This window comes from Schistocerca nitens, chromosome 9, assembly GCF_023898315.1.
Source record: "Schistocerca nitens isolate TAMUIC-IGC-003100 chromosome 9, iqSchNite1.1, whole genome shotgun sequence".
NCBI lineage: Eukaryota > Metazoa > Arthropoda > Insecta > Orthoptera > Acrididae > Schistocerca > Schistocerca nitens.
In genome coordinates this window covers 472,066,088-472,354,445 of record NC_064622.1, presented here as the reverse complement: position 1 = coordinate 472,354,445, position 288,358 = coordinate 472,066,088, and the positions used below count along the sequence as shown (strand labels likewise).

The following is a 288,358-nucleotide window of genomic DNA, read 5'->3' as shown; positions in this document are numbered from 1 at the left end:
TTTTATTTCCATCATTGCTTCCTCGATGTACAGATTGAAGAGTAGGGTCGAAAGGCTACAGCCTTGTCTTACACCCTTCTTAATACGAGCACTTCGTTCTTGATCGTCCACTCTTATTATTCCCTCTTGGTTGTTGTACATATTGTATATGACCCGTCTCTCCCTATAGCTTACCCCTACTTTTTTCAGAATCTCGAACAGCTTGCACCATTTTATATTGTCGAACGCTTTTTCCAGGTCGACAAATCCTATGAAAGTGTCTTGTTTTTTCTTTAGCCTTGCTTCCATTATTAGCCGTAACGTCAGAATTGCCTCTCTCGTCCCTTTACTTTTCCTAAGGCCAAACTGATCGTCACCTAGCGCATTCCTAATTTTCTTTTCCATTCTTCTGTATATTATTCTTGTAAGCAGCTTCGATGCATGAGCTGTTAAGCTGATTGTGCGATAATTCTCGCACTTGTCAGCTCTTGCCGTCTTCGGAATTGTGTGGATGATGCTTTTCCGAAAGTCAGATGGTATGTCGCCAGGCTCATATATTCTACACACCAACGTGAATAGTCGTTTTGTTGCCACTTCCCCCAATGATTTTAGAAATTCTGATGGAATGTTATCTATCCCTTCTGCCTTATTTGACAGTAAGTCCTCCAAAGCTCTTTTAAATTCCGATACTAATACTGGATCCCCTATCTCTTCTAAATCGACTCCTGTTTCTTCTTCTATCACATCAGACAAATCTTCACCCTCATAGAGGCTTTCAATGTATTCTTTCCACCTCTCTTCGGAACATTATCAAGAACAGTTGTTTATGGTATAGGTACGTAAAGCACCAAACGATTTCTTTCTCCTGACCTCGTGTGGCAATCCCATGGCCAGAAGAGCGACGTCGAACTCTTCCTCGGAATACACGTTTGACGAACTGCTTCCGACATTGTGCACTATGACAAACACACAACAAAAAATAGTAATAACGGATAAAGTATTGACCCCGCAACAATGAAAAATGAAAAAAAAAAATCTTGGCGCACATCGATCAATTGCACAAGACATGCCTGAAGCGTAATGCAAGAATTGTGGTGGTGGGGGTCTGTCGACTGCAGGTGGCCGCTGGGGCTTCACGGTTGGTCTCGTGGATTGGGTGATACGTGTCGTGCATTCCTCGTCACTCTCACGCCACTATTTCTTTCGTAGGTGTCAATCCCAAAGCAATTTTGAACAATCTGTAGTATGCTCAAAACTGATACCACCAAATAAACGTAAAAATGGTCCCGCTCATTTCACGAAAAAGAACCAATGGACTTGCACACTTGTATTGTGGTTCAAATTACATTTCACATCGAACTTTGTTTTCTTGAACAATACTGGTCTCTTGTAATCACGAAATATACTGATAAATGAAAACAATACGAACGCCTGCTTTGCAGAGTGGTGGCCCACCTCTGGAATACAATATACGAGCGATTCACGGAGTACTGGTTCGACAACTCTTTGGTAGGTTTCCGAAGATAAGTGGCACTGGATATCCACTCACGGGTCACGCAATTCTCTTAAATTACTGGTGATGGTTTGCGGGCCCGCAGCAGGCACCCAATAGCGTTCCATATGTGTTCCAGTTGGTTCGGATCCACCAAAGTTTGTGAACAAGATACCAGCATGTTTCTTTAACGACAGTAGTGCGATTGTGGTTTGTGATATAGACATTTAATGTTTTTGCAAGATGTCATCGCCATTGGGAAAATATCACGCATGAAGGCACGCAGTTAGTCCACAATTTTCGCGTAGTACACAGATGCCATGATGCCTTCGATTACCAATGCAGGTCCCACGGAAGCCCACCGTGGCGTGGACATCCAACGCCTTTTCGCTTATGTGGTATTTCACCGTTCTTCAGCAACTTTTCATAGACGCTTACGACAGTAGCACGCGTTAGCCGATGAGCTTTGCCGTTCCTGAAATGTTTGCTCCCAGCTGTCTGGTCATACGTCTACAGTCGCATATAGCAGTGGATGTTGGCATTTGCAGCCCATATCGTCGCGTAAATGATTCCCCATTTGTCTCTGTACATCTTCCTTGCCGCAACGCCACAAGGCGGCATTCAGTCTCGCGGTGGGCTGTGATCACAATCTTTCGGTCACTTTCTTGTAGAGTCGTTGGAAGAGATTGCGAGCCGTGCTGTCTCTGTACACATCCGTAATTACGAAAGCGTTGCCAGTGCAGGATTTTGTGCACGTACTGATCTCTCGATTATGGCACGTAAATGTTCGATGGGAGATTTGTTGGACGATCTGGGAGGCCAAATTATTTGCTCTAATTGGTCAAAATGTTCTTCGAACCAATCGCAAACAGTTGTGACTTGTGACATTTGGCATTGTCATCCATAACAATTTCATCGCTGTTCGGGAACATGAAGTCCTCGAATGGCTGCAAATGTTCTCCAAGTAGCCGAACATTCCCATTTCCAGTCAATGGACGGTTCAGTTGGCCCCGTCCATTCCATGTAAGCACAGCCCACACCGTTAGGGAGCCACTACCAACTTATGTAGTACGTTGAACACCATCATCAGCTCTTAGAAATCGAAATGGGGACTAATCTGACCAGACCACGGTTTTGCAGTCGCCTAGGGTTCAACCGATACGGTCACGAGCGCAGGAGAGGCGCTGCAGGCTGTAAGCTAAGTCATTCGCGTCGGTCGTCTGCCGTCATAGCCCATTAACGCCAGTTTCGCCGCATTGTCCCGAAGGATACATTCGTCGTAGGTCCCACATTGATTTATGCTGTTAATTAGGCCGTGTTGCTTGTCTGCTAGCACTGAGAACTCTACGCAAATGCCGCTGCTCTCGGGTGTTTAAGTAAAGGCCGCCGGCCACTGCATTGTCTGTCGTGAGAGGCAATGCCTGAAATTTCGTATTCTCGACACACTCTCGACGCTGTGGATCTCGGAATATTGAACTCCCTAACGGTTTCCGAAATGGAATGTCCCACGCGTCTAGCTCCAACTACCATTCCGCGTTCAAACTCTGTAATTCCCACCGTGCTGCCGTAATCACGTCGGAAAACTTTTCATATGTATCACCTGAGTAGAAATGACAGTTACGCCAGTGCACTGCCCATTTTTATCTCGAGTACGTGATACTACCGCCATCTGTGTATGTGCGTATCGACAACCAGCGCAGCGTATTTGCGCGCTCTTCTTTCCGACATTGACATCTCGCATGTCGACACGCTACGGTGTACGCTGCGATTTGACAGATCACGTGTATTGAACCGCTCAGATCCGCCGAGTTAAGAAAGGCTGTCAGAGCAGAGAAGTCCGGTCTGCTGTTTACGCGACGCCTGATACCGGGCTGTGCGACGACGGAAGGCGACGGCGTTTGCAATGCAGATCGTGGCGCTAGGCGGCCGGCGAAACGCGATGACCCACTTGCGGTTGCTGGCGGGGCCGGCACGTGCAACCCGTCTGCTGTGCGCGCTGTCCAGAACCCTGGGCCTTACCTCCTCCCAGCTGGAAGGTTTAGCACCCGTCTACGACTAAATCATTTGAAACGGAACGCGAACTCGAATTGGATAGGAAATGGGTTGTTCATTTCAAAGGACACATTCCTGCATTTCTATGAGCAGTTTAGGGAAATTACGGGAAACATAAATCGAGATGCCCGGACAGAACGGCCACCCTCCTGTGTTTTGCCGCTGCCCCACCTGGATCGGTAGCCATCGTCTTCTTATTTTCAGTACACAGAATGTTGTTGTTGTGGTCTTCAGTCCTGAGACTGGTTTGATGCAGCTCTCCATGCTACTCTATCCTGTGCAAGTTTCTTCATCTCCCAGTACTTACTGAAACCTACATCCTTCTGAATCTGCTTAGTGTATTTATCTCTTGGTCTCCCTCTAAGATTTTTACCCTCCACGCTGCCCTCCAATACTACATTGGTGATCCCTTGATGCCTCAGAACATGTCCTACCAACCGGTCCCTTCTTCTTGTCAAGTTGTGCCACAGGCTCCTCTTCTCCCCAATTCTATTCAATACCTCCTCATTAGTTATGTGATCTACCCGTCTAATCTTCAGCATTCTTCTATAGCTCCACATTCCGAAAGCTTCTATTCTCTTCTTGTCTAAAGTATTTATCGTCCACGTCTCACTTCCATACATGGCTACACTCCATACAAATACTTTCAGAAACGACTTCCTGACGCTTAAATCTATACTCGATGTTAACAAATTTCTCTTATTCAGAAACGCTTTCCTTGCCATTGCCAGTCTACATTTTATATCCTCTCTACTTCGACCATCATCAGTTATTTTGCTCCCGAAATAGCAAAACTCCTTTATTACTTTAAGTGTCTCATTTCCTAATCTAATCCCCTCAGCATCACGCGACTTAATTCGACTACATTCCATTATCCTCGTTTTGCTTTTGTTGATGTTCATCTTATGTCCTCCTTTCAAGACACAGTTCATTCCGTTCAACTGCTCTTCCAAGTCCTTTGCTGTCTCTGACAGAATTACAATGTCATCGGCGAACCTCAAAGTTTTTATTTCTTTTCGTGGATTTTAATACCTAATCCGAATTTTTCTTTTGTTTCCTTTACTGCTTGCTCAATATACAGATTGAATAACATCGGGGAGAGGCTATAACACTGCCTCACTCCCTTCCAATCGCTGCTTCCCTTTCATGTCCCTCGACTCTTATAACTGCCATCTGGTCTCTGTACAAATTGTAAATAGCCTTTCGCTCCCTGTATTTTACCCTTGCCACCTTCAGAATTTGAAAGAGAGTATTCCAGTTAACATTGTCAAAAGCTTTCTCTAAGTCTACAAATGCTAGAAACGTAGGTTTGCCTTTCCTTAATCTATTTTCTAAAGTCGTAGGGTCAGTATAGCCTCACGTGTTCCAACATTTCTACGGAATCCAAACTGATCTTCCCCGAGGTCGGCTTCTACCAGTTTTTCCATTCGTCTGTAAAGAATTCGCGTTAGTATTTTGCAGCTGTGACTTATTAAACTGATAGTTCGGTAATTTTCACATCTATCAACACCTGCTGTCTTTGGGATTGGAATTATTATATTCTTCTGGAAGTCTGAAGGTATTTCGCCTGTTTCATACATCTTGCTCACTAGATGGTAGAGTTTTGTCAGGACTGGCTCTTCTAAGGCCGTCAGTAGTTCCAATGGAATGTTGTCTACTCCAGGGGCCTTGTTTCGACTCAGGTCTTTCAGTGCTCTGTCAAACTCTTCACGCAGTATCATATCTCCCATTTCATCTTCATCTACATCCTCTTCCATTTCCATAATACTTTCCTCAAGTACATTGCCCTTGTATAGACCCTCTATATACTCCTTCCACCTTTCTGCTTTCCCTTCTTTGCTTAGAACTGGGTTTCCATCTGAGCTCTTGATATTCATACAAGTGGCCCTCTTTTCTCCAAAGGTCTCTTTAATTTTCCTGTAGGCAGTATCTATCTTACCCCTAGTGATACATGCTTCTACATCCTTACATTTGTCCTCTAGCCAACCCTGATTAGCCATTTTGCACTTCCTGTCGATCTCATTTTTGAGACGTTTGTATTCCTTTTTTCCTGCTTCATTTACTGCGTTTTTATATTTTCTCCTTTCATCAATTAAATTCAATGATTCTTCTGTTACCCAAGGATTTCTATTAGCCCTCGTCTTTTTACCTACTTGATCCTCTGCTGCCTTCACTACTTCACCCCTCAGACCTACTCATTCTTCTTCTAATGTATTTCTTTCCCACATTCCTGTGAAGTGTTCCCTTATGCTCTCCCTGAATCTCTGTACAACCTCTGGTTTAGTCAGTTTATCCAGGTCCCATCCCCTTAAATTCCCACCTTTCTGTAGTTTCTTCAGTTTTAATCTATAGTTCATAACCAATAGATTGTGGTCAGAGTCCACATCTGCCCCTGGAAATGTCTTACAATTAGTCCGCAGCTCGTGGTCGTGCAGTAGCGTTCTCGCTTCCCGCGCCCGGGTTCCCGGGTTCGATTCCCGGCGGTGTCAGGGATTTTCTCTGCCTCGTGATAACTGGGTGGTGTGTGCTGTCCTTAGGTTTGAGTAGTTCTAAGTTCTAGGGGACTGATGACCGTAGATGTTAAGTCCCATAGTGCTCAGGGCCATTTGAACAATTGTTTTTGTCTTACAATTTAAAACCTGGTTCCTAAATCTCTGTCTTACCATTATATAATATATCTGATACCTTCTAGTATCTCCAGCATTCTTCCAGGTATACAACCTTCTTTTCTGATTCTTGAACGAAGTGTTAGTTATGATTAAGTTACGCTCTGTGCAAAATTCTATCAGACGGCTTCCTCTTTCATTTCTCACTCCCAATCCATATTTACCCTCTGTTTCCTTCTCTCCCTTTTGCCACTCTCGAATTCCAGTCACCCATGACTATTAAATTTTCGTCTCCCTTCACTACCTGAATAATTTCTTTTGTCACATCATACATTTCATCAATTTCTGTATCATCTGCAGAGCTAGTTGACATATAAACTTGTACTACTGTAGTAGGCATGGGCTTCGTGTCTATCTTGGCCACAATAAGGCGTTCACTATGCTGTTTGTAGTAGCTTACCCGCACTCCAATTTTTTTATTCATTGTTAAACCTACTCCTGCATTACCCCTATTTGAATTTGTATTTATAACCCTGTATTCACCTGACCAGAAGTCTTGTTCCTCCTACCACCGAACTTCCCTAATTCTCACTGTATCTAACTTTAACCTATCCATTTCTCTTTTTAAATTTTCCAACCTACCTGCCCGATTAAGGGATCTGACATTCCACGCTCTGATCCGTAGAACGCCAGTTTTCTTTCTCCTGATAAAAAAACAATGCTGATAACAAAACAACAGGAAAACGAGAGGATTTCGTTGCGATTACCAACAATCAGTACGACACAACGGAAGGCTCTAAACTGCTGAATGCAACTTTTGACGGAATTATAGTAGTGTGCAACAAACCCTGCGTCATTGTGAACGATGTGGACTTAAAAGACAAATCGACAGTCATTTTCGGTATTTCCATTTCGCACTGCCACTGTTCCTAAAAATAATTAACAGTTGCATTACAGATAAAACAGTCTAGATCCTTTCAGTCTCCTCTTCAGACACGAAGATGTGTTGGTGATTTTGTAGAGATACTGCCTCGTTGTAGTTTAAACGTTGGTTTCTGCCCTGGGCTCTCAGACAGAATCAGGGAGGTTTCTTGTCCCCCCCCCCCCCCCCTCGACGACGTATTCTCATGGCGGTGCAACGCACTTCTGTGTACTCTCAGTAAGCTGAAATTAACATCACGCAAGCCTTCGTACGAGGGGCGTTCAGTAAGCAATGAAGCACATCCTTTTATGAAAGCAGGTTGGTTAGATTCAAAATTCCAATACACAATATTATTCCTCACTCTTTTGGCTACAAAACCCTATTTTTGAACATAATCTCCGCCAACTTATTGGGAGGGCCTGTATGCCCGCATGGTACCACTCTCCTGGTCGACAACATCTTGCTCCTCATCGTCATCTCATCCACGTACCGCTTCCCGCAGAACGCATCCTTTGTTAGGTCAAACAGATGTATGTCGTTAGGTACGAGATCCTGGTTGTAGGTTGGAGGAGGAAGAACAGTCTAATGAGATTTTGTGAGTTCTTCAGCGGTGCGCAGGCTTGTTTCAGGTCTTCTGTTGTCATTTTTGAGGCCAGGTCATTCCCTCCCTAAAACCACTTGACAGTTCTGGTGCAGCCAAATGATTATCCCACCCCACCCGAATTCAAGATGGACACTTGTGTGAAGGATCAGTGTTTAATTTTTTTTTAAAAAGAATGTAGCACAATTGGGCTACATCACTGCTGCCACCTGCACCTCGACTACCATTAACAATTCAGAGTGCGATTGGGTGGCATCGGTCCTCACCACAGGCGCCACCATGGGTTGGGGCTTGACAGTTATCCCATCTAGCTAGTTCATTTCAGAATGCTGCTGTTCGCCACTACTCATCAGTTGATCACCAGTGGATTGAAACCGGCATTGCAGCTGACATACGCTTCATAGTTATAGTAGATGTGGATGATACTCAACGAGGAATGAAAGTGCAGTTCGCCGAGATGGACTGGAATCAACTGTGCAGGGATGTGAAATACAACGAGGATCAGATGATAACAGAGTGTGACTCACGAGAAATCGATATCTTCAGCTTCAACACAGCATCTATTGTCATCGTTTATGGTGATGCTACACTGAAGTTAAAACCCTCTACTGTGGTTGTATATAAAATATCTAAGTGTACTGAAACTGTGCATCTCCGGAGAACAATATGGATTGTAGCGAAAAGACTCAGTCCTTAGTGAGAACACGCTAAAGTACTCCTCAGTGATGTCAAGCGTTTGCTGGAACATGAAGTACATTAGGAGGAGCAATTTGAGAAGTGTTTAATTGCACGTATGTGTGTTATACCTAAATTTTTTAGGATTACTCCAATGAATAGGGATTAAATACAAGCTATATTTACTGACGACATACCTGAGTCTGTCGCTGCTTCTGTAGGCTTGTAGGCATGAATGCCATACATGATCAATTTAAAAATGGTTAAAAAAGAGGTGTTTGAAAAATATTGCAGGGTGATGAATAGGGTTGATGCAGAAAATTTTTTTTGTTATTTCAGTTCACAAGATACATAAAAGTATATTAACTTTGTACAAAACATTGTATTAAAATATATAATAATAAAATAATATTTTTACAAGTTGAAATAAATTCCATCATATACATTTCGCATGTGATTTAACAGTTCAGGTGTTGCGATGTCAGACAGTTCAGTCGTTGTTACTGTGGCAAAGAGAAAGAGAGAGAGAGACTTTGTATGAGATGAAACTTAGCAGTTCAGTTGCAGTATCGAAGAGACATAGCAGTTAATACAGGTAACATCTACATCTACATCTATACTCCGCGAGCCACCTTACGGTGTGTGGCGGAGGGTACTTATTGTACCACTATCTGATCCCCCCTTCCCTGTTCCATTCACGAATTGTGCGTGGGAAGAACGACTGCTTGTAAGTCTCCGTATTTGCTCTAATTTCTCGGATCTTTTCGTTGTGATCATTACGCGAGATATATGTGGGCGGTAGTAATATGTTGCCCATCTCTTCCCGGAATGTGCTCTCTCGTAATTTCGATAATAAACCTCTCCGTATTGCGTAACGCCTTTCTTGAAGTGTCTGCCACTGGAGCTTGTTCAGCATCTCCGTAACGCTCTCGCGCTGACTAAATGTCCCCATGACGAATCGCGCTGCTTTTCGCTGGATCATGTCTATCTCTTCTATTAATCCAACCTGGTAAGGGTCCCATACTGATGAGCAATACTCAAGAATCGGACGAACAAGCGTTTTGTAAGCTACTTCTTTCGTCGATGAGTCACATTTTCTTAGAATTCTTCCTATGAATCTCAACCTGGCGCCTGCTTTTCCCACTATTTGTTTTATGTGATCATTCCACTTCAGATCGCTCCGGATAGTAACTCCTAAGTATTTTACGGTCGTTACCGCTTCCAATGATTTACCACCTATGGCATAATCGTACTGGAATGGATTTCTGCCCCTATGTATGCGCATTATATTACATTTATCTACATTTAGGGAAAGCTGCCAGCTGTCGCACCATTCATTAATCCTCTGCAGGTCTTCCTGGAGTACGTACTAGTCTTCTGATGTTGCTACTTTCTTGTAGACAACCGTGTCATCTGCAAATAGCCTCACGGAGCTACCGATGTTGTCAACTAAGTCATTTATGTATATTGTAAACAATAAAGGTCCTATCACGCTTCCTTGCGGTACTCCCGAAATTACCTCTACATCTGCAGATTTTGAACCGTTAAGAATGACATGTTGTGTTCTTTCTTCTAGGAAATCCTGAATCCAATCACAAACCTGGTCCGATATTCCGTAAGCACGTATTTTTTTCACTAAACGTAAGTGCGGAACCGTATCAAATGCCTTCCTGAAGTCCAGGAATACGGCATCAATCTGCTCGCCAGTGTCTACGGCACTGTGAATTTCTTGGGCAAATAGGGCGAGCTGGGTTTCACATGATCTCTGTTTGCGGAATCCATGTTGGTTATGATGAAGGAGATTTGTATTATCTAAGAACGTCATAATACGAGAACACAAAACATGTTCCATTATTCTACAACAGATTGACGTAAGTGAAATAGGCCTATAATTATTCGCATCTGATTTATGACCCTTCTTGAAAATGGGAACGACCTGTGCTTTCTTCCAGTCGCTAGGTACTTTACGTTCTTCCAGAGATCTACGATAAATTGCTGATAGAAAGGAGCATTCCGTGCTTTCAACTACCCACTTTCAACTACTATTAATCGAAAACACACATGTAAATCAGCGTAAAGAGCAGGCATTTTTTAGGATCTCTGATGTGATAATGAATAAAGAAACAAATTTTGTTGCAAAAATTGTTTATTCATTTATGGATATGTATTTACGCACAGAAAACAACTCTTTCTTTATGTTGGTCTGGTGTACTTTTAACGACAACCAGATAGATTCGTAACTTATAATTTAAATGTCCGTCCGTATCATCGAATTCTTTGTCCAGCCAGAAATTTGACAAAAATTAAAGGAGATATGTTCTCCAGTTTTAGTACACGTTATGTTTTTTTTCCCTGTAAACTATGTCTCATATGGCCTTAATAAGTAGGTCTGTACCATTTTGCATTTATTTTCTGTGTGGTTTTGTTAACTAATTTCCAGATTCTCTTGGTTGTACATTGCTATTGGTTGTACATTCCGCCTCAAGCGGAAATTGCATACAGAACTTCAAATATATAACTTCAGGAAACGAATGACCGTTAAATTTAGTCGCTCCGTCTGTTTAAAACTCTGCAAATGGCTTTTACGGGCCAGATGCAGAACTTGACACCACATTTTGATACAATATAACAACCCTTTTTAAGCAAAATATTGCCTTTGTTATACCTTTAAAGACTATTGCCTTGTCGACGCAACCATTCTCTTCTGTCATTGACTGTTCGTTTCGGTTCCTTGTAATTGCCACATACTATCCTGTTCTCGATGTTTTCCTAATACTCCATCTACATCGTTCTTTTTTCCAGCACTATCCCTTCAGCAGTGTTAACGATGAGAGTGTTGTCTGATGGCCGTTAAAAAAAAATTTTCATTTCCTTCATAAATCTTGTCTCTTCGTTGACTTTCCTTAACGCTTTCAGGTGGGTTTCTCTTTCTTAAATCTCGTTAAGTCGGATTCTTTTCCAGTTTATCCCAAGTCCAAATTTCACTTCAGTGGAGCAGTGTTCTCCACACAGATGATTTTCAAAGCATTTTCATATCTGTTTACCAGTGCTGTCCTTCACTTCCATTTAACAACTATTGTCCTCTGTCGTTGTACTATCGAGATAACAAAATTTTTTCATGTGATCAGTTGTGACGCCAGCGGTGTTTGCATGGATTTTAATATCTCCTATATTTTTCCGTACTGCCATGACTTTCGTTTTTGTTTATTTTTAATTTCCATAGCGTGTCGGATAGGGCTTGCAGCGTTCTATTAATTTCTTTTTCAAAGTTTGCAATTGTTATGATGTCATCAGCAAATCTGATACAATGTTTCTTTTCACCAGTGATTTTTATTCCCTTCGTCTTCTCCTTCATGGTCTGAATGTCTTCCACAATGAACAATTAAATAAATACGGAGACAGGGCTGGGGACATCCTTGGTTAACTCATGGTCCCTACCACTATCTTACTGATTATTATGTTGGTGCTCGGATTCTGATGCAGTTGATTAATCATTCTTCTGTCCCTCAAGTCGAGTCCTGTTCACTTCATACTCCTAATGTGTAGCTCTCAGTTCACATTGTCCAAAGTTTTTACAAATGAATTTATGGTAAGTTCTCCTATTCACATCCATCCTTCTGTACAATAGCAAGTGCAGTACCTTAACTGTCTCAGTTGTTTCTCTGCCTTCCCTAAATACAATTTGATCTTCTTAAGAATACTTATCTACTTTTCGATTTATCCTATTCTTAACTATATTAATGAGTATTTTGGAGGCATATGATATGTCGGAGCAAAAATACGATTTCTCCTACACGATAATGACAATGACAGGTAGAGGAGTACTGGACAAATTCACCAAGGGATCAGTGGGAATGATTTCCTAAAAATATAAAATCTTGTGGCTGTACCATGTAAAGTGGAATAGGTTCACGTCAAAATGAATATTATGACGGTCCAACTGTCAGGAATATTTGCAGCAGCGTATTGTGGACGACTGTTACCTTATGGAACTGGACATAGTACAAGATTTTGCTGGAATTTTAACAAAATGGAGATGTGTGATTACCTAACACCAGACCACGACTTCTATATTCAAGAAGACGACCCAGGAAACAGCAATGCATTTGTGAACAACCATAGGACTACTGGAATAGACCTGCTGATGGGGATGAACTCAAACTGTAGAATAAAGATAGTTCGGACTCATCTGGTAATAGGGAGGACACAGCTTGCAGACGCTCATGTAACTGTTTAACTATCAAATTGTTCAAATACAAACATCGAACCGATAGTGGTCCTGGCGCAGAAGTTGGGGGCCCGAACACATCGCCTGAGTAGGGCGGATGGATAGGGAGGGGAAGGGTCTCTCTTCGTAAGCGCACAGCCATTTGACGACCGACCAGCTGCAGAGAGCACTTCCCAAGCACATGATCAGTAGTCTGGCTCCTGCCTCGGCCTCTAGCACTCTCTCTCGTGTACATGATGCTGCCATTTGTCGGCGTAATTGTTTAAAAGCTGAATTGTTGAACTGATGTCATTATGTTTAAATAAATAAAAATGTTCTTGCTCCTTGTTTGACATCACCCAAGGTCCATCCTACTAGTCTTTCAGTCCACAAACATAGCAGCAGCAGGGGCGTAACTGTATAAATGCCTATAAAGCACAGTTGTTTAAACACTATAATTTTTAAATAAAAGCATCGAACACGTACATAACACTTCTACTCACACCCTATGGCCGTTTTGTTTTTGAATAACTTATCTCACACCAGCGATGGTTCGGAAACCTGACGTGGCGGAAAAGGCGGTATTGTTTACTAGTTAAATATGTTGAAATTTGAGGGAAAATTAAAAGTGATACTAGAACCTTCAGAGGACATTTTAACTTGGAACAAGTAGGTTAAATACACCGGTATGAATTGTGAAGTTTGGGTGAAGAGCTGGGGAAGTCCTATGTCTGTCTTCAGAGCCACCGTTTCTGATGGTGGAATATCACTGCTTTCATTGAACTTTTGGTATGTAATTCCAACAATACATGTAAAATATTTCATAGCTGATATTTTAGCAAAAATAGTGTTTTCGAAAATACAAACCCATGTTCGAAGTGAACCCCTTCGGGATGTGTTAACAGTGATTCAGTAAGATTAGTCTTCCCACAGCCTGAAGATCCAACAATTAAAGTACGGATGTCGTTGGAAAGTAGCAATCCATTGTACTTCTTATTCCCTCTAAGATTTCCAGCATCACTGCTGGACCAGTCTGTTACTACAAGCTGGTTAAGACTGCGGTGCTTTGCCCACTCAGCCATGGCGATGTCTGTGCATTTATCTGATGTGCTGGGGTTTTTATAGATACATAATAATGCGCATGTGACTTACTTGCTTTTTGTAAATTTTTATGAACTCTTACATATTGCTCAATATATAAACGTACTTAAATATGAATGTAACTCAATTCCAATATATGGCACGGTTCCCTCCATTGATAAGCAGCAGGTGTCGTACAGTTGAGCAAGCGTTTCCTCCATTGGGGGTAGGGTGTTTGCCGTGCTAACTCTACTAAATTGATCCATAATCTCTCATTGGATCTGTAGGCAGTTGGTTTCCAGGACAGTCTGTGGTCTAGCGCCTTCTGGATCGTTTAACTAGTATACATGAAGTTTATGATGGTTAAGCTCATGCAAGTACATACTCTCCTCGTATTATAGATTTTTGTTGTTTGAAGTATCTTGCTGTAACTATATGTTTGCCCAACTCTACTGATGGCGACTTTGCACTTCCACCGAACATTAATGTAGTCTACATTGATTTATCACACAGGCGGTTCCACTCGTATGTAGAAAGAATTACTTTGAAGTCACAGTGTCGGGGGTTTTCGATTTCCACTATTGGAAAGTTCTCACAGTCCAAAGACGTCGCGATATTAACGCCATTACGTGTGCTGATATTTAGATTGTACGTAATGTTGAACAACAGTGGGCTTTTTTATATTTTTTATTCACCACGTCATGTACTGATTTTTTATCATACCTGTAAGGGAAAAAAGACCTATAAATCTATTTGTTTTTCCGACTACGCTCATCTCCATCAGCCCTAATACATGACTGCATTGTTGTTGCAATGAGAGTAGGTAAACAGTACGACATAACTTCTTGAGATTTATCATTCACATGATTGAGCGATCGAATTGCTACACACACACACGTGGCATGGACTTGACTAATGCCTGAAATAGAGCTGGAGGGAATTAACACCATGAATTCTGCAGGACTGTCTATAAATCCGAAAGAGTACGAGAGGGTGGAGATCTAAAAAATGGTTCAAATGGCTCTGAGCACTATGGGACTAAACATCTATGGTCATCAGTCCCCTAGAAGTTAGAACTACTTAAACCTAACTAACCTAAGGACATCACACAACACCCAGTCATCACGAGGCAACTGCAAACAACTGCGCCAGACACCTGTTGTCTTATATAGGCGTTGCCGAACGCAGAGCCGTATTCTGCCTGTTTACATATCTGTATTTGAATACGCATGCCTATACCAGTTTCTTTGGCGCTTCTGTGTATTCCCCGGTAGTGTCGCAACATTTGAAGCACGTTTTTTCCTTTTTTGTATAAATATAGGTACAGATGGTCAGTTTATCGTCACGGCGACAATGAGTAACGTTGTCGTGTTTCTTGACACTAACAAGGCAGGGTAGGGTATTCGATCTCCCAGCTAACTGAAGACAGTGAATGGATTATTTGTGTTGTGAGTGCTGATACCTCTGCTAGTGGATTGAAATCGCTTCTGCTGCCGCCGGAATACATGTGTTCAAATGGTTCAAATGGCGCTGAGCACTATGGGACTCAACTGCTGAGGTCATTAGTCCCCTAGAACTTACAACTAGTTAAACCTAACTAACCTAAGGACATCACAAACATCCATGCCCGAGGCAGGATTCGAACCTGCGACCGTAGCGGTCTTGCGGCTCCAGACTGCAGCGCCTTTAACCGCACGGCCACTTCGGCCGGCAATACATGTGTAAGGTGCTCATTGATTTTTATGAAAAACATTCAAAAACACAGCAATGTCTGATTGATGTTGATCATAACCAATTTGCAACACAATTTATACCTTGAGTGTGTGACATCCCTACGTGATGTGTTTAAAAAGACTGTTTTTTTTCTGAATATGAAGCCTTCTGTAAGCACTACGATGCGAATGGGCCGTGGCAAAGCGATGGAGCGCCACCCATTAGAATAAATTGTGTAGGATGTAACAAAGACGAACAGTAAAAACCTTCGTGTCACGCGCCTCTTTTTGCTCATAAAAATGTGTGTGGTCAGCATAGGTCAAATTCGTCCTAGCGCCACTGCTGCACTTGCATATGAATCTATTATTATAGCGCTTTAGCAGTAATGACCACACAAAATATTCACTCCTAAATTTAATGCATATATAGTCGCGACAGCAATACAGAGAGTTGGAGGCAAGACAGTTGCCTATCACTAGACGATAGCGAGCACCCTCATGACGGCTCGTATCACAGGAGATGCTTGGGGGGGGGGGGGGGGGAGGGGACTAGGACTTAACTGCCTGTCGGTTATTACTAAGGGACACGTGGGGTGCTCCCAGCAGCTCCCCCAGAGTGATATCCTCCACCGGACACACTTGACTTTAAACAGTATTGCGGTAGTTGTCACACCGTGGTCCGCAGTGAGCATTAAATTAAGGCTAATTGAACAAATTATGCAATAAACTGCAGAGAACCGTCAGAGTTGAAGTATTATATTCCTTTGTTACTTGATGACTACTTTCGAGCCTAGGCCAATAAGCTATGCAGTAACATACATCATGACATCCACATGAATGTTCGTTGTACTTACATATCTTCAGAATAAAGCAGTTCAGGGCTAAACTTCATTCATCCCTGTTCTGCTTTATGCTAAACTGACCTCCATTCAGTCCTGTACTGCTTTATACTAAATACACTGATCAACAAGAACGTTATGACTGCCTACCTAATAGTCGGTGTGTCCACCTTTGGCACGGTTAACAGCAGCGACGCGTTGCGGCTGTGAAGCAATGAGGCTTCGGTAGGACGCCGGAACGAGTTGGTATCACATCTGCACGCCCAAGCCCCGTAAATTCTGGGAGGGTGGAGATGAGCTCTGATGCCACGTCCAGTCACATCCCAGATGTGTTTGATTGGGTTCAGATCTGGCGAACTGGGGGCAAACGTATCAGAACCGGCATGCTGGCCACTCCTCACATTCCTGGCCGTGTGACGTGACACATCATCTTGTTGAAAAATGCTACTGTTGTCAGGAAACACGAAACACGATCAACATGAAGGGTTGAGCAGTAGGGAAACCTGGATTCTAGTGCATTTTGTTAGTGCGGGTTGCATGTGTTCAGTGGCAAGCACACATTCTGGGACAAACCTGTTTTTCTATTTTGATTGACTGATCCATAACCTTTTGTTTTGCTATGTGGATTATAATACCCTGGGGATGTACCATTCCTCTGAGAAACCTCTCCTCCTCCACCCTGTGGGAAGTCCCCTCGCAGATACAAGTACACTTCCTGAGTTATTTGAATAGCCCCCTCGCACTCTGTCAGTTTAATGACTAATTAATTAAATCTATCGGAAAATCAACTCCTCCCCCTCTGGAATATCCCTCACCCCTTTCCTCCCCTGCTTGAAAATTGGGGGGAAAAAGACTCAGTTGATATCCTGTTTGATGGGAAATCGGTGGCAGTGTATGGAATATTGTTTAAACAATTTCTGGTAGATACGGCAATGTTTTGAATATTGTTTATTTGAACAATTTATGGGATACAAGGCGGTGTGTATAATATAGTTTACTTATTTATTTAATGAATTTGGCGGGAAATAGATAGCAATGTGTGGAATATTCGTTAATCAATGTCTGGAAGACAATGCAGTGTGTGGAATATTCTATATTTAAACAATTTATGAGATAAAAAGCAGTGTTTAGAATATAGTTTATTTATTTATTTAAAGAATTTGTTGGGAAATTGACTGCAGTGTATGGAATACTGTCATTTAAACATTTTGAGAGGATAAGGCAGTATTAAATATTTAAACAATTACAGCACCTTTTTATTCTGATTACGCAAGGAATACCATCAAGATAACTCAATGCACGCACATAATTACACTGTTAAAATATCTTTCAATCGCAAAGGGGGACCGTTTGCCGGGCCAGCCGCTTTCCGTATTCTCGCACGTGCAGGCCACACTACATTCGCTCAGGCCCTGCAACTGGCAGACCGGATATCGTGGTGATCCCCGAACAAAAGGTGGTGGCAACGTTAGATATTTGACACTTGAGAAATTCCTATCGAAACATATGCTGTCTCTCTCTCTCTCTCTCTCTCTCTCTCTCTCTCTCTCTCTCTCTCTCTCAGTTGACCACGTTTTGTTGCATGCCACTGCCGGCCGCTGTGGACGAGTAGTTCGAGGCGCTTCAGTCTGGAACCGCGCGACCGCTACGGTCACAGGTTCGAATCCTGCCTCGGGCATGGATGTGTGTGATATCCTTAGGTTAGTTAGGTTTAAGTAGTTCTAAGTTCTAGGGGACTGATGACCTCAGAAGTTAAGTCCCTTAGTGCTCTGAGCCATTTGAACCATTTTTGCATGCCACTGCTGGGTTTGCACACACTGTAGGTTGCAGTCCGATCGAGCCACAAAGAAAGCGGTGTTTACCTGGTAAACCTGCAGCTGTGGATCTCTTGGAAATATTCCCTCTCTCTATCAGATTGACTGACTAGTTAATTAAATTGATACCCTTTGTCTGGGACTGTTTTTCCTTGCTTCCTAGTGGTGGATACTAGGACTGGAATATTTGATGGGATTCTTTCGTGCTATTCTTTTTGCCTCGCCATTTATCGGTGGATACTGCCACAGTTAGGTAATTTTGTCGGAAGTCCATTACATTGGAGGTAGCTGAAAATTTCACATTTCAGCTGAGTTGTATGCTGTGTCCTTAATTTGTGGGAAGGGCTGGACAGATGCATGCTTGCAATATCACTATCTCAAACAATAAAATGATCAATCGGGAATTTGATGTAATGATTGGGTTTTAAAGCAATGTATAACCCCAAAGTTGGTTCTCTCAGCTACACCAGGACGAAGAATGAGTAGGAGTAGAAAGAGTCAGAGTAGAGTGAGTCGGAGTAGAATGAGTCGGAATAGGAGGAGGAGGAGGGGGGGGGAAGGGTTTACCGCATGATAGAATAGTAACAACAAATGTCATTACAAGACAGAGCACACTGCAATGTATTGAGAAGCACTAAACCACATTCCTAGTAGTTGTCACGGTTAGATGCCTGAGATCGCTGAAAACACTCATACATACAGCCCACTCACCTCCCAGATGTCCACGCACAGCACATCTGTCTCTTCATACACTGTCCACGCCAATACTCAGAGGCGAAGAAAACTTCCGCAGTCCTAGAAGCACGTTTATGCCATAGTGCACTACTCTGGTCATGGAAGGCACCCAGGGATGATTGGAATGGTAGGAATTTGGATGTCATCAATATGTCCAGCGCCAACACTTGGCAGAGATTGATATTGAATTGCTATCCATCACTCGGGCTTCGCCCTGCAGCTGCGAGCAAGAACTATCTGGCCCGCTGGAACTTTTCTTTGTACCTGCTGCTTGCGAGAGCGTTAAGCCGGGAATGTCCATTCATTCCAGCCACAGGCTACCCCAACCACGCGCACCGCACGCCAACCTCTGTTGTCCTATGAAACCAGCCACATATTTATACTCGGAAGAACCTCCTCATGACAGCTGTGTGTCTGGTAATATCAATATCTATCTCTTATGACTGGACGTAATTTTCCATGTAAAATCATTCGTCCCCCTTATGGGCTATCAGTGCGTTGAAATCGCAACCCCCACGTCAAATCCATATCTCCCTTACAATCGGATATAGCCATTTTCTTTGCACATGTTAGAGCACAGTAACTCTACTCCACAACACAAACTTTATAAGCCTGCCAATCACAGCGAATCTATCACACATCCCCTACTAAGTATAATATTTTGCCAATAACTGAACGCAGGTGGCAGCAAACAATTGCAGCGAAAATCTGTGATGGATGAACGCGTCTCAATTCTTTTTCTTTTGAGTGGCAGCAGTGTGTCTTAGGAAGAGAGATGTAATCGTCTTATAATCAACCAGCCGTTAAGAACACGATCATAATGAACAAGTTACTGTCACACAGCATGAAAAGCGGTCTCGGTTCTACAGGCACACACAAATATCGCTAACAATACCCATGTTACAACTATACATGCTTTGTAGATCGAAATGTGGTACTACTCCTTAATAAAGTGGTCTTCCACACGAATACTGCAACACTGAATTAGATGGTGATCGCGGGATGCATATTAACAGACCAAAAGTGCGGGTGCACGTCGCCAATGGTGTAAGCTTATAATAAAATCACCCCCATCACCGAATTTAGAAAGTCATTCTGCTAACGAACCTATTGAGCCGATATCTGCGACTCACTCTTGCTGCTGCTGGATATTTCCGACGACAACAAACAGTATTTGTAGCGCATTATTGCCCGATACCGTGTAGACATGTAACAGAGGCTCTGTGATATATCTGCAGGGTAATAGGAGAGGGAGGGTGATGATTGATTGAGAATGATCACATACAGTAGATGGTGTGCTATGTGAGGAGTCACTTAAAAATGCAATGCTAGATGGAAGTTGTAAGAAATATACAAAATCCAACGACCAGTACACTGGCTATTCAGATCTATAGTGTTACGCTTCTGGTAAAAATGTTGTCTATAATTTGGAACCATGTCTATTCATGCAACCACATACTTGCGTTGGATCCTTTTGGAGACGTCTTTTATGATTACAGCCACTGGTGAATCATTTTCGTGGCACCCTCATATCTCGAAATTAGTTACCATTTTCGAACCTATATGCTAAGGACCCCATACAGCCCAACTCCAGCATGGTTTTAGATAGTCCTTCTGCATCATGTAACTCTTCCTGAATCTCTGCCACGCGTCCCTGCAGCTTTGTCCATGTTATCGCTCCAATTTAAGTCAGAACTGAGTGGAAGTTGGAGTGCACTATATCTGAGACTTTGTCTCCTGTGGAGAAAAAGGTGAGGTTAGTTAATGCGACAGGACCGTGTTTTGACCACTCTGTGGAAATGAGAACATTTTGTAATACTCTGCCAACCATGCACAATGTGTAAGGCCAGCGCCAAATGAAGCTTTCCCCTGCAACATGAGGTAGTAGAAAAGACAGTACAAGCAGTTAGTCAAGCTTCTTAATCAAGAAAATTAGGAAGACTCCAGTTCATATGGAAACTAGAAGGAGGATTTTGCTACTGCATTGCGATGCGTCTCCAAACCACATACAGGTATTACAGTCTGAAGGTGATTTGCATCCTTCAGGTTGAATTTATGTCTGTCACCCAAACATTCTCTCTATCCTCGTTATTTTGTACCATTCAACAGAGAAAATCTATCATCTATAAAAATTCCACTAACATCATTCGGCAGAGAGAACTTGATGTTATTTTGTCCCTCTCTTCCAATATATGGAAAACAAATAACGTATATGTGGTGACAACGAGCATATGTGGTGATCGTATTAAATACATTGGTATTGATCCATTGGATCAAGTGGCCAGTGATTGAAGTTTCTTGCACAGGGAAGTGTAAATTTTCGCCACCTGTATTGTAGGAGGACCATATCCCACAGACTTTTTTTTTGGGGGGGGGGGGGGTGTCATCCGTCTTTTGACTGGTTTGATGCGGCCTTCATCTCAGAATAGCTCTTGCAACCTATGTCTTCTATTATTTGCTGGATGTATTCCAATCTCTGTCTTCCTCTACAGTTTTTGCATTAACCTCCTCATTCCTTACCTTATCAGTGCACCTAATTTTCAACATTCGTCTGTAGCACCACATCTCAAATGCTTCGATTCTCCTCTTTTCCGGTTTTCCCACAGTCCATGTTTCACTACCATACAATGCTGTACTCCAGACATATATTCTCATAAATTTCTTCCTCAAATTAAGGCCGATATTTGATACGAGTAGACTTCTCTTGGCCAGGAATGCCCTTTTTGCTATTTGCCCACAGACTATCAAATGCAAGAGAAGGTCCCTGTGTTCTTCTTTCATAAGCAGTCTGTTTTTTTGCCGTAATATATCCAAGCAGTGTATGACTAGAGCTTTGTACACAGCCATATATTTTGTTTTTTGCACCATGACTTTGAGGTCTGTGTCAGGTGCTAAACCGAAATTAATGCGTTTCAATCTGTGGTGTCACCGCCAGACACCACACTTGCTAGGTGGTAACCTTTAAATCGGCCGCGGTCCGTTAGTATACGTCGCACTCGCGTATCGCCACTATCGGTGATTGCAGACTGAGCGCCGCCACACGGCAGGTCTAGTCTAGATTCCCTAGCACTCGCCCCAGTTGTACAGCCGACTTTGCTAGCGATGGTTCACTGTCTACATACGCTCTCATTTGCCGAGACGACAGTTTAGCATAGCCTTCAGCTACGTCATTTGCTACGACCTAGCAAGGCGCCATATTCAGTTACTATTCTGAACAGATAATATTGTGAAACATGTACCGTCAAGAGCGACGTTCATCTTTAATGGATTAAAGTTAAGTATCAAACTAATTTCGTCCGTTTTCTGAATTCTAAATCCTTGTCATGTTCCAGACCTCACATCAGTATAGTCCTTCCCTCCTCACGCCAGCCTGCGTGAGCTAAAACGCGTGCATTTCGGCCTCCTCTAGTAACACGGTGTTGGCTCTTCAGCCAACACAACACAATCCATTGGCTCTCACAGAACGCTGGGCATCGCATGGTGTAAACTATGCTGCACCCACAACACACAGGGTGACTGAAATAGGAGACAGAGGTAGTGTTTGACGAAAATGTGGAAGACATTGCAACAGGCCGGCCGCGGTGGCCGAGCGGTTCTAGGCGCTTCAGTCCTGAACCGCGCAACTGCTCCGGTCGCAGGTTCGAATCCTGCCTCGGGCATGGATGTGTGTGATGTCCTTATGTTAGTTAGGTTTGAGTAGTTCTAAGTTGTAGGGGACTGATGGCGTCAGATGTTAAGTCCCATAGTGCTCAGAGCCATTTGAACCATTTGAACATTGCAACATAACAAAAACTGGAAGAGTTTGTGGCATTGTGGAGCGTTTCCAAACAGCTGCATGAAGGTGATGACATCTACATTTCATCTCTTGTGAGGTCTCTCCCACTTGTCGCTAATAGGGTGCCTAAGGAATGTAGCGTTCTCTAAATGCTATACAACAATTCAAACACCATTAGTAGTTTTATTTCTAGAAAGTAAATTGACAATACTTAACTCTGATTACAGCAAATGTCGCCAGCGAGAGGCGACATGAGAACTGTAAAGTTCTTGTTATACACAAAGTCCAAGTAAGCACTTGATACTGATCACGACAATGTGATAGCGTATCACAAATGCCGGTTGCAAACTGGGGCGATCTGAGTGGCTGAGGCCAGCAGGGGCGACTCATATTTACTTCTTCCAGGTGTCGCTCTTGCTGCGGTACGGTCCAATTACGCACACCATTGGCCAATGTTTCCTCACCGCCTTCAGTGGTCTTGCGTTCCGCATCTTGTTTCTGGCACTTGTGGTTACGCCAGAACACCTTTCACATTGACAGTGTAGCAGATGTCTAGATGATCCATTTCGAAGAGACAAAGAGCATCCATGTACACAACCATTGCTTCGGTGCTGGCCATCCCAGGAAGGTGCTACCCCCATTAAGACTCTCTCCATCTCAGGTGGTGTCAGTCAATTATTATGTGGTAATCAACAGCATAACCATGGACAGATGGAATGGAAAAGTCCCAGTGATGTACTGTAATAAGCACCACAGTTGATAGTGCGATCGATTTTAACAGTTTTTTCGTAATTTCGACGCCGACAGATGACATGGCTGCATGCTTCTCAGTTTCTGTGTAATCACTGAACCCCTAAACCAGTACTTTGCATTTACCGTATACTGTACTGTGAATGTAGATAGATGACTGTGCAGTACGTCCATTCATGATTAATTCTCGAACATATACACCAAAGTATACCAGACAACGTCCTATACTGATGTAGTTAGGTTATCTACATATCTAGCACTTTGATCATAGCGCATAAATTACAATTGCTATTGTCCATCTTTCCCTGCGTGGATGGGAGTCATAGAATACTGTCGTATTCGTGGGATAAAGTGGGAGATTGAAATATCTCCCCTCATTGTCTTTGACCAACCCTCCCTACAACACTGTCGCTGATTTAATCTGTAGCTGATCTGAAGTAGGAGGGTACTAAACCCACCACGTTCCAAGTGTCATGAAGGAGCAGAGCGAGCTGAGTCTGTAACTGCTGTACAGCGAAGACTGTTCCGCACCAGTCTTACTCACGGCACACATCGAAGTGCACAAGATTTCTTCAGATGCACACTTGTTGAGGAGGTTAGCACCCCTTACCAGTGTGTAGTAGATACGAGAGTCCTGTGATGATACAACACGCGGTTAAGAAGAAACATGTGGTTTATGCATGATGGTGCTCTAGATGGATGAAGTTTGAAACATTTCACGTAAATCAACTGTGCTATCAATTCTGAAGTATTGTTCTGGTGCTTGGTGTCAACATCAAAAAGCTATCAGAAAGAGAGAAATGATCGTGGGACATAAATACATCCCAAGGGCTAGACGTTTCTGCACCTAAACACGCTAAAGGTGGGGCTGTGCGATTTCTGACCTATTAGTCTTATGGAGTGCAACGCTGTTAACATTCCAATTACAGAGCAAGAAATACATTTCCAGCACATGACAACCATTCTCCCTGCAAGTTTCTCTACAACAAACCACGGTGACAATTTGTAAAATGATAAAACTACCACCTTGCATACCAAAGAAAACATCGATTCTTTGTAACACAAACATTATATAGGTTTCCGGAAGTGTATGACGCCTGCTGTTTACAAAGTTCAAGCCTGATTAAGGTTAAGAAATTATGACATATTCGCAAGAGTCCTATAAGATGATCTTTATCAGCCGAAAAAGCATATAAAGAAACAGTGACTTCTTACGAGGTGATAAACACCACGATCAGTAGCCAGGGGAGATGTATCAGTTTTATCGCAGTTTACCACCGTCGCTGGTAACCTTCCTCTTGCACACAAGAGTCATGCTTCGATATTGGGTTGTATTACTCATGTGTGGGATAATATTGCCGTTTTGCCTTGACGCCACATCTCTACAATGCCTCCTCCTACCACTATTGAGATGTGTAAATGTAGCATCAGTCTACTCTCCTCCTACAGAACAAGCAATTCTTTGATTTATTTCAGTACTCATTTCATGGTACTTTGCACTGATTTTATGTATTCTCAGTCAGTTTCTGGAATTTTACTAAGTTTTCGGGATTTTACAAAAAATGGCTCTGAGCACTATGGGACTTAACATCTATGGTCATCAGTCCCCTAGAACTTAGAACTACTTAAACCTAACTAACCTAAGGACATCACACAACACCCAGCCATCACGAGGCAGAGAAAATCCCTGACCCCGCCGGGAATCGAACCCGGGAACCCGGGCGTGGGAAGCGAGAACGCTACCGCACGACCACGAGATGTGGGCTCGGGATTTTACATACTGCATCGTATTTCCCTAAATTTTTACGTATTTCACATCAATTTTTCGTGATCTTAATTCTTCATATTTTTTCCATATGCATATAGTCATATCGCTGACATACCCTACCCTTATGCAGTGTTGCCAACTTTCACCCCAAATTTAGGGGGAAGATAGACGGAAAGGGTTTTTTGTAGGGGCTTCATTTTTACAGGGGATTTTTTTGGGGGGTGGGGGACTCTGAGAGAAAGACAGCGGTTGAGATCATGGAGACTAGAGCAATGGAGTGTGCACAGCGTGCTTCAGCAGTGGACACGAAATCCGTACCTCTTGTGGCGGCGCTGCGGTCAGCAATATATATATATATATATATATATATATATATATATATATATATATATATATAGAGAGAGAGAGAGAGAGAGAGAGAGAGACGGGGCTGTGATGGGAATGATTTGCTCTAGTCTCCAAGGCAACGGGAAAGACATTGCAAAACAGCTTTCATGTGCATCAACTAGGTGTGCACACTTGCTCAGCTTTGCGCTACCACCATATTTCATGAATATACTGCATGATCAAATTAATAATGTGGATTTTTCACACTATGCTGTGATGAAGCATTAAATAAATCCATACAGACGAAAGTTAATTCACAGTTCGGCTGTTAATTGGAAAATATTTGGTATGATTTAAGGAAATTTAAGTCACGAGGTCAATAAGCAGTTTCTTAAATTAGGTAGCTGTGGCCTGCATGTGATGAACAATGCTTTTAAGAAAGGAAGAGTGGAATTTAGATTGTTTTTGCAGCACTTTACTGGCTGTTCAAGGAATCTCCCTCACGTAGAGAGGATTTCTTAAAAAATGCTATGTAAATTTGTAGTCTTAGAGGCTATTCCGGCAGCAGAGAGGACACAAGAGATAAGGCAGGACGTGAAAAAAAGCAGTTTAACAAACTAGGTTCAGAATCTTATGAGGCAATAGAAAAAGCTACCTAAGATAATATAACTGTGAAACTTAATTCTTTCTTATCTTTTGCCAGAATGTTAACCTCATTCTTAGAAAAGTATCAAGCGAGTAATCCAATATTGCCTTTTTTGCTGAGGATCTAAGAAGTTTTGTTCCTGACCTTTTTAGCAATTTTAATACAATAAAAAGAAAGAATGTACAGATGAACTGACCTCTGCAAACAAACTACTAAAGTTTGATTTGGAAGATAAATCTAGAAATTCATGAAATTAGTTTAGGCTTTTGAAGAAACTTAATAGCAAAAAATTTACTTTTTGAGAAAAGTCTCGGTGAAAGATTCTTTAATTTCAGATCAGATGCTCATAATTGTTTGATTTCATTAGTTAAAAACTTGCTAGAAAAACCTTCAATTAACTCACTAATGGTCCGAAGCTTATCTTCTTTAGATTCAAGGCAATGGCATTAAATATCTTTGATTGTTATGCTAAAATGAAATTCGTGTTAAGAAACAATATGACGTTACTAGAGAAGATGAGTGTGAAGTGCTACTGATAGAGTATAATAGGTTTCTAAGTGAGCAAGTATCATCTAACTAAAAGTTTTCAACCCTTCAGAGAAAAGACTTGATTTTTTTAAAGTTCTTGACTCCAAATTTTTCAGAGCCGTATAGTGTCATCAAAAAGTACTGATTTTATCTCATGGTCAAGCAGATGAAGAAAGAGGTTTCTCATCAAACAAGTTAATAGAAGTGAAGGATACGAAAAGTGAAACATTTACTGCCCAAAGAGTAATAAATTATCACCTAAAACATACTGGGAAATTAGCTAATATTGAAGTGAGCAAGGAACTTCGTTTATCTGCTGCTAATGCCAGGCAAAAATATGTTTCTTGAAGAACAGAAAAATTGAGGCTAAATGAAATGCAAGATTCTGAACGAAAAGCATCGGTACAGGAAATAGAAGCACCGAAAACCAAAAAGAGAAAATGCTGAAAATATGGGAGGTATGAAATATATTTTCCAATCAAACAGTTTCAGAAGATCAGCCAAGGAAAAAGAAGAAGAACTGACTGGAATAAACACTAAAATTGAATACATGCTGAAAGATAGGACTCGTTTAGCCCGTGCCACGTGGAGTTGCGGCAGTACGGTGGGTAAAAGGAAGTCGGACACGATATCAGGAGGTATCCCACCTCAATGTATAGCTATTCGACGTCTTCGACAAGCGCCCCATATACCAGTGTCAGTCTTCGATGTCAGCGAGTGAACCAAGTGAATGTGTTGTGCTCGTTGCAGAGGCAAAACTAAGCGTTGTTTATGCAACCCGTGATGATTCACCTCCGCGAGAGTACCCTGCTGCAGTGTTTTAGAGGACGCCCAGATCGTGCAGGTGTGTTGTGGGAGGGGCAACTTAATTACGGTGTAGTGGGGCGCGGGGAAGTTGCGAGCAGCTAACTCTGCACTCTGCAGCATCCCCTCCGCGCTTTTTAAAGCCGAGTTAAAACATCCGAGTGTCAGCTAAGCCGGTTTTAACTTTCCACCCTGACGGGCAGGAGTGGGGAGCTAGAGCGCGTGTCCTTGTCAGGGAAAGCCGCTCGCTACCGCGTGCTGCGGAACTTGCCAGAAAATGAATCACGCGCGACCTCGGGCAGGCCGCGCGGGCCCCGGGAGGGGCGGGCCGGCCTTGGCGCGGGGGCGGGGCGTGGGCGGCGGGGGGCGTGGCGCGCCCGCACCCGCGCACGTGCTCGCGCGCCCATCGACCGCCGACCGCGCTCTTTCTGCGCGCCCTCGCGCCGCGCTCTGCGCAATGCCCGAGCGATCTGTCGAGAGGACAACCAGCGCCTCTCGTAGTGATGCCGTTGTTTGGCCCCACGCAGGGCGCCAGTCGTATGTGGAACATAGACTGTCGACAGCGAGAGACGCACAGCAGCGGTACCGCAAACAAGTGTACTCGGCCCCATCCTCTGTTTTCCTTTGCAGTATTTACCCTCTACAACTCCATCTACTATTTCGTGATGTCTTAACATACATCCTACCGTCTTTCCCTTCTTCTTGTCAGTGTTTCCCATATGTTCCTTTCCTCGCCAATTGCCATGAGAACCTCTTCATTTCTTACATTATCACTCCAACACATTTTCAACATCTGTAACACCACATCTGAGATGCTTCGATGCTCTTGTTTTCTGGTTTTCCCAGTCCATGTTCACTAGCGTACAGTGGTGTGCTCCAAATGTGCATTGTCAGAAATTTCTTCCTCAGGTTTAAGGCCTATGTTTGATACTAGTAGCCAGGAATGCCCTTATAACCAGTGTTAGTCTGCTTTTGATGTCCTCCTTCCTCCGAACATTATGGGTTATTTTGCTGCCTAGGTACCGGAATTCGTTAACTGCATCTACTTCGTGTTCACCAATCCTGATGTTAAGTTTCTCGCTGTGCTCATTTCTGCTGCTTCTCATTGGTTTCGTCTTTTTTCGATTTACTCGCAATCCACATTCTATTCCCATTAGACTGTTCATTCCATTCAGCACATCCCCTACAATTCTTCTTCACATCCACTGAAGATAGCTATGTCATCAGTGAATCTTAACATTGATGTCTTATCACCCTGAATTTTAATTCCACACGTGAGCCTTCTCTTATTTCCGTAATCGCTTCTTCGATGTATAGCTTGAACAATAGCGGCGGAAAACTACATTCCTGAATGAGATTTTCACTCTGCAGCGGAGTGTGCGCTGATATGAAACTTCCTGGCAGATTAAAACTGTGTGCCGGGCCGAGACTCGAACTCGGGACCTTTGCCTTTCGCGGGCAAGTGCTCTACCAACTGAGCAACCCAAGCACGACTCACGGCCCGCGAAAGGCAACGGTCCCGAGTTTGAGTCTCGGCCCGGCACACAGATTTAATCTGCCAGGAAATTTCAACTACATTCCTGTCTCTAAACCCTTTTAATCCGAGCATTTCGTTCTTCGTCTCCCACTGTTATTGCTGTCTTGGTTCTTATAGATATTCTATATTTCCGACTTTCCTTATAGCTTTTCTCTGCCTCGTGATGACTGGGTGTTGTGTGCTGTCCTTTGGTTAGTTAGGTTTAAGTAGTTCTGAGTTCTAGGGGACTGATGACCATAAATGTTAAGTCCCATAGTGCTCAGAGCCATTTTGAACCTTATAGCGTACCGCTATTTTTCTCAGAATGTCTTGACGTTGTCGAACGCTTTTTCCAGGTCGACAAATCCTATGAACGTGTCTTGCTTCCATTGTCAGCCGCAACGTCAGAACTGCCACTTTGACGCCTTTACTTTTCCGAAAGCCAAACTGATCGTCATCTAACACATCCTCAATTTTCTTTTCAGTTGGTCAGTAATATCATTCTTGTCAGCAACTTGGATGCATGAGCTGTTAAGCTGATGTATGAGCTGTTAAGCTGATTGTGTGATTAATTGTCGCACTCCTCATCTGTTTCAGTCTTCAGAATTGTGTGGATGATGTTTTTTCCAGGAGTCAGGTGGTATATCGCCACCCTCGCACATTCTACACACCAACATGAATAGCCGTTTTCTTGCCGCTTCCCCCAATGATTTCAGAAATTGTGATAGAGTGTTATCTATCCGTTCTGCCTTATTTGATCTTAATTCTTCCAAAGCCCTTTTAAATTGTGATTCTAATACTGGATCCCCCATCTCTTCTATATAGATTCCTGTTTCGTCTCCTATCGCGTTACCCGCCAAGTCTTCCCCCTCCTAATAATCGCCTCCGTTGAGCAACCGGTAAAAGAATCGAAAGAGAAATTTGAAGAAGCAATCGAAGTTCAGGGACCGATGACAGTGAACTCTGTCAAAGACAGCAGAGGACTTCGAAGAGCAGTTGAACGGAATGGACAGCGTCTTGAAACGACAATATAAGATGGGCATCAACAAAAGCAAAACAAGGTTCAAATGGCTCTGAGCGCTATGGGACTTAAACTTCTGAGGTCATCAGTCCCCTAGAACTTAGAACTGCTTAAACCTAACTAACCTAAGTACATCACACACATCCATGCCCGAGGCAGGATTCGAACCGGCGACCGTAGCGGTCGCGGGGTTCCAGACTGTAGCGCCTAGAACCGCTCGGCCACCCTGGCCGGCGCAAAACAAGGATAATGGAATACAGTGGAATTAAATCAGTTGATACTGAGGGAATAAGATCAGGCAACGAGACACTTAAAACAGTACAGGAATATTGCGATTTGGGCAACAATATAAATGATGATGGCAGAAGTAGGGGGGACATAAAATGTCGACTCGCAGTGGCAAGAAAAAAGATTCTGAAGGAGCGAAATTTGTCATCATGAAATATAGATATAAGTCACAAACGAATTACAGACATTGCCTGCGAGTGGGCACTGATTGAAACCAATGGGGACGTTGAAAATTTGTGTCGCACTGGTATTCGAACCTCGTCTCCTGCTTGCTGGCAAATGGTCTTACCACTGAGCCACCTGTGCATAGCGTTCATTGCAACTGCACGAACTACGCTAGCACTCATGCCATCAGACCCAAATTCTCAACTTATCCACACACTACAAATGTAGAGCCCGTTGCCCATTATCCTCATTACTCGCGTGGCATTTCGCCGATTTGCGTAACAGAAAACACACACGCACATATATAGATTTATTGAATTGTATTAAACCAGCGACCTAGAAACGACGCAGAGGCTTCGTCCCGCCATAGCCCTCAGTGGGTCACAACCCCACAACAGGCCAGAGCAGTCCACCCACCCCACCGCTGCCCCATAACGAAACCAGGGTTATTGAGCGCCCCCCGCCAGGAACATCTCATACCAGACGAGTGTAACCCCAATTTTTGAGTGGTAGAGTAATTATGGTGTACGCGTACGTGGAGACAGTGTTTGCGCAGCAATGGCCGACATAGTGTAACTGAGGGGGAATAAGGGGAACCGGCCCGCTTTCGCCGAGGTAGATGGAAAACCGCCTTAAAAAACATTCACAGGCTGGCCGACACATCAGACCTCGACACTAATCCGCCGGGCGGATGCGTGCCGGGGACCGGCACGCCTTACCGCTCGGGAAACAGTGCGTTAGACCGCGCGGCCAGCCGGGCGGGCATGTAGATTTAAGTGTTAGGAAATCTTTTCTGAAAGTATTTGTATGTGGTGTAGCCATGTTTCGAAGTGAAACATGGGCGATAAACAGTTGAGACTACCAAGAGAATAGAAGCTGTTGAAATGTGGTGCTACAGAAGAACGCTGAAGATTAGACTGGTAGATCACGTAACTAATGAGGAGATACTGAAAATGGAATTGGGGAGAAAAGAAATTTGTGGCGAGACCTGACCACAAGAAAGGATCGGTTGATAGGACACATTGTGAAACATCAAGGGATCACCAGTGTAGTACTAAAGGGAAGTGTGGGAGGTAAACATTGTGGAGGTAGACCAAGAGATGAATGCAGTAAGCAGTCTCAGAAGGATGTAGGTTGCTGAAGTTACTCGGTGATAAAAAGGCTTGCACAGGATAGAGCAGCATGGAGAGCTGCATCAAACCAGTCTTCGCACAGAAGACCACAACAGCAGCAATCGCCTCAATAGGTAAATAGCAGCGTTCACGTTCAGGTGTTGGTCGTGGGTTTGATTACTGGTGACAGCACCAATTTTCAATGACAAAGCCGTCGCTGAAATAGCGTAAGATAAAATATTTACACCGATCTGTGAGTTACACGAGATATATTATACATCTACAAATATCGTAATATATACACAGTGTGGAGCGCATTTATAGGGAAAACTGAGACTGTGAAAGTACACGCTAACAAAAGCGTAACCGTCCCGGAAACGTGGATCTGCAAGCGAGCGTTTTGCAAGGTAACTCTATCTGAAATGTAAATTTTTCCATTGAGCCCCTATCTAATTCGGTTCAAGTTTCGCCCATGGCCTACTTCATTTTGCGCAAGGTTGGGGAATACACGTTACGTACTTGCATGATAGGGCACAGGTACGTTGTGGTGCTGATGTTAGACGACAGTATAGTTCAAGGTCGAGCACAGCATGTACTGTGAACTCCAAGGTCAGCAGACCTCAACCCACGGGATTTTTCTGGCTGAGATCGTCTCAGAAGGGAAGCGTGCAGCACTCTCGTTGATACGGTTCAAGCACTCAAGCAACTGATTGTACAGTCAGGTCAAGAGTTACGAGTGGTACTGTAGTATTTGAAAGAACTAGCGGCTCACTGCCGAGACGAGTGCATCTACGCCTCCAAATGTGAGCACAACACGTAGAATACGTGGTTTAACATATGCGAGTCTACAGCAAACTGTGACGGAAAACGTGCTCACGTGGTATTTCTTTTGAAGATAACATTTCGCTTAAGTTTGAGCCCAGTTAGATGTGCACTTTTCAAATACGTATGCACCATTTAGATCAATATTTAATACTCAAGTCAGTGCTCACCCGTAACGCAGTTATCTCGCCAAAGGCTCTTCCGCGGAACTATGTTGGCGTCTATTTCGCATACTTTCACCCTTATCAGTTTTCGCTCCTGTTTCTGTTACACTCTACAAAAATTTTGCACTTATGCCCTTCTGAGGCCTCTTCATCTTGACGCCCCAAGCGGCCGCTCCTGTCGCCTGTTGCACTACACAGATGGATATAACAGGCATACCGTGACCTAGATCAAATCAGTGAGACTTCGTCATTGACGATAGAGTGCTGTCTCCATCTCTACCGTCCTGTTATGGAATACGCCAGTGAGGTTTGGGGCAGTGCTGCTCATTCGCACACTGAACAGATTCGGAGCATACAAAATGAAATCCTACTGAGGGTGTTTCGCGTACCGACATTTTCATAAACCTGCTGACGGACAACCACTCATCCATGTAACATTGCGTTCTGATGACACATAACAAAGGCTAAAACAAAGCACACCATCATACATCGCAGCAGAAAAGCGGCAGGACAAAGCCCTTGTATTAGTACTGCGTGACAGTAACTTCAGGGAATAATATCTTTACCCCAAACCAGAAGGAAGAGAGGTGCGTAACAGTGTTGGTTTTTATTAGATTGAGGCCCTAGTGGTGGAATTAGTTAAAGACCATTACATTCAGTAATGCTTGCCTGTGTAGTCGAGCGATCAGTTGGTCTGACTGGCATGCGGAGAAGCTAGGCTCAGTTCCCGGCAGTTCATGGTCGGAGGACTGGAACGACGTGAACTCAGTCTCGTGATGCCATCGGGAAGCTACTTGAATGAAGCGTCGTCGCTGCAAGGTCTGGGTCGCAAAGGCAGGGTGTGCAGTCCCCGGGGCTCGTATCTGACTGGCACCATCGGCAGAGACGAAGTGGCATCCAGTCGGCATCATCGGGTTTCTAACTGGAAAAACTGAAAGGCATTATAAGTGTTTTTTTTACAGAAAATGTTCTATTCCGGATTACGGCAAATTATTGTATCGGTGCATAAGTTCTTAGCATTTTTCCATAAATTTAATAAACACAACAGATAGTCATCAGTAATATATTCTCCTTCATTGCTGTCGCTGGGGTAACTTTTCGAGTCTGTGGCTTTAGAAATGATGAGGTTTTTAGACGAAGACCTCTTCGAGCCACTTCCGCAGCGCATTTTCATCCGGAAAGGAAGTTCCTTGTGAGTTGTTTGACAGAGAGCGAAAAGATGAAAACCTAATGGCACCAGATTGGATGAATAAGGTGGATGAGGAATGTCTTTTCATTGAACTCCAATGTAGTGTTTGTCGTCAACCTAGCAGATGCGGGCGGGTGTTATCGTGGAGGAGCATCATTTCCTGAGCAGCATCACTTCACGCAGTCTTCCTAGTAGCTGTTCTTGGATTGCGTCTGCAAAACGTCTCAGCTGTTGACAATAAATGTCATAAGTGATCACCGCGGGGAAGCAATTCGTATTACACCCTCACCGGCCCCTGTATTGGCTGAGCATTCGCGTTTGCTGGTCACGGGCTTGGTGACCCCGGCTTTCTGAGCTGGGGACTGGTAAGCGCAGTCAGTCCTCTGTTACCGTAAGCTCCGGGCGGCGCAGTTGTGTGTTAGAACGGGGGCCTTGGCTTCAACACCGCCTGGATCGCGAAGACGGCACACACACACACACACACACACACACACACACACACACACAAACCACTCAAAGTGTGCTACGCGCTGATGAGGTGAATAACTGTTAAGATAAAACAGACTGGCGGGTAACCTCTGGGGCACCTGTCGCCCTCATTGCTCAGGCATGCAGGGCTCTGCGTGACGGGACGCGTGTACCGTCAGATAGTACCTACACCCACTCATCACAGAGATCTCGGTTGACCAGTCCTTTCAGGAAGTCTCAGAATCCTAGTAACAGGGCACTAGTGTGCCGTAACATTTTCATTGTAATCAAGAGAACAGGGGGAATATTTGAGAAAGTCTCCTCCCCCTTTCTATATTCACAAGGCGTTGGAGGGTACTGCTGGGTCCCTAAAAAGTGTCAAGTGACTTCTAGTTGAAACTGCTAATTCAAACCAAGTATCTAAGCGTCTGGGATGTAAGGCCTACCAAATCGAGGCCGAGTTGCGTAACACCTTCCGCTTCTGTAAAGGCGTGGTTACTTGCTCCGATGTAATGGAGATGGACCGTGCATAGTTCTATGAAGAATGGAAAAAAATATGGGTGCCACAGGAGTGCAGAACTGTATGAAGAGAGTCAGTGGCACATTGTAAAAGTCTGCAACATTTATGCTAACGTTTAGCACTTCAGAATTACCTGCAGGCTATATATGTCTTAAGGTTCGAACATTTGTTCCTAACCAAATGCGATGCTTCAGATGTTAAAGATTTTGCCATACCACTGTCGGATGTAATGGTAGGGCTACTTGTGGAAACCGTGGAAGGTCAGTTCCAGTCAATTCTTGTATACTTCGTCCGAAATGTGTAAACTGTTCCGGGGATCACCTAGTGCGGACCGGAAAGTATGAAATTCACAACGACGAAAGGAAAATTGAGGAGCTGAAAGTCACGAGACGCATACCCAACAGTGAAACTAAAAAAGCTTTCAAATCTGTGCAAAATCCGGTTTTTGCTACTTCTTTTTCATCGGTCCTTAAGAAGCAAATCGCCAAGTGCGATACCTCCACACAAACTCAGACCACAGGTACAAGTACGAGCACAAGAACCTGTTGGTGTACCTATGGGGGAAAAGCTACACTGGAACTAGAAATCGTTCGGAAGTCGGCGCGATGAGCTAGCAACCTAAGCTACATATCACTGCCAACCATCAGAAGTCTAATAAGCCGTCCCCTCAACCCCAGCGACCAACTCCTCCCGTAAGTAAGGAAAAACACCCCTCGAAAAATAGTTCAAAGTCGTAGAAAGAGACAGTTAAATCTTCCGATCGGCGAGCTCTCTCTCTGTCTGATGGGGACTTTACTCTTGAGGATAAGGATTTCCACTTGTAGGAACCGGAGAGCCGGGCACTGGCTAACATTCCTCCTGACCTTCCGGGTAAATCATCGCCTCCGAGGGAGAAAGACAAAACCGACCATCGTCGAAGTTTTAACCAACCACTGCTTACAATGGGAAACAATATTTTACATTCACAGGAAACTGTGCGCTTTTTGGGTTTATTATTTGATTCGAAATTAACTTGGCTCCCACACCTGAAAGACATACGAACAAAGGGCTTTCAGTCATTGAATATTTCGAAATGCCTTAGCAGAAAAGCGTAGGGAGATGACAGGTCCCGCCCCCTGCCGTATTATAGGGCATTTGTTTGATCACGTTTAGATTATGGCAGCGTGGTTTATTAATCAGCCCGTATTTCCTACCTCAAGATGTTAGACAGTGTCCACCACGAGGGCATTCGTATAGCAACTGGGCCATTCGGGCCAGCTCAATTCAGAGTCTGTGTGCAGAGGCTGGTGAAGCACCATTCTGAATGAATGGCATTGAAATCACACCGTCACCTCAGTCATTGGCATTTGATGCAGTGGTCCAGTCCAACTTTGAATGGCTCTTCAGGAATTGGGCCCATGCAACATCCGAATACACAGGCGGGGACGGAACACGTTGCCGCTTTGGTGTCTCCAGAGGCCCAAAGTGATTTTAAGGTTGCTGCGGTATAAGAAAACTTGTACTCCAGATTACGTTTTTACAACTTTGTTTTCATCCATTTTAAGTATGTACCACAGTTTTATCGTTGTTTATACAGTTGGATCCCAGTAAGAGCATGTCCTCAGCTGTTCCGCTGTTTTTCGTGATTGGGTTTTCAAAGTGTGTCTTCCGGAACTATTTACAGATTATGATGGGGAGTTATATGGCATTGTGTTGGCACGGGAGAGGATTCACAGACACCACTGTACAAGGTTTCTTGTCTATTCCGACTCGCTTACTGCACTACAAGCACTTCATCAAATGTATCCAGTAGACGAGTTGATTCAGCTCATCCATGGCTCCTTACAGTGGCTCCAACACTGTTGCAAGGAGGTGATTTGTTGTTGGATACTGGACACATCGGGATACAGGGAAATGACATGGTCGACAAAGCAGCCAAGGATATATGTCGGGATGGTGTTGTCCGTCAGTGTCACATCCCGCTGCATGCCCTCATCTCATTTTCTGACAGACGCATCATGTATTACTGGGAGGCTGACAAAACAAAAAAGCTAATCGATCAAATCGATCCCCAGGCATGGACTTCATGTCAACCTCACTGCTGGAAGGAGGTGCTGCGCATTGGACAAAGCTCTTTAACACATGCTTCCTCCTCCGGTAGGATGATCCACCACTCTGTGACGTTTGTGGGGTGCCACATTCACTTGAGTTATACTGATACCAGGGCAGCCCTCTGTCTCGATGGAGATTTGCTCACCATCCTCGCCGATACTGATTCCAGTGTTACAAGATTGGTGATATTTTGTGATCTGTCAGGCCTCACCTCTAAATTGATGGGGAAGGGGGCAGACTTTAATGGATTATAAACAGTTCCGCATGTGGGGATAGCCTTCGTCCCCACACATGAGATTGGCATTTCGACTTTTCGTCAGGGCGCTGATGACCATGATCTTGAGTGTCCTTACTAAAATCATCATCATCATCGTAGTACAACACACGTTGCACGCATGTCTTTGTACGGGGAGTTGCTGCTTTGTTCGGGCTCAACCATTCCTTTCTTTTCCTTATGTTAGCATAAAGACTCCATTTCTCGTCATCAGTGACGATGCAGTATAGAAACGGTCGGTGTTGTTCACGAGCCAAGCAGAGATGAACATATGGCCACGCACTGATTTTTGTGATTGGGCTTAGAGCATGCGGTACCCATACAGTCGATTTCTGAACCTTCCCCATTGCATGATAATGTCGCACGACGATGGAATGATCACAGTTCGTCACATTTACCAGTTCTCGAGTACACTGACATGGATCGTTGTGGATTAATGCGTTTAAGAGATCTTCACGAATCCCTGAAGGTCCTCCTGTAGGTCAATAATGTCAAAGCGATCCTCCTTAGAACGAGAAAATCATTTGCTTGTCGTGCTCTGCTCAGTGGCATTATGCTCACGGCGCAAATGTTTCTGTCTGCCTTCGCTCTTGTCACCACTCTATTGACGTCAAACAGAATATGTGGAAATTTTCTGATGTCTCCACATGGTACTCAGTTTTCTAGCGTCCACAGCTCCACTTACCATCTCCAAATGACAAAATGACAATGTGTAAACTCAAGTAGGAACAGTGAAGTACAAATAAAAATGACAGTAGATAAATAAACCCATAACAGTCAGAATACCAACATGCAAAACAAAAACGCTACAAACTTATGAACCAAACTAATAATTGCAGTTACCCTTTATGAATCATAACTGCAAAATAAATGATACCTTTCCATTAATTACGCAAATAATAAAACAAAAATTTGGCAGTTACGTTAATGAAAAGTGTCGGGGTCGCTTTCCAGGTTGAGTCATTGTTAATCCGAGACCAACATTCTGGCGGGCTGCGACGAGAGTGCGTAGGAGGATGTCTTTACGAGGCGACCGGGCAACAGCCCATGCAAGCAGTGTGTATCTACGGCTGCTAGAGGAAGTGTTCACGTATCTGGCGTAGACTTTCGATACTATTCCCAATTATCTCTATAAAATTTCGAGGTGCTTCCAGTGCAGTGCCAATTCTAGCTAAAGCTGACGAAAAAGTTACAGTGAGTTTTGCATCTCTGTCTCAGCTTTCTGGAATGTCAACACTGAAACTAAAAGAAGACCTTTTTAAGTACTAGACCCAGAAGTTAACTTAACGCAAAACATTGCTGCGCTCCCTCGGGCAGGACAGTTCATTCAGCGTGAAATATTTCGATACATTCACCAATTACTTCCGTGAACCTACAGACAATTTCCAACTGTAAAAGAACTGTTTGTCAAACCTTAAAAATAAAGTTGCGCAAAGGATTATTACCACTAGAAACAGCTGCTGATGTAACTGGAATGTTGTAAAACTGCTTATAACAGTAAAAATAATGTGTATACATAAATAATCATCCTTGTTCATTGTATCCAATCTTCCTCCGCGCGTTATCTTTTGCAAGCACGTTTCTGTAACCTATATGCTTATAGTCCGAGAGAACACGGTAACGTAGTCGCTCATTGTCAAGAATCAAGATCTTTCACTTGCAGTATGAGCCACACTCGGCAGCCGCAACGAGACCGTCAGGCAGCTCTGTAGGCGTTTTGAGGCACCGACAGTTGAGAGAGAGAATCGAGGACGTCACGACCGTCGAGTGCCGAGCCGTTCCAGCGCAATCTAGTCCGTTGCTGTCACTGCCAGCCGCTACAGCACTTCTCAGTTCATCCTTTTATTAGGTGATGTAATTTCTCAGAATCTCTTGATAGAAACTATTTCGATGTGGCTTCAGTTCAACACACAAGCGGTGGTGAAGTTAACTCCGCGATCATGCTCACAGTATCATGCTATGCCGACAAGCCCCACACATGATCCTCTGCCAGTACCTTTCTTATATTTCGCCTCTATTCGTGTAAGAACACGCATCCAATCATCATCTTTTCTGCGTATCGTTTCCAACAGTTAAAAGTATGCCGCGCGATTTGAGGCGCCGTGTCACGGATTGCGCGGCCTCTCCCGCCGGAGGTTTGAGTCCTCCCTTGGGCGTGGGTGTGTGTGTTGTTCTTAGCATACGTTAGTTTCAGTTTAGTTTCAGTTAGTTTAAGTAGTATGTAAGTCTAGGGACCGATGACGTCAGCAGTTTGGTCCCTTAGGAATTCATACACATTTGAACATTTTGTTAACATACGAATCTACTGTACTTTGTAAGGACTATTCATTTTTACATAAATTAAATAATCCATCGCACTTGTCCGGTGAAACGTGCTTTTTAATACGAAATAGCACTCCAGTCCAGTGGCCGAATTCAACTGAATAGGGAAGCATACAGCCAACGGGCCGCCTGCTTCACTCATCTTTCGCACGATTGGGGTGTATACTCAGATGTAACAACTGCTGCTCCAGTACGACGTGCTTCTGAAAGGTTTTCGAGAAATCGAGGTAACAGATTCTACGGATACCATACGAGGAAGCTGTAGCAGTGGCGGCAGACTACAAGTCTACACGTAAGGCCTTCGAGTCACAATTCTTTTTTTCACTGATCTGACACCAAACACTTGTACCACCACAGCGCATCATGACTTCGAAAATGAACAGTAATAATAATGATAATCGTAGTGGTACACTCGTGATGAAATTAGCGTTTATTTATGGATACACTCATGCTCGTATCGCAGTGAAGTCACACCGGCTTTGTATGATGTACGCTGCGTTGTAAGATAAGCTAATGTATTAATGTTCATTCATCGCGATTCTTCATTGTACCGCATGGTTGCAATTAAAGTGCAGCTACTCGCAGAGGTCTTCTATGGGCTGCAATTATCGTATAGCAGCGAAACTTGGTAGCTATTCTAATGCGTTAATGGGGAACTGCTTTGCGCTGCAAAAAAAACTGTTCAAATTTCCGCCAGCAGGTGCAAATCTGTCGCTGTGGATGCAAGAAAGACGTATAAAAATGTTTCCGTATATAATGGATTAGGAACCGTAGACGTCGACAAGATGCCGCATCTGTAAAACGATGTTAGCAACAGTTGCTCACAGCTCTTCCAGTGAAATATGAGCAACGTGTTTGTGTATAGTGGCAAACGAATTCTTTTAGATACCCCCGGAATAAAAAGTCAAATGGATTCAGATCAGGTGATCTTACAGGCCTTGCATCAGGAAAACCTATAGAGATAGCACGTTTGAGGAAGGTTGTGTTAAGCAGATCTTTCACCGGGCGAGCGACAGGCGGTGTTGCCCCATCTTGCATGAAAGCAGTGGTTTCCACACAGTTTTAAAGCAGAAATCACATTCTGTGCAAGAAGATCTGGATAACGTGCAAATGTCACGATACACCCTGACAATGAAGAATGGACCGAGAATAAGGGTGCTTGTAAATCGACGCTACACAGGCACATGCGGCAAGAGCAGTGGCTCTTCGTAGACAACACACGGTTTTAACAGTATCTCAAATTCGGCAGTGCTTTGTATTCACTGCCCCCCTGTAGTGTAAAATGTACCTCGTCATTCCATAGAATATTGCCTAGCCGCATGTCATCGACTTTGATCCGTGCCAAAAGCCGAAGAGGAAATTAAGAGCGTTGCTGCCGATCACGAGAGTTCAGTTGGTGCACCGTCTCGATCTTATACGGGTGTCAGTGTAAAAGAGACCACAAAACTTTCTGTACCGTTGATCATAGGATGGATAATTCTCGTGGCACTGCACGAGCGCTGGCACTACCTGGGGCGTATGCTGCATAATCAGTTACAGCGACAGTAACCTCGTCAACAACTTCCACTGGGATAGGATGCTTCCTTCTTCCAGGTGGCACACCAAACTGGTCAGTTTTCGAATTTCATTATCGTCTCCTTTAAGCCATTTAACAACATGGGCCTGTCCTCAGACCTTCCTGCACTGTAATGCTGCCGTCCACATAAAACAGGTTCACTGACAGCGCACGGTCTGTGTTTTCAGTAACCGTACTGTTCACTCACCATGTCGTTTCTCCAATGGCAGCGTGAATGTCATGCCCTCATACAGTGGACAGCGCCAGATTTGCACCTGGTGGCCACAATTGGAACTAATTTACTTTCCATTATAAATTGGTTTCGCATTAACACCTTAGCATATCTACCAGGTTTCGCTGCCATACGATAATTACAACCCACAATGAACCTCCATGAGTACCAGTACTTTAATTGTAACCAGCCTGTATTTAACCACGAACGAACCGCTATGATCACCATTATTGTTATTATTATTATTTTTATTGTTGTGGTTCGTTTCTGAAGAAACACGATTCGTTGTAGGGATACAATTGTTACGAAGTTTAGGGGGAAAAATGACGTGACTCTAACACCCGTCTGCCGCCTTTGCCGGTTGCGCAAGCGCTGCTGTAGAGGCCTTGCTCTCTCGCATGATATCCAACAGGCTGGCAAAACTTTGAACCTCGATTTTTACAAAATCCCGTGGAAAATGCGTCATATGTATTAATGATGAGCTTTTCTTTGTATGCTTCTAGCTGTAATACTTAACTTTCCTTGAAAGGGTTTGTTGCTGTTTTATGCTTTCACACTCGTTTCTAATACTCATTTCGTTCATTATTATCTGTCGACTTTTAGTGCATCTCCAGCGCCACTACAAGCGTGCGAGGTGGTGATATAGCTAGTTATGTAACGGGAGTACGCGGTCAACTAAGCACCATTGTTACGAAGGATGTCACATGACACAATATTCTAAGTTCCTTTGTTTGCTATGTTAACTTGTTTCTCTATGAATTTAAGTATGCGTGTTCATAATACACTCACGGAAAAAAATCTCTGCACCAAAAAGTAATTGACGTAGCATAATGAAATTTCGGGAATACATTTGTCTAGGTAACATATTTAAATGATTAACGTTGAAAGATTGCAGGTTAATGTAAATGCGAGATAAATCATTGTAAGTGAGAAATGCTTGTATATTAATAACCGGTGTAACCGCCAGAATATTGAATGCAAGCAAGCATTGTGTTGTACTGGTGCCGGATGTCGGTTTGTGGGATGGAGTTCCATGCCGGTTGCAATGTCAGTCGATACAGGGACGGTTAATGCTGGTTGTGGATGACGCTGCAGTTATCGTCGGACGATGTCCCATATGTGCTCGATTGGAGACACGTCTGTTGATCGATCCGTAGGGCATGTTGGGTTAGAACAGCGGAATGTGGGTGAGCATTATCCCGTTGGGAAACGCCCTCCAGAACGCTGTTCGTGAATGGCAGTACAACGGGACGTACAAATTTGCAGCTAGGGGGCGTGGGATAACCACGAGAGTACTCCGCCTGCCGTACGAAATCTCGTCCTGAACCGTAGCTCCAGATATTGGTGCAGTGTGTCTAGCATGCAGACAGGTTTGTTGTAGGTCCTCAACTGGCCTCATCCTAACCAACACACGGCCATCACTGTCACCAAGGCGGAAGCAGCTTTCATCAGAAAAGACAACAGATCGCCACCCTGCCCTCCACTGAGTTCTCACTTGACACCAGCCAAGTCGCAGATGGCGGTGGTTTGGGGTCAGTGGAATGCACGCAACAGGGCGTATGGCTCGGAGCTGTCCTTGAAGTAACTGATTTGTAACATTTCTTTGTGTCACTGTGCCGCCAACTGCTGTTCAAATTGCTGCTGCAGATGCAGAACTATGCGTCACAGCCATACACCGAACACGATGGTCTTCCCCCTCGATAGTGTCACGTGGCCATCTGGAGCCTGATCTTGTTACGACCGTACATTCTCGTGAACGCCGCTGCCAGCAGTCACGTACAGTGGCTCCGTTCCTAACAAGTCATTCTGCAATGTCGCAGAAGGAATATCGAGCTTCAGGTAGTCCTATTACACGACCTTGTTAACACTCTGTGGGGTGTTGTTAATGGCGTCTTTTGTCACCTTGAAGGCATTCTTGACTAACATCGACTCACCACGCCCAATCTCAAAGACGACGACCGTTGCCCATTTAAAGCAAATCTGATTTGCTTCCTTATAGTGCCGTTGTTACTGACATTCTTAAGCGACAGGCGCGAAATTTCGGTGGACATCATCTTTCAGATATACAAACACGCCTACCAAATTTCGTTTATGCCCCACAGCTTCTTCTTGTTGCTGCTATTTTATTTCCCTTCAGTGTACTTCTTTTTTAAGTTTACTTTCATGCCAGTTGTGACGTTTTTGGCACAAACTCTGGCGATGGCTGATACCCGAAACTGGTAAATAAAAAAAATAATAAAAAAAATTTTACCAAATAAATTGTTGTTATTAGCGACCATGTTCTTCGTATGACCTCATTTGAAGACGTGCTCAATATTGATGTAATGGTCGTAAATCTCTCGCGCGGCTTTATCACTAATTAAAATAACAGAAGAGCGTTTGTTACATCGTGTAGAAGATGAGCACAACCGGTGACACATGGAGCGTGTGCTGCACTCGTGTAGTGATTTGGGCTGTTAGTGAAACGGATGCTACGAGACGGCACCAGACGCACGCCCGACTTCGCTCGCTCTATTACGCTGGTTGTCAGACCACGGCTCGTGAGCCACAAGCCGCCCAATGACTGTGACTCCTCCACAAAATGTGGGCGGGCACGTACAGTGCGTCTCAAACTTAGTGGACCATGCTTACGAGTTGATTTTCGGCTTAAATGAGTCTGTTTTAAAGAAATGGCGTTAGACGGGGTTATTTGTGAAATTTTTTCCTCTCGCGTCTCGGACTACGTATACTCGCTGCAATCCGCACCGATTTTGTTGCCCGTGACTGTGACTTCAAAATTGGGGGTGGATAATGCACGGAAGCCAGAGTCGTAGTGAAGTTCATGCAAAATGAAGAAGTGGAAGAAACATGTGTTCCGTTGAAGAGTGTGGAACTGTTTCTCGTGAAGTGTGCAAAATGCGTGCCATAGGGCGAAAGAAGAGGATGTTTACTTTTCTTCCCGTATTCGAATCTACATATATACAGGGCTATTACAAATGATTGAAGCGATTTCATAAATTCACTGTAGCTCCATTCATTGACATATGGTCACGACACACTACAGATACGTAGAAAAACTCATAAAGTTTTGTTCGGCTGAAGCCGCACTTCAGGTTTCTGCCGCCAGAGCGCTCGAGAGCGCAGTGAGACAAAATGGCGACAGGAGCCGAGAAAGCGTATGTCGTGCTTGAAATGCACTCACATCAGTCAGTCATAACAGTGCAACGACACTTCAGGACGAAGTTCAACAAAGATCCACCAACTGCTAACTCCATTCGGCGATGGTATGCGCAGTTTAAAGCTTCTGGATGCCTCTGTAAGGGGAAATCAACGGGTCGGCCTGCAGTGAACGAAGAAACTGTTGAACGCGTGCGGGCAAGTTTCACGCGTAGCCCACGGAAGTCGACGAATAAAGCAAGCAGGGAGCTAAACGTACCACAGCCGACGGTTTGGAAAATCCTACGGAAAAGGCTAAAGCAGAAGCCTTACCGTTTACAATTGCTACAAGCCCTGACACCCGATGACAAAGTCAAACGCTTTGAATTTTCGGCGCGTTTGCAACAGCTCATGGAAGAGGATGCGTTCAGTGCGAAACTTGTTTTCAGTGATGAAGCAACATTTTTTCTTAATGGTGAAATGAACAGACACAATGTGTGAATCTGGGCGGTAGAGAATCCTCACGCATTCGTGCAGCAAATTCGCAATTCACCAAAAGTTAACGTGTTTTGTGCAATCTCACGGTTTAAAGTTTACGGCCCCTTTTTCTTCTGCGAAAAAAACGTTACAGGACACGTGTATCTGACATGCTGGAAAATTGGCTCATGTCACAACTGCAGACCGACAGCGCCGACTTCATCTTTCAACAGGATGGTGCTCCACCGCACTTCCATCATGATGTTCGGCATTTCTTAAACAGGAAATTGGAAATCCGATGGATCGGTCGTGGTGGAGATTATGATCAGCAATTCATGTCATGGCCTCCACGCTCTCCCGACTTAACCCCATGCGATTTCTTTCTGTGGGGTTATGTGAAAGATTCAGTGTTTAAACCTCCTCTACCAAGAAACGTGCCAGAACTGCGAGCTCGCATCAACGATGCTTTCGAACTCATTGATGGGGACATGCTGCGCCGAGTGTGGAAGGAACTTGATTATCGGCTTGATGTCTGCCGAATCACTAAAGGGGCACATATCGAACATTTGTGAATGCCTAAAAAGACTTTTTGAGTTTTTTTATGTGTGTGCAAAGCATTGTGAAAAATCTCAAATAATAAAGTTATTGTAGAGCTGTGAAATCGCTTCAATCATTTGTAATAACCCTGTATATGTGAGCTATCATTTTCAAGCATGAACCTTATCAACAGTAGTGAGAACCTGGAATCGTGCCTTACATTAAAAACAACATAAAAAAGTGACTTTCTGAAACTTTCCAAGAATATGTCATTGTTGACATTAATGTTTTGTCAGTCTTTGTCATGATTTGATTTTATGGATACCTTTTAGTTTTATCAACAAACGGTTTCGTTACGATGTATGATAGTTTTATTCAATTATCTGCTTTAGGTTTGTTAACCCATTAAGTACCAGTGTCCTATTTTGAGGACAGAGCGCATATTTATTTATAAATACACAATAAATTATTAATTTGCAACTATTACTGTTCTACGTCATTTGTTGATGCTTTTTATAACGAATGTATGCTTACAGGAAATTAAAAGCAATAAATCCTACCATTAATTGATTATTGAATACTAAGGCACACTTTTCGTTATTACAGGTATTTACTTTATCGACAATTTAGTAATATTTGAAACATGTGGCAAAGATCTTTTTGCAATTATTTATAGTCAACAATGTGTCTTTTAAACTACTTGCATTGTTAGCTCAATTGGAGCTATATTCATTGTTTTCCATCGTTATAAAATTTGGTGTACTCCAAATAGGACACTGGGACTTGGTGTTATCATTTCAGTTATTTGTATTGCTGCACGTTCGAATATGAAACTCTGCTACTGCTGATGTATTTTCTTTTTAGAACGTGTTAATTTTACCAGATTTTGTTTCTGAGGTAAGTAACGACCCCGAGGCAAGCCTATTAGATTTGGCTATAAGTTGTGGTCTCTTTGTGAAGGAAATGGCTACTGTTTCAAATTTGATTTATACTGTGGAAAGGATCCAGAAGATACTGCAAGGGATGACCTACTATTGGGACCAAGAGTAGTCCTAAACATGTTGGACTGCATCGAAAAACCCGAGAATCATTTTGTGTACTTTGACAATTTCTTCATCAGTAGAGATCTTCTGACTCAACTGAGAAATTTGGGTTTTCGAGCAACTGGGACTGTCAGAGAGAATCGAGTTGGTGACTGTCCACTACTGAGCAGCAGCGAACTGAAAAAGACAGTTCGAGGAAACTATGACTACCAGTTCGACAGGAATGGTGAAGTCTTATTTGTTCGATGGCACGACAACAGATGTGTTACAATTGGTACAAATTTTGACAAAGTTGAACCTTTGGGAGCAGCTACGCGGTACAGTAGACAAGCAAGTAAGAAGACACAAGTGCAGCAACCTGCCGCTTTGAAGTCGTATAACGCGCACATGGGAGGTGTTGACCACCATGACAGGTTAGTTGGAAAACATATATGTGTTAAATGCCGTGTAACACTGTGTGTGAAGTGTTTTGTACCATTTCACAAGAAATAAATAGTTAAGACTTGAACACAGTTTAGTGTAGTATATGATACTGTTAGATCCCAGTGTCCTATTTTGAGGACGGCCATTATATCAGCATGTATAAGTCCGGCCCCGGTAGCTGAGTGGTCAGCGTGACGGAATGTCAATTCTAAGGTCCCGGGTTCGATTCCCGGCTGGGTCGGGGATTTTCTCCGCTCAGGGACTGGGTGTTGTGTTGTCCTAATCATCATCATTTCATCCCCATCGACGCGCACGTCGCCGAAGTGGCGTCCAATCGAAAGACCTGCACCAGGCGAACGGTCTACCCGACGGGAGGCCCTAGCCACACGACATTTCATTTCATCAGCATGTATAAATATTCTTTGGCTATTTTTGTACTTATTGTGGTTCATGCACTATGTACATTATAATTGTTGTTGTTGTTGTGGTCTTCAGTCCTGAGACTGGTTTGATGCAGCTCTCCATGCTACTCTATCCTGTGCAAGCTTCTTCATCTCCCAGTACCTACTGCAACCTACATCCTTCTGAATCTGCTTAGTGTATTCATCTCTTGGTCTCCCTCTACGATTTTTACCCTCCACGCTGCCCTCCAATGCTAAATTTGTGATCCATTGATGCCTCAAAACATGTCCTACCAACCGATCCCTTCTTCTAGTCAAGTTGTGCCACAAACTTCTCTTCTCCCCAATCCTATTCAATACCTCCTCATTAGTTACGTGATCTACCAACCTTATCTTCAGCATTCTTCTGTAGCACCACATTTCGGAAGCTTCTATTCTCTTCTTGTCCAAACTATTTATCGTCCATGTTTCACTTCCATACATGGCTACACTCCATACAAATACTTTCAGAAACGACTTCCTGACACTTAAATCAATTCTCGATGTTAACAAATTTCTCTTATTCAGAAACGATTTCCTTGCCATTGCCAGTCTACATTTTATATCCTCTCTACTTCGACCATCATCAGTTATTTTACTCCCTAAATAGCAAAACTCCTTTATTACTTTAAGTGTCTCATTTCCTAATCTAATCCCCTCAGCATCACCCGATTTAATTTGACTACATTCCATTATCCTCGTTTTGCTTTTGTTGATCTTATATCCTCCTTTCAAGACACTGTCCATTCCGTTCAACTGCTCTTCCAAGTCCTTTGCTGTCTCTGACAGAATTACAATGTCATCGGCGAACCTCAAAGTTTTTCCTTCTACTCCATGAATTTTAATACCTACTCCGAATTTTTCTTTTGTTTCCTTTACTGCTTGCTCAATATACAGATTGAATAACATCGGGGAGCCGCGGTGGTCTCGCGGTTCTAGGCGCGCAGTCAGGAACCGTGCGACTGCTACGGTCGCAGGTTCGAATCCTGCCTCGGCCATGGATGTGTGTGATGTCCTTAGGTTAGTTAGGTTTAAGTAGTTCTAAGTTCTAGGGGACTGATGACCACAGCAGTTGAGTCCCATAGTGCTCAGAGCCATTTGAGAGGCTACAACCCTGTCTCACTCCTTTCCCAACCACTGATTCCCTTTCATGCCCCTCGACTCTTATAACTGCCATCTGGTTTCTGTACAAATTGGCATTATAATTAAGGAATTAAAAATTGAATTAAAAAAATTGGGACTTAATGGGTTAAGTTAATTTTAGGGAGTACCGTAGAATGAAAGAACACGTAGTGTCGTGTATTGAGAAATATAAGTTGAGATGGTCTGGACATATAGAAACGTAAAACTAAAGGAGATAGACGAAACAAGTATGGAAGATGAGAGTGTGTGGGAGAGACATGGAAGGTGTCGACTTCAGCGAACGTACCTCAGTCAAATTAAGAATGTTTTTAGCAAAGATTATCTTTGCCTAATGAAGTTAATAATGTACCTACCTACGTAGTTCAGATTTAAAACATTTGGTACTACAAAAAATTCAGCCGTCTTAATGTTGATACTGGGCTCCGTTGGCTAATGAGTTTGCTGCCCACTGGTCTAACTGAAGGCGGTCCGCAAGAAACGCGCGTTGTTGGCAGTCGGACTGGCCGTTAATAGTAGGGCCGTCTGTGGCGGGCCACGTGCCGGCGGCGCGTGCACGCGCTCCCCTGTCACGTGGCCCGCTGGCGCGCCGTGACGTCACCGCCGTGACGAACAGCAACAAAAGCGTCCGCCGCAGATCCCGCGAATGGCGCGTCAGTTAGCAGCAAGAGTGCTGACGCCACATCGTGTGTCGATGCTCGGCCAAAAGCCACGGCACCAATACACTCCCCCTGCGAAGGTCCTGTCCGTACCAGTTCGGAAATCTTTCTCGCAGGACAAGTAACATTATTTTTAAGCGCCGATTACCCCGTGCAACAATATTATTCATATTGCAGTGTGTCATGTTGTTATGATCTTCACCTCGAAGTCTGTTGATGCAGCTCTCAACGCTATTCTTTCCTGTGCAAGGCTCTGCAGCTCTTCATTAATTACTGAGACCTACAGCAATTTGAGACTGCATACTGTTGCCAAGCCGTCGTACCTCTACAGTACTTACCCCTACAATTACCTGCATTACCTGTATCTACAAGGTGGTCCTTTTGTGATGTCAAAAAAGGAAACGCTGCACTGAGGAGACGAAAATCATGAAATACCTCGTAATATCGTTTCGGACTTCCGTTTGCCCGGCGTAGTTCAGTAACTCCCGTGGCACGTACTCAGCAAGTCGTTTTAAGTCCCCTGCAGAAATACTGAAGCATGTCGCCGCCATAGCCGTACGTAACTGCGAAAGTGTCGGTGGTGCAAGATTTTGTGCACGAACTGACCTCTCGTTTATCTTCCATAAGTGTTCGATGGGATTCATCTCGGGCGATCTGGGTGGCCAAATCATACGCTCGAATTGTCCAGAATGTTCTTCAGTCGCGAACAGTTGTGGCTCGGTGACATGGCGCGTTGTCATCCATAAAAATTCCAGCGTTGTTTGGGAATATGGCGTCCACGAATGGCTGCAAATGGTCTCCAAGTAGCCGAACAAAATCAGGATGTAGTCGATTTCATGTAAACACAGCCCACACCATTGTGGAGCCACAACCAGCTTACAAAATGCCTTGTTGACAGCTTGAGCCCATGGCTTCGTAGCATCTGCGCTACGCTCGAACCGTATCAGCTCTTACCAGCTTAAATTGGGATTCATCTAGCCAGGACACTGTTTTCCCGTCATCTAGGGTCCAACCGATATTTCATGAAAGTGAGAGACTCAAAAATTTTCTATCTCTGTTAGACTGAGGAACAAATAAAGCAAAATCGGATATTTCGCAAACCGGGTATTTTGGGCGGTTTTAAGTCAGGCTAAACAAGCATGAAAAAAAAAAAAGATGTAACTGAAAAGCGCCTTCCTGACCACGCGATTTTCCTCTCACGCCACACGCTCACCAGGGACTGACTCGCAAATATCTGCCCATTTATCTACCGCTCGCAGACACACGGGTAGAGTTCGAGCGCGCAGCAATTTATATTTATACGGCCACGGGCCAAATAGGGGCCGCGTTTGCAAACTGGGAGAGCGATTTAAATTGTAGGCCGCCAGACGCATTGGCCGCAGCCCGGGTCTGCCGCTAGGCGCTGTGCAAATAAACCAGCGGACCCACAAACACCGAATAAAATGTGAGCCCCGCAGACGGCAGCTACCGTTCCACTCGCTACAGAATCGTAGCTATCGCTCGTCATCCAATCACCGTGCCGCGGGAGTCGAGTGACAACGCTTAAGCGCCACTCACACGGTCAATAATATTGCACAATTTTTTCGGAGGCGCAATAATATCGAATGTATATGGGTGAGATTGAGAGGTTGCGCATTAATATTGAGAACCAAAAACGTTTGAAATATTTTGCGCTGCCTGGAAGTATTGTGCCGCCTGTAGGCAATATTGACGATATCCTTGCAATTCTCTCGCGTGCTAGAGTGTGGACGTCAGTGTGTTCACTGTGCATTTTGTTGTTGCGTTGAAAATGAAAATGAGTGCAAAACAAGACGAAAGAGCGTGTCGATGTATAAATAATTGCGGTCATTGTCGGCTGTTACAGCAGATGAAAACTAAAACAAAAATGTTAAGAATGAATCGTATGATTTTTTGCTCAGAAAAAAGATGAAATCCGACGAGGGACGAGGTTTAAAAAAATTAGTTAATGCAGAATTATGGAAAAGTACCCGAATATAATCGTATACTGCACGTACTATTACGTGACACGACACGTTTGCATTACTATGTCTCAAATATCCTGGTGTCCAAAATTAAAGAAACAAAAGGAAATTTTGCACGATTGCGTTTATTTTGTCACGAAATAGTATAAACAGGTGATAGTAAAGTAGAAACAATGTAAAGAATATAGAACGCAAACAACTGCCACATGCATAGCGGTAGACAAAAATGTTCTTCGTTTTTTCGAACTTAACGATTTGCACACACATCCCGACAACTGGTTAATTTGCTTAGTGTGCGGTGTGATCAGAGGTGACAGCAATACAGGCCCGACAACGACTGGACATACTGTGAATGATGTCATTAGTCTCATTTTGAGGCTATAACACCCATTCTTCCTGCACAGCTACTCGCAGTCTTGGAGAGTAGTTGGTTGATGCTGACGTGATGCAACCCGTCTCCTTAGTGCATGCCGTACATGCTCTGTGGCATTCAAATCGGCAGAGCGAGCAGGCCACGCCATGCGTACAATATCTTCTGTTTCCAAGAAAACACCAACCAACCAATCTGTATGAGGTCGAACGTTATCATCCATCAATACGAAGTCGGGGTTCACAGCACCTCGCAACAACCGGAAATTAGGTCCCAAGATCTCTTCACGACAGCTGACAGCAGTTAAACCTTTCCGACTCACCCGTACAATTTCGTAAAGAGGTGTTCGAGTGGTCAAGATAATCCCTGCCCACATGATTAAGGATCCTCCTCGATATCGGTCTCTTTCCACAATGTTTGGGTCTCGAAATCGTGCTCCACATTCGCTCGAGATGCGAATTCATCGAGAATAACTTTCCAGATTAAATCGAGACTCACCTGTGAAAACAACATTGGCCCGCCCAGGCGGTATGTTGATGACTCCACTGTAGATGTTCCCTTCAGCGAAGACGCATCAGAGTTAAACAGACAGCAGGTCTCCGACAATCGAGACTACTCTGCGGAAATCTTCTGTACACCGTTTGCCTCGATACAACACGTCCGTGCTGCGAACTCACAGTTGCCGTGCAGTACTAAGGCGGTACTGTTGTGCCTTTACAGCCAAATAACGATTCTCTCTTCTGAAGTCACACGTGGTCGGCCCGGCCCTGGTCTTCGGGATACAGTTTCGGTCTCTATACAATGCCGCCACATCTGAGAAACAATAGAACGATTCACACTAAGACATCGGGCCACATCAGTTTGCGACTGCCCTACTACCTTCCTTTCTCTGGCCCTCCACCGCAGAGAGTCTGCTAGGCATCTTCTCTGTGGCATACTGCACCGTCTGTGACTGTGTACACAGCGACTGTGGATGTGAGACTACGCGACAAACAGTAACTCGTTGCATGGATGGCCTGACGTCATCGTCGGCTTATTTATCCGTTGACCGGAATGCCATGTTCGGTGCAGAACACGATCATACGGAAATCTACTGACAGTTTGTACGACTATATCGCAAATTAGAGACAGGACGGGGAAATAACGGTTTGTTGCTTTAATTTTGGACGTCAGTGTAGCTTAATGTGATATCGCCCTTCTAAATTTAAAGTCATCGGAAGAATTGCCAGTGTTAAGGTATTGCAGCTGACTTGGTGGAATTACGTCTCTCACTGTTCATTCTACTATTTTGTTTTTTTGCTCTTGCGGCTATCGGCATCCGCGGAATTTGTCCCTAGAGGGGGATAGAGGGGCAACCTGGAGTCTTCGCATTGCCATTTTCGATGTAAATGAGTGATGAGTTTTGTGACACATCACACCACAGAAACTAAATTTTATAGATCACACAAAAGGCATTATGGCCTCGCGGGATGAGCCGAGAGGTCTAGGCGCTACAGTCACGGACCGTGCGGCTGGTCCCGGCGGAGGTTCGAGTCCTCCCTCGAGCGTGGGTGTGTGTGTCTGTCCTTAGAATAATTTAGGTTAAGTAGTGTGTAAGCCTAGGGACTGATGACCTTAGCAGATAAGTCCCATAAGATTTCACACACATTTTAACACAAAAGACATTATATGCCAGTGAGCTGATGGTCACTCACTAAATATTTGTTACACGTACTTTACTTCGATTCTTAAAAAATCATACGACCATGCAGCACTTGCTAAAGGCATAGTATTGGCTCACTGCGGTCAGCCACGAAGTGCTACATTTTGATAAGCGAGAGGTTATGGGAAATCATTTCTAGAAGCGTATGAGAATTCTGTAACGAATAGAAACATCGTACTTCAGATTCCAATGGGGGTGGAGGGGGGCTGTGCCTATATATGTGACAACAATTTACAATAACGTATGTCTTTATGATCCAAACTGTTACTGGTCAATCTAGGGAGAATTTATTTATTTATTTGGAGAAGATAGTGATATGATTGGTTATGGTTTGTAAGCAGATAGTTCTCTCAAAACTACACCGATTTTGCTCATAAAACTACTGTTTTTATTATTATCGACACGATTGCATTTAAAAATAGGCATTACTGCAAGTCCTGTGTTATTTCATACTTCATAATTTCTGATTATAAGGTAAACAGCACTTGAATTATAGCTCGTTGTGGAACCTAGAAATGCTAGTGTTTTTCCCGAAATTTGTGTAGATTTGTGAAACAGGCTGTGATTGCTTACAAAACTAGGACACCAGGATCTACTGCTATTGCAAATGATTGCTGGACAACAGAAACCTTACATACAGGACGCTAAAAGCGAGTTATAGAGCAAAAATGTCAAATGTAAGCATGCAGACAGTATTACGGACGTGTCACGTGGCAGAGTCGTATCCAGACGTATCAGGGGTCATATATCACTCCAACTGCACACGCCTCACACCATTACAGAGGTTCCACCAGCTTGAACAGTCCCCTGCTGACTTGCAGGGTCCATGGATTCATGAGGTTATCTCCATACGCGTACACGTCCACCTGCTCGATACAATTTGAAACGAGACTCGTCCGACCAGGCAACATGCTTCCACTCAACAGTCCAATGTTGGTGTTGATGGACCCAGGCGAGGCGTAAAGCTTTGTGTCGTGGAGTCTTCAAGGGTACAGGAGTGGGACTTCGGCTCCGAAAGCCTATATCGATGATGCGTCGTTGAACAGTTCGCACGCTGACTCCTGTTGATGGCCCAGCATTGAAATCTCCAGCAATTTTCGGAAGGGTTGCACTTCTATCACGTTGAACGATTCTCTTCAGTCGTCGTTGGTCCCGTTCTTGTAGGATCTTTTACCGGCCGCAGCAATGTCGGAGATTTGATGTTTTACCGGATTCCTGATATTCAGGGTACACTCGTGAAATGGTCGTACGGGAAAATCACCACTTCATCGCTACCTCGGAGATGCTATGCCCCATCGCTCGTGCGCCGACTATAATACGACGTTCAAACTCACTTAAATCTTGATAACCTACAATTGTAGCAAGAGTAACCGCTCTAACAACTGCGACAGACACTTTTTGTCTTATATAGGTGTTGCCGACCGCAGCGCCGTATTCTGCCCGTTTACATATCGCTGTATTTGAATATGCATGCTTATACCAGTTTATTTGGCGGTTCAGTGTATGTACCATTGCTGTTGTTGCTAAGAATGTAGGATATGCAACTTTAAGAGGTGGTAGTATGGACCAAAAAATAAAAATACCTAGTTAACATTGACTCTAAACTGCATACCTAAGGAGCTATGGGCACTTGTTCATCTTCGTTAGTGTGAAACACGCCTTCTCGGCTGAACAAATGCTCATAGCTCTTAAGCTATGCATTTTAGAGCTCATGTTTACTTTCTCGTTTTGGGCCATAGTGCCACCTCTGAAAGTTGCCTGGCCTTCAATCTTAGCAACAACTGGTATATGTATTCCACTGTCAGAGGTATCAGAACGGTTTTTGCTTATAGTTTTCGACCTGTTCGTTTATCCTTCTCCATCATCCTTGAAGGTATTTAGCATCATCCCGGAATCACTCTGTGTGTACATACATTTACAGGCGCCGGCGCCTATACATTTGACTTTCTGTAGCGTCAATGGATGACGTTTCCGGAAATGAGTTCCTATCCAAAATATTATGTACTCACTCCCTTCCACAAGTCCTTGAAGTCTGTAACGGGAATTTCTCAAGATCCTGTATGTGGACAGAGGCAACATAAACGTTCACATGGAAGAGGAAACCCCGATAATATCCCGTTACAAACTTCTGGTGGTTGTCACACCGTAAATATGACAGATTGCGAAGTGAGAAGTGCTGATGGAATAACTGGTAGAGTAAATGAATGAAAGATTTTAATTTGTTGGGAAAGTTCTTGGAGAATGGACAGCATCCGTAACGAAGCCGTATACAAGTCGCTCGTAAAACCCATTTTAGGAGCCAGCGTGTCGAAGGACAGTGACAGTGTCATTGAAGACGGAGTACAAGTTGGGACTGGGGAAGGACGAGGAAAGCTTGTGCTGTTCACAGGCGCCAGCTGAGGCGGCTTTGAACGCACCTTATCGCTGTTCCACATCGCTCGGAAACAGTGTGTGCAGTCGTTATCAAGTGGAAATGACGACAAACACCGAACGAGTTCTGAGGATCGCTGCTTGGGGTGTAACAGGTAAAAAGCCCTTTTTGGGGACTGCTTATAGCTTGTCAAACACGAGGGTGAATCTGTGATGTTTTCAGCGACAGTGATCCCATTTTTGTTCTGGAGGACCCTTACAGTAAATAAATAAAAAACTTGTCGATGAGGCCCAGAAGTCCACGCGATGTCGACCAGTCGCGAAGTCGCCCTCAGCCACGTGGCGTCATGTGGTATGTAGGAGCATGGGGTCAGTTCACCGCTCTCTTAGCCTTCGTAGGCTTTCCAGCCTGGGAGCTGCTATCGCTATCCCAAGTAGCTCTTCAGGTGGCATCGCGAGGCTGCGTGCACCATGATCCAATCCTATCACCGAGCAAAAATCCCTGGCGATACCGAGAATGGAAACCTGGGTCCTCCGCATGAGAGACAGACGCTCTGACTACTGGGCTACGGACGCGGACATTTTTAAAACAAACAGGCTAAAACTAAATTAACATTTATCGTTTAACGGTAGGAAGCAAGCAGCCCGATGCTTCCGCCCCACTGGGTGTCCATCACACGTAACTGAAGGCCGACAACACCCTCACTTACTGCCTCTCGCAAGGAAACGTCCCCAGCTGTTGGATCGACTTTTTGAAGCTATCTATACAGTGATGTATGTTAACGTTTCATATGTTACACCTTGCAGCATTCACACCTAGCAGGCCCTCGTCTGCGAGTAACCGACGTAAAAAATTTCGGAATTACGCGTGATTCTCCAGAACTTAAAAAAAAAAGTATTACATGGACTGGCTGTGTAGCGTAATGGATAAAGTACACCCTTCAGATGCAGGAGATTGCAGTTTGGAATCTCGTCAGGTGCTATAAAACTATTTATTTTTCTTTATTGAATAACTTCGATCATTATTTCTATTAAAGTATTTTGTTTAAATATTATCTTTCATTTTTTTCCTTCCTGTAATTCTTTTTGCGCTCGTTAACTTTGTGAATGGTGGTGCATTTTCGATCATGTTATTGCATTCATTATTTATATTCCCTATTTTGCTTGAATTTCGTTGTGTTATAATCGCTGCTTTCGTTTAAATCTTTATCTGCCGTATTTTGTCAATACTGCAGTAAAAAATTAAATTAAATGTTTGTACGACAATTACTGTCCAACAAAACGTGCATCTTATAAAAAATTACATTTTTGGCACCACTGCAAACAGAAATAGATTATTTCGTCTTTGTTTTTTTAACCGATGGATCTGCGTTTTCAAATGTTTAACTTCTTCTTTCGAATAACCATTTGGAGGATACGATGAATCAACTTTGGCTATTCTTCATTGTATTCAAATTTCCTTCATCCTTTTAGAGTGTTGTTCCCGTTCTTCTTGAGTACACTTTCGTCTAATTGTTTTCTTTCTCTCCTGAAATTCTGCCTTTTGAACTGCCTTTCTGAAATGTGTTCTGTTTTCTATTGAGTCTGTTGTAATTCCAGCGTTTTCCATGTCCTCTTCAGTCTATGAACCATGCGGGCTTGGATTTGTAGCTATTGAGTAATGTGAATATCGGCTTGGTAAGTCTGTTGTTATCCATTCTGAATATATCTCCAAAAAACTGTATACTCCTCATTACAACAGTTAGTTTTTCAGGTTTCAAGTATAGCTCTCTGTTTGGTCTTTTAACCTGTATTCAGCATTATCGTTTCGTCTAGCTCTCAGTATTTTCCTTAAAATTCTTCTTTCGACCTTCTCTAGTTTCTCAAGATGTACGTTCCTTGTTAGTTTAACTGTTTCTGCTGCACACAGGGCTTCAGGTCTGGCCACTGTTCGGTAGTATCTTACTTTCGTGTTCCAGGACATGGATTTTTTGTTATAAACGTTTTTGGTAATATGAAACTCTCTTTCCATTTTGTGCACCCTAGTTTCTATAGCTGTCCTTTCTTTTGCATTGTATGTAATCCACTCTCCTAGGTATTTAAAGGAATCTGTTTTGTATTTTGTATTGTTGTTAGCTGCAATATTTTGAGGAGCATCACAGCTGTTTGTCATGAACGTTGTTTTTTCAAAGGATATTTGTAGTCCTGCTTTGGCTGTTCTCTTATTTGTTCATGGGGCATTGTCAATGCCATGTCATCTGCGAAGGCTAAACAATCGACAGTGATCTTGTTTGTATTCCTTCCTAGTTGAATCCCTTTAGTATTGATGGCCTTCCTCCATTTTTGAACTAACTTCTCTAACACAGTTGGAAAGCAGAAGTGGCAAACCATCTCCCTGTCGGACACCTGACTTTTTCAAACGATTTTGAAAGCTCTCCCCTAAATTTTACTTCGATGTTGTATTTGTCAAAGTTGCTTTAATTATTTCAGTTATTTTAGTAGTGAATCCCAATTCTTTTGAGATATCAAGCAGTGTATTTCTGTCAATTGAATCATAGGCTTTTTTAAAATCCACAAAAGTAATTAGATATTTTAAGTTCCTGATTTTCCTAATTTTTATTATGTTCTATACGTTTAAATATTATAATAGATAAATAAAAATAATTGTATTAGTTAAATTCACATGCGCATTTATTCCAACTGGAAAAATAATGATGTGAAGTAGAAATGAGAACAATTAAAAAAGTTTATACGGTGATTTCAGTGACGTAACAAAGGAATAGAAATTTAAAAAATTACATTTAAACCTATGAATTGAATATGAATAATGACCAAAGTCATTACGATGAACATTTAAAAATAAAAACTTTCATAGTATTTAATACTATTTTAACCCACAACCTCTTGCGTACAAGGTTTGTACTACATCCATTACGCTAGTCAATCACTCCATGTAATATTTTCATTTAAAGCTGTGGAGCATTAAGTGAAATTCCGAATTTCTCTTTGTCGATTACTTGCAAATGAATGCCTATCAGGGTCAATGGCTGCAGGGTGTGATACCTGGGAGCTTAACCGACAATACTGTATAGGCTGTTTCAGAAAGTCATCTCACCGCTGCGGACTTTTCCTTGTCAGTGGCGCACATCAGTGCAGTAATGCTCCACCTGAAAGCACCCTGCCTGGGACCTTGTTTGGAAAAAATTTTCAACGCCATGATTTGATGCGTGCCCCCCCCCCCCCCCCAAAAAAAAAAAGAGGGTGGAGTTGGTGACGTACTGTTTCTGATGATCAGACTGTCAGAGGCATTGCGTTTTTGCACAAACCACTCCGTATTCCATACAGTGAGGGCCATGTCACTAACGCTGCTCCGGATGTTCAAAAGGGCCGTTAGACACAATTTATCAATAGAGAAACCATGCTAAAAGAAAAGAACGAGATTTTAGTTTAACGCGTCGTCGACAGTGAAATTATTACATTGAAAATGGATTAACATACAGTCTCGACCACAAAAACGTTTATTTCGGTGGTAACCGGTTTCGGTCAGTATTTGACCATCTTCAGGCCCTCATACCATGACCGGAGACGGTGGCAGTGAATGAAGCGGGTGTTGTTAACTCCACGACGGTCGTAGAGTTACAACACAGAAGCGGTATATGATTTGCTAGTATAGAGAGTTAGGAACGGAAAACTTAAATCACTGTAGCCGCTCAGAATCTGAGGATCCGTTGAGTCACAAAGGAAATGCACAACGACATATCGTCAGGGTTCTGAGTAGCATAATGTAATGCTTCTGGGAGTGATACGAGAACGTACGATAAACTTCGACAACCTGCTGAAACTGTCCGTACGTCAACAGCAGAGTACCACGCCTCAAAGATTCGTTTTGATAGCAGAAGTGACAACAGACAGAGGTGAGAGACGAATGAGTGCGAAAGGGAGGGAGGAGAGGAGGTTACCTGTGATTTTATCCTGCTGTTGAGACTTATTTCAACTGCAGGCACCCAAGCCGAGTCTCAGTCACTTAGGTACAGTTACTGACAGACAGTGTCCCATAGGAAACATGTAACATCAGTATGCGAATTTCAAAATTTTACTACCCGAGGCTTAGCAGTCGGAATAAATGTGCACAGGGAAGAGTATCTGCTCTAAATGTCAGTGGGTTCGTCTTGTCGTCTGTAAAAGCTGTTGCTGTCACCAAAGTTAGTGTCCATTCTCTAGCGAATGAGACAGGAACTGAAACTGAAATTGAGGGTAGCAAAGCAAAAGCTGAAATGCTTAACTTCGTTTTCAAATGTTCCTTTACACAGGAAACACAGGAGAATTGGCCCAATTTAATCCTCGTACCGCTGAAAAGATAAGTGAAATAATTATTAGTGTCAGTGGTGTTGAGGAACAGCTGAAATCGTTAAATCTCAGCAAAGCTCCACGGCCCAATGGAATCCATGTGAAATTCTATACTGTTTTTGCAGCAGAGTTTGCCCTTCTTCTAACTATAATCAATCGTAGATACCTCGAACAAAAAACCGTGTCCAGTTTTTGGGAAAAAAAGCACAGGTCACACATGTCTGCAAGAAGGGTAGTAGAAGTGATCCACAAAAAGCACCGTCCAATATCCCCGACATCGATTTGTTGTGGAATCTTAGAATATAATCTGAACTTAAACATAATGAGGTATCTTGAACAGAATGACCTCCTCAATGCCACTAGCCTGGTTTTCGAAAATCTTGATTATGCGAAACCCAACTCGCAGTTTTCTCACATGAGATACTGAAAGCTTTGGATCAAGGCAAGCAGGTAGGTGCCGTGTTTCTTGATTTTGGAAAAGCATTTGACTCAATACCGCATCTATGCTCATTGTCAAAAGTACGATCATATAGGGTATCAGCTGAAATCTGTGGATTGAGGACTGATTGATGGAGAGTCATCGTCAGATGTAGAAATAAGGTATGCCCTAGGGAAGTGTGTTGGGACTCCTGCTGTTCATGTTGTATATTAATGACCTTCCCGACGATATTAATAGTAACATCAGGCTTTTTGCGGATGATGCAGTTATCTGTAATGGAGTGCTATCCGAAAGAAGCTGGTTAAATATTCAGTCAGATCTTGATTAGATTTCAAAATGTTGCAAATATTGGCAACTTGCTTTAAATGTCCAGAAATGTAGAAGTCTGCACTTCACAGAACGAAACTACGTAGTATCCTATGACTATAATATTAATGACTCACTGTTGGAATCAGCCAACTCATACAAATACTGGGGAGTAAAACTTTGTAGCGATATGAAATGGAATGATCACATAGGTACATTCATTGGTGGAATACTGGGGAAATGCAATCACTCTACAAAGGAAAGAATGTGATAGGACTAACAGGGGATATTTTATGTATACAGAGAAGGGCAGCACGAATAGTAGCGGGTTTCATTGATCCTTGGGATTTTCTCGCAAAGATACTGAAGGAACTAAACCGGAAGACTCTCGAAGACTGACGTAAGCTATCCGGAGAAAGTCTATTGACAAAGTTTCAAGAACCGGCTTTAAATAAATAAACTGCTACCCCTTCGTATCGCTCACATAGGGATCTTGAGGATAAGATTAGAATAATTACAGCACGCGCAGAGGCAATCATTCTTCCATACGTGAATGGGTCGGGAAGAAACGCCAGTTAACTGGTACAGTGGGACATCACTTCACGATGGTTTGGAGGTGTGGTGAAGTATAGGGATGTGAAGCGTAATCATTGTTGATGAGGAAGGAAATGATGAGTCAGTCAATGGAAATGATAATAATCGAGGTCTACTGAGCGGGCGTTGCAGACAGGGACGGCGAGATAGGCGGAACGACGGAAAATGCCCCTCGGACCGGCGGAACGGGAACGCGGCGTGCTGTTGCCAGGCTAGCGCGGTGGCCTGGTTCCGGCGGTCGCCGCCCGCGGCGCGCCTATCGACCGCGAGCACCGCACCTCGCAGAAGGCCGCTCGTTGACTCCGGCGCCGTTCGTCGCCCAGTGCTGTGATGTCTTCGTGGTGACCACCCTTTTCCCCACACCTTCTTTATGACGCGTGTCTGCTAGCGCCAGTCATTAAAGGAAAGTTGAAAAACTGGTAGGAGGCCGATCTCGGGGAATATAACTTTGAATTCAGCAGAAATTTATGAACACGCGAGTCCCTACCGACTCTGTGACTGTTCCTAGAAGATGGACAGAAGAAAGCCAAACCTCCAGTATATAGCATTTGCAGATTGAGAGTGAGCTTTTGACAGCGTTGGCTGGAATATATTCAATGAAATTTTTACAGTAGCAGGGATAAAATACTTTGGGAAAAGATTATACAGGGTGTTCGGAAATTCCCGTTACAAACTTCTAGGAAATGTAGAGGGGGAATGGGTACACAATTACCGCCCTTATTATTTATATACATAAATGATTTCGGGAAAAGTTGGGCAGCAATCTGCGGTTGTTTACTGACGATGCTGTGGTGTATGGCGAGGTGTTGAAGTTGAGTGACTGTAAGCGGGTACGAGATGACTTAGACAAAATTTCTTGCGGTATGATGAATGGCAGATAGCTCTAAACGTAGAAAAATGTAAGTTGTTGTGGATGAGCAGGGAGAAAAAAAAAGAGTGTAACGTTCGGATATCTGGATGTAACGGCGCAGAGCGATATGAAATGGAATCTGTCTGTCAGTATTGTAGCAGGGAAGGCGAAAGGTCGACGTCGGTTTATTGGGAGAGTTCAAGGAAATTGTTCATTTGTAAAGGAGACGGCGTATAGGGCGCTAGTGCGGTCTGCCGTTTACTGCCCGAGTGTTTGGTATCCGTACCAGATCGAATTAAAGGAAGACATCGAAGCAGTTCACAGGCGAGCTGCTAGATTTGTTAATAGTAGGTTCGAACAACACGCTAGTCTTACGGAGATGCTTTGGGAACTCAAATGAGAATCCCTGGAGGGAAGGCGACATTCTTTTGGAGAAAATTTAGACAACCAGCATCTGAAGCTGAGTGCAGAACGATTCTACTGTCTCCACCATACATTGTGCGTAATGACCACGAAGATACGAGAAATTAGGCTTCACATGGAGGCGTAAGTACTGGAATAAAGGGGATCTGGGCACACTTTTGATATCAAATTGATATGCAAATTACTTAATGGATCAATTAATTACCTCCCACTCCCGAATGACATCTTGAGTTTTCCCAGACAGCACGCGGATCTCCGACGCCTCCCCTCGCTTTACTGTCCCCCTCTCCAACCTGCTGCCCTATTGGTGGGAATTACGAATTTAGCGGGGATTTGTATTTTTTTGCGGGAAATTCAAAATCTTGTAGGAATTTTAAAAAAGACGAGAATTTGTTTGTCCCAAGGCTTTACTAACGTCCCACACCGCCACCTCCTCCAAAACCTGGAGGGAAATTAAAAATGACGGTGTCCATTCTGGGATTCAAAACTTGGTCCTTCTGAGCGTAATACCCAAGTGCACTCCCCTACACAGGGAAACCAGCTGCAGCAGGAGGAAGCGCTTAGGTTAGTGTACTTTCTTCATTTTGGGTGGGAAAAAAATGGTTCAAATGGCTCTGAGCACTATGGGACTTAACATCTGTGGTCATCAGTCCCCCAGAACTTAGAACTACCTAAAACTAACTAACCTAAGGACATCACACACATCCATGCCCGAGGCGGGATTCGAACCCGGGTGGGAAACTGAAGTAGAGATCAGTCCTAAGTATCTAATTAACCATAAATTATTGGCCCAGTACACACTTATATGCATAGCGCTGCACAAGGAGCGTTTACAAACACTGTGCTGCTCTCAAAAATTGACGATGTCATACAACTGGTGTTATGCAGCTGGCACAAAAATTTCAGAAAACCACTCGACACTAGTAGCGGAGGTATTGAAAATAAACTCTAGATAGGACGATCCCTTCACCCACAAACTGGCGGGAAAAAGGCAGGTGGGCAACGTGCTATCTTTATTTTTAGCAGGAAATGTGTTCAACTGACGAGATGTTGGTGTAGGCTGGAGAGGAGTTTAATAAACACCTGTAAGCATACAGGTGAGTGCTGTGTCTATCGCTGTTTGACATCGGAGTTCGCTACGTATGCCTCCCACTACATTGCTCGACAAACACCCTGGTGCTCGAAATTCAAATAAATGGTGCTGTCTTTATATCTCAGTAACTTCATGCTATTCCACTGCCACGAAGAGATCAACTTGCTACAGATGCTGTGTAACAAACAGGGTAAGAAGGGGGAGCAAGCCATCACTGAAGTGTAGGGGGGCCAATACATACTACCACAACTGATGGAAAACGCTTCACTATTCTAACTACAGATCAAAATAGTTGTGAAAAAACCGGCACTCGTCAATAACGAGCCATAATGCAACACATACACTGGGGATTTAGAAAAATCACTGTAATAATACAATTACCGCAAAAAGTGATCCCAAAAGATCGCACCAGGAGAGATGAGTGGCAGCTGCACCTGTCTTGTCCCCAATGTGCAGCCATGAAAGCAAGTTAGAACCAGTCTTACTTCCCGCTGTACTACTCCTCATCCCTCCCTCTCCTCACCGTACGTCTGGATACAGGACTGTTGCTGATTGTCAACAAAGAGATTCATCTAGGGCAGTGATATACCATCTCCGGTAATGAATATCAGTCACAGATAGACAAAAGAGTTAAGAACAGGATTGTTCCTGCACACCATTAAACGTATTTCTCGGAAAGACTGTCCCCCCGCTCCTCCTTGGAACAACAACGAAATTCCAGAGACGCTGTTTTCTAACGCCCGCTGGTTGGGGAACAGGCAACTGCCACCACGTCTCCCGGACACAGCCCCTGCCGTTTCTGTGAGCCGGGTCTTCAGTCTAGTGCAACGGAGTATGTGGCTGAGCGACAAAAGCCCCACATACATAACAGGCCACCACGCCAATGGGCCACAGAACAAAGTGAGATAACGGCTATCCCAGATGTGTGTTGTTTGTGGAAAAGCGCAGGTGTGACTGTCTGCCGGCCGGTGTGGCCGAGCGGTTCTAGGCGCTTCAGTCGGGTACTGCGCGACCGCTACGGTCGCAGGTTCGAATCCTGCCTCGGGCATGGATGTGTGTGATGTCCTTAGGTTAGTTAGGTTTAACTAGTTCTAAGTTCTAGGGGACTGATGACCTCAGATGTTAAGTCCCATAGTGCTCAGAGCCATTTCAACCATTTTTGTTAAACAAACATTGATTCATCTCCTTAATACTTATGGAATAACATTGCTTGTGAGAACGAACCCTGATTCGGTAATACCTATATTCCACTTCATTGACAATATTCTCTTGAATTATAGTTTGTTGTTGCCAATCGTAAAATGATTGTGTTTTTCCGACAAGAGAGTAGATAGCGTGAAAGGTCGTATTCTGTAATTCTATTTCACATGCCTGTATTGTATGTAATACCCACGTACATGACAGTTTGTTTACAAAAAATGATTTGAACGACATGGATGCTCTCAAACATTGTAATTTTGTCCATAAAACTGGAAGGAATCGCTTAAGATAGACGTTTCGTTAGACTGTGTTTTTTTTTCCTTTGAGGTATAAATTCCCGCTTCTTCTGTACTTTGATAAAAGTTTCAAAATAGCGATGAGATTCTGCAATAATAGGTAGCTTTTGCAGCAAAATAATGGAAGTTTTTTCGATTTTACTCAGGGTGGAACTGTATAGGAGATGTGAGATAAGTTAATACATGTGTTTCTATGTATCGCTATGTAGCTCCGACCTCTGCAGTCTGGTCATCTGTAATCCGCGGCAGTGCTGTAGTTCTTTTTTCCGCTTCATTGGATGTCAAAAAATGACGGGCGGCGGGGTGATGTGAATTGTATCTTGTAGTAAAAGAATGACTGTATAGATGCCATTTTATATTGATGATCGTATGAAAAGAATGTAATTCCGTTGTGCATTATAGTTTATAATTTGAACAAGTTGAAGCTCTCAAAGTATACCGATTTAGCTCATAAAACTAAAAGAAAACAGACTGTGCCTATTTTTCTGGAAACAGGACTTTTGTTGCGGCTGTGATTGTGTTTCTGTTAAAGATGCCCGCTTATAAGACGTGGACTGATGTTAAATGTAATTGTTATAACGACAAGTGTTTGTGGGGCGGGTGCCTGGTGGCATGGGGGACGTGTCTCGGAGGAAGGCACAGCTGCACTTTCACACAAACAACACACAGTCGGGACAGCCGTTATTTATCTGACTGTTTTGTAGTCCGCTGGCGTCACGGCATATTGTCTATCTATAGCTTTCGCCAGATTCGATAGCGTTGACCGCCGAGCCACGTGCTCTGTTGAGGACAGACTGGACTGAAAGCTCTGCGTCCGCAGCTCGTGGTCGTGCGGTAGTATTCTCGCTTCCCGCACCCGTTTTCCCGGGTTCGATTCCCGGCGGGGTCAGGGATTTTCTCTGCCTCGTGATGACTGGGTGTTGTGTGCTGTCCTTAGGTTAGGTTTAAGTAGTTCTAAGTTCTAGGGGACTGATGACCATAGATGTTAAGTCCCATAGTGCTCAGAGCCATTTGAACTATTTTTTGAAGGTTCTGCTGCCAGATACAGCAGGGGCTGTGTCCGGGAGAGGTGGTGGCAGCTGCCCGTTTCCCAACCAGCGGGCGTTAGAAAACAGCGTCTCTGGAATTTCGTTGTTGTTCCAAGGAGGAGCGGGGGGACAGTCTTTCCGAGAAATACGTTTAATGGTGTGCAGGAACAATCCTGTTCTTAACTCTTTTGTCTATCTGTGACTGATATTCATTACCGGAGATGGTATATCACTGCCCTAGATGAATCTCTTTGTTGACAATCAGCAACAGTCCTGTATCCAGACGTACGGTGAGGAGAGGGAGGGATGAGGAGTAGTACAGCGGGAAGTAAGACTGGTTCTAACTTGCTTTCATGGCTGCACATTGAGGACAAGACAGGTGCAGCTGCCACTCATCTCTCCTGGTGCGATCTTTTGGGATCACTCTTTGCGGTAATTGTAGTATTACAGTGATTTTTCTAAATCCCCAGTGTATGTGTTGCATTATGGCTCGTTATTGACGAGTGCCGGTTTTTTCACAACTATTTTGATCTGTAGTTAGAATAGTGAAGCGTTTTCCATCAGTTGTGGTAGTATGTATTGGCCTCCCTACACTTCAGTGATGGCTTGCTCCCCCTTCTTACCCTGTTTAAGTTACACAGCATCTGTAGCAAGTTGATCTCTTCGTGGCAGTGGAATAGCATGAAGTTACTGAGATATAAAGACAGCACCATTTATTTGAATTTCGCCCACCACGGTGTTTGTCGAGCAATGTAGTGGGAGGCATACGTAGCAAACTCCGATGTCAAACAGACACAGCGCTCAGCTGTATGCTTACAGGTAATACAATTATTAAACTCCTCCCAGCGTACACCAACATCTCGTCAGTTGAACACATTTCCCGCCAAAAATAAAGATAGCACGTTCCACAACTGCCTTTTTCCCGCCAGCTTGTGAGTGAAGGGATCATCCTATTAGGTATTGTAACTCCATCCTGTGTCTGGAGTGCGGGACTTCGGCTGGTCGATTTCCAATAATACAATACCAACAGCCGTTATGTTGGTTTTATTTATTAGGCAACCAGTTTCGACATTACATTATGTCATCTTCAGGGCTGCGTATATCGAGTAACCCTCGTGTTACAAACCAATGCAGCACTGACCACGACACCAGTTGACAGTCCTGCATTGGTTTGTAACACGAGGGTTACTCGATATACGCAGCCCTGAAGATGACATACTGTAATGTCGAAACTGGTTGCGTAATAAATAAAACCAAAATAATGCCTGTTGGTTTGTATTATTAGGCATCCAATTTACGGTTTATTGTAAGTCTGCTGCTGCTGGTGGCGAGTAGTTTTTTGAATTTTTGTTGTCATCTGGGTAACACCAGTTGTATAACATCGCCAGTTTTTTAGAGCTGTAGTGAGTTTTTAAACACTCCTTGTGTTATAGGAGTGTAAAATCACTATAATTTATGGTTAATTACTTAGGACTGATCTTTATTTCAGCTTCCCACCCGAAATGAATAAAGTGCACTAATCTAGCCTTCTTGTCCTGCAGCTGGACAGTTTCCCCGTTTAAGGGGTTGTCCTCGGCTTCTTGCCCAGAAGGACCAAGTTTCGAGTCCTGGAATGGGCATCGCCATTTAGAATTTCCCGCCTGTTTCTGGGGGAGGGGATGAAGTGGGACGTCAGCAAAGTCTTGGGACAAACAAATTGTTGCCATTTTTGAAATTCCTGTAGATTTTTAATTTCCCGCGAAATTTGGAAATCCCTGCCAAATAGCGCAGCAGGAGGATGAGGGGGCGGGGAAAAACCTATGATGTCATGGGGGGGTAATTGATCAATTAATTAATTTGCGTATCAATTTGATATCAAAACAGCACCCAGAGCCCCATCGTCCCACTACTGGCGTATACACAGCAGTTTTTCCCTTGCTCTATTTGCAGAGTAACAGGAAAGGAAATTACTAGTAGTGGTATGTGGTACCATCCGGCACACGCGCTTCAGTGGATTGCGGAGTATCTATGTAAATGTAGGCTTCGAATATTTTGAATAGGAAACTGTGGTGTCACCGCCAGACACCACACTTGCTAGGTGGTAGCCTTTAAATCGGCCGCGGTCCGTTAGTATACGTCGGACCCGCGTGTCGCCACTATCAGTGATTGCAGACAGAGCGCCGCCACACGGCAGGTCTAGTCTAGAGAGACTCCCTAGCACTCGCCCCAGTTGTACAGCCGACTTTGCTAGCGATGGTTCACTGTCTACATACGCTCTCCTTTGCAGAGACGATAGTTTAGCATAGCCTTCAGCTACGTCATTTGCTATGACCTAGCAAGGCGCCATATTCAGTTACTATTGATATTGATATTGTGAATCATGTACCTTCAAGAGCGACGTTCCTCATTAATGGATTAAAGTTAAGTATCAAACTAATTAAGTCCGCTTTCTGAATTCTAATTCCTTGTCATGTTCCAGACCTCACGTCAGTATAGTCCTTCCCTCCTCACGCCAGCCTGCGTGAGCTAAAACGCGTGCATTTCGGCCTCCCCTAGTAACACGGTGTTAGCTCTTCTGCCAACACAACAGTTTTCGTGTAGAGACAGGGGAAAATCTACTGGCACGAGTTCTGGCCGCTGTATTAGAAATTGAAGGTACACCATGGGGAGATGGACAGTGTGTATTCAAAATGGTTCAAATGGCTCTGAGCACTATGGGACTCAACTGCTGAGGTCATTAGTCCCCTAGAACTTAGAACTAGTTAAACCTAACTAACCTAAGGACATCACAAACATCCATGCCCGAGGCAGGATTCGAACCTGCGACCGCAGCGGTCTCGCGGTTCCAGACTGCAGCGCCTTTAACCGCACGGCCACTTCGGCCGGCACAGTGTGTATTAGTACATGCTTCGAAGGTACAGTGCTTGTAACAACTGGTGGTGCCCACACCGAGCTGGTGTTGTAATGTATCACTACTGTTCTTTACGTAAAGTATGATGGGTTCTTTTTTGTATTGGAATAATGTAAACACGTAATGTTTAAGTACTAATATAAACAAATGTGCTTGGTGATAAATGGATGCCTCGTTATGTTTCGAATTGTTACCTTATATTTGTACTCTGTCATGCCTAATTGAATTCCTCAAGCAGAAGTAAATGAGTTAATTATCTGAATTGTAATCGTCGTAGAACGAAAATGGTTCATGTCCGGATACGGGCTCCTATTCAAAATATTATTTAATCACTCCCCTCTACAAGCCCTAGAGGTTTGTAACGGGAATTTCCGAACGTCCTGTATAAAACTTGCACAGAAAGCAGACTGCAGTTGTAAGAGGCGAACGACATGAGGGGAGCAGCGGCTGAGAAGGGAGTCAGACAGGGTTGTCGCCTATGCCTGATGTCATTCCATCTGTAAAATTCAGGGAGAAGAAATGAAAAGTATTGGTTTCGTGATGACATTATAATTCTGTCAGAGACGTTAGAGGACTTCGAATAACAGTTGAACGGGATGGAAAGCGTTTTGAAAGGATATTATAAAATGAACGCATGAAGAAATATAACAAATGGAATGTGGTCAAATTCAATCTGGATACACAGAGGGAAGTAGGAAATGAGAAACTAAAAGACGTAGGTTGGTTTCCTATTCGGTCAGTAAAAACAGCAGACTAAGGCGTGAATGGGAAATACAGTGCCATCTGACTACAGAAAGGAAGGCATTTCTGCAAAAGTGAAGTTTGTTAATGTGAAATACAAATTTCAGTCCATCCGCTGTGGAGTACGTTGTATGGATTGCGACTGCATTACTTTATATTTTTTTACGACACAATCGCATGAGCATTTCACAATATCGTAACCGGTTTCAACGAGCCAACCGTTATCACCAGACTAAAGCACATGCGACAAGCGGTTTCCATCGCGTTGTCAGCAATACTCACTTTACATCATCTGCATGCACAGTTGGTCAATTTTTTTCTCTTTTCATAAAAGACTACGACTTTACTTCAAACGGAAAAAAATACATAATTCTACGTCAGTCGCGAGATGTTTACTTTATTCACCAAGCGTTTGTAGTGGTTAACCATCATTACCATCATCATGAGGAGAAGGCATGTTTTACGTAGCTGTCCATAGTCCCAATCATTTGCTATTTCTTGCAGCAGCAACTGTCAAATGTCAAGTACAAGAAAATCACATATGCTTTTCACTGCCCATCAGTCACACATTTTTGTGGTTGTGTTGCAAGGACGTTTGTAGTTTCAAGTGGCTTGCAGGCATGTCGTTTGAATTCGCTGACGCATATTCCCCGCGCGTCAAATTCTTACCGAGGCCTAAACTGCATGCATTACACTATCATTCTGTCGAACAGATTGTCCTAAGCGAACCATGATGCTATTAAGAGACACTGCCTGGATATTTGTCTTCCAGTTCTTGTCAACGTCGAAACTGCTTATGCAACTGAGGCGGAAGGCAGAAATTTTAAATCCGCCATTCAATGTTTTGCAGTTTCCGGAATTTCCATAGCCATTCAGCGAACACGTTCATTATAGTTAATATTTCTCCATATATGAGGGCACTGAAACGAAGGAAGTTTGGTTCTTAATCTGTAATTGACAACAATAGCTGTGGCTCAGTGCGAAGAAAGATAAGTCATAACCTCCGGATACAGAACCTGGAAACGAGTGTATTAATTTATATGAAGATGTCGCCTAGAATCGCTGTGAACGGGTTAATGTTCCACAGAAAATGGTGACTCCTCTTAGTGGCCCTGCAAGCTGGTCAAAAATGCAGATCTAATCAATAAGGGGACTCTCCTGAAGCGACAACATCTACTTAGTAAATGTCGGTATTACAAATGCCTACGTGCCTGAGGAAGTATTTCACGTTCACAAATATAAGGCGCGTTGGAATGAAAAGGTACGAAACGTCGTAACAATGAAATCGGTTGAAATTTGCAATTACCGCTTTGGGATAACGTAGTGAGACATCGTCATCTCCCTCCAAAAAATTTAAAAAATTCAATGCTGTGCCCTTAGTAAGCAAGTTGATGCTCATCGTCTTTTTCGACGTCCGACAGTCATCGAATTTCTCGAACACAAATAAAACATTAGCAGTGACGTGTACTGTGAAGCTCTCCATAGCCTACGCAAATTCATCAAGGCCAAATGGCCTGGGCCGATCTGCTCTGCTCCACGATAAGGCACATCCCCAAGAAAGTGTAATGGCCAAGTTCAGTTGGGAACAGCTTAAACACCCGCCCTACAGCCCAGGCATGGCGCCCTGCGACTTCCATGTGTTTGGCTCGCTCAAAAATCATCTCAAAAGGAAGCGCTTCAATTCGATCGACGAACTGAAGGACACAACGGAGGACTGCCTCCTGCCACCAAGGAACCCTTCAGCTCGTGAAACACTGGGGTTACCGAGCTCAGGTAGGTCTCGTGATTATTTGTGAATAAGGACTTCAGTGATACCCACATTGGTGTTTCGCACCTCTTCTTATGAACATTCCTCATATGTAATGTATGTCACCTGTTGGTGTATGTATTACGGTATGCAACACATTGTCAGAAATTACCTGACATTGTTTGCTGTTGATTCTATCGATTACAGGTCTTACTCATTATCCTGGGAGAAGTAAACGTATCATTTAGGTAACCTGTTGGTGAAACGTTTCTGTTCTCGTAGGGGACAGCTGAATAAGTGGCGGGTGGTTGGGAAGCTGCACACACAAACTTCTCCAAATTACTCTCTAGGCCCACGCGCGGGAGCACATTGTTCAAACGCGTCGATAATAATATGACGAACGTTGATTTATGCACAACACTACTGAGAAAGAAAAGACTGCGTTACAAGGTCTTGCCACTGCATTATGTTTAAACAGCTGAGTACGCCGTTAGGCCCTGCAGTCAAACATAACCGACAGCTCTTGTCAAAATGAAGAAATGCAGCGCTGCAGAGCTAACAAGTAAGGCCTCCCCTTGGCTCCAGCTATCGCTGTGACAATGCACGGAATGCCGCTCACCTCGGTAACACCTTTTGCACTGTTGTATAGCGTAACTTCATTGTCTCGAGCAGCACTCCGTAACCCACAACGAGCGTTCGTTTTGTAGTCAATGTCATCCTGGAATGGTATGTAAGTACTGGCACCCACGGGTAGCTCAGTTCTGGTATGGTGTGTTCTTAGGAGTATTCGAGACCTATGCATATTCCTCCAGCACCACGTCTGAGAAGCACGTCCCGTGTGAGGATGGCTTTACAGTGGGCGCGTTCGAGACCACGGACGCTGTCGGGCTCAGTGCACGGAGTTCCGCGCAGTCATGTGGCGTACAGTCTCACGCGTGCTGGACAAGGCAGACGCTGGCCCGTACAACTTGGACGATCTTTAGTGTCGTCGGATACGTTTCGGCACCAGGATACCTATTCTCGAAACACCCTCTACAACTCCTCCAAGTTCGCCTTTACAGTTTCCTTTTTCCGTCCTGCATAAACTTAATACACTGATATACTACTTGCACCGTTGTTTTTGATTTTTTATCTAATGTTCCTCGGTCCTGCTGTTCACCGGGGAATATTTATTGTAAAAAGAGTTTGTTCTCATTTTCTCCTGCTTTCTTCTTCAGCTAAAATAAGCAAATAAAACACGGAGATGACGAAAGTCATGGGGTACCTCCAAAGGTCGTGTCGGACGTCATTTTCCCCTCGTAGTACAGCAACCCTATGTGGCATGGACCCAACAACTCGTTGGAAATCCTCTGCAGAAATATTGAGCCATGCTGCCTCTTTAGCTGTGCGTCATTGCGAAAGTGTTGCCGCTGCAGGATTTTGTGCACGAGCTGCTCTCTCGATTATGTCTCATTAATGTTCAGTAGTATTCACGTCGGGCGATTGGGTGGCCAAATCATTCACAAGAATTGTCCAGAATGTTCTTCAAACAATTGTGACCCAGTGACGTACCGCATTGTCATTCCTAGAAATTTCACCGTTGTTTAGGAACATGAAGTCGATGAACGGCTGCAAATGGTCTCCAGGTAGCCGAATATAACCATACCCAGTCAATGACTGGTTTAGCTTGACAAAAGGAGCCAGTTCATCCCATGTAAACACAGACCACCAGCCTGCACAGCGCTTTGTTGACAACTTGAGTCCACGGCTTCGTGGGTGTGCGCCACACTCGAACCCTGCCATCAGCTCTTACCAGCGGACATCGGGATTCATCTGACCAAGTCACGGTTTTCCAGTCGTCTAGAGCCCAGACGATATGGTCACGAGGTCAGGAGAGGTGCTGCAGGCGATGTCGTGCTATGGGCAATGGCACGCCACGGTCGTCTGCTGGCATAGCCCATTAACGACAAATTTCGTCGCATTGCCCTTACAAATACGTTCGTCGTACGCCCCACATTGATTTCTGCGGTTATTCCACGCAGTGTTGCGTGTCTGTTAGCACTGACAACTTTACGCAAACGCTGCTGCACTCCGTCGTTAAGTGAAGGCCTTCGGCCACTGCGTTGTCGTGTTAAGAGTTAATTACTGAAATTTCGTATTCTCGGCACACTCTTGACACTGTGAACCTCGGAATATTGAACTGCCTAACGATTTCCGAAATGAAATGTCCCATACCCCTGGCTCCAATTACTATTCCGCGTTCAAAGACTGTTAATTCTCGTCATGCGACCAGAATCAGCTGAGTACAAATGACAGCCCCGCCAATGCACTGCCATTTTATATCTTGTTTACGCGACACTACTGCCAGCTTACATGTGCATATCGCTACCTCACAACTTCAGTGACCTGACGGCGTACACACACTTTATTCAACATGTAAACGTCACTACAGGTATAGGTTATGGCATGTACTATATGCGTGTCATCCTTGGCGATGATGTGGCGCAGACGAAAAGCGAAATTCTTTTAGACCCGCCGAAGTGTCGGAACATTGACGCTGTCGATGACTTTCTGAATGGCTCTTTTCAGCTCACAAATGTCTTTGGGATTATTGCCGTATACCTTGTCTTTAATGTAGCCCTACAAAAACGAGTCGTATGTGTTCAGATCCGGAGAATAAGGCGGCCAATCGAGGCTCTTGCCAGTGGCCTCTGGATACCCCAGAGCCAGAATATGGCCCACAAAGTGCTCCTCCGGGACATCACTCTCCCGCTTCGATGAGGTCGCGCTCCGTCTTGCATGAACCACATCTTGTCGAAATAAGGGTCAGTTTGGATAATGCAGATGAAATCATCTTCCAAAACCTTCACGTACCGTTCGGTAGTCACCATGCCATCAAGGAACATCGCACCGATTATTCAGTGACTGGACATTGCACACCATACAGTCACCCGTTGAGGGTGAAGAGACTTACTCTATCGCAAAATGTGGATTCTCCGTCCACCAAATGCGCCAGTTTTGCTTATTGACGAAACCATCCAGATGAAAGTGGACTTCGTTGCTAAACCAGACCATACTCATACTAGTAATTCCGATCATGCCCGGCGAGCAACCGTGCAGTTTCAACGTCCTAACGCAAACCTTTCAGAATTTATGAAGATTTTATTTCATATAGTTCGATTATTGTCACCCTGTATATAAGTATGTATACGAAAGAAAAGATTGACAAAGCTGCAGCGTGTGTGTGTACTGTAGGGTAAGTGTTTCAGCAGTACAGAGAGGTAGAGAAGATCGTGACGCCGATTTTCTTTCAGGCATTGTTTTGAAAACGAATGAGGGCGGATAAAGAGGCTGCAGTTGGAGGGCAATGCCGATTCTAGCTCAAAACTTGCTGATGGCCATTGTCGTCACGTTGTTACAGTTATGTATGTCTGTATTTAACTTAGTATGGAACTAGGCTGGTAGCATTTCTGCTATTGAGTCTTTGGAGAGACAAGTAATGCATATGGGTTGTTTATCAAAGAGTGGTTTTGTACAGTGTGATATAAACGAAGCGTTCAGTGCAGTATTTAAATATTTCAGTCTGAAACTGGTAAATGTAACAGGTTATGGACGCAGTTTCGTTTATGTGTCTAAAGTGAGTCAGCAACTCCAGCGATGACCAAAAGCTTATGAAAGTACGACAGCGTGCGCTTAGACAGTAAACTGTTTTTGTAAAATCTTCATCTGAGCTGTGTTAGGCAAGTAAGCGTAAAAACGAATGATTTTATGCCTACCTGGAAATACAGTAGTCAGAATTCGAGTTTAAAGTGTCGTCTAACGATTTTTGAGTAGAGTACAGCTAGTCGAGGTCTGAAGCCAGAAACACCGGCAGCTGAGTTTTAGGTTACAAGACTTGTGTTCAGTGAGTAACTTTTGGGCCACACGCTGTATCCTGAGACAAAGTTCTGCGGAAATGGCTGTGTCAAAGAATATTAAACCACTAACTGGAGAAATGGATTGGCTAATTCGGAAAAGGAAAATAGGAGACTTGCTGGATTACCGTAAAGCTGCATTGGATGTCAGTGATAAGGGATTAGTGAAGCCCAAATCGCTGGAAGACGGCGCAACAAATATATAAGCGAAAAAGCACAAAGAACAATTTTATTTATACCGAAATGCAAACAGTTACAAAATTTGTATGAGTAGTGGATTTAGTGATGAAATGTATCAAAAGGTAATGAACAAGAAAACAGGTAGTAATTCATGAGATGCAATTAAAGCAACAGTTTGAAGCCTCATCCAATGATCAGTTGTACAAAATCTATATGGACTTTTTGTCGTTTAGCTGGATGGCACGCGAAGATATTTCTGTCCACATACCAAAACTGGAAAGTTTGTGGAACGAGCTGAGCAGTGTACTTAAAGCTAAAAACGAAAATGTTTTACCAGATCTTACGCTAGTTTGCAAAACGTTGCAACCTTTACCAAGTGAATTCGAAACATTTCGATCTAGTTGGATGTTGCTAAGACAGGATGGAAAGAGAAAAATTCGATGAAGGCACAGTGGAGTTACGTATGTCTGAAAGGAATTTCAAGAAGTATCTGAATAGTGACAAAACGCCAAAGGAAGCATTAATGGGAAATGTAAGTAACCAGATGCCAGAGGTAATTTGGTTAAAAATGAGTGAAAAAAGTGACATTTGCAATTATTATAGACGAAAGGGCCGCTGGTAAACTATTGTAGGAAGTGGATTTTCGATGCCAAACCAAATAAAAATAGACATTGAAGCCAGGAAAATTGTGCAGCTGCTAGTGCTGCACTGTCGTCTATCTGTGAAGAGGTCTATTCAGTGGAAGTACAGTAGATGCAGCAACATGGTGGGTCGATATAGGAGTTGGAAGACATGTAACCAACAGTTTAGAGTATTTTACAGACTTTCTAAAATTTGACAGCCTATGTGGTGTAAAGGCAGCTTGAAAATAAACGCTAACGGCAATGAGAAAAGGCAATATTCGGTTATCAGTTCAGACTAATGGGCAGTATATGATGCTGTTAGATGTGCGGTATGTTCCACAGCTATCTAGAAATTTGTTTTCAATGTTGGCTGCTCAGGACCAGGATCTTAAATTCGCTATTAAGTCATCAGTAATGGAGTGTTGGCTTCAACTTGACGACAGAATAGTGCTGTATGGAATCCAGGAGTCCTTTCGAAACTTGTATAAGGCAGACATTCAAACAGTTGTGCCCAAAGAAACTGCTGTGGTAAATGTCTTGAAAAGGCTTCATTATTGCAGCTATACCATGGGCCATTTGGTCAGAGAGAGAGAGAGAGAAGACAAGCAGGTGAATTGTGTCATCTGACCTATTAATTAATATTTTCAGAAGAAGAGATATATGGTTGTGTTCAAAGAGAGCTACACGTAATTTATCGTAAGGCAAAAAATCTGAAGTTAAGAATGCTTTGAAATATGTTCTTCAAAATTCAAAGATGCTGGTCATACCGTCAAAGACGGTGGAGAATTCGACAGTTAGGACATTCAGGATATACTGCACCCAGAAGGTGTTTTTAGAAGCATAATGGTAGAGGCGAGCGTGAGATGCTAACTGTAGTTGAAATGGCAAGAACCATCAAGTACTCAAATAAAGAAGCTAATTTCGTAGCAGCCATATGGGCAGAATTGCTAGGGGTGTCACAGTAATTCTAAATCGGACTGCAAAAGTATTCAAACTGTAAAATCATCTGTGAGGTAGCCCTTTGAGTTGTAGTTAGGTAAGAAGCCGAGATTGAAACATTTAGATAAAACAGGCTCTATCCGATACTCTCACATCCCAGTTCAAAGAAGACAGAAACCGGATAAGAAAGCTGACAAGGATTATCTCGTGGGATGTGACAGAGGTGAGCGTGACAGAATTTTGGTAACATAAAAAAACAATGTTCTCAGCAGAGATAGAAACTGTCATGAAAGGTCTGCAAGCTGTGAAGAACAAGTCAAATTAACGTCGCAGGATGTTGACCACAGTGATGAGGCAAAATATACAGCCCAAGGAGAAAATGAGGCAAACCCCAACAAATGTGAATCTGAACAATCACAGACTGAAGAGGACACTGCTGGTACCTGAGAAGAGCAACTCGGTATGCAGCCTCATCGACAGCTGCGAAATCGCTCAACATTAATTAAACCTTCATGGCTAAATGATTTTGTAATGCTTACGGAGGAGATGATTAATGAAACAAATTAAAAATCAGAATCATACGAAGTAACTCTAAATAGTTCACAAAGACTTTTCCTGGCAGCGAGCTATGAAAAATGAAATGAAGTCACTACGAGAGAATCAGACGTGGAAATTGACTCATCTACCAAAAGGAGCAAGAGCTGTGCCAGAGAAGTGGGTTTTTCGTTTAAAGACTAATCCCAGTGGAAGTATTGACAACTGTAAAGCATGACTTGTTGTCAAGGAGTTTAATCGATGGTAATACACTCCTGGAAATTGAAATAAGAACACCGTGAATTCATTGTCCCAGGAAGGGGAAACTTTATTGACACATTCCTGGGGTCAGATACATCACATGATCACACTGACAGAACCACAGGCACATAGACACAGGCAACAGAGCATGCACAATGTCGGCACTAGTACAGTGTATATCCACCTTTCGCAGCAATGCAGACTGCTATTCTCCCATGGAGACGATCGTAGAGATGCTGGATGTAGTCCTGTGGAACGGCTTGCCATGCCATTTCCACCTGGCGCCTCAGTTGGACCAGCGTTCGTGCTGGACGTGCAGACCGCGTGAGACGACGCTTCATCCAGTCCCAAACATGCTCAATGGGGGACAGATCCGGAGATCTTACTGGCCAAGGTAGTTGACTTACACCTTCTAGAGCACGTTGGGTGGCACGGGATACATGCGGACGTGCATTGTCCTGTTGGAACAGCAAGTTCCCTTGCCGGTCTAGGAATGGTCGTACGATGGGTTCGATGACGGTTTGGATGTACCGTGCACTATTCAGTGTCCCCTCGACGATCACCAGTGGTGTACGGCCAGTGTAGGAGATCGCTCCCCACACCATGATGCCGGGTGTTGGCCCTGTGTGCCTCGGTCGTATGCAGTCCTGATTGTGGCGCTCACCTGCACGGCGCCAAACACGCGTACGACCATCATTGGCACCAAGGCAGAAGCGACTCTCATCGCTGAAGACGACACGTCTCCATTCGTCCCTCCATTCACGCCTGTCGCGACACCACTGGAGGCGGGCTGCACGATGTTGGGGCGTGAGCGGAAGACGGCCTAACGGTGTGCGGGACCGTAGCCCAGCTTCATGGAGACGGTTGCGAATGGTCCTCGCCGATACCCCAGGAGCAACAGTGTCCCTAATTTGCTGGGAAGTGGCGGTGCGGTCCCCTACGGCACTGCGTAGGATCCTACGGTCTTGGCGTGCATCCGTGCGTCGCTGCGGTCCGGTCCCAGGTCGACGGGCACGTGCACCTTCCGCCGACCACTGGCGACAACATCGATGTACTGTGGAGACCTCACGCCCCACGTGTTGAGCAATTCGGCGGTACGTCCACCCGGCCTCCCGCATGCCCACTATACGCCCTCGCTCAAAGTCCGTCAACTGCACATACGGTTCACGTCCACGCTGTCGCGGCATGCTACCAGTGTTAAAGACTGCGATGGAGCTCCGTATGCCACGGCAAACTGGCTGACACTGACGGCGGCGGTGCACAAATGCTGCGCAGCTAGCGCCATTCGACGGCCAACACCGCGGTTCCTGGTGTGTCCGCTGTGCCGTGCGTGTGATCATTGCTTGTACAGCCCTATCGCAGTGTCCGGAGCAAGTATGGTGGGTATGACACACCGGTGTCAATGTGTTCTTTTTTCCATTTCCAGGAGTGTAGACTACAGCGCCACCTTCAGTCCAGTAGCTAAGATGAACACAGTTCGTTTAATGTAAAGTGTTGCTGCAGCTGAGAATATGTCTCTCACACAGTTTGATGTGTCTACAGCAGTCTTGTTCAGAGAACTAGATGTAACAGCGCCAGAACGGTAAAATGATGGCACACACAGCGTTTGTAAGTTAAGGCGAAGTTTGTATGAACACGAGGAGCATTATGGAGCATTTCTTTCATTAGTAGATTTCAAGGCTAGTGAAGCAGATCCGTACTTACATATCAGTGAAGAAGGTGACGAGAAACTATTAGTCGCTCGTTATGTAGATGGTGGATTAGGAATGGCGAGTGATTATAAGGATGGCAGAAAGTTCCTTGATGAGTTGGAGACTGAATTCAAGAATACTGCGAAATTGGCATCGAGTTTCCTCGGACTTCCGGTAAAACGCTTTGATGATGATGCAGTCAAGATAAGTCAACAAGTCTATACAAGGAAGGTCATGGATTATTTCAATTTTGAAGAGTGCAAACCTGTCTCAACACCAATTGTACGGCAACCAGATACATCACATGGAGAAAGAAAGAAAAAAAGAAAGCAGAGAAGAGCAACTGTCCTTATCGACAAGTATTTGGGCACAGATGTACCAGATGATTGGAACGAGACATGATCTTGCTTACACTGTGAGCTTCCCGTTTCGAACTCTTGACTCGGAATCAAGAGAAGATGTTCACTGAAGCGCGAAAGCAATTGGTATAGGCGTGCGTATTCAAATACAACGATATGTAAACAGGCATAATACGGCGCTGCTGTAGGAAACACTATATAAGACAAGTGTCTGGCGCAGTTGTTTGGTCGGTTACTGCTGCTGCAACGGCAGGTTATGAAGATTTAAGTGAGTTTGGACGTGGTGTTATAGTCGGCGCACGAGCGATGGGACACAGGATCTCCGAGGTAGCGATGAAGTGGGGATTTTCCCGTACGACCATTTCACGAGTGTGCCGTGAATATCAGGAATCCGATAAAACATCAAATCTCCGACATTGCTGCGGCCGGTAAAAGATCCTACAAGAACGGGACCAACGACGATTGAAGAGAATCGTTCAACGTGATAGAAGTGCAACCCTTTAGAAAATTGCTGGAGATTTCAATGCTGGGCCATCAACAAGAGTCAGCGTGCGAACTATTCAACGATACATTGTCGATATAGGCTTTCGGAGCCGAAGGCCCACGCGTGTACCCTTGATGACTGCACGACACAAAGCTTTACGCCTCGCTTGAGTCCATCAACACCGACATTGGACTGTTGAGTGGACTCGTTTCGAATTGTATCGAGCAGGTGGACGTGTACTTGTCCATAAGGTGGCTCTGTTGTATCGTATTTATATTGCCCATGACGGAACGTGCTACGGATCATTGACAGACACATTCATTACTCACTGCTATTCAGAGACGTACAGTAAAATACGATGGAGGAGTACCGGTAGAGCTTCGCAGAACTTAACTATGCACCTTGCGTATGGGGAAGTATGTTGCAATGTTCTCGCTGCTGAAAGGCTGTACAGGGAACGATTTCATAACAGGTGTCATCTGTCACGGCGAGTGGTGATTTCTCTCGATCGACGAATGCGGGAGTCTGGTTCATCGAAAAGAAGAAACTAGGGACCTGGCCACATTAGGACCACTCGCACACCCGATTTTGAAGAAGAGCTGCTAGAACGTGTTGCAGGGGGCCCCAATTCAAGTAGTCGTCGTATTGCACGTGAAACGACGCTGTCTGTATTTAATAGAGTATCAGACGAGGGTGGCAGGCATTCTGATGCAGAGTTTTTGGAGAAAAACTTAATGTAATGTATAGTTTATCAAAGTGTGTTTTCCCACGATGTGAAATAAATGAAATATTCATTGTAGTACTTAAATGTTTCAACCTAAAACGAGTATATGTAACATATGTGTGTGCGTCACCGTCATTGTACTGCCTGCCAATAGTTGTAGCATGTTCATGTTCGGCAGCACTCGCGCGACAATGAAATATTCACAACATACATCATATATCCTAAACCATCCCAGCTCACGAAATGATCTTTCTTATGATCGTCTATATTTTTTATTTAATTTTTTTCAATACAGTACCGTAATTTTAAAAAAGTCATTGACAGCTAGTGAAAAGAAAATTTACTAGTATCAAAATAAATGTAAAATTTCTTCGCGTATGTTACACCGAACTGACACATGAGGTTTTCCATAAGATATTGACCTCTCTGCTCGCCTATTACTTGTTAACAAGACGATTTGTTTCAAGATTATGCAATAGCTATTGCCATTTGAATTTGTGCAATTTATACTGTGTTTTAGCAAAAAAGCAAAATTTAACGTGGCAATTAATTAATGTATGCACCACTCAAAGCTCTCTGAAGAAAAAAAGTTTAAAAACTCAGTTGAAAATAAATCTCCAATTGTGTTGTAATTTCAGGAGAATCTTGTAACTCAGTGTATCTTTAATAATGAACAGCTAGGACTGAAATGTACCAAAGGATTTTCATCCTACACCTCAGTTATATTTGACATGTGAAAAAGTACAGCAAATAGCATACCATATTTTCGTTTCTATACCTGTGCAAAGTAAGGGAGTGAATCTTCTTATTAGAAATGTCTTTTAATTCATCAGTGATAACGACTTTGACGAATAGCTGGCAAGGTTCTGGAAGTCGTCAGTGCGTTCACAGCGTAAGAGTTAGGGAAGAGCTTTATTGGGTCAGTTCTACTCTGCAGCAAAAATGCAGCATTACTCTATTAGAAATAACAGATTTGGTGCCCGTGTTTAACAAACCTGCATAAAATGATAGATATTACTTTATGAACCGCTTGTGACTGCTCATTAAAGTTAAAATATAAGTACATATATAATCTATCTTTAACAAATCAAAAGACAGTTAAGACGAAGATCACATCACTCTGAATTGAGATAGGAAGAAAAAGATGGTACACTATTTGCTGCCAATTATTTTCCGTTCCAGTCGTTCACTTTTAAAAATATGATGTGTTACGGGATCCTGCCAAAATTGCAACGGAATTAACGAATTATTTTTGTCTCAATTGTTAACGTGTTCTCATTTGAAGAATCGTCATTAATTATCTGTAACGGCCTCGTTTCTTAGGTTAGTTAGGTTTAAGTAGTTCTAAGTTCAAGGGGACTGATGACCTCTGATGTTAAGTCCCATAGTGCTCAGAGCCATTTGAACCATTTTTTGGGTAAAGTCACCTTCAGTAGCTACTGCATCATAATAAAAAATGGCTCTGAGCACTATGGGACTTAAGACCTGAGGTCATCAGTCCCGTAGACTTAGAACTACTTAAACCTAACTAACCTAAGGACATCACACACATCCATGCCCGAGGCAGGATTCGAACCTGCGACCGTAGTGGTCGCGCGGTTCCAGACTGAAGCGCCTAGAACCGCTCGGCCACAACTACCGGCCCGCAACATAATACTGAAACAGTCATATGAATAAGCAATTGGCGTCTAGAGAGGTCAATAGCTGACAGAAAACATTGTTTCGGTTTGCAGTAACGTAAGAGAAGAAATTTCAAGTTTATTTTCATACTAACTCTTTAAAAACTACATTACTGGATTGAAAAAATAAAATAATAGTTTCTGCTACATCGCCGTAGATAAGGAAGTGGCGTATGTTAACCTTTACCAAATACTCCCCTGTTTGGGTGCTATCACTTACCAGAATCTCGTATTAATATCGCAAATGAATTGGTATATATGAGGGATGTTACGAATTCTGTCGCGCCTGCGGTCGGAAGTGAACGTGCTACATAAATTCCATTTTCTCAAGATTGAAGACAGAGAGAGATCTCTCAGAACTGAAGACAAATTCAGTATTTTAGCTAAATTTCATTCGCAGCAACATATGGTGTAATGTGCGACAGATGAAAAATCATAGCTACCCTTTTTTCTTTTTTTCAAATTTTTTCGCATACGCGCAGCGTCTTGCTTTAAATGGGAATATCATAGTAAGTATGTTAGCGATATGCTGGGCACTTCGCCATGAAGCTGACATATAATGCTGTGGGTAACCTCTTAGTTTCTGGAAAATCGTTTGGGGAAGGTGGCAGGGCCTGCGCCTCGATTAGCACAGCGCATCCCTAACCGGCGCGCCGAAAGCAGGCAAAGAATGCCTCGTACATTCCTGCTCGCCGGTAGTCCGTACCGCCACCCGGCGGCCATTGTGTGCAGCCTCATTAGATAACAAGGGGATATTTTCCGCGCTGGGTCAAGCCGCCCCGCTCTGCGCCGTCGTGTGCAGGTAACCCCCTTTCTTTCTGTGTGCACTCAATGCCGAACTTCCCTCTCCGTAGTGCCGAGTGACCGTCAGGAGGTCGATCGTCTTGCGACCGTACATTCTCGTGACCACGTACAGTGGCTGCAGTGCTGCCAAGTCTTTCTCCAGTATCGCAGAAGGAACATACAGCGTCTCGTAGCTCAATCACACAGCTTCTTTCAAACTCATTGAGGCGTGTTGATAATGACATCTTTGTCGCCTTAAAGGCATTCTTGACCAACAATAACTCACCACGTCAAAGTGCAAGGTAACTAACGGTCACGACCTTTCCAGCGTATATTTAAAGCAAACGCTACTAGCGCCACTCTTAGGCGACTGCCGCGGAATTGGAATGTACATCGTCTTTCAGATGTAGAAACGTGCCTACCAACTTTCGTTTACGTCGCACCACTCCTTCTTTGTGTCGCGATTTTTTTTCTGCTAGTATATTTACAAAGGGTGTTAGGCAGCTTTTCTAGATGTTGTGTTCATTCTTCGTGGACATTTTATGTTGTAAAGTATTATAATCTAGTGTGACAGTATAGCATAGGCAAAACAGTTTGTATTCGTGTTGCGACTTACTCCTTTTTATTTTGTGAATGAGCAAACGATATTGAGATAGCATAGGCTGAGTGATACCTCTGATTTAAAATTACGGAGAGCCCTTTGATTCTGTGCAGTATCTCTTCCTTCAGTCTAACGTCTTTGTGCGAAGTTTTTATTACTGATGATGACATGGTGGATCAGTACAGCACTGTCAAGTGTTTCGTCACAGAATTACTGGGCGCTATATGTGCTTCTGATTTATGGTTATATGGAGATGTTGGCTTCTGCCGTGATTGCTGGTAGCGGTCGTGTGTCGTCACACATCTGACTGTGATTTCAGTGTGTAAGTTCGCAATAGGTTATAAATAGTGAGCACTGTATTATAAAGTTGTTATTGTAATGACTCCGTGTGCCTTATTTTGGTTTCACGTATGTAGACGCCTGACGATGGTCCGTTAATGACTGAAACTGGTTGCAAAATAAATTGATTAATACACCTGTGTGCAGCCACGATTTTCAACAGTTCATGTTTTATCGTCAGTCTGAATTGCTCTAACGAACTCTGCTGGTTCCATTCAGTCTCGAGCTTGTCGGAATGGCAGCGTGTAACGGGATGAAGCGCCGCTGCGCGCGTGTTTTCTTCACCGCTGTGTTCCTGGCGTGGCGCGAGGCTATTCCAGTGCTGCCCTGTGGGGGGAGTGGGGGGAGGTGTTTAGCAGCCGCGTACGCAGCGCGACTACCGTGTCGTCACGGCCGCGTGTCTGCCGGCGCGGCCTCGTCAGCGGAGTGTGTGTGTGTGTGTGGGGTGGGGGGATCGGTCACGGGTGGGGTGGCGTGGAGGGGAGTGGAGCTGAGGAGGGGAGGTGGGGTTCTGCGGACGTGGCAGCGCCACAGCCGGGTTGCGAAACGCGCTCTGCCTGAGTGGGCGGGCGGCGTGGCGCCAGCCAGCCGGCCGGGCGTTTCGGACCACCTCTGCCCCGCTTGTCGCCTTAATTCTCCGCGTACAGGCCGAGCCACAGACTGGGAAGCAAGAGGCTGTCGAACAAGTAACGGAATCACACGAATGTACACGGATCTGCTAGAACATTATGACTACCTACCTAATAACCAGTATGCCCATTTTGGCAGGGATAACAGCGGCGAAGCGTCGTGGCATGGAAGCAACGAGGCCTTGGTGGATCGCTGGATGAAGTTGGCACTGCATCTGCATACACAAATCACGTAACTCCCGTAAATTACGGGGGGGATGAGCGCTGACGCCACGTTCAGTCACATCCCAGATGTATTCTATCGGTCCAGATATCCTGGAAGAAGGCGGATTCGCGTCTTCCCGTCGGCACGGTGAAGGAGGGATTCATCAGACCGCGCAGCGTCCTGCCACTGCGCCAAAGCCCAGTGCAGATGATCACGTGCCCGTTTCAGTCGTAGTTGCCGACGTCGTGTGTTAACATTGACACGTGCATTGGTCGTCTGCGGAGGCCCGTCCTTAGGAATGTTCGGTGCACTTTGTGTTCATACACACTTGCACTCTGCTCAGCATTGACGCGTGATGTTAGTTGGCCACCTGTCCTGTTTTACTAGTCTGCCCGTCATATGACGTCCGACATCTGTAGTGAGTGGTGGCCGCCCAACCCTACGACGTCTGGACGTGGTTTCACCCAGACACTTACAACAGGCCTCCTGGAACACCCGTCGTTCAGTCTCCGAAGTTCCCGTGCCGAGCCTCTGGGCCATCTCTGTCGGCCCTCGGTCAGACTCAGATCGCGCGCCCCTTCCCCATTGAACACACGGACAGCTCTTTCACTGGTACTTCAGGTACCGTGCGTGACTAGCAGTCATTCCTCGCCAGGTTACGCTGCTATTGCCTGGGCGGGTCTATGTCGATGGTAGGTCGGTGGTCATAATGTTCTGGCTGACCGGTGTAAATGCTGTAGTCGTGCATTTACAGTATGGCAGTGGAAGCTGTAAGAAAACGAAGAAATTCAGGAAGGAGAACGGTCCCAGGATATGAAATGATGAACAAACCTCACACACATACGACTGAATCGTAATACAGAAGACGTAGAGCAGAGACTTCTCTGGTCTACGACAAAGTGTGCAGTAGCGACGAATGCCATCCTGACAAAGTGTGTCATAAAAAAATACATTTTACTCTTCTGACGGTAGATTCAGACTGAAGGCAAGTTTACGAATCATTTGATACATCACAAAGGTCGACCCGATTAATATTCGGAAAGTCAGTGAGCCGGCCGAAGTGGCCGTGCGGTTAAAGGCGCTGCAGTCTGGAACCGCAAGACCGCTACGGTCGCAGGTTCGAATCCTGCCTCGGGCATGGATGTTTGTGATGTCCTTAGGTTAGTTAGGTTTAACTAGTTCTAGGGGACTAATGACCTCAGCAGTTGAGTCCCATAGTGCTCAGAGCCAAAGTCAGTGAAATTAATCGTCAGTTAAGTGGAGTAATTTAAAAAGAAACACTCTTGTCGGGTGCTGGCGGAGTAATTTACCGAGGCTTGATTTAAATATTCTGATAATTTGCAGTGCGGCTAACAGCCACAAAGGCTGTCAGAACTGTTATTTTGAATTCGTGGCGCAGGATCACCATTCTGTCCCTCCTCTTTCGACGATTTGTAACCACTCGAGGGAACCCACCTTCGGAACCGTGAAACCAGATCTTGCATGCCGGAACAAAATTGGTTAGGTTTGCTACGGGCCGGCAGACGCTTACTGAGTTGCGATACTCTCGGTAACAAAACTGGCGGGAGGCGCCCGTCGTCCTCAGTTGCTTGCAGTGGTTATTTGGAGAAGACCCGTAGACTTCAGGAGTACAGAAGTTGCCGCGATTTATATGTCTTTGTGCTTGTCTATTGTTCTCAGTCATAGTCAAGGACCTTACAGCTACGGTTCCAACTGTTCCGCATTAACGGTGACGCAACCGTGATTATTTCGGCCGTGAACCATCACAAATGCACCTGCGTGCATATCGATCGGTAAGCGCGACAAAGCTGACCGAGCTCGCTCCATAGCACCAACGGAAACCGCAACATCTACAAAGAGACTGGAGCGATGTATGTAGAAAAGCGCAACTTGACCACAACACTAGTAAGGAAAGTTTATCGAGAATCGTGATACAGATTTGTATCCACTATAGAAAGTGACGTGCATGGTCGACGAGAGATGGCCTATAAACTCATGAAACAGCTTAACGAACAAGGAAGAGATACTGCGGTAATAAAGATCGTAAATAAAGAGACATGGATGCATTTCGAAGAACTACGGAATGAAAATAAAATGACAAATAGGAAGAACAGAAACTTCAGACAATGAAGGAGACCAAGGAGATGACATCGTACTACATAAGGTAAAGGAGGCCCAGAAACAGATGCAAAAACGGGGAGGCTGCAGGGCCTGATGGGAGTCAACGTAGAACGTAGAACTACTTAAACACCGAGGATTACAGTTACAGCAGATGCAGTCTTGAATGAAAATGAGGCTGTTACCGAGCCGTGGAAGACAGCGGAGGTGACACTGCTCTACAATAGAGGTGGAAGAGATCACTGCGAGAACCATAGAGAAATAAGCCTAGTACATGCTTCTTACACGATCTACGCAAGAAATTTTAGGAATACAATGAGAAAGATAATTGACGACCTTGGTGTGACAGTGTTACGCGCTATAAAACTGACAAACTGCAAGAACACAACGTGGAGACTCACATCGCATTTTTGGATTATGAGAACTTCGACAGAGTGAACAGAAATAGCCTGTGGAGCATCACGGGAAACAGATGCAGGTAATAAAACATACAGAAATTATAATAAGTATAAAGAAACAGAAAACAGGATTAATAAATGTAACACAGGATTGCGAAAAGGGTGTATAAGTTCGACAGTTGAAACGGAAAGATAAGCAAAGTTCAAATTAATGCCAGGGAACACACACATAAATACTCAGATTATTGCCGATTACAAAGTAATGTTAAGAGGACAGAAAATGTTCTCCAGTTCGCAATACATAGTCTAAACCAAATATGTAAGAAGTATCATCTAAAAATTTTAGTAAAAAAAGTTAACTAATTATCTTCAGGGGGATATTTCAGTTCTGTCCAAAATAGTACTAGATGAACAGTCAATAGGACTCGTATGCGACATTATCCATGATTATGTAAACGATGTCATTAATGAATAAGATGCAAGTAATGTGTGATAAAATACACAAAACACTGGCTGAAACGACATGGAAGGAAACTAAGTTAAAGTTTTAAAAGAGATACTGGTTACATACTGAGCACTGCTTGACACACAGAGGCAGTACGCGAACGTTTCAGTCGGTGGAAACAAAGCCAGTGATGACTCTGGTCTCCTTCTTTTCTTTCATGGCGAAGACAGTGGTGGATACTGCTGAAAACATTCTTACAGGGAATTTACGCGACGAGTGCCCCGATACCATTTAATACACTAAATCTGCTGCGAAGGACTTGGCGATGCAGATTCTGTGATTGTTCTGACAGAATGCTGTAGAGTGCATATTTACCAATAGGAGGAGGAACTATCATAAAGGAAATTTACGTGCGTTGTAAGAATGAGAAGATCATTAAACGGATGTACACAACAGCAGGTCCATGCTGCTGATGTCAAACTGTTGTAGAATTTTGGAACTCTTCTTATGCTCGCATATTACGACCACTCAAGAGACTGAAAATCTCTTCTTTAGGGCTCGACATGGATTCTGCAGACAATAAGCGTGTGAAATGCAGCTCGCTCTGTTCTTTCGCGGGACCCAGAAGGCAGTAAATGCCAGCGACCAAGTTGATATCGTGATCCAATTACTTCCAGATTACGTTCAGTACATTTATGCACTGACAGACCGTGTAGGCATCAGCCCGGTAATTATACAACTTTTTGTAGACGTTCATCAACTAACGGGTATTAAATGATTGAACTTTCATTGCATTCGGAATTGATGTCTGTCAACAACATCAGTATGAGGCGTGTCCCCCATGGACACGAATACACTCTGTTATTGACTGTGGCATGGAAATAAATAGTGTCTGAACGTCATTTTAAGAAATTCCTTGCCATGTCTGATAGCAGACTAAACGACTTCCCATAGCGTGCCCACACATTCTTTATCTGCGACAAATCAGGGGGCCGAGCGGGCCACTCATGGATCTGTAGCATTGTCCTGTTGGAATATGCCATTTGGCATCCTGGTTGGAATATGCCATTTGGCATCATGGTCATGAAGATTTATGGCAATAAGGTTTACCATTGGTGCCCCATAGTGGCGAGCAGGCAGCCTCCCTTTAATAGTTACAAAATCAGCCTTGTTGTCGTATCCAATAGCTCCTGTGATTTCAGGAGTCTGAGAGCTGTGGGTCTCGAGAAACGCAGATCTCTTCTGATAAGACAAAACTAATTGCATTTATAGGAGTCAAACATGTAAGGTTAAAAATTGTCAAGTATAACAAGATAGTAAACAAGTAAGAAGTGTGAAGTGTCTTGGATATCAAATAAGTTATCTTGAAGATCAAGATGGAGAAAGAAATATGTGTGACATTGTAAACAGAACTTTAAGTTTCTACCGTCACCATATTGTTCGAAGTTTAAGGAACTGTGGCAGTGTCTGTCTCTCCCTCTATGACAGTGACAACTGGACATCTACCAAACAATATAGAGATAAGATTCAAGCATCTGGCATGAGATTTTTAATAGCTGTGGAAAGATGTACAAAGATGAAATAAAAAACGTAGATATGAGAATAGAATATAAAATTGTATATATAAAAACGATGTAACAGAAAAGTAAAGTACTCATCGATTGTTGTCTTCCTCGACTTACGAATCGATTTGGCCAACCAATTGGACACTGAAACACAGACTAACTCGGCAGTTTTCACATTAATAAACGAATGTAATAATGAATGTAGAGTTAAATGGAAGTCTCGTGTAGAAAGCCTGGAAAAACGACTACATGGAAACAGAAGTCTGAGAAGAGATGCCAACAATAAAGCCAGGTTTCTTACATGTGCATCCCCCACCACCACTCGGGTAAGTCAGCTTGCATGTGGAAACACCCTACTTTGCACTGTCATGCCAACTTACGCATAAGTTGCGAAAGTTGAAAGGCGTTCTATTTTCTTGCACGATGTCGCTTACCCCACCTTCGCCTACGAGCTTCAGCAACTGGTTCAAATGGCTCTGAGCACTATGGGACTCAATTGCTGAGGTCATTAGTCCCCTAGAACTTAGAACTAGTTAAACCTAACTAACCTAAGGACATCACAAACATCCATGCCCGAGGCAGGATTCGAACCTGCGACCGTAGCGGTCTTGCGGTTCCAGACTGCAGCGCCTTTAACCGCACGGCCACTTCGGCCGGCTGCTTCAGCAACTGCTGGTACGTGGATTTGATCTCATTCTGTTCTTGTTCGTTCGACAGCACAAATCTGGAATTGTTTATTTAGGTACGTGGAAAGTTAGTGTGATGCTAAAGTAAAGGACTTCGTCTTCAGCTAAGCAGATAAATACTTTCTAAAGTGCAAGGTGTTCTTAAACAGTGGAGTAGGAATATTAGTCTAGCATTCAGCACCTCTTGATAATCACTTATTTTTAATAGAATAACACGCCATCATTTGAACTGACAAAATGAATTAAAAAGTGTAGAAACTGAAAGAGTGGAATTGCTGAGGTCCATACTAATGCAGGAAAGCCAACACTGTAAAGGTACTTTTTTATTTCAGTACAATTATAACAATTTTTTTACGATAGTCTTTGAGTTTAAATCCAGAACTACTCTTGACCCGCATTAAAGTCCTTTGTAAATATAACTGTGTTTGTATTGGCGCTATGTTGAGTAATGACTGGTCTGCACAGTAGTACAATGTTTGGTTTCAAAATTAAATACCATCCCGGAAATAAATAAATAAATAAATAAAAAACACGTAAATTTACAGCACCTGTGACCTATCAGAACCTTGCCTAACTCTGAAAAGAAAAACAAAATTGATCTGTTGAGACAAAAGCATTACTTTCCGCTGTACCTTCAGTGTATTGTAGACAACATAAAAATTTAGGAGTAGTACTCTTCGAAATACAATTCAAATATTGCAGTGACTCCAGTTGCCAGTTATTACAGTGTTACATGTAAATTAATGCGAGCCGGCACGGAATCTCGCATGCTTGTATTAGACTTTTGTACAGAGTCAGAAATATCGCTCAAAAAGATTCTAAAACTGTTTTTATGGAACGTCGTCCTCGTCAGGTGACTCCCTTATTAGCATATCTAATGTTCTCAAATGATTCCTACGAGATGCCCATTTCCCCATTAAACATATGTGGATCCGTGTTTTCTTCGTCAGTGTCACTGAGATCTTCGGCTAAAAGTTGCGCACTCCCGTATGAAAATGTTACTTGTCGTCATCTTGAAAGTCATGTAAGCAGCATTTCCAATTCGGTAGTGTGGAAACGCTAAAGTGCATTTAAGGCCGCGCTCACATACTGAGAGCAACAACAGTGTTCGTCCAATGTGTGGATCGATGAAATAGTATTGGAACGAACGTTGGCTCCAGTGTTGGTACGACTTCGTTATTTGTCGGTATTTCGACCAAACTTCAAAGGTAGCGATACGTAGACCACACATTGGCACCACCGATGTTTGTTTTCTAACTTCGTTGTCTTGAGTTATTTGCTCGCTTTTCAAACTTAATGTCGCTGTTGGTTACCGAATGTAATTTTAAAAGGGGGCGTTACCTTTACATAGTCATTCAAGTTCTCGCATATTGCTTTGCAAACCTCGGACACTATCAGTGATAACACTTGAGTGGATATTTTAAAAGAGGAAATATAGGCTTTTGAAACATTCTCCTGTAGCAAGGAATCAAAGCGTCAGTGCTAAACGGACTTGATCAGATATAGCATCCATCCAAAACGTACCTTTCTTATGTTGGGTTCAATCGTTTGAAGAAGTAGTCCAAAATCAGTTGTTGACAAACGATAAAAGTTATCAAATTGTCCTGAGGTTTCATGCACCAAATGGCGTAATAATTGACGCCCGTCATACCTGCAACAACAATTATAAATAAAATAAAGTTAGTGAAATGAAATGTATATCATTCTTAAAACTGTGTTTTCATCTTCTTTTTTTGGTTTGCCATGATAAAATATGATTATTCACGCTCAAAACAGCAAATGCACCGGCCGCTATTTGTGCGTCAGAAATATTTACGTTGGCGGTAAATGAAATCGGTTGAATGTTGGCTCCAATGTTTGGGTCCTGTCGCATAGATATTCGCCAATGTTGGCGCCAGCGTTGGCACCAATGTGTAAACCTAGGGTGAGGGTAGTGGTAAGGGGGTGCACGTGTAAGAAATTAATGCCTGTGGAAACCCGGCTTAAAACTTATCCACGTAGACGAAATAGTTGTCACTTTTAGAGTGGTGGTGGTGGTGGTGGTGGTGGTGGTGGTGATGGTGGTGATGATGGTGATGATGATGATGATGATGCCGACGACGATGTTTCGTAACGGCCTACATCGCGTAGTGATTCTGGATGCTGATCGTATGTCTGCCGATTTGTGCCGATTCTGGAGTCGGGAACCGAGAGTCAAAGTGGAAGTGTACGAATAGTGTGCAGGGCTCGGAGTTTATAGTTGACTATTGGGCACTAGACGTCCGGGACCAGTGTATGTGTGTCTAACGGACTGAGTTTAGCGGGGCGGGGAGGGAGGGGGTGGCTCACGGTCCGTGACACGTCACGGTCGCGTGGCCGGGCGGCCAGCTGGCAACGCCGCGCAACCACTGTGCAGTGCAAGTGCGGCAGGCGAGACTGGGTGGGGCGGCGGCGGCGGCGGCGGCGGGGCGACAGGTGGGGGCTGGCCTGCGAGCGCCCGGGCCTCCGCGGAGGCGCTCAGTCGCTCGTCGGCCAGCGGCGCGCGTTGTCACTCGCCGACCGCCTCGCCCTGACCTCGCTGTCTCCCGCCGGACGGCCGCGTTCTCGAGGCACCCGCGCCGCTTGCGATGGGAGTTCTGATGCTGGCTGTGGACGCTGCTGCTGTGCACGACTGCGGCCGCCGCCGCGCCTCGTCGGCCGCTGCCGCGTCGCCCCCTCTCGAGGTCAAGAAGGAGCCGGACGACGAGCCCTACTGGATGGCGCCCCCGCCCAAGAAGAAGTGGATCCGTCACTACCTGCGCACTGGTGCGTACCGCTAGCGCCACCGACGTCTCGGATCTTCTCGTGTTCGTTTCGTAAACACGTTGCTCGTCGTGTAAACCAGTTACAGAAATAGTGACGAGTTTTAACTATTAAAGAAATATTAGTTTCCACGCCTACTCATTCTTAAGTAAAGGTGTCACAAGCCGGTGGTCTGTTTGAACGCCGCAGTGCTGTACTGGGAACGGCCCTATGCTGTTGCCTCGCGTTCCTCCGATCTCAAAACTGACTACTCAGCCAGTTACAGGGGGATTCGAACCACGACCCAACTCTGCATTTTTCACTGTAACCGTCGTTGACAGAGGTGAAATAAGTAAAAAGTGGCAGATAATATTCCTACAAAACTTTAAAGGGTGTCATTATTGGGAGGCGAATTATCGCACGAGTGTGTCAGGTTGGGATAACGAGGGACGAAGCGTAACCACCGAGAACAGCGGCAGATGTGGCAACAAGTTTTCTCAGGCATTCGAATACTGAACTGTCTGAACTGCCCGACAGCAGAAGGAGATACCGTGCGCGTCTACTCCAGGGAGTGGCTTATAGCCACGGTGTCTGCAGGATAGATGCAAGTCATGAACTTCGGCGCCCTCTTTGGTCGCTGAACGGCGGAAATAGGGGAAAGCACTCGGACGTATTGCCGACCTGTTACCTTCGGCTGTCCTTTTCATTGTAATGGTTCTCTGAGCGGTACGGGTTATTTTTAGTTCAAGGTTGACTTAGTCGTCGTCCACATAGCAGTGATAGTTAAGAACCAGTGCCGAAGAAGTAAGGCAATCGAATATATTACTACAGATATTTATGCTGATTCTCTTTGTAGCGGCTCCACAATAGGAGAAACAGCCTTCTGCAGACCGAGTCCCGTCACTCTGTCGGCGAAGCCTTTCGGTGCAAGTGCGTAGCTCCGTGAGGAACTGAAATTGATGGCAGCCTGTAATATGACATCAGGTGCAGAGAGTTGATTTGTAGCGACGAAGGTCCGTGTGCTAATGTGGACTGCTTGTTGCACTACCTGTAAATGCCTTCTAGTTTCCTTTGAGACAAAAGTCTTCCGTGTGAAAAGTTCTAGTTTTCTTTTTTTTTTTTTTTTTTTTTTTAATTTGCGAGCATTAGGTCAATCCTTATAAAATTTCTAAATATGTCACTTTCTTACTTGCTACTTTTGGAAAAGACAGCAAAGGTATTAGTGTTAAATACTCAGTTGTGATTTTTGTTCCCCTTTGCACAATGACTATAAAAGTAACGAAATCATTGCAGCCTATATCGCACCCATATCACGTGGCTGATGACTTTATTAGTGAGGTTTTTCCAGTTTACCGAGTAATGTTTGAATTTTATGTATCAGGTTTTGATGTTCAGTTTGCATTTTTGACATTACGTTGAGTGTTATTGAACGTCATACGTGTGTCCGCGCAGATCATAGAAAACCTTCCCTTGTTCCGTGATAATTGTGACAGTCGAAACTGGAGGCGATAATAAGTATTTATTAGCTTTAGGGTTGTTTTCTTTAGACTTGCTCCACTTTTCTCCATCTTAATGCCCTATCACTAATGACCTTGGTGTTGTAACGCTACCTAGTACTCGCGAGCTACAAAATGTCAGTGTAAAAAATTCGCATTTTCAATGCCATTTGGTGCTGCCAGTTATTGCGTTGGTTCGTGCCTGTTCAAGTTTATACAGCTAAAATCTTATTTGGCTAAAATTAACATCACTGTTGAAAACCATAACCAGTCCCGCGTACTGGTCCTGACAGCCTATTCAGTACCGACCGGTCGCTTTATTTCCTCTGCCAATGGTGTCATTCGTATGCAGACCGCTTTCAGGCGGACTGCTAATAACCATACTTCACTTTAGTTCTGTCGTTCTGTCTGGAGTTTACAACTGTTCACATCGGCAGAAAGCGGCCAAGCAGCAAGTCGTGGTCCCCTCAAAACCCACGATTCTTTCGTCGCCGCAATATCAACATAGAAAGTAGTTTCTCCTCCAAAGTGCTGTAAATTTTCACGCAGTCGGGAACTACAATTATTCACAATATTCTTAAATGCGAAATTAAGTATCTTAATTCAATAAGGTTAATCAGTTTTAGTCATAGGAGCAAGTTCCCCACAATATGTGGTGCAAGGAAACAACCATGCGGAAAATGCCCGAGGACTGAGAGACAACTGACATCTCTGTTAATTAGCTCCAGGATTTATGAGTGCCGTCTACTCGAAGTAGGAAAAAAAAAGGCTCTAAATGCTATGGGACTTAACATCTGAGGTCATCAGTCCCCTAGACTTAGACCTATTTAAACCTAACTAACCTAAGGGCATCACACACATCCATGCCCGAGGCAGGATTCGAACCTGCGACCGTAGCAGCAGCGCGGTTCCGGACTCATGCGCCTAGAGCCGCTCGGCCTCAGGCGGCCGGCACTCGAAGTAGAAGAATTATTGTGACGTTAAAAAGCGGACGAGATGCTAAACTCTGTAACTGACTCCTTGCCTACACACACATTGCAACCTCGATAGGGCGGTGACAGGTGTGCATCTAACAAAGGGCTTTGGATGCCAAAGTTCCTGACTCCTGGAATGAAATCCTGGCATTCAGGTAGCAGCACGGATGATAGATGCCGTCGTCGATTTTCACCAACGTTCGTACCGCGATCTCTTTCATTCTTGCCCACCTCGGGAAACTGATTAGGCCACGTGTGAATGTAGCGAGTATCGTAGCGTGGGAGGTTGTTTAGTTGGCCACAGGCGTGCGGTGCAACTGGCAGCCCGAGCCCGCGCTGCCGGGGTACCGAGACTGTCTGCACTGAGTTCGCTGGCGGTACTTTGTATCACTTCCAGTCGCTCAGAATCCTCGTCCGACAGCGCTGGCGAAACGGACGTCCGTCCTTGACTAGTGCGTCCCAGGTTGTAGTGGGAGGAGGCGAGCCTTTGCAGGGTATCAGGGCACTGAGCGATCCGGACAACGGGTTAACTAACGTAGCGCCGGCCGGAGTGGCCGTGCGGTTCTAGGCGCTGCAGTCTGGAACCGCGAGACTGCTACGGTCGCAGGTTCGAATCCTGCCTCGGGCATGGCTGTGTGTGATGGCCTTAGTTAGGTTTAAGTAGTTCTACGTTCTAGGGGACTGATAACCTCAGAAGTTGAGTCCCATAGTGCTCAGAGCCATTTGAACCATTTTTGAACTAACGTAGCGTGCCACGAAAGCATGTCTTGGGGTAGCGAGGATATGAAAGAGCAGAAAAACAAGTTACGATTAGTTAAACGAATTGCCTATGTCAGGCGAGCTCCTGCTCAGCTCCTCTGGTGTTAAGAAATGCCTCTGCTCTGTGTCGTGTCATTATCACTGCCACTGGGAGCACCTTACAGTTTTCGTGCTCTGATGGCCCAGTTATACAGCCGTACACTTTAACTACTGTTTACTGACTGACAACGGGGGATCCGTTGGGCTCATTGGGAACTTTGCTTTAACATATAGATGAGAAACTTCTGTACTCACCAAGTCATTGGCTGTTGCAAGTTATTAATAGCTCCTCGTTTTTTTTCACTTGGTTTGAAATCTTTTGATATTGCCTTTAGAACTGATTTCAACATAATGTCCAAAACTTTCTGCAAATGCTTAACGCTCCACCACCGATGATACTTTCCTTTACAGAACTGCATCGTCAGCGAACAATCTTATAGCGCTGCTGATCGTATTTTCTGTGTTGTTGTTGAGGTCTTCAGTCGGAAAGCTGGTTCGATACAGCCCTCCATGCTACTCTGTCCCGTGCAACCCATCTCCGAATATCTAGTGCAACATACATCCTTCTAAATCTCTTGGTCTCCCTCTACGATTTTTTACCCCCCCCCCCCCTCCCTCCCCCATACACACACACACACACTTCCGTCCAGTCCTAAATTGATGATCCCTTGACGTCTCAGAATCTGTCCCATCAACCGATCCCTTTTTATAGTCAGGTTATGCTTCAGATTAATTTTCTCCCCAGTTCTATTTAGTACGCCCTCACTACTTATGTGATTAGCCATCTTATTTGCAGTATTCTTCTGTGGCACCACATTTCAAAAGCTTCTGTTCTCTTCTTTTCTCAACTGTTTATCGCACATGTTTGACTTCCGTACATGGATACGCTCCATAAAAATACTTTCAAAAAAAGACTTTCTCACACTTTAATCTATATTCGGTGTTAACATATTTCTCTTCCGTAGAAACGCTTTTCTTGCCATTGCTAGTCTACATTTTGTGTGCTGTCTACTTCGGCGATCATTAGTTATTTTGACACGTAAGTGGCAAAAGTCATATACTGACCTTAAGTGTCTCGCTTCTTGTATACTATTTAAGGTGTCTGATTCTCCCAGCATCACCTACTTTAATTCGACTACATTCCATTATCTTTGCTTTGCTTTTGTTGATGATCATCTTATATCTTCAAGACACTATCCATTCCGTTCAACTGCTCTTCCAAGTCCTTTGCTATCTCTGACAGAATTAAAACGTCAACAGCAACAGTTACATATATTGAAAACGTTACAGGTCTTGCTTCGCTTTAGTTACTGGAGTAATTGAGCGTGAAGAATTGGCTGCCTGCGCTCGCTTCAGTAAGTAAGGATAATCAATGCGATGTTTCGTCATTCTTCCTAACTGCGTGGAGAAGTTTAGTAGAGAGAGCGTATCTCTGTGCGCAATGTGACAACGTGCTCTGTAGCGGCGATAATGTGTGTTTCTAGTCCAATGGGACAGTAAATTTTGCAGAAATTTGGGACACTGTTAAAGATTCCCGGGGATCCCCTTTCGGTACCATTATACTCGTAGTGCTGTCTTTAAGAAGTTCAGCCAGAATAATTATTACAGTTACAGATGAACTTTCTCATACTTAATGTTTCGTTTCAGTCTATAGCGTCCGGACGCGATTTAGACAATACGTGCTAAATTACTTGGATAATGAATGCAAAAGCCCCAAGCGCTTGGCCTGTCTCAGCTTAAATGTCTCAGGACCACAGAGTAGCTTCTGTACACAGTAACAACATTGACCTGCCGTTTCCTACACGCGGAAGATCTTGTAACGTTAAAGTCCATTACTGAATTTGTTTCTGAGCGTCGGGACTACCATGGAAATTAGCTCTCAGCACGTTGTTAACGGATGAAATTGACATGCGTAAGGGTAATTTCGTGGTTACTCCAAGGGTATGTTACAGTGTGATTACTATTACAATACGTGTAAATCATGTAGCGGCAGTGTTGGAATGGCTCTGAGCACTATGGGACTTAACAGCTGTGGTCATCAGTCCCCTAGGACTTAGAACTACTTAACCTAACTAACCTAAGGACATCACACACATCCATGCCCGAGGCAGGATTCGAACCTGCGACCGTAGCAGTCGTGCGGTTCCGGACTGCGCGCCTAGAACCGCGAGACCACCGCGGCCGGCGCAGTGTTGGAATTTGTGCGAGGTTGCTTGTGGGCGATGCTGCTGTTTACAGGGTTTAATGAAAAGGTGTGGCCAGAACTTCACAAAACATTCCTCACACGTAGAAAAAAATTGGATTATATTGGTCATCGGTCTGGAAACGCTTTATTTACATTTTAGAGTTCGGTCAGTTATTACAACTGTGCGGCATGTTAATCGTGGGAAACACACAGGAAAATCACGTATCAGCACTCTATGAAACACATTCCTAATTCAGATGCTCAAAATTCTCTCCCTTAGCAAGCATACATGCATCAACCTGCGATTGCATTGACTCCATGATCCGCAAATGTATTGCTGGGGGACAGCGTATTGTTTCACAGTCGTACCCAACGAGGGCACGTCTTGCACCGGGGTCTCTTACACAAGAGCTTTCAAATGCCCCCTCGCATGTTCTAACAGAACAGGTGGAGTATTCTGTAAGAAAGCGTGGTACGTTTCTCCGTTGAGCCTGCATGGGAGAACACGAGGCACTGACAGCCACCGCCATCGCCGGCCAAAACACTGACAGAAAATCTCAGTTGAGGAACGCGCGACTGTACAAATAGTGCGGATTCTCGACAGCCCTTTATAAGGAATATCATTGTATCCAAAATTGAACCCCGTAGGGCTCCCTTCTTGGTTTCTCCGTGGTCACTAACATTTTTTCGCCTTCTAACTTTGTTATTGCGATGTTGAAGAAAAGTAGGAAATGAGCAATAATAGGGAAATGAAGCGTTTACGGGCCCATGCCCATATGATACATTTTATCCTCTGCGTATGATGATTGTTTCCTGAAAGTTTTGCCATTGCTTGCTGTTTGAGTAGGAAGGCTGCAAACTTACAAGATGGTATCGAAATTCAGGAAGACCTTCAGAGGATTTACCATTGGTGCTGTGACTTCTAGTTGACCGTGAACGTAAACGTATTGGGTGTAAATAGGCGAAGCGTTCCACGTGCAAAATGGGTCAAATGGCTCTGAGCACTATGGGACTCAACATCTATGGTCATAAGTCCCCTAGAACTTAGAACTACTTAAACCTAACTAACCTAAGGACATCACACAACACCCAGTCATCATGAGGCAGAGAAAATCCCTCACGCCGCCGGGAATCGAACCCGGGAACCCGGGCGTGGGAAGCGAGAACGCTACCGCACGACCACGAGCTGCAGACTGTTCCACGTCCAAACCCGATGGCAACAGTAGCAGCCATAAAATACCTAGGAATAGCCGCGCGGAACGACCTAAATTGGGATGACATCGTAAAGTTAATTGTAGGAATTGCAGATGGGTCTCAGATTCTTTGGAAGAATATTAAGGAAATGTAACCCATTCACGAAAGAATTGGGCTAGAAAACCCTCGTTCGACCGATATTTTAGTACTGCTCGCCAGTCTAGGTACCTTATCACGTAGTATTAGCAGAAAAGACAGAAAATCTAACGAAGCGGCCGCGCGTAGGCAGGGGATCGTTTACTCGGTGTGAGAGCGCTACGGTAGAGCCCTGTAAACTCCAGTGTCAGACGCTGAAAGAGAGGTGTTGTGCTCCTGGGCGAGTTTCACTATTAACATTGTGTGCAGCAAGAAGAGTCGGGCGACATATTACTTCCTCCCGCGCACGCCTCGTGAAACGACCACGACGAGAAAATAGGTTTGTCGTCAGTCGTTCTTTCCGTGCATCATTCGTGAATGACAAAGTGGGAGGTGGCGATAGTACCAGAAGGCCCATCTCACACGACGTTCTGCCAGTGAGGAGGCTAGCAAACTGCGATAATTGGATTGGTCGCCGGCGCCGCCCGCGGATCAACTAGCGCTGATGGGATGGGTGGGATGCAGAAGCTTGCGTAACGCCGGCCGGCGCTCTGCCACCTACACCGCTGAGCCGAAACGTTGTGACCACCTGTTTTACAGAGCGCTGGTCAACTTTCGGAGCACAATACAGTAGGATTTCTGCACGGCAGGGTTTCGATAAGTCGTTCGTAAGTGCCCGTAGATATGTGGCACCAAAATCTACACACAACCACATGCAATTCTTGTAACTTACGAGCCGGTGGTTCGTGAGCGCGGAGTTGGCACCCTATAGCGCCCCACATGTGATTTTGAGATCAGGCAAATTTGGTGGCATAGATATCAACTAAAGTTGACTATTACGCTCCCTAACCCGCTGTAGCGCGGCACTAGCTTGAAACTGGGTTCAATCTCGATGTTTCAGTGCTCTTTGCTATTGTAATTGTCGATATTGTTGGGTCAGCGTGGCAAACACGTAGGGATCGTCTGCTGATGACTCGAACTGATGCGTCTCTGCTCAGCTTGTATACTTTCGTTAACGTTTCGCGTACTCACAACGCTAGTCTCACAGTGGAAAGTGGTCACGATGTTCTAACACTTCAGTTGGTATGGCGATGTGACAGTCAGCTCGCTCCGTTTCTCATCGAGATCCAGAGACAACGTCGTCCAGGTTGACACTGTGTTCCCTTACTTCCGGAAAGCATTCGATACTGTTCAGCGCTGTCTTTTAATGAACGAAATAGGAGCGTACCGAGTATCGGACAAAGGTCTCTTCGCAGATTAGAACTCCAACAACTCGTTCTTAAGAGGACGAAATCGGCAGATGTAATGATAATTCTGGAATTACGTCAAGGGTGCGTTACTGGGTGACAGAAATGATCTAATGGATAAAATCAGAAGCTGTGTGAGACTGTTTGAAGATGTGTTGTTAAACTGAAACGCCAGAAAACTACAGCGAAATGCAAGACAACGGTTGGTGCAGCGACTGCCAGTTGACGCTGAAAGTGGATAAGATATTTTTTTTATAAACAAGCGAAAAGCCCGGTTACTGTTTGAGTAGACCGTTGGCGATACATCATTGGAAACGGTAACAACCGGTAAACAGCTAGGAAGAACTGCCCAGACTGACCAAAATGTGATATTGCCCCATATAAATGTACTAGTAGGAAAACAGATGTCGGGCTGGAAGAATCGTATGGAAGTGCAAAAAACCACGAAAGAAGTGGCCTAGAAGACACTCCTTCGAGCGATATAATTTCCTCCCACATACGGATGAATCATACGTAGATCGTTATTCTTGTCACGCACCATTCGCCATTCGCGAATGGAATGTGAGGAGTGGAAAATGACCTTCCTCCATATACTGTAACATTACAGACTATAGATGTAAATGACTGTGCCACAGCCTGAAAAATACATTATCCGTACTTCCAGTTATATCGTGCAGGGTAACCTCTGTATCTGGATGTGATGATCGCCTTGTAACACCCAGCACTTTTATCTCAGTGAATCTCAGCTACAGAACATTACGTATAGAAACTGACCAACAAGATTAGACAGAGGCCTCACCCCTACTGAATGTTGCCCAACATTAGATGGTGGCTCTGAGCACTTTGGTACTTCCAACTTCTGAGGTCATCAGTCCCCTAGAACTTAGAACTACTTATACTTAACTAACCTAAGGACATCACACACATCCATCCCGAGGCAGGATTCGAACCTGCGACCGTAGCGGTCTCGCGGTTCCAGACTGTAGCGCCTAGAACCGCTCGGCCACTTCGGCCGGCCCCAACATTAGAGATGAAGTAACTGTAAACAATGCTTAAAACACTTTTACTAAGTAAACGTACGAGGGTCAGGGCAACTGCGGTATATCTTGCGAGAATGCGGCAACATGACAATCCCACGATGTGCATTGAACCGTTACGGCATCGTGTATCTGAATGCCATCATAAAATAGGATTCCAGTACAGGAGAAACGCATTGGAAATATGTGTCAATTTATTGTGCACGACAACAGATACAACAAAAATGAATCAAAATCAAGTGCTGTGCTTCAAGGTAGTCCTCCAGTGCATATACACACAGCGTTGCCAACGATGGGGGAGGCGTTGAAAACCATTGGCATTGCCATCAGTGTGTGCCACCTGTCGCCGAAATGCCGTGAGGACATTCGCCCTGTTTGCAAAGCGCCTCCCAATGCAGTCGTTTCCTCAGTTGTGGAATGAGGTCGAGATAGCATGGACTGAGGTGTGGTTAGTAGGACGGGTGGGAGAGGATCCATTTTGTAGCGCGGCCAATGTCACACTGAATGTTTCAGGTGCTGGTACCGAGCGATCCTCGCATGCCGTCGTAATCTGTTGGCTGATTTCGATGGTGTTTACCGCGGCCTTTCTAATGTATTTACTGCGATTACGGTCATGTCACACGTTCGCAAGATACACCATAATTGCTATGACTCACGGAATGACACTGCTGTATTCGGTTGGAATTTTTTGCAACGAACTAATTTACACCACATTAAAATCAGTAGCACATTTGAACATGGACTGAGAAAGTACATCTGCTGCGTGGGACAATGTCTGAAACTGTGTATCAAAATAGGCAGACTGGTGTTACTAGAAAAGTCGGTAGATGGATCAAATAGAAGACACTTGTCTCTCACAGTCGGATATCGTGGCTAAAATTATAATAAACTGTTTTGTCAATCCACAAGGGCGTGTTAATGAGTTGTTCATTATTCTTTCAATATGTTGTCTGATCTGAAGTTGGTCTGTACTATTACTGCCTTTGTTCTGACGAATGTGAGTATAACTTCCGATAGAAATAATGATTATTTTAAGCACTGAGCGAACTTCCTTTACGTCAATTCCTATCTTTTCATATCCTGAAGTAAATGCAACCACGGTAATTGTAGCAGCTGAAGCTTCTATCATTTTGCAAACTTGATACTGAATTATTTCCTATCGTAATAGGCATTACTTGTATCTTTAATAGAATCTGCATAGATCTTGTTTACTAGTCCGATAGATTACGCGGGATAGATAATTTATTCAGTGAAGATATTTTAAAAGAAACTACAGAAGCCGAAGCTACTCAGTGAGCAGATTTTAGTGTGCTTTTATTGAGAGAGGAATTAATTAACCCAAATATGAATAAAAAGCGGATTATTATGTGCTGTTTTTGTCCATAATAAAAGGACGCGCAGATATTGCTTAACGTCGGAGTCGGTGGTGGTTTGAATAAATAATTAGTACAACTTAAACGGATCTAAATGTATTGATTAGAAAGGTCTTGTGAAGAATGGTGTCAAAAGCCATAGGAAATCAAGTAATATGAAATCTGCTTGTGATCCCCTACCGATAGCAGTCATTACTTCGTGCGAATAAAAAGGCAGTTGTGTTTCACCTCGCAGGGGCTAATAATCCCCAGGTTGTGGTATCGATGCACAGAGTCAGGTGTCCGCCGACTGCGGCGTACAGGGTGTCGTGTGTAAGAGCAGCACGTAGGTGGTCGCCGCGCGCCATTTGTTTGCCGCCGCCGCCGCCTCGGCTCGCTGGCGTCCGGGCGCTGGTGGGGGATTTCGCGACCTCGCTGCTGACGCGGACGCCAGCGGAGCCGCTATTTTTGGGTCACGGCTGTGGCGCAGTGCGCATGCGCGCACGCCCGGCGTGACCGCTAGTCACGTGCTGCCTGCCCTGAATGTCAGGGCCCGGGCCCGGCCGCTCCCCGCCCACGCAGCCTTCCTGCACTACTACTGACACGATGGTGGATAAGCCGCAGAATGCGTAAAATTATCCCGCGTAACTTAGCCGGTAGTTGGTAATCTCGCAAGATGGCAAGCTGTCACGAGCTGTATAACAGAGCCTGCAGAACGCGCTTTTGCCTGCCTCGGTGAAACTGAACGCGGGCAGGGCTCGGCGAGCGAGTCAGCTGCTGCCCAGGAGACTGTAGTATCTACGATGACGACCTCCTGCTTTTATTTGCGTTTTCTTCGACGAGGAAAAGGAAGTGGTTAAATAACATCCATACTAGACGAGAAGACTCGTGAATCTCTCTCTTCGTCCGAGCAGGCGAAGGAGATGCCGACGATACCGACCAACTGCAGTGTCATCCTCAGCCGATGGGCGTCACTGGATGCGAATGCAGAGGGGCGTGTGGTCAGCACCGGAGCCGATTGGCCTTACGAGGACTGAGTGCACTCCATTTGCCAACAGCGCTGGGCAGACCGGGGCGGTCACCCATCCAAGTGTTAGCCTAGCTCGACAGCTCTTAACTTTGGTTCTCTGACGGGTGTTACCACTGCGGCAAGGCCGTTTGCACAGACGCACTGTCTACGGAGGTGTAATTATCAAGTTGAACTGTTGGCTCTGAGTTTCTGCAGGCGTGTTGTGTATCAGTAGAACTGTGATTTTACAGCAGTATTTATCCCCTAGTGTCTATTAGCATTAACGTAAATTATCCTAAGGACAAACACACACAGCCATGCCTGAGGGAGGACTCGAACCTCCGCCGGGACCATTTACATACGGAATAAACAAATACATGTTTAATTCAGACTTGTGCCTATTTCCTTCCACGTTGCTTCCTTTTTTCGATACATGTTTTTACTCGGTATGGACGTACCGTACAAAAATACGTTTGCATGCACTGAGTCAATTAATCTTAGTTTCTTCCGACGTTGTTACTCTTGTCTGGCGCAGTGCCCTTAGAAAATGACAAACTGACAGCTGCCTACAGCAGGCAAGAGCTGTCTAGCGCGTTGGAAGAAGTGTACGCGAATGTTCCCAGGGATAAATGCCAATACATTAAAAATACGGCGTACTTTGGTCTCGTCTGTCCCGCTAGGAACGGAACACTTGTTTATCCATTCCCAGCTGTGGTTGGCATACTGGTTCAAAACCCCGTCCGGCCCTCCTAATTTATGTCTTCCGTGATTTCCCTAAATAGCTTCAGGCGAATGCCGGAATGGTTCTTTTGAAAGAACACGGCCTATATCGTTCCCTAATCCGAGCTTGTGCTCCGTCTCAAATGACCTTATTGTCGACGAGACATTCAACACTAATGTCTCCTTCCTCCTCCATTCCCAGCCGTTCGAGGCAGCACCCAATCCCAGGTCAGCATGCTATGCTCCGATACCCTAGGTTAAATTTTACACGTTCTCCGTTGTTTTGGAGATTCGACATATGATGATTGAAGTTGTCGACGTCACTGTCATCAGAGACGGAGGGCAGCGAAAGAGACAGAGCTCGAGGAAGCTAAGGACGTTGCGCAGTTTAAAAAGCCAGGAAACCCTTATCTGTGTCGCTTAGGAATGCCAGTGCAGTGCGCTGTGGTCAACGACATATCTTATTGCATGGTTAGGGAAAGGTAATCGTGAACTTGATCCACGAAGGACTCCGGTTTGGTATTTGCAATGACTTGGTGATATAGCGGCGGCTGCGTTACGGGGGACGGGGGGAGGGGGCGGCTTTGATTATAGAGCGCTCAAATTTTGATTGGTCAGCTCATTGTGATCCCATAGAGGAAATGGGCACATCGACTGGCACCTCCATTTCAAGACACATGCACAATCTTCGTAAATAAAAAAAAAGAAGAAAAAACTTCCAACTGCCACGCTTAAACATCTCGTGTGGTCAAAGGATAGACCTTATTGCTCTGTCAGTCACCGGTGGATTTATTTGTATACAGCAAGTTCTCGTTTGTTTGGGTGAATAGTTTAGCGGATTTCTGAAAAAATCTGCGACCCATACCAGACTGGGTTAATAGACGAAGAGCGGCGCATTCCGTCACGGGACCGTTTAGTCGGCGCGAAAGATGCTCAACAAACTGCAGTTGCAGATGCTAAAACGGTGGCGTTTCCACCACAGAGAGATTTACGATTGAAATTTCGAGAGGGTAGGGTAACATGAGTAGGGTAAGATACACTTAGGTGACAAAAGTCGTGGGATAGCTATACGGACATATAAATAAGGCGTACACGAGGTATAAGAGAGCAGTAAACTAGCGGCGCCGTCAGGTGAGTCATGTGAAAAGGTTAAGATCACCAAATGGTGCTTGGAGCTAGACACTGCATTTCGGAAATAGTTAGGGAATTCAATATTCCGAGATCCACAGTGTCAAGAGTGCGACGAGAATAGCAAATTTCAGGCATTACCTATCATCACGGACGTTACAGTGACCTGTGGCTTTCACGTAACTACCGAGAGCAGCGGCGTTTGCGTAGAGTTGTCAGTGCTACAGGCAAGCAACACTGTGTGATATAACCGCAGAAATCAATGTGGAACGTACGACGAGCGTATGCGTTAGTCAGTGCGGCAAAATTTGGCGTAAATGGGCTATGGCAGCAGACGACCGACGCGAGTGCCTTTGCTAACAGCACATCGCCTGCAGCGCCTCTCCTGGGCTCGTGATCACATCGGTACGACACTAGATTAGAAATCGTGACCTGGTCAGACAAGTCCCGATTTCAGTTGGTAAGAGCTGAAGGGTTCGAGTGTGCCGCAGACCCCACGAGGACATGGATCCGAGCCGTCAACAAGACACTGGTGCAAGCTGGCGATGGCTCTATAACGGTGTGGCCTGCGTCAGCATGGGAATAGACTCGGTCCTCTGGACCAGTTCAACGGGTCATTGAACGGAAATTGTTATACTCGGCTACGTGACCATTTGCACAAAATATTGTGGGTGAAAATGCCCCATGTCACCGGGCCAGAGTTGTTTGCAATTCGTTTGAAGAATATTCTGGACAATTGGAGCGTACGATTTGGCCATCCAGACCGCCCAATGCGAATCTCATCTAATGTTTATGGGACATAATCGAGAAGTCAGTTGGTGCAGAATGTTGCACCGTCAACAGTTTCGCAGCTGTGGGCGGCTATAGAGGCTGCGTGGCTCAGTATTTCTGCTGCGGACTTCCAGCGACTTGTTGAGTCCATACCACGTCGATTTGTTGCACCACGTCGGGCAAAAAGAGATCCGAGACCATATTAGGAGATATCCTGTGATTTTTGTCATCTCGGTGGATTACTTTTTCACACATACGTCTGACGAAATGATAATATCGAGAAAATCAGGGAAATTATATCTGATACGAAGCGTTCGTAACGTACTTCTTTACACTCGCCATCCGCGAATGGAAGAGGGCAGTGTCACGGATATTACACTACACCGTAGGGGTCACGCGCAGACGGTCCGTGAACTGTGACGTCGACGCCGCACTGCACTGAAACTTAAAGGCACACATGTTTAACTCATGCGCAAGGATGAATGTAATCGAGATTTTCCAGGCTTTAGTGTATTATTATCCGTATTATTATTGTTATTACTATTATGCTTCATATTAGTCTGTTTCTTCCTGTGACCGGTAAAATGCTAGTGCAAAGCCTCCGAACTATGTCTTTTTCCCATGTGTTTGAGTTTTCAAAGCGCTGAGACTTAAGTCAATAAAACCTCGCGGGGCGCTAAATTGTCCGAGCTTTCTTTTTAATAGTGAGTTCACCAGGAAGAGGGCAACGGCCTTGCCGTAGTGGACACCGGTTCCCGTCACCTAAGTTAAGCGCTGTTGGGCGTAGTCGACACTTGGATGGGTGACCCTCCGAGCCGCCATGCGCTGTTGCCATTTTTCGGGGTGCGCTCAGCCTCGTGTGCTGCTGACCACACGCCTATCCTCATCCTCGGTTGAGGATGGTACGGCGGTCGGGTGGTCCCGATGGGCCACTTGTGGCCTGAAGACGGAGTGTTCACTAGGAAGAAAATATTTGAATACATCTCAGACAAAAGATAAGACTTATAAGATAGGCAGCATAAAGTTGCAGCATTTGCAGTGTACTGTCCTTTCATAACTACTTGTTACTGACAGAAAAAAAAAATCCGGGATAATTTTTGAAGAGAGTTAATCCTGTAAATCTGCATTTTTTTGGCATTTTTGTTTCGGTTTCCATAATTTATAATTATTGTTTTAAACACACGTCGCCGCATTACCGGCAGTGTTTATTATCACGGTTAATGTTTTTTCTAGTGGTAATTTATTCATTAGTTAGTAATATATTTACCTGTAAAATATCTTCTACTTCTTTGCGATAGCTTCGCTTTTGTGCCCCAATATTTTTCATTCGCTCGTTACTGCGCCCTAAATCGGCACCGGAGGATGGCAGATTTAGAGTTGGAACAGGATCAGTCTTGAACTTGCACTTCGGAGTTATAATCGACAGTTCACTTTTCCAATCCCTTCTGTAATCCGAATCAGCGAAATGTATCGCATAGGCACGTTTTCAATTGAAAACGAATCTGCACTTTTATAGGCATTTATCCATTTTCGGTTCGTCCCATTGTCTTTAGGAAATACGTGAAACTAGTTTCCTAACTTACTTTATTGTGTGCAGTTGGTGATCCTGCAGCAAACCATTCTGTTGCAGAATGAGATTTTCACCCTGCAGCGGAGTGTGCGCTGGTATGAAACTTCCTGACAGATTAAAACTCGAGACTCGAACTCGGGACCTTTGTCTTTCGCGGGCTTGTGCTCTACCAACTGAGCCACCCAAGCACGACTCACGCCCCGTCCTCACAGCTTTACTTCTGCCAGTACCACGTCTCCTACCTTCCAAACTTTACAGAAGCTCTCCTGCGCAACTTGCAGAACTATTACTCCTGAAAGAAAGAATGTTGAGCACTTGCCCGCGAAAGCCAAAGATCCCGAGTTCGAGTCTCGGTCCGGCACACAGTTTTAATCTGCCAGGAAGTTTCATTCTGTTTCACTTAAAAACTTACTCTAAAAATCCCTCAACTTACTGATAATTACTGGGTAACTTTGAACTCACGCTGCCGTAAAGAATCCTTTTTCGCCCGTAAAAACAATTCCAACATAATAAGTTATGGCAAATGCGAGCTACTGTTCGCCGGTTGGGTTCACTCTGACGTCAGCGGCGCGGCTTGTTACAGCGCATACACCTTGGAATCCTTACCGCGTATTGTATTTTCCGTGGCCGAAGTGGTACCGTGCCGCCCGTCACGCACAGTACGCGGAGTACCGACGTACCGCTGTAGTCGGACAGCCAGCGTGCCAACTCGACGAGCAGGGTGAGGGCAGAACGCGCAGGAAGAAGACGGCACGTGAAAGTGCAGGTTAGAAAGGCAGCCAGGGTTCCGCCCCGCCTTGCGTCACAGTCGCGAGGTCCCGCGCCCCTCCCCTCCCGCGCTCCCAGCCCCCACCACCGGCGCGTATCGAGCGGCAGAGGCTGCGGCCGCAGCTGGCGGCGGCGGCGGCGGCGGCGGCTGCTGCTTGCGCTAGGTCAGAGGCGCCGCCGGGGGGCGCGGGCGCAGGCGCTGGCGCCGTGCGCTCCTCTATCTGGCCGCGGCGCGCGCCGCCGCAGATCCCACGATAAGCCCACATCGCGCGACCACTGTCGCAGCGATAACGTTCGTATACTTCTCCCTCCTCTGTTTCAGTCGGAATAACTGACGCACGCATACCCACTCCATGCCTCTACTGTAGGCAGTGCTGGGCCAACTCCTGTTTACACCAAACCGAGTTAATCGTCATTATCCGCGAACAGCCTCATGGAATTTCTGACTTCATCCATTAGGTCGTGTATGTATATTACGAACTGTCATGGTCCTGTATCTTTCCCTCGGAGTACACCCAAAGCAACTTCTACGTCTTCCGTCTGTTGTGATATTTCATACAAACGCATTTTGTTCATTAGACGACAATACGGGACAATATCGAACGACTTCCGGAAGGTAAAGAACATGGCATCAACAGTCAACACGTCGTGAATTCCTGTCATGATATCACACACTCCTGTAATGTATGTTGACTCTCATGATATCACAAGGCGGTGACGTAATCGGCTGGCAACGAGCCCCATCCATCGACTGCCAACTCCCGCTTCGTCACTGCTGCTTACGTCAATTAAGTTTATTGTCGGACCATTGTTGACCGTCGCTGTTCTAATCGCAACTAAAGTGTGGGGATGGCGTGCCGTGTACACCCCTACTTTGTATTACGGACGTACAAGCCACATCTACGCTTGCGGCGAGGAACTATGCTGGACTTTTTTTTCCATTAAATATGACCCCTGGAAAACCGGCAGTTGTCAGACAGGAAAGGTGAGGGAAATCTCAACGGATCTAGAACGACGCGGGGAACTCCTGGGAGACTATGGAGAGAGCTGAAATGTTTGTTGACGGGAAGAAATGTACGGAATCATTTTGTTACAAATCACTCTCGAGCTCCTGCTTCGGGAATTGTCGATTGTATAGTCGCGTAAGGGCAAGGTGAAGAAGTGCACTGCATTTTTTGTAACGTTTATTGCCACCTCCGGCGCCCTCGAAGACCTTGACGGTCTTCCTTATTGTCCGTGAGTTCTCAGGCTTCGCTCCGTTTCCAACTGCGCGACTGTGAGTTTGACCGAGTATGACGTGCGCCTGATAGTTGAACAGGTGGCTCGAAGAAAGTCTTAACGAGTTACCTGTCGTGTTGTCGAATGCACAGGATGCTGGTACCAACAACATACTGTCTGCGATGAAAATTTCTCGTTCTCGCTGTGTTTATGTTCTTGTCTTTGAGTTTAACCGAACATGTAATACGCAGAACAGCAAAATAACGCCGTAGAGCGGGACTGCCGTGTCTCAGATGTAATGGCGTGGCCAACCAGTTGGGAGCTATTTCGATTTGAAAACGAATTCAGCTCTTCCAAGTTTAGCTGTTACAGTTAATGCCAGTACAATCGTGGCGATTGTTTATCAGTATGTAGAAAAGCGACATTCGAGAGCACCGTTATACCCACAGCTTGCTAGATTCACAAAAAAGTATTAGAGAGTAATGCCTACATCAGTAATGCCGTTCAGTAAGGAATATTTTGTAACAGGTATGTTCCTTGACAATACCCCACACATTGGTATGAGATCTAGTCATTACTTTTACAGCCCAGCAGGCGAAGCCTTTTCCAAGTTGGCCGTTGCTGTGGACTAGCACTGGCGCCCGCTGAAGGTGCCCCGCTATCGATAAAGCGACCGTAGGCTGCGCTACGCCACTCGAGGAGGCGTTATGTAAAGCGCACATCGCGCGTGGAGGTTATCGTGCCAAATGATGCCCTCAATTAATGTGCAGCGTCGGCAGCCGGCGCAAATGTTCCACTACCGAAAACTCTCGCAACGTTTCGACTGTTTTTGCTTGTCAACACGAAAGGACTTGTTTTGAATATAATTTGAAACATAGTAGGTTGCTGTTCATCGATCAGCTTGAGTAGAAAAATAAGTACAAAACTAAGGAGTAAAGGGCAAGCAAAATATAGGCCTTAAAATAAACTTTATGCGGCCCATATATGGCAATATTACAGTGCGTCATTATGCAAGACAGATGTTGTTGTTATTGTTGTTGTTGTTGTTGTGGTCTTCAGTCCTGAGACTGGTTTGATGCAGCTCTCCATGCTACCCTATCCTGTGCAAGTTTCTTCATCTTCCAGTACTTACTGCAACCTACATCCTTCTGAATCTGCTTAGTGTATTCATCTCTTTGTCTACCTCTAAGATTTTTACCCTCCACGCTGTCCTCCAATGCTAAATGTGTGATCCATTGATGCCTCAGAACATGTCCTACCAACCGGTCCCTTCTTCTTGTCAAGTTGTGCCACAAACTCCTCTTCTCCCCAATTCTGTTCAATACCTCCTCATTAGTTACGTGATCTACCCATCTAATCTTCAGCATTCTTCTGTAGCACCACATTTCGAAAGATTCTATTCTCTTCTTGTCTAAACTATTTATCGTCAATCTTTCACTTCCATTCACGGCTACACTCCATACAAATACTTTCAGAAACGACTTACTGACACTTAAATCTTTACTCGATAATAAAAAATTTCTCTTGTTCACAAACGCTTTCCTTGCCATTGCCAGTCTACAAAAGTACCCATTCTGAATGCAAGGCGAAGTGTAGCACTCCTCCTAAGTTCACATCGATCATCATCGTATCAGTATCTCCTTCCAGCGTTCCTGGCAGGAACTTTGTGAACGGTATGTTCCCATTGATTTCTATCCTGGTGTAGATTTTCTCTACTGCGTCGCACATTACTTCCCTCCTCTTGACATCGTCGTTAACCTGGTCTGTCCATCTCTTACTAGTCCGCCAAAACGGTCATTTTCCTGGTACCTCGTGGAGTTCGAGTCAGGTGCATTCGCTTCACGTGACCTAACCAGTTCAATCTTGGTGCACTCATTCTTTCCTCCACTGTCAAGGTCGTCTGCAGGTCTCCCCTTACATATTCGGTCCAGATTATTGCTTTTTGTAGAGCTGACCTTGTTGTTGTTGTGGTCTTCAGTCCTGAGACTGGTTTGATGCAGCTCTCCACGCTACTCTATCCTGTGCAAGCTTCTTCATCTCCCAGTACCTACTGCAACCTACATCCTTCTGAATCTGCTTAGTGTATTCATCTCTTGGTCTCCCCCTACGATTTTTACCCTCCACGCTGCCCTCCAATACTAAATTGGTGATCCCTTGATGCCTCAGAACATGTCCTACCAACCGATCCCTTCTTCTGGTCAAGTTGTGCCACAAACTCCTCTTCTCCCCAATCCTATTCAGTACCTCCCCATTAGTTATGTAATCTACCCATCTAATCTTCAGCATTCTTCTGTAGCACCACATTTCGAAAGCTTCTATTCTCTTCTTGTCCAAACTATTTACCGTCCATGTTTCACTTCCATACATGGCTACACTCCATACAAATACTTTCAGAAATGACTTCCTGACACTTAAATCTATACTCGATGTTAACAAATTACTCTTCTTCAGAAACGCTTTCCTTGCCATTGCCAGTCTACATTTTATATCCTCTCTACTTCGACCATCATCAGTTATTTTGCTCCCCAAATAGCAAAACTCCTTTACTACTTTAAGTGTCTCATTTCCTAATCTAATACCCTCAACATCACCCGACTTAATTCGACTACATTCCATTATCCTCGTTTTGCTTTTGTTGATGTTCATCTTATATCCTCCCTTCAAGACACCATCCATTCCGTTCAACTGCTCTTCCAAGTCCTTTGCTGTCTCTGACAGAATTACAATGTCATCGGCGAACCTCAAAGTTTTTACTTCTTCTCCATGAATTTTAATACCTACTCCGAATTTTTCTTTTGTTTCCTTTACTGCTTGCTCAATATACAGATTGAATAACATCGGGGAGAGGCTATAACACTGCCTCACTCCCTTCCCAATCGCTGCTTCCCTTTCATGTCCCTCGACTCTTATAACTGCCATCTGGTTTCTGTACAAATTGTAAATAGCCTTTCGCTCCCTGTATTTTACCCCTGCCACCTTTAGAATTTGAAAGAGAGTATTCCAGTCAACATTGTCAAAAGCTTTCTCTAAGTCCACAAATGCTAGAAACGTAGGTTTGCCTTTCCTTAATCTTTCTTCTAAGATAAGTCGTAAGGTCAGTATTGCCTCACGTGTTCCAGTATTTCTACGGAATCCAAACTGATCTTCCCCGAGGTCGGCTTCTACTAGTTTTTCCATTCGTCTGTAAAGAATTCGTGTTAGTATTTTGCAGCTGTGGCTTATTAAACTGATTGTTCGGTAATTCTCACATCTGTCAACACCTGCTTTCTTTGGGATTGGAATTATTATATTCTTCTTGAAGTCTGAGGGTATTTCGCCTGTTTCATACATCTTGCTCACCAGATGGTAGAGTTTTGTCAGGACTGGCTCTCCCAAGGCCGCCAGTAGTTCCAATGGAATGTTGTCTACTCCGGGGGCCTTGTTTCGACTCAGGTCTTTCAGTGCTCTGTCAAACTCTTCACGCAGTATCGTATCTCCCATTTCATCTTCATCTACATCCTCTTCCATTTCCATAATATTGTCCTCAAGTACATCGCCCTTGTATAGACCCTCTATATACTCCTTCCACCTTTCTGCTTTCCCTTCTTTGCTTAGAACTGGGTTTCCATCTGAACTCTTGATGTTCATACAAGTGGTTCTCTTCTCTCCAAAGGTCTCTTTAATTTTCCTGTAGGCAGTATCTATCTTACCCCTAGTGAGATAAGCCTCTACATCCTTACATTTGTCCTCTAGCCATCCCTGCTTAGCCATTTTGCACTTCCTGTCGATCTCATTTTTGAGACATTTGTATTCCTTTTTGCCTGCTTCATTTACTGCATTTTTATATTTTCTCCTTTCATCAATTAAATTCAATATTTCTTCTGTTACTCAAGGATTTCTAGTAGCCCTCGTCTTTTTACCTACTTGATCCTCTGCTGCCTTCACTACTTCATCCCTCAAAGCTACCCATTCTTCTTCTACTGTATTTCTTTCCCCCATTCCTGTCAATTGTTCCCTTATGCTCTTCCTGAAACTCTGTACAACCTGCCACATCTGCCCCTGGAAATGTCTTACAATTTAAAACCTGGTTCCTAAATCTCTGTCTTACCATTATATAATCTATCTGATACCTTTTAGTATCTCCAGGGTTCTTCCATGTATACAACCTTCTATCATGATTCTTAAACCAAGTGTTAGCTATGATTAAGTTGTGTTCTGTGCAAAATTCTACCAGGCGGCTTCCTCTTTCATTTCTTAGCCCCAACCCATATTCACCTACTATGTTTCCTTCTCTCCCTTTTCCTACACTCGAATTGCAGTCACCCATGACTATTAAATTTTCGTCTCCCTTCACTATCTGAATAATTTCTTTTATTTCCTCATACATTTCATCAACTTCTTCACCATCTGCAGAGCTAGTTGGCATATAAACTTGTACTACTGTAGTAGATGTGGGCTTCGTATCTATCTTGGCCACAATAATGCGTTCACTATGCTGTTTGTAGTAGCTTACCCGCGTTCCTATTTTTTTATTCATTATTAAACCTACTCCTGCATTACCTCTATTTGACTTTGTGTTTATAACCCTGTAGTCACCTGACCAAAAGTCTTGTTCCTCCTGCCACCGAACTTCACTAATTCCCACTATATCTAACTTTAACCTATCCATTTCCATTTTTAAATTTTCTAACCTACCTGCCTGATTAAGGGATCTGACATTCCACGCTCCGATCCGTAGAACGCCAGTTTTCTTTCTCCTGATAACGACGTCCTCTTGAGTAGTCCCCGCCCGGAGATCCGAATGGGGGACTATTTTACCTCCGGAATATTTTACCCAAGAGGACGCCATCATCATTTAATCATACAGTAAAGCTGCATGTCCTCGGGAAAAATTACGGCTGTAGTTTCCCCTTGCTTTCAGCCGTTCGCAGTACCAGCACAGCAAGGCCGTTTTGGTTAGTGTTACAAGGCCAGATCAGTCAATCATCCAGACTGATGCCCCTGCAACTACTGAAAAGGCTGCTGTCCCTCTTCAGGAACCACACGTTTGTCTGGCCTCTCAACAGATACCCCTCCGTTGTGGTTGTACCTACGGTACGGCTGTGTGTATCGCTGAGGCCCGCAAGCCTCCCCACCAACGGCACGGTCCATGGTTCATGGGGGGGGGGGGGGGAGAGCTGACCTAAGGGACTTAATTTGACATACACAGATCTGACACTCTCTTATTTATGACAGAGGTCGCCAGAGTATACGCCGTGATTGGCAGGAGGTATGGTTTATGCATGGTCTGTTAACCACGTAAAGGGACTCCTTTGTCCCAGGTTAGGTTTCGTAGTTCGTCGCAGAACCTGGAGAATTGTGTTACTCTGCTTAAAACTTCTAGTTTGACACTACCATGACGTGACAACTGAAACTTTTCACGCATCCCGCCTGCACTCCCTCCAGCACGATGTTACAAGGTGTGGGTGTCCTGCTCATCTTCGTTGCCATTGTCTTGCTCTTAGCTGCTGCTTAAATTCTCCCCAAATGGCGATTTCAACAGCAAAAGCATTGAGAACGTAATTTTCTACTTTCTTCATTTGTTTCATCATTATGCTCGTAAGTGCATTGAAGGGTAACGGGTAAACGAACTGGCTTGCTGAACACTTCTCTTTGTGTTAAAGCACTTTGATCATCCACCTCCTACTTGTACACTGCTTTCACAACCTTCATAGAGTATTTGAACATTTGTAATTAATGACTCAGGGACGTTATGTTTTCTCAAGCATTCCCGTATTTTATCCCTTAGTACACCGTCGTGTGCTTTTTGGAAGTCCAGGAACACTCTTTTTAGATCCTATTCTTTTTTTCCTTTCCACGAGGACCAAATCTAGTATAAATTCAGTTCCCTAATTTCGTTTCCAGAGTTGACATTATTGGTATATGTTGCCGAAAACTAGTACTTTTGTTAGAGAGTGCACACGGCATGAATTTTTTTACTGCGGCATTCGTGTTTCTTTTATACTACATAGATACTGCATATATTTTAATCCTCGTTAAACTAATAGTGAAAGGTTATTATTTTGATCAACACAGTCGCTACTTTCGATACTGACGCAATTGAGTACTCGCAGGTTAAGCAGATGTTTTAGAAGGGGAAACAGCCTGATGGGAATATCTCGGCGGTTAGAAATTTTCTCAGAATTTTATTACCAAATTACGCTTTATATGACGAGCATTGAACTGTAGATATTGTGTTGCCGCAATCGTCATTGTGATTTTGAGCACTGTAATTATATATCTGTATCTGTGATGTAGAAACTCGAGAGTTCAATTGAAACAGGAGGCGGAAGTGAAGTATAATCGTTGGAGTGGCCACGCAGCTTGTTACAGTCGTCAGTAAAGTAAATATTCGACAGCCGCACTCGTGGCGCCGTAAGCGGTCCTGGGTACATAAAAATGGTTCGAATGGCTCTGAGCACTATGGGACTTAAAATCTGAGGTCATCAGTCCCCTAGAACTTAAACTACTTAAACCTAACTAACCTAAGGACATCACATACGTCCATGCCCGAGGCAGGATTCGAACCTGCAACCGCAGCGGTCGCGCGGTTCCAGACTGAAGCGCCTAGAACCGCTCGGCCACAGTGGCCGCCTCTGCGTGTATAGATCATCGGGGCCGGCCGAAGTGGCCGTGCGGTTAAAGGCGCTGCAGTCTGGAACCGCAAGACCGCTACGGTCGCAGGTTCGAATCCTGCCTCGGGCATGGATGTTTGTGATGTCCTTAGGTTAGTTAGGTTTAACTAGTTCTAAGTTCTAGGGGACTAATGACCTCAGCAGTTGAGTCCCATAGTGCTCAGAGCCATTTGAACCATAGATCATCGGCGCTGCAGATAACTCGCTCAACGGCGCCGAAGGTAAAATAGTGTTTGCTCCTCTCGCAAAACTGGAGTGGAATATTCCGTTGAGGCTGGCCAGCTGCGCCGCGCACGCGGTACACGTGGCGATCAGCGGACCGGAAAGCTGGCGGCGGCAGCAGCACGGCTGGCCACCAAGCTCCAGCCTCAAAACGACCTGACACTCGCCCCCTGTCGCACTCCGCATCTTGTCAAAAATTGTCCTGCCCGCAACTAGCAGTACTCCCCACAACGTTTCAGTAAGCCGTATTGTAGGAGTGTAATTAAAAAAAATCGTATAGCATTGTTGCCGTGAGCCCCTTGCCGGAACGCGTGGCCGCCTAGTGCAAGTTCTTTTTTGTGGCGCCTCTTCGTTTGTGGTGAATTAAAGAAAAAGTGTTGAAATATAAAACAAAGTACAGTATACAATGAAGAGCATCAGTTGCAACTACTTTTATCCGGAAGATATTTCGAAAGTAACGTTTAAACTTTGTACGTGACACACTTCAAGACGTGTAATCTATCCATTCAGTTTCCCATGGCATGCTTTTGTTCCGGATTAATATTTGCCTAGCTAAAGTAAACAATGAGATTTATTTAAAATACATATCTATTTATAAATCGATACTCCATTTTTATGATAAATATTACGGTAAATCTAATTTTAAAAAATTGCAAACTCCCCGAACCAACTTGACCGTGAAAACATGTACAGTGAACATGGATTCCGACAGTTTGTAAGAAGAAACGTAGCTATCAGCGTGCGTAATAAGAGCGTTACGAGGACTTCTGGACCACCGGGTAGATCTACCCTAAAGGCAGGCAAATGGGGTAGACACATCGCATCCCGGGTAAGTGGTGGCGTCAGGAAAGGCATCCGGCCATCAGCTTCCATTAACGTTGTCTCAATCCGCGTAACAGAAGAAAAGCAAAAAGGCAAAAAAAGAAGAAAAAGAAGAACTAGTCAGTTGTTTTAAAACTTAGTAATCGCAACACGTATGGGGAGGGCTACAAACGTTACACTCGCTCTCAGTACGTCACTATAGCCTGCCTGTGTGGTATACTATTGCTTCAGCAATGAGCTTGAGAGCCGGCCTGGGTGGCCGAGCGGTTCTAGGCGCTACAGTCTGGAACCGCGCGACTGCTACGGTCGCAGGTTCCACACAAGTTAAGTCCCATAGTGCTCAGAGCCATTTGAGCCAATGAGCTTGAGAGTTCGCGGTTTCTGTACGATGAGTTGAGTAGTCACGTTTCACTTCGAACACGGTAAGCGTTACCTCGTAGCGGAAACTACATTCTGGGTGACAGTTACCGGCCTGTGTGTTTGGTCGGGACGGAGAGGAGCGAGGTGGAGGGGGGACCGACACGAGCGTAGGCGGCTGCGTGTGTTCCCCGCTGTGTCGGCGTTACGCAAGCCAGCGCGCGCGCACGTGTTGCGCAGTTACTGTTTAAATGGCGCGAGTCGAGCGGCAGCGCCTGCCCTCGAGTTGCCACAGCGCTGCACGCCGGCTTACAGCGCGAATAAAACAGCTTAGTGATCGTGCTCGCGCAAACTAGGCAACCCGGCGAGCGCGTCGATCTGCTGGCGCTCAGACGTCAGTCACGGCTTTATTTTAGTACAATTATAAGTGCTCAGAGCCAGTAGCAACGGCGCGGCTATGGAGACTTGTGTTTTTGTTGGCGGACTCCCTTATCGCCGCTTCGTGATAACCTCGAGACACTCCGGGCGCGCGTCCGCTCTCGAAGGTCACTCGCCACTGCAGCGGGTTTGTATTCTGGCATTCACAGCGCCAAGAGTGTGTTGAGGAGGCAGCCACGTCAAGTTAACGCGTCGTCGTTATCTCAAGCATTATAAATGGAATACTGGAATAGTTCGGAAAAAGCTGGAGGGTGTTAAAGCATCCGATCTGGAATTCCTGTGACGACCCCTTTACCTGAATAATTCCAAGTGGGTTTGTACCACCCCCTCCCCCGTCCGAAATACTAGGCTGTTGTCTCAAATACTGCACAACTTCCTGTGTTTAGGACAAATTAGAAATATAATGCCAAGCTGAAATGTCTACAATATTAATTTTGCTCATCGTCGCAGACAAAATGACAGAATAACAAAGATTGCATGCCGCGCGGAGTGACCGCTTGGTTTGAGGCGTCATGTCACGGACTGCGCGGCCCCACCCGCCGGAGATTCGAGTCCTCCATCGGGCATGGGTGTGTGTGTTGTTCTTAGCATAAGCTAGTCTAAGTTAGTTTAAGTAGTGTGTAAGTCTAGGGACTGATGACCTAAGCAGTTTGGTCCCTTAGGAATTCACGTACATTTGAACAAAAGTTGCCTGGGTACACCACACGTCCATTACATCTCGAGTGTGCCATTTTTTTCAGGCCTGTACACCGCTGTTACACGCATTACATACAAGTTTTGTTTGGATCAAGAACTTAAACCACATACACACATCTGTCTAGCGGATGTTTCCTGCCAATCAAAAATGAGTCCGCTAACAATTACCTCGGAAAAACTGAAAATAATTTCGTATATGCTGTTCACATGTGTATTTTAAGAGCTCCGGGTCCCTGGTCCATTCCAGTGTCTCCTAGTTCCTTTCCGTTACAGCGTCTGCAATCACCGACTGGGCATTACGACGGTAGAGCCACTGTTGTTGAATATATTTTGGTCAGTTCTTACGTGTCTCAAAAGCGTGTGGGCATTTTCCACGATAACGGAGGGCAGATAAGCGGTGTGTGGATGTAGATGTCACTCGCACTTCAAAGCTGTGTCTGCAGTTTTAGTTGTCCGGACGACGAATTACGAACCGCGATAACGCACAAATAGCTGATGTTAATGGTGTTGCCAGTCCACAGATGAGAACAGCTGATAATGTGTAATGCTTATCATGAAGCAGGAGGCGTCTGCGGCGTGTGTGATGGCGCGTGCCTTGTCACACACACACACACACACACACACACACACACACACACACACACAGCGGGAGAGGGGGGCGGGGACCTAAATCGACGCTCTGCGATAATATCAACGTGGACGGATAATCGATCTTTGTCGCCTTCTCTGTTGCTATATCACTGTTAATGTGCGTGGCAGCGTTTATATTTCATGTACACATACGAGCGGTTCTCACTATTTCATCCACGGGTGGAATATGGCAGTAATGAATGCCTTTGGGCAAGCTACATAATTTCCGTCAGTTTAATCTATAAGGGTATTGCATGAATGTTCTAGATTCGACTTTGAGAACAAGTTCCTAAATTTATTTCAGATTTTTGGAGATCTAATAATTCAGTTTTTTTCATTGTACCTGTCATACTTTCCAACAAGAACGAGTGGCTGGTGACAAGTCAGTCTGACTTTCGTTGCTTATACTCGATATCTATGTGACCATCCCTATAATAGAACCCACGCACTCGAGCGGCGGGTGACCGACTCGACGCTGCGCGAGATGTCCGATTTCAAAGAAACATATAAAAAAAGAATCAAAGTCGATATGTAAAGAATCGAAGTGAAAATTGTAAGTGATGTTCCGTCGCAACGCTTTAGATGCTTTTGAGAAGTAACCTCGACGTGGACAACATTGACAGGGAACAGTCTGTCTCTTTTGAGCCACTGCCGATCATGAGCAGCTGTTCTCCAGCACTGTGACCTCCCGTGGAGAATTTGTTACATTTGCCAACTAGGTATAACAAGCACACGGCCCGAATAAATACTCGAGCCTCTTTCCATCATATCAGTTTTACGCGACAGCCATCGGGGCAATCAGTGGAATGGACAGCGAATCGTTCAAATCACAGTCATCACTTGAGGCTAGTGTCTGCAGAAGACTGTACATACTCGACAATATGCAGTCAAGCAGTCTTCCCACATTTGCATAGAACGCTTGTTGACGGGTGGCCTCACGTAAGCAGTGTATCTTATCGGCCGACTTACGTGTCTGACCATTAAGCTTGTGATGTTGTCGGCAGACTCGCCTGAGCATGTGGTCACCGTTGTGTGGTAAGCTATTCCGCTGAGCAAAGATCTTGTTGTTCAATTTTCCATTTTAACACCGTCGTAGTCGTGCTCAGTCGAATGAACTTGAGCGTGTGTTTGGCAATTAAGAGTTTATGTGAGATAATGAACATATCTAAGGCGTATTTTTTACTTGTGTTATCTCTGTTTTCCTCTGAAAGGGATGTTACTAGTTTTTACACACATTAATTAATGGTAGAAAGGCAAAGATATAAAATGAATCTTACCAAAGTGAGAAATTTCAATGAATCCTCGCGGTTTGCTTCGTACATGCTAATACTGAGTGCCTTGGGGTTGTATATGTGCCAGTGTGAAACAGGAAGTAGTATGTGAAACGAGGTACTGCTGCCGTATCGTATATAGTTACAAATAAATGAGTGACTTGTGGCTACAGTAGAGTACGTTTCACCGTCGTTTCAACAGCGACTGTCTGTATAAATTGTGGTCCGCCGCCGTAGTTAGATTGTCCCGATCTGTGGGTAGGGCTTACAGACGTCTTCAACCTTGACGATGGAAGTGTAGACGCGCTCACCTGGACGGGTTGTGCCGCCTCAGTCTTCATTCGCGTCCCGTAGCGATCGTTCATCGTACACAGCAAGTTGTTGTAATAAGTACCCAGTGTGCATAGTAAACACATAGAGTAAACTGCTTCACTATAATAAGGCATCTCCTACGTAAAAATGGGATAAAAACAGATCGTAACTATTATAGAGGAATCTGCCTCTTCGCAGTGACCTATAAGGTACTGCCGAAGGTTCTTCTTCCAAAGGTGAAAGAATACGTGAACCACAGTTACGGGAGTATGAAGGTGGTTTTCGGAGGAGCATATCATAAACGTAAAGCATATCTCAGAAATTAGGAAAATTAGAAGCATTGAAATATTTGTACATTGTAAAAAGGCGTACGATTCTATAAATAGAAATACATTACTGAACATTTTCAGTGAGTTTGAACTAGATAACAAACCAACAGAAATAATTAAAGCAACATTACCAAACACACCAGCAAAGGTAAAATTTATTGCAAACTATCTGAAAAGTTTGAAATAAAATTCGGAGCGTACAAGGCGATGTCGCTCCCAATTTTTAAGTATACATTAGAGACAGTGGCGAGAGACTGCAGGAAGGGTATACAAATAGGAATACAGCGAAGGATCACTGTAGATTGTCTAGCGTCTGCAGATGACATCTCAATACAGACTAATTTGAAAGTGCACAAGAACAAATCACAGAGGTCAATTGTGCAAATATCATTTGAAAAATCACGTTTAAAATAAATAACACAATATCTACAGTAGACTGTTTTAAATATCTGGTAGAGTTAATATCAAACAGTATAAAGGGAGAGATAGCAGTAGAGACTAGAATACATTTCTTTCAAAAACGAGAAACATCTATACTAAAAACAAATCTGTATCCAGTAACTCAAAACTTAAACATTACGAAACAATGATCAGACCAAAAATATTTCATGTTGTGAAAACTCTTAAACTGACTACGAAAAGTGATATGACTGTAAAGCAACTGTAATTCAGAATATGTATTAAGATCTAATATAGAATTATATGTGGAATTGAACAGTTAACAGATGTAATGAGAAAAAGCAGATTAAAATCATATGGACACATATACAGGATAGATGATGACAGAATAACTAAACAAATCTTCGACTTCATAAACAATTACAATTCCGAAATCACATGGTTGAGAGAAGTTTGAAGAGTCGTCTATGTGGGGCGAATAAAAAACAGAACTTTTTAAAGAAGCAACAAAAAACTCAGGCAGGCCTCAAGGACAGGGAAAACATGAAGAACCGGAACAAAGTGAACACTGATAAGGGAAAACATTCTTGAAGAATAAAAGAAGTGTAAGCCAAAAGGAAAACGCAGTTGAAAACACATATACAGTGTTGATTTCTCGTACCCTCTAAAGGGATTACTCGAAATAAAAAAAAAGACAGTTTGAGATACTGCAGCGTTCTTCTCTAGCAGTGCGGCTACACGGATCCCATTTTCAAAATGAAACATGTACCCATTTTACGAGACGAAACCAGGCATCGTCAGTTCGTATACTCATGTCCCGACGACCAGTTAAGACGATGTTACAGCTGCAAGCTCTCGACTCTACGGGCTGAGGTATCCACACGGGATCCTGAAAAGCTCAGCAACTACTATCCTGTATGTCAGAGCTATCCAGCCATTGAACATGCAGGTTCTCATATAGAACATACCAAATTCCAAAATCCTATCAAGTTTTAGTGGTCTTAGAAATGCAACCCTTCTCTCTCTCTCTCTCTCTCTCTCTCTCTCTCTCTCTCTGTGTGTGTGTGTGTGTGTGTGTGTGAGAGAGAGAGAGAGAGAGAGAGAGAGTGAGAGAGAGAGAGAGAGAGAGAGAGTGAGAGTATCGAGCCATGCTGCATCTATAGCCGTCCGTAATTGCTAAAGGAGCGCTGTTGTTCTCTATATATGAGCACATAATGACTTGCCGCGCACGGCAGGCAGCATAATTCTGTTGTTTGCTGATGATGCTGTGGTGTACGGTAAAGTGTCAAAGCTGAGTGACTGTACGAAAATACAAGACGGCATGGACAAAATTTCTAGTTGTTGTGATGAGTGGCAGCCAGCTCTAAATATGGAAAAGTGTAAGTTAATGCGGATGAGTAGGAAGAAAAACGTATAATGTTCGGTTACAGTATTACTAGTGTCCTGCTTGACTCAGTCAGATCGTTTAAACATTTGGGCGTAACGTTGTAAAGCGATATGAAATGCAACGAGCGTGTGAGAAATGTGGTGGGGAAGGCGAATAGTCGAGTTTGGTTTATTGGGAGAATTACAGGAAGAAATGATTCTCCTGCAAAACGAGACTGCACATAGGGCGCTGGTGCGACAAATTGTTGAGCACTGCTCGAGTGTTTGGGATCGGTACCAGATCGGATTAAAGGAAGACATCGAAGCATTTTAGAGGCGGACTGCTAGATTTGTTGCCGGTAGATTCGAACAACAAGTAAGTGTTACGGAGATGCTTGGGGAACTCAACTGGGAATCCCTGGAGGAAAGGCGACGTCCTTTTCGAGAGAATTTAGAGAACCGCCATTTGAGTATTATTGCTGAACTATTATTCTGCCGCAAACTTACATTGCGCGTAAGGACCACGAATATAAGATTCGAGAAATTAGGGGTAATACGGAGGCATATATACAGTCTTTTTTCCCTCATTTTGTTTGCGAGTGGAACAGGAAAGGAAATGACTAGTAGTGGTACGGAGTACCTCGTCCACGCGCCGGACGGTTGCTGCGGAGTATTTATGTAGATGTAATGTAGATGAAAGTGTTGCCGGTGCAGGATTTTGTACACGGATTGACGTCTCCGTTGTGTCCTATAAACGTTCGATGGGGTTCATGTCGGGCGGTCTGGGTGGCCAAATCTTTCGCTCGAATCGTCCAGAATGCTCTCCAAACAAATCGCGTGTAATCGTAGCCGGTGACATGCCGCATTGTCATCCATAAAAATTCCATCGTTGTTCGGGAGTATCAAGTCGACGAATGGCTGCAAATGGATCACGAAGTAGCCGAGCATAACCACGACCCAGTCCATTCAGTGTAAACACAGCCCACACATTTGCGGTTATTTCACGCAGTGTTGCTCGTCTGTTAGCACTGACAACTCGACGCTACCACCGCCGCTCTCGGTCGTTAAGTGAAGGCTGTCGGCCACTGCGCTGTCTGTGGTGAGAGGTAATTCCTGAAATTTGGTATTCTCGGTACAGTCTCGACACTGTGGGTCTCGGAATATTGAATTCCCTAACGATTTACGAAATATAATGTCCCAGGTGTCTAGCTCCAACTACCATTCCGCGTCCAAAGTCTGTTAATTCCAGTCGTGCGGCCAAAACGTTTTCACACGAATCACCTGGGTGCAAATGACAGCTCCGTCGATGCACCGCCCTCGTATACCTCAAATACGCGATGCTTCCGCCCTCTGTAAATGTACATATTGCTATCACCTCAGCGTAGAGCAGGTGTTTTGGGGAAGGGCGGCAGCGTGTGCTGGCAGTGTGCCCTCGCAGCTGCCGGCTATTGTGAGTCCGCGGTGGTCGTGACGTGGCCCAGCGCGTTTGGCGCAAGCAGCGCGGCCCGGGTGTCCGCCCAAGGCCCCAGCTTTCCCTGCTGCCTGTTGGGTTTATTCCTTCGACGACTGCAGGAAAAGGGAGACGGAGTGTGATGCTGGAGAGCCAATACCAGTGACATCCCGACCGTCCGGATTTAACGTGGTAATGATTACACTAACATTCGTTTGCTTTCGACACAGCTTTCTTCAGTCATTCTCATTCTTTGTTCGTTCCTTCCAGCCGTACCTATTTTGGAGGAGATACGAAAATTATCAACTTACAGTGGAACCTGAATTAAACGCATTTGCTTGCAGAAAGAATCTTGAGCTAAAAGTTAGAAATTGGGCTGCACGATATTCGACGTATTTATCCTTCAGAATCACCATTGCTAGTATGAAGGAAAGAAGGGTACAGTTCTCGGTGAAGTGTTGCAGATACACTGAGGTGGCAGAAGTGATGGGATAGCGATACGCACATTTACAGTACCGCGAACACAAGGTATAATTGACGGAGCTGCCGTTTGTACTCCAATGATTCGTGTGAAATTATTATCTGGATCCAGATCTTTAGATCATCTCAGACGAAGCACGGTTTTACGTAGCAGGCACGTGAACTCTCAAAACACACGCCATTGGGCAACAGACAATGGCAGGGAACGCTCTGAGGCGCCTGCGCGTGATTTGAAAGTAGCGGTGCGGTGTGCAGTTTCAGGCCAACTGATTATAGGCTCCATGTTCTTGAACAAAACCCTGAACTGTCAAGTGTATGTAATGGAATTTTTCGAACCATTCATAGCGCAGCTAACTCAGGAAGAACGAGAGTATGCGTTTTTGCAGCAATATGGCGATACTGCGCTTATATCACGGTTTTCAATGACATACGTCAATGAAGGCTTGGGAGAGGAACGTACAGTTTTCGCAGGTTTATGGCCTCTCAGATAGCTCGATCTGTCTACCTGTGATTTTTATTTGTGAAGTAATTTAAAGACTAAAGGCTACGGTAACAGTCCACGGGCAATCCAAGAGCTGAAAAAAGCGTTCGCAGTGTGATAGCGGAAATCACACCAAATGAATGGCAAAAAGTTCCCGGAAACCTATTGACACGTGCTGAGTTTTGTATCGAAGTTTATGATAAACATTTAAGGCACTATCTATGAACTATTGGCCTACTGAATGCTCGGTATGTTGTTTTTCGTAATAGTGATTTACTAGATGTGCTGTTTGAGATTTTCCCGACGTAATTACTGCTTCATTAATAAAACGTGTCTTCCGCCCTACAGCGCGATTGCAGACTTTGTTGGGTTCCGTTAAAGACAATCAGAGTCCAAGCAAACCAGGAATAGACCTATATAAAATCGGCCTATCTATGAATTATTGGCCTACTGAATGCTCAATATGTTGTTTTTCGTAATAGTGATTTACTAGATGTGCTGTTTGAGATTTCCCCGACGTAATTACTGCTTCATTAATAAAACGTGTCTTCCACCCTCCAGCGCGATTGCAAACTTCGTTGGGTTGCGTTAAAGACAATCTAAGTCTAAGCAGATCAGGAATAGAGCTATATAAAATCCTGTGCCATTGTGGGAAATCATACATTGGCAAGACGCGTCGCACTGTTAATGATAGATGCGCTGAACAGTCGTCACACCAGACTGGTCGGTCAGAAAAGTCTCCTGTGGCTAAACACTGTCTTGACAAGGGACACAGCATGAATCACGGAAAGACAAATAGGCCCCACGTACTGGGACTCCATTACTAAAGAAACAGTCGCAATCTGTATAAGTAAAGATTTGATTGACAGAGACAAGGGATTTCAACTCAGCAAGGCTTGGGAACCAGCACTGGCGGTACTAAGGCATCATCGGCCGAGTCAACACAGACGGAGAATCACTCAAACTGGGCGCCAGCATTCTGCCAGGGCGCACTGGGCTGCCATTTGCGGCCGCGCATGCAAAGACCATGGCCCGTTTCTACGGCTGGATGCCGCTGTGCTCTCTACGATGACGTTACGGCCCCACCCCTTGGCGCCTGCGCTTTCGTAGCGAGTCAGCGTATATATTGACGAACCACTACAGCAACACGTCAGTAAACCCCTGAAGTCATGAGCAGCTGTATCGTTGAAATATTGTGCAACTCACATCATCATCGGACGCGACGCTCGTGAACCAATGAAGCAGCGATTTACTACTCTGTATTCTGTATATACAATAAACGAATAAATAGTATTTATGTTGTTTATAAGACACAGGGCTTTTGTATTTTGGCCAACACAATTCATGTGAACCAGATATTTGATCGGCATGCCAGAAGATTAAGATCTAAAATGTAAACACGACTACGGAAACCGGTTTCCGAAAAACAATTTTCGTCTTCGGCACATAATGTAAACTTGGTTAATGCAATGTGTCGGTGGCAGTTGTCCAGTATCGTCTGTTGTTGCGAGTGTGAGAAACAGCTACATATCCAACGCATACTGTCCTACGTCAAAACCAGTGTAAAAGGAGTTCTGTCGCGTTGCAACATGCAGTATTGTAGCTGTCAGTGCCTGCTGGGAGAGTGGAGGTGACAGGGGGGTCCCGACGTGCCGCGACGGTAAACACGTGGGCGGCAAGCAGCAGCAGCAGCGAGTATTTCCGTCGCGTTGGGCAACAGCGCCAAGGCCCAGGCGGCCAGCACGTGCTGCTCCGCGCCAAGACAGGTCGCGGCGCCACATACGTGCAGTGCACCGATTGCAGTAGGCTGTCAACATACGGGCAGACGGGGAAACACATTATTTCATTACACTGTTCTCGAGCCATTAAATACACTGATCAGCCAGAACATTATGACAACCGAACTACGATCGATATAAACCTGTCCAAGCGATAGTAGCGTCACCTGGTGAGGAATGACTGCTAGTCAGGCACACGTACGGTGCATGTAATATCAGCGAGCGTGTAGTCCGTGTGTAGAATGGGGAGAGGCACGCGATCTGAGTCTAACCGAGGGCTCGGCCCAGAGGCTCGGCATAAGTATTTTCGGAGACTGCACGACTTGTCGGGTGTTCGAGGAGTGCTTCGGTAAGTGTTTTCAGCACGTGGCGAATCCGAGGTGCAGCCACTTCCATAAGTCGTGGGGTTCCGCAGACTGGTAAAACAGGGCGGCGAACTGTGTCCTAATTTACATCAGACTGGGCAGAGTTCGGAGTGTCTCAACACACAGTGTATTGCGGGACGGAGGCAAGCTGGCGGTGGCTCTATTACGGTCTGGAGAAGATTCACGTGGGCATCCATGGGTCCAGTGGAGCCAAGGTGTATCGTACACTGCAGACCAAGTACTCCCCTTCGTGACGATTGTGACAGCAGTGGTTTTTTCAACAAAATAGTGCGCCAAGGGGACAGGAGTGTGACGGAGTGGTTAGAAGAACACAGTGGCGAGTTGCTGCCCCCCCCCCCCCCCCCAACTTGCCAGATCTGAACTCGATCGAACACATCTGGGATATGACTGAACCTGCCGTCAGAGCTCATCGACCTCTTTTCCGGAATTTACGGGAATTAGGTGACCTGTGTGTGCAGATGTGGTCCCAACTCCCTCCAGCGACCTACCAAGGTCTCAGTGCGTCCTCGCTGTTATTCGTACCAAAGGCTACTATGTAGGTGGTCATAATGTTCTGGCTGATCATTGCATCAGGAATTAAGCCTGCGAAGCGATTTAATATGGAATGGCCACATAATACTACTCGTCGGTAAGCAAATGATGACAGGTTCGTTGGTAGAATCCACAGGAAGCGTAGTCCACTCAGGAAGGATGTAGCTTACAAAAGGCCGGCCGTGAGGCCGAGCGGTTCTAGGCACTACAGTGTGGAACTGCGCGACCGCTACGGTCGCAGGTTCCAATCCTGCCTCGGGCATGTATGTGTGTGATGCCCTTAGGTTAGTTAGGTTTAAGTAGTTCTAAGTTCTAGGGGACTGATGACCGCAGAAGTTAAGTCCCATAGCGCTCAGAGCCATTTGAACCATTTAGCTTACAAAACTTTCCTTCTATGACCGGTAGTTGAGCAGTACTCAGCCTGGAACCTTACCAGTTAGGACTGACAAAGAAAATCGGGGAGGAAGAGTGTGTGCAAACACAAAAAACGGGTTCGTTCAGTAGGCGCTGAAGCCTCATATAGATACTCTACAGCTTCAGTGGGCAGAGAGGACAGTAGAGGCGTTGCGCATCACGGTTGGTTTACTGGTAAAATCCCGAGGGCCCTCGCCACAGGAAGAGCCAACCAACATATTGCTGCTCCTCACTAAAAGACCATGAAGGTAAAATTAGACAGATTCGGACTGACTCGGAGGCTGGACGACGATAGATCTTCACACACACCATTCGTGTTTGGAAAAGGAAGATTGGGGGGGGGGGGGGGGGAAGGGTCGTGGGGTGGAAGGGGGGGGGGCGGGTGTAAGAGAGTGACCGTGGTACACCAGATACTCTACCCCAGACACCGTTAGGTGCCTTGAGGAATATACAGGCTGTAAAAAAAATAATAATAATAATAAAAATAAATAAAGCACAGACAAGCCTTAGGGACAGGTTCCTTACATCAGAACAAGAAAAGAAGTCTAGTGAAAAACGGCTCTAAAATGCTTGTCTTAGAGAGCTATGAGCACTTGTTAATTTTCGATACTATGAAATACTTTCGAAATGTGGTGCTACAGAAAAATGCTGAAGATTAGATGGGTTGATCACATAATTAATGAGGAGGTATTGAATAGAATTGGGGAGAAGAGGAGTTTGTGGCACAACTTGACAAGAACAAGGACGCAACTGGTAGGACATGTTCTGAGACATCAAGGGATCACAAATTAACCATTGGAGGGCAGCGTGGAGGGTAAAAACCGTAGAGGGAGACCAAGAGATGAATACACTAAGCAGATTCAGAAGGATGTAGGTTGCAGTAAGTACTGGAAGATAAAGCTTGCACAGGAAAGAGTAGCATGGAGAGCTGCATCAAATCAGTCTCAGGACTGAAGACCACAACAACAACAATGAAATACATTTCTACTTCAAGCTCTTAGCTTTCCATATATTAGCAGGAGGCAGTATACGCCAAAAGAAGAAAAAAAGTCCGGTAAAAATGGGTTCTATGCATACCTTAAGAGCTATGGGCACTTCTTCAGGAGAAGAGATTTATTTCACGCTAGCGAAGATTAACAAGTGTTCATAGCTCTTAAAGTATGCTCTTTAGACGCCATGTTTACTGCACATCTGTTTCTTGGTTTGGTCCATACTACCTCCTCCCAAAAATTTGGAAAGCAAAGTCCTTGCAGTCGAAGAGATGTTTTTCATAGCAGCAAAGAGAACAACTCCTTATTGCTCTTTAGAGCCCGTATTTGCTAGACTTTTTTCCCCTGTCCCTAAAGCTTGTCCGTGTTTTGTGTTTGCATCCTGTAGATGGCGAGATGTTTGTGGACATCATTCACACACACACACACACACACACACACACACACACAAAGTTTACAGGAAACAACTTTTAGAAGACGGAAATAACAGTGAATAGCGGTTTAATAAACTTCACTGTTGTTTATCTGCTAATACTGTATCGATTCGATTATGCTAGCCCGAGTATTGGTTGTGTCGCCGTCTGTTCGATTTCTTCAATACGGCGAAGTTAAGGTGTCAGTACCTTCGTATATAAATCTTACCACGCGAATTTATACTTGCGAAGCATGTTTATTACGCCGATTTACATCACGCTCATTCTGCAAAAGTCCGAATTGATCGCTGATGGAAGAATGTTGTACCCCAACGCTTTTGGAGACATGATATTGCAATAACTGTCACGAATAAGTAAATATACATTGCTACTCATGTGAACAGAATTAACTGATGTTTTGTCACTAGCCACTGATTGTGTACGAAAGGCTTTGCCACTAAAAGAGAGAAGGTGGTTGTAAAATTGCACAGCTGTACAGCATGTAGTGCTGTTACCAAAGAGCTCGATTTTGCGGCAAATATTTCAGAATTTATGTTCCCCTTCTCATTTAATAAAAGTAAAATGTGCTTCTCTTCAATAAAATGAAGAAAATACAGAACTGCCTGATAAGTTCAATTGACGTCCTGTTAAGTTTTATTGAGGTACAGCCGATGTTTCTTTGGTTTCTGTTATATACTCATTGTCCGTTAACCCTAGAACAATAAATTGGAGAAATAATTGGATTGTTACTAAACAATCGTAAATTTTACTACTCCATATTTTATTCAAAGTAAGTCATAATTTATAGTTTATGCACAAGTTACGGTTATAACATCTCCCACATACAAAATAAGTACAAAATGTCCAGTTTTGCACCCTATATTGACAGTACCAGATTGGCGGGACCCACGAATTGGTGTCAACTGCAATCGTAAATTTTACGAGGGTTTAGTAATGTGCCGGTAAAACCTGTTGAGTCCTATTAATGGAATCAATCGGTTATCTGCCGAGGTACTTGGTATTGTTATATGTTGGTTATAAGTTGACATGACATTGTGGAACGCAATCGGTAATATATGAAGAGGAAGTTACCTGTTTACAAGCTATCGTGGTACGATAAAGCAAGCTGTTTTTCGTACGTGTTTTTTGTGAATTCATGCTGGTTCTATGAGGAAAGCAGCTTCACAACCTGATTAATCTGAAGTGCCCAATGAATCCCGCATGTAATAATCGTAGAACGAACTGCCGGCCAATTTCGTATCCCCAACGCCCACCTCACCATACAAAACCCATCCAACCTGCTAATTTACTGAAGTACCTGAGAATAACTTCCGATACAAAAGCTACCTGGAAACACTCTTATAATTGGCAAGATATTAATAGACTAAAAATACTAACAGGCGGTCATAGGGATTACATCGCTTCATTGCTCATCGAAACAAAAAAATTCTTATGTCGGCTGTCCCTTCATTTATTTGGATTTCGACTTCTCCTGAAAAGAGGTTGAACACCTTGCACATCATGTCGCCTTCTGCACCATCTTACTCATTCCCACTGTCATGCAAGGAAGATATAATAGCAAAGATTGCAAGTGGCGAAAGGATTTTATGGGAAAAAAGACACCTGATAACATCCAAGATTGTGAACCTTGAAACAACAAAAAATCGTGAAGACCACTTGTTGGGGTGCGATAATAAGGAAGGCATAAATGAAACGAGAAACCATTGAGATGCTGCGTTACAGCGGCCTATAGAAGAACCAGATATGTTGATCGGGTAAGATACGAGTGAAAGAGGGAGGAAACAACTGGCAAAGAAGATAGAATTGTTGGTCACTTATTACACGAGTCGTTGCTGAAAACTTTAGTTTTAGGGAGAGGCCTAGATACGAGTATACAGGAAGTTCTATATTATCCGAATACTGCGGACCCGAGACTAGACGTATAACAAAGAAACATTGGTATTTAAAAAATATACACGATTTTACAGGAAACTTCAATTTACTGCGTTTACGAAACATTCTCCATGTCACATTTGAAAGTCCACTGCGTTACTTAAGCATTGCTCGTCAGAAACTGACAACATATTTACAAAATTACACTCACAACGCTCTGTTTTTCGTACCGCTTGCTTTCAGTTCACGTCCGGGACTTACTGGTCAACAAATTTGAAAAGCGACAGAAATGGGGAACTGGATCGTAGAAACATTAGGATTGATGACCGAGAGAATAACAGATTTCCTTCCCTTCCTTAAATTCCCTAAAATACAGTGCTATTGACCGATAGGCAACGAAACGGGATAGGCCATCGAGCTGTCTGTCGCCGCACACTTGCTCTGTGAGATGTGGGGCGGCGCGTGTCCTGACCAGCGCAACGTGCGCCGCGCTGCCTGCGGTCGCTGGCGCTCACTGCTGACGCCGCTTCCTGTCAGCCGACACCCTGCAGCCGTCAGTCGACACGACTCTTCACGTACTTCACTGCCAGCAGCGCAACACGACAAAGAACTGCGCACAGTAGGCCCCACGAAGGGTCGGGAGCAAAACATCTCGAATTATCAGAGGAACCGTAACATCACAATACAGTACGGTGCAACTTTAATTTTCAACTGGAGATAGTGTCTGAAATAATTTTGCGTATTAAAACAGTAACAGAACAAAAAGAAAACTTCGACGCCCTAAAAAAACTTACTTGAAAGTGTAATGCACAGTAGTACGTCTGTATTGTACGGTACGAAATTGTTAGTGTGAATGAAAGTTTAACGCCTGTAGATGCCTTATTACAGTACTGACTCATATTGTGCACCAAAAGTTCTTGTAGCGAGCATTTGGTAGTTTAAGACAAACTCGTGAATGTTATACGCTTGATCAGGGAGCCGGCCGCGGTGGTCTCGCGGTTAAGGCGCTCAGTCCGGAACCGCGCGACTGCTACGGTCGCAGGTTCGAATCCTGCCTCGGGCATGGATGTGTGTGATGTCGTTAGGTTAGTTAGGTTTAAGTAGTTCTAAGTTCTAGGGGACTGATGACCACAGATGTTAAGTCCCATAGTGCTCAGAGCCATTTGAGCCACTTGATCAGGGAACAGCTTAAGCTCTGTAACTAAGTTTTCAAATTCAGAAAGAAATTCATTGGCAGCTGTTTCGCCACCAGACAGCTTCTCACCGGAATTAATTACATTTCGAATGTCATGCTGTTTTTTCCCGCCCGTATGGCTAGCTTTCACACGCTGTAAGTTTTTTATTTTCATTGACTCCATCGAATTCTTCATACAAAATCAGTGCCTTTTCTTTTATAGTTGGTCCAGATGGTGTAGTGCTTTCTCTCCTCTCCTGCACAAATCACACCCATAAAGCACTGTGTAGAATTTATCTTTAAGAATTCTTCTTGTACATTGTATATTTTCAGTTCTTTCTTACTTTCCACAATTTTCCTAATTTGCTGTAGTCTGTAACAGTTGTTACACCAGCCCCTACCTCGCAATGTTTAGAAAATACCGGCTTTTGTCTAACCTCACAAGTACACTCACTTTCTCCGCTAAGGACAGCGTCACATATTTATGTTAAGTTGATGCCATAATTTAGTTTTATACACTTTAATATACAAGAGGAACAATGTCACTATTTATAAAACATGAGTGTGCACAATAACACTTACTGATCGACTTAGAAACAAATTACGTCGCCCTAAGCCGGCCGGTGTGGCCGTACGGTTCTAGGCGCTTTAGTCTGGAACCGAGTGACCGCTACGGTCGCAGGTTCTAATCATGCCTCGGGCATGGATGTGTGTGATGTCCTTAGTTTAGTTAGGTTTAAGTAGTTCTAAGGGACTGATGACCACAGATGTTAAGTCCCATAGTGCTTAGAGCCATTTCAACTGTTTGAACGTCGCACTAAAACTGATCGAACTGTTGTGCCTGTCATCGGTCAACTGCCTGCGTATCCATATCGCAGACGGTGAGCTACTGACAAGTCCAAACAAGCACATGAAATCGGATGGTCGAACTAAAGGGCAAATCCGACCATGCGAGGTCGATTAGAAGGGTTCTACTGTACATACAAAATTTAGAGTGTTTAGAGCAGAAGAAAAGAAACACTTCTCCGCTAGGGGTCCGCAGAGAGTTTGATGCAAGTGGAGATTGGGAACAGTGTTCAAACTGCCGCGTGACGAGTATTGTTTTAGACAAGTTGCTGAAAATGTCGTTCGGTTGCATTAATGCAGAACTGGCGTCAGCGTGCTAATGATTGCCTAACACGCCCAAAACAACCAGGTGCTTCGTGAATAATGGCTGCATCTCGAGCCGAGTGGGCAACTAATTTTCTGGAGCCTCTGTCTGTCTCGTACACGGAACGCTTCATCTTCTCCTCACAAGGAGAAGTCAGTAGGACGTCAGCAGCGGAGTCGGAACACCGTCTCTGAATATCGCCAGCGTCAAAACCTTCGTGGGCCCCTAGCGGAGAAATGCCGCAACTGCGACATTTTTGTCACATAAAAGACGTGTTTCTTTTTATTACCTCTAAACACTGTATACGTAGGTTTTGTACAGGCCATACGGCGTGATATATCATTGCTGTCCTTTGTGAAAGTGAGGAACAGCATTTGTTCAGTGGAATGAACGGTGTACTGAGCACAGATAGAATTTAAAAATAGATCAAAGAAATACGACAATATCAAGGATATATTTGCAGCGCAAACTTAGGATCAAAATTAAACACCACATAGTTGGTGACGTGAGGGAATCCTTCTGAATTGGAAGGAAATTAAAGAATGGCGGATGAAATCGAGATGTCTTTAGACGCAGATTGGCACAGTTAGAGACAGCATTCCTCGGGACAAGAAGTCACACTTATCAGACCTTAATTAGCGGATCGTGGACCTTGTGAAAATCGGAATAAAGAAGAAGCGTTCGCGATGTTGCTCTGCAGGACGATGCTGAAAATAAGATTGATGAGATAGGGAATGGAGAATAGGCGGAAAATACTTACAAGAAGGAATAGGATAATAGGACATGTAATTTTCTCTCAAGTTATTAGAATTCCTTACCTCTACGTCTCGTTTAAATCTGACGCCGAATTTTTCGTTAGTTTCTTTTCTGCTGGTCTGATATCTGTTCCTATTCCATGCTCATGAGTGACTAGAGGCATTATTTTGTGCTATCTCAAACTACCAACTATCAGATAAGGGCTGTTGCACGACAGTGGCAAGTGCCATGTTATGTTTATGTAGACATAATTGAAATTTCGGTAGTGAAAATTAAGGGATCGCCATTGTTTACATAGACATACAACGGTCGAATCACCGTGGAACGTGCCGGCCCTCGATGGCCGAGCGGTTCTAGGCGCTTCAGTTCGGAATCACGCGACTCCTACGGCCGCAGGTTCGAATCCTGCCTCGGGCATGGATGTGTGTGATGTCCTTATGTTAGTTAGGTTTAAGTAGTTCTAAGCTCTAGGGGACTGATGACCTCAGTCACATAGTGCTCAGATCCCACCGTGGAAGGTGGCTGTTGTCTAACAACAACAAACTGTGATAGGAGACTGTTTTACCACACTCACATTCACCTTCAATAAGTGATTCAGGGAAACAAGACTTTCGATGAGTGACAGTTCGCCAAAGGACACATATTTTGCAGCAAAGTTCCTCTTTTTTACCGTACTGCGGAAGGAATATTTTTCAGTTGAAATCGTGTGATTCTTTCTGCGTGAATAACTTGACACATACCACCCAGTTTCAAATATACAACTACACGACTTGCTCATACTTACAGCATATAAGAGCGCTGCTTGCACAGAAAATTACGCAGGAAAGGCTTTTTGGGAAAGACTTTCTTTTCGCAAAACACTATTGAGAAAGTTTAGATAAACTGCATTTGCGACAGACTGCAGAAGTATCCAGATGCCACCAAAGTTCTCATGCAAGGACGGCGAAGACAAAATGAGATAGCCGGCCGCGGTGGTCTCGCGGTTCTAGGCGCGCAGTCCGGAACCGTGCGACTGCTACGGTCGCAGGTTCGAATCCTGCCTCGGGCATGGATGTGTGTGATGTCCTTAGGTTAGTTAGGTTTAAGTAGTTCTAAGTTCTAGGGGACTGATAACCACAGCAGTTGAGTCCTATAGTGCTCAGAGCCATTTGAACAAAATGAGACAAACCAGGCTCTTACGGAAGCATAGAGACAATCCTTTTTCCGTCGCTCCATTTGCGAATAGATCGGAAAAGGGAATACTAATAGTGGTATAAGTTATCCTCCACCACGCACCGTATGGTGGCGTGATGAGCACTTTCGCAAATGTGGATTTACGTCCCCCAGAAGGTGCACTCCTTGAATCAGTGTAGAATATTTGCAGTTATTGTCTTACTCATTCTGAATGGTGACGTATACAGAAGTTATGCGATAACGATATACACGTACAGATGGGCGGTAGTATCGCGTACACAACGGATAAAAGGGCAGTGCATTTTCGGAGCTGTCATTTGTAGTCAGGTGAGTCACGTGAAAAGCTTTCCGACGAGGTTATGGCCACACGACGGAAATTAACCGACTTCGAACGCGAAATGGTAGTTGGAGCTAGACGCACGTAACATTCCATTTGGGAAATCGTTGGAGAATCCACAGTGCCAAGAGCGTGCCGAGAATACCAAATTTCAGGAAAACGCAGTAACCAACAGCCTTAACGGCCGAGAGTAGCAGCATTTACGTAGACTTGTCAGTGCTAACAGACAAAGCATCATTGCGAGAAATAACCGTAGAAATCAATGGGGAACGTAGGACGAAGACGTATCCATTTGGACAGTGCAGTGAAATTTGGCGTTAATGGGATATGACAACCGTCGCGCGTGCCTTTGCTAACAATACATCAGCTGCAGTGCCCCTCCTGGGCTCGTGAACATGTCGGTTGGAACCTAGACAACTGGAAAACCGTGGCCTGGTCAGATTAGTTGGTGAGAGCTGATGGTAGGGTTCCAGTGTGGCTCAGAGCTCACGGTCATGGATCAAGGCACTGTGCGAGCAGATGGTGACTCCTAATGGTGTGGGCTGTGTTTACGTGGAGTGGCCTGGGTCCTTGTGATGTTCGGATACTTGGAGTCCATTTGCAACCATTCACGGACTTCACGTTCCCAAACAACGATGGAATTTTTGTGGAAGACAAAGTTCCATGCCAGCAGGCCACAATTGTTTGCGTTTGGTTTGAAAAATATTCTGAACAGTTCCAGTGAATGATTTGGCCACCCAGATCAGCCATCATGAATCCCATCGAACATTTTTGAGACGTAATCGTGAGGTCAGTTCGTGAACGAAATCCATCGCCGGTAGCCGGCCAGAGTGGCCGAGCGGTTCAAGGCGCTTCAGTCTGGAACCGCGCGACCACTACGGTCGCAGGTTCGAATCCTGCCTCGGGCATGGATGTGTGTGATGTCCTTAGGTTAGTTAGGTTTAAGTAGTTCTAAGTTCTAGGGGACTGATGACCTCAGCTGTTGTCCCATAGTGCTCAGATCCATTTGAACCTTCGCCGGTAACACTTTCACTGTAGAGGCCTCGAGTCCGTGCCATGTCGAGGTGCTGCACTACGCCGGGCTTTTAAAAGGAGGTCCAGCGCGATATTAGCACGTAATCCGTGACTTTTGTCACCACAGCGTAGAAACCTTGCCTGTTCATGTAACTGAAGAAGCGGTGGGACGGAGGACACGTGGCAAATTTTAGTGTATGTAGCATTCTTTCCACCACGACACGTACACGGATAAGGAGAAATTAGTGTGTGAGGAATGTTAAAAATAAAGAGAGACATCTATCACAAGCACGTAATTTTTTTTGGAAATCCAGCTCGAATTATATATCTTGTGGATGGAGCAGAGGGGAGTGAGTTTTTGACGGAAAGCGTTCTGTTGCAGAGGAGGAGCCGAGCAGCACAGCCGCCGCGGACGTGCCGGCCGCGTCCACGAGCCCTGCGCCGCACACGCCGCACACGCCGCCCCCACCGCCGCCCCCGCCACCGCCGCCAGCTGTGGCGGCCGTGCGCACGATCGTGCCGCTGCCCCCGCCGCCACCGCTGCCCACGGCGGCCGCGCCTCTCGTGCACCAACTGCCGCCCACGCACGTGCACCACTTGCAGCTGGCGCCGCCACACCACGCCGCCGCCCCCGTGCCTGCTGCCGCCGCCACCTCGGTATCGGTGGTGGTGCCCGCGCCCGCCCCCGCGCCCGTCCCCGCCCCCGCGGCGCCGGCGCCGGCCACCCTCACACCGCCCCCGGCGCACACCTCCGCCGCCGCCACCGTGCCCGGAGTCGTCGTCAATGGCGGCTTCTCACCGATGGAGGCGGCGGCCAACGCCGAAGATGCCAAGGACTTCCACAAGCGGACGTGAGTACTCGCGGCTTGCCCTATACATTTCCTTACCGCGTCCTTCCGAAATCGTTTCACTGATTACGTGAAACGCAGTTATCTGTACGTCCTTTACTATCATTGCCGGTTCCAGTTAACAGCCGTTATCACAACACAAAATGTTGCACACTATTTATCGATGGTGTCTCGTCATATTAATGTGCTAGTGTTTCAAGTACAGCCCCATCAGAACTGCGGAACATCGAAAGAACTAACCGGTATCAGTATTCATTTTAGGACTGCACTTTCACACCAGCACGCCACTTCTCGAGTTGGGATACCTGTTTGTTCTTTTGATGTTTGCGTTCGATTGTGGTGTGGTAATAACATTGGCATATCATATGAATTGGTATGATAGGTAAATACTTTACCAACTGTAATGCTGTGATAACGGTTATTAACTGAAACCTGTAGTGGTAGTAAAGGACGGACAACTGCACCGTACACATTGACGGAAAAAACGCCCCAACACCAAAAAATAATTAACATAGAGTAATGAAACGTCGGCTATGCATTTTCCTAGGTAACATATTTATCTGATTAACATCGCAAGACCACAGGTTAATGTAACCGCGAGATAAGCCATTGCAAATGTGAAATGCTGGTACATTATAACCAGGTGCTGTAACACCAGCCGTCTCATATAGCTGGTCCGCAAGGCGGTCGAATGTTGCTCTCCTGGCGCCCGTAAAGCACATTAAACTATGTGAACCTAGTGTTCGTGTTAGTCGAAACCTTGTAAGCTGCCCGGTAGTTCGGCGATAAATTCAGAGGGTGCCAAGCCACATTTATATGCTTTCGAGATAAAGCCATATTAATGTTTGAGCAAATCCTCAAATCACGTGAATTATTAAATTTTGGTTGAACACATGTAATATATTTCTGTGGTATATTTTATATTGTTTTATGAGACATAATACAAATATTTTAAGCTACATTATATACAAATTAATATTTTAAAATAAGATGGTATGTTGCTTGGCCCAATGTTGAACAAAAAACGTAACCTACATTAGACAAATATTTTTATTAACTTTATAAGTGCGTACAAACAAATGTCAATTTGCTTCATTCTTATCAGTCAATGTCGCATTTCAAAAATAGATTAACAATGACCTAAAATACTTCTACACCTTTTCTCCATTATCCTCATCACTAACAGCAGCAGGCAGCAAGTGCGATAAAAGTCGTGGTAGATTGGTAGAACATAATCCATTAGCTACATTACATCATTCAGTTTGATTTTCTTAATTTCAACAGGTCCATTGTATTTCGGTCTTAGAGCCATGGTACTTGTGTCCCCTTTATTCCTTGTAGATACTTCCATGTTCATTTCAGTTTCATAATCCATAGGTTGGTTTTTCAAATCTGAAGCATACAGCCTCTGATAATTTAAGCTGAACACTAATAACACTTTATTTTCTATTAGTATTGAGCAGATCGTCATCATCATCATCATCATCATCATTATTAAGCAGCCCATTTTCAGTCCTATTATGTCAGAGAAATCAACGCTTTCCATACTTATGATACTGGACTTGTGTTTACGACCACAAGAAGCAATTAGTTCTCTCCAGTGTGATGGAGAGTATACGTTCGGTTGTTCCCTCTGGTATTTTTCAATTTTAGCAAAGTCTCTATCAGAGGGCAAGTAAGTGTGTCCAGGAATAAGGAAATAATGGTCAATTTCTTCAAACCACTTTGTGTGGATCAGATAACTCCAAACTGCCATTATATTCCAGTTCTTATTCTGATCCCCACAGTTGTCAGAAAAAAAATAAGTTTTCTTTTTCTTTTTTTGCAGAGATGGATGTTGTTTTCAAATATTTGAGGATACAGTTACCAATCTCATCACTACCTCGGCCTGCAATACTTCATCCCATATGTCCAATATTCTGGCCACAATCATGTATTCCAACTTTATATGTCCACAGTTTTCTGGAGTAGAAGGGGTCCCGGGTTCAATTCCCGGCCGGGATAGGGATTTTCTCAACCAGAAGACTGGGTGTTTGTGTTGTCCTCATCATAATCATCATTCATGAAAGTGGCGAGATTGGACTGAGTAATGATTGGGAATTTGTACGGTCGCTGATAACCACGCAGTTGAGCGCCCACAAACCGAACATCATCATTATCATCATCATCTGGAGTAGAAGGCAACAGAGGAAGTGAGCTTGGGAGTGGGCAACGTTTGCTGGAAATATATGGATAAGACATGTATATTAGGCTCATGCTTGGGCAACCCTGAAAATTCATTTAGTTTGGGCTTCAAAGATTCAGCATAGCGCAAGTGCAATTCCTTTTTTATGAATGTAGCAGACCTCTTCTTCTGTCCCGTTTTCTATCTTTATCTGGAGGGAGTCATTTGTTTTAGATGTATCTATTGCTGGGAATTTAAAGCCTATATTATATTCTTCACCGAATATTTTTCTATACTTACTTTGAGATACTGCGTCCTTGCAATATTGACGGTAATTTTCATACAGCTGTGTGATATGCATATCGCGGCCTAGACTCTTTCAGGATTTTGTGACCTACTGTAATGAGAGCAGTACTTGAGAATGGGCGTAATGTGAGAATGTACACCATTCACCGCATCACTAGTATAAGTATTAGGCCTATTGACATGTTTACCTCGTTTATCAGAAGGATGTGCCCCATATTAAATTTTTACTCTCGATATTATATTGTTGATACGGCCTCTGTGATTTTGTAGGCCATGAATGCTCATAAATGATTTTATACAAACTCTCACTGACTTTCCATTAGTCTCCACTCTAAAAATGAAAGTATTGTTTTTGTAACAATTTTCTGGAGAATTTTTCTTGTATCTCCGTTTTACAGAACATGCTTCTATACTACGAAGAAGTTGGGCATTTTGCTTATCAAAATCTCCCAAGTCCCAAAACCCAGGTGAACACATTTTTTATTCCTCCTTTATCAAAAAATGTGTGTGAAATCTTATGGGACTTAACTGCTAAGGGCATTAGTCCCTAAGCTTATACACTACATAACCTAAACTATCCTAAGGACCAACACACACACCTATACCCGAGGGAGGACTCGAACCTCCGCCGGGACCAGCCCCACAGTCCATGACTGCAGCGCTTCAGACCGCTCGGCTGATCCAGCGGCCCTCCTTTACCCAACGGACACTTACACATTTCTCCTATTGTTGCTACAGGTACAGGATTACCTTCAGTAGATGTATATTCACGATCTTCGTTTCTTCTTCTTTTTTTATTCCTATGGACCTACTTCGTGAATTGCACCCTCTTTGTTGATCTTTGTTTTGGAAGACTACCGAATGGCATTCTCTCATGTGATGCTGTTTTTCTTCCTGAAATAGTGTTACTGTCATCCTAACAAAAGGGAATATATGTGTATAGATTAAAGGCATATTGTTGTAAAAACTTCATAATAGCAGTCTGTTACTTCAGATGTTTATACTATTCAGAATACCTGTTAAATTTTTCAGGAGTATAGATTTCAAATCTTAAGTGAAGAAAATGCCAAGCGACAATTTTACTTTTGGCGTATTTTGATGTATATAACATAAAATTAAAGGACCTGATTGGTGTGAAGTAATGTATAATGTAATCATTTCATAAAGAGTACCAGAAACATGTGTCGTGAACAGACATCCACACTTTGTCCAACCAGCAAATACAAAAATGGTTCAAATGGCTCTGAGCACTATGGGACTTAACATCTTAGGTCATCAGTCCCCTAGAACTTAGAACTACTTAAACCTAACTAACCTAAGGACATCACACACATCCATGCCCGAGGCAGGATTCGAACCTGCGACCGTAGCAGTCCCGCGGTTCCGAACTGCAGCGCCTAGAACCGCTAGACCACCGCGGCCGGCCAGCAAATACACGTGATGAGCTATGAGAACAATATAATGCCAAGCAACACATACCTGAATTTCACATTCTGATGTTAATTCGTCCTCAGAACGAGGTAAGTATTCAGAGTGAGAACTAGCGTCTGTGTTCAAATGGCTCCGAGCACTATGGGACTCAACATCTTAGGTCATAAGTCCCCTAGAACTTAGAACTACTTAAACCTAACTAACCTAAGGACATCACATACATCCATGCCCGAGGCAGGATTCGAACCTGCGACCGTAGCAGTCCCGCGGTTCCAGACTGCAGCGTAGCGTCTGTGTCTTCATCATTGTTTTCCGTACAAAAGTCCAGTTTCTTTCTAGAAGCGATCTTTATCAGATTTGTCGTGTTGCTCGACATTGACTTGCCGATATGGAAGATAAAAAAGCATTCGGGCTAGAAAAGAATCTCGTGAGATTCTTGCAGAACCACTTGACGCCTTGGTCGTCAGTATAACTCATTATACAAAGTGACACAGTTAGTTTCATTTGTCGAAAAACATGGCTCGGCACTTTGATGCCGGAACCCCCTCAGTTGTTCGTCGTCTGAAGAAGATTTTTACCTGTTGTTTGCTGTCGTACTGATTCGGTATCGGACTATCTGTAAACAGCACTACCGACGTGCATCTCAGTTACAACTTCCTTACACCTTTGACCTTCCGGTGCCAGTGTTACTCTTCGATATAACTGACTCAGTAACCCTACTGTGATGAAAAGAGGTATTAAAATTAAACTTTTTATCTGGATAAGGTCCTACGCCGATTTAAAGTCCACTCAGAGCACATGAACACGCACACTATTCACATTTTCATCTGTATTAGCCATTACCCATTTTGATTTCACCCATTCACCGCAAAGAAAAATACACTGTGCCATACTGCACAGTACTGATCACAGAGTGAGTACTTTGTGCCAATGTTTGCACTTTACGTGCCAGCCCATACTGACTGCCTATGTGGCTATTCGTAGGCGGCAAAGACACCCTAGCCTGTGGGAGTGGTTGCATCGGGGGTGGGCAAGGGAATGTTCCATGCATCGCAGTGGTATCGAAGTCTGTACCCATACAACCTGTGCTTGAAAGTTCAGCTATAGCGGACTAAGCTTTGTACGGATGGACAGAATGGCCACCCTTTGACTTCATGAGCTGCTTGTTTCTGGAATAACGTACTGCACGCTCTCGCTCCCCTGCCGACTGGTAAACCGTGGCTGTTTGAGTGCCGTATGTGCCCGCTGGCCTTGACTGTTCCTCCCGGCCTGCGAAGCACCACAGCGCAGGCGCTTGCGTCACGAGTTGTAGCGCTTCCACCTTCCACCGAGCCCTTCCAGAAGCCGCTGGAAGCTGTGACGTAACTCTCGCCGACCCTGCCACCTCGTCTGTTTCTCGTGTCTTACCGGCTACTTCTGCGCAGGAGCATCGCTTCCCTGCGTACGTCGTGTGTGTTTTTTATGGCTATATGCGCACTGGTACAGATAGCGTCTGTTGTTTCTTTCCGTCTCCCTAATGGGGCACAGTCGGAAAATGTAGTTGCTACTAGGCGTAACGGCGCAATTTTTTGAAACATTCGTATTTCATTCAGGAAGAGCGAGGCTGAAACCATCTTCAGGCCGTGCTGATTAAGGTCTTCTTCTCCAAAACACATAATCTGAAAATAGCAAGAAATGAAAATATTTAAAACTCAAAAATTAAAATTTGAAAGGAGTAGCACTTATAATACTCAGGTGTGAATTTTTTGGTAATAAGATGAACTTATTTTAAATAAACTCATTGAGCACTAGTCAGAAAAATATTTGCAGCTGGATAATACTTCCTTAACTGTGCCAGACGTGTAATACGATTTTGCACGTTCCGTTTTCAGTACGTTTCAGTCGGCACTTTAAAATTTGAGTGATAAACGATAGAGTTTTAAGTACAAGCTGGTGCTGTTAAACCATTCCTTGATGCCTCAGGAAGTGTCCCATCAACCGATCTCTTCTTTTAGTGAGGTTGTGCCACAAACTTATTTTTACACCTGTTTATTTAGCACATCCTCATTAGTTATTCGCCGGCCGCGGTGGTCTAGCGGCTCTAGGCGCTCTGTCCGGAACCGCGCGACTGCTACGGTCGCAGGTTCGAATCCTGCCTCGGGCATGGATGTGTGTGATGTCCTTAGGTTAGTTAGGTTTAAGTAGTTCTAAGTTCTAGGGGACTGATGACCACAGATGTTAAGTCCCATAGTGCTCAGAGCCGTTAGTTATTCGATCCATTCATCAAATCTTCAGAATTCATCCGCAGCACTGCATTTGGAGAGTTTCTGTTAGCTTCTTGTGTGTGCTGTTTGTCGACTTAGTTTCACGTCCTACATGAATACTACACTCATGACAAATACTTTCAGAAGAGACTTCCAGCCACTTAAATTTGTATTCGATGCTTCCGTATTTTATGTGGTTCATGTTTTTGTTTTCGCGATTTTTTATTTTATTTATTTATTTCAAATATACGAATAACTTCCTGAAAATTATGGTTGTAGTGACACATTACCTCAGCAAGTACAGTAGGTCAGAGTCTCACGATATCTGGAAATGAGTAAATGATCAAATATACAAAAATGGTTCAAATGGCTCTGAGCACTATGGGACTTAACTTCTGAGGTCATCAGTCCCCTAGAACTTAGAACTACTTAAACCTAACTAACCTAAGAACATCACACACATCCATGCCCGAGGCAGGATTCGAACCTGCGACCGTAGCGGTCGCGCGATTCCAGACTGTAGCGCCTAGAACCGCTCGGCCACTCCGGCCAACGATCAAATATACAGATATTGCTGGAGTTCATTTGAGACATAGCTGCAGAAGCCACAGATAAAATTTATTTTGAAACTTTTGGGATCCGACTAAAGAGGAAATGAAACCCCTCGAGTCCAACGCGACACGTTTTCGAGAAATAAGTGTGCACCCGAGGAGTCTGTGCACTGTCGGGGAAAAAATGTAGTGGCTCTAAATACCTATCGATTACAGTGTACCAAAGTTGGTTGCGTGTGAGGAACTGGTAGGTAAGTGGAGTGCCAAGTGTGGGGCGACGTGGGCAGCAGGAATGCGACGCGTCGGCCGTCGCTGCGGCGTTATCGGGCCGAGGGGCGCTTCCGGTGGTCCGCGGGAAGTGCGCAAGCGGTGACGCAGTGTCACCGACCGCTGTAGCAGCGCTGCGCCCACCACCAGTCCTGTGCTGCACAACAGTCCTCCACACTAGGTGCGCGGACCGAGTAACCGAATTCGGGAACACTAAGTACCTCCGCCACACAGCGCAAGTAGGCTTGCGGAGTATAGTTACACATTTAAAAAAATTGTTCGACAACTTGATCAGTTGATACGATATATCCTGCGGCATCACTCGAGGGAAGTGTGCGTGCGGTTGTTTCGGTGGGGGGTGTCCAACCCGTGAGTCTCATGCAGCTCGAAGCGAGTATCACTGAGGCCCAAGAAGTGAGCATGTATTACACGATCGGAAAAAAAATCCATAAAATTTTGTGTATCTAATGTTATGATAAATATTTTCAGTTTGAAGCTTCCGCCACGATGCTCCGTCCCGTTCTTAACAATGCCGCACATGCTATACTTGAATCCCCAGAGTCTAGGTCTTGTAACTGGCCAATCCGTCAGACGCTCTTGTCTGCTTTCTTATGGCAACTTCAGTTGCAACTGCCAGACTAGAGATTTAGAGGCGAATAATGAAGTTCATTTGTGGAAATACGAGGATACTATGTGTTATTTCTGTACAAGTGTGATAAAGAACCTTTTTCACCCTAGTTCTACAAGTCGGTAGAAGTTGGAATTATGCATATGGAATTATTCCATTATAACAGGTTTAATTTTATGTCATTTACATTGCTACGAATACGAACTAGAGACGAACGCTCTTTCACGAAATGTTTTTACTTTCGTGTTTACTTTCTGCCTTATCGGATGATTGGTAGAAAGAGATGACCTTTAATTCAGTTCAATCCAATTTCTTCATTCGACAACCCACCGACTAGCTTGCTATGGGTTTAATCATCGTCAATCGTAGGAGTTATCCAGAAGTTTAGATGCCGAGTATGGTGATATATTTTACAGAAGTAAGGTCGCTCTGTCGAGACCAGATGTTGAAAAGATCAAAATGGTTCAAATGGCTCTGAGCACTATGGGACTCAACTTCTGAGGTCATTAGTCCCCTAGAACTTAGAACTAGTTAAACCTAACTAACCTAAGGACATCACAAACATCCATGCCCGAGGCAGGATTCGAACCTGTGACCGTAGTGGTCTTGCGGTGTTGAAAAGATCGTCCATGATATTAAAAGCAGGATCTGTGACAGAATTTGACGGTGCCAACTGGGTGACAGAGGTAGCATTTGTGGCAGATTTGACTGTTCATTTTGGTGGCTAAACAGGCGTCTTCAAAGTAGAAATTTACTATAGGTACAAAGATTCAAACAACAAGCGCGTACCAACTGAAATTAATGCAAGCTATAGTCATTGCAAACAATTTTTTCAATACATCGCGTTGGCCAAACACAATCCTAAAGACGGAATGAAATACGCAGCCATACTTTTCAATTTGATACAAGAATTTTAAAATCGATTTCAGGATTTTCGAAAAAATAATCACTTTTTTTGTATTTATGCGACACCTTCTACAGACAGAATGTATATGTTGCCAGAATATTTTCAAATGGAGTGCATAGAGTTGTAGTCTGACGTCCTACTAAAAAAGAATTGATCTTATGTATCATTGTTGGACTTCAAAATAATACCTGCCCAGAGACATATATCCCTTGTTGTACAGTCATGCGTTATGTATGTCGTCTTTGTCTGCAAGCACGTACGTTTTTGAACAGTTGTTTTCAAAAGCAAAGTACACATCGAGTAAAAATAGAACCTAAATCTCGGATAAACACTTGAGACAATTGCAACTAGTTCGATCGAACCTACATTAGTTTCCTAAATTCAAAGTCAAATGTCACATTAGATGTATGATTTGTAATTAATTATATATAAAATTATTAATAAACTAATACATAAAATGTGAAATTAACTCAATCTTATACCGAGCTAGGTTGCGCAGTTGTTAGCACACTGAACTCGCATTCTAGGGGACGTCGGTTGAAACCCACGTGCGGCCATCCTTATTTAGGTTTTCCCTGGTTTCCCTAAATCGCTCCAGGCAAACGCTAGAATGGTTCCTTTGAAAGGGGACAGTCAATTTCCTTCTCCATCCGTAACACAATCCGAGCTTGTGCTCCGTCTCTGATTATCTCGTTGACGACGGGACGTTAACACATTCTTTTTTCCTTCCTTCTAATTCCATCTTGCAGTTTTAGAATAAAGACTCATAAATTAATACACTCTTAATAACTTAAATGTGTTAACTACATACTTCTGACCGTGCCCAGTGAAGACTGTTATGGCCGAGTGCACCAATCTCGATTAACAGTTAACCGCGGTTAAGTTGATATACAATCCTGTACAGCGCAGTATTCTGGTGCACCAACATCGATCTAAGTTAAACGAGGGAATCGACCGCGGTTATATTTAACCGGGGCTCTTTCCCGGTTTTCTCGACATAACCACGGTTTTAGAAGCATACGCTATTAAGATGGCGGCGCGTTTTGATGTTATGGATGGCATTGAGGAAGATTTGTTATACCTTGACCATTTAAATCGTGACCGAAATCGTGTTGGAGCGATTGTGGAAAGGGGAAACCCTTTTGAAGATTATGGTGACAGGAAGTTTGAAGAGAGATTTCGTCTGTCAAAAGAAACAGTGTGGTGGTTATTAAATCAAATTAATGATAGGTTAGAATTTCCTACTGATCGGAATAACCCTGTTTCTCCGATAAACAGACTTTTGATTACTTTAAGGGCATATGCAACAGGTGCATTCAACATTCCTACTGGGGACAACAGTAATATACATCGTACAACAGAACAACGAATCATCAGTGATGTATCAGACATCATAGCATCACTGTCTCCTCGCTTTATAAAATTTCCTACAAGAGAAGAAGTGCGCTCTGTGATGTATGCTTTTAGTCAATTGGACCGATTTCCTGGCGTTCTTGGTACCTTGGATTGTACCCATATAAGAATTCAGTCTCCTGGAGGACATAATGCTGAACTTTTCCGCAATAGGAAATCATATTTTTCCTTTAACTGTCAAACCATTAGTGATCACAATTTGTTAATAAGAGATATTGTCGCTCGATGGCCGGGCTCAACTGCGCTCGCAGAGCTCAATTTGAAAACGGAGAAATACCACAAGGTCAGGTCACTTATTGGGAGATAGTGGTTATGCATGTAAATCCTACTTGTTAACTCCACTTTTAAATCCGCAAAATGAAGCAGAGCATCGATATAACAGGTCTCATATTAAAACTAGAAACACTGTTGAGAGAAAATACGGTATGTGGAAGAGAAGATTTCCCATATTATCTGTAGGAATAAGATGTAATCCACAGGAAGCAATGTCAATCATTGTGGGTACGGCTGTCTTGCATAATATTGCGAGGAGTACAAGCAGTGATGAACCACCAGAAGATCCAGAAATTTCTCGACTTTTAAATCAGTTACGTGATGAGAGAGGCCCCAACATTGAAGACAACGAAGAAGTGCTACCTGGACAGCAGATGTATCGTTATGATACATTACCTGGAAGAGCAGTTCGCCGTGCTATAATTAATGAACATTTCCGATAATCTAACATAAATTCAGACATTGTTCGTAATGAAAAATTATGATTGTAGTTATGGGATTTCGCCGTATTTTCAATTTTTCAGATTGTTTCAGCATGTAATCTATTTTGTTTCTGCTGTCTAGCGAACATAAAAGTACTCACTGAACTGGGTGTGTGATGCGAAATTTGAGGTTTTGTTGTGCCAGGGACAGGATGTGCTGCCTACAGACAATTACCCAGCTGCTGCTTTTCTGAGATATTTTTTTAGTGTGGAACTGTTGCTAATTCGTTATTAAAGATATATTTCTTGCATCACATTGGTTGTGAAAGCAATGCAGTACTCTGTTATTTATATACATGTTCAGTTTCTGGGTATGTACTTAAATTTGAGAACAAATGACTCCATTACATTTAGAGAGTGTGAGAGTAAAAGCGAGTAGAATAAAATATAATGGATATTTCTGTATTATGTTCACTATAGATCCTAAACATCTCTTAAATTTTCTACTGTAACAACAAATATGTGAATGTCCAACAGTTTTGCAATATTAAAAGAGCACATTCTTTATTATTAGAACCTTACAGTTTAGAGATTATTTTACTGCACTTCTCATTATTAATGCAGTCTTATCACCTAGATTAGCTTAAAATTGTGAATATGCAGTACACACATGGGCACAAAATAAATAATCATTTGTGTAATAACATAAAATGTCAGATTGGGATTGTTTATTTGTTAAATTGTTTCCATATTAATCACTACTCTTTATTTACAATATGATTTTCTTAAACATAAGTGTGTGTGGCCATAAGGTTGTGCAAAGAATTGAATTACGTTGTTAATTCTAGTCAGTCATGCGTGTAGCAGCACTTTACACAATATTACGCACAACTGTATGGCATTAAAAAAAAAAATACATGAAATTGAAGACAAATTTGTGTTTAGAAATTGCCACCAAAAACAAGTTCTCATTGCTACAAAACGCAATGGAATGTTGTCTGCAATGTCTAATACTTTGGGGATTAGTGCAAGAGCAATAATTAGTGGAGGAGTGTGCTACTTCGGAAGATACGAAAGCAGAACTGTAATGCTGTGGGTTGACAGTACGAAGTGTCATACTTTAAGTTATTACTGAGGGAAACTCCCTCCCTCACTCTGTCACTGATATTGATGCAGTTTTTTCACATATTTAATGCTCACCTATAGAGAAGGGAATTCCTTGTCATTGCATAGTGCCACAGAAAAATGCCTCACTACAAATACAGTTGTGGCAGAAGTTATGGGTTGCCATCATAAACATTAGCAGGTGCAGAATATTGCTAAGAAAGCCACACATGCTATGACTACTATAGCAGAAACCAGTGACCCATCATAGGAATGCATTTCTGAAAATATCTTGCTACAAATTTTGCTGTGATAAAAGTTATGGGCTGACATTGTAAACATTAACAGGTGCAGAGTATTGCTAGAGAAACCACACAATGCTAATCTCACTACTGTCCATATTAGCAATGCATTATTCAATAATGCCTCTCTACAAATACTGTTATGATAAATGTTACAGGTTTCCACCACACACATTACCAAGTGGTGTAGCTAGGAAAGCCACATATGCTATGCTTACTTTTGCAGAAAAGAGAACCCACCACAGCAATGTATTTCTCAACATGCCTCACTTCAAATTGTATTGTCATAAAAGATATAGGTTCCCATTATAAACATTACCTGGTGCAGAGTATTGCACGGAAAATGGTACACACAAAATTATGATTTGGAGCATTTTCCCTCATAATTTGTTAGGATATTCTGGTATAAACAATGCAAAACATGATCACATTGGGCGTCATGTATATAACTGTTACAGCAAATGTGTTCATTCCAAAGTCAGAGTAACAAGGATGCTTTATTACTATTATTTTGTTTCATTAACAGTCTACCTCATTGTTAAGTCATTTAAGTAGAAATTGGCACCTGACGTTATGGCTGCAGGCCTGCAACTGACATGTAGCTTACTTGTGTAAACTGCAGTGTTGCTAATCTGTTTTTATATATGAAGTAATTCTAAGTGATCGGATGAAACTTAGTCCAGACCAAATAAGCTGTAAGCAGATATTAGACAGACACCAAGTAGGATAGAAGCAGTATCACTAACAGGACAAACACAGAGAAACAATTTGAACTGTGAGACAACTTTAATACATTAGACAAAATACAACATAGCACAAAAAATTAAAAAAATTCACTGTCACAGGAAAAAAAGTCACTTGTCACTGGCATTTTTCTTCTTCCAGTACTTTAGTTTTTCCTTCAGGGCCAGAATCTTTAAATTTTTTATCCTCAGCTCGTTTTGGTGCTCTGCCTTCATGATGTGTAATTGGGCCTCCAGTGGTTCCACTCTCTTCTTGCACACATTGTCAATCATTGTTCCCGAACCTGATGGCCTTGGTTTTGCAGGCATCCCACAGGTGTGTGGGAAGTGCTAGGTTGTGTGGACTCTGCTAACTCGACAACTGAAGCAGGTGGCGTGTTCTCACTGCACTGCACTGCTCTCCACGTTGACAACATCCACAATCATGCTGAACTGTGCATCGGAATCATATGCATTTGTTAACGGTTTCATTGAGGAACCAACAATTTCTAATAGTTTAGCCCGATCATGGATCGTGCTTTTTTGGATAGGCTTCCCCCCACCTGTTTTATACACTTCCACCTTTTCTTCTGCAAGGTCTTTTCGAAGTCTTCTTTTCATATTTTCATAACAGGTTTTCAGCCTGTCACAGGATCTTTTTGTCACGCCTGAAATTAAATAAATGTAGTTTGTAGTACCATAAATTAATTCTTATATTATTTGCATTCATAAGTCCATTTTGCATTCTGAGGCTCTTAACTTATAACTGCAATAAAAATCTAAGATCTGTATATGGCTTTTGTTTACATATCAGTTCATTAAAAAGAAAGTGGTATAGGCATATATGAAGAATACGGCACAGGGCTAAGTGAGAAACGTATATTCACAATTTTGAACATAAAAGCTTCCGTTAGTCACATAATATTTAGTTAACAGTAGCAGGTTAGTTTTAAATTTAACTAACAAAACAATTCCAACCGTAAATGTGCATAGTCCTATCACGTATTTCAGTGGTACGCCAATAACAGTTTCAAATTTCAAACTAAAAGCCAGTGTGTGCCATATCCTACGCTTACGATGAACCTAGAAAAGTTATTCATTTATGAGTAAACTTACCAGGAGTAGAATTAAATTGCGCCTCCACGTGGGACCACATTGCCTGTTTTTTTTCTTTTAAGCTGCAGCCGTCGGTTTTCTTATTTTCAAGAACGGATGCATTTGCACCCACCAGTTCAAGAAGTACATCTATCTCGTACTTCGAGAAATTCGGTGTTTTTCTTTTATTCTCCATTATTCTCCAAAAAAGAAACCAACAGATCAGAAATAGGTACCGAGGTACGTACACACACTTCTGCTTGTCGACGGAAAAAACAGCAAAGATAGAACGTGGCACCAGCGATTATCTGTGCAATTTCATGTTTACTAACATCTTTGCGTTGCCAGGGCACGTTCCATTGCAATGTAGAGAGTTTACCGCGATCAAATGCACAGTTGGCTGACGACGGTTTGGTGACCAGCGATTAACGTTGGTGCACTGCAGAAACATTTTAAACGCGATTTACTTTTAACCATGATCGCGGGACCTCGGTTATCATGCTTTTCGACCGGGGTTGGTGCACTCGGTCATTAGTGTGGAGTATATTATGTGCGGCCCGCGCGCCGCAGTTTGGCGATCACTGACGTAGGTGGGCCCTGTCAGCAGTCGTATGTGCCTTTGTACAAGCGTACTCGGGACACCGTGGGTCTTCGCACCTTGATGACAGGCGTGCTCTCGCAGGTAAAGATCTGTATGTGTCGGCTAGCGAAACACACCTTGTCCCAGGGTGCCGTCGAGATATCTGGGCATCCGTCCTTTTCCAGTTCTGCGGTAAATTGGATGTTCGCGCGATTAGAACTCAGGAATTTCAAGAATTTAGGGAGTTTCTCCTCGTCACGAAGATTTGCAATGAGAATGAGGAGTTCTATATGAAAATCACCTGCATCTTTCTTCAATTCAGCTACAATACTGGTCGACTGTTGGTGTGATTTGACCCTGGCGGAAGTAGCAGGTAATATCGCCGGCCTGTTACCGCGATAGTTGGGTAGCTGCGATCTCCAGCACTGCGACAGTTGGACGCTCGTTCTAGCGGCCAAAGGTGCCGGGTTGTCTTACGCCGCTGTTTTAATCGGCAGCAGAAAATGCCCCTGCAGCGGCCGGCAGCAGCCTCGCTCGGCGCCTTCTCTGTCTCCTTCTGCCGCTAAAATCCTTCGCTTCCATCCGTGGCCGCTACGTGGCACACAACGGTTTAGGTACGACTCGAACGGAAGGGAACGACAATGTTACAACCTGTAGCATACAGGTCGCCTCAGTTGGTAGAAATGGTGCTGTTGCGCACTGGGGACGCGCGAGTTGCGTCGGACGGGGCGTAGCGGCCAGTGTGGGCGTGGGCGGCGGGGGCGACAGCTGAGAGCGGAGCCGCGCCGCGGGCCGGTGCCGGTCGATATGACAGGCGGCAAAGGTCGCCCCGCGCAGCGCGGCAGGGCGGGCCTCCCGAAATAGCCGCCGACCTGCCCCACGGCCGCCCACCCAGCCGCAGCCGCGCGCTCTCGGCCTGCGTCGCTGCCTGACGAGAACACTCATTTGCCACAATGTTCGGCAGCCTAATATTAGATGATCCACCCTACCACGAGAAATGAGACACCGCCTTCCTCTCATAACGCCTTCTACTAATGGAGGCATTACATTCACTCACTCACTGAGATAGCTTCGTAGTTCCATGTGCACTTTCATCCAGATATCAGTTGGAAAACCTCGGTATTCACTATTACATACACTACTGGCCATTAAAATTGCTACACCAGGAAGAAATGCAGATGATCAACGGGTGTTCATTGGACAAATATATTATACTAGAACTTACATGTGATTACATTTTCACGCAATTTGGGTGCATAGATCCTGAGAAATCAGTACCCAGAACAACCACCTCTGGCCGTAATAACGGCCTTGATACGCCTGGGCATTGAGTCAAACAGAGCTTGGATGGCGTGTACAGGTACAGCTGCCCATGCAGCTTCAACACGATACCAGAGTTCATCAAGAGTAGTGACTGGCGTATTGTGACGAGCCAGTTGCTAGGCCACCATTGACCAGACGTTTTCAATTGGTGAGAGATCTGGAGAATGTGCTGGCCAGGGCAGCAGTCGAACATTTTCTGTATCCAGAAAGGCCCGTACAGGACCTGCATCATCTTACTGAAATGTAGCGTTTCGCAGGGATCGAATGAAGGGCAGAGCCACGGGTCGTAACACATCTGAAATGTATCGTCCACTGTTCAAAGTGCCGTCAGTGCGAACAAGAGGTGACCGAGACGTGTAACCAATGGCACCCCATACCATCACGCCGGGTGATGCGTCAGTATGACGATAACGAATACACGCTTGAAATGTGCGTTCACCGCGATGTCGCCAAACACGGATGCGACCATCATGATGCTCTAAACAGAACCTGGATTCATCCGAAAAAATGGCGTTTTGCCAATTGTGCACCTAGGTTCGTCGTCGAGTACACCATCGCAGGCGCTGCTGTCTGTAATTTAGCGTGAAGGGTAACCACAGCCATGGTCTCCGAGCTGATAGTTCATGCTGCTGCAAACGTCGTCGAACTGTTCGTGCAGATGGTTATTGTCTTGCAAACGTCCCCATCTGTTGACTCAGGGATCGAGACCTGGCTGCACGATCCGTTGCAGCCATGCGGACAAGATGCCTGTCATCTCGACTGCTAGTGATACGAGGCCGTTGGGACCCAGCACGGCGTTCCGTATTACCCTCCTGAACCCACCGATTCCACGTTCTGCTAACAGTCATTGGTTCTCGACCAACGCGAGCAGCAATGTCGCGATACGATGAACCACAATCGCGACAGGCTGCAATCCGACCTTTATCAAAGTCGGAAACTTGATGGTACGCATTCCTCCTCCTTACACGAGGCATCACAACAACGTTTCACCAGGCAACGCCGGTCAACCGCTGTTTGTGTATGAGAAATCGGTTGGGAACTTTCCTCATGTCAGTACGTTGTAGGTGTCGCCACTGGCGCCTACCTAGTGTGAATGCTCTGAAAAGCTAATCATTGGCATATCACAGCATATTCTTCCTGTCGGTTAAATTTCGCGTCTGTTGTACGTCATCTTCGCGGTGTAGCAATTCTAATGGCCAGTAGTGTATTTCTGCCGTCCGCTCAATCATTCAAGTTTGTATGCTTCTGTCGACCTTTACTGCCCGCACTTTGTTCGTGTTTTCACTGAGGTGACAGAAGTCGTGGCATAGCGATATGCACATATACAGATGGCGGTAATATCGCGTACACAAGTGTAAAAGGGTAGTGCATTGACAGAGCTGTCATTTGTACTCGGGTGATTCGTGTGAAAACGTTTCCGGCGTGATTATGACTGCACGATGGCAGATAAGACTTTGAACATTCTGTTATGGAAATCGTTACGGAATTCAATGTTTGGAGATCGACGGTGTGAAGAATGTGCCAAGAATACCACATTTCAGAGGTTACCTCTCGCCACAGACAAAGCAGTGGCCGACGGCATTTCCTTAGAGGTGTCAGGGATAGTAACCAGTCAACACTGCATGAAATAACCGCTGAAATCAATGTGGGAAGTACGATGAACGTATCCGTAGACAAGGCGGCGAAATTTGACGGAAATGGGCTGTGGTAGCAGACAACCTTTGCTCATAGCACTACATCGCCTACAGCGGCTCTCCCGGGATCGTGACCATATCGATTATATTCTAGACGTCTGGAAATCTGTGGCCTGGTCAGATGAGTCCCGATTTCAGTTGACGAGAGCTGATGGTAGGTTCGAGTGTGGCGCAGACCGTAGGAAGCCGTGACCCGTGTTGTCAACAAGGCACTGTGCAAGCTGGTGGTGGCTCCACAATTACACGGCCCCCTTGTCGAACTGAACCTATCATTGACTGAAAATGGTTATCTTCGGCTACTTGAAGACCATTTGCAAGCGTTGGTGAACATCATGTTCCCAAACAAAGATGTAAATTTTATGGATGGCAATTCACTATGTGACCGTGCCATAATTGTTCGCGATTGGTCTGAAGAACATTCTGGATAATTCGAGCGAATGATTTGCCCAGCCAGATCGCCCGACACGAATCGCATCGGACATTTATGGGACATAATCGAGAGGTCAGTGCGTCCAAAAAATCCTGTACCGAGAACACTTTCACAATTACGGACGGCTATAGAGACAGCATGACTCAATATTTCTGGAGAGATATTTCAGTGACACGATGAATATATGCCACGTCGAGTTGCTGCACAACACATTGCAAAACAATGCCCCGTGACTTTTGTCGCCTCATTGTATACGCGTGGCTTTCTCGGTGAAATATCTACAGTTATTTATTGGCAACAATACGAAGTTACGTACAACGTCGGTGAGCTGAACAGGGGAATTACACAAGCACCAGAGAAGTTTAACTGAAGAATACAAGTCCAGGTAGAATCGGATCATATGCTACGTTGTCCTATAATGACACGTAACTGTCCAAGTCTGTGAGAGGATCCTTGATGAAGCGCGGCCGGTGGACAAGAAAGCGAGGCCGCGCTTGCGACAGTCCGCACGGCAGTACCGCTGCCATCGAGACGAAGCGAGCCCGCGGCGCCCAGGACGTACGTTGCGGTCGTGGTGGCGCGTTCCAACACTCCACATCGAGCGGTGCTTCCCCTCAAGCACAAATAAGTAATGCAACACATTTTTTTCAGTGCGACGGCCTTACGCCACCTTACTTGGAGAGTCTGTGTGCCCGCGTGGAACCACTCTACTGGTCGAAGTCGGTGCAAACGTCTTGCAGCATCAGTAACTTCCCTTTCATCCACGTACTGCTTCCGGCGGAGTGCATGTTTTATTGGGCCAAACAGATGGATATCGTAAGGTGGGAGATCCGGGTTGTCAGGTGGATCAGAAAGAACAGTCAAATGAAGTTTTCCGAGCTCCTCTGACGTGCGCAGAGTTAAGGCCTTGCTTTTGCATTTCTGTGACGAAGTAAGACGCTGAAGTCTTTTCTTGAAATTTCTGAGGATAGTATTGCAGGAGTCACAGATGTGTGCGGCCGTCCGGCACGGATTTTCGCGACCTTGTTGCGATGATGACAGACGCCTCGCCCGACGACTCATCGTGCTTTTAATCCGTGCCAGGTCTCTGTAGACATTGTGCAAGCGCCTGTGAATATTTGCGATGCTCCAGTTTTTCGCCAACTGCTCGGAACGCACCTCATTTACGGACGCCATTTTGAAGGGTACGTATAGCGCTGCCACGTATCGGTACTTCACGAAACTATAGCGGCTGAAGCGGAAACACTTCACGATGTCCCACAACAAATTGCACATGTTCTCCAGCGAAATTAAAATAAATGTGTGGAATTTCTTGTAGAATGCACCTCGTATTCCGAGCAATTTCTTCTCTCGCCTATACTGTTCAGTTTTTAACGCAGAAGCGACAGGGATTCGGGTGACTCAAATTTTGCAGCATTGCAGAACCTGCTTAGATAATATTAGCAGATTGCAGCCTACTGAAACCTCATCCGAAAATCATTTCAGAATAAACGAGAGGATCTCCTCTCTGCCGGGCCACCTTATGTAGGACTGGTTTTCAATGACGAGGTCGACCTGTTGCCCAGTAGTGAATGTCAGTTTACCACCCTCACATGTCAAGTTACGGATACGGAATGTGGTCGTGGAAGAATCGCAGAGCACTGGCGCTCTTCAGTTGGCCATCGATGTCAACCAACCAATAAATAGAAACTCCCCTGGTTACAAAAATTTCAGGCGAGCAGAACGACGATAACTGCCTCGGTGAGTATGTATACCAACCGTGGTTCGACTGGAGACCAGGACGACAACACTTAACTTGAAGTTGCAGCCACATCAGTAGTTCCCTCCAGGGGATAATTACCCCTGGGTTTTCGATTCTGGGTTACCGACGACTCTAAATTGTTTTCCAATAGGAATCATTATTATCACTATTTCAGGAATGTGTAACATTTCATAAACTTTTCCCGCATAAAAGTCTTTTCCATACGCTGCTATCTTCATCACTATAGTACCTAGCTGTTAAGCACAGTTTCTAGTGTCACCTACCCACGTCCTGCTAGCCGTGTGTATGTCTCTTACTTCTTTGACCCCACCAAAGAGCTTCCTTTGACCCTGTACTGACCATCCACGTGGCTACATATTACTCCCACCTCTTCTTCATTTTCATCGCAGTCATAGTTATGCCACTCACTCCAGCCTGTTCCCTGTTTCATTTCTTAGTGTTGCTGTCACTCCTCGTAATTTGTAACTTGGTCGCCGATGAACCATCAGTTTTAGTTTATTAATTATAGTCACTTTAAAAGTCCATGTCTCGCTTTCTTCAGAGCAGCTTGAAAAACGCAGACACGTTTAGTCAGTTGCAACAATGCACCCGAGAACCCTTCGACTGAGGATTCGAAAAGCAATAACAATGCACACCCTTCTCTGACCGACGACCACTCAAGAAGCACGAAGAGAAGACAATCAGAGAAAATTATCGAACGGGATGTGTGTACTGCCATTAAAAGTCAGTCCTTGGTTTGTTTCATTTACTAATGTTTCCTACTTGTGACAGTGTCTTTCTTTTCCTGTTTTGATAAAAGGCTGTCTCAAAGTACCTGCTGTTTGCGAAAGAAGAGAACAGTGTATGTACGCATTATCCTTGACGTCCGTGAACAGGAGACGCACAGTTTGAGAAAGCGCTACTACCACTACCGGTTTTCTTATAGCGTGAGGCGACAGTAACACTCCTGCGCAACTCAAAAAGAGATGCACCTGAGTGCACCAGGGCGTGAAAGCGCGCGAGATCAGCACGGTCATGTGTGTCTTGCCTTTCGTAATCATCGCCTTCTTCCTTGACTGTTCTCAAGGAAACGGACAACGATGCGACCTGACGACGATGTTCTCTCCTACCGTTAACAAAATTAACGCAACGCTATACTGTGTTTGCTGCATCGTATCCTAACTGAAGTCACAGCTGATTTTCTGTAGTATGCAAAGCAATAGATACGGTGCTTCTACGACTCCAGTCTCTTATATCGACCAGCTGGATTAGATCGTTTTCCATATTATCCGCAAACACAGTCTTGCAGAGTGGACTCGTTTTCTGAGGGTTTCTCACTGGTACAGCTTTGGTTGTTAATTTATTCAAGTAACATTCCAATATGACAGCCCACATTATTCGCTACTTCTCACAATGTTTGTAATCAGATGTTCTCTCATTATAGCCTGTATTTTTTGTTTTCCCACTAACTTCACTCTCCTTGTCCTCATCAGCCCCAGAATTCGCTTCATCAATCAGATTTCGCAGATATCATTACTCTGTTAGTGGAGTGAATCTTCGTCTCCTCTATACGAGCAATTACGTTGTCTTAAAGATCTTAGTAGAGCATTATCTGAAACTATAAGAAATTATTGATTTGACTTTATCGTGCATATCCCAAGTTGCAGCAGCAAATTTGGAGATACCATAGCATCCGTTTCGTAAACGAGGTCGCTTACGCAACCTGTGTGGTGGTGCTCGACTCTGAGGCACCCGGTTCGAATCCTACTGGAGGAAGAAATTTTCGCCGTTAGTATTTGGGGACCGAGGGGAGGAGAAGGTGGTAGTCTAGAACTGGGACCACCAGATTTTGCGCCAGTGTCCTGGATTAAATTCCAAACGTCTCCGCAGTGTCTCATGGAATGAAGGCATGTGACACTGTTGGTAATGATCCGTCCGTCAGGAGTGCCCGGAACACCACTTAGTGGTATTCGAGAGGATCAGGCTATGTGCCTGCACCGGCTTTCACACTCTCCCATCTCTCGTCATTTATAAAACACAAACATCACTATGCTATACCTTCCTCAATTAGTCAACTACGCTGAACTGACAAAGAGAAGACACAACATTAGGCGTTTCTTGAGGAAAGGGGCCGTGGTGCTCCGGTGAAGAGAACAGTTTTGGTTTTGGCTGCTGAACCTGTCCCAGGATCTCCCAGCAAATAGTGCCGTACGTCACAAGTATAGCATAGGTAGACATATTTGTCTTTGGGGCTCTTGCAGGCTTCCACTGGCACAAGAGCCCAATTACGCAGATACCTTACACTTTATAATCAGTACTCCATCATCAGGAGGAACCGTAGTACTTGACCTACGCACGGTGATGGTGCCAGAATTCGCTAGGGAGAATTTTCAGTTGCTCATCCCGTGAAGGGGACGCATTGTTTGAAGATCATATCGTTGTTACACAGTATGATCACGAACCAGAATGAGGAGGAGTAGTTTTGTTCAGCAACCTGACAAGTCTTGCGAGGGGCTTGTAGATTTCAGCAGTTCTCTGTTTTAGCAGGAAAAGTGGAATCGCGTTGTGCCGAAGACGCCTGGCGGTCGGGCAGTGCAGTTCTCTCGGCCTCGCTGGCAGGTGTCAGGCGAGCTGCTATTTGCGAAGGGAACGAGTGTGCGCAGGCCGCCTGCGGCGCAGCCACGTCGTGCGCGTTGCCCACACCACTGCGTTTTGGCGGCGGCACGCCCTGGCACAAAAAGCGTTTGCTGGAAGTTGCGCACAAGGGAAAAGACTGACACACATAGTAGTATTGGAGCAGCCCACGTATATACATTGAAGTGACAAAAGTCATCGGATAGCGACATGCGTACGCAAGGTATAAAAGGGCAGTGCATTTAGCGAAGCTGTCATTTCTACTCGAGTGACTCATGTGGAAAAGCTTGCGACGAAATTATGGCCGCACGACGGGAACTTTGCGGATTGATTGCTGGAGCTAGACGCACGGAACATTCCATTTCGGAAATCGCTAGGGAATTCAATGTCCCGAAATCCACAGTGTAAAGAGTGTGCCGAGAGTACCGAATTTCAGGCATTACCGCACACCACGGAAAGTGCAGTGGCAGACGCTCTTCGCTCAACGGCCGAGGGCAGCGGCGTTTGCGTAGAGTTATCAGTGTTAACAGACAAGTAACTGCGTGAAATTATCGCAGAAATCAATGTGGGACAAACGTATCCCTTAGGGCAAGACGGCGAAATCTGGCGTCAGTGGGCCATGGCAGCAAACGAGCGACGCGAGTGCCTTCGCCGACAGCACGACAGCGCCTGCAGCGCCTGTGCTGCGCTCGTGACCGTATCGGTTCGACCCCAGACGATTGGGAAGTGGTGGCCTGGTCACATGAGTCCCGATTTCAGTTGGTAAGAGCTGACGGTAGGGTTCGAGTGTGACACAGATCCCACGAAGCCACGGACCCAAGTTGTCAACAAATCACTGTGCTGCTGGTGGCTCCATAAGGGTGTGGGCTGTGTTTACATGGAATGGACTGGGTCCTCTGTTCCAACTGAAGCGATCATTGACCGGAAATGATTGTGTTCGGCTACTTGGGGACCATTTGCAGCCATTCATGGAGTTCATGTTCTCAAACATGAAGGAACTTTTATGAATGACAGTGCGCCATGTCACCGAACCACAGCCGTTCGCGATTGGATTGAAGAACATTCTGGACAATTCGACCGAATGATTTGGCCACCCAAATCGTCCGACATGATTCCCATCGAACATTTATGGGACATAATCGAGAGGTCAGTTCCGTGCATAAAATCCTGCACCGGCGACTCTCACAATTATGGACGGCTGTAGATGCAACATGGCTCATTATACCGTGTTAGTTCACCTGTCCAAGGCGATACTGCAGCTTTGCTGCTTGGCGTGGATGCGACAAGTCCTTCTTAGGTTATCGGAGATATGTAGAACCAGATGTCTTCGCATAGGTCACACAATTCGCATAAATAAATGGTCGGTGGTTTGCCGTCGCAGAGGTGGCACCCGGTAGCCTCCCCGATGTGTTCCGTCGGGATCAGCTGAGGCGAATTTGGCGGAGAAGACATCAATGTGAGTTCACTATAACGCCCCTCGAGCCACTGTGACACGGGCTGGAAAATTATATCGATGTCGGGAAGGCCATCGAGCGTGAAGGGATGCAGATGGTCCGCAATAATGTTCTCCTACTCCACAGCTGGCTTTGTGCCTTCGACGGAAGCCTAGATGAACGTTCCCCATAACATAATAATGCCCCCACCGGTTTGCCTCCGTGGCGCGGTACATATTTTGAGTCCCAATTTGCCTTGATGACGGTGTGTCCGGACACGATCATTGACCTGGCATAACAAGGAACGTGATTCGTCCGAAGAGGCGACAAATTTCCATTGATCCACGACCCAATCTCGACGATCCCACGTCATCTCTCGTCGCTATAACGGTTCCGTATTCATCTCAGTCGCGTTTGTATAATTTTCTCATAGGTTTTTGGTGCATCAGTGTCTCTTTCGGTAATTTCTCATTGATTCTCGTTTGCTTACTGGTTCGCATTTTTTGTTTGGCAGAGCTCCCGAAAGAGGCTGACTGAAAGTAATAGCAGCTACAAATCTGAAATTTAAGAGACACCGTGCAGGCGTTATAATAACTTAAACGTATTAATACTACTATTTTGTTCACAGTTTAGCGTGCTGTGTAAAGGCTTCGACGGAACTAGCAGCATAAGGAAACCAATTGCCGTGAGAATTTCAGTGAAAACGAACACGGAAAATCATAACTGAAAGTAGCAAGGCGCTGGTAAAATCAAAATGGATGCGGCTTATTTTACAAAAAGCGAATCAAACAGTACGTAGGAAACTACTGCATTTTGCGGGTATTGCAGCTAAGTGTTTTGTATCCAATAAATTATTACAGAAGATTCTGAAATGGATTTGTTGCTGAACCTAAAAGGTAGCGTGGCAGATTACACACGATATCCAAAGCTTATCTTTTTCTGGTGTGTAGATTGTAATACCACAAATAATAAAACAGTACACACTAAAGTAATATGCAAATAATGCGTCGACAAGATGTGACACGGCGAAATTTTTCTCACTTGTTCATGCATAACCATCTTTGATTCCATAAGGAAGCGCTGTGCACAGCGACCGTAGACTGTATGGAAGGGGAGCACACAGCAATCACTCGCAATCGTATTAGTTTTCATTATTCTTGCAAATCTAGGTTTCGGCAATAAACAGCCATATTCAGTGCATCTGAGTTACAGATACGTGGCTTGGATAAAAAGTAATGGTAACATGGCTATAATTCATACCAGACTTTATTGACAAACGTTCACCGTATTACAAGCCCTTAATATAATCTCCACGCTATGCGTGGGATCCGCATCACGTGGGACTGGCGGATGACATCGAAAAAGTACAAAGAAGGGCGGCTCGTTTTGTATTATCGCGGAATGGTGGAGATAGTGCTACAGACATGATACGTGAATTGGAGTGGCAGTCATTAAAACAAAGGCGTTTTTCGTTGCGACGAGATCTTCTCATGAAATTTCAATCACCAGTTTTCTCTTCCGATTTCGAAAACATTCTGTTGGCACCCACCTACATAGGAGAAATGATTATCACGATAAAATAAGAGAAATCAGGGCTCGCACAGAAAAAATTAAGTGCCCGTTTTTCCCGCGCGCCGTTCGGGAGTGGAACGGTAGAGAGACAGTTCGATGGTGGTTCATTGAACCCTCTGCCATGCACTTTATTATGAATAGCAGAATAATTATGTAGATGTAGATTTAGAGAGACGCATCTCGATCAACTTGCCCCACACTGGTGTTTCAAAATCGTTCAAATGGCTATGAGCACTATGGGACTTAACATCTGAGGTCATCAGTCCCCTAGAACTTAGAACTACTTAAACCTAACTAACCTAAGGACACCGCACACATCCATTCCCGAGGCAGGATTCGAACCTGCGACCGTAGCGGTTCTAGGCGCGGTTCCAGACTGAAGCGCCTAGAACCGCTCGGCCACACCGGCCGGCCCACACTTGTGGAAGGCGTCGTACACCGTCAGCGCATCCATCTCTGTCGATATGTCGTAAAGACCGCCCTATGGCACCGATGATGTCTTTTGTTGTGCTGTAGCGCGTGCCACGAAGAGGTTCCTTCATGATGGCGACCAGGTCGTAATCGTAAGGACTCATATCGGGTGAATACGACGGATGTTGCAGTATCCCCCACTGTCACGTATGCAGGAGGTCCTAACGGAGCTTTCTGTGTGGCATCATGAATTGTCATGAAAGATGATGGGGTGCAGTGTCAGGAGGAAACATTGTTTGCGCTCCGACCACGTGCCAAATGTATGTGTGAATTCCTAAGGGACCAAGCTGCTGAGGTCATCGTTCGGTAGTCTTACTCACTACTTAAACTAATTAAATTAGCTTATGCACACACACACACACACACACACACACACACACACACACACACACACACACACACGAGGGAGGACTCGAACCTCCGGCGGGAGGGGCCGCGCAATCCGTGATCCGTGACATGGCGCCTCAAACCACGCGGCCATACCGACCACGTGCCACTTCAGTCTTGTTCTACGCACGTTGCTCGTGTTTCCTAAACATAGTGTTAGGGAGCTTGAGTCGATCTCCCTCACTGTCACATAGTAAACATAGCAGCTGACCTGCTCTCAGTTACAAGTAGCGGTTTTGCCATGCCACGCACATCCTCCGTGTTACCACAGTATTGCCACTACTTTATATCCACCCCATGTATAAAGAACTTAGGTTATAAGACAGTAGGAAGACTGATCACTGGGGTTTCGTGACTACACCGTTAGAAACGGAGGACTAGCTCGGGCTACGGAAGGAAAACGGCCGTCTGCATTTCAAACTAACCATCTCGGCATTTGCCTGAAGCGCGAAAGCGTCACGGAGATGCAGACACAACAAGACATGCGTTGTAGGTAGCAGTGTGGCTCACGTTCCTATTACTTAATCAATATATGGCTCCTCCTACGTGTATCTCGCGGAAGGTAAAATTATACAGATTCGAGCTCAGAGGTTCCCAAGAATTGTTCTTCATGCGGTCTATTCGCGACTGTAACGGGAAAGGCAGATGACAATGGTACTCAAAGACCATCTCCCTCCTCCCGCCACACACTACAAGATGGCTTGCGAAGTATATAGAGTGTTTGGAAATTCCCGTTACCACTAGTGGCTAGTATTTTGAATTGGAGCCCATGTTTCTGTGCTACAACCGTTTGAAAACATGTTGCTAACGCGACCTCTTCTACAAGTAATTTACTAGACGTGACCCGGTACATCACTCGTTGTACAATTCTACTCATTAATAACGAAAGAAACAAAAAGGAAACATGATCAGTTTTGTCCACCTTAGTTGCCGCGCGGTCTAACGCGTTGCTTCCCGAGCAGGAAGGCATGCCGGTCCCCAGCACGAATCCGCCCGGCGGATTAATGTCGAGGTACTGTGTACCGGCCAGTCCGAGGATGGTTTTTAAGGCGGTTTTCTATCTGCCTCGGCGAAATCGGGCTGGTTTCCCTTATTCCGTCTCAGTTACACTATGTCGGCGATTGCTGCGCAAACACTGTCTCCACATACGCGCACACCATAATTACTCTACCACGCAAACATTTGGGGTTGGGGTTACACTCGTCTGGTATGAGATGTTCCCGGGAGGGGTGGGGGGGAGGGTCCACTGGGGGCCGAAACGCACAATACACCTGGGTTCGGTGTAGGGCGGCGGTGGGGCAGACGCACTTCGGTGGTCTGTTGTGCGGTTGTGAACCACTGAGGGCTACGGCGGGACGAAGCGTCTCCGTCGTTTCTAGGTCTCCGTTTTAAATACACAATACACACAATAATCAGTTTTCACAAACACTGTTGATTACAGTACGACCTCTTCCGATTCGGGTTTGCGGCGTCTCCTTGGAGCACCACAGCCACGTCTGCTGACGGTGAAGTTACCCCTTTCTCGAAGCCGTTGCGTAGTTATGGCGACAAGAGTGTGCAGTGGAGTCGGACGTTGCGGTTAACGATCTTGGTAAAGATGTCGAGATGCTCTTCCATTACCGTGAGTGTCATGTCGGTGTAATTCTACGAACGTGTACTCAACTATGTTGCTCGTACAACCACAGACATGTGAATGAAGCTCTAACCGGGTCGGAGAGGTGGGATAGACGTCAAATGACATGAGCCGACCCAACTTAAGCACCCCCACCGTAACTACTCAATTGCATACCTACCTAGCAAACATGTTTTCAAACGGCTGTAGCACAGAAGCGGTACGTTTTCGGACGTGGGTTCAAAATATTGTATACTTACTCCCCTCTACAGGTCCAAGAAGTTTGCAACGGGAATTTCCGAACATCCTGTATATGTTAATGATGCTTTAAAACTGACTTAAGGACAACACGGAAAGCCTAAATGTGAATGCTCAGAAATGATCTGGACCGCCCGCCCTCACGAATCCGAGTTTCCTGTCTAAACCTATGCATCCCAACGAAGGGACCGATACTCATTCTCCACGCGAGCATAAAGCAACAGCGGCAAAGCGCTGCTTAAAACTGGTGTTTAGGTTTATTTTGAGCCAGGGCGGCAGCAATTTGTCGGCGACTGACAGGAGCGTATTTTGAATGCGCAGGATGGGAACGCGGGAAGTGCACAACAAGCTGGAGAAGAACCGGCGCGCCCACCTCAAGGAGTGCTTCGAGCTGCTGAAGAAGCAGCTGCCGCCCTCGCCGGACGAGAAGAAGACGTCCAACCTGAGCATCCTGCACAGCGCGCTGCGCTACATCCAGGTGAGTGTGCCTGCGCGCCAGCGCGGGGGCTGCAGGGGTGCGCGTCGCGAGTAAACAAGCTGCAGGCACTACTGCTCTAAAACATTTCATTTCAAAAGCATACTAACACTGCCGGAAAACAAGTTAGCATACTCTTTTGAACGTCTCCATTTCACTCGAGATTTATTGTTGCAACAGTGTGTATCGAGTACCTGAAAAGATTACATCTGCAGATCAATACCATAATCGGTTCTGAGGTATCAGCTATCGACCCATGCTGCAACCCCCATATAAGTACGTGGTTTAGCTTCCACGACGGGCAATGGAGGCGCTGACTGGTATCCAGTCGATCGTACAGATAGCGAATACTGTCCTGGGATACGTTATGCCTCGCCTGTCCGACCTGTAAGAGCTGTTGGTTAACGAGTCACACGAGTCACTTCTAGTCCCGCCATATCCCACACGAACTCAACTGGGCGGCCAGGGAAGTTGCTACACGTCTTACAGAGTGCATTGAGTTCTACGGGCAGTTTGTGGGCGAGCATTATGCTGTAGGAGCAACACATAACATTGCAAGAGAACGGGGCCAACATTCTGCACGTACCGAGCGCTGGTTAGTGTCCTCTCCAGAAACACCAGAGGTAATCGAAGGTTGTAGCGTATCGTCCACCTTGTCTGGCACTTCCCCGAAATGACCATCCCGCCACTCGGAAGGCTACAAATTAACCCTGTACATACTCGCTCGGTTGGTTGTGTAAAGCACGAATGCATCTCCGTGGCGTGATTGCCTTCTTGCTTCACACCTTAGCACAACGCTGAGCCTTCTGGCTGTGAGCATTCCCTATTAGAAAGTAGACACAGATGCCGCACTGATATCTATGCAACTACGCTATCTGTTGGCGGACGATGTTGAAACCATTACCAGTATATCTACTATCCCCTAGATGGCATACACCGTTACCTGATCAAACTCGACGTCGTCATTTCAGGTGTATCGATTTTTTTACAGCAGTGTATTTACTTATCCCCCCCCCCCTCAACATATCCCCCCTCCACTATCCCTACAACCCTCTATGCCAGTTTTCCATTCGTGGAAATAGCACTGGAAACTCTGTGAGCTCTTTGATGACGGGTGCCGCTTGTTCCAACGGACTGAAATCTTGTTCCTTGTAATGTGGATTTGAACTCGGGGAAAATATAAGTGTGATGTTGCTAGCTCGGGCAAATAAGGTGAGTGGTCTAACACAGGCTAGAAACCTCTTAACAGACAATGCGGTAAGAGACGATGCGTTCTTGCTGTAGAAGCCATGACTTGTTCTTCCACAATTCGAGCCGCTTTTCTCTCATTTTCTCCCGGAGTTGAGCAAGAACCTAATGGTAGTAATGTTGATTAATAATTTGACCCTCAGGAACCATGTGAAGATACACAAAATTTATATATAACAAGTGACGATTCTTGGTCTTTCACTTATGATCGAGAAACTCAGCGCCAGTCCGTGCAATGGAAGGGCCCGATTTCACCGAGACAAAAAAAAATGCTCGAATGAGCAAACCAAGTTTCAAAGCGATGATGATTGTTTTTAAATGAAATTGGGCCCTTCCATTGCACGGACTGGCGCTGAGTTTCTCGATCATAAGTGAAAGACCAAGATTCGTCACATGTTATCACTCTTTCCAAGAAACTGGGATCATTTTCAGTGGTGTTCGACGCGACATTACAAACATTTTCACGAGCTTCTTTTTGATCGTCCGTGACAATTTTCAGCACCACATACTTTTCTCATGTTAAATTCGTTATGTAACATTCGCCTTTCGCATTTTTTGTCAATTCCTACAGTTTCAGCAATCGATCGAATACTCAACCGACGGTCAGATCGAATCAGAATAAGTACATTTTCGATATTTTCATCCGTTTTCGATGTTGAAGGGCGTCCTGGAAGTGAGTCATCTTCAACGTCTTCAAGGCCATATTGGAAACGTTTGAACTACTTAAAATCTCCACTACGTAATAAATTGTCTCTGCTGTACAGTTCTTTTACTAAAAGATAGGTTTCATTAACAGTTTTCCAGGTTTCATGTGAAAACGACAATTCGTTGCCTTGTTAGTACACTTACCGTTTTTCCGACAAAGTGAATTAAAAAAACAAAGTCCACCGGCACACTTACTTGTGCCAGAGATGCCACATTCATCTGAAAAGGCTTCTCGCTTCACAGCTATTAGTCATTCGTCTTTGGCGCATGCGTACTTACTCTCTGACAGCTTTAGGCCATTTTATAATCGCACATGGTACAACGAAAGAGATTCCAACTGGAAATTAATAGCAAACAGATACATGTTAATCAAAGCCGTAATTTTAGACGGGCATTGATGATCTCGTCATATTAAGGATAATTTTCAAACGGGAAGCGTTGAGAGAGTTACAAGGACAAGGAAGGTGATGGACACACTTCCAATTCCCAGTTTAAATGCATTGCACAAAATACGTCAGGTCTACCACAATAGCCCTTCTGAGTGGTATACGTATCTGTGACGGAGATTTGTCCACTGCAAGAAATACTATCTGTTACCAACGAGACACCATCCACCTGGTCGTTCGATACAGGAACCCCTGGAGTAGGGAAATTCGGATACGAGACGTGATATTTGCTGTCGGATCTAGTATCTGAAATTACATCCATAGCTCGATAATATGTGAACGAAAGTATCCACTTTGACAGCATCGTAAGATAGTTATTTGTCGAATACAAAACGATTTATTACTAGAATACAAGGCGAAAAATAGAAGAGGATATGGTATATTTTACTGAACCGAGAGAAATTAAATCATGGAGAAAAGAATTATACCCTACTTCTTGGCTGAAAGAAGGGCTGAGTTGCTCTGACGCTTCCTGAGCCATCAAGGAATGGTTTATTTCGCTTTACAGGGAAGTGCCGAGGGTAAAAATTACAGATGAACCGGCGGCTTGCCTGCAGTTTAAGTGGTTATAGGTTTCAGTGGGTATGTAGATATGACTAGACTTTTACAGCATTGGTTAGCTCGAAGAGGTGCATCAAACTACAGGTCACATCAGCGACACTTCAATGTTATTATGTTCGCCCGTAACGGAGCTCTTCGAACGTGAAGAAGGCAACCGGAAGCTGCCTCGAGATGAGATGCATCGCGGTGTGACATTGCTCTCGCCGGCAGAGCCGCGGTTCACGAGCAGATGCAGGCGATCTTCTGCAGCTCTTCTTGTCAGGCGGAGGGAGAGTCGTGTCACACGTCCCTACACACTGATCGCAAAGTGGCAGAGAAGCACTCACCAACGTTTCCCCTTTCCTGTCATTTGCAGACTGCCTGTCTATCCAGGACTGCTGTATAGTAGCGGATGGTTCTGTGCGCCGCGTGCTCGGTGCGGCTGCCGCCGGCGTGGCTCCCGGAGGTGCCTCCTTGCAATCGTCTCATTTTGCTGCACGTCACCTCATTTCGTCCCCCCGCGTCAGAGGTGTAGCTTTCATAAAGGTAGGACAGCAGAGACCTCTTGTGTCGGAGGACCATGTGAGATGCTTCTATGCACCTGAGTCACGGCTGTTCTTCATATCGTAAGTGGCCAGTAGTAGGTGGTGTATGTGTGTGTGTGTGTGTGTTTGTAGTGTCGATATTGTACGGGACCGCGACTCGGGCGAAGATTCACCATTTGGTATAACACTGTGTGCCGCTGTCTTTAAAATTAGTGTTCGCTATTTAGTAAACTAACGTTTTAAAACAATTTTAATGTTCGCGGCAATTGGTTTTAAAACAATTTTAATGTTCGCGGCAATTGTTGCCCTTGTCGCTGCATTTGACGATCTTCCCGTAATGAAAGTTGCAGAGAAATTAATCGAGACCGTGGATCTCAGGGTCTTATCTCCTACTGGCTGGCAGAGAATGGATAGCAACAATTGCGTTTAGTTTCATAAGGACAGAATTTTCTTTACATTATCGTGTACAACTTAACATCACTCCAGATGCCTAAATTCCGCCTCTTTTTACTGCATTTGTAGGAGAAGGATAGTATCCTGAACCATGTGAACTGTCTATCTGCTGGATATATTTGCCGAATACCTTTCCGATCACGAGGAGAGACTGAGTAGACAAACTTGCTAGTGTCTAAAAATCTCATCTGCTCCACCGCTTCCTACTCCTGTCATAGTTCCGCATAGTGTAATAAGTACCTACGACGACGGAAGTTAGCCGAGCACTTGACAGAAGTTAGTGTTTTTACCGTCTCGATTTAAAGTCGTTCGCCGGTCAAACGAAACTGTGGCCATTCGCTCCGTTCTTCTTTGTACGTGCTCCATAGTCTCTTGTAGTCGAACTCTATGCGGAATCTCACTCTTGAGCAATATTTCAATGTAGTACGAGAAATCTTTCGGTATGCAGTGCGTAAACAAACTGCAGTTCCCCAGTCTTCCACTACCTCGTGCCAGCCAGTCTGGTATTTGATTGCGTATAATTAGTTTGACAAGCTCGTAATCCTAGCGCTCTTCCAGAGTGGACAAGTAAGTTAATTTAGCCTATGCACTGCCGTTCGTAAATTATGGGAGACGTTTTCGTGTGCAAGAAAGGAAACTTTACAGACAAATGCCGCTCGTACCCTTTGTATAGATTTGAGTGGAACATTCGTGACCAGGCCTCGCGGCTGGCCTTGTTGTCTCGTCGTGCCTGTCTGCAGCTGCCAGCCGGTGGGCCGATCCCGGCGCTACGCAGCGAGGCGATACGGCAGTGCGCGAGTGCGCATGCGCGCGGCCCAGCTGGCAGCCAAGGTCGCGCAAGGTCGCGCGCCGTGCCACGCAGCTCGCAGCCACCTCCGCCTCCGCCTCCTCCTGCGCACACCTGACACTCGCGTACCAAACGATTCGTCAATACCGGCGCCCTACGTACACGATCGCCGAGGTTTCGCTAGTTACGCATTAGGCACGCTGATATTCCGCATTTTGCATCCTCTTCGTGGAATGTGCAACGAGAGTATGTCGTCTTCATTTGCCGTATACTCCTCACTTATTTCCCGCTCCCCCAGGCGTTATTTGCCGTGCAGACCTCATTTGCAAAATTTTGAAAAGTAATTTGGAGAATATTTCCGCCTTTTACAACAAAAAATTAATTTATTTTTCTGTAGGGGCAATGCAGTGTCGGAGGTGCCATTTGTACCCAGGTGATTCATATGAAACGGTTTGCGACGTGATTGTGGCCGCACGACGGGAATTAAGACTTTAAACGTGCATATAGCCGCATGGAACATTCTATTTCGCAAATCGTCAGCGAATTCAATATACCGAGATCCACAGTGTCAAGAGTGTGTCGAGAATACCAGATTTTAGGAATTATCTCTCACCGTGGACAAAGCAGTGGCCGGCGGTCTTCACTTAACGACCGAGAGCAGTGGCGTTTGCGTAGAGCTGTCAGTGCTAACAGACACCCAACGCTGCCTGGAATAACCGCAGAAATCAACGTGGGACGTACGACGCACGTATTTGTTAGAGCATTGCGGCCAGATTTGGCGTAAATGAGCTGTGCCTTTGGTAACAGCACGACGTCGCCTGCAGCGCCTCTCCTGGGCTGGTGACCATCTCGGTTGGGCCCTAGATGACTGGAAAACCGTGACCTCGTCAGATAACTTCAGTGCGGATGCGTACCACGCTCGAACTCTTATGGGAATAGGCGAAATGCCGCGAGTAATGAGGATAATTGGCAAGAGGCACTACACTAGGAGTGTGTTGATAAGTTGAGAATTTGGGTCTGACGGGAGGCGTGCTGGGGTAGTCCGTGCAGTTGCGACGACGAATGTGTCCAGTTGGTGCAGTGGTCAGCACGTCCGCCTAGCAGGCAGAACACCCAGGCTCGAGTCCTGGCCTGGCACAAATTTTCGACTTTCCCGTAGATTCATATCAGTACCCACTTGCAGCTGATGTGATTATTTCTTTTGTGTCGTCGATGTTAATTTGGTAACATGGTAGGTTTCTTGAATGACTGGTGACTGTTTTTAATTGGATTGTCATTGTCGATTCTTGACACTATTACTTCTGGAGTATCAAATACGTTATACGATTTTAGGTATATAGACTGAAGCACCTAGGCTGGGAATCGAACCCAGGTCTCGTGTTTACTAGGAAGGTGCGTTAGCCCCTAAAGCAGTGAAAATGAGCTGCTTTCGGAGGAGTCGGCTTCGTTGATGGCGAGAATCCAGAGACGAGGGCTGGCCGTCGTCCCCGCTGGACTAGGTGGCTAGCGACCTACCTAGTGAGCAGGAGGCCCGTGTTCGATTCCCGCCCTTGGTACGAATTTTCAGTTGCTCCTTCGGTCTACATACATAAAATCATATGTGCACGAGACCAGTAATGTCTCTGAAATTGTGCCATTACAAATACTTTATAGTTTCTCTAATTTAAAGAATAGAAGAAAAACTATCCTGAGATCTGGCTTAATGAAGACCCGATAATCAAGGTTCACTGTTGTGTGGCACCAGTACTTGGTTTTGATATTTTGCGTTTCTTCTTAATGGCAGCAATTGCAGCAAACACATTGTCATCTCTGGGAACCGTTTATAATTGACTAGTTCTCCCAACAGAATGCTGACAGCTGAGAGTTGAGCTACTACGCGTGCTTTGTGCTCCAAGGCTCCGGCGATTGGCACCTTATTCAGATGGGCGGCCTCCACTGAAAGAGGCGTAAATCACATCGCGGTTCGCCTGCTAAAATTATTGAAAACTGCAGATCACCGTTTGCACGTTTCCGCCACGCGTCGATTGGGAACGCCAGTCGCGGCTACAGAAGGTCGTGGTGATGACCGCCTCCTTACGCGAGGCTTCCTCCGTCAAAGAGGCGGAATGAAATGAAATGATCGTACGGCATTCTTGGCCAGGAGGTCTCGTCCGGGTTCGGCCGGAGGAGGACGATGAGAACACAACGCCCAGTCCACGGTCGGAGAAAATCTCTATCCCAGCCGGGAATCGAACCCGGGCCCGGTGCATGGGAGGCAAGCAGGTTACCACTCAGCTAAGCAGGCGGTGAGGTGATTGGAAAGAACGCTACGTTTCGTTTTTAGACTCGTAGTCGCTGCTACTGGGAGAGCCCCATGTTGGAAATACTGAAAGAGCTACCCGCGGCGGTGTCGGTGTCGACCAGAGAGGAAACACCCCTCCTAGCCAGTCATTGCGGCTCGTTCTTTTTATTTCTAGTTCTGCTTTCGCCGTAACACTCGTAGTGGTGATTGTTTGGATAGAGAACGAAAACGGAGTGAGCCAGAGGAGCGCGCTTTGAACGTTAGGCTTAAAGACATTGCAGATGACTGTCACCAAACATAAATTAAACTAGCTCCATTGTGAAGCGGAAGAGAACTTCCCCAAAAATGTGGAATCGTTCGTGAGTATGTGGCTGGGGCATCGACGAGCACCTCCCTCATTCGTCACATTTCCTAGTGATTAAACATGGAGGCAGTGGCTCTGTGCATTCTTGCATGTAGACAAATTTCAGATAAAAGTGCCACGATGAATATATTTCATTCAGGTACTTAAATGTTTCACGCTCTGAACCAGTGACAGACTTCAGGTACTGTTTTCAGAGATTGTTTCCTTCGAAATTTGAAATAAATAGGCAAGTTTCTGAATGAATTGCCCGATACCAGACAACGAAGAGTAACAGGAAGTCTGAGGTTCACTGGAACTGCTTTCCTGAAATTTGGTTGTGTGAAACAATTGCTGTTGCCATACTTGGTAGAATTACAAAATCTCATATTCGTTAGAATTTCAGATCGGAAGTTGATATCCTAGAGATGTTACAGAAACCGTTCCATGTTCACCTCCTCCTTGGTTTGCTCGAACCTTGTACTATTAATAGCGCATCACCACGTACCAAGATATCGTTCTCGTCACTAGACATAAAGCTGCAGGCAATGGCGACACTGTGCGAGTAATGTTTGCCACCAGTGTCGACAGAGAACGTCCTCCGAGAAAGTCGATTGCAAACACGTTGCGGCCAGCGCGGGACACACAAACATGTTTCCAGTGACAGTGTGTATGAGGCGCTAGATGGCGGCTGCGGTAACGGGGCTCGGCTGTATAAAGGGTTATTCATACGTCACTACGGCGTTTCAGAAGACGATTACGCGAAAACTACGAGGCAGAGATCCACTCCAATTTTTGATTTGTAATACACACCGTCGTGTTGTTAAAGGGCGCACGGTTAGGGGCAGGCGTGTCAGAACGTGGCTTATAATGGAATGGTGCGGTAATTTAGTGTTCTTGAGGCATTTGTGACTATTTATCAACGATTTCGTACCAAATGCCAGGGAAAACAGTCCTTGGGTGGCACATTCCGTGAGACTGTCCCCTTTACAGGCTGGCCGGGACCGTCGGTACAAACCGTGGAGCTCAGCAGGACGACACGTGCGAGCAGAGACTGGACGTACCGCAGTCAGTTGTCCGTCTGCTGTAAAATCTTGCCGGCTGCAGCTGTTGCTTGCGCTGACTACTCGGGGCAGCGATCTTAGTTCTGGCTTTTGCATTGTCCTGCAGCGGCTGCTGGACGAAGCCACGTTTCGTGTCAAGATGAGTAGTAACAATGTGCGTATTTGGAGCAGAGAACATCCACACAGGATTGTCGAACATTTTCGTGACCATCTAATAGTGAAACTGCTAAAAAGTTGAAACATTCAAGTATACGGTTGATAATGTAGTACGATGCAGCGCACGATATGCAGAGAACGAGAAGTATGAGTAAAGTAGAAAATTGTCTGAGGCATCGAAACGGCAAAGCGAGGACCACAACCCGTTATTCTTCTCAACATGTTGCTGATTTACATTTGCGAGTAACTGCCAGACGTATATGACAAATTCTTTCACATTACAAATGTCTTGCATTCAAGAAACGACTGCAGAAGCCTGCTCTAACACCCAAACATAAGCAGGCTAGAACGAAATTTTCACTCTGCAGCGGAGTGTGCGCTGATATGTAACTTCCTGGCAGATTAAAACTGTTTGCCGGATCGAGAGGCGAACTCGCGACGTTAGCCTTTCGCGGGCAAGTGCTCTACCGAGTTCGAGTCTCGGTCCGGCACACAGTTTTAATTTGCATTGAAGTTTCATAAGCAGGCTACATTGGAGTTTGTTGAGAAACATGTCATGAACTTCAAAATGGGATAATGTGATCTTCAGTGATGAGAAGAACTTTAATTCAGATGGATTTCAGTATTATTAGCACGATGTGAGCAGAGAGCAGCAGGTAAGAATGAGAAGAAATTTTGGTGGATGAAGTGCTGTGATTTGGGCAGCCTTCTGCACTAAAGGTAGGTCACGCATTGCTTGGCTGAACACTAGACGTGTACACTGAGCGCCTAGAGACAGAATTCATTATAATGTATGAGATCCTTAGGCACGAAAGTTTAATGTTTCATCAAGAGAAGGCATTTGGGCATGTTTCTGCTACAACTCTGACCTGCGCGTAGCCCAATTCTGAACCCAGTGGAAAATCTTGAGGGAATATCTGCAAGGTGTGTGGAAGGACATTTGAGATGCTATGTGAGCTGAAAAGAGCGATACGAGAAGAATGGGAGACAGTTTCACTGCTAGAACTACAAACATTAACTAGATCGATGCCGAAGAGAAGGAAAACGGAGATAGGACAAATTCTAAAAATGCAATAACGCAAGAGGACTGCAATTTCCGTTCAGGTAATGCAAACGCCTTATTTTGTTAATCGTGTTTTGAAAGAACTATGTAATTTCGTCGCGATTGTTTGTGTGTTATATGGCTCTGATATTTGCATAATAAATTCGATACACGTATGCTTCAGGCACTGAACAACTACTTTCATAGGAACCGTGCCTTATTACCGAGTTCCACTTGTGTACTTGGTGCACCAACAGTGATAACTAAGCGTGTGTCGTGTGCGCCGTGCGGTATTTAAACGGGGATGCCGCAGTTGTACTGTTGTGAAAATGAGCTGCATTCGCCGGAGGCGTGGGCCGGCGTCGTCCCCGCCACGGTACCGTTACGTTACACCCGGACGCGGGCGCTCGCCTCTGCGCATGCGCCGCCGCCTCTGCCTTCACGCCTCGCCGTCAAGCAGTTCTAAAGCGAGCAGCAACCACGCCAGGGGCCAAAACAGTCACGATCGTGCCATTTTATATTTAGTCGGAAAAAACTACTCTAGTTTATTCAGAGTTCGTGGGAGACTGTAACGTTATTCCGAAACACGTATCATGATGCTTCAATATTAAAAGTCAGTGATTTGGAAAACAGTGGAAGGAGCGCAAGGTAAATCGTAGGACCGACGGGGAATCCAATACCGAATCCTTCAATTTACAGGCGGAAACTTGTCTCTGAACTACGAACCGACAATTGAAGACTTAAAAATTCTTCCAATCCATGTGTGGGATACAGCAAACCAGTGCTTAACAGTATTGGTTAAAAACAGTCTTGGTTGCAATTTTAGTTTTTTACTTTTCAACTACGCGTTTCGCCTTATTTAGGTATCTTCAAGTTGATCTTAATTTGATATTTCTTAGAACGATCCTTTGGACAGTGTAGCCAAAGGGCATCGTCAATACATCAGGCGAACATCGCCTTCGTTAAACTCAACGCTACACTGTCTAAAAGATCGTTCTAAGATATGTCAAATTTCAACCTGAAGATGCCTAAATAAGGCGAAACGCGTAGTTGAAAAATAAAAAAATTGAAGACTTGAAATAAAAAAGGCTCAAAGTGCCGAAATAACGGTTGGGTTGGGTTGTTTGGGGGAAGAGACCAAACAACGAGGTCATCGGTCTCATCGGATTAGGGAAGAATGGGGAAGGAAGTCGTTCTTACCCTTTCAAAGGAACCATCCCGGCATTTGCCTGGAGCGATTTAGGAAAATCACGGAAAACCTGAATCAGAATGGCCGGACGCGGGATTGAACCGTCGTCCTCCCGAATGCGAGTCCCGTGCCGAAATAAGGAATTTTGAAATTTTGTATGACATGAACTCTACGTGCCGAGCCCAGTATCGTATGAAAGGCTCAAACTGTTATAGATGAAGACGTAGTACCATATCCAATCGGCAGATGGTATGTGGTTTACTAGCCAGTGCTGTTAACCTATGTAAGGTTGTGTGTTCCATGCGATTACTCCTCAGTGGTGGATAAAATGGCGGAGGTGGCAAATGTTTGTAACAGTTTGAGCGGAAAGAAACGGCGAATTAAAGGAGAAGGTACTGTGGCATAATGCGGAAAAAGCTGAAATTGAGCGAAAGAATACGTAAGAACGGGTAATAAATGTATTGCTGCAAAAGGTCACCCATCATAGGAAGTGAGTCCCACTTACTGAACGCTAACGTACACTCTTGAGTTACCAAATATATTGTTGCAGAAGATGTAAAGGACATGATACAGTAATCGAGACAAATATAGTCATTTCTCGTGAGTAACATGAATGCACGTGACTTGTCGGCTTTCGAGAAAGTAGCAGATTATGCTATAAACACAGCAAATCTAAATATATGCAAAGTACAGTGGCTACGGTTAGACAAAAAAACGCATCATGTATTTAAAACCAGGAGAAGCTTAAATAAAACTGTTGTGTCGGAAGATATCCGTGTAAGAGTACGGAACACCAAGAAACTGCAACTAAAGTTTTACAAAACCAGAATGAACTTTTACTCTCTTTTTGATGTGGCACTTACAGCTTTCCATGCATTCCCGCTTTCATTAAGTTTTTCATACTATTACAACACAATGTTTATAATTTCCTTTGGAAACTAGATCCATTCCGTGCTTGACTTTCAAATAAAACACATTAATATCGCAATTATGTTCATTAACTGTTTATTATACGCTTATCTCATTTTCCTCAAACCCATGGTTTTGGCACATTTTTTTATTTCAAGACTATTAACAACTGCACGTTAAGCACTTCCACACACTCACATTCACGCACATTCCTAATGCGATTCGGTTCCTTTGCCAAATGTTCGGGTAAAACATAACACTCGTTCATTCCTTGAGTTTGCACGCTCACGTAGCAGTACTCTTCCAATTTTCACTTCAGAGAGCGCTCCTGTTCGTTTGCTCTATCAGGATAGCCCTCACGTCGAAAACTGAACAAGGTGGCGCAACGGTAAGACGCTGAATACCAGAGAATGAACGACTGTTCAAATAGCGTTCCGGCCATCCAGGTTCCGGTTTTTTCGAGGTCCCCAAAATGGCTAAAGAATGATCCAAACTTTTGCACTGTCTCTATGCACTCGCCGTAAAAGGGACATTAACCGTCGGTTTTGTGTGTGTGTGTGTGTAAATGGCACAAGACAGAAAATTCTTCCAGAAATCCAAAGAGGCCACGTGTTATGGATCAAGGTAGACCGAAAAGTCGAAAGCAGAAGGCAAAATGATAAAGGCAATTTGTATACGAATAGTGATGATCAAACATTTATCTCTGTACTGCTTTAAATTTACGTAAATGCTCGAGGCGTAGTGAGGACGCGGATATTGCCACCGTAGGTGTTTGCATATCTGCGCAGTACAATAGGCCGCTGTGGAATCTTGCGCTCCGTGCTCATTACTTTGCGTGGTTTTTCTCCATGTCGGCCTTGGGCTGCATACGTGCGTTAACTACTGCTGCTTCGCCCTACCACTTTGTGCGCGCCGAGTCCTCTAGGAAGCAAACTTAACACAACACGACATATATTACACTAGCTAGAAGCGAACGAACATCCTTGTGTAGGTCCCGTCACGAAACGTAACACTTAGGAACAACTCTGATACTACCTTCTTAAAAAGAATCGTTTCATCCTTGCCTTCTTGAGGATATGGTCAGAAATTTCTCAAGGAGTAACAACCTGCACAAAATTGTTTTGGCCTCTTTCTAACAGATTTTCGAATACGAGAGAGTGTTGTGGGGGCAGCGACACTAGCAAAACTCCGAGCACTATGAAAGCTGGGTATGTTGCCCACTTAATTGTAATCCCTTCCTACACGCTCATCGTCGTTCCCGAATACGTGTGTGTCCGCTTTAAGCGCTACGCCACCTCGTTCAGTCTGCGGGAGCTAATTTGTGTGCACGAGAGATACTCGCTGCCCCCCCCCTTTTTTTTTTTCACGGAGCGAACTGAAGTGTAATTACTTTTCGTGAACTGTTTCACTTCCGCCAATAGCGATCTTTTTTGCCTCGCCTTTGCAGCTCACTTTTGCTTGTCTGCAAAGTTTTTCTGAATATCGGAAAATATTTCATGGATTAGCCCTTCCTGTCCTGAGTTCTTATCATTTGGGCTGCACTTCTAGAAGCTTCCTTGAGGACACACACTTTTAGTCCCTAAACACAGAAACAGATAAAAATAACTGAAGTTTTGCGCCTGTATGTTATGCGTACTCCGATAGTTGTAATGATAAGTCTGTTCAGTCGCTGACGAAACTTCCAGATTGGTGTACAGCTTTAATTTCTGCCTGTGGCAAACGCAAGCAGAGTTCAGGGAATTTTCCTTCGGATTCCATCCCCAGCGTGCGATCTGCTGCAGGCCGTGTCTTGACTAATTTAGCCGTATGCTGGGAGAGGAAGTGAGAAGAGAAGCCGCTTTTTGCGAGGCGCTGTGCCCCGTATGACCGCCACGTTCCCGATGACGTCACAGGCCGGCCAAGGCCGCGGTGTGAAACAGTTGTCGGACCGGCAGGCTGCGGCAGCTGAAGCTACGACTTTCTGCCAACATGGCTGCCTACAGCTACCGCCGACCTGATTGTAAATATCGTGGGCCGCCGATTATGTAGCGACGTCCTGCCCTCTGACAGAAAGCTAATACCGAGTACAGAAAGGCAGCTGCTGTGATACGTATTTATTGATCGACAACCAGTTGGGTCAAGCTTGATAAGTAGATACATATCACAGCAGCTTAAACCCAGTGTAGAGCTGTGGTGTGTTTTTGACGGCTCCGGCAGGAAACTTGAATAGTGCGTAGCAAAAATAAATTGAGACGACTTGGATGACGTAAATTTCAAATCCAAAGACTGTTTTATCTGTGTGACCCTTGGATAACGTGTGTACCCCGATACGTTACATGTTTGAGTGTTGTACAATGAGCGAGGTTCTATTGATTTCAAACGGTGAGAGCACGCGGTGCAGCGAGAGGCGGCTGGAACCGCGCAGCCACGTGAGCGGCCCTTCCCCTCCGCGGTAACAGAAGTAGGGCGCCGGGGCCGGCACGTGGCACAGTGCGCATGCGCGCAGCCCTCGCCGCGTCTCCTCCAGCCGCTATTTCCTTTCAGCAGCGGCGCCGATGTTGTGCAGAGCTAATGTTGCAGCGACCTCCGGGTTTCACCATCGGTGCCGCCGTTACGCCGAGGCTAGTCGTCGAGTAGCCTCCCGGGGGCCCCGCGGGGCGAGAAGGCTGGACGCCGTCGTGTCGCAGACCTCTCACCAGATCTGCTGTATGCGTTGCAGTTAGGGGTGCGCTGCGACAGTAGATAGCTGCAGGTGGCGCGGAGAAAATGCCAACTGTGCGTCTAGAAACGAGCGTGCGTTGATACGGAGCCGCTGCTGCGCTAGGCGCATTCCGTTAAGCGTCCCGTTGTCGTGTGGGCACCGTTAGCTGCGTAGCATTTCTGACACTCCTTCACGTGGCGTACAGTATGCCGATAAAATTACCATTGTCTTTGTCGCCTTGCAACGAATCTTAAGCAATTCGAAAGCTAGTCGGGGTTGTAAGTAATCCCCAAAGCTAGTCTTATACGTATTGTTCTTCAGTAAACGCTTCTGGTTTGGCTCTGTAAGTCCAATGGCAGACGCTACCAGACAGTCCATTCAACATTAGTGTGGCTTACAACTAAAGTTCCGAGAGCGTACTTTCCAAGGCGAGTCAGCCTACGTATTTATGTATCGGAATAAGTTCATGAAGATAAAATTGCCGGCCGCTGTGGCCGAGCAGTTCTAGGCGGTTCAGTCCGGAGCCGCGCTGCTGCTACAGTCGCAGGTTCGAATCCTGCCTCGGGCATGGATGTGTGTGATGTCCTTAGGTTAGTTAGGTTTAATTAGTTCTAAGTTCTAGGCGACTGATGACCTCATAAGTTAAGTCGCATAGTGCCCAGAGCCATTTGAACCATTTTTGAAATAGGGCTGAAATGAGAGTGGCCCGCACTCCATAAAGCGACTTGCCGAGTTTACAGGGTGTTCGGAAATTTCAGTTACAAGCTTCTAGGACTTTTATAGAGGGGGGTGGGTACGTAACATTTTGAACAGGAACCCATGTAGAGAAACGTACCGTTTCCGTGCCACACCCGTTTGAAAACATGTTTGCCAGATAGGTATGCAGCAGTGTAGTTATGGTAGGGGGCGGGGGGGTTACGTCGGAGCGGCTGATGTCATTTGATATCTGTCCTACCTCTGTGACCTGTTTCGAGCCTCGTTAATATGTGTGCACGTCTTAGAGCAACGCGGTTGAGTACACGTTTGCAGTATACACCGGCATGATGCTTATGAATGGGGAAGCTCACAGCAATGGAAGAGCATGTCGACGCCTTTATCAAGATAGTTTTCCCCATGTCCGACTCCATCGAATACCCTTCTCTCCCAAGTTACGCAACGGCTTCGGTGAAGGGTACCTTCACCGTCACTGGTGCTACGAGGAGACGCCGCGCACCCTAAATGGAAGAGGCCGCCCACTGCATCATGTAGGAGAGAACCCGTCAACGAGTAGACGAGAAATTTCTTGGGCTATTAATGAGAGGAATTATAAAACAAATGATGTACTGGATCACGCCTAACCAATTTCTTGTAAAAATGGTCGCGTTACCAATATGTTTTTACGTTTCCGGGCATGAGTTTCAATTTAAAATATCATGTACTCACTAGCCTCTAATGTCCTAAAAGTCTGTAACGGTAATTTCGGAACACCCAGTAGATGTAAATGTAGACTAGCTACTTATTATGAAGCACATAGGTAACGCAGAAAATTTTTGCGAGGACGTCCGGTTCTGCTACAGCAGCGATCGCTGCACACACCCCCCTCCCTTTTTTTGGCATCCTGGATCTACCATGCAATGCATTACACCCCTTTAGTTGACATTAACAGTTTAGTGTGCTTCACTATTACACCCTCTTCATTCGACACAAAGAAGTTATCAGAATCTTTTGTTTCTGACAGCTGCAAAAACTTTGCTCAACCTTCACTTTTAAACATAGAGCTATTTTTAGTGAACCGGTATTAAAACTGACTACCGGTCCAGAAATGCAACAGTGTGTTAGTTTCTTTATGTCTGAGTACTAAACCCTGGTTCATCAGATAGTTTTCATCTACCAGGAAGTACCAGGCCGGAGTTTTCTCCATTTGTTACCTACATCCTCATTACTAAGCTTACCTGTTCCGGAAATAAGTCTCGTAAAAGCTGCGGCAGATTTACTCGTACAGATGTTAATTTTTACGACACACAACTAGCTCTCTCTCTCTCTCTCTCTCTCACACACACACACACACACACACACACACACACACACACACACACACACTCACTCTCGTCAGGTGTATTTAAACTTCGCTAAGAATGATCTTAAATACACTCCTGGAAATTGAAATAAGAACACCGTGAATTCATTGTCCCAGGAAGGGGAAACTTTATTGACACATTCCTGGGGTCAGATACATCACATGATCACACTGACAGAACCACAGGCACATAGACACAGGCAACAGAGCATGCACAATGTCGGCACTAGTACAGTGTATATCCACCTTTCGCAGCAATGCAGGCTGCTGTTCTCCCATGGAGACGATCGTAGAGATGCTGGATGTAGTCCTGTGGAACGGCTTGCCATGCCATTTCCACCTGGCGCCTCAGTTGGACCAGCGTTCGTGCTGGACGTGCAGACCGCGTGAGACGACGCTTCATCCAGTCCCAAACATGCTCAATGGGGGACAGATCCGGAGATCTTGCTGGCCAGGGTAGTTGACTTACACCTTCTAGAGCACGTTGGGTGGCACGGGATACATGCGGACGTGCATTGTCCTGTTGGAACAGCAAGTTCCCTTGCCGGTCTAGGAATGATAGAACGATGGGTTCGATGACGGTTTGGATGTACCGTGCACTATTCAGTGTCCCCTCGACGATCACCAGTGGTGTACGGCCAGTGTAGGAGATCGCTCCCCACACCATGATGCCGGGTGTTGGCCCTGTGTGCCTCGGTCGTATGCAGTCCTGATTGTGGCGCTCACATGCACGGCGCCAAACACGCATACGACCATCATTGGCACAAAGGCAGAAGCGACTCTCATCGCTGAAGACGACACGTCTCCATTCGTCCCTCCATCCACGCCTGTCGCGACACCACTGGAGGCGGGCTGCACGATGTTGGGGCGTGAGCGGAAGACGGCCTAACGGTGTGCGGGACCGTAGCCCAGCTTCACGGAGACGGTTGCGAATGGTCCTCGCCGATACCCCAGGAGCAACAGTGTCCCTAATTTGCTGGGAAGTGGCGGTGCGGTCCCCTACGGCACTGCGTAGGATCCTACGGTCTTGGCGTGCATCCGTGCGTCGCTGCGGTCCGGTCCCGGGTCGACGGGCACGTGCACCTTCCGCCGACCACTGGCGACAACATCGATGTACTGTGGAGACCTCACGCCCCACGTGTTGAGCAATTCGGCGGTACGTCCACCCGGCCTCCCGCATGCCCACTATACGCCCTCGCTCAAAGTCCGTCAACTGCACATACGGTTCACGTCCACGCTGTCGCGGCATGCTACCAGTGTTAAAGACTGCGATGGAGCTCCGTATGCCACGGCAAACGGGCTGACACTGACGGCGGCGGTGCACAAATGCTGCGCAGCTAGCGCCATTCGACGGCCAACACCGCGGTTCCTGGTGTGTCCGCTGTGCCGTGCGTGTGATCATTGCTTGTACAGCCCTCTCGCAGTGTCCGGAGCAAGTATGGTGGGTCTGACACACTGGTGTCAATGTGTTCTTTTTTCCATTTCCAGGAGTGTAGTTACAGCTAGTCCATTGGCTACGTCCCCCTCACGCCTAGCCCCCAATGCTGCTGTTTAGAAGCAGAAGCTTCGCCGATGAACAGTGGCCTCGGATGCATACAGGCACACCGAGCAAATCCTGTTCGTTGAGGAAGGTAAGTTGAGGCGAGGTGCGCGCGGCCATGAATCGACTTCGGGCCGTGAATCGACTTCGTGAGCAAGCATTCAACCTGTAACGCTATCGTGCTACAGTGTGGCTTCTTATAGGATAACGGGTAGCCACAGTTAATTAATGGAGAATCGGGATTCCGTCGCAGTGCACTTATTGTGAATACATTTCTGTCACGGTATCAATAATCGCAACTAAACCGTAAATGGAAAAGTATTACGCTCCTAGCTGACACGAAGACCTTGGCGGGAAGGTGTACAAAATCCGACTGACGCATTTCGCTCTCTCAAAATTTGCTGTTTAATACCTTTCTATTTCGTACCACTCGTATATTCCCGGAAGACTCATTCGTTCAGCGAAACAAGAAGTTAACTCCTTTTTAATAATGACACAATTACGGAAAATGTGTGAGACATGTCCTCTAACATGATCTAAATCAAAAATTATTTATAGTTAGAAACAATTATAATTGAAGTTCTGACTGTTTGGCGCCCATTGTCTGGTCATGGCGTGCAAGATATCTTCTCAGGCAGCGAACCGACGAAACTCTGCAACAATCTAACTGAAATATACATAAAGATCCTAATCACGAGAAGGTACGTTACGTATTAGATTAGCTTCGAAACTGCGCCTTTTTTAAAGTGTTATTTCTTTCAGCGTCTGTACAGCTACATGTATACTCCCCAAGGCGTTGGAACATTGCATGGCCGAGAGCACTCGGTGCAGGCATCGGAGCGTGCCCTCACCTCTCCTTCGACATCATCGCGAGATAAACCGTGGAGAGAGCAGAATAGTTACACAGTCTTCACGAATTCCGGCTCTCCGAAAACGACCCAACATAGTCTCACGAGAACAACGTCCTCTTTCTCTACTGTATCTCAATTCCTCGAGCGACTCTTGCACTTTCGTAACGGTTGTACTGTCCTGTTGCGACTCTAGCCGCGCGTCTCTGAAAAATGGTTCAAATGGTTCTGAGCACTATGCGACTCAACTTCTGAGGTCATCAGTCGCCTAGAACTTAGAACTAATTAAACCTAACTAACCTAAGGACATCACACACATCCATGCCCGGTTCCAGACTGTAGCGCCTAGAACCGCACGGCCACTCCGGCCGGCGCGCGTCTCTGAATATTGGCTGTAACGTTCCACCAGCATGTCTAAGATCATTGGGGGAAGTGGCAACAAAACGACTATTCACGTTGGTGTGTAGAATGTATGAGGCTGGCGACATACCATCTGACTTTCAGAAATATATCATCTACACAATTCCGAGGACTGCAAGAGCTGACAAGAAGGAATTACCGCACCATCAGCCTAACAGCTCATGCATCCAAGTTGCTGACAAGCATAATATACATAAGGATGGAAAAGAAAATTGAGGATGTCTTAGATGACGATCAGTCTGGCTTTAGCAAACTAAAGGCACCAGAGATGCAATTCTGACGTTTTGGCTGATATTGGAAGCAAGACTAAAGAAATATCGAGATACGTTCATAGGATTTATCGACATGGAAAAAGCGTTCAACATAAAATGGCGCAAGATGTACGAAATTTGGAGAAAAATAGGTGTAGGCTGTGGGGAGGGAAGGGGGTAATATACAATATGTTCAAGAACCAAGAGGGAATAAGAAGAGTGGACGACCAAGAACGAAGTGCTCGGGTTAAAAAGGGTGTACGACAGGGATAGTCTTTCGCACCAGCTGTTCAATTTAAGAAGCGATGATGGAAACAAAAGAAAGGTTCAGAAGTATGATTAAAGTTCAAGGTGAAAGAATATCAATAATACGATACGCTGATGACATTTTTATCTTCAGTGAAAGTGAAGAAAAATTACATGATCTGCTGAATTGAATAAACAGTCTATGAGTATCGAACATGGATTGAGAGTAAACAGAAGAAAGACGAAAGTAATGAGAAGTAGCAGAAATGAGAACAGCGAGAACTTAACATCAGGATTGATAGTCGCGAAGCAGATGAAGTTAAAGAATTCTACTGCCTAGGGAGCAAAATAGCCAATGACGAATGGAGCAAGGAGGACATCAAAATCAGACCAGCACTGACAAAAAGGGTATTCCTGGCCAAGAATAGCCTACTAGTCTCAAACATAGACCTTAATTTGAGGGAAAAAAGGAAGATATCTTCTGTTTATTCGCCTTAAAATGTTAGTGTGTTAGAATTAGCCGGAGTGCATTAGCAGGAAAGAAGAGAGATGCTCCGACAACAGCGCTCAGATATAAATATCACTGCGAGTCCTATCACCAAAGTACCCCAGCGCCTTCCAATCTCGCCGCACTTGTCTCATTGCACAAAAGAACGCTCTTTTAACCAGATTGAATGAAGTAGAGCGGCTGTTTACCTTGTTGGATGCTGCAAGGCTTCATAAAGGTTCTTGAATTTTTTGCAGGTATACTAGATTCGATACGATATTTGGCATCAAAACCAATATCTAAAATTCTGTCGATACCGTCTGTATCCCAGCTATTACTCCTGTATGCACTACTAAGATTTTATCTACCAGAAACGGATTTACGTATTCAAACTATGTTTATAGCTCATTTTCTTCGGGGTGGGCATACGTTTATAACATTGTACTTCAAGAGAAAACTTTGGACAATGTTGACATTCTTCGAAATTATAAAGATAGCAGGGATAAGGTACAGGTCGCGAAAGGTTATTTACAGCGTGTGCAGAAACCAGACCGCTGTTGCGAGAGTAGGACACGACAGGAGAGGGAAGGGAAGCCAGAGTTGAGAAGCAGTAAAGGAAACCAAGGAGAATTTGGGAAAGGGAATCAAAATTTATAAAAACTTCTAGGTTTGCCGAAAACATATTAATTATGAAATAGAGGGCAAGTGACCTGGAAGATCAGTTGAACGAAATGGATAGAGATATAGATATAGATTATAGAATGTACACCAACAAAAGCAAAGCAAGAGCAATGGTATGTAACCGAATTAAATCAGGCGATGCAGAAGGAATGTGGTTAGGAAATAGGAAACTAAAAGTGGTAGATGTGTTTTACCATTTGGGCAGGAAAATAACAGATAACGGCCGAAGTACAGAGGGTATAAAATGCAGACTGCAATAGAAAAAAAAGGCTTGGTTAAGATGTAGTATAAATTTAAGTGTTAGGGAATCTTTACGGAAGGAATTTGGCTTGGGCATAGCCTTGTACGAAAGTGAAACATGAACGACAAGCGATTCAGACAAGAAGAGAATGGAAGCTTTTGAAATGTGGTGCTTTAGAAGTAGATGGGTGAATCGGATGATAAGGAGGTACTGAACAGAATTGGGGAAAAAAGAAAGAGTAACAGAAGCGACGGTTGATAGGACACGTCATGACACATCAAGGGATAGTCATTTTGGTAAGAGAAGGAAGAGTGTATGTGTATGTGTGGGTTGGGGTGGGGGGAGGTAAAGTATACAGGTTGAAATGTAGAATGAGACAGTTATTTGGAGACGAAAAGGCTTGTACAGGATAGATTAGCATGGAGAGCTACATCAGACCAGCCTTTGGACGGAAGACTGCTAATATATCCATACTTTCCTAACTACTGTACAGTGCGTGGCGCAGGGCCTTCCCATTGCTCGCGTGTTGGGCCTACTTCCCGTTCTAGTCGCGTGTGGAGCGCGGTAACAATGACTATTTAAAGGCCTGTGTGCAGCAATACGTAGCAGTCTCCACTCGTTTTTGAAGCTTCGTACGTAGAGTTTCGTGGAGTGGTTGGCGTCTATCTTCAAGCGTATGCCCGTTCAAGTTTTTCAGCAGAGATTCCCCTTGTGTCAGACATATCTGTGCCCTTCTTTGATACACAGTCAACAGGTCGCACGAGTGTTTTCTAAGCAATCTCTTTCATAGAGTGCGTTCTCTTATATACTACTTGTGAACCTAGGTCTGTCACCTGGTTTACCTACAATTCATCTCTGACCTATGAGAGCAAACGATTTAATTGCCCTACCAGCTGTTACAAGCAGGTATTTTTGTTATCAGTCAGGTCATATGATACCATGTTTTTACGTTTTGTTTCACCTGTCTGAACTTTTGAAGCGTATCGCCAATCTTTACATGAAATATTATCGGCATCTGACAGAATGCATCTACAAAAAGCCTGAGTTTACTAATAATATTGTTGGTCAAGCCATCAATACATAACAATGGACAGCAATGGTGATTGACTTAAATTTTATGCACACTTACGTGCCATTTTTAAAAAAGCGTTAGTACAAGGTTTCCTATAAGGCAAAAACGCTAGTTTAAAATAATTTTTTTTAAAAGATAAACTGTGTTATTTAAAATACGATGCAATATATGGGACTTGAGTTATGACTGCATGAACAGAGTACAGAATGAAAAACGGCAGTAAACAATGGAGGGTAAATATTCCGAACACTCGTCATCTGTAGTGTACAAGAACGTACTGTATTCACTTTTGCTCCGTCCTATCTGTGTTTCGTGTCCTCGACTTTGCGAGAATTTACATGAACTGCCGTGCAATCGCTACAATCACTATAAATAAAAAATTTGATCGGGGATTCTCAGTGCTTTATTAATTCAAAAGAGGGAAAGGCTCTTGAAAATGTATTAAGTTATTAACACATTACTTTATGTACATTTAACCTAATTACATTTGAAAGGTAGATGCTTCTGTAATCTGATATGTTTGTTATATTTCTGAATGGTTATTATTTTCCCCTCCGCCTTTGAGTACTTGCGATGTCAGTACTTCTCGTCAGACTGAGGAATAATGGAATACTTGGTGTCTATATTATAGGCGTCGAAACGAAGTTACCGATACTTAGTCGTATCAGTACTGTCGGACCGTTCCTAGGTCTTTAACGAAATTCACGTCGTTGAAGTATTCAGACTCATAGAATTGTCAGATTCTTACCGCTGCAACGACAGCTATCTGTGCACCATCGCCTTGAGTCCGTTTAACACGAACGAATTTGTGCTCAAAATTGACTACTCGTGGTGAGTGCCCGTCACGTGCTATTGTGTAAATCAGCTACCATCCACGTCTTGAGTGGGTCGCTGGCGTCAAAGTACAATCAATCGTGTCCAGCGTGGCGTTATGAAATCCTATGAGTATACTCCAGTCAAACAGGTGACTGCGGCTTCATCTGCTCACGCCGAGCTGACTCGTTATAGTAATGGATTTTGTGCTTTAGACTCTCCTTAATATTTATTTTGTTATTCGCTTTGTGTTTGTGAGACATTGCGAAGAGTGCACCAGAGCCTAATTTTTTCCTACTTGTATTTACCCATAGATAGACGAGATATCTAAAAGCAAAAAGATATTTAGATTTTACAATACCTGGATAAACAGAGAGCCCACACCGTGTATAAATAAGAACGTAAATAGATAAACGTTTTTAGTGAAATTGTTTCCAACAGTAACAGTCAGATCTATTGAAGGAGAAAAATGATTTTTTGATGTTATTTGGCACTTAGAAAACAACATCGTCATCGTCTATATCAGGGACTAGGACTTTTGGTCCGTTCCGTCTTCTTCAAAATTGGTCAAGTCATCTCGTCTTCGTAAACATCTGTTGCCTTTTGGTTTATATTGTTTTATGATTTTAGTGACTCTTGCATCTGGCAAACGGTCTTTATATTCTTTCCATCTTAACTGATACTGTTTTATTATGTCAGTTATATTTTGCCTATCCAGCTTTGCTCCGATGCCATCATTTCTCTTTTTATCCGTCAAAGTATGTCCAGCCACATGTCTAAGAAATTTCATTACACATGCTTCTATTCTCTTTTCACCACTCTTCTTCATGCAGTTTTCGCGCCAATAGAGCAGTTCTCTGTAGGCATGACCTTATACGACTTAGTAAAGTATCTCATTGGACTTTTTCCCCAATGTTCCATGTAAAGTTTCAAAGAAACAGTTGAATAGGAATAACTTTTTTGTATTTCATTGCTTGCCTTGTATGTAATACTGCATGGTATGTATTAAGTTGCTGTATTACAGTCTTAACTCGCATGGGGTGGTGTTGTAAAATGCCATTAATTTTGTCTTTGTGATGGAGACGTTCAGATTATATTTTCTGGCTATTTTACATAAATTTAAGATAGCTTCGTTTCAGTCACTTTCGGCATAAAGAAGTGTAGTAACATCCTAAAATGTTTTATTGTCCGTAATCAAGTTTTGGTTACATTGTTGATAGTTATGTTAAAAGGAGCGGGAGGGAGAGGACAGATACCCTTGTCTAACGCCTTGCTTTATTTGAGCCGTATTATGTGTTTTGGTCGCTATTTTATACGCATTTTGTTATTGATGTATAAACCCTGTACAGGTCTTTTAAGATGGGATGGGATTCGTCTATTTCTTAAAATTTCTCACAGTTTGTTTCGAATTACTTTATGAAACACCTTTATGTCGTCAATGAAGGCATGAGATGCTTGTAAATTGAATTCTACCAGTTGTGTCATGGTGAATATACAGTCCGAACAGGATGTCTTTTCGAAAACTGTGCTGGGCATCAGATAATACAGTCTATACAAATCAAGTGTGATGCCCACCTTAGAAAACATACAAAATTTATAGTAAAAATTCACTACTTAACCACTTCTGTATATTGTTTGATGTGTTTGTACGTATAAATTTTCTCCAGCAAATAAATGTTAATGTTCCTTTTAGTCCTCAGCAGTGTGTAGAATTCACCCTACGATCTTTGTCCATTATAAATTTTGCTCTTCTCATTACAAGTTCCTTAATTCCGTTTTCATATTTCAATTTATTTGTAAAAGTGGCGGTCCCAGACAACCTGACTTCTTACGTGTATCAAACTGCACAGATCTCACGAAACGTGCAGTTTTGGCGCCCACGTGTAAACGAAAACGACCGCTTGTCGCAGGCGAGAGTCGGTACAGGAATAAAACGTCACGGGCGCCCGTGTAGAAGGTGCTGCAGCCTACGTGGAACGACGTGTGCAGGCGGCTGTGCGTGCCGCCTCTGCCGCCGTTCCTTGAACCAGTTGCGGCGCGCCACCTTGGCACGCGGCGCTGCTCTTGGCCGCCTTCGGCTTTCTGGCCTGTCGTCGTCCCTCGCGCATTTAGCCTCGACGCAAACGCCAAGGCAGGGCACCTGTCCACAGCCGCCCGCCGGATCCGGCCTATATGCCGCCAGGGAGGGGACAGGCTCGAATATTTATTTACTGCCTGTCCTGAGCTCATTGCTCGGTTCAAATTATATCTTGTGCGTGGGCAGATCCACCAAGCACTGCGGTGGAAGCGTCTTCGTGTTCGATGCCTTATTGCCGAGCTTATTTCAACCTGTCCGCTGTTACCACTCATTGCACCCAGGTGTTTGGTAATAATTCTAGAAGTTACACGGGTTTTCCACCCTCTGAATTTTTCACGTGTCTGCTGACTACCGGAAATGTCGGAGATCCCTCATATTTCTGCTACTTGAGAATATTTGTTTTTTCTGAATTGGTCGTTCGACGTGTTGCCGCGAGAGTGACAGAGGATATACAGTATTGACGTTTCAGCCGGATAGTAGTAATAGTAGTAGTAGTAGTAGCAGTAGCAGTTTTATTCATATGTGGATCACTTCTACAAGGACATTAGACAAGTCACGATATTAGAATTTAATAACAACAAAGTAACATCAGTACATCATACACACAGGCATCGACGCTCTTACAGGTCTTGTTTGGCGAGGATGGGACAGGTAATCGGACGTGGCCATATAGAAGTAATTTAGGGAAACCATCGACTAGCTAAATCAGGATGGCCCGACGAAGATTGGAACGTCCATCCTTCTGAATACGAGGCCAGTCGGTTGAAAGCAGCGCTGCCTCATTCCGTTTATCCCTAATATACAATCCTGCTTTCTCTACAAAGAATTTGTAATGAAAAAGGCTAGTGCTACACTGGTCATTCATTCCTCGCTAGCAGTCCCTGCACACTCCGATTCTTAACACTACATGCAATATCGAATGACATCAGGACCATAGCGACAGTCTTTCTTTTCCATTTTATGTACCGCACGCGAGCCATTGTGTCTCGTACACGAGACTTTTAACATGACTCCACGAGAAGAAGTCAAGTGGGGTCAGATCAGGTGACGATGTGACAATGTCTTACATGAAAAGTGTTCGCAGTTGCGAATATGGGCAACCGTCACCTGTGTAATGGAATGACGAAATGAAAATTTGTGCAAGACCGGGAGGCTGGAACACGAATTCCCCGATTATCACGAGCGGTCGCATTACCATCAGGCAATCCGAGCACCTACATTAAATTTCCTGCAAGAACGGCCCTATTTATTTTTTTCTCTAGGACCAATGGTTTCAGCGTCGCAGGGGATGGAAAACACGCAAATTATTAAAAATAATATTTTAATGGTGTAAAATTGTTTTATTTAGAACAATCCATTGCAGTTGAGCCGTACCAAAGGAATAAATTGTGTTACGGTGGTGTAATAGGTTGATGAGAGTGGATTAGAGTGGTCGTAGGATGGAAGGCAGGTCGCCCGGTGGTGGTCCTGCGCTTCCACCTACGCAGGCCTGCGAACAGAAGAGCGTGCAGGCGACTCCTCACTCTCTCTGCCCACAAGAAGCAACCACAGGATGTTTCACAAACTTATACCGACTCTTCCGCCGCGCACGTTGTGGACCAGTAGCGAGCCAGTCCACAGACACGCCCGGGATGTTTATTTTCCACCGAGTGCGGTAATTGTGATACGAGTATGAGTTACTGATAATAGTAACCCACGTGGTTAAATCTCTGCATACTGTTCTACACTACCAGTCGTCCTGTATGGCAGTTGTTGCGTTCTTTTGGGAAAGTAATTCCCCGTATCACAGCTGCACCGCGTAGAGCCACAAACTACCCATCCACAGTACGGCTTGTAAGGTTGTTTTGGTTACGTCTGATGGAGTCGGAATGGGACCCGTTGCAGAGGGAGGCCTCTTCATATGGTGGGAGAGCTGCGTTTGGTACCTTTCGTGCTGTGAAAAGTATTCCAGCCATTAGTAGTTGGGACAGTGAAACTGATATTGTCGAATACATATTTACAGCATATTACATTTAAGGCAGGCTCTTCGAGGGGATTGACCGTTGACGGCTACAGCTGTTGAGCTGTCGTATATAGTCTTATATAATATCTCACTTAACGACTGCAAATAACTACTGTCTTAATAAATGCACTATATTAACAAGAGCTCAGTGAAGTTATTTTGTCTACTCACACAAGAGAACTGGACAGGAAATGCTACTGAGGTAAGGGGGAAAGCGACCAGCGTTCGTGGTGGGTGAAGTTTTCTTCCGCAGGAGAGCGCTATAGCTGTCATATAGGATGACTAAAAAATTATTTCCTCCCTAACAATATAGAACAGTGTGTAGAGCTATATATGCATTCTGCCCACGTACGTTTCTCGCGTTAGTATTATTAGTAGCTCATATTTGCATCCCATGTAGTGTTAACGCATTTTGGAACTAAACACCCTCGGGCGCGTCTGTAAACTGCATCACCGTAGATTCGTAGGCGCACTGCAGAAGGGTCGATACAACTCTGTGAAACACCCTGTAGTTAATGCATCAGATGTAGTGAGGTAGAGTGACTTTGCAAGCCTACTAAGTTGGGAAGCGCGCCTTCCCTCACGCGACCAACCTCCAATCCTCACCGTCATCCTATTACACCCCCGTAACACAATTTTTTACATTAGACACGGATCTACTGCGCTAAAAAAAAAATGGCTCTGAGCACTATGGGACTTAACATCTGAGGTCATCAATCCCCTAGAACTACTTAAACCTAACTAACCTAAGGACATCACACACATCCATGCCCGAGGCAGGATTCGAACCTGCGACCGTAGCGGTCGCGCGGTTCCAGACTGAAGCGTCTAGAACCGCTCGGCCACACATGCCGGCTACTGCGCTCAGATGTGGCACATACGCATATATAATATTTGCGCTTAACCGAAATTAAATTCCTCCATAAACCGGTGACACAACTGGCACAGCGGAGACAAGTCACATTTGAAAGGCCATTTTACCTGGATCAGAATAGCAAAGTGATTATAATAAATGAAAAGCACCAGTTTGCTGTGGTTCTATTGTAAAACAAAAGCAAACTGGTGCTTTTCATTTATTATAATGTTGTTCTACCAAGAACCGACGAAAGATTCTGTTAAAGTGATTATTAGTTGAGTATAGAAAGGGAGGGTGTTGTCGCTTCGACGGTACGCACAAGCGCAGTATGTGTATAGTGACTACGATCGTATGTTCCCAGTAAGTGCGCAGAACAGAGTTCGTTTGGAGGATCGTAGTAGTCGTATCACTTCCCTAAGGAATTTAACTGTTAGATTCACGCATTTCGTAAAATAAACATAGTGCACAGGGATACAAAGCATGTAAGAACAAGTTACAGCAAGTATGTGGCAGATCGCTATTGTCGTCCGCTTCGTAACACAGCATAAATCTGGGATTACATTAACCGTCGACACTGGTATCATGCTTCTGTGAGACGGCTGTTGAACTTCCCTTCGAGTGTCGTTCCACGTTTTCCTCCGGTGTACCTTACAGTTGGAATGCTGGATTGTTGCTGTGGATGTGAGGTGCCGTTCGCAGTGTTTGACCTTCCGTATATCCATAGTAGAGTCGCCGGGTCGTCTGGCAGACATACGATACCAGTTGTGTGATTATTTTTCGTCAGACGTGTTTATCAACATTTCGCGTTTGTTGCTTTAATTATGATGTAATACATTATGTGTACTACTGACAGTATATCATAATTTATTTGCATAATACGGAGCCTCTGCCAGGTCCATCTCATCATTGAAAAGAGACTGAACAGGCTAGTTACTCTCAATCAGTTCTGAGAGTAAATGAACCCAACTTTGAAATGTATTTAGAAGAAATGATTAATAAAGTTCTGGACAGCGTTAATATTTATTCAGGTTACGGAATGGAAAGTGATGGTGATACGAATTCAAAACAGAAGTAGATGATGATGTGATATCTAGAACATTCAAACAGGTGAAGATGATCTAAATATAGGACAGTCGTATACCAGTGATATGATAACTGCTTCAAATGGAGGATGGCACTCCCCTCATCTAATGTCAGAACTAGGCAATATAACGTTGTGTTTCAGTCTCCCAGGCCGCGGCTTAGGGCTAATGCCTTCGGTAAGAATCCAAATGTTGAGCACGTATGGGGTACGCTTTTTATTCAAGACAATTTAGACGAGATTCTACAAAGATCAAACAATGAAATAGGTAAAAAATGTACCGTCGCTTCTTTCGTACGTGATATTTGATGTTCTTGAGCTGAAAGGTTTTATAGGCTTCGCAGCGATCTCCTAATCTAAGAACGAATCCAACTTTTCTCTGTGAGTGGAAGCGAACGTAACATTTTCCGCAGTACAACAAGAAAAGAGTTTTGTTCATATTGACAGCTCTTCAATTCGAGTAATCGCGTGAAAGGAAAGAAAGTATTTTTAAGACTCGACTGTCTCAGTGTCGAATATTTTAAACAGAACGGTCAGCAGCGTTCCTCGCTCGCTGTACAATTGTGTTGATGAAATGCTTATGCCTTTCGCGGTCGACGTAGATTTCAAACGTTCCTGCAAAGCGAACGGGCGAAGTTTGCATTAAAGTTTCTGCGTATGATAAGACAACAAGAAACATTACTTGTATAACGCATGCAGTGTGATCTCTAGGAAACTGAAAGTTAAAATCAAAATGTTAATTTATTCTTGAAATTATCCAGCAATTTTGTTTCTATTTCTGATGATTGGTTATTTATGGTATAAAAAAAAAAAAAGCTCCGTCTTTAGGCCACAAGTGGCCCTTCCGGGACCGTCCGGCCGCCGTGTCATCTTCCGAGGAGGATGCGGATAAGGAGGGGCGTGTGGTCAGCACACCGCACTCCCGACCGTTAGGACGGTATTCTTTGACCGAAGCCGCTACTAATCGGTCGAGTAGCTCCTCAATTGGCATCACGAGGCTGAGTGCACCCCGAAAAATGGCAACAGCACATGGCGGCGGGATGGTGACCCATCCAAGCGCCGGCCACGCCCGACAGCGCTTAACTTCGGTGATCTCACGGGAACCGGTGTAGCCACTGCGGCAAGGCCGTTGCCCATTTATGGTATAGTATAGGATTAATTATTAAAAGCTTATTTCTGGTTATTTATGGTATAGTATAGGATTAATTATTAAAAGCTTATTTCTAGATTTTTGAGAAACGTAGGATATAGTCTGCTTTTTGGAACATCACTTCACTGTCTTCTCGATTACCAATAATTTGCTCCGGTTGCGCTTTTATATGTTTGAAAATAGATGTTGCAACTAGTTGAGAGCAATAAACGACATAATTCGATGGTGAATTTCTCGAGCCTGGCAGACACCAAGATGACAATCGTGTTACAAAATCGTACGATACAGCTTAGGGTTAAAGACAAAAAGAAAGCACAAATGGGGCCAGAGTGCGCGAGCGCGGGGAGGCGAGGTCAGCCGAGCGCGCAACTTCCGCGTCTGCCCGCCGCTGCGGTCACGTGCGCACGCCGCTGGCAACGCCGCGCCGCCTTGCATGTAGGCGCACGTGCTGGCCGAGCACGTGGCGCGCCGTTGCCACATCACGCGGGCCCTCCCCTGCCCTCCCCCGGGGGCGACCTGTTGAGCGCGCGCCGTGTCCCCCCACCCAGCCGCACGCCCCACTCTTCCGTGACTCACGCTCTCGGCCGTGCCGTCCCCCACATACTTCGGCCAGTCGTTAAGTGCCAGCACGGAGGGAAACGCAGACTTCGCGCTTTAACGAGCGGCTCCTGTGGTTAAGCGAAGGCCATCGGAGGACAACGCGAAAAACATAAATAGCGACGTGCAGTTTAAATCAAAATAACACTTTAGTTCATTATCTGAAGTTAGATCTTCGTTGTCGGTGGCCTTTTATTGTCTTTGCATACACCCTATTACTATTCGCTGGCCTGGCGGAGTTATAGCAGGTATGTCCGATTCACGGACGGTGGCGGTACGCGCAGGTCGAGGCGTGGACGGGGATTGCGTTGTTGCCGATTCCGAACGACAGATGCGATAGACTCATACACGTGCTTTGCGCTTGAAGAAAGTGCAAATTATATAGCTTGTGTAGAATCTGTCGATGACGACCACCATAAGTGATGACAACTCGCAACAAATGGAATAAAAATTCACTAAATAACTCGCTACGATCAAGTTCAATACTCGCATTATCTAAGAGATTCGCTCAAAACGCTGCTGACAGCTCATGGCCTGTCTTAGAGTGCGTTACGTAGATGTGCACAGAACAAGCCATCGCTCGTAGACTCCACATTGATTAGGCGTGTCAACAGACACCGGCACTACAGTCTAAACTGCCAACGTTCCCCATTTAGCACACTTATCTCAAGTTATGGATTTGAAATAATTGGAAATGGCCTATACAACCTCAGCGACTGTTGACAGTCAGTAACCGAAGCCGCAAGGAGCCATATGCCTGGTGGCACGTTTTCAATATGGCACCGACTGCAGTCGTATGGACGGGCATGACTGCCACGGTGCAGGTTATGGATTTAAACTGTGACAAGAAATAAGTCAGACGAATAGAAAAACACGTAAGAGTTGGATCCATAAGGGGAAGAATACACAGATGTACTCGAACTTAAAGAAAATAAATACCGACATCCGTGATTTTATTACTTATTTTATTTGACTTCTAGTTTCGATGCACCATCTTCAGGTCCCTATACACGCAGCTAGATAAGACATCTAAAAGCATGTGCTGTTACAGGGATCATTAATTTCAAGTGGCAACCGTAATTTCTCAGTAGACGTGGACGCTCCACATATCTAACGACAGCACAGGCGTTTGGATGACTTATCTAGCTGCATGTGTAACGGCCGAAAATGCTGCCAGTGAGGCACCGAAAGTGGTAGTCAGATAAAATTAGGGCACTGGATATTTATTTTCTTCAAGTCCTCGACCAGCCACAGTCCCATTCCATCCGCACAAGATGGAACTACACAAACTATGCACACGAAGATTTATTACACCAAATGAAGATATATCGTGTTTTATGACAGCTAATAAAAGCGGAACTCGACTCATGCATTATGTATCCACTAATACATAACTTTGGCCTGAAACTTTGTCACCGTAATAGGAGCTTAACTCAAATAAAATTCCTTGAACCTGCAGCCAAAAGTGTCCCATTGTAAGTCCTAGTGTAACTCCAGTTTTCAGGCATTTAAGAACAATTATAACCAGATTATACCATCATTACCGGAATCTGAATAAACTGACTGCAGTGAACGATAGTCCTCATTAACTGTAGATCTTTATAGTTTGTTCCATTTTAGGAATGACGTGAATGCTCGAAAAACTACACCTTTGTTGTTATTCAATCATTGTGGCCCGCATTATATTGTCAAAACTGTTTGACAAATGTTTTTATGAAAGTATGCCAGTAAGCCGTCAAAGATTTTATAAAATGCTTTTTCATAAAAGATATTCGACAGAGATCTTTTGCGGTTTAATACGGCCTTACACTTGTTTACCTGCAAGGAATATGATTAGGCAATATCATGCTTCTGTTAACATACATACTATTACTTCGCTGTCGTGACTGCTGGGTCATTACAATACTACATGAAGTGCTCCCATCTTTTTGTAATAGTTGTGGGCATAGTAGCAACAAATTATTTATCCAACTCACACAACCCCCCCCCCCCCCCCATGAACCATGGACCTTGCCGTTGGTGGGGGGGCTTGCGTGCCTCAGCGATACAGATGGCCGTACCGTAGGTGCAACCACAACGGAGGGGTATCTGTTGAGAGGCCAGACAAACATGTGGTTCCTGAAGAGGGGCAGCAGCCTTTTCAGTAGTTGCAGGGGCAACAGTATGGATGATTGACTGATCTGGCCTTGTAACACTAACTAAAACGGCCTTGCTGTGCTGGTACTGCGAACGGCTGAAAGCAAGGGGAAACTACAGCCGTAATTTTTCCCGAGGACATGCAGCTTTACTGTATGATTAAATGATGATGGCGTCTTCTTGGGTAAAATATTCCGGAGGTAAAATAGTCCCCCATTCGGATCTCCGGGCGGGGACTACTCAAGAGGACGTCGTTATCAGGAGAAAGAAAACTGGCGTTCTACGGATCGGAGCGTGGAATGTCAGATCCCTTAATCGGGCAGGTAGGTTAGAAAATTTGAAAAGGGAAATGGATAGGTTAAAGTTAGATATAGTGGGAATTAGTGAAGTTCGGTGGCAGGAGGAACAAGACTTCTGGTCAGGTGAATATAGGGTTATAAACACAAAGTCAAATAGGGGTAATGCAGGAGTAGGTTTAATAATGAATAAAAAAATAGGAGTGCGGGTTAGCTACTACAAACAGCATAGTTAACGCATTATTGTGGCCAAGATAGACACAAAGCCCATGCCTACTACAGTAGTACAAGTTTATATGCCAACTAGCTCTGCAGATGATGAAGAAATTGATGAAATGTATGACGAGATAAAAGAAATTATTCAGGTAGTGAAGGGAGACGAAAATTTAATAGTCATGGGTGACTGGAATTCGTCAGTAGGAAAAGGGAGAGAAGGAAACATAGTAGGTGAATATGGATTGGGGGGAAGAAATGAAAGAGGAAGCCGCCTTGTAGAATTTTGCACAGAGCATAACTTAATCATAGCTAACACTTGGTTCAAGAATCATAAAAGAAGGTTGTATACCTGGAAGAATCCTGGAGATAGTAGATGGTATCAGATAGATTATATAATGGTAAGAGAGAGATCTAGGAACCAGGTTTTAAATTGTAAGACATTTCCAGGGGCAGATGTGGATTCTGACCACAATCTATTGGTTATGAACTGCAGATTGAAACTGAAGAAACTGCAAAAAGGTGGGAATTTAAGGAGATGGGACCTGGATAAACTGAAAGAACCAGAGGTTGTAGAGAGTTTCAGGGAGAGCATAAGGGAACAATTGACATAGAAAGAAATACAGTAGAAGAAGAAATACAGTAGAAGAAGAATGGGTAGCTCTGAGGGATGAAGTAGTGAAGGCAGCAGAGGATCAAGTAGGTAAAAATACGAGGGCTAATAGAAATCCTTGGGTAACAGAAGAAATATTGAATTTAATTGATGAAAGGAGAAAATGTAAAAATGCAGTAAATGAAGCAGGCAAAAAGGAATACAAACGTCTCAAAAATGAGATCGACAGGAAGTGCAAAATGGCTAAGCAGGGATGGCTAGAGGACAAATGTAAGGATGTAGAGGGTTGTCTCACTAGGGGTAAGATAGATGTTGCCTACAGGAAAATTAAAGAGACCTTTGGAGAGAAGAGAACCACTTGTATGAATATCAAGAGCTCAGATGGCAACCCAGTTCTAAGCAAAGAAGGGAAGGCAGAAAGGTGGAAGGAGTATATAGAGGGTTTATACAAGGGCGATGTACTTGAAGACAATATTATGGAAATGGAAGAGGATGTAGATGAAGATGAAATGGGAGATACGATACTGCGTGAAGAGTTTGACAGAGCACTGAAAGACCTGAGTCGAAACAAGGCCCCGGGAGTTGACAACATTCCATTAGAACTACTGACAGCTTTGGAAGAGCCAGTCCTGACAAAACTCTACCATCTGGTGAGCAAGATGTATGAGACAGGCGAAATACCCACAGAAATGTAGACTGGCAATGGCAAGGAAATCGTTTCTGAAGAAGAGAAATTTGTTAACATCGAGCATAGATTTAAGTGTCAGGAAGTCGTTTCTGAAAGTATTTGTATGGAGTGTAGCCATGTATGGAAGTGAAACACGGACGATAACCAGTTTGGACAAGAAGAGAATAGAAGCTTTCGAAATGTGGTGCTACAGAAGAATGCTGAAGATAAGGTGGGCAGATCATGTAACTAATGAGGAGGTATTGAATAGGATTGGGGAGAAGAGAAGTTTGTGGCACAACTTGACTAGAAGAAGGGATCGGTTGGTAGGACATGTTTTGAGGCATCAAGGGATCACAAATTTAGCATTGGAGGGCAGCGTGGAGGGTAAAAATCGTAGAGGGAGACCAAGAGATGAATACACTAAGCAGATTCAGAAGGATGTAGGTTGCAGTAGGTACTGGGAGATGAAGAAGCTTGCACAGGATAGAGTAGCATGGAGAGATGAATCAAACCAGTCTCAGGACTGAAGACCACAACAACAACAACTCACACAAATTATTTCATCTCTATTTTAGAAGTTTTTCGAATGTACTTGAAAGAAAGACACAGGCATTTCTGAATAGACAATGTGTTCCAAAATGATCTTTACAACTTCGATCACATATATTTCAGAATTGGGGCTAGGTATAAAGGTGCGGTTTGCGGCATACTGTTCAGACAGACAGACAGACACAGACACCTAAGATTTTCACTCTAGCACTGTAGCACTCAGGATATGTAAGCTATATTCCAATTCAGGCCTAGCATGTCCTCATTAATGTGTACAGTTGCTGCTCTGACGCGAGTTCGTATTTCCTGTAAGTCTAGTGGGGTTATGTACGGAGATCTTGCGAGCCAGGAATCTCTAAAGCCACAAACAAATTTGCTTTTCAACATGATATTTCCGTTCAGTGAGTAAGGCAAAAAATTATCATAACTGTATTGAAATAAAAGTACCCTTATAGTTCTATAGTGAACCTCAGCAAGGTCACACTATCAGTTACAATACTTTTTGATCCATTTCATCACTTCGGATGATATTATTCTATTACAAATACGTGATTATGAAGAGTTGCATTGTTTGAAAAGAATTTGCCGCTTTAGAAAGTATTTATTTACTTTGTTGAGAGCTAACTTTTGACGTAAATAAAAACGGGCAGATCCACTTGTTGGCAGTTGCTAATCTCGTAGGCGACGGAGGGGGCGAAGCGACATTGTGCAAGGAAGCAGAACGGCTTTCAACTTTCGTAACTTAAACGCAAGTTGGCACGACCGTGTGTAAGTTGGGTGTTTCCACATTAAAGTTGACTTATGCTACTAGTATTGGGGGGGATATGCTTGTGCAAGAACGCCGTGCCTGTGGAAAAGTGGGGTGGCGGACCTTGTCTTGGGACGAGTGTCCTAGCGCTCAGCGTGGCTGCCACGTTTCCCCCCACTGTCTGAGCGTGAGGGCGGGAGACCGCGCACGCAGTGCAGTCGCACACTGCACATTTCTCAACGACATAGAAAAAACCAATTTTCAGAATTATTTAATTATTTTTGGGCATTTTTGTCTGGTACAAACTGTCGCCATGCGGAGAGACACGGACAATTTCACAAATTTTTGCAGTCAAGTTGCCACATAATCGTAACTTAGTTTCGTAATCGAAAAAAAATAAAAAGTCTTTCACACAAATATTTCGGTGGAAATATAATAGTACCGGTACTTTTGCAACCTCCTTATGGAGACGTGGAAACACTGCCTGCGGAGAGCAATGTAGACATCCTGGACAGTTTTAACGCTAAAAGGATTTGTCCTTAAAAAGGGAATTTACTTACACATTAATCAGTTACATCTGCACATGCACAGGGCCGTGTTCAATTGAAACGGCAAACGGTCTCGGAAACAGCTCGAAAACAGATGAGCTCGAAAACAGATGTAAGACTGGCATTTAGAAAGGTGTCCTTGTTATTCTTTCAAGGCCACGATGAATTCTTCAGACCTGGCGTTTTCTTTAACGGCAGTTACCGTAGGGAACTGGACTGTGTGTGAGGATACGTCCCTTCTGCAACGCGATTTTCTTTTAAAATGCGTCACCATCAAATCATAAATCAGTTATTTCTCTCCTTGCAGTTCCTTGCTGTATGCAGCGTGCAGTCGAGTCCACTTAAAAAGCGAGGAGTGCAATCCACTCCAGGTGTTCTGATTTTCGTCCCTACATTCCTTTCTTCTTCATAAATTCAACAATAGCGAATTTTAAATAGAAAAGTCGTTCCAGGAATGCCGATTGACTTAACCGACCTACTTTGCAGTAATATGTAAAGTCTCCGTACGCTTCGTTCAGTTCCATCGAAAACTGTCAATTGAGAGCGGAATAATGCGTGCGACGTCAGAAGTTTTACTATTCGTACCGCCAATTTTGTTCGCGTGCTCCGTGCCTGCAAATTTCGCTCGAAGTGCTCCTTACTTTTCCGTCTGTCGATCTTTGTAATTTTTTGCTCTTTCACTGCCGACTAAATCCTTAAATGGTTTCTGCACGGTATAATAATGTCGTTTCACAGCACATCTGCGGTACCTGTCGTTTATGTATGTACTCAGAATTCTCATCCTCTCTTCTGTCATTCCCATTCATTTTTAGACTTGTGTCGATCGATCTCTAGACTGCCTGTTTTTGTGCAGATAGCGACCTGCGAACGTCCTCCGTACCACGAACAAATGGCGAATGGTAAACAGCGCTGACACTACGACTGTGCCGAACGAAAAATGTCAGACCGCCGTACTCACAAGGGAACCTCCCCATCGCACCCCCCTCAGATTTAGTTATAAGTTGGCACAGTGGATAGGCCTTGAAAAACTGAACACAGATCAATCGATAAAACAGGAAGAAGTTGTGTGGAACTATGAAAAAATAAGCAAAATATACAGACTGAATAGTCCATGCGCAAGATAGGTAACATTAAGGATAATGTGAGCTTCGGAGCGCCGTGGTCCCGTGGTTAGCGTGAGCAGCTGCGGAAAGAAAGATCCGTTGTTCCAAGTCTTCCCTCGAGTGAAAAATTTTAATTTTTTATTTTCAGACAATTATTATCTGTCCGTCCGTCCGTCCGATGCGAGGTAACTGCGCCGTAGTATGGGGACGCTACACCTAAACAAACATCGAAACACACGTCAGTCGACTACAGCGCACGAAAGAGAGAGTATTCCTGCTAACGAGGCTCCCTGGCTGGCAGTTGACTGTTCGCTACTTTGGACGAGAGTGCATTAAATACGTGAGATTTATTTCGTCGGCAATATGTTTTCGGTTCCCATTGGAGAGGCACGTCCTTTCGTCTACCAATCACACGGTTTTGCGGTGCGGTCGCAAAACACAGACACTAAACTTATTACAGTGAACAGAGACGTCAATGAACGAACGGACGGATCATAACTTTGCGAAAATAAAGAAATTAAACTTTTAGTCGAGGGAAGACTTGAACCGAGGACCTCTTGTTCCGCAGCTGCTCACGCTAAGCACGGTACCACGGCGCTCCTGACCTCAGATTATCCTTGATGTTACCTACCTTGCGGATGGACTACTCAGTTTGTATATTTTGCTTTTTTTTTCGTAGTTCCACACAACTTCTTCTTGTTTTCTCGATTGATCTGTGTTCAGTTTTTCAAGGCCTATCCACTGTGCCAAAAATCTGAGGGGGGTGCGATGGGGAGGTTCCCTTGTCAGTAATTGTCGCGTCGTACCGGGTACGACCGAGCCAAGCCGAGACGGCCCACACGGGAAGTGTGGACTCGGGTTGCAGTCTGGCGAGCGGTGTCCAGCCGGCGGCGACGGGGCAGCGACCGCCCTTGGCTGCGCTGCATTGATTTTGGCGGCGCCAGCCGCGCGGGCCTGGACTGCCAGTAGCGCACCCGGGCACCGCAGCGGCCCGTGGCCTGCTCCAGCTGTCACCTCGAAAAATTAAAATCACGCGCTAGTTGAGCCGGCGTCCTCCAATCGGGGCGCTCAGCGCCTCGCCCAAATCGTTCGAAGTTGCCACAATGCCTCAGCCGTTAGACGTGTTTCATACTTATGCGGTTTCATTCGGTTTCGATCTGTTTTCGGTTGCAAATGAAAACTAATGCCTTTCGCACATACACGGTTCTCATACGGTTCATCTTCGGTTTTGTGTTTTCTTCCGTACTCAGGTCAGTAGTGATCATGGACAGAGGTCAAGTTGTTTCTCTATAGAAGAATAAATAAATAAACGAAGGAGGGATACTAGAATTCATAGGGAGCACCCTCTCATCACTTTACGGCAGGAATTTGGAGCATTCTACACGATTTCCCTGAAGCTACAACAGCACGAGCAAAATTTTTTCAATTACCTCAGGATTACAACGAAATGATTCGACGAATTATACGTGAAGCTAAAAGGGCCGTCTTCAGCGCGAAGATACATTCGTGAACGAATATAATCAACCGTGTATTGTATTGTAATTTGTTATGTAATTATATAAATGTTATTGATTATTTTCATAATTTTCAGATCATTTCTCTTAAAATTCTCTCAAAATCGCGGCGAGTTTACCAGTTCTCCTAATGTACTCTCTTTCTCTTAATCGACAAAAATCACTTTTTCAATTCTTACCCAATTCAATTTTTCTCCGTGCGGCCAAATGCATCAAAGTCATTGGTAAAACGCCTTTCCACGCTTCCCGTGTCTTAAATTAATCCATACGTTTTTCACAAGTTTTGTCCCACATTACTAGTTTGGATTGCACTGCAGAAATCAGTCGATCGACATCAACATTTGGTAAACTGATCATATTATCAGAAAAACTGCGACAACGACTTTAAAAAAAATAATAATAAGAGAGAAATTTTAAAGAGATCCATTCGAAATCAGGTTAAAACAGAAACTGATTCGTCCGTGTGTGAACGTCTTGATTGCTTTCTGTTTCCTGGACACGAGTTCGCGTCTTATAGAAACCTGATGAAATCTGTTCGTGTCGAGGGAGTATTCGGTGCTCTACTGTTTGTTAGGTACCTAGTAGAAACCGAAGCACCGTTTCACCCTTGTCGGCAGTGGCCGAAAAAGAACCGAGCCGAATGGAACCGGGTATGTGTGAAAAAGGCCTTAGTCATTTCACTTCCAATTTATTGTCCGGCTTCCTTTCTTGATTCCGGGTCTGGCCCATTTTTTCGTATTTCATCACACGTGATAACCACACACACACACACACACACACACACACACACACAACGATGCCAATGAAATACGTTTCGTACTCAGCACACTACTGAGAGTGGCTTATATTAGAAAAGATTCACACTACATTGCGTGAAGCCGAATTTTTGAAGCCTCTGAATGAATCGTTGCGATTAGAACATAGCAAAGCGGTTAGCACATTAATCTGCTGTGTAGGTGTACCTCGACTGCAAACAAACCAATAAGTAATTACTCAACTTTCTCTGTGAGATGGCAAAGGAATTGTAAGATCAGTTGCATGGAATTGGTAGGTCTTGAGAAGAGGTTACAGCATGAACCCCAGAAAAAGTAAAACAAGGGTGATGAAATGTAGTGGAATTAAGCAGGTGGAAACGAGACGCTAAAAGTTGCTGTTTGAGCTGCAAAATATACTTTCGGACGATAGAAAAGCGGTTCTGAAAAATAGGAAAATGTTTATAAAAGTATTTGTGTGGAGTGTAGCCGTATACAGAAATGAAACGTGGATGATAACCAATTCCGACAAGAAGAGAATTGAAACTTTTGAAGTGTGGTGCTGCAAAAGAATGCTTAGGTTATTGGTTAGGTAGAACGCGTAAATAATGAAGAGACAGTTGAGTTGGGGGAAAACGAAATGTATGACGTAACTTAAGAAGCGATAGGTTGGTTGTATACTTTATGAGGCTTCAAGCAATCATCTATTTGATAATGGAGGGAAATATTGGCGGTGACCCAAGGCTCGAATTCAGTAAGCAGGTTGCACTATAGTTAGGCAGGAGCGGAGAGGTTTGCGTAAGATAGAATAGCGTTGTGAGCTGCAGCTACGGTCAACATTTGATGTGCGCCTTTACGTCGCGTAAATGTTCTCCACAGACGTCAAGATGCAAACCCCTGTACGTGGGCAAAAACCTGGGAGAGGGGGGGGGGGGGGGGGGGACTTGTAATTTCCTACAATTTCATGTCATTTTCAAGACTCTTGGTTTCATGCATCATTATTCTCCGAAAGTTCTTCAAGAAGTCTGGAAATTAACACATGTAAAAATCCCGCGCGGTTGTAACGAATATGAAATTAAATCCATTCATATGTAGCACAACTTCTGAGTATAAGACAAATGACGTTTAAAGCCTTTAGTAAAAATCTAACTCAGTGTCTGACGTCACGCCGCGTTCTCTCTCTCTCTCTCTCTCTCTCTCTCTCTTTTTTTTTTTTTTTTTTTCCCAAACTCTTCGGGATGTTAGAATTGTACGACACCCCAATAGGCCAGAAATATCTCCACTGTCATTCATGCCAAATGCTAACTTATCCACTAATTAATACTGGGTACAAATTCATCGAGCAGCTACAAAGCTACAGAAAGTTACGGCTGGCAGCGGTTGAACGATGTCCACTGCAGTTGAAAACATGACGTGATAATCACGAAGACAACTGACTGTGCATCGAGCAGAATTCGGAGCAAAGTGACATTGCTACGGAAACCAACGGTAGTAGGCCTACCTGCTGATTATATTAACTCTTGTGGTTGTATTGTTTTGATTGCTTGTTGTAAGTTTTATCACAAGTTTTCAAAAATCGAGACATGTGGTTTACGGCTGGGGAGGGGGTGGGTTGTATCGCTGAAGAGGCGCCTCCCGGCACCTAAAATTATGTTGGAAATTGAGCACTGAGATATTGTGATTTGGAGTAGACTTCATTCCACACTCGTCCGTAGCTGTACAAAAACCTTGCACATTCATCAGATACAGATACTGATTAAGAGGAGACAGCAATGCAGAATCCCGCATTGCTCAAAGTTGGGTGGGAAAAAAGAATATTTCGTGTTCCAGCAGACAATGTCTGTTAAAGCACCATGATGTCGAAGACCACTGTACCGTAATTGTTGTAACATTTCCAGATCAGGCAACTGCAGGCTGTGTGATGTTACAGGGTGCAAAGATTTTAAAATTTGGTAGTACATCCTTCGAGGCAAAGGCGGACAGGCTGCTTGCTGCACCAGCGCACCATAGCCATAGAAATTGTGGGTTCACATCTCTATAAGCATAACTAAGTATTAGATATGCGTGTTGCAAAATACTGTTGTTATTCGTTTTCTTTAGTCCTTCCAGAGAATACCGTAGGAAGCAGAGAAACTAGCTAGCTCTCTTCCCGCATACAAACATCCTGTAAGATGTATGACTGTATGAGTATTACATTTTATGACGATTTGTGCTGCAGTACTCGGAAATAGTGGCGAAATATGTACGAATGGCAGGTAGTGCAAGTAATTCTCATGGGGCTATCAGTATTGCCTGCAAAGACTGAAAAATGTTTAATGTGTACGAACTGTACCGGTATGTTGCTTTGACTGTAAAGACTCGTCTCATGACACTTACTTGAAATTATATGCTACAATATGTTCTCAAAAGTTGAAGCAACATTCTGTACAAAGAAGAAGTCTACACTAGTTCATTCCTGTACGAACTCACTTAGATGTGAATCCATCAGTGCAAACTTCCATGCACAGCTCTGCTTCTCCTGACTTTCACTACAGTATCCTGATGATCTACAACCCAATATAATGAAGAACAGGCAGATGAACAATGAAGAAAAGTATCCAACACATTGTTACTGAAACAGTCGTCTTAGGAAGACACTATGCTGCAATAATATATACTACCAGTGTTGTAATGTTGATCGAACCTATTGAGCTTTTAGGATAATAAGACAAAGTAGTAACGATTTTTTTAAGTTTAATGTTAACATTTGAATCTTATTTAAAACTTAATGAATTCGCATTGTTCTTCCACCATACGTCTGTTTTTATGAGGTGTATAAACGAGAAGTGCACTTCAAAAGATGTACGCCAAATTCCCGTTTCAGTCATGTGTAATAAGAAACAAGTCTGGTTGTAATCGGTTTCAGTGTCTCTCTCGATTTCTTCCATAGCAGTTCTTCGATCATTATCATTTATGGGATACTCGAGTAATTTTACGACATTCTAGGAAAGCTCTTGGGAAGTTGGGCACCTAGAATATTTTCGGAAGCAGTTAAAATACAATGCTTTCCAAAGCCCAGTTTCTGTTCTTCTCATTTTTTGTTTTTATCATTTGGATTTTATTAGAATGGGAGCTGCACCAACATGCATTAGTTCCCTTTCGTCCATTTCTGTGGCACTGCTATGCCGCACTCCTGGTCTGGTTCTCAGCTAAGAAGCTGATGGCTGAGAAAAAAGTGAAAAGATATTGGTTCCACTTGGATCCGATTTATGTCCCCTTTTTCTTTTTCTTTTTTTCCCTCCACACAACCACTTTGTAAAGGTTGTGTATTCAAATGTGTCCTAAAAAGAAACACATGTATTGCTTATGACAGTTTTTGGAGACTTTGTCCCAGCATTTTAGTTTGAAATGGAATACTATAGAAATCTGTCACAATTGGTTCAGTAGCTTTGATTTAAAGGTTGCACAGGCAGGCATACTGTTCATTTGTTCCATTACCCATTAGACCCTTTCATGAATTTGTTGCAGGTGTCTTTGTACTACACAGACTGTTTCTACAGCTCTGTAATTATTTAAAAAAAAATAGATACGCTTTCACTGTTTCAAGGTGGTACTTTATTTCTCTCGGTCAGGTAATGCGACGGAAGGAACGCGAGTTCGAGCACGAGATGGAGCGACTCGCCAGAGAGAAGATAGCCGCTCAGCAGAGGCTCGCCAACCTGAAGAAAGAGCTGTCGGCACAATGGGACCATATAGACTTCAACGCCTTGCTGCCCGAGACCGTTCCTGTCGACAACGATCCAGTGAGACCACCACGTGATACTGTGTCGCACACTGCTTCCACAGCCTCAGGTTGGTCGAATGTAAAACTTACGTGTTGCAGATAAAATTAAACTTTCCAAAATTGAAACTGGTCTAGTAATCTTTAAGTAGTTAAAAACAAATATCTCTCTATTAATTCAAGCTGGGAAAAGTATTTAATCTTATTATCAGGCAACTTTTATTGAGACTTGCAATTTTGTTTGTATTTTAAGTTCATTATTTTTGAAATGTTACTGTTATTAGACAAAGATTCAATATTTTGACCAGTTTTCGAAACAAAATTTAATATCAACATCACTAACATTGTGTATCAAGGAAAATAATCAATTTTTGAAAATATAATTGGATAGATAAAAAAAATGTACGTACCAAGTGGCAGCGAGAGAAAGCACACACAAAGGTTAAAGAAAGTACAAGCTTTTGGAGCCAGTGGCTCCTTCTTTTGGCAGAAGGGTTGAAGAGGAAGGAAGAGAGGTGAGGAAAAGAAATGCCGAGGTCTAGGAAATGGGGGAGTTCAATAAAGTTACAGAGAACCTACAGGTCACTGGAGGTTTACCAGACAGGATCTCGTCGTGTTGCTATAGCACGCATATTACCTGACACTGATGTCGTGCACGTAGGAGTGTAGGCTTCTGTGGCTGATGTCAGTTTTTGGCTTTCATCATACAACACACCGACAAAGGTACCTTTCGACAGAGCACACAATTCTGATCGGTACACTGTCTACGAAAAGTATCTGGGCCCCTATCGGTGGACATTAATACGGGGTGTGTCCACCCTTCGCCTTTATCGTGGCCTCAGATCTGCTGGGGACACTTGCAGTGAAGTGTCAGAATGTCTGTGTGGAGCAATGGCAGCCCATTTTTCCTCAAGAGCAGGGGGAGGTGTTGAACAAAGTTGACACTCTAACTCATTCCAAATGTGTTCCATCCGGTTCAGGCCAGGGGTCGAGCAGGCAGGTCCCTTTCGGGGATGTTACTGTTCACGATCCGTTGCCTCACAGGTGCTGCCTTACGGCAGGGTGCATTGTCATTCTGATAGAAGCAATAGTCGTCTCTGAAATGTTCCTCTACTGTACACAGTACACAAAAATGTGTTCGTATCCTGCATTTAGTGTTTTCTTAACACCCTAACAGTGAACAACACCCCTGTACCCTAACACCACGTCTTCCGTACTTCACTGTCAGTGGCAGGGTAACGTCCTCCAGGGATTCGTCAAATCCGAACCCTTCGATCGTGTTGCCACAAGAGTGTAGTGTGATTCGTCACTCCTAATCACTGGTTTCCAGTTGTTTGTGTCCAGTGGCCTCTCTCTTTACAACACTTCAAGTGTTGCTTTGCACTGACTACAGAAATGTGTGGCCCACGAGGAGCTGCTCAGCCATTATACCCTATTGTTTTTAACTCTCTACACACAGTCATTGCACTAGCTGGATAACTCAAGACTGATTACTGGTCTCGGTTTAGCTAAGTTGCTCCTTTGCATTTCCAGTTCACTGTCACGTCAGCAACGGCCGACTCGGGCAGCTTTGGAAAGGTCGAAATGTCCGTGACGAATCTGTGACTCTAGTGACATCTGCTGACTGGTCCACATTCGAAGTCACCGAGCTCTACCGACTCACCCATTCTACTGTTACTGCTTCTCTACTGACAGTGCAATACTCTCCACCTCTCCCACGTGGAAAATGTTTATTAAAAGTGACACTGTGAATTAACAGTTACAAAGACTGGCACAGTTGATGACAGTTATGAAAATTTGAAGTTTGTACCAATGTGCCATTCATCGTCACAACCACTGCACGAGAAATGTATCTGATGACATCAGGAACTTTTAAAATATACTGCTGAAGTCGCCATTCAAATAGCAGAGACAAAACATACGTGGCACGAAGCATTCAGCTGCAATTAGATTGACCTAAAGTTAAAAGCATCAACTTACCTAATGAAATTCATAAATTACTTTATAATATGAAGTGCTGCAGTGGGCACAAGGGATTTAAAGGAAATTGAACGAACAATTTGTATAAAAAATTCAGCAAATAGGCCTACAGTATTCCATGTATATTTGAAAGGCACAGCACTTAAGAATCTTTAAAATATTTATTACAAGTCTCAGTTTCAAGTAGTCACACTTGATAAATATTTTAGGTCACATTTAAGATCGTACTCAGATATAAAAGTTAAATGAATTAAAACCTTAATAAATAACTATTTATGTAGATAACATACATTGACATTATTTAAACTGCAAAAATACTTAGAATTTAGAACTCTTAAAATTATCCTGATTAACCATGAGTTCTCAGAACAACAACAACAACATAGTCATAAGTTGTAACACAAAAGGAACAGCACTACACCACATTTGTAGCAATATTCTGTGGCATCAAGGATTTAACTAAACCCACATTGCATCTATACAGACACGCATGCATTGTATAGACCCATGCATCATGGATGATAGGCAAGGGAGGAAGGAGAGGGGAAGGGCCAAAGAAGAGAACTAGTGCTGGTGCAACTTTGGAATGTAATACAGATATTGTCTAAAAGATACAACACAAGTAATTTAGAACCAAAGAGCAATTTAGATAATGCAGCTAACATTGATACGTAAAACATGTTGCTAAATTCATAATTGAATTAAAACATTTAGTGCATGCAATTTTCACCAGAGGGATTCGCTTAGGCATCATGTGTTAAAGTTTAAGATGTGTGTCTATTGGTCCAACCAGATTTTTGGTGTCATTTAGATGCTTTTCAAATAACATCTTAGGATTTCGCAGCAATAAGTGTTCTTTAAATTGGGTCTCTAAAGTTCTACCAGTTTGACACATATATACCACTCTTGAAAATCACTGTATTTAATCTTATACACACCTGACACACTAAATTTACAACTTGCTGTCTTTGTATCACGTTTTAGTCGAAATCCGATAGTTTTACTTCTGTTGAAACATCTTCTTAACCCAATTTTCTGAAGTTGTCGCCCTTTTATATCGGTGCTCCTCACTGTATTCAGTTAGCATGTAAATATGGATGTTTTTGAAGTTTTGGAGGAACTTGAAATAAATAGGCATTATGTGAAAGAACCACATAAACTACTCAATCGTCAGTGTGGCTTAGAGAATTCATTTTATTTAAAGAATTTTGACAATGTACTGAGTTCTCCAGCTTTGCTACAGCTCCACTCAACAGAAGACAAATTAAGCAACTCGCCACATTTATTGGCAGTGTGCCTGAGTCACAGCATGGTTTCAGGCAGAGTGAACTCAATGTACACATGCAGTAAACGCACCTCAGACACACACTGCCAAAAACTACATGTGCTAAATACTTTTTTACATTAATACTTTAATTATTAATTTTGACATTTGTCATGTATCAGTGTTAGCTGAATTACCTAAATTACTCCTTGTATCTTGTAGACAATACCAGTATTACATTAGAATACTGAACAGTATCAGTGCTTTTCTTTGGCGCTTCCACTTCCTTCCCTCCCTACCTTTCACAATGCACGGATTCGTATGACACAAAGTGGGTGTAGTAAAATTCTTGATGCCACACAGTGTTGTCAAAAATTTGGTGTGGTGCTGTTCCTTTTATGTTAGAGTTATGACCAGGCCCTTAATAATTTTGACTTCTCACTACTTGAGATTAATCAGATAGAATTTTAAAAATCTTAAATTTTAAGTACTATCATTCTATATCATCTGCTTATTGAGGTAAATTTTTAAGAGTCTTTAAAGTTTAAATAATTTCAATGTATGTTATCTGCAGAAATAATTATTATTTGATGTTTTATTTCATTTTATTTGTAGATCTCAAGATGGTCATTAAATGTGATTGAAACTAGTTATCCATTGTGACTTGTTGCAGCTGAGACAGTTGTACACATTTTTAAAAAATTGAAGTTTGCAGAATTTTTGGTGACAATGTGTCATCCATTACTTTTAAGAATAATTTTGCAGTGGAACAATTCATCAGCTAGTTTTGTAAATTGACTCAGAGAGAAGTCTACATTTGCAACACAGATATTTCAAAATAGTGCTGATTTATCATAATAGTAGTGATCTATCTCACAATGAAATAAGCACACCTGTAGCAGGAGTTAATTGATTGAATGTGTATATTAAGTTGGTGAATATGTTTGTAGCATTTTTCAATAAGTTTAATAAATGCAAGAGATACATGTAACAGAGACTTTAGTCGTCAATAAAATATTCCCCTTCACTATTTACAACTCGTCAACTAGTGTTCGGAACACATTTTAATCTGTAAAGGAAGTTTGTTGAAGGTTGTTTGATTCAGAGTGGAAAAGGTGAAAATCTGAGGGCGCAAGATCACGTGAATAAGGTGGGTACAGAATGACTTCCCAGCCCAACTCCTGTGTAGTCTTTTCTGTCAGTCTAACAAAATATCGGCTGGCCTTATCGTGGATTAGCGTCACTTTGTGCAGTCTTCCTGCTCACTGTTCTTGGACTATATCTTCAAGATGTCTCAGTCGTCGGTAGTAAATGTCAGCAATGACGGTTACACCACGGGGAAGAATTTGTAGTACACTACACTGTTGCTGTTCCTTCAGATGCAAAACATTATCTTTTGTGGATGCGCGCACATCTTTGTATAGGGAGCTGCTGCTTTGTTCGGGTTCAACCATTACTTTCTTTTCCTTATGCTAGCATAAAGGCGCAATTTCTCATCAGCAGTAACAAGACAGCATAAGGAATGACGGCCGTCCCGATAGCCGAGTGGTCGGCGCGACAAAATGCCGCGCAAAGGGGCCCGGGTTCAATTCGCAGCTGGGTCGGAGATTTTCTCCGCTAAGGGACTGAGTGTCGTGTCGTCTTCATCATCGCCTCATCCCCATCGGCACGCAAGTTGCCCGAGTGGCGTCAACTCAAAAGACTTGCACCAGGTGACCGGTCTACTACACGACATTTCATTTCGTAAGAATGGTCGGTGCTATCCACGAGCCAATTGATGACGAGGAAGGAGAGATGCACATATGGCCACGTACTGATTTTAGTGATTTTGGTTTACGGCATGCGATACCCGTACATTTGATTTTGAACGTTCCCCATTGCTTGTAAATGACACACGATGGTGGAAAGATCACAGTGTATCACGTTTGCTATTTATCGAGTACACTGTTGTGGATTGATGCATTTAAACAATCTTCATAAAATCCCGAAACTCTTCCTGAACGTGGAGAGCCACTAATGACTCCTTAAAATGAGAGTACCATTTTCTTGCTGTGCTCCGTCCAAAGGCACTATTCCCATACACGGTGCATTAAGTTTCTGGCTGCCGCCACTGCTGTCACTCCTCTATTTAACTCAAACAGGAGAATATGTGGGAAATGTTCCAAGTTCTCCACTTGGCACTCCATTTTTTAGGCTCCAGAGCTCCACTCACAATCTCCATATGACAAAATCGTAATATGTAAACTCAAATAGCAACAGTGAATTACAAATAAAAAAAGAGAATCGATAAGTAAACGTGCATCAAACATAATACAAACATACAGAACAAAAATACAGTTAATTTATGTGTGTACATGATATGTTGAGGCTGCCATAATTTGTGAACATTGTTTGGCACTGACCCTAGAAACCAGCTGCTGCTGGTTAGATCTGACACAAGCAAACTCATATAGCAGGTTTTTTCAATCTGTTGCAGCCGGTGCAGATCTGAGTGACGGGGAGGAGACCCTGCAGAGAACTGGCCCCATGTACAGCAGCACCTCCTCGCTCTCGAGCACGGCCACTCCGGGCTCTCCGCAGCAGCACGCTACCGAGGACGCGAGTACCTCGACGCGGCAGCAGAGCCCGCGGCCCACCGCTGCGGTGGCGACTCCTCCGCACCAGCATGCACTGCCACCCCCACCGCCCACGCACCATCTGCAGCTGCCTGTGTCTGCACATGTGAGTACCAGTTTACAGGTGCTGAAATTGTGCTCGAGGTGTAAAAGCTCACTGTCTTAAATGCGACAGAGTTACTCCTGTACTGTATAATAATAATATTTATTTATTCTTTGTTCATTTTGTATGGTAACTTGCGAAGTCAGCAATGCATCGCATTTGCTAAATATGTATGGGACTTACATATACATCCTAAACTACCTCTCCCCTCCCCCACCTCTCTTTCTCCCCCACCTCTCTCTCTCTCTCTCTCTCTCTCTCTCTCTCTCTCTCTCTCTCTCTCTCTCACACACACACACACACACACACACACATTTCCTTTCCCCTATTGCCCTCCTGTTCCTTACTCTTTCCGGCCTTGTTTTTTTTATTGTAATTGCAAATGACATCTCGATTAAGAAGTAAAGTTGCTTAAAATGAACGCGTAAATCGTTTGGGATCATTGCTGTGTGGGGTTTGTGAGAGTTCCCTTCAGCTGCTGAATCTGTGAGGATAGTAGCCTTGATGATAGTATTTAGAATAGTTGTAATCTGCAAAGTGGTAGGATTTCAAAGTTCTGAATGATTAAGATTCCGTTGTAATACTCTAATTATAAGCTGGTAAGCATAAATACAACTTTCCTATTTTCTGTAAAACCAATGACAAGGAAGAATACAAAACAGAAAATTATTGTGTATATTATTTTTGTCTGAAATTGTATGTAGAGAGAAAAAATATGTATGTGCTAAACAATTTGTGTTAATGGTTCACTTGCCCTGTTATTGTAGTTGCAACTGACTATGAGAAAGAAAATGAAACAACACATTTTCACAGCGCAGTATTTTCTTTCTTGCAGTTGGATTTAATAGAGAATCTAGAAACTGCCATTGAAAAAGATATATATATATATATCCTAGGTCCGTCTGAATGTTTATTAGTGTATTGTGCAAATATTTGAAGTAAATCGCTCAAGAATTTTTCGCGATTTTTGGTTTCAGCATTTCCCCTTCAATATATTACATATGAATTATTGTATTATATAACTGAAATATGTATAGTTATAACTGTCAGAATGCTCATTAGAGTATCATGTAAAAATTTGAAGTAAATTAATACAGAACTGTTCAAAAGTTGTGGTAACAACATTAAACAGTAACTTGTCTTTCTCTAGGGGTCTAGATATAGACAAGTCACTTCTAAAGAGATATAAAATAGACAGAATTTAGATAGAATCTTTGGTAAAGAAATTTGTTTTATTTATGAACAAAAAATTTAAATAATAAACAATGGAAACTCCAGGATGCAGTATCAACAGTATTAGGAAAAGGATAAATTGCTACTCACCATTAAGAGTAAAGAAAAAACACGCATATTTGGACAAGCAGGCAAACCTCACACACACGACCACTAACCACTGACAACTCTGACATTATAGCTTTTAGCCAAACCCTTCTTCAGCAGAGGGGGGACAAACCCATTCACGCAAGCAAGCACACCTCATACACACGTGACCACTACCATTGGCAACTCTGACAGGAATTGTGGTGGTAGTGGTCATGTGCATACGAGGTACTTGCTCGTGTGACTACGTACGGATGGTGGAACCCCACCCCCACTCCTACCCGAAGAAGGCTTTGGTGGAAAGCTATAATGTGTAACAGTCTTTTGGTTGTGCCTGTCTGCAACTCTAGTGGGTCATCCATGAGTAGCAGTCTGCCCTTTTCGTAAGTTTAAATCTCACATATATCCGTGAGACTAATGTATGTATTCCTCGATGTTGTAGAAACTTTTTTTAAAAAATATATATCTAATGGTTTTTATAATCATTATATTTGCAGGCAATGCATTGTGTATTACTTTACATTTATATAACATGCTTTTCTGATGTAAGGCTTTGCCATTTAGTTCTTTACAAAAATTATTCCTACTGCTAGTGAAACTTTCTTTCCAGTACGTCAACACGTTTTGCTCCATCTCAAATAATCACCTGAAATAATAAGACGTATCATTCACATTGCTGTGTTTAGATACACTCTTTGAATTGAAGCATCATAATTTTTGGCAGTCTCCTCGTTTTCCAAATTGTGCATTTCTCCATTTCACCATATTTTCTTTTTAAACTATTTTGTAACAACTCATTGTGCTTTAAGTCTGAGAAGCACTCAGGTAGCAACAGTTAGAGATGTCACCCAAGTGTGGATAGTGCAGTATATAAAGTTCTGTAGTTGCTGATTCACTCGGTATCCTCATTTGGGAACAGTTTTAATTGCACATAAAAGGATACTCGGTTTGGCTGCCTCCTTGATTCTGTACTGCTTGTAGTTCACAACAGCTCTCTTTATGTAGGTTTTGCTGCAGCATCTAAAAGCATTCCTCAGCTTTGAGATATAGTCTTCAATGCCAGTGAAATAGAATTAAATGAAATGACTACTTATTACCCTTTCAAGAGATAGAAATTCATGGGATAGATGAAATATCTTCTTTCACATGTTTGGTATGGAAATCACTAATGTATTTGTAATTTATCAGGAGACAAGGAGTATGGATGGTACGAATAGGTTATTCCCTACATCAGAAGAAGAACTGTCTTTAGAAAACTATAAAATTACAAGAGTACAGAATGGTCAGATCATACTTACCTTCCAATAGCATTCCAATACTGTCAGTAGACAAATAGAAAGATAGAGAGAACTGTTTGTAGCCTTTGGAAATGTTAGAAAAGAGGGATAGGTTTTGGAAGGTCGGGAAGGACGAGTGGATCTTTCAGACCCCAGGCCGAGGGAAACCACCGCCCTCCCCTGTTGTGTGGATGAGGGAAGACGAAGATGTCAGCTCTCACCCCTCAGAGGGAAAAAATAAAAAACATCCAACACGTGACTGCTGAGTATGTGCAACAAAAATACGTCCTGGTGGTTTTGCAGGTATGATGTTGCTCTCCATATGCCTGAGAATCTCAAACCATAAAACAATAAGACGAATTATGAGCAAGAATAAATTATACAAATAGTTATGTATAATATGTTACAAAATAAATAATATGAATTGATTGACAAAGTTGGAACTTAAGACACATCAGCCAGTTGCAGCATCCACTGTTAAAAAACTGTAATTTTCGAAGTATTTGCTCAAATCGGCCTTCCAAACTGCAGTCCAGATTATTTAAGTCAAATTCAAATGTGGCTGATTTAATTTTTTTGTTATATGTGTAAAAAGAGATTCGAATGAAGCACGTTTATGATGAGATTTTTCTGATATACTGTAAGACACGTGACTCTGCAGCAACACGAACGTTTGGGCTGTACAGATGGTGAGTGCAGCACCGGGCCTTGCGGCGGCCCTGGTGAGCCCTGCCATCCAGCTGCTGGCGTCGTCAGGCCTGCGTGTGCTGCCAGCCGAGCCACAGCCGCTGTCGCTCACCGTGCACCATCCGCAATCTTCGTCACACCATCATGCAGGCACGTTATACACTTATACTTCTGGCAGAGCTCGATAAAGTCACATTTGCAGGAATTAATTTCCAAGTATTTGAAGGCCGTGAATCTAGGTGTCCTTCAGAACACTTATTACAGATAACATACTGTTTTCAAACGAAAGTTGTTGTCATCAGACATTTGATATATTTACTAGTATACGAGGTCTTTTCAGAAAATTTTGGACCATTGTCCACATAATTTTTCTGTGCTTACCTTTTACTTATTGTGCATGGTCTCCTTCGAAATAGTCTCTTCCACAATTGATACACTGCTCCCAATGCCGTTTCCACTTTCAGACGCAGTCTCAGTATGCCTCTTGCTGCATCGCGCAAAGCACTGTCTGTGAATTTTCTTTTATCTCGTCTATTGTTGCAGATAATTGTCCTTCCAATGGGGCTTTGAACTTTGGAAATAAAAAAAAGTCTGCAGGGGTCAGGTCTGGAGAGTATGGAGGATGAGGCAGCACAGTGATTTCGTTTTTTGTGCAACAGTCATGCACCAAAAGGGATGAATGCGCTGGTGCATTATCGAGATGCGAGAGCTGTGAGCTGTCTCACTATATTTCAGGTCGATCCCTTCTCACATTTTCTCTCAGGCGTTGCAACACATCCCGATAGTACCATCAGTTAACAGTTTCTCCTTTTGGCATGAATTTGTGATGAACTAATTCTTCAAAGTCAAAGAAAACCGATAGCATGGCTTTGATATTTGACCTGAGCTGATGCACTTTTCTTGATCTTGGAGAACGTCTCCTGCTCCATTGTGAAGACTGAACCTCGGTCTCAATATCGTAACCTTAGACCCACGTCTCATCACCAGTTATGATTCTCTTAAGGAGCATCTAGTTCTCATTTGCATGATCCAAAAGCCTTTCACAGATTGCGAGGCGAAGGTCTTTCTGGTGCCGACTCGTGAGCCGTGGGATGAATTTTGCGGCAACACGATGCATTCCGAGATGCTGTTTCAGGATTTCGTGATGTGTTCTAACTGAAATGTTGCATTCTTCTGAAATGTCTCTGTCTATCAGTCTCCAATTGGCCTGCACTATTTAATGGACTTTCCTGACGTGGGCGTTATTGGTAGATTTCAAAGGGCCTTTCGAAAGAGGGTCATCTGTAACTTCTGTCTGGGCATGTTTAAAATGTGCGAACCATTTGTAACACTGAGTATGGCTTACGCACTTATCACCGTAGCCTTTCTGCATCATTTTGTGAGTCTCTGTGAAGGTTTCCTTCAATTTCACGCAAAATTTAATGCAAATGCGTTGCTTCCCTAACTCTGAAATTCACAAACTCTGCAACACAACGTTCTACTCAATACAGCACTGAACAATAACTAACAGACATACAACAATGAAACGTTTGGCAGTTACACATTAAACAAAGGTGCGTGCAAGGATGCCAACTGCATCTCACTCCAACATGCCATTGGTGCCAAATTACAAATGTTCTATAATCTTTTGAACAGACCTCATATAAAGTCCTCCTGTAGACTTGTCCACGCATCAACTCTGTGCTACTTGGTACTCGTGCATAATTTCTGATGTTGTCAACCCACTTTCTGTTAAGTATTTACCTCTGTCCTTCCTCATCTCTTGGAATCCTGCAAAGAAGTTTTCTGGCCTGTCCATCACCCCTTCACCCGGCTATATGTCTTGTCTATCGCTATTTAGTTTTCCTTACAGTCGTAATTACTTTTATCACTCCAACACCAAACCTTCAGCCATTTGTGTCTTTCCCAATACTTCCCATTGTATATCTCAAAAATCAAACAATGGAAACTCCATGCAGGAATATCAGCAATGTGGGAAAAGACAGATTGCTACTTACCGTAAAGAAAATGTGTTAAGTTGCAGACAAGCACTATTAAAAGACACTTACATAAAACTCGGCCACAGCTTTCCTCAGTAAAACACACACACACACACTGTTAATACACACAGGCAAGCATACCTCATGTACGCATTACCACCAACTGCAGCATCTGAGGCTGGAATGCAACTATCACATTGGATGCAAGCAGCAGGTGAAGGGGGCAGGGATGGGGAAAGGATAGTAGTGTGTGTGTGGGTGGGGAGAGAGATGAACGCTGTCTGGTAGAGCGTGCAGAGACTAGAATGCCAACAGGGCCAGTGTCAGAAAGTTGTGGGGAAGGGAGGTGGAGAAAAAAGGAGCAAAAAAGGGGAGGAGTGGGGAAAGATGGCTGGATGCATTGCATTGGCAGAGGGTGGCAAATAAAACAAGGTGGGAGCTGACAATGGGGAGGAGATGACAGATGACTGTTAGGTGGAGGGTGTGGGGACAGTAGTTACAGTAGGTTGAGGCTGGGATGATTATGAGAGTGGAGAATGTGTTGTAAGGATAAATCCCATCTGTGCAGTTCAGAGCAGCTGGTGATGGTTTAGGTAGCGAATCACCCACTGAAATCAAGTGTCTTACGTTCAGCTGCTTGTTGTGCCTCAAGGTGGTCTGCTTTGCTCTTGGACACAGTTCGGTGATCTCTGTTCATCCTGATGAACAGCTGGTTGGTGGGCGTAGCAATATAAAGAGCTGTGCAGTGATTGCAGCAGAGCTGGTAAATGGCATGGCTGTTTTAACAGATAACCTGGCCTAGGATCAACCAGTGACAGGACTGAAATAGGAAATGCTGGGTGGGTGGATTGTGTAGGTTTTGCACCTGACTCTTCCACAGGGATGTGATCCTTGTGGCAAGGGTTTGGGATTGGGAGTGGCATAGGGATGGATTAGGATGTTGTGGAGGTTGGGTGGGCGATGGAACATCACTTCAGGAGGGGTGGGAAGTATCTCGGTTAGAATTTCCCTCATTTTGTGGCATGATGATAGGTAATCAAAGCCCTGGCGAAAGATGTGGTTCAGTTATTCCCGTCCCGTGTGGTACTGAGCCACTCCTGTGTGGCCGGTTCTTGGAGAGGGAGAGGATTGGGGGTGTGAGGGGAAATGGCATGAGAGATCTGTTTTTGCCTGCCTCTGAAGGGCTTGGTGAGAAATTCAGCACACTGAGCAAGAGAGTTTTTGTCATTGCAGATACCCCATCCCTGGTTTGCCAGGCTGTATGGGAGGGATGTTTTGGTGTGAAAGGGATGACAGCTGTCAAAATTCAGGTGGTGGTTGTTGGTGGTGGTGGCTGTTAGTGGTTGTTGGGTTTACTATGGACAGAGAGGCAGATGGAGCCATCAAAGAGGAGGAGGTCAACAGCTAGGAAGGTGGCATGTTGGGTTGAGGAAGACCACGTGAAACAAATGGGAGAGAAGGCAATGAGGCTATGAAGGAACGAAGATAGGATGTTTTGGCCCTGAGTCCAGATCATGATGATATCATCAATGAATCTGAACTCCTCTAGGGGTTTAGTGGTTTGAGAGGCTATGTGATCTCCTGTAGATGCCCTGTAAACAGGTTGGCATAGGAGGGTGCCATGCGGATGCCAATGACTGTTCTGCAGATTTGTTTATATACCTTCCCTTCAAAGGAGAAGTAGTTTTGGGTTAGAATAAAGTTATTAAAATGTATGAGGAATGAGATAGTGGGTAGGGATGTTTGTGAATAGGGAGGTGGTGTCAACTGTGATGAGTAGGGATCCAGGAGGTAAAGGGGTGGGGATGGTGGAGAGACGGTGAAGGAAGTGGTAGGTTTCTTTGATGTGGGAGGCTAGATTCGGGCAATTGGTTGGAGGTGTTGGTCAATGAGGGCTGAAATCTTTCAGTGATTGAACAATAACCAGCCACAATGGGGTGTCCAAGATTGTTGGGTTTGTGGATTTTGGGGAGCATGTAGAAGGTTGGTGTGTGTGGGGTGCTATAAGGGTGATGAGAGAAATGGATTCAATGTTGTGGGAAGAGCCTAGGGCTTTAAGCAGGAATTGGAGGTCCTGTTGAACTTTTGGGATGGAATCACTCTGGGAGAGTTTATATATGGAGGAGTCAGATAATTGGCAGAATCCTTTTGCCATGTAGTTACTGTGATTCATAACAACAGTGGTGGAAACTTTATCTGCAGGTAGGATGATAAGGTCAGGATTTGTTTTGACATTGAAAGGTTGGTGTTCCGAGGAAGGGATTTGGGGAGGGATGGTGAGGCTAAGTTGGAGGTGTGGGTATGTGGGGGGGGGGGCTAAGTTGGAGGTGTGGGTATGTGGGGGGGGGGGGTCATGGTTGGATGGTGGTATGAACTGGAAGAGGTTGGATGCAGTCTCGGAAACAGGGTGGTTTTTGTTGGAGGGATTAGCGACAAAGAAGTGCTTTGATTGCAGGGATTGGCAGAATGAGAGTTGGTCTTTGTCAAGTCTGCATCCTTAAATTGGATGTGGGGATAAAGGTAATGCCTTTGGATAGAACTGAAATTTCTGCGGAGCTGAGGGTTTTGGTGGAAAGGTGAACAACAGTGTACGGGAATGGTTTCGCTGATGGAGGGTTGGTAGGGAGTGCAAAGACAGATCTCTCATGCTATTTCCCCTTCACACCCCCAATCCGCCCCTCCCCAAGAACTGGCCACAAAGGAGTGTCCCCTTCAATACTCAGTACCACACGGGACTGAAACAACTGAACCACATTTTTCGCCAGGGCTTTGATTACCTGACATCATGCCGTGAAATGTAGGACATCCTACCTGAGATACTTCCCACCCCTCCTAAAGTGACATTCAGTCAAATCTCCACATCATGGTCCATCCCTATACCACTCCCAATTCCAAGCCTGTGCCACAACAATCATATCCCTGTGGAAGAGCCAGGCGCAAAACCTGGTCGATCCACCCATCCAGCACTTTCTGTTCCAGTCCTGTCACAGGTTTATACTGTCCCATCAGAAGCTGGGCCACCAGTGAAAGCAGCCGTGTCATTTACCAGCTCTGCTGCAATCATTGCACAGCTCTTTATATTGGTACGACTGCGAATCAGCTGTTCACCAGGATGAACGGCCACACCCGAACTGTGGCCAAGAGCAAAGTAGACCTTGTGACACAGCCATGCAGCTGAACATAACACACTTGATTTCAATGGGTGCTTCACTACCCGAGCCATCTGGATCCTTCTCTCCACCATCAGCTTCTCTGAACTGCACAGGTGGGAGTTATCCTTACAACACATTCTCTGCTCCCATAATTACCCCAGCCTCAGCCTACTGTAACTACTGTCCCCACACCCTCCACTTAACAGTTTCCATCCCCTCCATCCCGTCATCTCCTCCCCATTCTCACCTTACACCCTGGTTATTTGCTGCCCTCTGCCAATGCATCCACCTGTCTTTCCCCACTCCTCTCCCTTTTTTGCTCGTTTTTTCTCCACCTCCCCTTCCCCACAACTTTCTGCCGCTGCACCTATTGGCATTCTAGTACCTGCACACTCCATCAGGTGTTCGTCTCTCTCCCCACTCACACATTACTATCCTTTTCCCTTCCCCAGCCCCTCCAGACTGTTGCTTGCATCCAGCAAGACAGTTGCATTCTGGCCAGAGTTATATGTCTTTTAGTTGTGTCTGTCTGCAAGTTAACTGGTTTTCTTTACGATAATTAATAATCTGTCTTTTCGTATGTTGTATACCTCCCCATTACACCATCTGGTTTTGAATGGTTCTTGCATTAAAAATTCGTGTCTTACTGCTACGAGCCAAGATTGGTAATATATATTTATTGTAAACTTCCTATTCCAGACCCACCATTAGCTCAATTTTGAAAACTCTATTCAGTTTATTAAAAGTGTTCGTGCCTTTTTTACTTACTTTTTTATTCCTTGAGCTGACCACCCAGTTGTCATCAGTTGCCCAAATTACAAGCTCCTCAACTAGTTTTGTGACACCATTGTTAACTTTACTAGTTTTTATTTAAAGAGACATTCTGTAAATAATTATGTAAGTTCATTTCTATTGTTTTCCATCTTTAAACACTTTTGTTGGAACACCATCTTCTCTGGGCATCTTAATGGTTTGTACACTGAGAGATTTTTCTCAATTTAGGTGTCGGCACGGAGCGGCTGCGTGAGTCCCCTACTAGTGCGGCGATCTCACTGCCGACGTTACACCTCACTAACAAGATGGTGGCCTTGCCTGGAGGTGCAGAACTGAACCTACTGCCAGCCAACGGTACTCGCAAGCACCCACCCCTGGCCACAATTACTGGAGGTAAGACACAGGATTCTAACTTCAGGAATTATTGGAATGAGTTGTTACTTTCAAATGAAGATGATATTGCTTTTATTGATGTTGAATGTGATTTTGCGTGGAGTAGCTGATAGTTAATGACTGTTGTTGTAGTTACAAAGTTTTCCTTTTGTCAGACATGTAGCACCCAAGTACATTTCCTCAGATGAAATTTTACAAACACCATGTTATTTTTTTTTTTAACGTAGTCCAACATGAACACAATACTGCATAAAAATTTCTCGGTTTACTTGCCCTGTCAAATTTGGATAAAATCCCAAGCTTTCGATGACTACATCCGTCATCTTCGTCAGGGGTAAAACTGACTGTCACGGACTGGTGAGGCTTCCGCTTTTATAAGCAGTGGACGGCTTCTCATTGGCTGGATGACATCACGGTGAAACCGGCGGCCTCACCGGTCCGCGACAGTCACTTTCACCCCTGACGAAGATGACGGAGGTAGTCATCGAAAGCTTGGGATTTTATCCAAATTTGACGCGGCAAGTAAACCGAGAACTTTTTATGCAAGGACTCCGTCGCAAAAGACTTCGTAGTCATGAACATAATACTGCTTGTAACATAATTTTGTCATATTAATTAGCAATAATAAAATACAAAAATTACCACAAAGTGGAAGCTCAAATCACTTTAAAGTCGGTGAGATGGCTGTGGTTACCAGAACAAACAAATGGATGTATAGAAAATAATTACTATACCAAGAATTTGGAAGAATTTAAATTTCAGCAAAGATATGTTTCTTTTTGTGAAGGCTAATTAGAAAAAGTAAGAAAGGAGATGATGTTGAGAGCTAGATGATGTGAGTCCAAAAGTATGTTTTCGTAAATAGCTTTTTGAAGAGAACAGACAGGAAATCAGAGAACATGTGCTGGTAACAAAGGGGTAGGCCATGAATAGTCAGGGAATACCAGAAGTGCAAAAATAAATTGATGTTATTGTAAGGAGAAGTAACACTGAAAAAAGAGGAGACTGCCCAAAACTAACAGGTATTACTTCACAGTTTTTCTTTATCCATTTCATTAATTCTGCTGTGTGGTATGGAACTAAACTGGAAAAATCTTGTTTCCCACTGAGAAAACAAAACTGAAATTATTACTTGCTGTTACTAAATAATATGCATTATGTGGAACAAATTTCACATCTGATAATTACTGAAGTGAAAACCATGACATTTGGGCTGACAGGTACATTGTAAATAAGTGATGTTCAAATTCTAACTTTTGTATAGAACTTTAGAATAAAGTTCTAACTTTTAGAACATTTAAAACTGTATCTCATTCAGGACAAAGAGTGTGATCAGGAGTAGTTTCAGATGGAGGGATGGTGAAAAACTGCTCTGAATCCAGTATCAAGAGAGATACCAGATACAACCTGTTGTATCTGTAATTGGAGAAACAACAAATAACGATTGGCGTGAGTTCCAAAATTCTGTTTATTGCCAACAGTTCCACAAGAACAACACAACTTGGTGCTTGATCACGAGCAGCATCTGGACTGCAGAGAGTCCAAGTCCGGTATAGTAAACGGTCATAGTGTAGAGTCGTTCCGGGGTGCGATGTCGAAGTAGCACGTAGGTAGCCCAACACGAGGCTGACAGGCGTGGCAGTGTTGGCGGCTATATAGCTATAGAGTGGCGGAGGAATATGCCCGCCATACTCGAGTCCGCTTGTCGAAACTTGTTACGATTGGCAGCGCGGCCTCACGTAACTATCTCTCGGGAGGACGCCGGCCGAGGTTGCCCTGACAGTGCGGAGGCAGTGTGTGAGGCCCGCGCCTGAGCTGTACAGCTGTGCAGAGCTGCGCAAAAGCGGGGTGTGCCGGCCGTTGGCTGTATCACGTAAAGACCGTGGCCACGCAGCTGCAGGCGCCACGGTATGGGCATTGACTATACCACACAACCAGTGATCCAATTGTAATAATGAACCACAACATTTCCAACATTTGAAATTCAGTTGGCGTAATATATATTGGAAGGAAACAATGGAAACAGTTAATAGAAAAGAGGAGAGGAGGGGGGGGATAGAAAAGAGGAGAGAGGGGGGGGGGGACTTAAAACAGGATGAAATTATAAACAGAGGCCAGACACTGAGTGGAAGATGTGTATAGAATGTAAGTGGAACACACAGTGGAGTAGAAACAGGTGAGAGGTGGCAGAGTGAAACAGTTTTATATTAGCACCAGTTTAAAAGGAACTTTAAGCCATAAGTTTTATGTCTAAAATTTTAAGAGTCCTGATTCTCAAGACCCAATGAATTAAATAAATACTGGAGTATATGCCATATTTTCTGATATCTGTGATTCCTTCACCTGAGGATTGGTTGATTGTGTGTGTGTGTGTGTGTGTGTGTGTGTGTGTGTGTGTGTGTGTGTGTGTGTGTGAGAAGAGAGAAAGAGAGAGAGGGGGGGGGGGTGAGGTGGCAGGGGAGGGGGAATCCGAACGTTTTTGCGATAGTGCGTGCGTCACTGCATTTGTTCTCATTTCTTTGTTCAAAATTGTTTTGCCTTTTTATTGTATTACATTTAATTAAATAAGAAGTATGTATGAGCCTTGTAAATTTGCCTTATGCTTTATTTACTTTATTGTATAGGTATCAGCTTACCAAATGGTGTGCTGGGTCCCCATCACCCAGTGCAACACGCAGCTGCAGCCACGCAGCATGCTACACACCATCACGCCGGTGTCACGCTGGCGACCAAGTCGGTGCCTGCAGGCATCACCCACGTGGTGGCCCCTCTGGGCAGCCACCCTGCGCACACGGGGCTGACGCCACTCGTCACGCCTGTCACTGTAGTGTCTCAGGGATCGCAGCAAGTAGCTCACATACTTGCAACTCCACAGCCGATTGGTGCGGCTGGGAAGGTATGTGAAATGTACATTTCACAAAACGTTTCGTTGTTGCCCATTAATCTTTTCCCATCGTGTGGATGATCTGATTTGACTTTGGTGTACACGGTGTGATAATAAATCTCTGGACACTCTTCTGAACACCCTCTATCAGAACTTGATCTGCAGATTTGGGGTACATAAATGTGAGTAGAGTGTGTGTGTTGTGGACATATTTCTGTCAGAATGGGTCAGTGAGGATAAAGGATTTGCGTTTAAACAGGTCACATCTGTATCAGTCTAAAACAAATTACAGTGGTACATTCAAAGCATTCTTTAATTTGTGGGACAGTGAAAATTTTTTTGGAGTGATGTCGTGGTACATGGTGGGCCACTCTGGTGATCATATTTGGAGTTCAGCAAAAAAGTGTTGAGCATGCAACATAATTTGCTGAAGATGATGATGTGATGGTGGTTGGCTTTTTATGGTTGAGCTTTGAGCACAAAGCTTTTTAACCAATACCAAAAGGAATGCAGTTGCAATAGGACGTGTGTGGTAGTGTGGAAGGAAAATGTTCAGGGGATATGAGGTTCAGTGTCTCGTAATTTTTGAGGTGATTAGAAATGAAGCACTTTCTCTTGTAGGGCAAAGATGCTGAAAATTGGACTATTACTTTTTTAATGAATGCACGCACAATTAGTATATTTTCCACACGTCGACAATAGTTTCATTTTTATGTATCTGACTGAATGCTCTTTCCCACCAAGGATATTTGATTTTTTTGTGCTCAAAGGGAAAGTGGGGGAGATTTCCTTCACACCCCGATCTGACATCCGTGTTGTATATCTTTGGAATGATGAAGAGAGTAGATTGTGTGCCAGATAAATTGTTCCAAAAGTTCGACAGCATCTCTTCATAAAGAATGAAGACAAATTTTACCTTCTTTGTGTCATAACATAATGGAAACCCTTCCTTCAACATTAAAAACTGTAATAGCTGCAAAAGGATGTCCTAGTCTAGTTAACATGGTGGTGTTTTTGAAATGAACAGCAATATGCGCTCAGAGGCTTTTTCCCACATAGCATTGTTTGCACACAAAAATGACTGAATTTCTCTTATTTTTTCCAATTATTGTGTTTTGGAAATTATATTTTAAATTACAATCTAATTGAGTTACTTACAGAGAGTCTGCAGGATCTATTTGAAACTGAATTGGGGAAAAAAGTCACCCTCCTTGCAGACAAAAGTATTACGTTTTACAGACATAGAAATCAAGCTGTTTGACACTTAATTCTTTGTACCTCAGATGTACTATACCCCTAAAATGTATCAATACACAACAAAGACGTTTTTCTTTGGAATTTATTAAAATTCTTTGTCCACATTTATGTTCATTAGTTGCTTTGCAACACGTTTCCCTTTCCTGTTTTCACAATTGAGTTATTGCTCTTCCTGTTATTGTAGATTCTATTAGTTTCTTAACGTCATTTTGCCTTTTCATTTGTAGGTTATGACGACTGCTCCCTTGTTGAAGTCAGTGGGTCCTATGCCTCTCGTTAATGCGCAGTACCTGTCGGCTGCTGCACTAGTGAAGCCAGTGGTCGTGGTGAGCTCACCGTCCCAGGCGAGTGCTCTGCCGCCCCCTCATACAACTTCGTGAGCTCCACTGGCCGCGATGCAACACACTGGTGGCTACTTCACATTACATCCAATCTAAGGAGGAAGTCTACCAGAGGCATGGGGATTGCAGTGCAGATATACTATACAAAACTTTGGTTCCCTGCAAAGACTCGTATTTTGTGTGTTGGAAGAGGGTGGTGGACTTTATGCAGGGAGCTTTGTGCTGTAGTGGAATTTTCCCAAGTCTTGTTGCATGTGGCCATAAGAAGCAGATGTTGATTTGAGTGGGGTAACATTGGAGGTTACAGAGAAGTGAGACTGAGTGTGCCCATGTTAATGATGTGACTCTTCACAGAAATGATGGTTACTGCTTTGAGAAACTATAAGGAGGTGGGCCATTCTGGCTACAGGTGCTGGACATAATGAATATATGTGTGTGTGGGTGTGTGTGTGTGTGTGTGTGCGCGGGGTGGGGTGGGGTGGGGGGAGCATGGGCACGCATATGCGTCCAAATATAGTGTGTGTGTGCTGGAACAGGGCTTCTACAATCTTCAGTATGCAATCATATCATGAGAAAAGTCATTAGCACCGAGGAAGAAAATTAAACAGTGCTGAATGTTTGCAAGGAGTTAAGTATACACAATGAACAGTGGCACAACTTTTGCACAGTTTTTATGTTCATTCTATTAAGACAATTTTGGCTCAGAAAGAGCTGAAAGAACTGGAGCACGGTTGACTGAGGACTGTCAGATTGCTTGTGAGCGTTATAATTGGTTATGCAAGGTGTCGGGGCATTAAAGATTGTTGTAGTAAGCATTCGTGTTCGTGATTGTTGATCACTTAGAACCACTGTGTCTCTTGACATAATAAGCTGACTTCTGTACACTTGTGTAGGGTAACATTTTCATTGTCATTTGTTTTGAAATACTTGTTCTGTAGTTAACATCAAAGTATTCCCCTTTGTTGGAGAGATTTGTATTTGCTACCATTTTGATTGGATGATTTTCTTTTATGCAGCAGTTGTCATGTTAGGAGTAATGTCTGTGTTTTATTTGAGAAAAAATATTTGTAGGTCTTGCATTTGAGAATATAGAAATACTTTCATTTAGGACGTTGTTATATGTCATAATTATGTAGGACTTCACAGAACGTTTGTCCCAAGTTGAAGTTAGCAAGACTTGGTATGTTCCTGATTTATTTTAAGCTGCCAGACAATTCAGTTTCAATGTCTGTAGAGGATCTATTTAAAAGAAAAATGTTCTGGGATATTAAATTAGTCACGCAACAACTCAGGATCAACTGTTGCCTTTTATTTTTCATTGGATTACTGTCAGTTCATAACAACAGAAAATCATGACCACAGCTGCTACTAGTTATTGATTATTCATGCAAGCAAGAGAAAAACTAAAATGTGTTTCTCTGTTTTTTATGTATGGGTGATTGTAGTTTACAAATTTGTCATGTGTCATTTCCATGTGGCACATGGCATTTGAAACATTGTCAGCTGCTTCATAGAGTGAGATTGGAGCCCAGATCTATGAACAGTTATGTGTAGCTACGCATGTGTCTACACTGAAAGCTAAATTTGGTTGAATCTTATACTCTGAATGTATCTTATCCGTAAAACAGTCACAGAACATATGGAGGAAAAGAACTTCTAGAAATGATAAGTGACAACCACACTACTCCCTCACCTTTATCAGATTTGCAATCATGTGAGGAAGTTAACAAGTATGTGCCCATTCAAATGCTAATAAGATAGCAGATATGTGTATATATTTAGCATGAATATTGTAAACCGATTATCACACTGGTAAGTACAAAGTTTTTTCGGCGTGACATTAATTTAATTTGAATGTGTGTTTATCATAGGACAGTCTCATTAAAAAAAGTATTAGTAGCCATTTGACAAGTATATGATTTATTTTGTAAAAAAGTACTTGCCGTATTAGAAAATTTAAGCTATCTTTCCATGTCACTATGAATCTATTTCATCAGATTGAGCTGTAAAATCATTGCAGTTATGTATCATTTTTATTAATTAATGTTTACTGCCAAAAAATTAATTATGAAGATTTGCTATTAAACATGTGGTTTAAAATTTTGTCATGTATTTATTAAATTTCCTTTTGTACTGCAGAAGACAGAATTTGAGCAGGTATTGTTTGCAATGTCACATTTGTGTGGTGCTTGTGTTGTTGTTATTTATTGTTTCATTTGGGTGTGTTGGACTTAACACTGAAACTTAAATATGTGGAAAGTGACTATGAAATATAAAATTCCCGAATTACGCCCTGAGCATTTTTGAGAATAAATGTGTTACTGATGTAATAAAGCAATATTAATGTACTGAAAAATGTTTGTTGTTGAGGTACAAAACTAGTGACCTTCGTAAGAGTTCTAAGTGAAGATCAACATATTCTTGATGTTGCAATCATCTGTCTAGTGTCTTATTGATTGATGATCCAAAAATTGATGTTTAGTATGTATCTAATATTTTTAAATAGTTTTGTAGGCTGCATGCTATTTCTAAGATGAGAAGCACGTGTTCCATGAGTGCGATATGCTCTTTAAATACATTCCGGTGGCTGAAATTTATTGTTTGTATAGTATATATTGTTACAGTTAGCAGCATATTGTTTACATGGAAGAGAGAGAAGTACCCATTTGTCTGGTCCAAATTAGCTTGTTGGCTGTCTCATCTTAACTGTTGTGTGGTAATTTAGGAAGCATCAAAATTAGATCACTGGAAAACAAATGTACATTCCATGAAATGTTTAAATTTTTTATTGTAACTGTTTGGATAGACTTTGAGGGAAAGAGTTTGGTGCTTCTCTACCCTACTAAGCATCCACTGCTTCAACCTCATAATATTATCTGCAGTCTTTGTTCGTTTTAGTTGATGTGTTGATTTCTGTGGTTCGCAAATGTCTCCAAAACATAAAATATCAGATACTTGTTTTAAAGTAAGATATACTGCCACTTTTTATCACTGCCATTATTTTCTGGCTGTACGGTTCCAGGAAACTCCAATGAATGATGTTTAATTTTGTGAAACATTAGTAAAGAGTTAATTGGTGTTATGCTGAGAGGAGTAAAGCAAATAAAACTGTAGCCTCATTTGGAAAAATGGAAAGATGGTACAGTGTTTACACTGGCTACTTATGATTGAATTGTTGATTTTTGGCAGTGGGTAGAAGTTATAGTGCCTGAAGAAAAATTGCACAATTACTGAACAGGGTGAATGTTTAATGTTTTGACTTTTATGTACAGAGTAAGCATATTCTGTTAGATTTCACTATTCGGCTTGTTAACATAAATGAGCAGATGAAGTTTCAGTATTTGTGAACTGATAGTATGACAGATTAACATTATAGTATGTAAGCAGGAACATGATCACAGATTATAAACTATTTCCTTCTTCCATGGTTATTAAACTTGACTGGTGGTGCTTTGTGTTAATTACAATACTGCATGTGACTGAAATGAGTAATAAATATTGTGTGAGAGGCAGTATCTCATAGAACATATTTAAAGTATGTAGAAAGGCATATTGCCTATGTATGTTTTCTGTAAATAGAGAGAATATCAGTTTTTGTTGATCAGCTGTTATGTGTATTTACGTGTAAATAGAAGAACTGAAGAAAGATGGTGTTGTTTTAATGCTGCAATAAAGTGAATAACAAAAAAAAAAACAAAAAAAAAATTATTTTTGCCCTTTAATGCATTTGTTATCAGTATTACATAAATCATTCCAATTACCTAACCAGTATTTCCAGTCATGTTTCCAAGATCGTTTATTACAAAAATTATAAAATTATATTTGTGAAAATAAGACATCATATTACCAATACCCCATGTACCTGTTCTGTCTTATTTGCATGGAAAATGTAGTCACTTTGATAGACTTGCAGCACAGGATGCAAATGAAACTCTCAGTGGGGCTAAATGAAACAACAAAAGCAATCTTGTTGGTATAACTGTGATTTTTTCAACATCTTTGTTTGTGTAGATGTTAAAACTCTTCATGTAGCAACAAAAATAATCAGTTTCTGATAGATAAAGAGTCTACTCATCAAGTGATGGCATGAGAAAAATATATAACAAAATTAAGCTTTTAGAGCCAGTGGCTCCTTCTTGTGCAGAAGGGTTGAAGGGGAAGGAAGAAGGATGAGGGAAAGGACTAACAAGGTTTAGGAAAAGGGGAAAACTGTTCACTCAGAACTCTGGGTCAGGGCAGACTTATGGAACGTGATGAGGAGGGAAGACTGTTGGGAATTGCACCAGACAGGATTTGAAAACCTTAGGGCTCAAAGGAGTATGGTAGGGTAAGAAGCAACACAGAGATTGAAACTTCGTGACAGATTAAAACTGTGTGTCAGACTGACTCAAACTCGGGACCTTTGCTTTCCAGCGGCCAAGTGCACTACCATCTGAGCTACCGAAGCATGACTCACGACCCGTCCTCACAGCTTTACTTCTGCCAATACCTCTTCTACCTTTCAAACTTCACAGAAGCTCTCCTGCGAAATTTGCAGAACTAGCACTCCTGGAAGAAGATATTGTGGAGACATGGCTTTGCCACAGCCTGGTGGATGTTTCCAGAATGAAATTTTCGCTCTGCGGTGGAGTATGCACTGATATGAAACTTCTTGGCAGATTAAAACTGTGTGCCGGACCGAGACTCGAACTTGGGACCTTTGCAAAGGTTTGAGTCTTGGTCCGGCACACAGTTTTAATCTGCCAAGATTTTTCATATCAGCGCACACTCTGCTGCAGAGTGAAAATCTCATTCTGAAGACAGAGATTAATTACAAAGTATTGTGCAAGATTAAATAAGAGCAGAAAGCTAAATGCGTTATATGTGCTAGAGGTTGAGATTGGGGAAAAAAAGACAAGTTAGAAAAAAAATAGGAAGTCAAAAAGGAGTGAAGAAAGGAAGTTACTGAGAAGAAATTCTGAGACCAAAGGAACTAACGTAAATTATGACTACGGGGGTGCGAGAACCGAGGACATGTTGTAATCCGAGTTCCCACCTGTGGAGCCCCAAGAAACTGCTGTCAGGGGAAAGGGTCTATTTACATTTTTAAGTTTTTTTTCATAGGTAAATAGTGGAAATGTGTAACTATACAGGGTGTTTCGCAATTTGTATCACAGGCTTATAGGTGTTGTAGAGGGGAGTTAGCAGATGAAGTTTTGGTAAGAGGAACTGGTACATTCATAACTCGGAAGGGTGACTGGTGTTTCATGGATGCACATCAAGGTTTGTGGACCATGTGTACAAAAGCATGCATTGCAGATACAGCTTGTGCAATTTGCAGCTGGTTCGCCGTGTGGAGCAGCTCCTGTAGAGCTGACACAGGTCAGGACTCATTGTCTTTGCTGTGTGTGTATCGTAAAATGGGAAATTTGAAAGTGATCTTATCTTCAAACTTATTTTACATCCAAATGATACATTTTCACACGTGGATTCCTTATCAAAACTTTATCCACTAAGTTTTCTATACAGCCACTATACTAAGTTCCCTCTTCATTCTCTAGAAGTGTGTAGCAAGAATTGTGAAACACCCAGTGGTTGTATTCTAGTAAGAGGTATTTTTTATGTGTTGAAAAACATTGAGAGACAGTGTAATAGGGAATTCAATACAGTAGGGCTAATTTATGTGACTGTGTGGTCATGAATTTATGGCACAGATTCTAGGTAAATTCTGTTGTGCAAGTCAATCTGTAGACTATACATAATTTGAGCAGTTTTTGTCTGAAACAAATAAGATGCAAGATGGCAATCCAATTCACTACCTCTGGGTTATACAGATCTCCAAACTATTGCGCTTGTTTTAAAGTAGTCACATTAAAAAATTTAAAATATTAATAGCACATACTCATTTCCCATCTCATCGGCACTAGTTCTAGTTTCCGTGAAGATGAATGAAGCTTAAACCTGTGACACCACAAAATAAAAATTGAAGAATTTCTTCCCTAAAAATATTTAATGTGTGATAAACTGTTAATTTTCTGCATGCTATAGCTGCAAAAATGATGTTTTTCAGGACCTGTACAAAATATGTGGCACTCTCAAATGGAATTTCTACGTACTGGCAATGTAAAGACATTCAAAATCTGCAGAGTTCTTATAGGTGAGCCTTATGCCATCCACAATCGTGTGACAGAGGCAATGTAAACTGCCTACAAAAATTCTGTTCTGCACATATGAATGCTGGCTCCATAGACAGTCCTATTCTATGCATTAATGGAATGACTAGTGCATAGATGGAGACTTACTTGTGTAAACATATTCTATAGATTGACACTTACCGACTATGCCACAGGAATAAAATAAAACTTAGAGCATCAAAGCATAAACGTGGAGATTTACTAGGTATATTTCTGTATCCACTCCTATTCTTCATGTACGTAAATTAACTTAGAAAATGTTTGCTGTAAACCTGATCTAGGCCAGTTCAGCTATTGTCTGAGTTGTGTCCAATATAGTTGTGTTTCATCTGGTCTTTGATTAGTATGCTTGTGTCATCAGCAAACATTACGGTTTTTGGGCGCTTCATAATTGTTAATCTGACAAGGCTCATAACTTTTCAAGTGTATGTAACAATGAAAACAATCAATATTTGACAAAATAATTTAATTGGATGGATACAAAATCTACTAACCAAGCGGCAGCAGGAAACATACACACATGCACAAATGAAAGTTAATAATCAGGCAAGCTTTCGGAGCCAGTGGTTCCTTCTCCAGGCAGAAGGGTTGAGGAGGAAGAATGGTGAATGAAAAGGACTGGAGAGGTCTAGGAAAGGGGTAGATTTTGGGAAAGTCACCCAAAACTGAGATCTTGTCCGATGCAGTCCCCAATAATCAGCCTCTCCTGGGTAACTTTCCCAACCTCTCAGTGCTTTTATTTCGCCCCTCTTCCTCCCCTTTCAACCCTTCTGCCTGAAGAAGGAGCCACTGACTCTGAAAGCTTGCCAATTATTTCTTTTGTGTGTGTGTGTTCTGCCACCACTTGTTGAGTAGATTTCAAACAAATATATGATGAGAGTGGATTGACTGCCAGTGAGTCATTATCCTAGGCTCATGCCCACCATCTAACATCAGTCATGAACTTAGCTCAGTGGAAACACAAGCAACAGAGCAACTACTTCAGACCCACATTTGTAAAATCAAAGGCACATCTTAATTATTTAGATTCTGGAGAACCAGGACAGGGAAGAACTGGAACTTCTCAAACCACAGAAAACAAAATTTGGTGGCAGCCTCAACATACAGATGTTGAACAAGAAAGGAAAACTCAAGATACTGCAGATACTTGTGGCAGTTTTGGAATTCTCATACAGCACAGAAACATGTTTTCATGATTCCAATCACTTTGATTCAAGTGGATATCATCCACAAAGCAAAATTTGCTATTAAAGTCATAAATTGTAATTTATGTATGTTGGGTGGTGCATTCCTGATACGTTACAAGCGTCCAATGCTCAGTGATAGATTTAACATTACCTTCAAAATGCCTCTCTCTTCTCGCTGTTAACTGCATAGACAAGGCCTTTATGCTGGCAAATGCACATCCATAGTGAACACTAGACCTAACAAACCTAGGAAGTTCTGTCCACAACTTGAACAAAAACTCTTGAAGTTCCTCTAGCACCACATTAAGACCCAACTTAATGATTTCAGTGCAGACAACAGGAATAGAAACACATCACCAGGAATTTACGAGCACACAACAAGGCAAATACTGATGGACAATGTCTAGCAAATACATGTAGACTGGTGAGCTTCGTCTGATGTCCACACAGCTTAAGAACCCTGAACAGATGATGACCACATGGAAAACACTAATAAACTGCATAGTTGGAGCACCCATGTAGCAGTTACTAGAAAATTCTCTCCGGAAATCACAAATGCACTTTTATACAAGGACCACAAAGAGCCTGATTATCATCTCTCGCAAATGAAAATCTGCTTCAGATATAACTGGAAAAAAAAAAATCTGACACTTAAAATAAGTTGCACTGATCCTGAGTACTTGAAAATAATATACATTGATACTGAGTACTTGCAAGAATGAGCATAGAAATTTATAGTCATCGCAGACAAACATACAAACACGGGATGCATTTCTTAGTCTATTCCAAGAATCAACTACGAAATCTCATATGAGGAACTGGTCAGTACTTTGCTTTCTCCGCCTTTCCATTTGCAAGTTGGTTCTTGCACTGTTGGTATTAGGAACTGGATTATGTATGAATTTCGTGAAAAAGAACTCTTCTGCTTCCTGCAACCAAGTAACTCATTTTCCCAACATGAAATTACCTGGTCCTTTTCCAAATCCCCTTCACTGAACATCCAAACCTCAGTCCATATACAACCAACCAATAAACATCAATACCTACACTCTGACAGAAGCCACACTTTCCACATCAAATGCTCCCTTCTCTACAGCCTAACAACCGCAGCGAACATATGTGCTCCACCACCGAATCACTGAACGCCTACACCGACAATCTCTCCAAGGCTTTCTTCAGCCACAACTACTTGCAGGTTTTATTCGTAAACAAATCTGAGAAGTATCCTCCTCTCATCCTCTGACTAATACAGTTCCAGCCTTCAAAAAAATCAGAATCACCCTCATTGTCACCTAGCACCACACAAACCTGAAATGACTGAAAACTTTACCCCATCAAGGATATGATTTTCATAAGACAAGCACTGAAACTAGGTCCTCTCTCTTTGGTAGTCTCCACACACTGACCACTGTCACTTTTCTAGCCTCTCTAACATTCGACTCAAACTAGATGACATTTCCAAATTATTACCCCTATCCAAGGTTTATGTTCATGCAATAATCCCCACTGTTAACCCTGCTCAAGCGCCCAATCATTACCACCTGCTCCAGCCCCACTACTCGCAAAACATACTATATCAAAGGCAGAGCAACAATAAAAACTGCGAATTATGTGTATTGACTAACTTGTGTCCACTGAACAGTGTTTTACAAAGGTATGATTGCCACTAAACTGTCTGAGCATGTTAATGGGCGTAGAATAACTGCTTATCTTGCTGACACCCAGTACCCAGTTGCTGAACCTACTCAAGGGACATGAATGCTTGCTACACCATCTGATACTACTTTTCCTGACCTCCAGAGACAGCCACTTGCCCTTGAAAACATCCTTGCATCCCTACACACTCCTGGACTTAATATTTGTTATCATATTCCTTCCTCTTTCTTTTATTATACTTTTCATTAAATGTATATTATGATTATATTTTTCTGTACTTTATTGTAGCATTCATTTTTCTTGCCCATAATCTATCTTTATTTCTGAACTGTTCTTATCATCTCTGGTTAAAAGCTGGCACAATGCTTACCAATATACCATCTTTGACATGCTCTTTCTGATGCAACCCCCTCCATCCATGTCTTATCTTGCCTTCACTACAAACTGGCACCCCCCATCTTAGTCTGTGACTGACTTGTTCTTCCTTTTCAATGTTTCCCAAACTATCCCTCTCTCCTCCCCAAGGAAGAAACTTAGTTCTGAGAGATAGGAAGTGTATAAATTTTACTTCTACACTGGTGTCCAAAATTAAATCAACAAACTGCTATTTCCCCATCCTGCGTCTCATCCACAATATAATTGAACAACCTGTTAACAGATGTCTTTACAATTGTGTTCTGCACAGAAGATGCCATTCCGATCAACAGGCAACCACACCAGCAATGATGTCAGGGCACCATCAAGTGGGGTAGTGTTTGCAGGGTAGTCCCACATCCACAATCACTGTGTACATGGTCACAGGTGGTGCAGTGTGGCACAGAGAAGATGCCTACAGACTGTTTGCTGTGGAGGGCCATAGGAAGAATAGAAGCAGGAGGGCCACAAACTGATCTGTCCTGATGGCTTAATGTGAATCATTCTGTTGTTTATCAGATGAGGCTACAGTTTATAGAGACCAAAACTGTATCCCACAGACCGGGACAGGGCTGACCACGTGTGACATCGGAAAGAGTGGAACATTATTTGGCTGTAAGGGCACGACGGTACCGCCTTGGTAGTGCACTGCAGCTGGCATCTGACCTTGCAGCATCCCCTGGATGTGTTGTATCGAGGCAGATGGCATACAGAAGGATTCAGCAGAGTGGCCTTTATTGTTGGAGATCTGTTGTCTGTTTACCTCTGGCGTGTCTTCAGAGAAGCGAACGTCTAGAGCGAAGCTCTCGATGTGTCGCCTGGACTGTCAAGTGGTGGGCCAATGTTCTTTTCACAGACGAGTCTCGATTTGGTTTGGAGAGTGATTCTCAACGGATTCGAATCAGGAGGACACACGAAATACGATTCTGAGACCGAAACATTGTGGAAAGAGACCGATATCAAGGAGGATCCCTAATGGTGTTGGCAGGGATTATGTCGACCACTCGAACACCTCTTCATGAAATTGTACAGGTGAATCAGTGATATTTAAGTGCTATTGGGTGCTGTGAGGAGTCCTCGGGATCTCACGCACAGTTGTTGCTTGGTGCCATGAGCCCAGGTTTCATACTGACGGACAATTATTCTTGACCTCATTTAGCACGGGTGGCTGTCGATGTTTTTTCTGGAAATGGAAGGTATTGCACACATGGTGTGGCCTGCTTTCTGTACAAATTTGAACCCATAGAGCACATATGGGATGCACTAGGGAGATAGGTTGCATCACATCAGCATCCAAAAACAACTCTCAGATACTTGTGTGCAGCTCTGCAGAAAGAATGGGCATTATTGCCTCAACACGAGATCAATGACACCATTCACAGCACAGTCTGTCATTGTCAGGCCTGTATTGGTGCCAGTGGTGGTCACACCCTGTACTGAGCACATTAACCAGTTGTCAGAATGTGTGTGCAAATCCGTTAAGTTGGAAAAAAATTGAAGAATATTTTTGTTTACCATTACGCATGTTGCAGTTGATTATGTTCTGTATTCTTTGCATTGTTTCTACTTTACTATCACCTGTTTATACTGTTTCATGGCAAAATAAATCCAACGTAGAAAAATTTCCATTTGTTACTTTAATTTTGGACACCAGTGTATGTGTATCTATCAGCAGTACTACACATTCGACTCTCACACTGGTGAAAAGATCTAACTCATTATTTAGTATTTTTCTTGATTGAATTTTCTTTTGATACAGTTCACAAAATTTACCACATTTATCTCATCATCTGTTAAAACAGGGAACAGATAAGCCTGTAAACCAGACTCTGTCCTCTTATATGAATATAAAATATATTCATTTAAAATATGGCATACTGAAATTTGTATGGCCCAAGCCCCACACACTGGAGAGTCCTCTTATCAGAACAGGAACCTGTGTGTCATTGAACTGACCTGTAGCAGCAGCAGCAATAGTGACCTGTGATAATTACAATGTCCAGGTGTCGGTAACACTGATAGACAAATTTTACATAACATTGGACAGGGACCGATGACCTTGGCAGTTTGGTCCCATAGGAATTCACACACATTTGAACATTTGACAAAGGTCACAGCACAGCAAAAGTACACTGCAACACAGGAGGGCCAGTTGTGGATATTACTGAACAACCACACATGCTCACAGAGCAATCTAATGCACTACAGAGGCAAGTTTCAATGCTGTTGCAAAACAGAGGAACAAGTAACAACAACAGAGCTTCTGGAAACAGCCAACAGGAACAGATTCATTGGTATCACCAACAGAGCAACAAGATGCACAAAACTGTACATGCACCCAAACAGTGACAGTGACCGGCAATAGGCACGGCAGGCCACGGAAACCGACAGGAATGCCTTCAGCAGGGAGGGGAGCACAGTGAGGAAACCGGCACGGTGAGTAACTTGTCAAGCTTGCTTATTCTGTGACACACGATATATGTTAAAGAGCAGAGATCAGGACACTACTACCTCACTGATTCAGGATCAGACATGGGTGCACTGCCTGTCAGAGACAGTAGAATTGCAGCCACAACCTCGCAAATGTACCTCGTGGCACTGAATATGTCACCAATAGCGACGTACAGAAAGTGTGAAATGGTGGCACTGAATATGACGCCAATAGTGACGTACAGAAAGTGTGAAATGGAGGTAGATTTATGATTCTTGCAGAGTTATCGATGGAGCTTTGCGCTAGTGGAGGTAGCAGAAGCCGTACTGGGGCCAGTTTCCTGTATTGGATAGGAATAAAGGTTCATATCGATGCTGTACAAATTAGAAAAAAATGGAAAAGTAATCACTGGTATGCTAAGATGAAAAAAAAAAAAAATAAATAAATCAGACTATGAGCTATACATACAATTTGGTGATAACTGGTGAAAGCGGCAGCAACAAGATGACTTCGGGTAAATCACTCTCACAGCAGTGACAGACATTGTCTCGTAGCAGCGAAAGCAGAATTTTAGAGTTTGTTGAAGACCTGTCCTCAAGACAAGAAGACACGAAACCACATCAGGTAAAGTTTGTGAACTTCATTTGAGGAGAGGCCATGTGGGGAACATCTGCATCGACCCAGCTGCAAAGGCTGCTGACACGTGAGACATTCCTTGTGCATCAATGCCTGCAACGGAAGGCTTCCCGACACTATGTCTACGTGGAAGTCCTGCCAAAGGTTACGATAAAGATGATGACGATAACAATAGTGTCGATACCACATCTCCAGTAGCAGCAGACGTCTATGCAGCTTCAGTGTCATCTGCATAGCCTCTTATTTCCGTGTGAAGTGGAGTGTGTTGACTGTGATAATACTGAGTGCAAAACCACAAAATGTGAAGTGCAGTGAAAAGCAGGTTCTTCTATCAAACACAAAAAATGTTTCTAGCATTTTGAACCCTACTAAAATGATTTTCAATTGCATACAGGCAAAATCTGTAATAATTTAGAAGTTAATGTCCAGTTAAGTCATTTGAAGGTCCTCGTGTACTGCAGGTTGCTCTCAGATACATTATCAGAGTTGAGTTCATAAAAGAAAATCTGTTATGTATTCTACACCTGGGGCATTAGACAGGATTCTTTTTAGAGTAAATAATATGGCAACAGAGTATAAACCATTGTATGACCTCCGTTGGCAGTTTTTCATGAGACACTGAGCATTTATACGTGGATTTTGTAAAAGTGCATGGATGCCGTTTCTTTGACCTGGCACCCCCTCTCCAAAGTGATTTGATCACACTTGAAACATGTAAAAGGATAAAGACACCACAGATAAACGCTGTTCGAAGTAAATTGGCAGTGACTGAAATATCAAAACTAATTTAAGAGCTGAGTGTAGGTATAGTCTGTTTGCAAGCACCATATTGTAGAAACAGTAAGTTTCCACTTTTTTTTTTATGTGGTAATAGTTACTGGCCACAATAAGAGAATGTCTTCCACTTACATTACAAGTACGAAATTCACCATGGCAAAGGTGGCACAGCTGTATGAGAAGCACATGGTCACAGCAGAAGTGAAAGATGTGCAGACAAAGTGGGTTGTAGTAAGCATACACATGCAGTATTCTCATCCCATCATACCTTACATAGATAAACTCACAGTGGTTGCTCTATATGGACGAGATGTGTTTCTCCCGGTGTAAGAGATGCAAATGAAAAATACGCTGTGGCACAGTAGGCAAACTGACAAATGAGGATGAAGTACAGGAATTGGACCTCATTGTTTTAAATCTAGAAGGCCAGCTGAGTACGTTCGAGTGATGAGCAGCTGTAGGCACTACCATAGATATCACTTTAGCAAACCACATAGCAGCAGCTAAGATTAATAGTTGACAAAGGTTCCAGTACCTAACATCCAGTGACCATAATGCAAATTTCATTTGAAAGTGAAAAGACAATAACATATGGAGACAAGCAGAGGAAAGCAGAATTAGATTAGACATCAGGAAAACGGATTGGGATGACTTAGCTGCCTACCTTGCAGCATTTCCGATGGAATAGCTTCTGGTACATGTAGGATTAGGTGCACAGCTACTAACTGAGCTCTTGCAAAGAGCACAGGACATTTATATCCCTAAAAAAAAGGTAAGCAACCAGGCCACAATCCCTTGGAGCCTAGAACTTTTCACACTGAGGCGAATGGTAAGATCAAGAAGAAGAGCTTATTGACGTGCTCTAGGGCAGTGAGAGCACACTGCTAGGATCCGTGAATACAGCTGTGCTACAAAACATTACTTCAGGGAACTAAAAGAAAACACTGGGAGAATTTTCTATGAAGGGAATGACAATTGGACATATGGGGAAGACCATGTAAATTATTGACTGTAAAGGTGAGGGGACCTACTGTCATGTTCACAGTTCATCAAGAGAATGGCTCAGTAACCATTGGATGGAGGGAGGAAGCAGAATATCTGCTAACCACCCTACTTCCTGATGACAACACAGACACATATACTGAAATACATGCACGACTTACTAGTGAACTAGGTAACGAATATGACAATCAGATATCGGTGACTCCGTTTGCTCGAGAAGAAGTTGCTGTCGCAGTTTCCAAGCTCAAAACTGCACCCGGTTCGGATTGCGTCCACACTGAGGTCACGTGAAAGGTAGGTCCACCGAAAGTGCCATATTTGATAGCATTATTAAATGAGGTGGGGCATTGTGAATAGACAGGATCCCTGTGATGTGGAAAACAACTAGAGCAGTAGTGATTAAAAAGGGAAAGGATAAAGGCCCGGCATTACTGAAAAGCTATAGACCTATTTGTTTATTAAGAGTCTTGGCCAAAGTTTAGGAACATCTGCTCTCCAGGTGCACAGGGGACTCTTAGGCCTACACCAGTGTCAATACAAATTCAGAAAAGGGAAGTCTATAGATGATGCGGTTAATAGAGCTCTTCAGATTGTAGAAAATTTGACAAATGTGCAGTCGCACTCACTATCGACATCGCAGGCGCATTCGACAATCTTCGGTGACCGGCAGTGTTCGCACGCCTCGGAGATCTCAGGTTCCAAAAATCTCTGTATAGTAATTTTGTAGATTATTGTAATGGACATAGCATTCGGTGGCTTGTGGGATGGAGCAAGGTAATCAAAAATGTTACCAAGTGCTGTCCTCAGAGCTCCATAAGTGGTCCACTGTTCTGGAATCTTAGTACTGAGCCTCTATTACATCTGTTATATGGGGCAGATGATACTGAAGGAGTTGTTGCATATGCAGATGACATCGTAGTAGTTGTGTCTGCAGACTCCAGTGCAAGAGTTGAGGAAAAGGCAAACAATATGCATGCTCGTATGCTGCACTGGTGCAAGGGCAACAAATTGACTATAGGTGTTCATAAAACCACATATATACTTCTGAAGGGAAGAGGTTCTCTTGCCATAAATCTGTACACAAGACTTGCCAAAATACCTATAACACCCAGCACTATTTGTAGATATGTAGGCATTCTTTTAGAAGAGAAAACAAACTTTCTAGAACATGTAAAATCTGTTACTCAGAAAGTGGCCAAAATTATGCATAATATTACCTGAGCTGACACTGCTGACTATAAATTACTGTTGTAATTTATAGTCATACCACAAAGCTATCTTCAATGCTATTGTGGGCTTCACTGCCAGCATCTGGGTGCATCGCCTTCGACTAGGCCACTACAAGACAGTACTGTGACGAATTCAGTGGAGCATACTTCTGGGGCTAACTGGTGCCTTTCACACTAAACCTGTAAATGGTTTACTGGCGATTCTCTGGATATGTCCAACGGATATCGTGATATGTCGTAGGGCAGCACTGTATCGGTTAGGGTGTGAGCAATATTATCATATGCATGATATCACAGGAATGCATATTTACTGATAAAAGACATTTATGAGCCTGGAAGTTAGATGAGTGGCAGTCTGACTGGAGCACTAGGTGCACTGCAAGGTGCATTTACAGCATATTCCTAAGCATCAGGAACAGGTTCAAACTTTGGAATATTGCCCCTACTTGAGGTATGGTGCACATATTAACATAGTCCATATCCCAAACATCTGCATCGAGAGGTGTTACACGCGAGTCTGTGAGTGTGGAGAGGAAGGTTCTGCTGATTATGTCATTCTCAGATGCCCGTGCCCCCTTTTTTTTCAAACAGAGAAATACTGCAGACAATTACACTGTTATCTGCAAACAGCTGACAGTGACCAAAACTTGCGGACTGCAGTCAATATCATAGCACATCAGGTATCTAAAAGGCAACTGTTTATCTTTCAGTCTATGAGATCAAGTGGGCACTCTGAATATTAAAATAATGTCAACAGGTCACAAGAAACATTTCCTCAGTTATAGATTATGATAGGCACATATAAATTTAATTAAGAGAAACTTCAAATCTGTGTATGTATATATAAAAAATAAAAAAATGAAAATAAAATAAAAATAAAAGAAAGAATGCTATGGCCACGCACACGGGTATGCACAGTCTCAAGAATTGCCAAGGCACACAAATACCGCTGTGTGTGATGTAGAATAAAATAGCAACGATAGGTTCCGAAGCAGGTATAGTTAAGTCAACCGGCAAACCTCAAGATCTTCTGAGACTGCCAGTAGCATATCTAGTAATGTAGGATGGAAATTACTCACTTGGAACTTGAGTTAATCCTTTTATTTATTTTTTAAATTGATTCTTATTTTTCAAATGTTCTATTTTATTTCTGCATTAATATTAGCAATGGTTGCTGTTAACATGATTTACTACTACATACATAATATAAAACATCGTTAAGTCACCACGATTAAAGAATATGTATGACCTGTCTAGTGTTTTCAGATAACAGTCTAAAATTCATAGCAACAAAATGAAGTGAATTGGGAAAAAGAAATAAAACACTCATTTGTATAATGAGCTCTAAAATCCTTTCATCATCAGCTTTTCACATACACTGGCCAGGATAATTTCTTTGAACTCTGAGGTGTTTATTCCATGACCTTTGTTGTGTAAGTGTGTGTGGTTAGGCGGGTGTGTCATAATGAGGGAGGGGGGAGGGGAAAGAGAGAGAGGGAGAGAGAAAGCTCTTTGCTTTTATTATAGAAAATTAATTTACTTTGTTGCTGTTGCATACATGTCTTATTTCATATATTCTTGTTTATCCTATAAACTTGTTAGAAGCACTTTAATGCTGCATGTTTTACCACAAACTATGAACACAGCAGCAGGTGTGGTTCTGTGTAAGCTGAGAGAGTTGTTTTGTGGTTACAAGAAAAAAAATTGATAACCATTTCCTCTCTTTAGCACTCTTGGGATGTTTGATAGTGTGTCTGAAATGCTTGATGATTTTCTACAATGGGTTAATCATAAGGTTCTATGGTCAGGAGAAATTGTGTCATCAAGAACTGGAATGGGTGGAAGATCACAGTTTGCAATTTACTGCTTAGTTCCAAAGGAGTTTACAAAATTTATGGTAACAGTGCCATAAAACCAAAACCACTGGAAAATGGTACAATGAGTTACAATTAGTATGGATCAACTGATACAACTCTCTGGGTGTAACAAATGTGTAGGGATATGAAATGGAATGATTTCATAGGCTCGGTTGTACGTAAAGCAGGTGTTGACTTCAGTCCACTGCTAGGAAACTAGGAAAATGCAACCACTCTAAGTTATTGCTTACAAAACACTCATGCAATATATCCTAGAATATTGCTCAACTGTACTGTCAAATGTGTACTGGCAGATGCTTGAAAATAGATGTCAGATATCCTGTGAAAGCCTACTTAAACTGTTTCAGGAACCAGTATTAAGAGTGGCGTCTATGAACGTACTGCAGTGCTGACATACGAGGTCTGTTCAAAAAAATTCCGAAACATTCGTACATTTGCACCATTTTGTGTTGGAGTGGAATATGGTTAGCATTGCTGCACACACTTGTGTTTAATGTGTAACTGCCATAAGTTTCATTGTTGTATGTCTGTTAGTTATTATTGATTGCAGTATTGAGTAGAACGTTGTGTCAAACAGTTTGTGACTTTTGAGATGGCAAAGTTTAAGGAGCAATGTGTCTGCGTTAAATTTTGTGTGAAATTCAAGAAAACCTTCACAGAGACACACCAAATGATGCAGGGAGCCTGTGGTGATGAATGCTGAAGCTGTACTTGGTGTTCATACGGATTAAAAATGACCAGATGGAAGCTAAGGATGACCCTCATTCAGGACACTCTATGACGTCAACTAACCTTATTCACGTCAGGAATGACAATGAAATTGTGCATGCCAATTGAAGACTGACTATCCGAGAGATTGCAGAAGAATGTAACATTTCAGTTGGATCATATCATGAAATCCTGACACAGCATCTTGGGATGTATCATTTGTTGCTAAGTTTGTCCCACGGCTTGTGAGTCAAGACCAGAAAGACCTTTGCCTCACAAACTGTGAAGAGCTTTTGGATGACACAAATGAGAATGAGACATTCCTTAAGATGATGATGATGATGTTTGGTTTGTGGGGCGCTCACTGTGTGGTTATCAGCGCCCGTACAAATTCCCAACCTTTGCTCAGTCCAATCTCACCACTTTCACGAATGGTGATGAAATGATGAGGACAACACAAACACCCAGTCATCTCGAGGCAGGTGAAAATCCCTGATCCCGCCAGGAATCGAACCCAGGACCCCGTGTTCAGGAAGCGAGAACATGACTGCGAGACCACAGGCTGCGGATGTTCCTGAAGAGAATCATGATGAGTCATGGGTCTGTGGCTATGGTGTTGAGACCGAAGGTCAATCTTCAGAATGGATCGGGAAAGGTTCTCCAATACCAGAAAAAGCTTGTCAGGTCAGGTCAAATGTCAAAGCTGTAATAATAGTTTTCTTTGACTTTGAAGGATTAGTTCATCATGAATTCATAACACAGGGACAAACTGTTAATTGATGCATTGCAATGCCTGTGAGAAAATGTGCGAAGAAAATGGCCTGAAATGTGTTGAGACAATTCACGAGTCTTGCATCACGCTAACACACCTGCTCATTCTTCCCTGTTGGTGCACAAAAAATGAAATCTCTGTACTGCCCCATCTTCTGTAACTTCCAGACCTGGCCCCTGTGGACTTTTTTTTATTTCCAAAGTTGAAAACCCTGCTGAAAGGACAAAGATTTGTACTGATAGATGAGATAAAAGAAAATTCACAGACAGTGCTTTGCATGATGCAGCAAGGGGCATACCAAGACTACTTGCAGAAGTGGAAACGGCATTGGGAGTGGAGTGTTAATTGTGGAGGAGAGTATTTCGAAGGAAACCGTGCTCAATAAGTAAAAGATAAGCGTATAGTGGCCAAAGTTCCAGAATTTTCTGAAAAGGCCTCGTATTGTACCCACAGGGATCACCGACACTAAATTAGACTAACTGCAGTGTGCCCAGAGGCATTTAATGAATCACTCTTCATGTACTCTGTAAGTAAATGTAATGTGAAAAAGCACTGTGAGGATTAGAAGTTAACATCAAATAAGAAAGCTTCTATGGCAGATGCCTTTATCAGACATGAGTTAGGAAATGGAAGTGAACCAACAATTTCTTTAGTGGAAGTTACACCTGAACTGAAAGGATGTGGATGAGCACAGGATGGGCTTCAAAACAGGAAAGAAATTTGAAAACATTAGTGTGTGATTGAATGTATGTTAGCAGAAGTAAATGACTCAAGCAACTATTCTAAAGTAATCAAGTCACCAGAATGCATCATTTGGGAATCAACAGTGAGAGGTGAAATTACAATGCTGGAGAAAAATTTTCCACGTATTTTGACAGAATTACCAACATGGCACAAGGCAACTGCTAAACACTGTTTTTTTTTTGTGTGTCAAACGAGATGTAAATGGTAAAATTTACCATTGCCCAGCCCGACTTGTCATTTTGCAATATAGTCAATGCGACGACACTGACCAGCGTGAAACATTTGGTTCAGTTCCTCAGTATGACACAGTTAGGGAAGTGTTCAGTACTGCTGATAAAGAATGTTTGATGTGAAATTGGTGGTATGATGAAAAAGGAAATGTACATGTAACAAGCTGAATGTTGTTATGACTTTATCAGTGGCATATGTGAACTTTTTAAAGCCTTTATGGTTTAAAACAATCTTCTAGGTGTTGAATTGGTTGATTCAAAATGGTGCTGCTTAATTTTGGATTATCTGAAAGTATTACAGTTCCATGCTGGTATTATCATATTTCTAATGATAATAAAGTTATAATTATTTTGTATGTTTATGATGAACTCATTACTGGAATCAAGAAGAGTTTCATCACTGATTTTCTGAGCATGCTGCAGATGGAATTTAAGATTACAGTGGAAGCTGCTGTACATTTCTTAAGCACAGGGTAATTTTAATAAATGGTGACAAACAGCAGGGAATGGTCCTTGAGATGATACAGAGCAAAAAAGGTCATATGGACAGATGGATGAGATGTGTTCCAAGGGATATACATCAACTTGAAGTTGTAAATAAAAGATCTTTGATAGGGTAGGTTTCAATGATGCACATGAGGCAAGGCAAGTGGGAACTGTCTGTATCAGTATATTAATGGTATGGGGTCAGAAGACCACCATCACTGGTTCATATTAGAGAGAGTTTAACTTTCAATAGATAGAAAGCTGTTGGTGACATGGTACCTCTGACTGATAGGGCTTTGATTTTGTGTGAATGAGCAGTCATTTTTGATAAATGTTAAAAGAAGTAATTAGAGATATTTTGTGTTTTATACATACATTATTGGCTTGTTCAGCTGTGTAAGTGAAAATTTCTTTTTCTAACTTGTAACTGTCAAAATATCATTTAAAATTTGTGTTACACTTACACAGCTCCAACCTAAATTTTTAGGCCTAAATTTTTACTGGCCGAAGATTAATATACTTCCATATAACAGTGTTTTATTTCTCCTGTGACTTGATTAATATACAAATAATGTGTATTGTATAACTTACCTGAATAACTGTAATGTTAACACTTTACTTCAGTTAGTTGGCCAAGGTTCAGTTTTGTCTGTAGACAACAGGAACACAAGGTGTTTGAGTTGCCATAGGAAAATTAGTTCCGGGGTGCAGTGCAGCTGCTGTGGTATACGATTTCATTGGGCGGAATGTTATTGTATTGAGTAGTAGAAGAAGTAGGAAAGTCCTGCTGTTAGGTAGTAGTTGTGGAAATTTTGAGGCTGGCTGTTCCAGGAAGAACTGGGAAAGACGTAGTAGGTCACAATTTTTTTCAATCCATAAGAATGTGCTAGCTCAGTTGTACAGGGTATTTGTTCCTCATGCAAGGTTTTTGGAAAGGAGAATCGTGTTGTAGTAGTGGATACAGTATAATCATCATCATCTTGGACAGTTTCCAGCCACTGGCTGGGTCTGTCGGGAACACAAGCCTCTCCATCGTGTTCTGTCTTTCCACCATTCCCCCTCTTCCACCTTCGTCCAGTTCTCTCCTCTTCTCGTCACACATTCCTTCACTCCCTTCACCCATCTATCTCTTGGTCTTCCTCTGGGCCTCTTCCCCTCCAGTTGCAGATCAAACATCCTCTTTGGAATTCTTCCCTCATCCATTCTCTTCATGTGTCCATACCACTGCAGTCTTGATTTTTCTATCCTGTCCTGTACTGGTTCCTCCTTTAGTCTTTCCCTCACATACACATTTCGCAATCTGTCTCGTCTTGTTACACTCAACCTGCTCCTCTGGAACTTCATTTCACTAGCCTGTATTCTACTTTTGTCGCTTTTGTGCATTACCCATGTCTCACTTCCGTATGTCAATATGGGGACAAAGTAGGTTCGGTATATAATTCCCTTGGATTTCTGTGGCACCTCCTTGCTCCAAATAAGCCCCCTAATACATTTGTAGAACTGCCCTGCTTTTCTGCACCTTTCATTTATTTCCATTGCGTTTGCCCCCTTACTTTCAATCATGCTTCCCAGGTACTTGAAGTTCTCTACCACTTGTAGTTTTTCCCCTCCACAAGTTATATCCACATTTAGCCTATTCTTCTTCCTTGTTGTGACAATTATTTCACTTTTCCTTGCAGAGAAATGCATTCCATATTGTGCTGCCGTTGCCTCCCATACATCTAACTGGGAGATGGGCAACGGCACAAAGTAGGGGACTGCCTATAGGGGCGATGTACAGCGGGGACTTCGTGTGCCCCAAGACTGCTACGGTAGCTGGGAAGGCCCTATGGGAACCCTGAAACGTGACGGCTAACGGGGCTCTGGTGAAGCTGCGATAGGCCTAGCAAGCCAGTAGTGGATAAATCAACTGCTTTCAAAAAGGGAACATGCCTCGGATCACGGAACGGATTTAAAGGATACAGTATAATATGCCCACTAAACCCACTGGGCAGAACAGGTAATAGGATTGTGGAAAGGGTCAAGGGTTGAGGTCAGTTTCTGCTTCTAATTGTCATTTATTGTAATTTAATAACCTTTACAACCAAAGCGGCACATAGCTGAATCTTTATCGAATGCAACTCTTTCGTGGCTGAAGGCCTCCGACAAGAAATCTTAACGACATAAAAATCCGATTAAGATCGCAATAAAATAATTCAAAAACAACATACGCAAAGTGCAATACAAATGGCTGTGGGCCACAATTAAATTCCAAAATTTTAGAATATATTACCATAGACCGTTAAAGGCAGAAGGTCAACATGTTTAACAACAAGAAATCTTAAAAATCAACAAAATAAAAATCCAATCAAGATAGCAATAAAATAATTTAAAGAAGCAACATATGCAAGGTGCAATACCAGTGGCTGAGGGCCACAAATAAATTTCAGATCTTCAGAATATATTACCATAGACCTTTAAAGGCAGAAGGCCAGCATGTTTAACAACAAGAAATCTTAAAAATCAACAAGACAAAAATCCAATTAAGATAGCAATAAAATAATTTAAAGAAGCAACACATGCAAGGTGCAATACCAGTGGCTGAGGGCCACAATTAAACTTCAAAATTTTAAAATATATTACCATATTCTTTAAAGGCAGAAGGCCACAGTGTTTAAGCTTGAAAAATAAATTTAAAAATTAATTTTGCAAAATTTTAAGAAACAACCATAAACCTAAAATTTAAAATAGCTGACAACAGATAATAAAACACCGGTGACACTCAGAAGGCCTCCAGGGAGGTCGGTCTGCCGTCGTTCACTTAGGTGACACAGGTGGTGAGCCCAACTATACTTGATCCGTCAGAACCCAACGAGGGGACAGCCGCGGACCGACCGACACGACAACTTGCTTTCCGTCAATCGGTTCATGAGAACTCAAACTGCCAATGTTACAAACATGATAATCCACAATGGAATATTTATTAGCTGTCAAAATTACACACTATGGTGGACAGCGACAACAGGTGAGGAAAGGACACTGCCTGACATTATGTTAGTGGACAGGGCAGGTAACTGGAACACTAACGGCCACTAGGCAGAAAATTTCACTGGTGCACTCAAATTGTAGTTGACCAAAATAGTTAATTGCACCGCATGCTGGCTAAATCTCAACAGTAGAGCCACTCAGTGTTGCTCACTGGAAAACCTCCCCAACAGCAAACCACTGAAGCGAACTACCACAACATGAATAGCTGTGCCTTGGGTAGTTGAAACCACTACTCAACTTTGACATCCTGGGTCGGTCAACCGTGAAGCTCATGGCGATTGGACAGGTCCACACATGCTCCGACACTGCACAGGGGCTGCCAGCGGCTCCAGCCAACTGCACTGCGCGCAGATAACTTCCCTCATCCGCAACAACTGACCGACTGACTCCAGACCCCCTTGCCGGAAACTATATGTACCAAACCAAAGATGGTACACAGCGCAAATATTGATACACATCACTGCTGCCACACGTAGAAGGAAGAAGAACCACAATGTAACCGTGACAAGGGCGGGAAACCAAACACAGATGGACAGTGAAGTTCGCGAAAACGCATAGCTGGGAGAGAGGTTAGGTTAGTGTTGTTTTAATGTCCCGTCGACAACGAGGTCATTAGAGACGGAGTTAGGGAAGGATGGGGAAGGAGATTGGCCGTGCCCTTTCAAATGAACCATCCCGGCATTTGCCTGAACAGATTTAGGGAAATTACGGAAAATCTAAATCAGGATGGCTGGAGACGGGATTAAACCGTCGTCCTCCCGAATGCTAGTCCAGTGTGCTAAGCACTGCGCCACCTCGCTCGGTAGCTGGAAGAGAGCATGGCTCACAGCAGGTAATTGTATTGACTGGGACCATAGCTACACTGTTGAGAGTGACCTGGTAAGGGTAGCTTCAGCAAAATGCCACACAAATTTGGAGTTTGTTCCTGTTTTGAGACATATGATTGGCCCCACTTGAACAGCTCTTTGAATCAGGTCAACATGGAGTTAGATCAACTGCTTCTGTCAGGCACTTAGTCAAACTTAGGTTTGTTTTCTGTTTATGTGTTTGACAGATGGGATTTTACAAAGCTTAACCCACATTAAAATGGGAAGCATATGGAAATTTGATGGCTTGCTACCTGTATACTGGAGAAAGGCACTGACACTTGGAGACAGATCCCTGTAGTCACTGGTGTGAGGGCATTGTCTCTCCAGTCACCTACCATCCCCCATTTACCCTGAAATGAAGAATATCCTCTCCACCCCTCCTTCAATGGTATTCCGCCATGCACAGAACCTTTGCAATATCTGTCCATCCCGCTCTATCCCTGATCCTTATCCCTTGCCTCATGGCCCATATCACTGTAATAAGACGTAAATGCAAGACCTGTCCCATACATCCTCATACCACCACCTACTCTTTGTCACATTCACCCCCTACCACATTAAATCTAGCCACATTAAATTCTTTCCACATTGTTATTAAAACTAAGGGAAGTCTTGTACTAGCAATTGACAGACACAAATTTTGATAGCATTAAATTATGTTACAAATTGTACAATAAAATTCTAAGCAACGTCGTGAGAGCCATAAATTGTATACACCTTCAAGAAGAAATCATCATAGCCAGCAAAAAAAAAATAAATAGTATTTGGAAGATAGTAAAAAATGAAGCAGGAAAAAAGAAGAGCTATTTTATAGCCTGTAGTGCCTATGAAAAGACATCCAAAACAAGTCTAACAAAATTTGACTTCTTCCATCATATCCAAAGGAGGTTTTCAATGTTATTGACACTCTTAAAAATAAGTGTTCAAGTGGTTATGACAAAAGAAATGTTAACTTAGTAATATATTGAGTTAATTGTGTAACAAATCTTTTTGTACTGTTATTTTCCAAGAGAGACTTAAACATGCTGCTGTCAAGCCATTTCACAGAAAAGCAGACAAAACATTAGCAGAGAATTTCAAATCCATCTCATTACTGCCAGTATTTTCAAAACTTCTAAAGAAGATAATGTACACTAGACTCTATACACATTTATTACATGAAAACATATTCGGTAGCAAACAGTTTATATTTCAAAAAGTGGTGACAACTGAACAGGCTATAGCTACCTTGAGGGATGATACACTAGAATAAATAAAGCAGAAATTGCTACCTTGGTGAATATTTTGTGACTTGCTACGGTATGAGATTTAATATTTATTTTTCCTGACACCCTTCCAAATTTCCTCTTTCTTCTTCATCATTCGTGAATTTAGCAGTGGCAAATAGTTATAAATCCCTATTAGTTAATAACTCATTTATTTTAAATGGTGTAATGTGATTAAGAGCTTTCCTCAGTCCTGTGGAACACTTTATCATCGAAGTCAAGTTTTATTTGTAGTAGCCAATCTAGGCTTAATGATATCTGTATGTTCAAATGGCATACTTCTAATAGAATCTGCATAAATTCAACATCACATATCTCTAATGGGAGCCTAGTTTCCTCTTTAATTTGCTCTCCTTTACTGTTGCTATGATATGTACTCCTGTCACCAGTAATATGGGAGATTTATTATTATTTCTAAGAGTGTGCAGGTATTCTAGTGAAATTAATGAAATTTCGCTTCCTGAGTCTATATAAAGATATGTAATGTCTTTCCCTGGCGTGACAGAAGCGTCCGATTCCACCCATCTGCTTCAATCCATGACGTCATCAATATGACAGAAATTGTTACTTCCAGCATATTACACAGATATGCCAACAAACAAGAACAAAAATAAAAATTATGCTATAAGTTCTCACTCCAAAAACAAAACAAAACTAATGGGACAACTGTGGAAAATGGGGGGTTTAGGGCAGGGACAAGCTAAATATATAATTATAAAAGAACAATACACCATCCCAAAACAAATACTTTAAAAAAATTATTTACAGTATTCAGCTATACCAACCAAACCACAGGAATCGGACACTTCCCTTGACCTGTATTGCTCAACTGCAACTAGCGATAACAAAGAAACCAACATCTAGAACCCTGAAAAGTGGAACTGAAGATTTCCCTTGACCTCTAAAGCACAACTGCAGCTATCGATACCAAAAAACCAACACCTACGACTCCGAAAAGTGGAATCAAAACCTCAACAGCACAGAAACCCAAACACCCCATATTCATTTCATCAGTTAAAACACATCTAATATACCATAAATATACAAAACACATAAAACATCACAATTACTATAGAATAAAACCTAAACAAAGATTACCTACCAAAAAAGTCTCTTGCAACAAGACTACATCTACAACCACAACCAACTAAAAAACTCCGTGCCATAGTGACATCACATGCCACAGCACCGTTACGTCATGGGTCAAAGCAGATGGGTAGAATTGGACACTTCCATTGAACCATTTACTCTGATTATTGGCTTTAATTGCTCTTCCTCTTTTATATTATCTTCTTATAATAATCATTCTCTTGTAGGTACCATATGAGTGAATGCAATTAATTTTTCAGTGTATGGGCCTACAATAGTTTTGTTACATCCTGGATCTTTGCCCATGTGCCAGGATTTTGCCCATATTCTGATACTATTTTTGGGTAATTATTTGTATCTATACTTTGTTTGACATAGATGCATTGTTTTACTGCAATGTCAATGCTGCTTGAGTCACTGGCTACAAAAATCTGTGAGTTATTCCTTTTACTATATTTTATCTCTCTCTTTTGCAATCACCATTTGGTCTCCTATCTATACAACAAAAATCACACTCTTTTTTTCCTGGAAAATTTTGATGCATAGCGTTCCCCCTCATTTCCTGTATTTTGATTTTCTGCCTAGTTAAAATCAACTCTTTCTTTATTCATGGTATCCAAACTTACAAATGTCAATAATTGTTCCACGATAGTCCACTCACTATATAATATTTCATTATGTGCCAAATAAGGCAATCTGGTTACCAGCACTTAAGCCAAATGTTTTTCATTTAGTGGGTGATTTAAAAATTTAGACCTAGTCAGATGCCACTCAATATACTTCTTATATGTACCCCATGAATTATTATAGCACTTAGGATCTAATAACTCTGAAGCCAATTTTTCTGGTGAACTTATGGATCAATATGTTGTCTTCAGTTTTCCTGAAAATGTTCTCACAATTTAAATTCCTCTGAATGAGGTGTTTCCCATTCCACTGCATCAGTTAGTAAATGTCCTAGTGCAAATTTTTTTTTTGTTTCATCCCATTTCTTAGGCATAAATTGAGAAAATACTCTTGGGAAATATGTTGGATGTACTTCCTCTGGCTTAAACCTTGGAAACTATTTAGTACCACAAACTCCATTTTGTAATTTTTCTAATAATTCTGGTACTAATTGTATGTTAGATGTAGCTATTTTGCTTCTAAGTTCCTATTTAGTCTTTTCATAATTTCTGTAACTTACTCTCTTTATTAATATTATCATCCACAGAATCAGAGATACTGCTGTTGGTATCTACTTTTTGTGTCATTTTTGCTCTGCTGTTTCTTCTAGGTGCTTCTACAAATCAGTTAAGCATTTTTACTTACTTACTTGCTTAGTTCCTGTTTCTCCCTCTGGAACATAGGGCCATGATTAAATTCCTCCACCTGGTACGATTTCTAGCAAGTCTCTTCACTCACTCCAGGTTTTTCTATCCTCCACAGCTTCTCTCTCGGTCGTCCTTTTCCAGGTCTGTCTGGGACGACCACGTTTTCTAAGTCCTTGAGGGTTCCTATCCAGTGCCACCCTTTCAACAGATCTGTCTGGTTTCTTCAATGTGTGCCCAATCCAGTTCCATTTTCTTTCCTTGATTTGTATATTGATTGATTGCTGATTTGTCTCCCTCCAAAGATCTCCATTTGTCATTAAATATGGCCATCTCACATTTAAAATACGTTGGAGACAGTGGTTAATAAAAACTTGGAGCTGGTTTTTGATGTGGTTAGTCACCTTCCAAGTTTCACAACCATACAACAGAACAGCCTTCACATTGCTACTGAAAAGCCGGAGTTTGGTCTTCTTTGAGATTTTCCTATTTCTCCAAACAGGGTACCGTTGTACAAATGCACCATTTGCTTTGTGGATGTGACCATGGACATCCACCTCAGCACCTCCTATAGTCATGACTATACTTCCGAGATAGAGGAAAGATTGGACCTGTTCTACATCCTCTCCATTAATGGCCAGCCTATTTGTGATGGTCGAATTTATCTGCATTTCTTTTGTTTTGCGAACTTTTGTCTTGAGGCCTGCAACTTCCCCCTCTCTCTGTCACCTGGACAGCTTCTCCTTGATGTCTCGATATCATTGTGCCATTAAGCAGATGTCATCTGTGAAATCTAGATCTTTGAGCCTATCCCACATCCCTCATAGTACACCTCTCTTCCGTTCCCCCATCACTCTCTTCATCACTTGGTTCAACACCAAAAGAAATAGTGTTGGCAAAAGAATACACGCTTTTTGTACTCCCGAATTAACTTGGAAGGGCTCTGTTAGTTCTCCATTATGTAGTACTTGGCATTCATAGTCTTCATACATTTCCTTGATGCTGTTAATAATCTTTGTTGGAATGCCATATGTTGCAAGTGTATCCTACGTGACTCTTCGATTGACAGAGTCAAAAGCCTTTTCAAAGTCAATGAAGGTAAGTAGAGGGTGTGTTTCCACTCTGCTCTTTGTTCCAGAATAATTCTGAGAGTACTGATAAGGTCCACACAGCTTCAGTATTTTCTAAAACCCACCTGCTCTCTCCTCAGTTGTACTTCCACAGAATTCATAATGCAGTTTAAAATGATCCTCGAAAGGACGTTACTCGGTACTGACAATAGGGTAATGCCCCGCCAGTTGTTGCAGTTAGTAACATCTCCTTTTTTAGGTATTTTCATGATAATACCTTGTTTCCAATCTGTTGGCAGCTTCTCCTCTCTCCATATCTTCTGTAAGAGGATGTACAATAACTTGACAGTGGTGTCCAGGTCTGTTTTTAGCATCTCAGATGTTATATTATCTGGTCCTGGTGCCTTCCCATTCTTGATCTGCTTCAGTGCTATCCGAATTTCTGCTTTTGTTGGCGCATTTACACCAGTGCTGGGACTAGGATCATTGTATTCCATCTGTTCTTGTTCTCCTATCTCACCGGCAAGGTCTCTATATAGAACTTCATTAAAGTGTGCCTTCTACCTATGTGATTGTTCTTCATGTGTAGTTAGAATCTCCCCTTTCTTATTCCTTACTGGTAAGTTCCCCTGGAAGCTTTTGTTTGAGAGCATCTTAGTGATATTATATAGTTCTTTCACAACCCACCTCCATGCTGCCTGTTCTGCTCTATCAGCCTGTTCATCTATCCATCTTCTGTGGTCTCTTCTCACACTCCTTTTCACCTATTTATCTGCTGCTCTATAATCAGCTTGTTCCTGTGCTTTTTGTTGCCTGGTCCTGTTCTGATTTACTCTTCCCTTGTCCTTTTTTCTATGAGTGATCTTCCTCCAGGTATGTTCAGACATCCAACCTCTCTGCAGGCGATTTTTAAAGCCAAGTTGTCTCCCACTTACTTGCACAAAAGTATTCTTAACTTCTGTCCACATTTCCTTCATGTCCTTATCCTCAGCCATCTATTCTGGAGTTCCAGCTGGAGTCCCTCAGCTATCTGTGGATCTTTCAGTCTACCTACATCAAATCTTCTATTCCTTGGCTCGAATTTCTTTCTGGAAACCACAATCTTCATTCAGAATGTGGCAGTAACAAGATGGTGGTCGCTACTTGCATCTGCTCCTCGTCTATTCCGCACATCTTCCAGGCTCCTCCTGAACTTCCTGGATACTGCGATGTGGTCAGTTTGATTTTCTGTAATATGATCTGGGGATACCCATGTTATCTTGTGACATCTCCAATGAGGAAACAAGGTCCCTCCTATTACAAGGTCATGGCTTGTGCAGAAGTCACTAAATTTTTCCCCATTATCATTCACTTCACCCAAGTCATGTACCCCCATTATCTGTTCCAAACCCTCATTGTTATCTCCCACCTTGGCATTTATGTCTCCCATAACAATGAGGGTCCACAGCTCGTGGTCTTGCGATAGCAATCTCGCTTCCTGCGCACGGGGTCCTGGGTTTGATTCCCAGTGGGGTCAGGGATTTTTCCTGCCTCGTGATGACTGGGTGTTGTTGTGTCATCTTCATCATCATCATTCATACCCATTATGGTCAGAGGAAGGCAATGGCAAACCACCTCTGCTAGGATCTTGCCTAGTACAGCGGTGTGGGTCTCCCGCATCATCCCCTATGCTCGTTGGAGTACGGGACCTCATCATCATCATCATCACAAGAATGAGGATATCTTTCTTGCTCACTTTCCTTACAGCCTCTCATAGCAGGTAATAAAACTCCTCCTTCTTCTCAATCTCTGATTTCTCTGTGCGGGCATAGCATTGGATGAGCATCACATTTCGGACCTTTGTCTTAAATCTGGCAATCATGATCCTGCTAGAAATTTCAATAAGTTTTTTATTTTTTTCTAATATATCTACCCTATCTTGACTCTCTGATTTGATTCTGCATAGTTTTGTAATTGCTCGAAGATGATTTATCTAGCTGTGTCATCTTACCATTTATATTTTTAAACTATATTTTCACTTTTTCTCTAATTATATTACAATACTTGACTATTTTTGTTTTGAACTGCTTAAGTAAATTAGCTAAGGTTTCCTCTAATTTGGAAATTTTATTTATTTTGTGGCTAAATCATCTAATTCTTTATTATTATGACATAGTTCATCTAACTGCTCCATTTTATTAGACATCTCATCTAGTTTATTTGTTTGTTCATCTAGTTTTTCTAATGCTTTACGTTTCTCTAGAATTTCCATTAAGACCACACTATCCATACTTCTGATTATGATAGACATGTAATCTAAATTGCACACAACTTAAAGTACATATCATACTGAAAACTTTCATTGTTTATCAACGCATTCACACGATCACCCAATATTATTCAACACCTTACACAGTCAGTTATTTCAGATTAAATAATGAGACACAAAATCTGGAGGCGGTACACTATACAGCTTGCCTAATTTGCCACACCAGCTTGCTATAATACCCTGCCAATGCCGTCATGTGCATAGAGCATTCTTGGACAGTCATTGTGTAGCTGCACTGCTGCTGACTTCAAAGTGATGGAGTGTCGCTGTCAAAGCCTGTCACAGTACACATCATCATTGAAAACATTCTCCAAATATCTTCTCTGTAGTTGGCTTATCTTCTCATGATTTACATGTTGAGAATGTACACCAAAATGTGAATAATATTCATTATTGACCTGTCTGCTTTGGCCAACTGGTATTTCTTTTATTAAAGCTCGTGACAGTCTAAAATGTTTGGATGCAATAAAAGACACAATCCCTTTAGTTTGAATAATGTACCTATTGTTTGTATTGTGACAGCATAAATGCTTATGATACAGGTTCTTGATGGCTTTTTTACTTCCCATAGGCAATCATGTACACTTCCCATTTTTCATAAAACTTTAGTTTTACCTTTTCGTTATAGGTCCCTTATTTTATTTTCTATCATCCGTATCCTTCATTTAGGACAGCACATGAGGTGTTTTTGTTGTTGTGGGTTGATCTTATGTGATTGATGTATAGCGAGATGCCAAGTCTTTACTCGTTCCCTGTAATCACAGCTACCTTCTTTTCCGAATTTCCCAGTCACTGTCTTGTTTTGTCTTGATGTTGTAATACTGCTATGCAGTGCCACAAATTTGACTGCTAACTTCTTTTCTGATTGCAGAGGAATGAGGGCTAAAAGAGAGCTTCTACATTTAAACAACTTGCCATGAAATCACAAAACACAGTTTCCATAATTCTTCTATATCCAGCCAAATTCTCAGTTGCAAATTCAAGTGACCCCTCACTGGACAGTCGAAATTACACAACCATTATCATTTTCTGCACTGTGCCTGCATTTTTCTTTATCATATCTCTTTGTGCTACAACTAATTAAAGTTATGTTTTTCACAAGCACATCTTTCATTGGTCTAGTAAATGAAAAGTGAGGTGTGTTGCTATACTTTATAAAAACATGTATCACTAAAAGGTACAACTCAGGGTTCACAGGGGCTGTGTCATCCAAGGTGCAGAGATGGCCGTCAGGGTCTCAGGAAAACCTTCCTGGTCCTCTGTGAGGCTCGTCTCCCCACTGCTGCTGGGAGGTTGTTGCAGGTGGATGTTCTGCCGTGATGAGCCTCATTGTCATCATGTATGGTCTCTTCTTGCTTGTCTCTCAGCCATATAGGCTAGAAGAACATAATCTGACATTTTAGCTGTCAGTGATTTCAGCTTATGCCACTGTTCCTTATTCGTTATTATGTTATATTTTGTGTATTACCAAAGAGACTTCTGTCTTGATCTGCAACATCTCATCTAATGACACATTCTCAGAGAACCTAGTTTGGAGTGCCAATTGCTCTACATTCACAAATGTCTGTGGTGTGTTGTTGTATAATCAGTAAATAGCTGGGATATGAACCGTGTCCCAGCAGGTAGTTAACAGATCCCTCGGTCATAAAAAAGTGTGACATTCTTGATGTTTCATTCGTGTTATGAAGAAATTGGCAAGTTCTCCTCCCTGTTTCTGCCCTGTTCTCTATCAATGCAAGTCTCTATTTATCTAAAAACAAAGATGTCGTAACTTACCGAACGAAAGTGTTGGTATGTTGATAGACACACAAATAAACACAAACACACACACAAAATTCAAGCTTTCGCAACCAACGGTTGCTTCATCAGGAAAGAGGGAAGGAGAGGGAAAGACGAAAGGATGTGGGTTTTAAGGGAGAGGGTAAAGAGTCATTCCAATCCCGGGAGTGGAAAGACTTACCTTAGGGGGAAAAAAGGACAGTATACACTCGCACACACACACATATCCATCTGCACATATACAGACACAAGCAGACATTTGTAAAGGGAAAGAGTTTGGGCAGAGATGTCAGTCGAGGTGGAAGTACAGAGGCAAAGATGTTGTTGAATGACAGGTGAGGTATGAGCAGCGGCAACTTGAAATTAGCAAAGGTTGAGGCCTGGTGGGTAATGGGAAGAGAGGATATACTGAAGGGCAAGTTCCCATCTCCGGAGTTCTGACAGGTTGGTGTTGGTGGGAAGTATCCAGATAACCCAGACAGTGTAACACTGTGCCAAGATGTGCTGGCCATGCACCAAGGCATGTTTAGCCACAGGGTGATCCTCATTACCAACAAACACTGTCTGCCTGTGTCCATTCATGCGAATGGACAGTTTGTTGCTGGTCATTCCCACATAGAAAGCTTCACAGTGTAGGCAGGTCAGTTGGTAAATCACGTGGGTGCTTTCACAATTGGCTCTGCCTCCACTAATTTCAAGTTGCCGCTGCTCATACCTCACCTGTCATTCAACAACATCTTTGCCTCTGTACTTCCACCTCGACTGACATCTCTGCCCAAACTCTTTGCCTTTACAAATGTCTGCTTGTGTCTGTATATGTGCGGATGGATATGTGTGTGTGTGTGTGTGTGTGTGTGTGTGTGTGTGTGTGTGTGTATGTGCGAGTGTATACCTGTTCTTTTTTCCCCCTAAGGTAAGTCTTTTCGCTCCCGGGATTGGAATGACTCGTTACCCTCTCCCTTAAAACCACATCCTTTCGTCTTTTCCTCTCCTTCCCTCTTTCCTGATGAAGCAGCTGTTGGTTGCGAAAGCTTGAATTTTGTGTGTGTGTTTGTGTTTATTTGTGTGTCTATCAACATACCAACACTTTCGTTTGGTAAGTTACATCATCTTTGTTTTTAGATATATTTTTCCCATGTGGAATGTTTCCCTCTATTATATTCATATCAAGTCTCTATTTACTTATTCAATGTGGATCTTATGCTCATTATCTCCTTTACCTTACTGTATTTACCCTTTTTGAGCCAATACTGTGCACCTCTCTTTCTTACTGCTACATCTAGAGGTAGCAATCGTAGCATCACCAGGAGCATCTCAGTTGGAGTTGTTCTGTATGCTCCTGTCAGGCACAGCAGTACACTTCCCTGTGCTCATCATAGGGCCTGTGCTCTCCTTACTTTTCTACCTCTGTGAGCCCAGACAACAAATCTGTAGTCTACATCTACATCTACATCTACATCTACATCTACATCCATACTCCGCAAGCCACCTGACGGTGTGTGGCGGAGGGTACCCTGAGTACCTCTATCGGTTCTCTCTTCTATTCCAGTCTCGTATTGTTCGTGGAAAGAAGGATTGTCGGTATGCTTCTGTGTGGGCTCTAATCTCTCTGATTTTATCCTCATGGTATCTTCGCGAGATATACGTGGGAGGGAGCAATATACTGCTTGACCCTTCAGTGAAGGTATGTTCCTGAAATTTTAACAAAAGCCCGTACCGAGCTACTGAGCGTCTCTCCTGCAGAGTCTTCCACTGGAGTTTATCTATCATCTCCGTAACGTTTTCGCAATTACTAAATGATCTTGTAATGAAGCGCGCTGCTCTCCATTGGATCTTCTCTATCTCTTCTATCAACCCTATCTGGTACGGATCCCACAATGCTGAGCAGTATTCAAGCAGCGGGCGAACAAGCATACTGTAACCTACTTCCTTTGTTTTTGGATTGCATTTCCTTAGGATCCTTCCAATGAATCTCAGTCTGGCATCTGCTTTACTGACGATCAACTTAATATGATCATTCCATTTTAAATCACTCCTAATGCGTACTCCCAGATAATTTATGGAATTAACTGCTTCCAGTTGCTGACCTGCTATTTTGTAGCTAAATGATAATGGATCTATCTTTCTATGTTTTCGCAGCACATTACACTTGTCTACATTGAGATTCAATTGCCATTCCCTGCACCATGCGTCAATTCGCTGCATATCCTCCTGCATTTCAGTACAATTTTCCATTGTTACAACCTCTCGATACACCACAGCATCATCTGCAATAAGCCACAGTGAATTTGGTCCAATAGCTGATGCAACACTTCTGCCATAATTCGATCAGGTCCTGGAGCTTTCTTCTTCTCTTGGTGTCCCAGGTATGGGGGAGGCAGGGCTGATGCCTATCCAGGGCCACCACCAGGTGTTTAACTAATGGGTGCAGACAGCAGATGAATTGCTGGCCAACCTTGGCAGGTACCTGGCATCGATCAATATATTGGTTTTATCCACAAATAGTACTGTCTCATAATCCCAAATGATAATGGAAAATCATTTATGTATTTAGAAAAACTGACCTAAAACTGAGCCCTATGGAATACAACAACTATGTGTACTTGATTCTGAAAGGTGAAGTGGAGGTCGTTTTTTTGCTTGTAATCGGTGTCACTTGACAGCGATATTCCACATACGATATAATTGAGTCATTTGATAAATCTCTCAGCACCGTATTGTTCGAACTGTCTTCAGAGAAAAAAATGATCAGTTACATCAAATGCTTTTGTTAGGTCTAAAATTACCAGAGATTTTGTGTGATTGTCCATTGCATTTCAGATATTGTTTATTAGATTGAAACTATCTGTTTCAGTTGAGTGATCGCCCTGAAGCCATGTCAACATCCGGTAGTGAGATGAAAAAATGTAAACAACTTCCACAGATTAGACCATGGGCCTGCTCTGACTGGGTGACTGCTGTCTACAAAGCAGTACAAGGACTGGTCTATGATTGTGGGATGTGTGGTCAGCATGTTGCCAATCCCTCCAGCTGTTGTTGCCAGTAGATCAGTCTGATGATGCTGCTGCTTCTTTATTTGAGCAGCTCCTCATTTGGCCTTATGTGGGCTTACTTGACCCCATCCCAGACCTCCCTGCCTCAAAAAAAGTCTGAGTATGCACTGGCAATTGAACCTGAGTCTCTTCGGATACATAGATCTAAATTCTTCTAATGTTGAATGCATTTTTCCATCTAGGCGCGCAGTCCAGAACCGCGCGACTGCTACGGTCGCAGGTTCGAATCCTGCCTCGGGCATGGAGGTGTGTGATGTCCTTAGGTTAGTTAGGTTTAAGTAGTTCTAAGTTCTAGGGGACTGATGACCACAGATGTTAAGTCCCATAGTGCTCAGAGCCATTTGAACCATTTTATTGCATTTTTCCATAGTGTTATAAACTACTGTTTTGCTACCCCTAACCACTTGTGTTTTTGTACCCTAATTCCTTACATTATATAAATTTAGTAAATAACATTTAGAGTCAACCCTTTTAATAAATTTTGTAGTGCCCTCACTACACCAACTCAACTCTGATAACCTAAATTTCTCTCAAAATCGTTTTGTCAGCTGCAGAATTACAAAGAGTATGGGCAGCCTTCATTGTCCTTCATTTTATGTGACTCTTACTGCATGCGTAATCTCATTTTATTGCAAGCTTGCTTTTTCTTGTAAGTTAGCAAGGCTACTCAAATATTCCCATTTAATGGTCTGACCGTCACAGTCTATGAATATCTTTATCATCAGCTGCATCAAATAAACAAAATACTACTTTTTCTATATTTGACAGGATGGGGAAACTAACAATGGAAATTTGGTGCATGTATTTTAACATCCATTGTGTTAATTTCTGACCTGTTTCTTGTAGCACTATCACACACTACAGCAACTATGCATATTCCAGTCTCCTCCAGTTTACACAAGTGCTTTGAACACCCATTTATGATGGCTGCCCATTTGTTCTCAGACTCATCAAAACAATGGTCAGAATATGGCCGGTCACTTGACTTGAATAGGAGAATAAAAGAAATGTTGCTGGTAAAAAATGAAAGAAAAGTTGATATTCTGTGATGGAGATGTTATTTGAATCTGCAACCTGTTCAAATTGGTGCAATCATATCTTGAAAGAGAATTAAACAAAGCTTATAGTTAAGTGGATTTTTACATGAAGGGTTTTAAATGTCCACTAAACAGCCCTCCACATGTTAATGACACAGTATTGTTTATGTGTATGATGGTTTTGTTTCCAAATAAATCTGAAGATTACAGAAAACATGTAAAGCAAGAACACATCCACCAAGCAGCCACCTTACCGGACACAGTATTTTGACCACCACTTCCACAAGCTATATTTGAAGATGCCTAATTCTATTCCTTCTATAAGCACATGATTGTCTCTGCTGTTAGTGGCAAAAGCTACACTGCTCGCTGTAAGAGAAAATTATCACATCCACTGTAGTACAATGTGATGCTGTGATGTCAACAGCCTGGAAAAAACATCATGCTAAACCTCGCATCAAACTCTCGCTAGTTTTCTGAACAGCCCACAGATGGTACATCTTGCAACACTTCTGCTAGAAAGAACTGTGTATGCAGTTATCACCTCCATCACAAATGAAAAATTTTAATTGTGCAAAATATTAAGACCACCATTGTGACATGAAATTTGCAAGTAATGATTTTCCAAGTTATATAGATACAAAAAACTACATTTCACTTTTACTGCCTTTAAGACTGTATTACAAGGAGTATGTTACCAAAAATGCACAAACTCATCAAAACAATTAATTAAATTTTTTCCCTTACAACAGTTTCTTATTAATGGTTTTTGTTAATGTTGATTATATGCCAGTTAAAATTAATCTTGAAGAAGTAACATTTCCTATAACAGGACATATAATATCAGGCATATAAAAGGTGGGCAATTTAGATGTCACTCATTCCTGAGTGCATTTCATCAAAGACATTGCTCTTAAAGATATTAATTTTTTGCACAATACTTCCAGCTGCATGTCATTTTAAATCTAAAACTAAAATCATCTGTGACCTCTGTCCTTAGCTCTTCAGCAGGCATTAGTAAAGGGACAGAACATAATTTGCACAATATAATCTCCAACTCTGGAAAAATGGTGTTTATTTTGTGGATATTTTTATTCAGTGTTTGAAATTTCTTGCATTTATTGCATGTAGAGGTTATCAATAATCTTTTACTGCACTGCAAGTTACACACCTCCCATGTTTCTTGTTTGTTGATCATTGAGAAATAGACAGCTTTCTTTTCTAAGGGTTGTTGCTTTTTAATCAAGATTGCCAAAACATCACCAGGTAGACACATTATTTTGGATCTTCTGGTTTAGTGGGGTTTCATCAGTGGCATTGCTCAGATCTTCAAAAAAATTCTTCTTTTTTTGGATTTGACAACTAAAAAATCTATGCACTAATTCCTGCCACAATCATGAAAGACTAAAAGACACATGTTGGCTGTCACCTCATTATGCAGTGTACAAATTACACAATTTATCCGTGGGATCAACAGCATGTTTATTCATTTTGTAGTCATTATTACTCCAGGCTTGTTTGTTTTATCATCAAGTTTTGGTAGTTCATGCATTCTGGATAGCAATATCACAGATTTGTTTTTCTCAAATACATATGATGTGAGAGTGATGTCTTTCTGAAAAGCAGAACTTGGAGATCCACCTTTTCAGTTTTTTCTTGCCTGAAACTCAGCAGGTATTTCTCTTTCATCGTTCTTCAGTGTCGCAAAATGAGTGAGGTACTTCTTTAGCAGAGATATCGTCAGAGGGTAATTGGTGGGCCATTTATCAACTGTGTTCCTTTTGCTACCTTCATTGTCAGGGATCATGTGCATCACTATATTTCTTGGCTATGTTGAGGTCTGATATAGGCCATCCTCTTGTTTTCCACAGTACACTTCCATGTTATTTGTAAGAAATGTTTTTAAGTCACACCTAGCAAAGATCTATATATTGCAGGCTTATTGGAAATATATTGTGTGAAACTGTAGCACTCTTGGGAAGTGCCAAATTTGTCATCAGTAGTCACACAGGTCCCAAAGTTGTATGAATTTCTGTAATTGGGAACAAATGGCTACAGAAAAGTATGAATGGCAGCTAGTTTGTCTATTTATCTTCTTTCAGCTCATGTGTTGTCATCAGTTCACATAAAATGCTGTGAAAACAAAAATCCTGTTCCATCAGAGTTCCATTGCTATTTGTAATAGAGGAAGGATATATAGCTAACAGCTTACTAGCACAACTTACCACAACAATTATGGTGTTGCTGCTTGTGTAGAGAGCTAACAGTCATCATGCATATCTAATCTCAGAAAATGCAGCTCATAAAATTCATAATGTTTCATTAAAGCTTGAAGACATCAATGTCTGTATCTACAAACCACCAAATGTAGTGTGGCTGCCAAATGTTCTACCAATTACTGTCCATCCATCAATATATGCTGACGATTTTAATAGCCACTATGAGCAGTGGAAGAATGGTTCAAATGGCTCTGAACACTATGCTACTTAACTCCTGAGGTCATCAGTCGCCTAGAACTCAGAACTAATTAAACCTAACTAACCTAAGAACATCATACACATCCATGCCCGAGGCAGGATTCGAACCTGCGACCGTAGCGGTCGCTCGGTTCCAGACTGTAGCACGTAGAACCGCACGGCCACTCCGGCCGGCTGTGGAAGTATGTACAGAACAATGACTGTGGTAATGCTCTTGTGGCAGAACTGTCAGAAAATATTAATATCTTTGCTTTTTTGTACTTCGTTTTACTTTGGTTGTTGACTAGTTGGTGTGAGACATTCGTCATGATTGTCGAAAACTATTTCTTTGTGTTTTGATTTATCTTGTGCCAATAAAAATATTGCATAGTGAAAGTAAATAGTGTTTTCTGTGTTATAACACTCGCCATACTGGTGACCTCCGACGCGCAACATACGTGCGATTCGACAATGTGGCCGTTTATTTCGACATCTCCACATCACTCACCTTCCGCTCCTTTCGGACTACAACATGATACTAATGGTGCCTCTACACTGCCTTTCCACGGTTTCCTACGCACAACGCCACCAACAACTGGGATGAAATTGGAAGATACGTACAACGCCGTGGAGTTTTCTCCGTCATCAACAATGCCGTTGTGGACTCTTTCAACATCGTCAGTGATGTCACCTGCTGTGAAATCTTTTTCTACGTTCGTCTATAACAAACCAATCACGAGTGCTGTGCCTAAATTTGTGACTCACAGTTCGTCGCATGTACAACCTCCTGTGACATGTTGTGTGCAACAGTCCCCCAACACCATGAACCTCACAGACTTTTCGAGCCCACGGATCACTTGGAGCTGATAAATCGGTTTTGGTCACATTCTCACTACAAAAGCAGATGGGTACAAATTTCAGTGACAACAATTACTGGTTGGACAGTCGTCCCGCCCCGGTTGTTTCCGCAGCCCCGGCTGCGCCAGCCGTGTTTGAAACAGCCGCCGCGAGTGACAGCTTCATAAACACTCCGACACTCCCGTCCGCTGTGCTATCAAATCTGTTACATCCACAACACAAGAGTGAGAAAATTCCTAAATTACCAAGGTTCACGATGCACAATCGGCATACGTGGTTTATTTTTGCAGAGACTATATTCACCGCCCTAAACAATGACACAGACAGTGCTAAATTTGTTGCGCTTATTAATGCCCTAGAGGACCACGCTGAGTGGGTACAGGACTTAGTGCTGTCGGCGGCCCCCGCAAACCGTTACGCACTGGCAAAACAACAGATCTGCGAACGTCTAGCTAACACTGTGGTGTCACCGCCAGACACCACACTTGCTAGGTGGTAGCTTAAATCGGCCGCGGTCCATTAGTACATGTCGGACCCGCGTGTCGCCACTGTCAGTGATCAGACCGAGCGCCACCACACGGCAGGTCTCGAGAGACTGACTAGCACTCGCCCAGTTGTACGACGACGTTGCTAGCGACTACACTGACGAAGCCTTTCTCTCATTTGCCGCGAGACAGAATAGCCTTCAGCTAAGTTAATGGCTACGACCTAGCAAGGCGCCATTAACCATTTGTAACGTTGCATGTACCTCAAGATAGAGTCTCACTTGTATCATCCAGAATGCTGTATACCAAAGGACAATATAAAAGTTAAGTGTTCTAGTAGCTACGTTCTTTTCTTTATCACATTCATCACGTATCCTGTTCCAGACTTAACGCCAGACGGCGTGAGTTGACGCGTGCCCTTTCGGCTGCTTCACTGTGGACTGGCTGCCTTAACAGTCCACTACAAATACTACGCAAGAGTCTGTTTTATACATGCTGCGAGATGTACATCTCAAAGACTCGACTCCTTCACAACTGTGGCGACGTATCAGAGCTGTCTTCGATAGCAAAACTATGCCAGATGAAGCTTTACTTTCTTTCTGGGTTGCAAAGCTGCCGCAAGCTATCCAACTGCAGCTCCTATCACACGACCAGGAACCTCTACAAGCGAAATTATTGCTGGCCGACGCCGCATATAAGATAATCAACAGAAGAAAGTTATGTACGTGTGTCCCCCTCGATATTACGCCTCCCCCCGCGTGGCAGAGGCCGATCTTTCCAAAACAACAGACAGAGTGCACTGGCTGAGCACCAGATTCCACACCGTCCTTCACCATCCCATACCACAGCTTCAAGTGACGTCCTTCACCCGGTAACAACACAGGATCAGCAAGTTTATCCTCTCTGCTGGTATCACTCCGTTTACGGTAATACAGCCAGGAATTGCCGCTCACCCTGTGCAGTGCGTCCAAAACACGCACGGCGGGCCGCTACAGGCGCACGGGTCCGCGCTGTGGCGTCAAGTCGCCTAACAGGTCACGGGCTGGTACTTCCGAATTATTCTCTCGGACGTTTGTATATCCAGGATATAGCTTCTCAGAAATGGTTTTTAGTGGACACTGGTGCCGATGTGAGCGTCATTCCACGTTCAATAGTCACTTCCGCCTCACCAAATCAGAGCAGCCAACAATTCCTCATTAAAGGTTTACGTTGTAACGCAACTTCGCATTTACTTCGATGATGCACATAATTATGAATGGACATTTTCGGTAGTAGAAATCGACGAGCCAGTATTAGGATTGGACTTCTTAACTGCTCATAACTTTCATTTGGACTTAATTACACCTGCCCTCTGCTCAGTGGATTTTAAACAAAAATTTTCGGCGAGATTTTCCCCATCCACGCCGACAGAATGCAGCTCGAATACGTCCTGTCAACAAGACAAAGAGACAGTTTCTATTCTATCTAAGGAGGTCAAAGCTGCCGTAGTGAACCTAGTTACGCAACGCCTTGAAATCGACCAACTGTCTGAAGACAATGAAAGGCTACTTCAACAGCAGCGCCTGCCTCGACCCGGACAGCGAAGACGGCAACCCGCCCAGCAACCCCCCCACCCTGCGCTTCACCGTCCGCCTTTCATCAAAACACAGAGACGACAGCTGTTAAAGGCGACGCCGCGCATGCGCGCGCAACGATTCCTTCGTGCAGTAACACCATAGTCAATGGAACCCCGCCGGCTGTTTCACAGCACAGCTCCGCGGACGACACTGCAGCTTTCACTGAACTACCATTCAATGATAACCTCTTTCAGGTTAGTTCCCTTTCATACTTCCCGCGCACCGACGATAACGTCACTCCTTTCTGCGTCCCTCCACGTATTTCGGCCACACCTATTCACAAAATCAAGGCCATTACTACGGGCGTCTGTCACCGGCTTAACACAACTGAGGGACCGCCTGTCCGTTTTCGCCCCCGACGCCTCAATGCAAAAAAACTTACCGCTGCTAAAGAATGTATTAATGAACTTTTACACTTGGGTATAGTCCGCCCCTTGGACAGTGTGTGGTCTTCCCCAATAAATGTTGTTCCCAAAAAGGACAATTCCTTTCGACTCTGTGGAGACTATAGGAGTTTGAACGCCAGAACAATACTTGATAACTACCCTGTCCCACCTCCACGACTTTTCACAATCCATGTTCGGTGCCAATTTTTTCTCTGTGTTAGACTGCAAAAAGGCATACCATCAGATTCCGATGCACCCATAAGATATCCCCAAAACCGCTATCATCACCCCATTTGGACTATATGAATATTTGTTTATGTCTTATGGATTGAAGAACGCCGCTCAGACGTGGCAAAGATTCATTGGCACCATTCTACGTGGCCTTAATTTCTTCTATGCCTACCTAGACGACATTATTATTTTCTCCACAACTGCAGAGGAACACAAACACCTCCAACAGGTTTTTGATAGATTGGCACAATACGGAGTTGAGATTAATCATGACAAATTCCAACTAGAGAAGCCAGAGGTTATTTTCCTGGGACATTTTGTCAATAATGAGGGCATTAGTCCCACCTCAGATAGAGTACAACAATTACTTGGTCTTCCCCTCCCTCAAACCTATAAAGAGTTATGTAGATACCTCGGAATGGTAAATTTTTTTAGACTCCACATTCCACATGCGGCATCTCTTCAAGCTCTTCTCACTGAGGCCTTAAAGGGAAAGAATACCACAGGCGACAGACACACAGAATGGGATCAGACCGTGCAGCGAGCCTTCGACTCGCTTAAGTACGCCTTGGTGAACGCTATTACCCTGTCTCACCCTCACCCTGACGCCTCCCTTACAATAACCACAGACGCTAGCAATAATGCCATTGGCGCAGTTTTGCAACAGATCCTACCAACAGGTACTACACCCCTGCGTTCCTTTTCAAAAAAGCTCACCGAAACGCAAAGAAAATGGTCCGCATTTTATCGTGAACTTTATGCCATTTATGAGGCCGTAAAGTACTTTCGTACAGATATTGAAGCCCGACTTGTGACAGTTTACACAGATCACAAGCCCCTTGTCGAGGCTCTCCGCAAACCGGCATTAGGTGTACTACCCAGAAGGTTCCGCCATATGGATTGGTATTACAATATGTTTCAGACTTTCAATATATCAGGGGTAATGACAATGTTGCAGCAGACTACCTGTCATGCCTGTCCTCCCTGAAGGCAGCTACTGATCCTCACCGCTTACACGAGCTCCAGCTATCTGACCCAGAGATACAGCACCTTCTCTCTGACTCTGATACTTCCTTACAAATTGCGCTACTTCCCTTCCCTAATGATGATTGCCCTTTGTATTGCGACATTAAAACAGGTCATCCTCTTCCTATAGTCCCTAAAGGTCTTAGGAAAGACGTTTTCGACGCAATCCACAATCTCACTCAGCCGAGCATTCGCACGACTACGCGCCTCACTACAGAGAGATACGTTTGGCCTAATGTAAAAAGAGATTGCAATCAGTGGGCCAGAGCATGCATACCTTACCAGAGAGCCAAAATACACAAACATACTAAGCCCCCATTAGGCAAATTTACTGTGCCCTCAGGTAGATTCCATCATGTCCATTTGGACATTGTCGGTCCGTTACCGATATCTAACAATTTCCATTACTTAGTGACCATGATAGATCGTACCACACATTGGGCCGAGGCTATCCCCATTGCGGACATTACGGCCGACACTGTAACTAACGCTTTTGTCCACCATTGGCTTTCTTGTTTTGGTTGCCCTACTTCACTTACTACAGACCAGGGGAGACAATTTGAATCTAATCTGTTTAATCGCCTCTGTCCACTGTGTGGTATCAACAAATTCAGAACTACAGCCTATCACCCGTAATCTAACGGCCTAATAGAATGGTGGCACCGTACCCTGAAGGTCACTCTCATGTGTCAACCTTCCTCTTGGACTGAGGCACTCCCCTGGGTCCTTTTAGGTTTGAGGACGGTTTTCAAAGAAGACCTTAAAGCGTCAGTTGCTGAGATGGTATACGGAGAAAACCTCGCACTTCCAGCGGATTTTCTTGATGATCCTCCTCTACTTCCCAAGGATCAACTTCCTGAGTTGGTACGACAGGTTCGTCAGCATATCACCAAGTTACGTTTTCCGCAACCTCGATTGCATGCTACCCCTCCAGTTTTCATTCACCCACACCTCAGTTCTTGTAACTATGTGATGCTTAGAGAAGACGCCGTGCGTCCACCCCTTGCTCCACCCTACACTGGCCCGTACCGGTTCCTGTCACGCTCTGAAAATACTTATACGATCCTCTTTAAGAACAAACTATCTGTCGTGTCCATTGAGCAATTGAAACCAGCATGGATCCTTAATGACACCGACATACACGATAATGAATTTGTTTTGCAAGAAACTTCAGAGGTCTGTCCTAACCCTTCTCCACAAGCTAATCAAACACTCTCTGCAAGTCAAGATCCCCTCTTCTGTACTTCACGCCTCCGAGTGCCAGCAGTAATGAACTAGTGTTTCAAGTGAACTTGAGTGACTATGATGTGGACTCTATAAAAGTACAACTTGTGGACACTTTTATTATTTTTTTTATTTGAAATTAAAAACGATTCGGTGCCATCTGACCAGAAAGACATTAAGTTATTACAATGCTTCAATGTGGCTCCTGGTACTTCACAAAATGACATTTCAGCCTATGTAGACTCCAATAATGTTTCATTTATAAGAGTAACCTATCAAATATGTAATTACTTACAGAACCAGGCACACAGGTCATGTTACAGACCAAAAGTGTTTTGCCAACAGATAGTCAGAAACACAGGCATGCAGAAAGTGACACACTAAAACTAACTACAACAATCAGTAGCAGCCAGCTGCTGTGGCCGAATGGTTCTAGGTGCTTCAGTCCGGAACCATGCTGCTGCTACGGTCGCAGTTTCGAATCCTGCCTCGGGCATGGATGTGTGTGATGTCCTTAGGTTACTTAGGTTTAAGTAGTTCTAAGTCTAGGGGACTGATGACCTCAGATGTTAAGTCCCATAGTGCTTAGAGCTATTTGAACCACTTAGTAGCAGAGAGAACAATAGAGGAATAGCTAGCATGCCAGTAATCTCAGAGAGACAGCAGTACTGCCACTAACAAAAAAACTAAATCAGTAGTACTCTGTTCCCCAGAATGCCTGCTCAAGGGTTAGGCATTTCCACTGACCACAGATGTGTGACAGTCTCATCACTTTGCCACTAACACGTGGCCATTATGATCTGGCCTGCATACCTTTTCTTCATACTACTTGAAGGTCAGAGTCCAAACATAAATCCCCTATTTCAGAGTGACACACTTCTCAGACATACTTGAATAATCACCTTTGAAGGTTTTGAGTAGTATTAAGTGCAGAACACTTACTTTTTTCTTAGCAGATGCCCAACATTAGCAAAATGTGTAGTGTAGAAGTCTTATAACTGCACCAGAGTTGCCAGTTTGATTCTTATTAATAGGAATATTTTGTATTTACTTTCATTTGATTTGCATATTTTCAAATGAGAAATTTAACTATCAAATAGTCAATCTAATTTTTAATAAAAATAACATTTTTATTCAGTTACTAATAGTATACAAAGTCAATTATTCATAATGAATTAAAATTTGGTACAAAAATCAAATAGAAAATAAAATACTTTGTATTTACAGAAATTGAACAGTATTCTTGAAGTACAGTTTTTCATTTAACAAGAAGACGGTTCACATCACTGTATAAAATTGTAACTTATTTCCATTAGATTGATGATTAAAATTAAAAAGTTGTTAATTTTTATTAAAAAATCATGAACATTGTTTTCATCAACATTTTGATTTGAATACATAGAACTGAAATAAAAGTAAAACAAAAATGTTGCTATTAGCAAGACTTGAACCATCAATTTCATACAGTGCTTCTGTGCTACACACTCAGTGAATGATCTCTCTCTTAAAATGTTTGAAGTGTTTTGTACTTAATTGTGCTAAAAATCTGCAAAGCCATTCTTTTTAACTTTTTATAAGAACTGTTATAGAGCAATATGAAACTGATGCCTGTGCACTGGTCTTCAAATCCTACAAGTATAAATAAATGTAAGATGCTGCATCCTTTGGTTTTCCTTTCCATCCCTCTCAGCAATATTCAACTCAAAATGTAAAAAAAAATGTGCAGTTGTTTCCCTTCTGTTAATTCCTACGTAATTTATTACTGAAAGATACTTAAATTTTATTAACACTCCTCACATATGAGAAGAGACAAAAGTTAGAATTTCTGCAGTAAACAAAGTCCTTGTGGTACAGAAAATCTCAAACAAAGTGATTCCTCACAAGTGCTGCAGTGATAGGTTAAATTTAACACTTCCAAACATTCTGCAACTCATGTTAAGCACAGTTACTGTAGACAGTAGTCTTTCTCTTATTACCTGACTGTTACTGCTTGCCTCACATCTTTTCCTCAAATCAACATAACCCCAAAAATTACTCTCATTCCATATCAAACCTGCTTTATAGCTACCTCATGAAACGCAAGTGTTGCAAGGATAGGATGAGAATTATTCTGTACCTCACTTGGTTATACCTTAAATATCTCTTCAGCAACATCAAGACTGACATCCACTGAGCCTGTCCACTGAGGATGGAGCAGTTTTACAAACTTCTTCAAATTATTATATGTTAGTCAAAACAAAAATTAAGTGCAAGGATGAACTGTCTTACTTCTCTGGGATATTCAGTATTGGAATATTTTCCCTGCACTGAACAAGTTGCCTCAAAATAGTGCAATGCTTCTCACAACTCAATACTCACAATGCAGTCTCCTGTATAAACCTGCAACCAATGTTTCGTGGTTACAGTTTTATTCTTCTTTGTTGAGACACATGGTTTGGCATGCTTCACGTTTTTCTTAAGTTTCTCACATCTTTCTTGCATTAGTTTATAATAGCTTTATTTTCTGTTGTGTAGGTGAACACTGGGAGTGGTTCATATGGCCATCATCTCACTCTCTCTCCCTCCCACCCTTTCTCTTTCTCTCTCACCTATAAAAGAAATTATTATTATTGGGCTACAATTAGCTTTAAAAATACGTCCATTAACAGTAAAATTGGCATAAAAATTCATATTACCAATACAATAACCGTACACTACTTTACCTATTTAATTTAGTGACAAACTAAGCTGATTTTTTGATGACTCAATGTTTTCTTGGAGCTCTCCTTTCTTTGATTTTTGCACTGTGTACATGGTCCATAGGAATTTCCCATTATGTAAATATTATGTACAATCTGACTTCTGTACAAATTTTATGCAGTAATGCGATCATTGTAAATAAGTGTTGTGAAATGTTTTTTATTTCATTTTATTTTTTTAAAACTGATTACACAAGGCTACAATAGCCTACTAATTATCATATGCACCTAAATGTATTGAACATTTAATAAAAGTGTAAACTTAACATTATGTATCAAACAATCAAACAATGGAAACTCCAGGTAGGAATATCAACAATGTAAGAAAAGACAGATTGCTACTTATTGTATGTCAACTTGCAGACAGGCACAGTTAAAAGACACTTACATTAAGTTTTCGGCCAAAGCCTTCATCAGTAAAACACACACACACAAGGCACAAGGAAGCTACACCTCATGCACACACAACTGCCAACTCCAGCATCTTGGGCCAGAGTGCAGCTATAACATTGGACACAAGCAGCAATCTGGAGGGGGTGGGGAAGGGGAAAGGATAGTAGTGTGTGGGTGGGGATAGAGAGACCAACGTTCTCTGGTGGTGTCTGCAGGGACTAGACTGCCAACAGGTGCAGTGTCAGGAGGTTGGGGGGGGGGGGGGGGGGTAGGGGAGGGAGGTGAGGAAGAAAAGGAGCAAAAAAGGAGCAGAGCGGGGAAAGATGGGCAGATGTGTTGGCAGATGCATTGGCAGAGGGCAGCAAATCAACAGTGTGGGAAAGGAGAATTAGGAGGAGATGATAGGACAGAGGGGGTGGAAACTATTGGCTGGAGGGTGTGTGGCAGTATGTTACCATAGGATGAGGCCGGGATAATTATAAGAACAGAGAATGTGTTGTAAAAATAATTCCTGTCTGCACAATTCAGAAAAGGTGGTGGTGGAGTGAAGGATCCATATGGCTCAGGTAGTGAAGCAACCATTGAAATCAAGTGTGTTATGTTCCACTGCACGTGTGCCACAGAGTGATCTACTTTGCTCTTGACCACAGTTTGCCAGCTGGCTGGTGGTCATACCAATATAAAAAGCAGCACAATGATTACAGCAGAGCTGGTAAATGAGATGTATGCTTTCACAGATGGCCTAGCCTCTGATGAGATAGGATAAACCTGTGAGGGGACTGGAATAGGAAGTGTTGGATGGGTGGGTTTTTGTCACTGCAGATATGCTGTCCCCCGATGGCCAGGCTATGTGGGAGAGATTTTTTGGTGTGGAAGGGATAAGAGCTGTGAAAATGCAGGTACTGTTGGTGAGTTTAATGTGGACAAAGGTGCAGATGGAGCAATCAGAAAGGAGGAGGTCAACATCGTGGCACGCTGGGTTGAAGAGGACCACATGTAGAGGCCCTGAGCCAATATCGAGAAGATTATCATCAGTGAACCTGAACCAGATGAGAGGTTTGATGTTTTTGGAGGCTAGGAAAATCTCTTCTAAATAGCCCATAAAAAGGCTGACATAGGAGGGTGCCATGCGGGTGCTTATGGCTGTGCCGTGGTTTTTTTTTATGTACCTTTCCTTGAAATAAGAAGTAGTTCCGGGTTAGGGTAAAGTTACTAAGGGTATTGAGTTTGAAGTGTGATGGATGTTGATAAAAGTAGTGTTCAATAGTCGTAAGACAGTGGGCATAAGGGATGTTGATGTATAGGAAGGTGGCATTAACAGTGATGAGTAGGCATGCAGGAGGTAATGAGGTGGGAATGGTGGAGAGTCAGTGAACAAATGGTTGGTGTCTTTGACATGGGGGGCCAGATTATGGGTAATTGGTTGGAGGTGACAGTCAATGAGGTCTGAAATTGTTTTGATGGGGGTACAATAACCAGCCATTTTGAATTGTGATTTATTCTTCTAATAACATACATAAGCTAATCATTGGATTAGAGTACAGGAGACACATCAAAATATGGTTTATACAATTTTATTGATATAAAACTATGGTTAATGAGGTGATTTTAATATTAATGTAGCTTTTTTGTGGAAAGGTACCTTCACATATTTACATAATAAGACAATTGATAAACTAAATCCTGCTCAGACATTCAGTTCATTGTTCATGAGTTCTTCAACTGAGTAGTAGCAGTGCTGAAGTAGAGTAACATGCAGCTTTCTTTTCAGTGAATCTAGTTTCATACTCAGAATGTTCTTGGCTTTTAGTTTGTTGTAAATTTTGATTCCCATGTATTGGAGGGTTTGAGCATATAAATTTAAATGATGAGCAAGCTGCATAAATTTTTCTTTATTTCTTGTATTGTAAGTGTGACTGAAGCAGTTCCCCTGGCATAATTCTAAATTACTACATAAAAAGTTATGGTATCATAGATATATAGGGAGGCTGCTGTTAATAATTTCAGATTTTTAAATAATGGGTGTCATGATTTTCTTGGAGGTACAGAAAACATGTTTATAACAATACTTTTCTGCAGTTTCAGTATGCGTATTAAGTTGCTCGAATATCCCCAAAAAACAACACCATACCATATAACTGACTGAAAGTAGCTATACAATTTTCCTTGTGTTCGTGTCAGTGGCATTAGGTAATATTTGCATTGCAAATGCAAAACTACACAGTTTGTTTAATAGATATTCAACATGTTTATTCCAATTTAAATTCCTGTATAGGTTTAATCCTAAAAATTTCACAGAATCCACTTCTTCTAGATTTGATTTTTGTGATTTATTTTAATTTCCTGGGATGTTAACTGTTTTGTTCTGAACTGGACCACATGGGTTTTTGGAATGTTTAGTGCTAATCCATTGAGATGAAATCAAGTTTATAAATGATCTATTGTACTGTTGATGCTGATAGGAATAGTTTCTAGCTCCTGTTCTTCAACTAATACAGTCACGTCATCTGCGAATAAGATCGATGATGCATTTATATTTATTGGTAGGTCATTAACGTAGAATAGAAACAAAATAGGTCCTCGGATAGAACCTTGAGGGAAACCTTGTGTTACTGTCTTCCATTTGGAAAAGTACACTACTGGCCATTAAAATTGCTACACCCAGAAGAAATGCAGATGATAAACGGGTATTCATTGGACAATATATTATACTAGAACTGACATGTGATTACATTTTCACACAATTTGGGTGCATAGATACTGAGAAATCAGTACGAAGAACAACCACCTCTGGCCATAATAACGGCCTTGGTACACCTGGGCATTGAGTCAAACAGAGCTTGGATGGTGTGTACAGGTACAGCTGCCCATGCAGCTTCAACACTATACCATAGTTGATCAAGAGTAGTGACTGGCGTATTGTGACGAGCCAGACATTTTCAATTGGTGAGAGATCTGGAGAATGTGCTGGCCAGGGCAGCAGTCGAAAATTTTCTGCATCCTGAAAGGTCCGTACAGGACCTGCAACATACAGTTGTGCATTATCCTGCTGAAGTGTAGGGTTTCACAGGGATTGAATGAAGGGTGGAGCCACGGGTCATAACACATCTGAAATGTAACATCCACTGTTCAAAGCGCTGTCAATGCAAACAAGAGGTGACTGAGACGTGCAACCAATGGCACCCCATACCACCACGCCGGGTGATGCGCCAGTATGGTGATGATGAATACATGCTTCCAATGTGTGTTCACTGCGATGTCACCAAACACAGATGCGACCATCGTGATGCTGTAAGCAGAACCAGGATTCATCTGAAAAAAAAAGACGTTTTGCCATTCGTGCACCCAGGTTCGTCGTTGAGTACACCATCGCAGGCGCTCCTGTCTGTGATGCAGCATTGAGGGTAACCGCAGCCATGGTCTCTTAGCTGATAATCCATGCTGCTGCAAATGTTGTTGAACTATTTGTACAGATGGTTGTTGTCATACAAACGTCCCCATCTGTTGACTCAGATAAGATGCCTGACATCTTGACTGCTAGTGATATGAGGCCATTGGGATCCAGCACGGCATTCTGTATTACCCTCCTGAACCCACTGATTCCATATTCTGCTAACAGTCATTGGATCTCGACCAAAACGAACAACAATGTCAGGAAACGATAAACCACAATCGCGATAGGCTACAATCCGACCTTTATCAAAATCGGAAACATGGTGGTACGCATTTCTCCTCCTTACACGAGGCATCACAACAGCGTTTCACCAGGCAACGCTGGTCAACTGCTGTTTGTGTATGAGAAATTGGTTGGAAACTTTCCTCATGTCAGCACGTTGTAGGTGTCGCCACCGGTGCCAACCTTGTGTGAATCCTCTGAAAAGCTAATCATTTGCATATCACAGCATCTTCTTCCTGTCGGTTAAATTTTGGATCAGTAGCACGTCATCTTTGTGGTGTAGCAATTTTAATGGTCAGTAGTGTATTTTAATTAGCTGAATAGGACGGAAGTAAATGGTGAGGTAGAAGTCATACAGACAGAAAGGTGTGGGTGGTGCATCCTAAAATTAGTGCCTGGGTTTTGGAGGAGCTTATCTTAAGGAGCCATTGGTTATAACAGGAGGTAAACTGATTAACATGGATTTTGAGGGATTGTTGGGATTTCTGTAGTGTAGTACCAATGGTGATGAAACCAGTGTCATCAGCATACTGAAAAAGTGTTTGGAAGGAGATGATATGGGCATATCAACATTCTATAAGAGGTAAAGGAGAGCAGAGAGAACAGAGCCTTGGTCACTCCAGCAGTAGGGTAGAAAGTCCGGGAATTGGTGTTGTTAACACTGACATAGGAGTGGCGATTTGAGACGAAGAATGCAATAAGCTGGACTTAGGTGATTAGAAGTGCATGAGTCTGGAGTTTCAAAAGGAGACCAGAATGCAATATGTAGTGATAAGATTTCATTTGGTTAAGGGAGACAATGACAGTGGATTTACAGCTGTTGAGCTCTTAGGATAGGAGATGGGTGAGCTTCACGAGTTGATCATCTGCAGAGAAGGAGAGAGAAAATCCACACTGGTTAAGAGGAAACAGATGGCACTGGTGCAGATGGCATTAGATGCATCAGGAGAGGATGAATTGAGAGACCTAGTTGTACACTGAGGTGAGGCATATGGGGCAATATGAGGAGGTATCAGTAACAGGTTTGTTTAGTTTGAGGAAAATTTGGATTTTGGAAGGTTTTCACAGGTTGGAATAGAAGCCTATGGAGAGGGAAGAGGTATACAATGTTGCAAGAGTTATGAGAAAAGAGATAGGGCATTCTTTGAGATGGCAACAGGTAATATGGTCATGATCACATGATGGGTTGTGGTTTCTTTGAAGTACTTGTTTTATGTCCTGTGCTGTGACTGAGGTGTTTAATTCTCCACATCCATCTACAGAAGGGAATTGGGACTAGACAAAGTCTGTTCATCAGGGATGGAGAAGACATATGAGATTGCCTTTGCTCAGGTCATCAAGTAAGGGATGGGTGTTGTGAAGAATAGTGAGGGATGGGGTGGGTGTCAATAAGTCAGTGGAATGCTTTCTGCCACTTGGAAGAGTTAACTGGAAGTGTAGCATTGATTCAGATGCATGTCTGGCACCACTCCAGACATTCTTTGGCAGTGAGTAAATTTATAATGTGTTGCTGTATTTGCTGATGGTGCATGAGTGTATAATCAGTCACAAATCCTTAGGAACAAGTGATATAAGTGTCTGGATTCATGGAGGAGTATGGCTTGTGGTAGGAGAGTGGGGTGATGAGCTTGTATGGCTTTACTAAGGATGTGGTTGAAGGTAGCATCTGACAGTCTGCTATATGAAGGCTGTGGCATGGGGGATATCATCAAGTTGATGGGAGGTTAGGGGTGGTCTCCTGTCTGGGTATCAACGGATTCCTGGTAGGCATTCCAGTTGCATGAGAGTAATCATGGCCAAATTTTGGACAGAGATTCAGATGGGGTGCATGGGAACAGGATAGTGTGTAGGATAAGGTGATGAGGACAAGTATGTGGGCACTTCCAATTGGATTGAGGACTTTTGCAGTGTGGTATCCAAGGAGGTTTGAGGACGCTAGAATGACATATGGGAGGTGTTGCTTTCAGGACAGGTGTGCTGGGGAATGGGAACAATGTCACCTCAAATGGAGCCTGTAAACTGATGCCACTGCCAGAGTTCTGCAGGGGATCTGCTCTGGACATTGAGATCCATAGCAATAATATAGTTAGGGTTTCAAAGGAGAGGCTGAAGATGAGGTGGTCAGTGGGATTATTGAGTAAGGGTTCTGGCCGAATGGGGATATTCCTGTGATGTCGAATTGTTACTCCACCTGTGACCAACAGGAGAGGGTTGTCAGTGCGATTGAGGATACAGGGAGTGGTACAGATGGTGTGGTGTGGTTGGAGGAATATTTCATTGAGGATGAAGGTACTGATGTTGTGTTGGAACGGGGCATGCCTAGAAAGGGGCTTGTTGGTGAGTAGGGAGTTGCTCTATAGGAAGCTGTAGTGCTGTCGTGCCTTTATGAGGGGCTAGAAGAGGGCTGCAGGAGTGGAGAGGTTTATACAAGGGTGTCGAGATGGGTGAAGACAAACTGGACGTGGTTTTGGGAGTATGTGACTTGGGTGTTGATGTGGCATACTGAGCGGGCAGCAAGGAATATTTTCTGAAGAGTCTTTCGTCATTGGAAGGGGTGGATATTTTGGAGGACAGTGATAAGGAAGTGGATGATGTACTTGGCAGTGGGGAACGGGCAAAGGAAGTTGTTGGGATTGGGTTGGTTCATAGAACAGACAGGCAGAGTTAATTTATGTTTGATGGGTGGTGATTTGGCCTTGAATCTGATGGAGTAAGTAGGATGAGTGTCATTGTTGGTGTTACAGGGTGGGGAACCTAGTTTGGGACATTGCTTAAGGAAGTGAATTGCTTACATTAGGTACTGGTGGGAGGATTCTTACAGTCAGTAGTAAGGTTGTTATATAGGAGGCACAAGGAAGTGAATTGCTTACATTAGGTACTGGTGGGAGGATTTTTACAGCTAGTAGTAAGGTTGTCATTATATAGGAGGCACTTCTGGCATCTGCAGGACTGTAGGGGGGGGGGGATTTGGAGGGATCAATTTTTTGATAGTGCCTGGCTTCGTCCATGCTGAGGCAATCGATTATGGGAGCATGCTCTGCGAATACTCACATGAGGAAGGTGGGACCAGAGTCATCAAAGGTACAGCAGAGATTGCGGATTTCAGTGGAAGGATTGGAAATGAGTTCAGCAACCACTTCCTCTGCCATGATCTTGGGGACCAAACCCTGTAATCATGGCAATGAGAGTGGGAGATGGTATGGGGCTGGGGTTGGTGTAAATGATGGAAATGGCTGTAATGTCCATTGTTGGTTGATGAGTCAGGTATAGAGATGATACATGCTGGTGACAGAGCATCGTCGAGGTGGTGTAGGATGGTTTCTAGTACGTCCAAGATGATGTGATGATGGCAGATGAGGAGCGACAGTGGTGGGGACAAACAAGAGTAGTTAGAGGCAGCAAGAAGACTGCAGTGGCAGTGATGACAATTGTGGGGTCCTGCCCATTGTCTCTTGTAGGGCACCTCTGTGATCTTGGAACACTATGCAACAATTCATGCAAATAACACTAATAGTAGATACATTTTGTATGTTCTTGACCACTAAGACAATTTTAAACTAAATTCTGTATTTTATAAATAATACAACTGATTTTTGAAAAATTCACTTTATTTAATTAACGAAACCGATTTTATAATGTTAACTAAGTATGTAATTTTTACAATTACGCAACAAATTACAATAAGCAACTGAATTTTAATTTCATTATTTCATTTACAACGTGATTGAAACACAATAACATGTATTAGTTAACAAACGTAAGTTATTTTTTTTTAATTTACACTGTGAACGTAAGTAAATTAAAAAAAATGTATTAGTTAACAAATACATTATTTAAAAAAATCACATTGTGAACATAATTAAATTAATTAAAATGTATTAGTTAACGAAGTACATTATTTTTTAAAAAATCACATTGTGAAGGTAAGTAAATAAATAAAATAAAGTAGTTAATAAAGGTAAATTATATTAAAATTTTCAGTTTTTATTTTTTCTATATTTCTTAAAAAGTTTCACAATGTATATAGGCATGAAGTTAACAGTTTTATAATTTTTTTAAGTTTTTCATTCATTTACATGGAAGCAAATGTTAATAATTAAAAAATTTCATTAAGTAATTTAACTTGTGCACCATATGTAAGATTCTTTTTACTATACATAATTATATGAGCAAGTGTATTATTTGGAATTTTATCATTAAAATTTGCACAAAGTTTCATATTTGCTTTTTTGTGTAGTTATAACATTCTTCATTGATTGCATAAATTAGATAATTAGTTATAAAACTAAATGGATTATTATCAATATCTGATTTTATTAAAGTAATTCTTTTAAACTCAAGAAATGTATCATATGCATTTAGAAAATTGTTTTGTGGATTAATATTCCACATTTCTTGAGGAAAAACTTCATTTTTTCTGTTTTTAAAATATATATTCTGTAGTTTATCA

General features: G+C 43.5%; 1 protein-coding gene across 1 annotated transcript; it reads left to right on the top strand.

Annotated features, from left to right (window-relative positions):
• Window positions 1-92,912: 92,912 nt before the first annotated feature.
• Window positions 92,913-232,142, top strand: LOC126204360 (max-binding protein MNT-like). The gene is made up of 9 exons (XM_049938735.1): window positions 92,913-93,182; window positions 139,056-139,524; window positions 167,806-167,962; window positions 211,516-211,735; window positions 217,385-217,629; window positions 220,910-221,060; window positions 227,044-227,208; window positions 229,833-230,104; window positions 231,577-232,142. Exons 1-9 carry the CDS (start codon window positions 93,005-93,007, stop codon window positions 231,727-231,729), a joined length of 2,010 nt encoding a protein of 669 aa, XP_049794692.1. The 5' UTR covers window positions 92,913-93,004; the 3' UTR covers window positions 231,730-232,142.
• Window positions 232,143-288,358: the final 56,216 nt, after the last annotated feature.

Bases quoted from the DNA above. Each gene is read 5' to 3' on its own strand.
- LOC126204360 (XM_049938735.1), top strand. From the start codon at position 93,005: ATGGGAGTTCTGATGCTGGCTGTGGACGCTGCTGCTGTGCACGACTGC. The intron at 139,525-167,805 runs GTGAGTACTCGC...TTGAATGCGCAG, and splicing joins AAGGACTTCCACAAGCGGAC to GATGGGAACGCGGGAAGTGC. The intron at 221,061-227,043 runs GCACGTTATACA...TTCTCAATTTAG, and splicing joins TTCGTCACACCATCATGCAG to GTGTCGGCACGGAGCGGCTG.